The 288,358-nt window shown below is 45.9% G+C and overlaps 1 protein-coding gene across 2 annotated transcripts; it reads right to left on the bottom strand.

Moving 5' to 3' along the window:
* Positions 1-20,969: 20,969 nt before the first annotated feature.
* LOC138453529 (acidic mammalian chitinase-like) lies at positions 20,970-226,970 on the bottom strand. 2 transcript variants are annotated; one of them, XM_069606481.1, is made up of 4 exons: positions 226,722-226,970; positions 165,444-165,551; positions 141,921-141,998; positions 20,970-31,045 (listed from the first exon to the last, which is right to left on the bottom strand). In XM_069606481.1, exons 1-4 carry the CDS (start codon positions 226,840-226,842, stop codon positions 30,828-30,830), a joined length of 525 nt encoding a protein of 174 aa, XP_069462582.1. In that variant the 5' UTR covers positions 226,843-226,970; the 3' UTR covers positions 20,970-30,827. The 2 variants fall into 2 exon arrangements, with proteins under 2 accessions (XP_069462582.1, XP_069462593.1); XM_069606492.1 differs by lacking the exon at positions 20,970-31,045 and adding an exon at positions 106,099-106,359.
* Between the last annotated feature and the right edge of the window lie 61,388 nt (positions 226,971-288,358).

A 288,358-nucleotide genomic window follows, 5' to 3' on the forward strand; every position in this document is an offset into this window, starting at 1 on the left:
TATTCTGTTTTCTTTAAGTCTTCTGTTTTCTTGAGGGTGTTTGGGCCGTAGGGAGCGGCTCCCACATTCAAAACTTTTTCTGAGTTGTTGTTGTACTTGTTGTTGACTTTTTTGTTTGTTTAATTTTAGGCTCCCCTTTTAGTTTTGGTTTTCTTTGTGGTTTCTGCAAGCTGTAGCTTTAGCTATTGTCAGGCGGGGGATGGGGTGGGGGTGCGTGTGACTCTGTCAGGGTTGGCTGGCTTGCAGATTGAATTGAGCGAAAGCTCCTAATGATCAGGGCTGGGAGGTGATTCCAGAATGCATGCTATGGTGGCCTTCCCCTATTACTTTTCATCTAGATACCTCTTGTAAACCCCTAGATTCGAAGCACAGTGGAGGTGGTGGCGCACCTAACATTAGGCCCCCGTACTAGTGGCAACCAAGTTCTGGATAACTTTGGCTCAGAGCACAGCTTTAATGCTAGGGAGAGGCCAAAACCGAGCCCAACAGTGGTGGGGGGAGTACTCAGAACTTGAACACCATGCTAGAGGGGAGACACCCAAAGTTGGAGAAACAGTGATTGGAGAGACACCCAGAAATGGAACAAAGCAGTCAAGGGGAAAACCCCTAGATCTGAAACGCAGGAGCTGTATGGAGAGCCCTAGAGCTTGCACACAGTGATGGAGGTGGAGCAATGCCTACAATTGAGCCACAGCAGAAAGTAGAAGAAACTTAGTCTTGAGACACCTGGCAAGTAGGAAAAATGCCTTAATTTGAGACAACACCTAGATGTTGGGCACCTGACAAGTGGGAAAAACGCCCAATAACTGAGATACCCAAAAGATAAAAGACATACAACCAAACTTTATAGACCAAATACAGCAGACCTATGTAGTTATATGACAAGAAATATACATAATATATATGTATAATTCAGCTTTGGTAATACGTGTTGTCATAGTTATGCCATATAAAACATGATTGCATTGTAATTGTAAGGCCAATGCAATAGGGGAGCACCAACAGCGAGAGGATCTGAAGAGGAAAAAGATACTGTGCTAGTACCTCAGTGCACATGCCCAATTGGCCATGCAAGGCTGGGGTTGTTCGCTTCAGCTCAGGTTTGCATGGTCAAGAGGGGATGCAGGCTGGGGATTGTGCTGAGCCGAATGTGCGTAAGGGTGCTCCTATGCTCTCCCCTGCGCAGTGGTCCTCTGATTGGGTTTGGTGGGGGAAGCTACATTGTTGCAGCCAGCAAGGGCATGTTGTCTTACTGTGGCATGGCATTTCTACTGGCATGAAGGGCAAAGCCAACATGTTGAGTGTTTTTATGTGCCAATACTGGACTATAGTGGTGCAGCCAGTATGCGCATGTTTTTTTTTTACAGTGGTATAGAACCTTTTAATTTTGGCATTACGGGCAAAGCCAACCAAAGTATTATCTTATGTGGGGAGACTCGCATGTATTTGCAAAACCAGCATGGACACGTTTTCGAATAAGATAATTTTTCAAAATAAAGCATACGTATATTCTTATGTGGATTTACTAGCATAGATTGGTGCAGCCATCATGGATAGGTGTGGGCACAGCCAGCATAAAATATTGTTTTAACACTGGCAGAATGATTGCCTATCATGGGCAAAGGCATCATGGAAATGTGCAGGTTGATGCTATCTCCTGGGCACCTATTGTGGCTTGGCATCTGATGGATCTTTGCTTTGTATTACCCTACAAAACCGACTGTAAACTTCGTGTTGTTGTGCCCATTATTTCACTGAATGTGTATGCTAAAATGGGCAATTTTAACCCATTATTCAGCAATTCCCACATATTCATGGGCAATGTTTACACCCATCCAATTAAATAGATCACCAGCTGCCACTGGACATCATTAAATGCAGACAACTCATGCCACATGCATCACTCCCCTTTTCTAACACCATGGGCAAAATATCCGAACCTTAGGTGTATGTGTGCGGTGGCGGTGGGAGGGGAAGCGTGTTTGCAGCTGTGATTGAGAGAGAACCATATTTAGTTTGGGTACAAATATTTTTTCTCATGCAATTGTAAATTTAGACTTAACATATTACCATTGAATGAGATAAGAGTGGAATATCCAGATGGTATACCAGAGGGAAAGTTATGCACTTTCACTTTAAATGTGTCAGAAGATTTGTTGTACTTAATGTTCTTTTGTCCAAAATATTCTGTAGTTCATCATCGTACCCTGTTACCGGTTTTAAGGAAATTTGGTTTTAGACAGTGCTGTCCCACACTTAACTTTAATGGGCCCTCTGAAAATGATACTGCTTTTGTGATTCTATGGTGTGTTCTAATGTTTATACTTGTTTTATATTCATTAGTGATATTTTACCATGCATTCACTACTTTTATAGAACGTTTGATTTTTCCAAAATAAAGTATAAATGAATGAATGAAAGAGAGAGAACGATAGAGGGACAGAGGAGCTCAATTGCATTGTTGTGAAACACAATTCAAAGGTGTAAAAGCCAAACCACATTTTGATGCATTTGTATGGTGAAGAGTAGGGGCCAAAAAGCAACTAGTATTTCTACCGACTCCCTTCCTCTACACCATACAAACACTCCAGCATTTGCACCATCATAGATTTTCATGCTAGCACAAATGCTGCAGATCATTATGGAGTTTGCTTGCTTTATGCACCAGATTTCTGCCCAGGCGGTCCCTATAGGGATCCATTGTAAATGCTGGCAGCCATGCTCTACAAACCAAGGCAAATTTAAACATTGCTCCTTGGTTGCCATGGAGATCTGCTAGGATATTATTATTTTCTGTTCAAGACACAAGTTTTTCTAGCAAACATTTCTCTAATATCTAAAGAGATACATCAGACATAGACATTGGTCTGCAACATTTTGGTGTATCACGACTGCCCTTTTTAATAAAGATGATTATAATGCCGGTCAAGTGGCACAGCGAGTAGAGCGCTCGCTTTGACATCCGTGCAGAGCCTGCTAACGCAGGTTCGAATCCCGGCGGGGCCAATCTCAGCCTTTCATCCTTCCGAGGTCGATAAATGAGCACCACACACCGTGGGTAATAATAAGCAGCGCTCAGATACCTGAGGGTTTGTAGCGCTATATAAAAGCCTAATTATTATTATTATTATTTTATTATTATAGAGGTTAGTTAAGTGCATGGCAACTTCATTGAAAGTAGGACCGATCTAAAGACACTATACAACAATACTACTCATATAAAACCATCAGATTTATATAGATCGTCCCCACACCACCATCTGGTCCTTGTGCTTTACAAGGGCATACTTGTTCTATGGAAAAGCACAATTTGTCAACAGTTAGTTCTGCAGCTAGGTTAATAGTGTAATATTAGTTGAATTAATTAAACAGTGACAGCCATAAGCATGCACAACATATCCCCTAGTATATTGTCTGGTAGGGTATCTGGCACACTGTTCTTGGCTGATCCTGCTGCCACCAGTCTCCAAAATGTCCTTGTATCCTTAACAACACAGGCAGTATTGAAGTGATCCCGAAGAGCCGTACCTCCATTATTCGTAGCCTTTTTCATAGTTTCTCTATAGTTAGTTCTAGCAGAAACAACCTCAGTTTGTGTTGAATATATAGTCTTAAACCATCTTAAAAGTCTCCCTTTGGACTGCTTAACCTCCTTGTTGAGCCAGGTCTTCACATTCTGTTTTTGACAATTTCAGATGAGCAGTTTTGGTAAAACGAGCATTACCATAGCATATAGAGAACAAAAGGCACCCAAAATTAGCTAATTTACAATATTATATGACAGACATAGACAGATGTCCGTTTTGCCGACATTAAACATTTCTTGTACATAACTAGTTTTTAATTAATTGGAACATTTGATCTTATTCCTGTTGGTTGTAACGAAAACAGACATATGTTGCAAAGGTTATTTTAGATTCAATAAATCCATATCTACTATTAATTATCGAGAGCCAAAACATTATTAAAGCAGCAGTTATGAACTTCTGCAATGCGTCAACTTTCTCTTTAAAAACTAGTGATACTATTCAGACTATGACTCTTAATTTGCTTTACCTTACAGGAAATTGGTTTTCACCCCCATCAGCTACAATATTTGACGAATATATTTCTCAAGGTTTCTCGATGATCCATTGGGACAGAGTTAGAAAAGTAGGATGGAGTGTAGCTTCTATTTCTAGAAATGTTTTGAAAGGTAGACAAACTTAATCACCAATTCTTTATTCTTTTGATATCCTTTCTTGTACAGTTTCTTTAGATTCACAGCATTTCCTTAACTGTCACTTAATCTATCGACCACTTAGCCATATTAGAAATTTCTTAGAAAATATTTCTGACATGAAGACCCGATCAGCATTGAACAATGAGAATAAGATATATGTTGGGATGTTTATTCTTACAGAACCAGAAGTCTTGGCCCCCTTGCTTCCACAAATTCCAAGATTTGTTTGACATTTTTAAAATACATCAGTTTGTGACTGATTAAACACATCACTTAGGCAATACTCTTGACCTGATTATAATTAAAGAACATGTGACTACCACATCTAAATTGAGGTCGATTAGTCACATCATCTTATTATTCCTTTTGATATTATCAATTTGTTTGTTGGGAGTCATCAAAAATCTGTTAAAACACCCAAATTAAATTTGTGTTCGCTATCTGTTTCTCCATTTCAAAATGTGATGAGTTGTTTCCCTGGGTCTTTGGTTGGCCCGATAGATGCTTATTATTTTTATGAGACATTTCAATCCATGACTATTAAGTTGGCAGATATTTTACGCTTTTAAAAACTGTTACATTTAAAGCAAATGTGTGGTATTCTAATGAACATAGGCTAAATAAAAGAGACATAAGTAAACTTGAAAATGAATGGCATAAATGAAGATCTAAAAAGTAATTCACATCTTTATGTCACAGTCGTATTCAGTTGAGAGATCTTATTGTGGGAGGAAAATCTTTCTATGTCAAGTGTATGTAATCTGCAGTAAATGAACACTTTACTCACTGTAGTGTTTCCTCATCATACAACTTCTCAACTGAGAAATGTATTAAGTGTAACTTTGTCTTCAGTGAGAAACTGGTTTCCCTGAAATCATCCTTGTTGACTAAAAATGCACTTCATCCATGACTAATTTGTCAACCCTGCCCTCCACGGATTGTTTCAAATTGTTTTATCTTGAAGCTGTAGAAAAATACTAACTTCAAAAAACATGCTTGTTATGCTGAGGATGCTCTTGCTGTGTTCTTTTGGAAGGAACTCCCAGACAAGCCTGGCAGTTTCGTGTTTGTTTAATACTATTTTTTTTCTTATGGCTCCTTCATTTCCTTTCTAAAGACAAAACTAGTCACTCATTTGTTGAAGAAAATATCCTTAAAAACTGGCGATTTGAATAAATATTGCCCAACTACCAATCTTCCCCTTTTGGAAATGTTGCAAAAAGTAGTTTCAATTTAATTAGACACAAATTGATGCTTATCAAATATTATAGGTCTACCAATCTGGGTGGCATATCCTCTGCAGCACAGAAACAGCTTTGCTGCAGATTGTAGATGAACTCCTCAGTTCAAATGATTTGAACGAGGCTTGTTTATTAGTGCTACTGGACTTCTCTGCAGCTTTTGAAACAGTATGATCCAATGTTCTTTTTCATATTCTGAACAACCGTATGATATGATATGATAGTTTATTTATAAAGCGCCTATAGACAATGTGTATCAAAGCACTTCAAGGCAAGGGAGGGAACAAGGGAAAATACAATGACATTCTTACAGGCCATGGCCAGTAAGGATCTGAAATTAACTATTGTACTCGGCCTGGAGACATTTCACATAGTGCAAGAGCTAAGACCTAGATAAGGAAGGGAGGGGGAGAGTGGGAAGGAAATGGAAACAGACAGGCAGCTACTGTACTAGGCCTGACAACATTTCTGGTAGAGCCGGATAAAAACAAAAGGTGAGGGAGAGGGGTGCAGAAAGTGAGCGGAGAAACAAAACAAATGACTATCCTACTAGGCCTGACAACTTTTCAGGTAGTGCTGGAGAGGTGGGGGGGGGAGCAAGTAAGGTGATGGGAGAGGAGAAATACGAGGTTGCTATCATACTAGGTCCACAGACCATTCCGATAGAGTAAGTGCATAGAAGAAAGTAAGGGGAGTAGGGGAAGAGATAGAAAAAGGGAGAAAGGGAGAGGAGGAGAGAACAGAGAGTAAGCAGTTAAAAAGAGTGAATGGCAATGAATGGCTTTATTTTTAAATGGCTTCTTTCAGATAGCACTCAAGACGTACACATGGGTAATATTTGTTCATCTCATCTTCCTGTTCCCTCTGGAGTCCCCATGCCTGTTGAATATTTATATGGAGACCTTGGGGGATATTAACCACAATATTCACGCAGTGTACTTCCAATGTAATAGTAGGTAAATGAGTCTAATCTTAATGTCAAGAATAATAATTAGATAGAACTCAATGTGCGGGGTAGAAAAGATTGTTCCTGGCACATGGACCAAAAATACATAATGAAACAAATACAGTTCCCATAGGTTAGGGAACTCCCATCCCCTGAACTCTATCACTAGTTTATCAGAAAGCCAAACAATTTAGGATACCTTTGTATCAAATATGTGTAAAATCTGAAATTATTTCAAGCGAAAACTGCTTTGTATTCATATGCCAGACAAGTGTTACACAATTCCTTTAACATGAAATCTTTTATTTCATTAGTAGATGGTGACCCAACGCATTTCGAGATAAATTCTCTCCATCAGAGGTCTTCAAGTAATGATTGATCTAAGGAATGATCAATTAAGGTAATTAATTTATTCAAAGAAAAAACATATTTCCAAACATTGTAATTCTTACAATACCATGATAATAATTCAGTATAAGGACATATGCCTCAATAGGGGAAACACCAAGTGTCAAACAAAATGAAATTAAATAGGCAAAAATTTTATGCATTCATATTTCATGATATTCCCATTGAGCTAACTCAGATCATAGGCAAATGTTAAGAATAGCGTGAGCAATCTTTAGTATCATCAAAATGTTTTCATAAATTTTCCCATGAATGGCAGTACACAATCTGGCCCTCATTCCAATGTGTGATGACATTACTAACTAGATGACCAAATGTTGTACCATTGCAGATGTCAATCATAAGGGGGATCAAGGAACATCAAATTCTGTTTAGATGTCCAGAAGAATCAATTTTCTTATTCCATAGAGTTACCCTACAGTAGAATGTGGAAACAGTTTTACTCCAGATAACGCCCATTAAGTGTCTGGGCTATGCATAATTAGTTGTTTAAACTCACCTCATAGTCGCAAGGTGTAAAAGAATCTTCCTGGAAATCCCAGCGGTTAAAAAATGATGATGGGTAGAGATCGGTCTTCTCGCTGTGGACGAGAGATGGTATGTAGTACAGAGAAGCTATTCCCTAATATAGTGAGGGCATCTCATAGCAAAATCAATAGGCTAAATAAGAACATAAGAACATGCAAACGCTTACCCATAACGTCGTGACATCACCATGCTCTTCTGAGACGCTGATAAACATAGCAGCCATTCTAACGGTGCTGGTGCATCAGTGTTCCCATTCCTGTGGAGTCGTATGGGACTCCACAGGAATGGGAACTTACCGTTCTGCCGTTGCTTGTAATATCCCGGTATTACCAGGATATCGGGCAACCTTTGAATGAGGGCCATAGAGTGTTTACAAAGTGAGTGGGATTGGGGCTCTCGAGAGCTTGAGCAATATGGCCGTGGGCTAACGCAGCTCCTGTGGCGACGGGAAGGCCCATCTGAAATATGTCTGCTATGGATCATTTGGATGCAGTGAAAATGAGGTGCGAGTTGCTCCGACCCGTGGGTGCAAAGAAAGTCCCGAAGAGCGAGGTGAAGTGGCTCGACTACAACCCCTGAGCCGAGTGTTACTGCTTCTGGGGTCCTGCTCGCCATGTGCCCAGCACAGAGCTTCTGTGGGCTGTGCCGGCAGATCTGTGGAGGGGTGATAGGGACCCACTGGGGATTGCAGGGTACTGTCATCGATCTGTGGCTTGTGACTGCAACCCATGGTGGCGACTCGATCTGGTGTCTCCCCTCCCCCAAAAACTACACTGCCGATCCGGCAGAGAAATAGACAGATTGCTGCCTTGCAGCCGCAGGCATGAGCAGATGCTTGCAGGTGTTCAGCTGAGGGGCACACATTGCGGCCCGGGACGTTGGAGGATATCCCAGGCTGCTGTTGACTTGGAGCCCCGCCATGCTACGCTATCCATACAGCGGAGTGCAACATTACCATCAGATACCTAACCTGATCTAATCGCAAATTAATGCTGCGAACTGCTGGCTGTGTACAGCTTACAAACGGACTGTTATTACAGTGGATGTGCTGCAAGCTGAAGGGAATGAGCTGGGTATGCTGCACCCACAGCCCCAGAACATGATACAAGCACCATCACACCATCAAATCATACCTGAAGCCCTGGTATATGGTGCTGGGCGCACACAGAGAGAACGCATGTGCCTCATCCCTTACATAAATGTCTCAAGATGTGAGAAATACCTACTAGGTGTCCTCCATGGATCTAGAACTGGCCAAAGCCTATAACTGAACATGCACATCTTCTCAAACAATATTGAACACACAGGCTGTCGACAAGCCATTCTGTATGCTGGGGACAGACAGCACCGGAGGTTGAAAATACTGGTAGGGTGGAGGTCTAGGGGTTGTGGTGAGGACCGGCACGAAGACTGGCCTGAGAGAGAGACCAGCCAGGACACTCCTCTGAGCTGCTAACCAGTACACTCAGCCTTAAAGCGGCCTGGTGGTCTATGTCCCGGAGGTCGTCAGACTGGGAGGCTGCATCAGCAGAATGAAACACTGCTTGTGTACCCACATCAGCTCGCACGGAGCAGTCCGCAAGATGCAAGAAGGCCAATTACATCTCAACTCAGCTCCAGATCACCATGAGAGGTGCATCAGCATGCTTGAAGATAATCAGGAATCAACGTCCTCAGATGTAGAAGCATTCATAAGAGAGGTGCAGCACCTTGGTGCTAGAGTAGAGTACCAAGAAAAGCTGTTGCGCCGGAACAACCTGAGCCTGGTGGGCATTCCTGAAAACTTGAAAGACAGAGACATGGAAAGCTTCCTATATAACCTATTCACTGGTAAATTGAAGATCGCTGACCCACGCACATATATCATAAAATATGCTCATTCGGCCCCTATCCCGATGCCGCAGGCTGGGGAAAAGACTGCGAGTCATCATGTTTCACCTGCTCAATTTCCAGCATGAAGTGGCCTTACTGAAGGCGTATCAGGCAGCAGGCAGAGTGCAAATTGGTGGTGTCACTGTGCAACTCTTCAACGACTATTCAGTGGAAGTCTCGAGGCAACCTAGAGGCCGACCAATGGCACTACCTCAGATCGCTGGCGATATGGACAATCTAAGTTCATAAAAAATGGCATTCCTTTGAAGATCCTAAACAGGCATGGACATTTCTGAAGGAACATGACTTGATGGCCGTGGATACCGTACCTAAGGAGCCTGATGCAATCCACACAAATATAGATTCCGCTCCTGAAGGGGAGATAGGTGCCCATGAGGACTGGGGCGCAACAGAAGGAATATGGAAAGGGTGGTGACGTGACAGATCTGTGATCCCCTTCTGTGATGAGGAGTAGGAGAAGGCATGCATATTCGAGACTCTTATGGCCAGACAGCCCCTCTGGGTCACAAAACACAGTACAACGCACAAAACGGCTGGTCGATGTGCGGGGAGCTTGGGTGGTCTGCTGCTATGGCCACACTGTAGACGGCCTTCAGAACGGTACTGTCATACTCCCTCTGATGAAAGGAAGAACTCCAGATGCTACAACTAGATGAACAGCGCGCATCCTATCTATTACCGACTCCTGCAAAAAGCTCCATTGAACGATCACACATGGCGCAAAAAGTATCAGCCCGGGCCTTTCCCTTCTATTCTTGTTGCCCCTATGTATGTTACCATGTGCACGGGGTAGACAGCTGGTCATGGGCCTGTGCCTGACCCTACTGGCTGTACCCGCCACCCACGGCAATGGCTCTCACTGCATTATTTTGGACCCCCATTCACTGGTCTCAATGTTTCCCACTTGGGGGGGTTCCTTGGCAGTAAAGTTACGCTCACATGTAGTTTAAGCTTGTTATTTTGTGGGTTGTTTGGTCCACATGTGTAGCTACCAGGAATCACATATGTGTCCATAATCAATGTTGCTATTTTACCACTCTTGACACAGTATGCTAGAGAGATGAGAGGTTCCCTCCAATGTGCCGGAAAGACACCTGAGATGTAAAACCATGCATGGGCGGGGAATTTACTATGGGTTGGGTAGCTCGACTTTAATGTATGTGCTTGTCCTGAACGGCTGGACACTGCTTATGATATTCTGATGTTAACTCATGACATTGAACCACTTGCCCCAGATTGAGGATGTAGCACTCTCCATATTCAGGGGCATGGACATCCGAGAAAAAGGAGAATGTTTCTCAATAACATCAGTGATCTCTGGGGTGGCGTCCTATTCCTTCAGGAAACACACTTAAATGCAACTGAATAAGTTAAATTATGCAGGGATTGGGTAGGGTTGGGGGCCCACTCCCCATTTCATGGGAAACGCAAAGTGTCCATTCTTTTCCACAAAAAACATCCCCTTAACATTATAGATACTAAAAGAGACAAGGAGGGCAAATTCGTAATGATACATGTCACCCTATACCGTCAATGTATCACCTTCCTGAATATTTATTCCCCAACCATGTCCGACCACGCCCCTGTCCTCCTATACATCACACTGGTGGATGAACAGCAGCGTACTCCATCTTGGAGCCTCGATCCAATGACATTAACACACAGTGAATTTGTCCAAGATCTTACGAAAGACACAGAGTGCTTCTGGAGCAATAATGTATTGAATGAATTCCCCGCAGAAAAATGCTGTGATGCATTTAAGGCGTATTTACTGGGCCAATGTATGATATGATAAGGCATTTTTAACGCGCCTATACACAGGTGTTTCAAGGTATATCATGATGGACATACAATCTCCGTAATTGGCAGGCCTAAGAAAAGACACTCCCCAATACCATAGGGTTGGAGGAGCGACAACACAAACTAACACGGGATCCGGCTATCTTTGCACGCATTACTCGCACTAGAGCAGAACTCACGCGACTTTCCATGCTAAGAACACTGAAAGCATTCAGCAGGTGGGCCCAAGCATTGTATACAGAGGGGGATAGGCCGCTCTGCCTACTGGCGTTGGTCCTGAAAGGAAAACATGTCGCAGATTATCGAGGCCATAAGGGACATCGCAGGAAGTCTCCTGACTGGGGATGAAACGATTAACAGCTGCTTCATGGACTACTAAATGGAGCTCTATGCCAAACCCCCGACCTGGAGCATGGATCTTGTGCGCAACTTCTTCCAGCCGCTACCTCTCCTAGTCATAGCCCCCGTTGATCTGGACTTACTCAATCTTCCATCAGAATCTCGTCAGCTGGCAAGGCTTCGGGCCCTGATGGCTTGCCATTCGATATATATATATAAATACCTGGGGGACAGCCTAGCCCCTAAAATGGGACAGATGTTCAGAGAGGCAATGGAGGTGGGACATCTCCCATCATCACTACTTATGGCCAGCATAGTCATTTTTCTTAAGAAAGGAAGAGGTCCACTCCAGTGCAGCGCATACAGGCCGATTTATTTAATAAACACTGATCCTAAAGTGCTCGCCAAGTGCCTTGCGCAACGCCTAGAGAGATTGATGCGCACACTGCTCCATCAAGACTAGACTTGCTTTATATTACAATGACACTTGGGTGATTATTTAAGGTGCATGTTACATATAATTGTGCACCCATCTGACCCAGGGGATGTCATATTGTCACTTGATGCCGAAAAGGCATTTGACAGGGTGCAGTGGGATTATATGTTTGAGATTCTGCAGGGGTTTGGGTTCTCGGGCAGATACTATGCATGATACGATTATTGTATGAGTCACCCCAGGTCACAGTGATCCCCAATGGCTATACATCTGAGCCCTTCCCACCGCATACCGCCATGTGACAGGGCTGCCCACTGCCGCCCCCCACCCCGCTGCTACATGCACTGGCCATTGACATTCATGTTATCTATTAGTGACTGCCAGTGCTCCTGGTTCCGAATTCAAACGGTCCTACTACGCTATAAGCTGGTGGCAGGCTACTGCGTTATTTGGGACAAGTCCAGAGTCATGCCGCTTAGACCGGACATACCCTGTGATACAGGAGGGGCCGCACCATTTTGGCTACAAACCCAACATATCAAATATCTAGGGGGCAATGTAAGCACAGACATCACTGCCCTGAGTACCGTGAACTATCCTACTTTAGTGCAGAAAATACAGGCTGACATGGAAAGATGGCATGTACCCCCTATCTCACTCACCGGCAGGATTAATGCTGTGAAAATGAATTCAATGCCCAAACTCTTCTACCTGGCCACCATGATCCCAGAGCCCCCTCCGCAGTGCCTGTATGTCGCCCTCAACAAAGCAGTAGTGAGGTTCATTTGGAGAAGCAAGAAGGCCCAACTTGATGAGGTGATCCTCCACTCCTCTAAAGCTAATGGGGGCCTAGTCCTTACACCTTGGAATAGCTATTACATGGCGGTATAGGTCACCTGGGCCAAACGCTTTGTTAACAATACAGACACAACTAGCTGGATAGACGGAGCTACGAATAATGAGCCTGCACACACCACAACATTTTTTAGCCTTCCCACCCGTGAGGCTCCCGCACAGACTTAAGACACACCCAGTTATAGGCCCCATCCTAGCGCAATGGTATAGATTACGTGACGATACTGGATCCCAGATCAGAGAAATCCTGACGTGGATTAGCCTCAGAGCACGGAAATCCTTCAAAATTATGGGCCTCATCACGAGTTTGGCCTGAGCCCTTAAATGCGGTGGTAACGGTATTACCGCCACATTTAAGGGCTGGCACAAATCACGAATTGGGCAGAAAATTGCATTTTTACCTCCAACTTTTTGCTGGAGGTAAAAATTGCCATTTTCGAAACGGGTTCTGCTGTTTTACACTGCAAAATTGAAAAATGAGGAACACCTCGAGAGGGAGTAGATGAGGACTCTCAAAATCTATGGATATTTCTTTTGTAACAATAACTATGGACATCAACTTTCTCAAATTAGGCTGGATGGGACCACATGTGGATTTGGGGGGGTGGGGCGGATACGTGGGGGAGGTGGGGAAAGGGCATTCTTGTAGGTTGTTGTTGGGGTTATGAAGAAGGTGGAACGGACTTTAAGACTACGGCTGGGTATGTCCGAATGGCAGCTAATGCGCCGGTGTGATAGTACTTGCTATGCCCTGCTGATGCTGAATGCAATGTGCCCGGCTTCATGTTTTTAACTGTATGTTGTATAACCCTTAATAAAAAGATTACATTTAAAAATTGAGTGGCTAAAGCCAGACCTAGTGAGCCATTTTTATTACACCAGTAGCTGATTTACAGCTCCAATGAAGTCATTAACTCTCAGAAGACTGCTTTAAAAAACACTGACAGGCACTTCAAGTGAAACATTTATGGTAAGGCTTGATTAAAGCAAGCTCAAAGAGTTCCCATGCAGAGGTGTTTTGGGCGGGGAGGGGCAGGAACTGGGTTGGGATGGCCATCGTGATTTGTATGGCCGTGGGCAGTCAATGGGTGTGCACATAACCAAAAAACACCTACTGGCTGTGTGCCATTCCTCTCTATCTGTACTCTAATGCAATCGTTTTGGCTTATAGGTTCTACAAGCGACACCTAATAGCCCAACTAAAAAGGTCGATGTCAGTTAGGTTTGGAACCAGAATTTCGTTAGTCCAACACCCAATTTGCCAGACGTGGGGACACGGCTCTCAATCCAGACACTGCAGGGATCCCAACAACCAGGGATTGGGGAGGCACTGATGGAAGCCTCGAGTCCACGTTGACTTGGGACCACTGACAGGTAGCTCAACAGTTCTATCCTTTGTGCTGCAGATACTCGCACCTCTGCAGCCTCCTTAAATAAATCAGGCTGCAAATCAGGCTGCAAATCAGGCTGCAATGGGTTTTTGGCATCGCTAGCGCTTCTGCACTTACTTCAATGGCCGCCTGCCATGAAACTCAATCACACAGAAATTCTTTCATCGTGCAGAAGGTCTAGTGCCTCAAGGCCCTGAGAGAAGATCAGACCCAAGGCCACGATCCGCAAATGGTAACAGGTATTGTGCACTCAGACTGCACATTTGCAAGCTGAGCATTTAAGCGGGGTTCAAGGCCTCCATATACAATTGTTCTTGCAGATATACATTTCTCACTAATAGCTTGTGGAAATTTGGCAACCTTTGCTTCCCGATGCCTAAAAAGCCTTGAATAACGGAGGTGGTTATTAGCTTTGTCCAAATAATAACAATAATTGATTTCTTATATAGCGATACACACCCACAGGTCTCAGAGTGCTGAAATAACACAAGACTAAGCAAGGTTGCCCTGCATTTCCGTATAGCAAGCTGAGAAATATGTGCCACCCTAAAGCAAAGTTAAACTACATGCATCATGGTTTGGGTAGCTTTTTAATTTGATGTTTCGTTTAAAGATGCAATTTGACCTCATATGCATTCTTATTTTGGCACATCCAGTGCATTTCCAATGCACAAAAGGAGGCGTTTCCTTCCATTACTAACGATAGAGCCATTCAATAGTGGTCATTCTCTAATCCTAACGACATACGAGCCCAGACTGCAGGCAAGTGTGGATATGCATGGCAAGTAACAATGTCAAATGTCACTGACAAGGTCAGCATTGCTATAGGCACATGCATCTCAAACCACTGCCACATCATACTGCCCCTGTTCTCTCCATCTATGCATTGCCATTACATTTATGTTACAGCCCAAACTAGCATGTGCCTTTTATAGAAAAACAACCCACTGGACCTGGCAGTTAAGACGGGAGGAATTCCAGTTACAATTAGATGTTCGTGGATGACCCATTGGTATTACTGCCGTGTGGTAGAAGTGAGTGGGAGTGATGCGCCTGCATTTTTTTCTTTGATTCTTCACAGTTCCCTTACTATTGTTCAAAAAAGAAATAATTCCAGATACAATTAAACACATTTGGAACTCCCTCATGAAACAGTCCTGCACTCCACAGTGTTTGTGCTATTCATGACTCGTTTGTCATGTCACGTCATGGGGAATTACGCCCTGAGGCCTAGGGAGGGGCTTGAATCCACATGCAGCCGGAACAGACATTGGCCCCGCCTTCATGGTATCGCTGGCCTGCTGCAAAGAGGAGAATCTAGTTTCTGTTTGCATGCCCCACATAGACAGCGCGGGCATTTGCAATAACGTGCACCACACTTGCAGTTACAAGGTGACATTTCACACTTGTTGGATGGTGCAACTAAGGGCATCAAATATTTCAGCAATACTGTAAACTTCTCCAGTTCCACTGCTGTTTCTTTCACTTTGACTACTGATCATTGCAATGGTTTTCAAAATCTATGAACTAATCCACAAAGTGCATAATCCCAGACGTCCTGCATCAGTCACAGCCTTCTTCATTCTCTAGAGATGACCCCGCGTTGTGACACCAGCACGGTTTAAATCAGACCATTTATTGGCTATGCTCTCATTTAAAAAAAATGTAATCTGCAGAATGTACCCAGGTGATAAACAATCATAGCTGTGGATTGGCAACAGCCAGACACAGGCACTACATTTTGGAGTGTGATGAATCAGAAAGTCAATGTATTCTATGAAAGACCCAACAGTATATGTGATGAAGAATATATCTTTTTATAAGTCTCATATGGAAAAGCGTGCCCCCACACATGGTTCATGCAGCTGTCTAGAAAGGTGCCTGTATTAAAAGTTGCACACTAGGGGGACCTCACAAATGCTCATCTGAATTCTGGTTAGAAACGTCGCTTTGGTGAATGATAAGCTTCTGCAGGACAAACACGTTCCCACCAAACGAACCATACCGATATCTTAAGGTCTGTAGATCAAACTAAATGGCCTTTCACAAAAGGATCAAAGGGTTTATTTGCCTACAACGAGCACGGCTTCACAATGACAATCAATAATAAAGTGATCAGATCATTCCATTTGATATATGGCATACACACAAGTGAATGCGTACAAGGAGAAATTCATAGCGCATTACTGCAAACTGAACTGCCTCCAGGCTCTTCCACTGTGAGGAAAAATGGGTACAAGTGCAACAAGGGTCACATTCTCCATTACTGTCTCAGAGGCGGGTGATTTGCCTCCGGACAGCTGTAATCACGTTTCAAAGTGTCAGCTCTGGTGCAGCTGAACTGGGGAAGGGGCTGAGGGTTTTATCTAACTGTTGAGTTACTCATGGCCTTGCCTGTGGATGCACCTGTGGGTGCAACACTTGGGTGTTAATCGGAAACCCTGGGGATGCCATGATTGAGGAGGGAAGCAATCAGGAACCAAGATTTCCCCCCACAAGATATAGACCTGGATGCATATAGCTTGGTGATTTCAAGAGGTGAGACTTGGCTGTCGGCATTAAAAGCTGCCGTGTTTCCACAGATTTGTCTCTGGTCAGAGGTTCAGAAATTATTGCTTAAGCCTTTTCTCCAGCACCTGTTACTGCATATGACCTTATCAGGCCGTTCGAATGCAAGAGAGGCGACGGGTGTGCGGGGAATATTACTATTCCTAGCTTTTAGTCTGGGTAGCAAATGCAAAGCTGAGCTACTATTAGCACGACCCTATACGACAAGCATTCAGCAACTCCTGCATAACATTCCAAACACATGAGTTGTGGCCTAGGACAGCAAGGTGCAAATATCACGTACATGATGGTCAAAAGGCCTTTCCCCATGACCAATGGGCACACAGAAAAGTTCAATTTAAAAAACAAGAGTGAAGCATGAAGCAACTTTAAATCCATATATACACTTTTTGGAAGTGATGAAATAAGCTGAATGGTCTTCAGGGAGGGGGCGGGAAGGAGGGGAAATAGGGTATGATGGGGTGAGAATAAAAGTTATCTGTGTATTATTCTTTTTCTGCCTTTGATAGAACTAATAAAAACGTGAATACACAAAAATGTTTGCTTTGCCTATGCTTGTTTTAAACAGGACTTCAATGGCTTTGACAATGCTTGCTATAAACAGGACTTCAATGGCTTTGCCAATGTTTGTTTTTAACAGTAGCAAGTAGCATTTGGAACATTATAAATACCATGCTTATTGAAAAGAGATTTTAAAAGCAAATCTCTATGGGCCTCATTACGAGTTGGGCTGTATTCCCGGCTGTAATACCGCCGACTGTAATAGCCCTAGCACCAACCGGTCCGGTGGTATTACCACCGGATCACAGGTTGGGCCTTAACGGTAAATCCCCATTTCTGATTGGGTCCATTGAATCCAATGGGGAATTTTCAGTGCTAATACTGCGGGCTAATACAGCTGGCTGTAATACCACCGAAAACAGGGATTTCCAACTCCAGAAAAAAAGCTGGACAGCCGATTTAGCGCCCAACTCATGATACGGCCAGCCCTTAAATGCGGCAGTAATACCGTTACCGCTGCATTTAAGGGCTACAGCCGAACTCGTGATGAGGCCCATCTTTTATACATCGGCCAGATAAGCATAAAATGAATTTCAGTTGCCAATATATTGGGGCAATGCGGGCACATTCCTGGGTGAGAGACATTCCCAGTAGTGCTTTTGATGCTGTAGTGGTTAAATGCCATGTCTACATTTGAGAAAAAGGCGATTGAGCATAATGGCTCGTGGAAATTTGGCAACCTTTGCTGCCCAAGGCATAAAAAGCCTTGAATAATGGAGGTGTTTATTAGCTTTGTCCAAATAATAATATTTCTTACATAGCGGTACACACCCATAGGTCTCAGAGCGCTGAAATAACACATTCCCAGTAGTGCTTTTGATGCTTTTGATGCTGTAGTGGTAAAATACCAAGCCTATATTTAAGAAAAAGTGATTGAACATAAGATGGTTGCATGAGTTCTAACGAGTCTTTAAACCTGAGCATGTTCTCAAAGACCCAAACAAGTGTACCTTGGCGGAAAGAAACTGCAGTTTTGTTAGGACCTTTTCATACATGAGGAAAAACACTATTTAAACTAATTATATGCTCTACCTTTCTCAAAGATTGAGCAGGATTCCCAAGAGAGTTACATGCAGAAAATGCGGTTCAGTTTGCACCAGGCACAATGAGAGTGTTCCGAGTACACAATTGTACAATGCCTATTAGATTTTCAGTATACCATCCAGAGATCAAAATGTGATTGAACACATGAGATGGCAGGAGAAAGAGCCTATTCACTTGTCTTTTATTTGTGGTAATTGTTACAGGGGTCGCCTGCCATGGCCATCCGGCAGGCACCCCAGGGTGCTACTCTTCACAACACACTACAGGCCCAATGCTTTTGGGGGATGGGGGCCTGCCCTGGACATCCGACAGGCCCCATGGTACTAAAGGACACCAGCACCAATGGGGGTGGGGGCACAGCCTGCCCTGCCCCTGACCGTGTGGGCCTCTGCCACCATGCTGGCACAAGGGTCCCATTGCATCAGGGCATGCAGGCCTGTGCCTCCCACATGAAAGGAGACACGGACTCAGTAGCTCCTCTTCTGGAGTCTGCATCGGGTTTTTAGCACGTGCCTGCAGGACTCCCTTTTATTAGCTTGGGCCATGACAAAGTCATGGCCCATCATAAAAGGGCAATACACGGGGGAGGGACACATCCCCTTAAAGGGGCAACACACACCAGAGGGTCCACTACACCACAGTAATGATTGGAGGAGAGTGTTAGACAAAACAAGAATGGAAAACGTAATGCTCAACACTAACACTGGGGCACGTTCTCCCATTGCCTCCAGTGGGAGAACACTGATGTATTATAAACGTTACAGCAAATACATGACAGTCAAGCCAGCAGTTCAACAAGGTCACATCTTCTTTATTCCTCGGTTATGGGTTCCAACTTCACATATAAGACAGCGATTACTGTACTTGGAAGAAACAGAAATATCGAGATACTCATCAACGCATGCAATCTAGCCACAAGTGTGCATTCATTTTAGCAAGTGACAAGGTGCAGCATGTCGCCCTTATTGACATTGCAACAACAAACACACTAACTACAATACATCACAACATTCAACAGATATCCAACAATACAGTCTCCCCAGATTGGTTGAAAAGAGGTGATGTAGTTAAAAGAAAAGGAGGGGTATGAGAAAGGAAAAGTAAACATGAAGAATAAGGAATGATATGGTATGAAATTAAACAAAACGAACACATGCAATGTATAAAAAGTATGTGATATGAAGTTTAGCTAAGCAGGCTTTGTGAGCAAAAGCAAATCGATATTCACAAAGTCACACAAAGTAAAGTAGAGCATGAGATGTTCTGTATGTTTGAAAGATGGCAAGATCTAGAACAAAAATAGAACTTTTGAGGAAGTGTGTAAATAACACACAGCTGAATTGCGATGCGAGGTATGGTCGAAAAGACATATGCCTCACAAGTGTGTATACATATGAGAATCCAGATGGGGATTACATATTTTTGGCAACCGAACCATTACAAAGACTATGAACTGAGCAAGGAATGATACCTTTTGCAAATGCATCTGTGTTCTTTAGCTCATGTAATGTGTGTGTGTGTCTAGGCTGAGAGAATGGTGCTAGGGATCTGAGAAGATACAATGGAAATGGAATGGTAGGGGCCGGTGCGTGCTTGCATAGATAGCCATTGCCTCTAGCTCAGTAGTAGGCAGATATTAGGACTTTTGCAAGAACATCATGGTAGTTAAGAGCATTACTGAGGATTCAATACCTGCATTAAATTATCAATGGCATGTCATAGTAGGATGCAGCCATCAATGCTTGAGCCAGAACATCAGCAGCAGGTGATGGTACATGCAGGGTGCAACGCCACAGACATACAGGCATATTCTGACAAAACAGTGCATGGAATACAAGTCTCAACGTGAGTGCTCTGTTGAAGGATATACTATGGTACAGACCTTTTTGACAAGGAAAAGCATGAAACAATAGGCACCACTTTGTATGGACGCATTGCGCAACACACTCGCACATCTTCCCATGTGCGTGTTGGATGTGTTACTAGCATATGTTAATTGAAAACAAAGTATCACTTTTCATCAATTAAAGCATTTTATTAATTAATCAAGCATACATCGATTAGAATGAATTTGACCTAAAAGTGCTGGTACCTGGCACTATATATATTCAAATATCTTCTGAAAATACTTTTAAATGTCAAACAATATCTTCTGAAAATACTTTTAAATCTCAAACGATACAACTTTAGAGTATTATTTAAACTACTCCAGTCTTCTAACACTAACATATACTAATCCCAGGAAAGGATATAGAGCAAATGGTTGCAAACCTCTTTTTTAAAATGTTCTTACTATTTTTGAATTTCACGGTCAAGCTTTGCAGATGTTCAGTTCCTTTCCAATCCCTCAGTATATTTTTTGGAATGTGATAATCCTTACGACAGTTCTTTCATTGCTGGAATAACATAATATTGTGCTAACTCAATCATCAATTCCCCAATGGTTCGTTCATAATTTCTAATACTTATGCAAAAAAAGAAACCTCTTCCAGTAATTCCATGGCACTGCTTTGAGATGAATGTAACAGATATTAAACTAAGAGGATGAGATGCTTTACCATAGAGAGAGTTTCAAAATGCATACAAATTCTGAGTTCCTGTGTGGTTCATTTACAGCGGTGCCTGATACTCTGTAACCACAAGAAGAAATAGTCTGAGTGGATTTCTTATTTTAAAAATGTATTTACCAATACATGCCAGTTCAAAAAACGTGTCATTAATCACTGACTCCAAAACCTTTTCATAGTTGAAAATGAATACATTTTATTTACAAAAACAAAGTCATACATTTGAGCAACATTTTAACTATCAACATTTCAGTAATTTAACAAACGTAAGTACAGAAACGCACAATTGAGATACTTTCTATGCCAATATTCACATGTGTTATATACAGCTAATGTTGACTCCAAAACCTTTTCATATTTGAAAAACAATTTATGGTATTTACAAAAACGAAGTCTTAAATTTGAGCAACATTTCAACTATCAAAATGTCAGTAATTTAACATATTAATTACAGAAAGGCACAATTGGGCATACTTCCTATGTCAATATTGACAGGTGTTTTATACAGCTAATGGTGACACATGTTTCCATGGAATACATCACAGATGGTCAATATCGATGCCACACAGATCCACTTGAAGACAATTTAACAGTAGCCATTCTCAGTGCGGTTGAAGCCCACAAATGAATGTGATCATATTAATATGCACGTCCATCTATGTAGCATGTTGATTTATTAGACCTGTCACTTTAATGAGAGCTTGTACTTAAGAAATAGTACCTTAATTATCATGTGCTCTTTGACAATATCAACATTCTGTCATTATCATGATAAACCTATACTAATACATTTGCAGTTCTCGCTTTTCCAAAGACAATGGGCCTCATTACACGGTAGGCGGTGAGCCATGGCGCTATTAGCGCCATGGCTCATGCCGGTAAAATACCGGCACTGCCTTGGCGGTAAGGGGATTTACCGCCCCATTCCAAGGTTGGAGGGGCGGTAAATCCCCCTTCCACCATTGCCCTTCCCCATTCCCATTTCTGCCCCATAGGGCTCTATGGGAATGGGGAAGGCGCTAATTACGGCACCGCAATTTTGCGGTGCCGTAATTAGCTCCGAGGTCCCTTTGCGGGTTGGATTTTAACGCCTGCAAAAAGCAGGCGTTAAATCCCCCAACCCGCAAAGGGACCTCGTAGTAAGGCAGTAAGGATTTACCGTTACTGGTATTTTACCGGTACTGGTAAATCCTTACCGCCATCCGTGTAATGAGGCCCAATGTTTTTAGTATGAGGATATTCTCCCCAAAATCTGAATGTGCTGAAAGCCTGAGAATCTTAATCTGCATTGGCCGCTGTCTCAGGCAATGCATGAGAACGTTCATGTCACCCCAAGTTTGATAGTTATCTTCAAAAGCAGGATGGTGTTTTACTCCCACGAATGTGGTGCTCAAATCAGCATTAATTGACAATAATTCCATTTGTCGAGTTAGGAAAAAGTTGCACAATAAATATAATGGCATTACCCTTTACAATAAGTATGGCTGTTTTTAAAAAAAGAAACCGGAGCAATCATCACAGGCACTTGTTTGCTTGCAGCTAACACAACATCATAGAGTTTGGAAGAGGCTGGGGATTAGCAGGCCTTTTGCTTTTTATATGCACTACTTTCCGTAAATTAGAGGACTGTGATTGTTTGGGATTATTCTGCAATTACCAAAATCAATAACCTCATCATTTTTTTGTTTAAAGATTGCCTTGTTCGCATCCCCTGTTAACTCCTGCTTATCCAGTTAACTCCTTCTAGTCTGGACTGCATTTACTTAATACTGTGTCTCCCTGAGCCAGTCAATGTTGTGCATTGCAGATGTTTGGCCACTTGAATCAAAAAAAGGGATAACACATGATTAAATATTTCCATCCAAACTATGCAAGAGTGAATGTGTGTCTTGCTTCATCATAAAGACCAGACCAATATATTAAGGGTATTCGTTTCATCCATTTCGTTCCACTTTCAGTTTATGAGGGTAGGGTTGATTAGGCCCATATAATGTCAAAAGAAGAGGGTGAATTCTACTTTAAAGTTATAATTTGGGAATTTGTTTAAGAATTTCGTTGTATGTTCAGCTACTCTGTGAACACTCTCTCTGTTATCAAAATCTTCTCCTTGGCTGCAATTTTGCCAGATTCTCAAAAATTGCCCGAGGGGTGAGACAATTTTCAATCTAGCAGCGTGTCTGCTATGATATTGTTTGCTTGTATGTTTGTTTATTAATTTGTAGGGTGCACCGAACGCGTAGATAACTGGGCGCAACTAATACAAGGATACTTAAAGCTTGGGTTACATAGTATGATAGGTTACATAGAGAAAAGAAGGCAGCATGACTTATTTCAGAGGAATACATCAGAATTATACAGAGAGTGGCATATAACAGGTGAGTGAGTAAAAAATCTGTGCCACAGTACAGTAAATTGCTCAGGAGGAATAAATAAGAATTATTCAGTAGGTGGCGCATATCAGGTGAGCAAAGGAATTACAGGTATGAGTACAATAGAGATCAAATGTCATTGGATCGCAGCCAGTTCAGCGTGTTGCGTCTAAAGCTGAGGAAGGATTGGTCGGCTCTGAGAGAGAGGGGTAGTGCATTCCAGGACTGGGCGGCTTTCACTGGAAGCTGTATCCTCCAGATGTTTTTAACTTGAATATGGGTATATTCAGACAGAAGGAGTTATCCGCTCTAGAGGGGCGGTAGACATTTTTCTTACCAATTTCTCCATTAGGTAGGCGGGTGCTGCATTGTTTAGGTATTTGAAGGTAAGGGAGACCATTTTGAGCAAAATTCTGTCATTTATCTTCAGCCAGTGGTGTTGTCTTCTGAATTGTGAAACATGTTCTCTTTTGGGTATGTTCAGGGCAGTTCTTAGCGCATTGTTCTGTAAGATTTGGATTTTGTCTAAGATATACTTATTAGCGCCTAGGTATAGGGCGTTACAATACTCCAATTTAGACAGTATTAATGTGTTGGCAAGGATAATGCAGCTAGCCTTGGATAAAAATGACCTGCAAGCGCTAATTAGTTTGCACGTGTGGGCAGAAGATGATGCCAAGGAATTTACCTGATTACTAAGGGTTTGAGTGGAATCAAGATAAAAACCTAGGGTTTTCACTTCTTTAACTACCTTGATTGTATTTCCGTCTATGTTCAAGGCAGAGTAGTTCGGGTTCATTTTTTTAGATTGCCAGCCGATCCAAGAATTAGGAGCTCTGTTTTGTCATCATTCAGGCAGAGGCCAGGGGATGCCATCCATGCCTGAATGAGGAGGTAGATTTTATTTACCAAAGCCGTGTCCTTACCATAATTGCCCGAAAGGGGAATGAGGATCTGGGTGTCATCTGCATAGTTAGTGTAGGTGACACGCAGCCTGTGCAATTTGTCAAACAGAGGCTTTGTAAATATATTGTACATGGTCGGTGATACACATGATCCTTGTGGAATGCTGCATGTCGCCTGGATAGGGTCAGCAGATACGGGTGGGGGGGAAAACTCTCATTGTTCTGTTATTTAAGAAGGATTGGACCCAGGCTATTGCATCTCTTGAAATGTGAGCAGCCGAGGTCAGGTGTTTGCACAGAACTTTGTGGTCCACCAGGTCAAAGGCAGCCTACAAATCGAGGAGTATTAGCATGGCTGTTTTCTCTTTGTCATTGAGCTCATCAATTTGGGTGTTTAAGTCAATTAGTGACGTTTCCGTACCATCTTGTGGCCTGAAATGGGATTGGCGGGAACCTAGGAGATGATTGGCCTCGAGGTACTTCTGTATTTGCAAGTTCACTACTTTGAGGAGGAAGGGCACTGTGGCAATAGGCCTGTAATTAGTTAGGATGGAGGGGTCCAGAGTATTTTTTTTGTAGCAAAGGCAGAACCCAGGACTCTTTTAGTTTACCTGGGACAGTATTGGTTGCGAAGGAGGCGTTAATTATTTTTTAGATAAATGGTGCTAGGTCTCTTGCAGCCTCTTTAATTATTTGGGCGGGACAGTTGTCACCCTGGCACTTAGAAGGTTTCAATGATGAGATAATTGTTTCTGTTTCATAGATGGAGACTTTAGAGAATCTGAATGGTTCTAGGGTGCTGGAGGATTCAATGGGGCTGGTAGGTTGCAGCTCAAGGTTAGGCAAGGTGGCTTTTTTATTTGCAATCTTGTTTTGAAGTAATGTTATTTTATTAGCTAAAGCATTCTGTATGCTTGTGCACCATGGTTTGTCCTTAGGGACGCTGTTTGTGGGAGGAATGGGGGATTCCATTTCTCGTAAGAGCACAAATAGTTCCTTAGTATTGGAGCTGGCATTGGTGATTCTTTCGTTGTAAAGGTCTTTTTTAGTATGGATTATTTCCTTTTTGTAGTTATTTGCAAAGTTGGTCAGGTGCAGCTTATTTTCTTCTGAAGGAGGGTGGCACCATAAGGTCTCTAGTTTTCTTTTTTGCACTAAAGTGTTTGTTGCTGTTTTCTCAGTATAAGGTGTAATATTCATGCCCTTTTCTTGTCTTATTAATAAATCAAAGAAAGGATTTTTAATATGAGGATGTTGAATTGTTAGATGATTCTGCAGTGCCCTGATTCAGCGGTGCCCTGATTCTGCTGGATTTGTCAGCCACGTTTGACATGGTTGACCACCCCATCCTCCTTTCGCGTTTGGCGCAGATTGGGATATCTGGCTCTGTTCTTGCATGGTTCACCTCCTTTCTCTCTGACCGCACACAAACCCTTGCTGTGCCCCCTTTTCTCTCTTCCTCCTGCCCCCTCACTTGCGGTGTCCCACAGGGATCCTCTCTTTCCCTGATCCTGTTCAATATCTATATCTGGGCACTAGTCTGCCTTATTCGCTCCTATGGACTGAATTGTTATTCCTATGCTGATGACACCCGAATCCTGATCCGTCTAGATCAGGATCAGGCAGAAGTCTCGTCTTGTCTTCATGACTGCCTTAGAGCAGTCGGTGTCTGGATGGACCAGAACTGGCTCAAACTTAATGGAGATAAGACGGAGGTAATTGTGGTGGGCTGTCCCTCCGACCCCTCACTGTGGATCTCTGCTTTCTGGCTTACCTCTCTAGGTCCTTTACCTAGCCCAGTTTGTAAGGTAAGAAATCTGGGAGTTATTCTCTCCGCATCCCTCTCCATGGCCAACCAGGTTACTGCTGCGTGCCAGTCTGCCCACCACCAGATTAGAGTTCTTAAGAAGGTCATTCCTATGATACCGGAAGCCATCCGCTCCCCTGTGGTGGTGGCACTAGTGCTTCCGCGGTTGGACTACTGCAACTCTTTGTATGTGTCCCAACCGACGGGTTTGATACAACGGCTCCAGCGCACGCAGAATCTGGCAGCTAGGCTAGCCACTGGCTCTCCCTATGGTGCTCATATTTCGCCAGTTCTTCGACATCTTCACTGGCTTCCGGTGGACCAGCGTGTTCATTTTAAGTCATTATGTATTGTTCACCGGGCAATCCACGGCCAAGGAGCTGAGTTTTTGCAGTCCAAATTCTCTTGGTACATCCCGGAACGTGACCTACGCTCCTCCACCACCAATCTACTTATGCTTCCAAGATTTAACCGTGAAAGGATCAGTGGTCAGGCCTTCTCCATTGCAGCCGCTAAGATATGGAAAAACCTTCCACTGTCACTCAGAGGCACCTCAAACCATCTTGGCTTTAGAAAAGCTCTTAAAACCATTCTATTTTAGTGCTTTTTTCTTCATTGTTTTTTTTTCCTCTTGAGTAGGCAGTTTTTCTCTTTAGCGCCATGATGCCCTTGGGCGCCCGTGCACTTTACAAGTTTATTTAACATAACATAACATAACATAACATAACATTCTTGAATGTTATTAATTCCTATTTGATTCCTTTCTATAGTAGAAGTGCAGTGTCTGCATATTTTTCACAAGTCCTATATGGCTACTTTAGTTGATAATGCCAGTGGAATTAGTGACTTTTTCTTCATGTTGATATTTGTAATACTTTATGTAAAAGACACACCCATATAAGTTCCTTTTACTTGTTCACAAAAGCATGCCTTGAAAGGACAATAGTTGGTAATTTTGTAATAGTGGTTCAATGATTAATAAAAAAAGTCTTCTGATCAGTTCTTGTTACTAATGTGGAAAACAACATTTGAATAGGTCTGTCTTGTGAGATATTAATAAACAGTTATGCTACATCTGGTGTAACTAATATATTACAGAGTGGATCAAATAAATGATCACAAAACTGTTGCTCACGTCTGTTCAGTAACATACAATGGATTGAATCAGATCACCACAAATTTGCATACAAAAACTATTATTATTTTATAAGGGTTCTAGTATTGACCCTATTCCTAATAGAACTGGCCTCTCTGGTGGGTTAGATTTGTCAATGTGGATTTTGGCAAAGGATAGTTTGCAGGAATGTTGGTTTATGAGTTGATAAGAACCTAACGCTCCTTTTGACTAGTCCAATCATTCTCAATCCCTCAGGTCACTTTTTCTGTGATCCATTATGGGATCTCTTCTGTTGGATATTTTTTATGTGGGCAAATAACATTATTTAGTAACTGATGCTCATTTTCTGCATCAAGGTGATTTTGTCAATGAGAAAAGTTCAGCCTCCTTTGTCTTCTGGTTTTATTATTAAGTTGTAATATTTCTTTTTGTCAATTCATTGCCATTGTATTCCTTACTCTTCTTGGACACTTTTTGCACAATTTCTGAAACACTTTTCAGGATATTATTCTCAAAAGTAATGATTTTGACAGTCATACTCGAGGCATGTGGTAAGACGATGGAAGGGGGCCTCAACCCACTGCTATCATTGCTAACCTCTCATGGGTTTGCTGTAAATAATATATATTATGTAGGCAAAGTTACTTTTGTGCTGCAAAACCTTCCATTTTCTGGGCATTCATTTTTCTCAACCACCATTTTACGAGCAACTGAAATCAGAGCCATCATTTCAAGGAGGTCTGCATGAGGGGTACGAGAAAAGTTGCATATAGGTAAAGTTTATCAAATCAACACAATTGTCTTACTGCAGTTTTCTTCACTGATTAAAGTGAGACTGATGAGTAAAGTGAATGCACAAAAAGTATTTATTTGCTAGTGGTAATGTTTTGATTTGCTCCTACATGTGAGATCCCAATACGAGTCACTTGAATGAAATATATCTCAGGAAATTCCTTGGGAACGTAGAGTCACCCAGGGAGTTATCCTGTCTGCTATGTTATTTAACTTTTACATGGGGACCCTGATAGATTCCCTGAAAAGCAGCAACATATCATTGCACCAATATGTAAGTATTCTCATTTATACCTGAAAATGTAATCTCCTCTTTCAAGCACTTTTCTACTCTGAAATCCTACTTAGAGAAAGGAGAATCCTGGATGGCACATTTCTACTTTAAATTAAATCCTTACAAAACATGGTTCTTTCCATGCTACGCCTGTGCCTGTTTCCAACCTGCCTCAAAAGGTCTGGAAAACCTCTCTTCTGCTTGAATCTCAGCAAAGATTGTCTCTTACAAAGACCAAATGTCATGGCTTTGCAGCAGCCAAAAGTCTTTCCATAGAAACCCACTTTGTTGTAAACCTGCAGAAAGCCATCTGCCATATGTGTCTCCTTCAGAAAGCCAAAGCTCTCACCCCTATAAGATCTTACAATAGTAGGGCAAGTTTTTGCCCTCTCCCACATTAATCAACGGTGATGATGTCTTTGTGGATCATCCGCAAATATCTATGGGGTCCATCACCATTTTTCTCCAAATATCTCTATGCCTGGCATTTGGTGCAAAAATATTGAACTATATACAATCTACAATCTCACCTTCTGTATGCTTGCATAACTTTCAAAATTGGCTCCATCACATATGAGTCTATTCCCCTTCAACAACCATCATAGCTACATGATAAACTCTCTATCAAAGGAGGGACTTGCAAACACTGATCAAATCCTGGCTTATCGTAAAGATACCATGGACCAAGAAATCAAAAACTGCAATTATGGCTGCCTTCTGCTTTGTCTTGATAATTCAGCAGTCATTGCCACAATATTTTCAGCCAACGCTTGATCTTCTCTCTGCCTGTAAGACACTCAACACTTTCAAATGAATGTGTTGAGGTTATTTTAGCTCTATTTCTTATTTATTTATGTTATCATTCATTTATAACATGTTTAATACCGGCGAGTGGTTTCTAAGTTCGGGATTGGGATTCAAACCTGTTTTGCGCCGGTTTCTCTTGCTTCCAAGACAAACGCGTTGCCCCTGAGCTATCCTTCCTCCCCTTTCTTGGACATGACTCACCCATTTCTCCAATTTATTTTCCTCTCCTCCTCTTTCATCCCTTCCCTCTCCTCTTCCTCAGTCATCTTCCCTCCCTTTTTATCTGATATTTTCTTTTATCTGCTGGTTGCCCTGCAGAACTATGGGTGTAGGTTCTGCTATATTCACACTTTTCAGAATGTAATAAATAAATAACAACAGGAGGTTGAGCTGCTGTTGGAATCAGAATTTAGAAGTTAAATATGGTTGACTCCCAGCCTGAAAGTATAATCCAAAGTAAACTCCATCTGCATGTAGTTGCCGACATGTTTTTGGGCCAGTGTAATGGATATAGCTGTAGTCTTCTTCATTGTCAGGGACAATACAACAGATACGTTGTGTGTATGGTATGTGCAAAATGTGAATGAGCTCTACATGAAATCTGAAAGGCATCTACTTAGCATAGTATCCAAGATGTGCAATTCTTGTTTAGCCACGTATTTCTTGGAATGGTATTTTACCAATGTCAGGGAAATTCTTACATTGCCCCTTCCTTGCAAAATCTATGGACGCATGTTTTAGTCTCACAAATATTTGCATTCTTTAGGGAGAAGATTAGTATGTATGTCAAATATGGCAGGTGCAGATAATCACTTAAACTATCATGGACATATGATAAAACGCCGTCTAGGTTTTGGTCTTTTAGTGGGTACATATGCATCAGCCTATGCAATTTGCATCAGATCCAATTTTTATTTAAGTACTGTATGTAAGCGGTTACATCTATTGTCTGACTTTTTATATCAGAGTGTGGCTCTGAAACCCTTAAAAGATGTAAACATTCTCAAGTCTATCATAGAATATCTGAACTAGGCAGGCAGTTGAAACTGACTTAATCCCATTTCACAAAGTGCACATACTGTTGGGGCCTGAAAGAGCTTTGCTCTTACTGATATTTTTTTTGTTTTTTGCCTAACGTTCACAGAAGTGTCCATCCATGGGATCTATGTGATTACTGCGAAAATAAAATACTGCAGATGAAAATGTTGACTTTGTTCTCTTCATTTTGTACATTTCAACACAATTATATGTGGGGGAGACCACGCCACTGCCCCCATCACGCCCCTCACATTGATTACCCTAACCCACTCCCTCACATATAATTGCATTGAAATGCGCAGTAATAAATGTGCCTGGCCTGCCATATTTTCAGCTGCGTAGTAATGGGGTGGTACCCATCCAGGCAGGCCTATGTATCCTTTAGCCTACACCACACAGCAGCTGCATTCGAAGGTCACAAGATGCATTTTGCTCGATGTTTTCAGTTAAATCTTGAAACATACCAGAAATCTGACTTATTGATTAGCCAAGTATTGATGAACTGGAGGAGTTCAAAACATGCTTTCAAAGCCCGAGCACGAAATATCTCACAAGTTAATTTGCCATTCTCCAAAACAGATTTTGTAATTTTAAAGGCCATACTTGTGAATGGCTACCAGTTCCACAAATCCAATTCTGGGCCATTCATCTAACATGTCACAGAACTATGAAGCGTGTATATGCAGCGCTCACTGAGTGCCTTTCCAGGAACCATAACTGAGCACGGTGCACGCCCATAGAGTTTTTGCTCACGTGTAACCAGTCCAGCCATGTCAAAAGCGATCCAAGATGGAGTGCTGTATGTCGGCTGTCTGTCCGTGATCACCAGGGTGGAGTCACGCATCGATCCGTCCGGGCATTTGGATTTAATAACTGTAAAACCTTCAAAAATTCAATTTAGTTGAGGACACAGATTCCGTCAAGGCCAGTTGCAGCAGTTACATGTTGTGTCGAAGACCAGACCAGGTACACAAGACATCCGGAAGGTTCTGTTCTTATCACATGAGTAAAACATGTTGAAGTTAAGTGGGTCGGCATAAAGCCCATCCGCTTTATCAGTGCAGAACTTGTTGTCACCAGCACCGCCCTCGATCCTTCCTGCCGTTGTTGAAGGTGTGGTGGGGACACTGGTTGTTCCTACAGATGATAGAAAGAGCAAACGGATCATTTACAAGCAGTGTTGGAAACACAACTGATGAATAATCATACACAATGATTAGCGTTGGGTTTAAATGCAACTAATAATACAAGACATCACATTTAATTATAATTCCATTGATTTAAAACTCGTAAAATATTGCTGCAGCTTATGAAGGATATATTCATTCAATATTTATCAGACAAACACAAAGTAAGAAATGCAACATACAGTGGATATGTGTTTACAGAATATCCTTTCATGAAACCGGGGATTTCAATGTGGCATTATTTCAGATGCACAGAACCTCAGTTCAAATCTCTATCAATGTGTTCACTAAATGTACAGCCATAGAACCTTGGGTAAACAAGCACACACGTACTGCAGACACAAACACATACACACACACAGTCAACACACACATATGTATAGCCAAATAGGCGCACACTTTTCACACATAGCCTCATCTGCCACACACACAAGCATTTGGTGAACGTAGCACATTTTGGTAAGCTCAAACGAATGAAAACGTAAAGGAGCCAAGGTTCATTCTTGGTTCAAACAATTGGAAGTATGGACCTCATTCTCAGTCCGGCGGTAACCTTGCCGATGCAACCAGCGGGTGGTCGCCAGACGCAGAATAATTTACCAGTGCCTGACTTCCTGGTGCCACTGGGGGATTCCAACCCGGCAGCCTGGAAAATCAGGCACCTGTAAATTGTAATTCCCCATTCCCATTGAGTCCCATAGGACTTTATGGGAATGCGGAACCCGGAAGCACCAGCACCGTTGTTAATGGTGCCGGTGCTTCCGTGACGGCCTGCCTACCGTGGCCACTGTGCCCGGCAGGGTCCGACCTGTCGTGCACAGCTGCTCCAGCAGGCAGACCTGTAGTATGACAGTCCGGAAACAACAGTGCCGGTAAGCACCGTTGTTTCCGGATCGGTATTCTTATAATGAAGCCGTATATCTTTCAGATCCGGCAAGGCCCCTCTCCTACACCAACCCATGTTTCTGTGCGGATCGAAAAGTTCATGTTTACTTTCTCCTTGATTGGGCTTTTTCCATAATTGACTTCCGGCACGCTGTTTTATAGGTGCTTTAATGTCAAAAAAGATACCTAATAAATTATCCTTTCATTAAGACCCAGTTGGGATCTGGACAGTAAATTATGATTTTGACACATTTTTCTAGCTGTGTTAATAGCCAACTGGCAACCAACACACCTTTAGTGCCCACTATGACTATTAAATAATAGAGCGGGTGTAATGGCAACTTCTCAGGAGAGGTCCACATTAATTCGAAGGCAAGGGCAAAGCATTCATTTAGAATTCAAAATGGCTTGAGATTATGTATCAAGCTCTCCGACCAGTACAGAAAAAAGCTGCTGCGTAAACTATGTGTATGCCAAGTCATCCTACTGTTTGATAAGGCAGTTGCCTTTACTTTCAAACTTTATATGCTCCCTTCAATGAAGCTTACCATTCACTCCAAAGTGCTTGTGGCCTGACATATGTTAGCAATCAATCCAGAACATGCATGATCTTCAATACATTGATAATACAAATCGGGCACAGATTGTTTCAATTGATCCAAGGGTCCAAAAGACCATTGCCCCTTGTTTCTTTATTGCTGCATGCAGAAGAATCCAGGAACACTTCTGGGATGCCTGGCAATTAGTTGCAAAAATAGTGTACACTGTATTGGAGTCATACCTGTCTACACTCTGTGAGCAGGATTAATCCTTAGTATGTTATCATGTTTTCAACAGTCATCCTTTCATCTTGCATCAATGTAACATTTCAAGAATTTGGGATTCATATATTTCAGTAAGCCCACCTGCTGTTTGATGGTGCGGTGCCGGTGTGTCGGCTAATCCCCACCCCCTGGAGGAAGTGGATGCTGGAGTGGCGCTCATGACGCTTCCAAATTAACCCCTGCAGTGAAGGCCTGCAGGACAAGCCCATCTGCTGTTTGGCACTGCGACGAAGCCCCACTGGACAAACTCACCTGCTGTTTGATGCTGTTTGGAGCATCTAAGTTGGTCATCAAAGCCGTACTTCATGAAAATGTAGTGACATTTACATTTATAGGCGCAAGTGTAAGCCGGAGCTGTGGCTGCATCGGACTAGCTAGGAAAGGCCGGGGAGTCTGTGAATGGCGGTCATAACTAGGGATTATGTTGCCGAGTCAGAACGGCTGGGAAATGGGAGGAGCCATTGAGGGAAAAGTGAACAGTGTTTGGCGCTGTTGGGATAGGCACCAGAGGAGGAGATCTCATAGGATCTGCATCTTATAGACCCACCAAGATTAGTTTGCAGATTATGTTGTAGATGGGAGTGAATGATCTGCCAGCAACAAGTATAGTAAGGGCCGGACGGTGCAGTTGTACATCTTTTATTCACCTTCCCTGAAGTGGCTCAAGAGACAGAACGTTCATTACTACCTCTTTGAGTACCAATTGCCGTGTGTGGTGAGCTTAAGGTGCTGGAACTGAGTGACAGGGAAGGGATACTTAGCCTCCTTTGGTTCTGCTGACAACCCCATTGAGGGGGGCACTACTACCTATCATGCAGGCTTCGGCATGTAACAAATATATACATAACATAACATATATCAAGAGGCGCCCGGGTTTGGTCTAGAGGAATCTGCAGATGGTCTTGGATTGTTAGTTTCTTAGTCTCTTAGTCTTGAGATTTGAGACACTATTGGTGACCTCATATGAAATCAGAATGCAGGATTGGCCTCCAAGGTTCAGCTGCCAGAGGAGGAATCGCTCCCAGGTTTCCCGAATTGACTTGCCTGCACAAGGAGTTTTAGGCACAGCGGTTCTGAAAGAGCAGAGGAATTGTGTGGACTTTGTGACCGGCAGTACTATCACACTAGGACCTGAGAAGGTATTATGTGAACAGACCGGGACAGGGAGTTGGACTATGGCTGCCTCGTTAGCTGTTGTGGCGTGCCAGGTGTTGATCCCTTAAGCCTCAATTATAGATTGGAACTTAGATCGTAAGGCGGTGCTAAATGTTCATATATCATATTTGTTCTGTTGCCACAGAGCCATTTCTAGTATTGTGTTGTTTGAAACATTTTAACTATGTTATACTGTAATTGCTATTGTCCTCTAACTATTACATGTTTTATTTAATTATTTATTCCATTCACTGATATTACTCAATCATTTTGGCAAAAATGACGAAAAGCAAAGTCACGTAATACCCCCCCAAATCTAAGATGGTAAAAGGTCAATGCGATTTACCAAAGCGATCAACGAGCCACATACAATGATGAGGAAATAGCCAGTCTTCTTTAAGATATTGAAGGGCCTAAGTCTGGTACTATAATCCCCCACAAATCAAATAAGAGGAAGACTACCCCCAAAATCCAACTGTGTGATCAAAACCTCAGATGAGTCAGTGGGGATAGGTCCTGTGGGTAGTCAAGCTGATAGAAGTGTTAGTAATGGGGTTGTTAGCGTTAATATCGATAGAGATCCAGTATTAACACTGACTAAAACCCATAGTAGAGAAGACAGAAGCCTTGATAAATAACCCTTACCTATCTTAGTTAATATTGGGAGAATGCTTGGTAAATATGTGATCAAACAGCCAGCCGTGCGAATGGAGAGCAAATGCTGCACTGTACCATTGAGCTTGTTGGGCATATTTGTAACAGGACGACATGGCCATTGACACTGAGTGTGGCTTCACACCTTTTTGGGCTGCTAGACAATGTAGCACTGAGGGTATCAGGATATGCAAGAAAGTCTGTGAAGTGGGTTAAAATTAATACAATTAAAATAATGCCTGTCATTTATGAAACTATCCTCCCAATGTTTGAAATAGTTTGACAGGGCGATGATGGTTTTCCTCTTAATGTATTGTCACTCAATCCAATGCTTATGGGGGAAATTAGATGGTTGTTTACGGCTAACGCTAGACTAAATCGAAGCAATGTGGTAAAAACGAATCCCTGGTTTGATCACGATTGTATGAGGGCAAAGGAGACTCTGATTAAAAGTGTGAAACAGTGTGCAGCCCGTTGCCATTATAAGAGTCTTCTAAAAGGAAATAGGAGGAGCACAGTAGAGATACATAAGGCACCCTTTTAAAAACCATCTTAAAGAAAGAGATTTTGGAGCCTCAAAGGAACAAGGAAATAATAATTCTCAGAAGGAGATCCAATGTATCATTCCTCAATCAGTCTGGCGTTTGACTTTTTCATCACTATATGCAGAATCCAGAGTCTTTATAGACAAAAATAGTCTCCTACCATGGTGGACAGCCAGAGATGTTTTACGGGTGAGCAAATGGGGCACATGCACCGGACCCCGAGACTGGGTTGGGGGGCCCACATGCTGCCCAACCTTGGGTGGGACTGGAACTTAGGGGGCACATGAAGCCCAGCTTGGGGGGCGGTGGTGCGGGCCAGGTGGGTCACTAGGCAGAAAACATGCCTTTGCTTATTAAAAGAGAAAAACACATGTTTTATATTTCAAAATGTCACTTTTTCAAACATAAAAAAAGTATTTTGGTGCTGGGCTGCTCGGGCCAGTACGGAGAGATGAAAAAGACCATCCTGGTAAGACTGCCACTGCTACTCCTCCTCTCTGTTTGCAGCGCCCACATCTGACATGACATTACAACCAATCAGAGTGCTCTGTGGTGCCAGAGGTACAAGTTCACTCCTGTTGGTGTGGCGCGCTGGCGCCAGTGCAGCGACATGATGGTGAAAATAGCAATAATGATTGATGGAGGAGCCGAGAGGGCGGCGTGAGGCGGGCCAGCAGCTTGTGGTGTTGTTGGCTCTGCTCAGCCCCTGCTCAACTGGCGCTACCCGGCCTTCTCACAGAGCAACCAATCATGACGCACCTTTCAACCTGCAGTAAGCCAATCAGACCTTGGTTTCAAGTCTCTCTGCCAGTCTTCCTGAATCTCATTGAGAGGAGCTTGTATGAAGTGGTGTGTGTTGTGGTTGAGCCAAGCATGAGGGCCCCATGCCATTGAAGTACAACGAGGTAATAATAATTGTTGCCTGAAAAAAAAACATACAAAAAAACTCAGTCCTACCAGACTGGGCCCATCCTCCTCAATGTCTATTCAAGACCACGTCATGGTCTGCCCTTTTATAAGTTACGTATGTATTATATACATATAATAATTAATGTACCCAAGAATATTTTTGTAAATTGACAAAGTCTGAAAAGCCGGCTATTGTTCTGCCAAATTCTGATGGTCAGAAAGTTGTACTTTTCCAATGAAAGTTAAATAGACTTTGTTGAAGCAATAAAACACCTCCGATTGTTGTTTGTTTTCACCCAGCCATGCTCACCAGCATAGCTTCTGCAGTAAAATCATTGATGTCAAACAATGCAAACGTGTTAGCAGACAGAGTTGGATTTCAATTTTTTAAAGGTAGCATTCTGTATTAAAGTTTTCTGTTTTATCTGAGTGAGCATTTGGGACACCATTGATTTAAATATTCTGTTTGTGATGGGATTGTTTTAGGGTGATGCTGAATTTGTCTGAACTATTTAAGTACGGATTTAAGTACAATCCTTCTATGCATGACAAGGTTAGTAAACGTCTGTTTGTTTAAATTACATTTCTGTTTAGAATTCCCTTTGAAGCTTTGCACACGCAATTGTAGTGTAGCAACTTTCTTTCCATTCGATACCCCATGAGTAGCTTTCCAGTGGGAATATAGTTTATACTATAGATGTATTTATTCCCAGCACAGCAATTTATCAAGGCATAGAGTGGTATTGCATTTAATGATGCAATCTCTCAAACTTGAGCAGAACCACCTCCGGTTCGGGAAGCAACTCAAGACCTTCCTCTCTGCTTCCTCTCTTCCTCTCCCTTGCTGAGGACCCGTCTGATCCATGCACTGGCCACCTGGCCACTCTCTGAATTCAAGCCCAGGACTGTGCCTGTCCAGTTGCACCTCACACTGCCTGTTGCCTCCCCCAGCATGTGTGGTCTGTATCTGTAACCCTACAGTCCCCTTTCTCTGCACTTATGAGCCACTGGTTGGCTGCACTCTCTGATTACCTGCACTGTGCCACCCACTGGATGCACTTTATTACCTGCACTTCTCCATTCCCTCTCCCCCTCGGCACTTCTCCCCTTCCCTGCACTTGTACAATCTAAATGACCCAAGGACTAGTAAGATAGTTGTTTTGTCTTCCCTCTGTTTCCCCCTCCTTGTCTTGTTGCGCCTAAAAACACTTGTGTTCAGGAGCTTTATAAATGCCATATCATATCAATCCTGATTAATTGTATTTCATTTACCTGAAGATGTCACAGGAAATGCAACATGGATCTCAGGCCGTTAGCCAGGGGTGTTGCTAGGTCTGGTAAAGATCAGGGGCTAAGCTAATGTCGGGACAGGTGGGACTCGGGGCTAGGTAGCATTTCGGTTGTAGCACCTGAGCTTCTATCGGGGGCTACAACCAAAAGACCCAGGGCTATAGCCCCCTCAGCCCCCCCCTAGCAACGCCTCTGCCGTTAGCATTTCTGGTGTGCTGAAAGATTTCACAGGCAGACTCAGTCTGCTGGGCAAGTGAGGCACAAGACACAGGCTGTCTCGTGGTCAAACTTTATTGCAAATAGCGCACACATCTTGATTACCTACCAAAGGCAGATGCAGCACAACATGGAACGGAAGCCCACACTGTGTTTTCTGCTGGTGTTTTCGTCGTCCTACTTCACGTGGCTAGTAAATTAAAGCAGAGAGTGTAGGGTGCTCTAGAAAGGAAAAATCAGGGGGGAAATAAGTGGTGCCAGCTCTACTGTGACATGCTCGACCAATTGATGACTCCCATCCATGCCTGGTGCTTTGCACCATATCTGTTGTCAGTTCTTGACGGGGAACCAAAGGGAGTGAGTGGTTAAGATGCAAGTCGCTAACTGTGTTGTCCTTCGGAAATTATCTGTGATGCTAAAAAACAGTTAAACTTTAAATGAGCAAACCAGGTATTGGCCTCTGTTTGTGCGAGGTCATAGCACCGTAGAGCTGCTTCCGATATTGCCTACCAGCCATGCAGGCCCTTGCTGGTAATGCAAGCTATGTGAGAAACGTTTAATGTGCTGAGATCCCTTGTTCCTGGGCATGCTGTGACTGCCTCCATGCTGTGATTGGGGTTTGAATACTGGAGCTACTTCATTAATTCTTGTTCGGTAACTAAGTACTCCTCAGCCAAATGGGCAGATCAGGGTTTCGGTTTATTTATTTATTTATTTATTCGTTTACAGAGCGTACCTAACCCAAGGTTATCTGGGCGCAATGCTTGAGGATTACAGTGGTGTTGCAAAACAGAAAGGACAGTTTATTACAATAATGGTACAGATGGAAGGATTCAATTCAAGAAATACAGATACAATTGTGAGTCAGAGGCACCGTTACCACTCATGTGCAAAGAGCTAGGTTTTCAATTTTTTTCTAAATGTCCAGAAGGACAGTTCTGCTCGTAGTGCTCTGATATGCTAGGTCTGCATTCTGGCATCGTTTGAGACCCATTTTCTGCACAATCCTCAAGTGAAAAAGCGCATGGCCTAGTCAGCTGTTTAATATTCATGACCTGATTAAAGGGGGAAAAACAACAAATACAAGAATGGTTCAGTTGTCTTTTCCATTTCCCACATGCTGACTACTTGTTTGGCATGTAATTTGATGGGATTTTAATACTAAAAAAAACATGAATTTGGAGATCTCCACTGTCCCTTGTCGGGTCAATGATGTTCAGCCAGTGTTGGCTTTTAAGATCATTTGCATTCTGGTACCTGTAGTCCTGTATGCAAAGATAACACCAAGGTGTGTTTACAGGATTTCAAAGACATATGAAAAAAAGGCCAACACTTCCAGAACATATCTTGGGGTGCTTTTGTATATTAAAAACAAGCATTGGCAATGCCAACAATTTGGGCTTTTCTGTAGGCATGGGAAAGGTTCTTGCCAGTTACTGGCATTGTGGTATTAACTCGCTATTGATGGTAGTGGGTGCAAAATGGTGCGAAGACCTGGGCATCTAACAGGAGTGTCTGGCAAATGCCTAATACAGACAAGCCAACATGAGTGCAAAGTTTGATGGTAAAGCTTAATAAAAGCAAGCTCAATGAGTTCCAATGAGGAGGTGTTTTGCAACGGGAGGAGCAGGAACTGGATGGAAGTGCCCATGGGACTTATCATGGCCATGGGCAGTCAATGGGTGAATGGGTGTGAACATAGCAAAACAGCCCCTACAAGCTGTGTGCCCTTCCTCATATGCCATTTCTTCCTTGCTGTACTCTAATGCAATAGTTTTGAAGGTAAGTGGTTTTGGATGAGACAAGTAGGCACATTACCGAGGCTATTGGAAGTTCCCCTTCATCAGTTTCTTGACATGCTCATTACCGCGCGTCTAGCAAGATGACATCTCATGGGATGTATCTCCCGGGGCTGGCATTGCCTTGCACTGTGACTTCACGTCCTCTGGAGTTGCATGCTGTATATTTGCATATTCCATAATATTAGTCCGTGTATTTATTTGTTTGCGACTTGTCTGCCATGGTTATTTCCCCATATCCTCAATGAGGAGACCTTCATATGGTAAGACCACACTGCGGTAGCATGTCTCTCGTATACATTGGTAGTATATTGGTAGTTGGAGAATCCTGGGTATTAAAACATCTGGTTGAATTCTCCTAAAATCCTAGCACATATTTGATAAATATAACTAAGGTTTCCTGTTTTTGGTAAATACCAAGAAAATTGGGTAACCCTACAATTCCCCTCCCCTGGCCCCCGTGATTGTTTTTATATTTCTTGGGGGACTCCAATAAACACTGGTACTTTACATAATCTAATAATCGCATCCAGGGTCTGAGTAACAACACCTGATTCTTGAGTTTTAAAATGTTGTTTTGGAACTAGTCCTTTGGTGATGTTGCTACTGAAAACACCATACTGCCTCTTTCAATGGAGTCCCACAACCAGTGGTGGAAGTGTACGAAAAGAAGTAGTGGAACTATGTTCCCTGCTGGCCTGTCCCCGCTCCCCACATACTGCATCACCACACCCCCACCGATGTAAAATACAAACCACTAAACAAATGTGTCTGCTGTTTAAGGGAACGTTCGGTGCAGTGCACTGAAGTGCAAGTTTCAACTTCCTCCTACACTTTTATTTTAAAACAAAAGTATTCCGGAAAGGTTTTGTTTTGAAATAAAAGTATAAGAACAGTAAAACTTAATTTTAAAAAGTAGAGGAGCTCCACTCTCCATCGCTCCCACCATCTTCCACCACTGCCCACAACTGCTGCTTTGTTTCCCTCTCGTCTTCTTTCCCTCTCAACCGCAAAGAGCAAATATTAGAGGGCGGGGAGCAGCATCTTCGATAGCAGACTATTGGTGCGGGACCCAAAGAAAAATATTTTGTACTCTAGTATTCAAGTGAAGATTGTTAATGCTTTAGAGCAAATATTTGCTATAAGATCAAGCCATTTAGTTTTCCCAGCTAAACAACATCCCTCATAAAACACACAGGGTAAAGCTTTGTGTGCAGAGAGGACAGTGGCATAAAATGGTTTCCCGCTCGAGTCTGTAATTAGTTGAGTTGCCTTTTTTGGCCATTATGAATATTATAGTCCTTTTATTGCACTGGATGTTCCGGTGAGAGCGTGTAATGTTGTGGAGTAAGCAACTGGAGAAGACCAGTATAAAAGAAAGTGTTGTGAGGGCCTTTTTTGAATACATGACCACTTTTTATATTTACGTGGTGTATTAGGCTGTCCCTTAGTAACAGGCCTTGGACAGGGAAGCTATGACAACCCCTTATCTTTGCTTTGTGAAGCGGTTTACTGGTGACTGCTTTGGTGCCTGTAGGATTCAAATTGCTTCAGTGAAGGAAGGGTCATATAAAAGCATACAAGAAAAAGAAAATGAAAAATACAAAAGGTGGGAAAATAAGCAAAACTGGTCTGGGGAGGAGGAATTATGCACAGTGAGGGGCACAGTGAGCAGGGACGTCATTTTGGGGTTGCCAGGTGTAGCTGCTGCTACCCCTAGCTCCTCATCTACTAACCATAGACCTCTCCTTGCTACCCCTGGTCCACTGGACAAAGAGGCATTGCCAAGAGCAGATATCTGTGTTGCATCTAAAAAAGGCAGATGTAAATGCAGCTAAATGTTCCACAGCTTTTGTCACCTGCAATCTTGATCTCGTTAGCTGGAGAAATAATAGGGATGCAGGAAAAACCATGAAGCCACCATCACTGACAGGATGGCAGTCCATTAGTGAAGAATGCCCGAATGGTTGGGTTCAGCGGCGGGGCTGTCTGTACAGTTTAAACCCAGTTCTGTGGCAACAGGAAGGGTAAGGGGCTCAGTCGAGCTAGCTGGGAATGGGTAAGAGCAGCCTGCAGTACTCAGCCCAGCATCAACAAAAATCTCATCAGTGTTCCTCGTCGTCTGCTTTGCACATCCAGTGAACCACTGAGCCTGTGATGACAGGGGTGTGCCCCCGTGGCTTCTGCCACCAATCCTGCCTGCACACTGTGTGACCTGACCCTGATCTGCAAGACCTGCATCACAGGCACCCTGTAGCTAGACGCAAGGTGAGGTAATTTACAAGAGGTTGCCCTCCATCTTTGAAATAAACCATCTGTTGCTTCCTCAAGCAACAAAATATACATTTGGATGGATTGGATAGCTCAGGGGCAAGGCACTTGCTTTGGAACAAGAGGATGCAGTGCAACATGGGTTCAGTTCCTGTTCAAGTGCTTAGAAGCTGGGGGAGGCTGGCATTAAGCAAAATATAAAGGACCAAAGAAAATAATAAAATGGGCCTTTTCTAGGGGTGATGTCATGGAGTTGTTTCTGCTGTTGTTTACATTTTTAACATTAAAAAATAACTGCAATTACTTTAGCCTGCAACACATCCATCTGCTCTATCTCCCATCTAACTAAAATGCTGTGGTTTAATTACCAAATAAGCAAAGCAGAAAGGTAATGGCTGGAAGGTTTCAAATCATTTATAGTCACCCGCAAAGCTCTGGGCTATCCTCCAGAAGATCATTTTTCTGGTTGGACTTATGTTGGTACGTTGCTGTTTCCAGTCTGTGGCCAGATACTTGGCAGGCACTGGATGTCTGCACTTTGGGTTTTAGGCCTTTGCAAGATGCTCTGTCTGTTTGCAGATTAGCCCGAGTGATGTACAATAGTCCCGGGTTTTGTGTTGGACATCTGATTACATTCAGAGTAATTTGGTAAAATGGGTCTATACACACTGATATTAATGCTACATATGGCGATCAATTCTTGTATGAAATCTATATCATATTAGTACCCCGGCGAGAGACAATCCGAATGCAACAAGCATTCTGATTGGCTCTCGCCAGGTCCCTACCCGGCCGGGAATCCCTCAGTCGGGATTCCACAGCCTTTGTCCCCGGCAGGGGGCGTGACAGCCCCTCAGCCAATGAGGAGGCTCGAAGCGGGGCCATCTCTGCTCCGAGCCTCTCCGCGGCTGAGAGGCTGCCTTCGCCCCCTGCCGGGGACTTGGGTAAGTCTTTATTTTATTTTTTTCCCTTCCCTCCCTTCCCTCCCACCCGCCCCCCCAACGGGGGAAAAACAAAAAATAAATAAAAAAGAACCTGTGTCCCCGGCAGGGGACGAGGGAAGCCTCCAGCCATGTGGGGACTCGGAGCAGGGCCATCCCCGCTCTGCGCCTCCACACGGCTGGGGGCTTCCCTCGTCCCCCGCCGGGGACACAGGTTCTTTTTTCTTTTTTTTTCTTTTTCCCCCGTCCCACTCCCGCCCTCCCAACCCCACTTACCTTTTTTTTAATCCTATTTTGGGAGCGGACGCGCTGGGAACAATTTACAACAGTTTTTTTAGGGGAACACATGAACAATTCCAATATATGCCAGTTCACTATTGAACGGCGGACCATTTTAAAGCACACTTTCATAGTGGCTCTTCATGAAGAAAAAATATGAGGCCTGTCTCAACAATGTTGGCCAGCATTGCTCTGTCAGACAGACAGATTGCCATCCTTGCAGCGTCTAAACAATAAATGAATATGTGTGTGTTTGCACTGGAAAAAGGGGGCAAAAGGAAAAACAGTGATAAACACAGATTCTGACATTTTTTGAAAACACAGGAAAAACTCCCTCAGAAGTGAACAAAACATTAAAGCCCTAAAACAGGAAACCCTAATTATAAACGAATGTAGCTCGATGTGGCCATTGGGAGGGAGACATCTTGGTACTGGTTCCCGTCGGGCAAGGAGGTACTTGTGAGGATATGTCTTGCAGCACCCTGGAATAGGCTGGTATCTCCAACGGTGAGCAGTGTGTGCAGCGAGTGGTCCTGAATGAGGGTGGGGGAACATGAGGAGTGGAAGACACAGGGAGCAAGAAGCAGTGGGGTGCCAAGTGAAGAGTGCGTTACACTATTTCTCAATTGGTGTTATATTTCATTGGGGTGGGTTCTGCCACCCTTGTGTTTCCGTGTGGTGGTCCGATTAACACAGAGATGTGAAATGTTTACATTTTATTAACAACAAGATAATATATTTAAAGCCTAGCCAAGTTTCTGTTGAATTTGACTCGAGGTATGTAATCCCTTCATTTTGTGGGCTGGAAGGCCGGCATGGGTTTCAAAGCGGTGTGGGGGGGAATGTGCTTCTCAAGGAGGGGGGATTGTTTTTTAGGGGATGGAATGGGGACATGGGTTTTGCCAGGGCCCAAGGCTGTTTGTGCCCTGTGCCCCAAAAACTGTTATGATGGCCCAGTTGACAGTGAAGAACAATTTGTCCAACTTAGTCTAACATTGAATGAAGTCAGTTTCACCCTTAATAACCAAAAATCTGAAAAAGCACCTGGCCCACATTTATAAATCTGAGCCTATGCTTTGGGCTCCCTACCTTACCAAGCTTTGTAATGCTACCTTGTTACCAAATTTCGATCCTCAGACCTGGATCCAAGCAGAGATTTTTCTGTTGCATAAAAAGGGTGGCAGAGAGGATCCAGGGAACAACCACCTAATATCCTGCTACATGTGGAGGCGGGGAGTCTTCGCTAAGGAATTACTAGCGCACCTGGAAGCTTGAATTGACAATATGAATATTATACATCACCTGCAGGCCAGATTTCAGGCACATATTAGCACCATCAATCAATGTTTGAGATTGGGCCTATTGTGTGACAAAAATGTTATTCTGAGAAAGATGAGATGATATGTCACAGTTGTTCATCTGAAGATGGCCTTTGACAAGGTGGCGAGATCGAGGTTATAGAATACCTTAACATACATGAGCATTCCCCCAGCCCTTCTTAGGGCAATGTAAAAGCTTATATACTTGGAATGAGGCTGTTGTAAGACGGAGTGCTGATGGCAGGGTTACCAAGAATGTTCCTATTCAAATGAGACTGCGCCAGGGATGCATTTTAGCCTCTAAAAATGTTTGTCTTTTTATTAACTACATTATTCCCAAATTAATGAACTTGCCTGGTAATGTGCCTGTTTTAGGAGGGGAAATGTGCTCAATATTAACCTTTGCGGACGATGCTGCACTTTCATCCTTAACTCCATCAGGATAGAAAAAGCAATTGCTTGAATTTGGAGAGTTCTCTAGCTTTCCATAAACGTTAAAAAAGCAAACATCATGATCTTCAGGAAAAGTGGAACCAAAGGGAATAATAAATGAAGTCTGACACTTAAAAGGGAATTAGTTGAGCAAGTCAGTGAGTACTATTACTCGGGTGTCCGAATCATTGACAATTGTAAATCGTCCATCCATATCTCCATGGCTAATATGACTCTTAACCACTATAGCAGAGTTATTGCCATGTTCACACATGACTATGGTAGTCGGGCCGTGAAGGTACCCCTGGAGGCTTACTATGCCCAGGCTAGACAAGTAGGACTTCATGGGGCAGAGTTATGGGGTGGAACCAACTTATTATCACAGAAAATAAATTTGTGAACATTTCGTGGGGCCTGCCCAGGAGTACTTCCACCATCCTTGTATTACCGGAGGAATGGGGTCTATTTGTAAATCTAACCCTCTACTCTATTGGATTAGAGTTTGGTCCAATGCTGGATTAACCAAGTATAGACTGGCCTTGGAAGATATTCTTTCCAAGGAGGGTGGTCGGTCTTTACCCTGGATGAAATATTTAAAGGAAGCCTTTACTTCATTAGGACATCATGAGTGTTGGTTTGAACAGCAGCTCATCAATAGGAGCTCCAAATCCTTAATTTAAAAAGCCTGTTTTCACGAAGAAGCCTGTCGATTCCTGGTTTATAATGCAAGCAGACAGAGAGGAAGTAGATCATGGAAGCTCAGCCTTGGCGATGTAATGTACCTGGGTGCAGTATCTCCTAAAGGTTCAAGGGCATTGTATCTCAAGCTTCACTTGGGTGTACTAACTCTTGATGAATTATCGCATAAGTGGAATCGTAAAGATTCCAATAAATGCCCTTTTGTGAGTATGAAGTTGTGAATGCAAAGCATTTCTTGCTATTCTGCCCTCTTCATCAGGAAATTAGAAAAAAAGTATATTGGGCGATTACTCAGATGTAGAGGTGTTGGGGCCATGAATCAAGGGTTGGCATTGTGTGTAAATTCCCATGATGATCTGCCAGTGCATTGATATGATATATGATATAAGTCATTTATAACGCACCTGTACACAAATGTTTCTGTACACAAATGTTTAGGTTGGAAACTACTTGATCAGGGCGTGGAGGCTAAGTTGTTTCCTTTTTTAATCGAGAACCCTGTCATTCCATCAGTTGCATTCTATTTGGGTTAAACACTATTAGCTGCTCTGTTTACTTTTTAGGTCTGTTGTCTTAGCAGTTTATGTGGACTTTTACGAATGTGTTTGCTTTTTGGTACTATCGTTATTTCCCTTTTCTGTTGGGTATGGGGTGCATTAATGCAATTGTATCAGTGTTTGTGTTTGCTTTTGTAATGTGTTAAGTCATTGATTGTTTGTGATTACAAACTGTTTGTGACAATACTTTTCTGGTCTCTGACCAAAATAAAGTTAATCGTGGTACATTTCAAAATATATTTTCAGAATAATCAGTATAGTAAACTCCCATAAAGGTGACATTACTAAATATTCTTTTATTCATGGGAAATTGTCAATTGATTATTAGCTACTATAAAATGCAATAATTTAATCACTGGGATAGACCTTTTATTTACTACTACTCAAACAATAACGATGTTCTATGTGGTCTAATTGCTGATGCTAAGGATTTCTCTGAACAGTAGGAAGATTATGGATCACAATCCATTTGTTATTGGAGCTCAAATAATACCATTATATCCTAAAATGTAATAAAAGAACACTGCAAGGGCAGAATGATATACGTGAATCATTATCTAGCTCTAATTTCTCCTGCCCTGGCCTGGTCAAGGGCCGAACATTGGATAAGCTGAAGCAGCACCCTCCCTCCCCCGGCCGGCTGCACCTTGCAAATAAAATGGATGCTAAGAAAGGAGATGGGCCACACCGTGAATCCTTACCTGCTTCCTCCAAATGGCACACAGATAACAAGGTGGAATATTTAGGAATCCCAGCAGGAACCCCTTTTTATTTATTTATGTGTTTGTGTATTGTTGGCATCCCATTTCATTTATGTGTTTCTGTTTTTATAAATCAAAATGGACCCTGTGCAGACCAACAGTTCACACAGCCCTGTGGGTGACCGAGCTGCTCTGGGCAAAAAAGCCCATGCCCACGGTAGACACCCGTCGCACCACACATGAGACCTGGTTGTCAATCGTTTTATGCCCTTGGAGGCCGCACAAGTCCATGGCCCCCTAGAGAACTGTTGTGTCTTGCCTCCTTCTCTCTCTCTTCATGTTTTGTTTTCTTTAACAGTCTTTCTCAGAATGCTCACTTTCCCCTGCCCAGCCCACTCCTGGGCAGAGGAGCTCTATTCTTTGTTCTTTTTTTCTTTGTACTGTACACGTTGTATCCAGTCCTATGGCCACCAGGCAAGGCCACCAAAACACCAGCACTATATAAACATTAAAGACACTAACAAATCAAATTAAACATTTGTCCCCGGACTGCAATTTATAAACTTTTCTTGATTGCCCGTAGGGAAGCAACATTTAATGTACACATTTCCCTTATGGCAAATGCATAAACATATCAGTACTGACCCTTTTATGCATTAAAAGAGGCATCTCTTTACGCCTTACTATGCTCCAAATACATATGTTTACTGTATTGAAGGGAATTGACCAGACTTCCTGTAATATCTGAGGTGCTTTCCTACACACTCGACCATGCAGGCCCTCAATGTCACTCAATCACACAGAGAGACAGAGACATGGAGCGTTGTAAAACACGTCTTTAATCAACTTCCACATAACAGGAACTGACGTTTGTTCCTTAACTATTCCCAGCCACTACCCTTGCCACCACCCCATGTCCCTTCCCACGTGACATGGGTGAGCTGACAACATCACACCCCCCAATACTAAACCTAAAGTTCTGCTTCTTCAAAACATTTCTTCGATGAGCCAATGTGGTTTCTTCCGAGTCCTTTGGGGTCTCCCTTTAGCTTCTTCGGCCAGTCCTGGCGATACGCGTAGTGGAGCTTCTGAGCTGGAGTCTTCTTGATCTCCTTCATAGGGTGCATCCCAATCTGATGGATATTCTACGAAACTATGGTTTGCGGCAGGTATAAATCCAGGCATTTTCCTGAAGTGCAAGGAGTTTCTTGTTATAGACTTTTGGTTACCTTCAGCGGTGATAAGAGAACCCTTTGTTCCCACTATGGTGAGGGGTTCTTCGTTGAATGCAGCCATGTTCTTACGACTTTGTGTTTGCTTCACGATGACAACATCTCCTGGTTCTAGATTACTTTCTTGCACCCTTCTATTCTGATTGGCAGCTCTCTTCTTGTCGGCCTACTTGGAGGTGTCCTATTGTCTCATTTCAGGATCACACTTGTACTGGTCTTCTTCCAAGGAGAGGTGGGGTAGTCGAGTCCTTAAATTTCTTCCAAACATCACTTCTGATGGTGTTTTCCCTTTGATGCTGTGAGGGGTGTTACGGTAGTCTCTCATCAGCTGGCATAGTAGTTTCTCCAGGGTTCTCCTGTGATGTGAGCTATTTGAGTGGTGCGCTTAATGTTTCACATGAATTGCTCTACTGTGCCATTCGCTTTAGGCCATAATGGAGTTATTTTTTGATGGTGGAAACCCATATACTCTGCGAACATCTTAAAATCTTGTCCGGTGAAAGGATGCCCATTGTCAGTCTTTAGAATTTTGGGGATGCCATAGGTGGCGATTATTCTATCTAACGCCGGAATAGTGTGAAAGGCTGCAGTGGATGGCACAATCTGTAGATCCGGGAAACGTGCGTACTCGTCAACCACTACAAGGATGTGTTCACCTCCTTCCAAGGGGCCATAGTGGTCCACAGCGATTTCCTCCCATACTCCTTCCGGCAACCCCGTCATGTTAAGAGGTTCAGGTCTGGTGTGAGGCTTTACTACTGCACAGATGGGGCAGTTTTTGAGTAGTTCTTCCACATGGGCATCAAGTTGAGGGAACCACAGCTTTTGTCTCAGCATCCTTTTTGTGGATACTATCCCTCTGTGTCCTTCATGTGCTAACTCGAAGACCCTTTGTCTCAAACTGCGAGGGATTATTAGCTTTGTGCCTTTTAGTAGTAGACTGTCATCTGATTTTGCGAGCTCTTCTTTCATGGCCAGCAAGCATGTTATGTCTTGACTTGCTTCTTCCCCCACGCTTTCTTTGAGTTGTTTTGCATGTTTCCAATGACCGGTTTCTAGGCATCTCATTATGACTTGAAGTCCTTGATCAGCGTTGGATTCTCGAGCTATCTGTTCCGCATCAAGACCTGGTCGGGTGTTCCCTTGAATCACATATCTGATGTATTGGTCTGCAGTGGATGGGGCTTTCTGGCACTCTTTGTTTGGGTGTCTCGACAGGAAATCTGCAGGATTGTGTTCCTTCCCTGGCCTGTGTATTGTGTCAAATTGATAGTCTTGTAATCTTAAAGCCCAGCGTGCTATTCTTGGGGGCATCTTGGCCTGGGAGTTGCTGTATGGGAACAATAATGCCTGGTGGTCCGTGACATCTGTAAATGGCTTCCCATATAAGAACAGGTGAAAAAGTTTGCAAGCCCAAACTACTGCGAGACCTTCCTTCTCAGCTTGTGAGTAGGCCTGTTCAGTTTTGGAGAGGCTCCGGCTTGCATATGACACTATGTACTTAGCTGGTCCATCCTTGTCATTTAGTTGTGTCAAGATGGCCCCGAGACCTACCGAGCTTGCATCTACGATTAGTTCTGTGTGCTTACTTGGATCAAAGTAAGCCATGTTTTTGGCGTCGGCAATGCACTCTTTGATCGCTTGGAATGCTTCTTGGCACTCATCGGACCATTTAAAGTCTGAGTTGAGCTTGGTGAGTGCTCTGAGTGGGGCACTGACGGATGCAAAGTCCTTAATATATTGCGTGCAATAACTCGCCAAATCCAGAATACAGAATTTGGTGATTCAGCACGTGTGAGAGCACTGACTTTTTCCGGGTTGGGTGTCATTCCCTTTCCTGAGAAAATGTGACCGAAAAACCGTAATGTCCTTTTCCGAAATTCACACTTCTCTTTATTTAATGTGAGATGAGCCTCTTCCAGTGCCGCGCAAACTTACATGAGCGTGTCGTCATGCTGTTACTGTGTCTGACCAAAAACCAATATGTAATCACTGTAGTTCAGACAGTTGGGTATATGTTTGATCACATTGTGAATTTCTTACTGAAAATTTTCGTCTGCAGACAACACTCCAAAGCTGAGTCGTTTGTACCTGTAGAGACCTAGATGAGTAGCAAATGTTGTGATGCACCTGGACCTTTTATTGAGTTCTAATTGATGGTACCCTTTGTTGAGGTCCAGCTTTGAGAAAATTGTAGCTCTGTTGAGGCGGTGTACCATAACTGTGATTCGGGGAGCTTGGTGACGTTCTGTCATGATGGCTTCATTTGGGCGTTGCATGTCCACACATATGCGAATTTCAGATGAGTCCCTTTTTGGAACAGGCACTATGGGTGATATCCAGGGTGTGGGGCCTTCCGCTGGCTCAATGATGTCAGCCTATAGCAGTTTGACCAGCTCCTCTTCAACCTGTTTTTGTATGTTAATAGGGATTCCCCAGTAATGTTGGGCCACTGGAGTGATGCTGGTGTTAATGTGTAGTTCTATTTGACGGTCTTTCAGCTTGACAAGACCTTTAAACAGAGTTGGGAATACCTATTCGATACTCTCTGTTGAATCCAGATACTTGTGCACCATAAGTCTGTATAGGACATGTATGAGGCCCATTTTGATGGCTGCCTTGTAACTGAGGATGCACCCGCTTTCTTGGCCACTTCAAAGACATGCATGGGTATGTCTCGGGCGTGGTCTCGGTAGTGGCATGACGCTGTGAAGAAACCTTTGCAGGCCAACGGTGTCTTTGAACCATATGGAAAAATTAGTGCTCTAGCTGGCTGTAACCTGGGTTCATTTGGTATGCTGTTATATACTTCTTCACTGATTACATTAACTGTGGCTCCAGTGTCTATCAAGAATTCTGCTGCTTTTGTCTTGACTTGGATCATCAGGGTCAGGCTGTTTTCCTTGGCCGTAGGGTTCCCTAAGGCATATGAGTAGCCCATTTTCCTTGGTTCTCCTTTGTGTCTCCCTCTTTCCTTAGCGTTGTCCTCTAAGGAGGCACTGGATGCACTGTTGGACTGTGATTGTTCTATCAAGCATCTGACATATCTTCTGGGTCTTCTCCTTTGTCTTGAGGATGTGGGTTTATTGTCTTTCCACTTGCTTGAGGGTCTTTTATCCATATGTTCCTCTCGAAGTTTCCGGCGTGTGGGGTCGCTCTGGGGATGTGACACACGAGGTGGGCTTATGTATCTCTGGTCCCTGTCGGGTGTGTGCCGTAGGTTTCTCACTGCACTTTGCATTTTGCTACGATATATGAAGCAAACTGCTTTGAAATTATTTTCTTCTCCACATGCAGAGCATATCTGACCCATGGCAGGGCATTGTCCTTCGTGCGGATATTCATGTCCACATCTGTAGCAGAATGGGTCACTGTTGCCTCTTGAGGCACTTTCCAATTTGTTTAGACTTTCATGCTTTCCATGGGATATCTTGATGTCATCCAGTCCTTCTACCTGTGCTGCTAGTGCTGCGTCTGATCGACCTAAGCGTAGAATTTCTTCTAGATTGCGTGGCTTTTGTAATAGCCGTTTCCTGAGATCAGCACTCTCTCATCCAACTATGATTTGAAAGCAGAGAGCTTCTTCACTGTAATACTTGTTGAAGTCACAATGTTTCATCTTAACCCTTAGTCGCATTAGAAAGGTGTCCATAGTTTCGCCTTTGGTTTGTAAAGTGGTGTGAAAAATGTGTCTTTCATAGTCCACATTCGTGTCAGGTGTAAAATTGTCTTTGAGGGTTGTTTTTAGGTTTGTGTATGTGTCTGTGTCTTCTTCTGGGAGTAAGTCCAGTATGTCCCTCACATTTGAGCCTACTGCATGGATTAATAGAATATGTTTCTTCTCATCATCAAGCAGACCCACTGCTTTCAAGCACACTTCAAAGTCTCTTAACCATCTTTTCCATCTTAGTGCCAGTGTCACTGAGATCAAAATTTGATGGCAGCTGAGGTAGTAGGCTGTCAAACATATTTGTGGGTATTGTACGGGTAGGTGTAACTTGAACAGTTAGTGAGTCCTCTCCAAACTCATCAGTCATCTTATTGTGCCACTGACAAAGATTGTGTTATTCTTGTCACAAATGATTGGTCCTACCTTGAAGACTTGTGACGGTAAGGGATTGTTGTGCAGTCTTTCTGTCATGTATTTCTTTTGCTGCAAGTTGTTTTTGGGAAAAGAAGAGAGGAGAGAAAAAAAAATCCTCATGCCTTCTGCTTTCTCACCACTTGGTGGTGCCTGTAGGTGGAAGATTTCAACTCCAACCGCCTTGAAGATGATGTGAAACAAACAACAAGGAGCGCGCACGCTCTGACACCCGTTGTTGCGTGTGCACGGGAGGCCCACACCTCAACAGTTTATTCTGCCCACTTTCACGGAACGCTGCCATTGGCGGGAAACCTTTGTCTCCAACCGTCCGGAGTGCTATGGTGGTGGGGAGCCGTTGCGCTCCTCGTTGCCATCAGCGGGGAGCTGCTCACACCCACCCAGAATGTGGAATGGGAGTAGCCAGCTGGCCGGGAGCTTTCGCGCTCCAAACCCGCTTACCTTTTCCGTCGCTTCTGTTTTGGACCGACTGCCCACAACTCGAGGGACGCTGCAAAGCCATGAGCTTGTAGCAGCGGAGAGAGGATGCTGGTGTTGTGTGGATACAAATTTCCCTCATCGACAATGTAATATCTGAGGTGCTTTCCTACACACTCGACCATGCAGGCCCTCAACGTCACTCAATCACACAGAGAGACGGAGACAGGGAGCGTTGTAAAACACGTCTTTAATCAACTTCCACATAACAGGAACTGACCTTCCTTAACTATTTCTGGCCCCTGCCCTTCCCGCCACCCTATGTCCCTTCCCACGTGACATGGGTGAGCTGTAATCACACTTCCCTTCAGTAAAAAACAATTGATTTACTTTTTTAGTTCTTTTTTGCATTGTTTATCTCCCCCTCTTTTGTCCAAACACTGAATCCAGCACATGGTAAATCCGGTGCTATTTGAAAAATACTGTGAGATTTACAACAATCATCCCCACCGCCCACCTCCTCAACGTGAATCACTCAACAACTGAGAGGGCTTAGAATCTCTAGCATTCAGCTATTGCTAGAGAACACTGAATACGAGATGCATGCCCAAACCACCATGACAGTAGCGTAACACAAAAAGAGCCCCCCCGCGAGACCTTCTAATGGGACACTCCTAAACTGCGCACCAACATAGCTACACCCCGCCCACCAAAATAGGACCACACCTATGACCATATACCCCACCCATACAAATTTGCTCCATTCCTAAACATTTTGGTATTGCAGCTAAGAAAGGGCAGGACCTCTTCATGAGAAAGTACTGGGATGAGGAAGAGAGATGTGGAGATAAATGGAGTGACAGGGCACTGGACACCTGTATTTGCAGCCATTCAATGATGAAATGGGTAGCGGATCAAGCAGAAAGGAGGTTTTCTGGAAAGCAATGTTAAAGTGGTCTGCTATGGGGGAGTGCAATGGGTTCAGTTGATCCCCTAGTTGTTGCAGATGCGAGGAAGTCACTGTATACCATCATTTATAATCATATACCAGAGAGAGAATGTTGGGGAACTGAGCGAAGAAGAAGAGAAAGTGTTGACGACTCATGAATCACAGCAGCTCAGGGAGGAGTGTGTTCTACTTATCATGGCACTTTCTGCAATCATGCAAAGCCTTGTGTTGTTGATAAATGGTGTTGCCAAGATTGGCCTGCTTGCAGATATATCCTGCATGCATGCCAGCTGGCGGACAGTCACAAATTCACAACCCAACTCAACAAGATATTATGCAACAAAGACTGAACTTCTGCTATTGATGTGCCTGCCCATCTGAGAAGCACGTGAGGTGACCTTTAAAGTGAGCAGACACTCACCACTGAGGCTCTGACTGGACTGCTAGCAGTGCTAGGGTAGAGGTATCTTTTTTTTGCTGCGTGTCTTTACCTGCAATAAGGAGACAGCGAAAGCCGCAGTGACAGACTCTTCTTCCGGCTCCATTGGTCAGTGTCAGGGTGCAGCTGGGAAGGGCTGAGGGCTTGTGCAGCTCATCGTGACGGGCTTGCATTTTGCCTAAGCTGCGCATGCCTGCACTCTGCAGCGTGCAGCGCAAGCATGCTGCCGAGGAGTCCACCTCTGACCTCCTCCTCTTGGACCTACCCTCGGCAGCTGCGGACGCGGCACCAGACCCCTCACTCCCCGACCAGATGACAACCTGGGAGGGGAGCTGGGCCTTGCGTCTCCGGCTGGTGGTGGGATCCCTGTCGCTGTGCTCCACAGCACCGTCTCCGCCCTCTTCATAAGTTGACGCTGCAGACAGGGAGAGACAGAACACAGCCATCAGGGCACTGTACAATGGTCTGATGCACACATGACAGTTGCACATGAGTGGCAGTGTCAAACTTCACACATGTCATCACAATCCCCAACACACCTATCATTTGAACCCACACACATGCACAAATTAACAGGAATGTTGCAGCAGGCAGCACCATCCATACACATACAACAGCATGAGCATCCGAAGGTTAGCCTGACCGCACACAATACGGGGAGTGCCAAACACATGCACACACGCCACCAGACATACATGCATCTGTATATCTCCGCCACCTGTCACAGTTAAATCATTGGCATCCATGTCACATCTGCCAATCAGCCTCCTACATGTCGGTGTCACATGCATCCATGGGGTATCACAGTGGCACACATGTCAAATACACACACATGTACATTGTGCACATACATGAAGGTGGAGCCAGCATCCATGTGTCACACCACAACCATGCCACAGTACATACACATAATTATACACATGTGTGCACCGACACATGCATTTGAACACATACACCATTGATATGCCTCACACATGACTGGACTTGCAAGTGGCAGGCTCATGTCCCTGTACATACACATCCATACATGGCCCTTCCAAGACATATGTGCAACCTGCACACTCCTGCCACACCTCAACATGTACATCATCTAATCAGTATGCATGGACACTTACCGCTCGACTCCGGACGTGTCTGCCTCTGAAGGATCTGGAGGTGGAGCGCTGGGTGTATGCATTCCAGGACCCTCATCTGGATGTTGGTAGGGCGTGCCCGGCACCCCTCTACATGCTTTGCCTTCAAGAGGCGCCGGGCCTTGCTGAGGGTCATGGACCTGAAGTCCTCCCAGCGCTTCCGGACATGTTGCATGTCGCAGGCTGCCACCCCCTCCACATTTATGGCAGCCACAATGTCCTTCCAGATCCTCTTCCGTCCTTCATTGTCAGCACGTGAACTTCCATCATAATGCCCCAGGCCTTTCTCCACCAGGATGCCAACTTCATTGGCAGCCCTCTGCCTCTATGCTGGGGGGTTGCCACTGGTGCCAGATGGTGTTTTGTCAGACATGGCCCCCGAGGCAGGTGTGGGTGGGCAACTGGGTCCTGGAGCTGGGCTGTGGAGCGATGGAATACCAGTCGGGAGTCTTCTGTTCCAGCAGGGGTGGTCACAGCATCTGGACCCCTGCAGATGGCTGACGTGCAGGCACCAAATAGCAGGGCACGTGGCCAGCAGGCAGGCAGCAGCAGATGGCAGGTGGGCATGTGCTCGGGACTCTGGGGGGCAGGTCTTCCGTGTGTTGTCGCGTGGCCAGCTTGATACGGAGTGATTTGGCACGTGAAATATCTGCACGTCAGCATGTAATTCGAGGAAAGGCCCTTAGCACATAAGCGCATATATGACGTGATACGCATGACCGTTTCCCTCAGCACGGGTGCATCCGCACGTGCAAAAAAATCACGTACACGTGTTAATGCGTGTATTCCGAGGAAAGGGCCTAAGCACATAAGAGAAGTGACGCGCACAGGCGTTTCCCTCAGCAGAGGTTAAAGGTGAGCGGGGCAAGCAGTTTGCTGTACGTGCCTTTCGTGGAGACTGACGTGTGTGTTGCTACTTCGTGTTGTTTTGCGTGCCATCACAACTTCACAGCGGATCAAGGACGTATCTCTTCTTTTGGCGGGGGTATTGGCTACGCATGTTTTTCATTATCATGCTAGTCTGACGGTGAGTCGCGCACGCTATTTTTCCCACGGTGGGTGCCCCTGTGTATCGCGTACCCGTTTTCAAGGTCATAGTAGCCTGTGTGTCCCACGCGTATGTGTTTTTTGTGTCCCTGGGTGCCACCGCGTACTGCGGGAGGTTAATTCCACACACGTGGGCTACCGGGGTTGTGTGCACAGTGCACTGAGTTGTTTTGGGGTGCCTGAGCGTTACGTGACCCGTCACTTTATCACCGGGGTCACAAACAGCCTTGCAGGTGCAGGGGTGCTGTTAACATCTTGTATCCCACCCCCTTCACTCCAATTGCCCAGGACAATTGTCGTGTACACCTCCCATTGGTACTACTACATATGTGCCGACACTACTACATCTGTGCCATGGCTGGGAGGCCACGAAAGGTGAGGGGGGCCTCAGCTGGGCATACTCCACGTGGTGGGCGTGGTGAGGGACGTGGCCAGGGTGACCAGGGAGTAGGGGGACTCCAGGCTGTCCAGGGTGGCTGCAGAGGGGGAAGAGGCAGGGGTGCACCACTTCGGCACAATGTTGTGCCATGTGCTGGTGCAGTCATGCCATCACCCCCTGTGGCTCCGGGAGATGCAGTTCCTGCATCTGTCATTGGCGCCCATGTTACCCGGCAGTCTGTTTCATCGACTGCCACGGGCCCAACGGGAGTGGTAGCTGCAGGTGCAGCGTGGACACCACCACCCAGGCTCAGGGTCTGCCAGCGCAGGCTGCGTTGGCACCTGAAGGGTCCCTGGTAGATTTCCAGGAGGTCAGGAGGCACACCGTAGGTGCACGCAGGGCTGCCCTGACCGAGGCATGTGTCCCTGGGGCAGCAATGTCATCTGGTGCCCTGACCAGCCGGGTGTTGGCAAGTGCATGGGCAGATGCAGCCAACACCACCCCGGTTGTGAGTCTACCATCCAGGACAGGCCCGTTCAATGACTCTGGCACAGCAAATGTTGCTGCGCAGGGTCCATTCCAGGGCACCGAGCAGCCACTGACGCAAGTCAGGGCTTCCGTTCTCGTTCCACCTGCCACTTCCTCGGTTAAACCCACCAGCGCCACAGACCATGCTGATCAGGGCGGCATTTGCCAGCCAGGGTCTGGACCACTGTCCAAGAGGAGGAAGCTTGCACCTGCAGTAGAGGCTGGACCCCAGACACAGCTCTTGCCTCCGGCACGTCGAGGAAGAAGCCTTTCTGCGTGCAGGAACTGGACTTCCTTGTGGACTACGTGCGGGACCACAACCGTGATATGCTAGTGGGGCCAAATTGTCAAACTACGTCTGCCCATCGTATGCCCCACTGGAAGCAAGTTGCGGATCGTGTGAGTGCATTCGGCCATGAGTTGCGCACAGCTCAAGAGCACAAAAAGCATTGGGATGACCTCAAACGCAGTAATAAGGCGAAGCGTGCCTCTAATTACAACATGACTCTGGTGACTAGCAGTGGGCCACCACCTGAGGAGGAAGACCTCACTTCGCATGAGTCAGTCGCTGCAGTGTTCATACCAGCAGGAATGGTCGTAGTGGGAGAGATGCTGGACTTTGATGCCCCGTCCAGTGAGTGTTGTTGCGTGTTTGTCGAGGACATGTTTGGTTTGCTTGTGTGATGTGTTGTGCTTGACTGCCACTACATGTCTTGTGTACATGGTTCTCATGTGCAGGTCATGCAATGCTTCATTGATGTGTGCCTGCTGTGCAGGATGCTGGACATGTAGAGCAAACAGGGACTGTCCTCATCGCCACACTTGCACCGTACTCACATGCTACTCACCCGGCTGCCCCACCTGTCCATGTTTCAGCTAACCGGCCCTTCTGCATGTAGCCTGGGGTGTTTCTCCTCTCAGCACTAACATGCATGTGTCTTCTGTCTGCATGCAGGTACTCCACATAGGCATGCTTCCTTGCCCCTCCACCCCCCCTGCACCCCAATTTCACCATGGCACTGGTGTGCATCATGTTGGCGTACTGCAATGGCCTTTTCATGGCTCCTGTGTACATGCGAACTTCCACCAGCCAACCTGCGAGACACATACAATGGGGTACATCCTCTGTCCTTGATGCAGAGTGTCTCGCTTGGACTGTGCAGATGGCAGATGCTCCGCACGGACATGAATGCCCATTCATGCTCCATGTGCATTCCATGCATGCCACTATGTGTCCTTGACAGGATGATCATTGTAGTACGTGTCCAGGATGACCTACATTTCATGGCATTAGATCATCCATTCCATGCCCACTCAGGCTCAGTCCAGCATCACACACAGGTTTAGGGTGTCGCAGTCTGTGTGGGGCACAGGCCTCCCCCTGTTTCAGGCCCATCGACTCTGTTCAACAGGTGTAGTGGCTTCTGCACACATGGGTGTACTACTGAGGGTTCCTCATGTGTCCTGCTTACTGTCCCATCATCATCTGCTGTGTTGTCAGTTGACTCAGATGATGCAATTGACGCTAGTCAACAATGTCTGCCAATACACAGGTCTCTGGTCACCCTTTCGCTGCCATGCTATGCCTCCCTGCCTTTTGGACTTAGGGGGACTGGGGGGTTGGCTTGTAGCCATGCAACCCATTGTATACACATTGCATGTGATGCCTGACCTTGCCCTTGCACTGCCTTCACGTTTATTGATAGACATGATAATGTACTTGTTCATGTAGATAGTGGGTAACGTAAACATGTTCTGCACTGCATCAACCCACTTCTGAGCCATGTTACACACTTCTACATGCCTACTCACTGATGCAAAGTCAAAGTCACCTGGCATGTATCGCCAGTTTTTCATCCCTTCTCTGTCATGTATGCGACGGGCACAGGTGCATCCTGTGACACATGTACTCATTATTGGAACTCCCTAGTGGTTGTTTAGATGAGTTGATTGGTCAATGTGCGACCTATACCAACTGGCATAGGGCACTGATTGGATGTAAAAGAATCCAAAGCTGTGTATTGCTACACAGCAAGCCCAGATGCACTCAAATAGGGAAAAAGATATCCCTCTATTTCTATTAAAATTCATTAAACATTTGGTGCCAAAAGAGGCGTAAATTTTACGATGTGTTAACAACGTGTGAACTTCTCTTATTTGCAACAGAAAGGGTCATTTAGAGCATTTGGCAGTATTATTCAGGATAAAATATACAGTCATAGAGGTCAAACCGATAAAACAATCAGAACGAAAACACTAGAGCTGATTTATGGATTTTAATCTTCTGAGTCCAACAAGTCGTACATTAGTAAGCAAACAGTAGTACAATCAGTGTTCCCTATTTGCACATGGAAAGGACACTTGTAGGTATTCAATATAACAAAGGTGAGAGCAACAAGCGTTTACAAAAAACCGCTTGTAAGGAGTAACTCAATTGTAAAGCTGTATAATAGTTACAGTGCAAACAAACTCTAGATGTATGGATTTGATCATTCAACAGTTCATAAATGAAGTCTCATATTCAGGTGTGACCCGAATAAGACCGACGTGTTTCGGTTCATGGAACCATCTTCAGGGGATAGACTTCATTTTTATTTTCATAAACATTAGATTCTAACACAGTCTCTGTGGGGTAGGAAAGAAAAAAGATATTTCAATAAAAACTCTCTGTCTCTGTCATTTAACAACTGTTATGTGCAGCCCTTTCTCCGGACTGCTTGAGACCGCCCCGTCTCTTTCAGTGTGTCACTCTTGTTTACTGTTACATTACCTTGGCAACGCTGCACTCGCTGGTGCCCACAACAAGATGGACGTCGCTTTTGGTGCTCTCACGCGCATGCGCGGGGTTACCAAGACGACGCTGTAGTTTTGGGAAGCTCAGTTACTTCGCTTTTATTATATACCTTGGACTTCACTGTACAGCTAAACCTTACCAGTATGTGTTGCTGCACTTGTGCAGTGTTCTAAAGCCTCCAATTCCCCTTGTTCATGCAGTTTACTTGCATTTGTCCGCACGGGCTAATGCCTAACGATTTGTCGTAGTCTGTCATTGTTTACTGTCCGTACTTATATTCTAAATCTCTCTTTCTCTTCACTATGGACTGATTGCCCGTTATTGGTGGGCTTAATAGCTTAACTTTTGTCCTTACCTCCCTAGATACCCCAAAATACTATGGTTTTTGGCTATCCGTTGTTTCTTGTCTGGATTACCTGTCTGTTTCCTGGCACTTATATCAGCAAGGTTAGTGACTCTGACTCGTCTCACTATGTTCATTGACTTCATGTAAATCAGAGAGTTTTTATTGAGTGCATCTGGGCTTGCTGTGTAGCAATACACAGCTTTGGATTCTTTTGCTTTCTTCTGTCCCAAGTGGCCTTGTGACGACAGCCCGATTGCACCATAAAACTGATTGTAATACTGAACACTACCCTTTGTTGATACATTTCTTATTTATAAATCCTACTACTTTCAGACTTTTTACTTAACCTGTCTGTGCACCCCTATACTCCTCTTTCACACTGATTGGATGTAGCCTGCCCATCGGGTAGTAATGACTGTGGAGCATCCTCCATGTGTGCACCTCCACATACATCAAAGCAAGCAGTGTTAGAGCTGCTTTCTTTGGTGTATTGGATGCTGGTCATGTTCACAATACAGGTGTATGGGGAAATGGGTGTTTTTGAATGCTTTCACATGTACATATGCAAGCAGCTTCAACGTTGTGTGGTGCAACGTTGTGAGTACTCACTTATGTGTTTGTGAAAGTGTCCATTTACACATGTGTCTTCCGCAGCTTTATTGTCGACTGACTAATATGTAGTTGATAGACGTTTATGCTGGTGAGAATTCTGCATTGAGCACATTATGTGGAACAGGCATGATCCAGAAGGTTCATGGTTGTGCAGCATGTGTATGCCCAGGCCCACTTAGCTACTATGGTGGGTCCTGGGCATGGAGATTTCCACAAGGAATGATGTAATCAGGCACATTCATAGCCCAATGTGCTCAATCAGGCCCTGAGGGGTGTTGTGGTGGCCTCATGTCCTGCAGCTCAGACGGTACTGGGTGTTATGGTCCCTCATGCTTGGTTGCAGGCCCTTGCTTTGCATGCGACATTCACTATATCTACATGGCCCATGCCACCCGGTATGGGCCGAGCTGCAGATGGATGTAGCTATATTGATGATGATGCTTTAGTGATGCATGTCTACATGCATGGCACCTATGTCATTGTGTGTTTGGAATCACTAGCAGCAGTGGTCAATATGCAGTTCAGAAATGCTTATGGTGTGTTGCATCTCTTAGTTGCCATCTGTCTTTTCTGCCTTTGACATGTGCCTGACAGAGGTGGTGTCTGATGGAGTTCACATACTACATTTTGTACTTGTGTAGGCTTTGCTAATTAGACACATCCATTTCTGCTTTTGGGATGTGTTTGCATATCAGGGCCACTGGATGCATTGCAGGTTCTCATTTGTGTGTGACATGTCTGCTTCATGTGTTGGCTGTCAATGCAATGCCTATGTGTGTGTGTGTTATGTGTTTCTGACATGTGTACTAATGCTAATCTTTTCTCCCCTTTTCAGATGATGACGCAATGGAGCCAGAGGATGGTGTTGTCATGCCAGACACAGGGTTGCTATCGCACCAGCAAACCAGCACAAGTGGGGGTTGTGGGGTGGTAGGCCACAAGAACCCACTTGTGTTCCAGACCATCTTGTCTAGGGCTGGCAATGAGTCTAGCTCGGATGATCACTCTGACGACAATGTCGAGTTGGATGTCCATCGGGTCCATTCGTCAGGGGTGAGTGATTCTGATGTGGATGCTCCTCTGTCCGTGACACCTGCACTGAGGGGCCAGATGGTGGTGGGACCTCCACCTGTGGTGGATTGGGATGCAGGGTCACCCTCCACTCCAGTTGCTGATGTGCCTGAGGCATCACGTCAACAGAGGAATGTAGTCCTGCAGCCGCGGTTATATAACAAGGGGGGTTGTCCTGCCCTCTATGGATCTTAGGGGTGAATTCAGTGCACACTGGTTTTAGACCCTTTACCGGTGCCCGTGCAGTTTGGGCAACCATTGAAAGAATCAGCATGCTTGCTGCTGTCAAACAGGTATCTCCAATACAATAAAAATATTATGCATTCATAAAAAAAAAAATTCATGTACAAAATTCCAATTCTTTTATACAAAAGTGCAGCTTTTTATTAATTAGCTGATGCTTATTTTCTTTATGCCGCGGGCCATGCCAACCCAACAAGGACGTCGGCTTCTTGGGCCCCGCAGGTGTCAGGCCCAGCAATGCGGTGGCCGCGTGCCACTGGGGTATACTGAATGGGAGCAAGCCATGGTTGCCAATTCAGAACACCAGGTGGCAGCAATTGATAACATCGCCGAGAGCATGGAACGTGTGGCCCAATCCGTGCTACCACCTGCTAGTCAGGTGGAACTCCAGCAGCGGGAGGCACAGTCCATGGCCTGCTCGCTCAGGCTGGGAATGGCGGCCTCAGACAGGGCACGCCGGGCTGAAATGGTGTCTTTGCGTCAAGCAATTGCTGCTCACGCAGAAGCACACATGTAGGCCATGAGGGTTGACTATGAATCCCTCAAATCTACTCTGGCTGTGCTCATGATATCCCAGAGGAGGCAGTCAGAGGAGAGCTTGGAGCAGCTAGAGAATACCATCTCGGCTGAGCTAAGTGCCTGCCGGGAGGTGTACCAGTTGTCCAGCCAGGCCATGCAGGAAGAGCTCTGTGTTACACGTGTTACCTTGCAAGAGGAAGCACGCGTATCACGCAAGGTTCTACATGCTGACCTACGTGTCATCGCTGCACCAAACCAGGCTCACCCGTCCCACAGACTTGCTGCCGATGAGGGGCAAGCTGCGCCTAGGCGTGGTCAGGGTACTGTGCCACGTCAACCTTTTCAGCCAGAGGGTGATGAGGCCGACGAGTTATCTCCCACACAGGTCGAGCTGTGCAGGCATTGAGTCCATGGAGGTTTTTTTTTTGTCTCAACATCATCGCATGTGGGTGTTGAGGTGCACCCTGTACCTCCCCTCTCCTGGGTGCCTCCCCCCGGGTCGTATGTGGCCATTTTTGATTTTTCTTGTTAGTTAATGTAATATGGTTTTTGATAGTTAGTTTAATTAGTTTAATTAGGTAATATAGGTTTTTTATAGTTAGTTTAATCAGTTAATATAGTTTAAAATTGCTTGTCTATTATGCATTCATGTGACAGTGTGGTGCTTTGTGGCTTTTGAAAGCATCCACTGTCTGTTCCAGCTGGGCCCTTCAAGCTTGTCTCATTTATGTGTTTGCAGCTTGGAGTCCTGACTCACATAGGCCACTCCTGCTTCCCTTATCCATGGGCTCACAAGGATGGTTCGGTGTAACAAACATTTACACAAGGGCTTTGGACTTTCGTCATATCTGTGGCCTGTCTGCTGCTGTACCACTTGTGTTAACACCCCTTGGGGGGGTGGAGTGGGTTTTATCCACAGCATGTCTGTAATCAATTTGGGTGAGTACATGATTGATGTGTTCATTAATTGATGTGGATTGTGATGTATGTTATTTTCTTGCCTGTACATGTGCTTGATCCACTTCATGCTGTAGACTGTAGCCTGCACCCTTTGTGTAACAGTTATAACTCTGTTGAGGTTAATACCTCTCGGTATTGTGTTACCAATTCCCAAAAAGGATATTTAGAAAAAAAAAAAACACTAACCTGATCGGATGCCAACGTGTTCAGAGCAGCAACAGCAGAAGAAAAGAATCACCCCGGAATCCCTGTTGCCCCTAGTACCGAACATAAAAGAATCAGTGAGGGGAAACACGGACCCCAGGGAAACCCTCTGGGGAAGAAAACCCTGGAGATCTTGAATCAGCCTTCTTGTAAGGAAAGACTTGTAAGGAAAGACTCCGGACGTCAAGACAGTTGACTTTGATTTGAGGTTTCAGATTTAAGGGCTTGGAGAAAATCAAAAATTATGGAGACAAATCGAGCTTGGGGAAAAAAAATTTCAGAACAGAATCTGGTAGCATGAAGATTCTTACGGGATAAAGCATCCGCTCGTAGGTTGTGATTCCCTGGTAAAAAGGTGAACTCAATCCGATATGGGAGAAAAAAATGTGCCCAACTTGCTTGCCTGCTATTGGTGGTTTGAGCCTGCTGAAGTACTTTAAGGTTTTGATGGTCAGTGCGTACCACTACTGGGAAGGGGGAACCTAATAAGAGGTGTCTCCATTCTTCAAAGGCTTTCTTTATAGCCAGAAGCTCCTTTTCAAGTACCGAATAATTTTCTTCGGAATGAGTGAATGTCTTCGAAAGATAGGCTATGGGTCTTTCGTCACCCCTAGCACATGATGAGAGTCGTCAGTTTCTACAATAAATGGACGAGTCTGATCTGGAGTGACCAAGATAGATGCAGAGGTAAAGAGACCTTTCAAAGTATCAAATGCATGTTGAGCTTGTTCTTCCCACTTGAAACGTACGCCCTTCTTGAGTAACCTTGTTATGGGTAAGACAGTCTCAGAATAACAAGGAATAAACTTTCGATAAAAGTTTGCAAATCCTAGAAATTGTTGGATCTCTTTAACCGATGTGGGGGATGGCCAATCTAGAACAGCTGAAACCTTCCTCTGGTCCATGGAGATACCGTGAGCTGGTAGGAGATCTGTGCTTGATGAAACTCACTTTTTTCAGCCTTACAATACAGTTGATAAGCCTGAAGGCGCTCCAAGACGATGTTCATGTGATGAATATGATCCTCCTCATTTGCAGAGAACACTAGGATATCATCCAAATAGATGATTACAAAATGAAGAAGAATGTCGGAGAATAAATGGTCCATGAACCTTTGGAAAACAGCGGGTGCATTTATCAGTCCAAAAGGCATCACCTGATACTGAAAGTGTCCAAAAGGTGTGCAAAAAGCTGTTTTCCATTCGTCTCCGGGGGCGATTCGGATCAGATGGTAAGCCCCGCGAAGATCTAGTTTGGTGTAAAGTGCTGTTCCTTGAACCGCTTCTAGGATGTCTTTAATCAGTGGCATCGGGTACTTATCTGGGATGGTCATCTTATTGAGTCCCCGATAGTCTATGCAAGGACGTAACTCCTCTGAGTCTTTCTTTGGGATGAAAAAGAGAGAGGCCCCTGCTGGAGATGTGGACTCAGTAATTAACCCATTCGGTAGATTAGAATGAAGATACTCCTTGAGAGCCGCTTTTTCTTTTTGAGACAGGACATACATCCGTCCGAACGGAAGAGGCTGGTCGGGGAGCAGGGCGATGTGGCAATCATCCCGACGATGAGGTGGTAAAGAGGGAAAAAGGGGTTTTGAAAAAACCTTGTGGTACTGTTGATGACATTCAGGCACTATCTGTAACTGATTAATAGAAGAAGTTGTGGGAGTATTGGAAATTTCCGATGGAACTTGAATTCCAACTGCCTCTTGAGATATACAATGGGCTAAACAATACTCCGAACCCAAAAAAAGAGTCCCTGCTGTCCAATTTATAAACAGTTTATGAGTGCGTAGCCAGGGAGTCCCAAAATGACAGGAAAGTGGGCAGCTTTTATCAGATCGAAAGTCAACCTCTCCTTATGTGAGGCAATCATACAAGTCACGGGACTGGTTTGTTCTCTAATAGGTCCAGATATTAAGGGACTGCCATCTACTCCTTGGATTGGAGTGGAGCAAGATTTAAGAGTCCTTGTGATGCCATTTGTAGCTGCCCAATGGTCATCCAAAAAGTTTCCAGCTTCCCCACAGTCAAGTAAAGCTGGGATATTTTGGATTAAACGATCTGGAAGGCTCAATGCTAGTACAATCATGGATTGGTGGAAGACGGGCTGTTCAGGAGACAATCCTAAAATATGTGGGGAACTCTGAATAGATTTCCCTACCGTGGTTCCCTCTACGGCAGGGCTTTGGCGTTTCCCGTCGTCTGGGGTTTGGTTCTGTGCTGAGGAACAATCGGGCAATCGCGTAATATGTGAGAAGGGGAGCCAAAATACATACAAAGCCCCAGGGTCTTCCTTCGTTCTCTTTCAGTGTTTGTTAAAGGACCCTTGTCGGATCCAATCTGCATAGGTTCCTCACCGTAGGGGCTTTGAGAATACTGGGCAGAGGATCAGAATGAGTACGGATTCCCTTAGGCTTCTTCTTTTCATGCGCTCTTTCTTGAAGTCGGTAGTCTATTTGCATGGTGAGGGTTATCATTTCAGCCAAGTTGGCCGGTCGAGGAACTTTGGACACCTCGTCCTTCAACTCCTCAGAGAGTCCTCGGCGAAACAACGTTAAGAGACCATCATCTGGCCATCCAACCTCTGAGGACAATTGTTTAAACTGGGTGATATAAACAAGAAGGTCCTTGTTTCCCTGGCGGAGATCAAGAAGCTTCTCTTGTGTAGTAACCGAAACTTCCTGGCGACTAAACATAGATCTCAGACTGTTTACAAATGCTGGGTAGGAATCTAATACTGCGTTACCCGACGTAACTAAAGGGGTAGCCCAAGCTAGGGCAGGACCAGATAGATGCAAGATCAAAAATCCCACCTTATCTTTATCGGTTGGGAAGAATCTGGGTTTAAATGTGAATTGCACGGTGCAGCTATCCAAAAATTCCTTGAGTTTATGAGGATCCCCATCAAACCTGCCCATGCTTAATGAAATTGGGGGAGTCTCGGAAAAGGCTCGGGTCACCTGTTGCATTAATTGAGCATTATCCTGCTTGCTAGCTTGCATTTCTAGTGACATAGACTGCATAGCGGCCATTAATTGTTGCATTTGCTGCTCCATGTTATTGCCACCCAATCTTGTCAGCTATATTGGGCGTTGCTTACTGTAACAGTTATAACTCTGTTGAGGTTAATACCTCTCGTTATTGTGTTACCAATTCCCAAAAAGGATATGTAGAAAAAAAAACACTAACCTGATCGGATGCCAACGTGTTCAGAGCAGCAACAGCAGAAGAGAAGAATCACCCCGGAATCCCTGTTCCCCCTAGTACCGAACATAAAAGAATCAGTGAGGGGAAACACGGACCCCAGGGAAACCCTCTGGGGAAGAAAACCCTGGAGATCTTGAATCAGCCTTCTTGTAAGGAAAGACTTGTCAGGAAAGACTCCGGACGTCAGGACTGGTTGTCTCTCAGGATGGCCCTTCTCTATGTGGCGAAGTGGAAAGAGACCTACAGAACGAGAATAACAGGTAAGTATAAGAAGAGCAGAATGAAGGGTAAATTGATGAGGAAAGTGCGAAACTAACTTTGGATATGACTGGAGTTAGAGCCTTCGAATGGGTCTTCCCGGGCAGTTGAAGGAGTGGTAGTCTAAAGAGGAGGGTAACAACTGATAAAGGAAGAATGGTAAGAGTGGTTCTAAGCAAAGAAAAGATTGACCAAATGTAGGAATTGGACTTACTTCCGATAGGCGGACCTTCTGACTAGAGTGGAATATCAAATGGAGAGCCCTGCTTGAAGAGACGAGGGAATTCCCTGGACTGAACGAAGGAGAGGAAGTGAGCAGGCCGAGACGAGATACAATTCTATAACAAAAAGGAATGTTAGCGAGAAAAAGAGAGTTGAGTAGCTGTCGATAGAATAGGGTTCGAGGTTCTGAATCTTAGCTAACTTACGGAGCATCACATTCAGCAGAAGCGACGCGTTGAAGCGGAGTTCCGGGTTCCTTAAGAGGGATCAGATGACTGATCACGTGTTCCAGACGGCAATGTGAAACAACTAGACTGCTGGCATAGGATTCTCTTGCTATATCGGAGTTTCCTCGAATCATAACTCCACACAGGGACCAACGACGCCTAAGCTGCCATCGGCGAAAAGGTGTAACACTTTGCCTGTCAAAGTCACACTGATGGTGAGAGGAGTTCTGATGTAGGTCTCTAACATGGCCCAGTGACAACCAGCATGAAGACACACACACAGGGAACTTTCCAGCATTATTAATTTCTTTTATGCCCTTTTTGCAGGAAAATGAGCCTCCAGACTACCTTTGCCAGCAGACACAGGGCCAAGTACTACTGAAACCTGGCCACGTTTGGTGGTGCAGATGTGCGCATGTGTGCGCAAGCAGAAGCACAGAGCTTGTGCTCAGATGTCCGACAGAAGCAGACGTGTTTCCAGGAGCTCCAAGCAAGTTGAGCAGCACAAGGGCCCACACCACAGCCAACCTTCCACCAGGCCACTTGCACATGCATGCTAAGTAGCGCCAGTGCTGTAGAGCTTGGCCAGATATTGTTGTAGAAGCACACAGTACAGCTAAGATGCGATGAGGGACAAATGCCAAGTACCTTTACAAGTTGTCAGGGGCACACGCTGGGGGCGTCGCACATATCCTCCAGTCCCCCCTGCTCCATAGAATTATTAGTGCAGTAGCGTTCCTAGCCAGAAACGTATACAGCACACAGGGACACCCAGCGAGGCACAGACTCGTGTGCAGTGCATATCATTTGCATGTGCAAATTGCCACTTGCACCAACTATTGTAATCCACAGCTGCAAGAATACGACTTGTACTGAAGTCGCACCTCGCTATACGCGTCTAGCAGCTCACCCAAGGACCATTCTATCATGTGTGATTCTTGACGCATTGGTCTTCCATTTACCTCGCGTCCACGTGCACCTGCCTTACTGCATTGACAGTGTATGAACCATCACGGGGGCAAGCTAATGTATACGTACATAGCAGCAGACACCAGTGTTTGTGGAGAGGTCACTTACTTTGGGGCATGAATGGTGTTGTGTGTATGTTGTAAACAGACACAGATTAGTAACCCACACTCTCTTTGCAGCATTGAACTGATCCTGTTACCGGAACTGAGAGTGTGCAGGCAGGAGGCCAGCACTCACCCAAGAGATAAGTCTTTCTTTGTCTTGCATTTGACTCATTTAGTACAATGTGCATGTAGAACATGGTTTCTCTGATTGAGTATGTGTTATTGTCAATAGTTGTATTTTGTATTTTGCCTACTTTCCCTTGCCAATCCAACTCCCCTCTCCTGCCCCTCTTTCCGGTTATCCTGAATACCAATGCCTGTCCAACCAGCGGATCCCTGACCCTCTTTCCCGGCTGGGGTGTCGGAGGCCTGTGTAAGTTTTACCTTGCAGGCGCCCAGACCACAGAGGGGGTGGTTGGTTTGAGCCACTCCTGCGCCTGGAGACCAGAGCTGTGACATTACCCATCAGTTGTTGCATCCTCATTGTATGTTGTGTCCTGAAAAAGGTACCCATCCTGTTGAACCATTGTTGAACTGTGCTACCTTGGTAGTTCTATCATTCTGCTTGTACATGTGCCTGGACTTTTTTTTTCCACTTCAAGTAATCTACTGGAGACTCTTCCAGGGTTTTTTTGTGCCTAGAGGCTTTTTCCCTGGTTTAGGGTTTTAGCTCCTTGGAATTTCTCTGCGATTCTGTATTTTTACCAGTCAAGGAGGCCTCTGAGGGGGCTGGACCCTATTTACACGCAAGGTGGAACATGAAGACCAAGGGGTAGGGGGATCCTGTAGCCAGGTAGACTAAAAGGGAGAAGGCTACCTACCCCAGACACAGTTGTTCAGAAGGTCATGGTGATGTGTAAATGAGGGAGGGCCTTTTGTTGTTGGACAGTAAGCCTGGGCTACAGTGTTTGGGCACTCTCTGACAATGTCATTTTGGGGTACTATGTACATGATGTGTTCTGCTGGTCAATGGCTGTTCCTGTGTTGTATTTACTTTTCAGGTGTCATGGGATTGTTGTGGTTTGACATGCTGTGGTGTACACATGGGCAATGTTCGCATGTGATGTTTACAGGACACTGTGGGTCACTTGATTTCACATGCATATATTGAGTGCATGTCCCTATTGACACACCAAGTTACACAATGCTCCAACACACGTACAACCACCCTTCCATGCCCACAGGTGCACACAGAATGCCTTCTCGGGCACGCTGTGTCCATGCAGCGCATGATCAGTTGCCATTTGGGAATCGTGTACATGCGTCAATGGGTTGTTTATTTTGTTTGTCCTTTTGATGTGATGCTCAAGGTGTATCCCCAACACAATAGCTGCTCACTGTGCTGTGTGCTGAGCAGTGTGTTGCAGGAGACACACACAGCACACGGGTTAGGGAGTAGCCATTTTGCCTTGACCAATGTGCATGTGAACTGGCATTCAGTCTTTTATTCATGCTAACACCGGTGGAAAGCATTTGTGTATGACTTGGTATGTGTGGGAGATCGTTGGTCAGTCATTTCATCGGATTCCATGTCAGGCGTCATTGTGTCGGGCCACTTCCCATTTATCACATGTCACTTCTTATGTAATCGGTCATGTGTTGGGCTTTTGCTGTTGCATGCCATGTCTTCGCATGGCAGACAAGGGTGATGTGGGTTGGGAGAGTTTGGGTGACATACCAGTGATTGTCATGGCCTGTTCTGCAGGGGGTGGTGTGATACACACCTTGCATGTGTTCCTTTTGGTCACACAGGATTGGTTATGTTTAAGTAGCTAGAGATGCACACAATGTAGCACTTCTGTGGCAACATTCTCAGGGTGGTAAGGTTGTAACAGTTGGCTGTCTCTTTGTCATCATCGATTGTCACCTGGTATGTGCCAGGCCTGTGTGCACTCCGCAGGGGTGTGAGTTTATGTGAAGAATGTGGCCACAAGCTGGGTCCGTGCTGCCTCGCCACGTGCCCTTTCCCCTCCCATGGGCAGCGCCTGTGCCTGTGGTTGGGGATGTGGGGGCACCACCATGTCCACCGGTACGGCCCGCCGTGTTGCAACATTGTGCAAGACACATGCTGCCACAATGATCCTGCACACTACTGGGGGTGCATATAGTTGCTTGCCGCCAGAGCGGTCAAGGGAGCGAAAGCGTGACTTGAGCACTCCGAATGTGCGCTCCACTATGGCCCTGGTTGCAATATGGGCAGCGTTGTATCTTACCTGGGGTGGTGTGGTGGGGTTCCGGATTGGCGTCATCATGTGGTTGCTCAGAGGGTAGGCACTGTCCCATGGGGAGGGGATGATGGTTATAATTAGTTGGGTTTGTGTATTTTTCTGTGTGTGACATGCATGCATGTGCACAGGCAATTGTACTCACCTAGGAGCCATGTCTCGCCATGCTTCCCAGCTTCTAGGGCCCGGCTCAGGGCAGACATTCTGTATATGGAACTGTCATGGATTGAGCCAGGGTAGTTTGCATAGACAGAGGTGATGATTCCCTTTGCATCGCATACAACCTGCACGTTGATGGATTTCAAGTGCTTGCGGTTTCGATAGATGTGCTCAGTGGCCCTAGGTGGACGTAGGGCCAAATGGGTGCACATCTATGGCACCAAGCACTTTGGGGAAGTGTGCCACCCTGTAGAAGTCCTGGACCATGGCCTGCCTTTCTGCGTGTGTTCAGGGCATGTATATGTGCCTGCGGACTGAGGGGCGCGCAGTCATGTTTGCCAACACCTGGTGTAGGCAGCGTGACTGCGTGGCCTGTGAGACCCTCCCCCAATATGGCAGTTGTCCGCTGAAATGACCCAGTGGCCAAAAAATGCAGGACATTGAGCACCTTCTCCAAGGGGCTCAATGCTTGGGAGCACAGGGTGGATGATGTAAGGTCATCTTCCCACTCCCTGACCAGGTCTAGGATGATACGAGGTGGAAACCTATACCTGCCATAGACCTGGTCGTCAGGCATCCCAAAAAGGCTGGTCCGGGGCAAATAAATGTGGGCCCTGGCTATTCTCTTCCTGCGGTGTCCCACGATCAGTGCTGCGACAAATGGGGCATTCATCGTAGCTGTATATACGTGTTTGTTGTTGAGCGCACTTTTATACTGCATGCGGGGACGCTTCTGCCTGCCTTCCTGTGGCAGACGTGTTGACGCCTGTGCGTGTCTTTTAGCATGCGCGGGTTTCCCGTATTCGATACCAGGAATACGTGTGGTTCGCGTGCGTGTGGGCGTTCCGTGTATTTCCCTGCAGTACTTCCCCAGTTACGCCTTCTTTTTCATGCCTTGTCCCCCATTCCGCGTGTTACGCCCCGTGTCCCGCCCCCTTTTTGGTGTGTGCGCCGACATTGTGCGCTTTCGCTGTGCGCGTCGAGCACGGCGTTCGGGATGTTGATGTGACGTGTGCTCCCGTGCGCGCCACGCTCGGATTTGGTGCACATCCCGCAGTAAACACGCGCAGGCCCTTCCATGAATCGCACGTGTGCGCTTGCTTTTTCACGCTTGCGCCGGCTTGTGCCAAGATTTTCGGCACACATTTGTTCCATGAATCGCCCCTAAATATCACTACACAAATGCAAATATAAATACGTCCGCGTTTAGTTTCTAAACCAAAATGCCGTAGCAAGTCCCGATTAACAGATTCTAGAAATACATTTTACAAGCTGGAAAACGAAACGAATAAAAAGTCCCGAAGAATTCTGTAATATGTGTGGTGATATTTGGTGGGCTCTTTGCATGGGAATGCGGGTACAAACGGACGCACGTCCTCGCCATGTGAAGCCTGTCACTTTTGATATCTCAAATTTAGGTGACTCTGAATTTAAAAAAAGGAAGCCAATGTAACGTCATTCCCAGGCAAGAGTAAAACATGTAGGGATGCACCATAGCCAACAACCCTCAAGAGAGCTGCAGACTACGTCACTGACATAATCGGCATCGCCTTTAAAAAAAATATACATATTCATGTCATCTCAGAAGGCCAGTTATGATAGTGGTGTTAACAATACAAATTGAAGAAACAAATTATGAAAATGGCGTCAAATAAAATTCCTTCATGGCAAATAGTTTATCATTGGTTGAATTGTATTTTAGGATTCCAGAACGAATACGTGCCCATCACAGTCATTTTTTTCCATCGAATTTCTGAACATTCGAATCCCTGCATGCCTGCACCAATCCAACCTGAAACACAACAACAGGGGGAGCAGATCTCCCAGAGAAGCTCCATCGGAGCATGCCTGCTCAGACTAGGGGTATGGGGTTGGGAGGGTGGCATGGGCGTAGGACATGGGGGGGACAGGTGAGAGGAATCCCCCCGACCATTTTAAATGGGGGGATATAATGTAATTTATCCCCCCCAGAATTTGTGTCACTGCAGCATATAAAATACGTCTGCAGCCTGCACCGCAGGCTGCAGATGTCATGCATGCAAAAGTACAAGTAAACTTCAGACTAAAACAAGAACTTCTGCTGCTTGCTCATGCGTGCCCCACGCCTGCGCATTTGGAACGTGCCCAGGCCGGGGAACTGCACGTGTCCCTGCGCAGCCTCAGCTTCCAGAGCGGAGGAGAAGCCAGGCAGTGACACATGCTCCTGCTGAGAGTGACTGACTGACAGTGGCCCTCATTACGACCCTGGCGGAAAGTGACTGACCGGACCGCAACAGCGTAAATAGCGTTTCCGCCATTGCACGAAGGAGCAAAGTGCGGCTAATCACGACCCATCGGGCACGAGCATTACGCCATGGCGGAATCCGAAAGGCTGCGATGGCGGAAATGACCCCAAAACGGCCCTTACCGCCGCCGTACGCTGCACCAGGTGCAATACCGCCACCCATCTTAGCGGTCACCGTAATGAGCGGTCACCGTAACGAGCGGGCACCGCAAATTACGGCCACCGTAAATATACGGAAACGGAAGTAAAAGCATGTGGCCGGAACGGGAAACAGCACGCCGCACAACTATAAAATCCGAATCCCAACACAACCATTAAAAATCCGACCCTGACACACATCCCAACCCGTTAGCAACCCCAGTTAAAAAAATAAATATGGGAAAGGTAGCCAAGAAAGCGTGTGACCGCAAGCGGCAGGTACACTTCTCCCGAGAGGAACTGACCGTGCTCACCGAGACCCTCCAGGAAAATGCCGCCGTCGTCTTCTCCAGTCAAATGACCAGGACGGCCCTTGCCAACAAGAAGGCCATATGGGCCCTGGTGGCACAGCGCGTAAGTGCGGTGGGGACAACACCCCGCACGCCACAGCAATGTCGCAAGCGGTGGGACGACCTGCGGATCCGCGTACGCAGCATACTTTCTGCGAACAGGAACATCGCCACAGCTACCGGGGGGGGTTCAGAGTCGCCCATCAAGTTGACCCCCTGGGAGGAAATCTGCGCCTCCACCATAGGAATGGAGAGCATAGAGGGAGTCGGAGGGATGGAGAAAGGAGTGCCGACATCCGGAGAATCAGATAGGTTGGCCAAGAGAAACAATGCGAAATCCACAAACCACGAACATGTGCAGTACCATGTGACCCCATAGTGCAATACATACTTTGCCCTGACAGCGCCCTCTAAAAGTCAGAATGAATAAACAAATCAATCAAGATGCCATAAACAACCCCTACATGTGCAGCATGCACCCCCTAACTGCAGGCAGCCAAATGAATGCATCCTCAATCCACACGAAAATGAGACCACCTCCAAGGCCCAGTCCCAAATCAGCCTCATGTACCACCCCAATGCATTTGATACGTTGCCATTCCAAATCCGACAGACCCATAACTAACGCTCGCCCCTCTTTACTCCACCACAGGGTCCGATACCAACGACGAGCTGCAGGACACCCCTACCAGCACGCCTGCAAAGAGGGCCAGGACCAACGTCCCAAGAGCCTCCACCTCAGGTGCAAGGATCAAGACACGGCAGCAGCAGGAATCAAGTGGCAGCACACTGGAGGGGACTGCAACAGGCACCCCAGCAGCCAGCAAGTCCACAACCCCAGCACCACAGGTCCCCCCAAAGAACGTATCTGATGGCACTGCCTCTGGTGGTAGCAGCACCATAGGTGACACAGCTGTCATGCCAGCATGCTCCGACACGGAAAACAGTGCTGGCGACGTAGGTACCATCCATGACCTTTCCCAATCCCCCTGCATGTTCCATCCCCTACACCATGACGAAACCACGCAGGGGCACCCTGAAGACGACGACTGGCCAACCCCCACAAGTCCTGTGCCAAGGCAACATGTGTTGAGCAGCCCCCCTGTCACACCACCGCAAATGTCCATGGCCCAGCAGAGGCAACAGTCCCTCGACCTGCTGATCGAGCAACAGCAGGAAGTGTCCACGCTACTCAAGGACCATGCAAATGAATGCGGGGGTTCCAGGGCAGCCATGGAAACATCCACCGAGACACTCAGGGCACAAATAGAGAAAAGTAGTGAGAGCCTCAGGGGAGAAATGGAGAGAAGCACCGAGAGCCTGAGAGCACAAATGGAGAAAAGCACCGAGAGCCTGAGAGCACAAATGGAGAAAAGCACCGAGAGCCTGAGGGGGGAACTGCATGCGACGTCCAAAGACGTTTGTGCTGAACTTGCTGCTGTGCGCCGTGTGCTCTCGGAGCTCTCACAAACCCTCAGAGACATGCATGGACGCGAGCAGGCAGAGACATCATCCGTGGCAAGTTCCGTCCAGGGCAGCCCCCAACGCAGATCTGGCAGGAACCTGCGCTCCACGGGCAGGGGTGCCCCTGATACCCGTAGAGGGGGCTTGCAATAGCGTCCAACCACGGACAGCATGCATATTTGGACACTGGTGTTGGGGGGGGAGGTAGTAGGGTGGAGGGGGTGTGTTGGGCTTCACTGGGTGGCGGGTCCATAGGGTGTATAAATCAAATCACATTAACAATACAGCATCTCATAATCATCCAATGACATGTGTGGACATTGATATTTGCGTACGAGGCCTTCATAGGCGTACAGTCCACAATGTGCCTGTACTACACACACACAGTGCCACAGGTCCCCTTTCCGTGTAATAGGCACCATGCGTGGTTGCTAGAAGCATGCATCTATGATGCTCTGTCGGATTGCACGTGCATCCTGTGCCTCATGGACTCCTTGAGGTGCCTCCACATCCCCACCCTCATCATCATCATCATCTTCAGGTGCATGCAGTACAGCGTCAGGGGGCATGGGCACATTCCTACGTATGCACATGTTGTGCAGCATGACACATGCCATGACCATCTTAGAAACCTTCTCATGGCTGTACATGAGTGCCCCGCCAGACCTGCTGAGGCTGCGGAAACGAGCCTTCAGTAGGCCGAATGCCTGTTCAATGACCACACGGGTACGTGAGTGGGCATGGTTGTAGTCCTCCTCATGCTCGTTCTGTGGGTTCCGGATTGGTGTAAGGAGCCATCTCTTCAGTGGATACCCGGCATCACCTGTATGAGACGAATAAAGGGTGTCAGTGGAATGATAGTGCTAAGTAGCCCCCCCCCCCTCCTGCAAGGTCATTGACGCATCAAATGGGCCACGATGTCATGCATGGAATGAGACTCACCGAGTAGCCAGGATCTGTGCCCTGCGTGTCGCTCCATGTAGCGTGGTATTCTTGTGTTCCTCAGGACCATAGAATCATGGGTAGATCCTGGAAATCTGGCACAACAATGCGTAAATATCTTGTTGGAGTCACACACCATTTGCACATTGATTGAATGAAATTGTTTCCGGTTGCGGTACTGGACCTCCATGGCATGTGGGACAACCAATTCAACATGGGTGCAGTCGATGGCACCAATGCAACCCGGGATGCCGCCAAGTGCATGGAATCCCACTTTTGCGTTGGTAATCTCCTGGTACGTGCGTGGTAGTGTGATGTGGTCGTCGGCGTGCTTCAGGAGGGCATCGTGCACTTGGAAGAGTGTCCGTGAGAACAGTGGCTGTGAAATGCCATGCAACTGTCCCACTGTGTGCTGGTAGGTGCCTGTGGCCAGGAAGTGGAGTGCAGACACCACCTTCAGTAGGGGTGGGATGGCGGTTGGGCTATCTATCATGCTCACGAGGTCAGCATGTGTCATGTCCACAATGGCGATTATGGTGTCCCGGTCCAAACGGTAGAGGGTGTGGATCTGCTCAGCAGTGAGGTTGAACGGATCGGCTCGGAGGCGTGGGATTGCGGGCCGCCTGCGTGGTGGTAGTGGCAGTGCTTGTGGGCCTTGCTGACCCTGCCTTGCCCTCCTCCTCCTCCTTCTCCTCCGTCTCCCCTGTGCGCCCGGTTGTTGTACCTGTTGTTGTTCGTCGTCTTCTTGTAGTTGTAGCACTTGCAGTGCTATCTGGTCCCCCAGGCCCAACATCGCTAGTCCTGCCGGTAGCATTTTGGAGTGGGAGTGGTTGTGGGAGGGGTTTGGGTCTGCTATATATGTGCTGTCGGCCTGTATGGCCTCCACCTGTGCTGATTGAATGATTCTGTGGCAGATGCTATCCCTTCTGGCCGAGCACGTCCCGCACGTAAGGCTGCATTTGGCCGCATGGCATCTTGGGATTGGAATCATGTATCTAATCCCGATGGCAGTGTGATGTACTTTGACTGATTTTCATGGTATGCTCCCATTGTTACACATGCTATGATTGCAGCCGCTTACATACCTGTGAAGAGTCAGTGGTATGTAGGGCTCGATCGATGGCCGACCCTCATGCAGCACAGTAACGTACTTCACCGACGGGCGTGGCGTCCCATTTGTGATTGCAGCCAGTTAGCATCATGACACACAGCCGCACTACATTGATGTAATTGTGAATGCAAGCGTTCACAGAAGCCTTTTCGACGTAATGTTGCAAGTGAGGAATTCGAAGGCCAGCATTTTTGGTTTTGAAGTAGCGGCGAGGATACGCCCACAGGTCTGGCTGGAAATGTAACGTTCTATTGTAGAATGTCCTTGGGACATGGCCCATAACGAGCAGGCAATGAATGATATGAATTGAATGGGATGCGCAATAGCGTAGTGGACGATAAGGCAGGACGTTCCCAAATCCATCTTGCTTCACAACACTACAGATCCGGCCAGGGGCACAGTGGTTTTTGCGGACTGCATTACGCACAGACGCGATGGAAGTTTCACATATTATGTGAGTGAATATTCATGCGTTTTCATTGCGGGATGAGGGAATGATGAATGGATGCATGGACTGATGATTCCGTTTAGGGTCTGCCATGTACATGGGTTTTTTGATTCACTCCCCTTCCCCTGCGCTATGTGATGCAAGGCTGCCATAGTGGGACATACGTCTATCTGCCCTTGTCGGATCCTCCCTGTCTCGACGCGCCTTCATACACTTGTGTCTAGGCACGTTACTAATCCCATGTCATGGGTTCTATCTTGACGGACGCATGCACAGTAACCGACGTTGCCAATGGTGTATTTAGCTCGATTGATTTCGTTATGATTCGATACTGATTTAGGGGTGTGTATATTCCTTTGGAGTGGGCTAGCATGCATATGGGTGTGGATTTGGTGTGTTGAATGAAGATTGTAATGCATCATGAGTCCCGTAATGCAATCGGTTAATTTGTGTTTCTTTTGGGTGACAGGTATCTCCTGCCCTATTGCAGATGCCATCTCTACGCCACTCCTCCAGATGGTTTTTACTCTCGACTCCTGCAGCTTCGGGTGAATCAGTGGAGCACCATTTCGATCTTATGGGACGATCGCCAATGGGCCACATGCCCTTACGCTGTACTGGTGGCTAGGTGCAACATTTCGGCCTTTCAGCTCGACTAGTGCCTGCCTCATGGGACGGACCTGCGGTTCTTGCCGCTTCCATGTTGCCTTTTGGAACGTTGATGTAGGCCCTGTGTGCCATGATGGTACAGGGCGTCACACAAGTGGAAGCTGGTCAATTATTGCAGATGCAGACCTCGGTGATGATGGTTGTTTTGGTGTTATTTTGCAAATTGCTGTGGGGCCTTTGTCATTTGGATGTGCATTTAAATTGTATTCCGATATTTGTCGTGTTGCGTTGTTCTTTGCAGGTGATGTGGCGATTTTCGCTTTGTGGCGGTATGTATTGCGAGATGATCTGCATTGTGTTCCGCCTTCTGAGTTGAGTTGTGTGGTACAGTACTGGCCGCGTTTGCCTACGTAGCACAGTATGGTCACGGATAGGGGCTGCCATTGTGACTGTTTACATGATGTGCTGTTCAGGGGCGGGGGATTGGCTTTTGGCCGACTGGTGCCTGTCAGCCAGGTCGATTGGTGGAATGATGGGATGTTCAGAATGTGGCTGGTCACAGGTGACTGTGTTTGCGTGCGTTTGTTGGAGGGGGACTGGGGTCATGTCCATTGGAATAGCTTCTGTATTGATGCCATCTGTGCCCTGCAGCTCCCATCGGCCCCTCTTGGGATGAGCCTGGCTGCTCAGTCACTCTGCCAACTTGTGTGGTACATGCTTCTGCTGATGGTTGGTTTGTTTACTGGCATGAGTACAGGGCTGGTGCAATCCCCCTCAGGATGCTGTTTTGGATGTTGCCTTGCGCTGGTGGCAAGCGATGGGGGACTACTGTTGTTTTGTGTCATGTGTTCTTGATTTTCATTTTGATGTATTGTACCTTCACATGCCTGTGCTGCGTCAGTACGGCTATGGTGACATGCCGTACATGGATGCCCACTCACGGGGCGCTTTGAGCCCCTGCATGCTTTTCTACGTTGGCATGCATGGGTGAATTGTGGATTTCACTGGTTGCATAGTGTGAGTACATTGCGCCTGCCAGGAGTTGTGCAATGTGGCCAGGGAGTGGAGTACAGGCACTCAGTGGGCCATTTACGGTTGGTTCACGTTGCCGTATTTCTCGCCATGGCGGAATGGTACTTTACGACGTGCTTGATGGCGTTCAGTACATGTCCGCTAGGGTCAGAATTCGCGTACCGTTGCGCCATGGCGGTGATTCCGGTTTTGCAAGGCGCGCGTGCGCGTACTTGGTGCAGTTAGCGTTGCCGTTCACTGCGGTGTCGCTAATGGCATCGTACTTTACGGTGACGGGTCATGATCGCAACGAGCGGTGTTCGATGGCGGTATTGCATTTCCGCCATCATTTTTCCATTTCCGCAAGGGTCGTAATGAGGCCCAGTGTGTGTTAATATCGAGGGAGACAGAGTGAGACTCTGCGACTCGACCTCCTGAGACCTCATCTCCCGTACTTAAGGTATGTCAAGTGGGCCCCTCTCCCAGGTGCAGTGCAGACTGGCATGGGGAGGATTTATTAGAGGGAATGTGCCAACATCATATTTATACAGTTTCTGAACATGTGCAGCGCATTGCAAACTGATGTGGGAATCCTGGCCTCTTAATGTTTCATCATGAATTGAAAAACCTGAGGGTCGAACCCTCATTTTATTTCATGATAACAGGAAAAGACAGGCTTCGCCCCATGCCTCGTGAAGGTTTCAAATTGCATGCAGGTGACCCAACAGCACACAAGTGCTAAAGTGGGCTGTTCTGTGCATGCAATGTGCACTTTTAAACGATGAGCAAAATACATACGTCCCTGATGTGTTACATGCACTGTTCACGTTTTGCATAGCCCCATTACAGAACATAAATGATAAATCAACACCCAAGACTCCTGTGCTGCACAACGTGCTCACAAGTACAACGCAACCCTACGCGACTTCAGAAAAAAGCCCCCCACTCAGCGGGATTCAATATTTACTGATTTTTACCCACTGGTGGAACTCTTTGTAGATTGCCACAGGCAAACTGGTTTGTGGTGACATACCTGGAGCACATACAATGGAGCGATATTCTGGGAAGGTCTCCATTGTTTGAAAAATTAAGCTATTTGTTTATGTTGAAGCTCATAATGGGGTGCATTGTGCAGTGTGGTCTTCCCGATAATGAGGGCATGCGTGAGGACCACAAAAATGGGTGTGAAATGCAAGTTGCCTCAGCCTGTCCCCAGAGCAAAGGGATGTGCTCACACGTCTGTGGATTTATTTGAAGCAGTTGAATCCAACTACAGGACTCTGGTGGCTGTGGCTGAGGGGAGGTGTGTGTTGCAGGGAGGGGTTGGCCTGTGTCCGGGGGGAGCTTGTTTAGGCTCTGCAGAGCTCGAATTCGGATTTAGGAACCATAAGTGTAGTGTGTCAGACACCACCAACGCCACGCCACCTGCGCCTTGTGGGAATAAAAAAGCCATGCGAGGGAGATGACCGTTTGGAAATCGTGTCGACTACAAAGAATAGACTGTATTACATGAATACAGAAATGATAAATAACTTAGACCTGCACTGCAGGCTAATGTGTAAATACTACAAAGACCTGACCCCACAGCTCAACACCCCGAAAATAAGTGCAGGTCAGTCACTTATATCGTGATACTTACCTGGTGACGGTGACAGCTCTGTATGGCCTTGTTAGCGGCCCTCTTTACCCATTGACCTGCGTGCCAGTGCACATTCCTGTCCATGTGCTTTTGCAGTTTCCTTTCCCTTGTGCTGTGTGTTTGCCTCCCAGAGCTCCCATGGGTCCCTATGTTATATGCAGTATTAATGATGTTACTGTGAGAAGAAGCATGTTGCCATATTCCCTTCCGTTCCCTTAGCACATCCCGAACAGTGCACTAGCTTATGGAAGTTCAAGTGGCTTATAATCCTCATTACCCACTTGGCCCCCTCAACCCTCTGATGGGTCCATACATGGACTTCATCACCACAGAGCGATGAGTGTATGTATACTGACACTGCATACAGTTCAGGTGAGGCAAACATGTGGTCTCAGATCAGTGCGGTGCAGGCCGGTATGGGGGGTGGCATCCGGCAAGCGGCAAGCAGCATTATAGTGTAAATAATAAATACACGCATGTGTGCACAGCACTGGCTGGGCCTTGCCTGGACAGTGACCTGGAGAAGACCTCAAAATGAGGTACGACAATCATGGAACATGACTCATATATGTAGAAAAGTGCCCAAGGATATCGAGGGTGCTCTGAAGACTGAGGAGAAAGTGCTAAGTGTACAGATGAGAGTTGTGGGGTTCTGGCCATGGGGGAATGGGAAGTGAGGGACTGGGGTGCAGTAGAGTGTGGGACTGCAAAGTAAAAAAGGGTTGAAAGGGTGCAGAGGACAGAAAAAGAGGAACAAGGGAGGGAAGAAATGGGAACAAGAACAGAGGGCAGATGAAAGATAGGGATGGTTTGCAGCACGGGGTGACCAGTGTGTGCAGGGGAGACAAGGGTTCAGGAAAGACTAGAACACAGGGAGAGTGGTGTAGGGCAGAAATGGCATAGAATGTGCTTAGGGTTTAGATAAAGCCATTGACATAGGGATGTTTGCACGGGACGGCAGTGGCTTCTCATTTCATCTCTAAAACTTAGGACATCCTGTCCTCTCTCTTCTCCTCTGCCCTTCCTCTCTCTACTCCCTGCTCTTCCTCTGGCCCTTCTTCAGCCACCTCTCCCCCCTCCTTCTCTTCCTTTCCCCTTCTCTCCCCAGACAAGGTTTCTAGACAAGTCCGATCTATTAAAGTCTCGTCAAAACAGATAAATCCCTGTTCCTCCAAAACCATCAAGCACCACATTGACTCCCTGGTTCCTGCCCTGGCTGACTTCTGCGACCACTCCTTTGCCACTGGAATCTTCCCTTCACCCCTGAAGCACTCTCTTGTGCACCCTCTCCTTATGAAACCCTCTGCCGACTGGTCTTGCCCGGCTAACTATCGACCAATCTCCATCAATCCTTTCCTGGCCATCACCCAGCTCAATCTTCACTGCCAGAAAAGCTGCCAGAAGCACGGAAACTGCTCTCCTGAACATCCATGAAGACCTGATCTCCAGCCTTGATTCCAACACCCACTGTGTCCTCATCTTACTTGGTCTCTCTTCTGCCTTTGACACAGTCAACCATGCATCCTGCTCAACCGTCTCCTTGATAACCTGGGGATCACCGGTCAGGCCCTGGCGTGACTGACTTCTTTCCTCTCTGATCGACCCTCCCAGGTTCAATTTGGGTCCTTCCTCTCCTCTATCTCTATCTCTGCATGTGGTGTTCCCCAGGTTTCTAACCTCTCTCCCTGGCTGTTCAACCAATACCTGTCACTTCTTGCCCACCACATTGCTGTCCTGTGCCCAACTTCCAGTGCTATGCGGATGACACTCAGCTCATTTTCAGGCTACCCTCAGCCACCTCTTCTCCCTCTCTCATCTCTGACTGTCTGCCCGCCATACAGGTTTGGTGTGCCGCCAATGATCTCTGCCTTAATGCCAGTAAGACCGAGATTCGCCACATCGGCATATCCGCTTCCCCCTTTCCTGTCACTCTCTGGCCGGCCTCTTTTGGCCTTCTTCCTGCTCCCACCTGTGAGGCCAAAAATCTGGGGTTCATCTTCGACTCCACACTCTCCTTCTCTCCTCACATCTCTGACGTTTCTAAGAAGTCTCACTACCAGCTGCACCTCCTCAGAGGTATTCTTACTTTCCTCTCCTTCCCCCGAGAAGCTCACTGTCTCCAGAGCTCTGGTTCTCTCTAGGCTGGACTATTGCAACAGCCTCTTTCTAAATCTGCCTGCTACTCTATGCCCTCAGCAACTCATCCAGAACAGGACTGCGAGAATTGTCCTTGGCCTAAACCCAGGGATCATATCTCTCCAGGACTGAAATCTCTGCATTGGCTCCCAGTGGCTGTGAGGATTAATTTCAAAACCCTCTGCATTGTCCATAAGACCTTCTGGGGCCTGGGGTCTCAATACCTTCAACTCTCTCTTCCTAAATATCTTCCTTCTCGAGCTCTTGCTCATCTGCCTCCAATTCCCTCAGGATCAGACGCTCCGCCAAGCAACAAGTTGGTGGTAGATCTCTTTCTTCGGCTGGGCCCTCCCTCTGGAACAGCCTCCCTGCCTCCCCGAAACTTGAGTTCCAGCACCTCAAAACCTTTCCCTTTGCTTCTGCTTTTTCTCCTCATCTCCCCTGCTGTCTTCCTGGCTGATACTGAAACTGCACTGATTACCTGGCCACCCTCTGATCTCGGACCCAGGCTCCCTCCCCTGCCAGTCACACTCCTGTACTGCCTTCCCTACAACCCTCACACTTGGGGACTGTTTTCTGTATCCCTACAGTCCCACTACCAGCACTTGACACCTCTTGTCTGCACTTACCCTTGCACTTGCCACCTGCTGGCCTAACTTTTACTTTGTTTATTTATCTTATTATCCATGTACTGCACTGTCCCCTCACCCCTTCCCCTCTGCAATTTCCTCCTTCCCCTTCCCATGCACTTGCGCTATCTGAATGACACCTGGATTGTTGTCTCTCTTCCCTCTTTTCCCCCTCCCTTGCCTCATCGCGCCTTGAAACACTTGTGTATAGGCGTGTTATAAATGCCATATCATATAATATTACAAAGCCCTGTGTAGTTAATAACTTAATTGGTCTTATCCAGGGATGACTTCAGCCACTCTATTAGCACTTTGCATTTCCTACACTGAAGTCCTGCTAAAATCCAGCAATGGCAAGTGTTTACTTGTGTATACGTATTGGGCATTTGCCATGCACTGCCGTTAAATGTCCAGGTACTTGCACCATTTTGCAGCTGCTATCTTCAGAGGGTACCTGATACCACTATGGTGGTGCCTGGCATGTGCCTTTCCATGCCTACATTAAAGCCCAAATTGTTGGTGTTTAAAATAGGGATCAACAGTTTTAGACGTGTTTTAATATAGGTCACCATAAACCATCTGGGTGACCCAGAAAAAAATAAAGCAGATCCTCGAGATTCACAACAGCACTTGTTCCGCTATCCATGTAAATCCAGTGAAGACCCTGGTGCCGAGGTATGACTGCAGCTCATACACTACTGTAAAGGGTCACACTAATGTTCCATCATTGAGGGTTCAAGTGGAATAGGATAGGGTTGGTGAAACTCCATAAAGCATCTGCACTTAAAGCGAAGGTGAGATATTATAAACGATATCTCTAAAGGTCCATCGCTGGGAGACCTGGAGAAACACAAGAAGTGAAACGGATCATCAGACCAACTGAGGTGGAAGAGAAAAACAAGGCTAGTGGTGGGAATATTATTAAGACCTAAGTATTTCCATACATTTGGGTAAGCTCCTGTACAATCTACTGCATTTGTCAGTGATGGGGGAAAGATGTAAACGAGTATCTGTGAGCAGGCAATTCCTGCCTCTCCCCACCCAAGTCCCCAAGGTGTCCCCACCAGATTTTAAGGGTCTCCTACGCCCCTGGAGGGTGGTCAAGGGATGAAACTCGAGTTTGTTTAAAGGAGCACAAATGAGTGTGGGTACATGTTCAGGGAATGGACAGCCTATGTTTTACTTGCGCGGTGCAGTACGCCTATTGCCATAACACATAAACACATCGACTAACAGTTTTGTTTCTTTGGAAAGAAACGATTAGCGTTACTTTACAGTCAAGCACTTGGAACATAGGGGTGTGCACTGGGTGGAGGTGATCATTCAAAGTGCTTGAATAAACAATTTTGCGAATTCCATCTGACTACAAATTGTTTAGATCTCAGAAGGCAGGAATGCAGGCACTCTTATTGAGTCTAGAGATGACAGGACCGTCAGAGAGTCCGTTGGGGAGAGAGACGTGTACTTACTGGGCACCTGCCGCACTGTTGCTGTGGGGGGTAGCCACGGGCACCCTCCTTCAGCACCTTGGTGACCGTAGTGGCCCCCTGCACCGGGGGGACCCCTGCTATACGACTGCACCATGGGTATCCAGAATACTGCAACCGGGGCCAAAGGATATTAGCAGCGAGACTGCAGTCTTGATCCCTCACCAACATATGCATTGTCAGGGGTAAATGTGTGGCTGACATTGGCAAAGAGGTTAAGGCTAAGTTGGGAAAGGGGAATCTTGATGCTCAAATACAATACTGAAGTTGTGGTTGTAGAAAGAAAAGAGAGACAGAAAGGCTCCCCCTTTTGAAGATATATTCAAAGGAAGCGAGCCTTACCTACTTTAAGGTATTGTGGTACCTTAAAAGTGAAACTTTTCCAAACCTGTCTTTAAAATACAGTCTTATCCAATCATGTGCTTAGGTTACAAAGTATTGAGGTTGTAGTGATATATTTGGGTTGTCAGTGGATGCAAAGCATCAGTGTTTCAAGTGAAGTGGAATGCTACGGGGTCAAGGAAAATGTCCTCATGGTAAACCTGAATAGACGCAGACACATTGTTAACCAAGACTTTTGTTTGATTACCATTCTGGAAGTTGCATTTCTTTATGAACTGTGTCAAGTCTTCTTGGATAAATGGAAGTAGTAGAGGCATTGTGGCTGAGAAAAACATTGATGCTATTCTGTGGAATTGGAAGGTCTCTTTTCCATAAGAAGAAGAACATTTGGTGTTGGAAGGGTTGCTGATACATCTATACTTTTAAATTGACTTTTCAAGTACTGATCTGAGACTTTACTACTTGAAGAGGAATACAACTTTAAGCCTGTCGAAGGGAGTTCACCTAAGTTGCTAAAAGGTTACCAATATATTGTGAATGTTATTGTTGAAGCTAATTGAATTGCCATATATTTTCTTTTGTAGTTGATGTTTCGTGTGAGAGCCAGCATTCATGTGTTAGAATGTTTCCCCTTAGTTTGGTTAGGTGAGGAGACCCACAGTAGAGCAGGGCAAGTAAGGTTTTTTTAATATTATTTTTGTTCCAATAAAATAGCATATTTTGAACAAATATCAAACAGTTGACTGTTTCACATTGCTGGCCCCTCACAACTGCAACAAGTAAAAGTGAGGTGAGTGCAATGGTGAACAGTACCGAAGAAGTATGAGGTGGGGATTTGGGGATTGTGACAAGAAAGAGTGAGGTGGGATAGTGGGGGACGTTGATGGGGAAAAGGGTGGTGGGAGTAGTGGGGGACTATGACAAGGAGGTGTGAGGTGGGCTGAAAGAGTGAGGTTGAGTAGTGGCGGACTGTGACTCAAAAGGGGAGGTGAAAGTAGTAGGAGACTGTAACAAGGAAGATTGAGGTGAGGCATTGGGGGACTGTGAAGAGAAAGAGTCAGGTGGGACTAGTTTGGGACTGGTACAATGAAGAGTGAGGTGGGGTAATGACATGGGTTACTATTGGGTACTGGGATGCTGAAGAGGAAGGTGACAGTAAAGGTAGGATTACTAATTAGGTACTGGGAAGTGTAAGAATGATGTGGGGTAATGATAGTGATTACTATTGTGGTACTGTGACAAAGAAGAGTGAGGTGTTTGTAATGGGAGACTGTGACAGTGAAGAGATGTGGGGATAGTAGGGGACTGTGTCAAGGAAGAGAGGTGTGGTTAGAGGGGGACTGTGATGAGAAAGAGTGAGGTGATGGAAGTGGGTGACTGTGATGAGGAAGAGTAAGTTGGTGATAAAAGTGGACTGTGAAGAGAAAATGTGAGGTGGGATAGTGGGTGACTGTGATGAGGAAGAGTGAGCTGGGGTTAGTGGGAAAGTTTGTTGAGGAAGAGCGATGTCAAAATAGTGCTGGACTGTGACTAGAAAGAGTGTGGTGAGGGTAATGGAGAACTGTGATGAAGAATGGTGGGGTGGGGTTAGTGGGGGACTGAGACGAGGAAGAGTGAGGTGGGGCAGTGGGGATCTGTGATGAGCAAGAGTGAGGATGAGTTAGTGAGAGACTGTGATGATGAAGAGTGAGGTCGTGTAGCAGGGTACTGTGAGGAGAAAGAGAGATGTGATGGTAGTGGGGGACTGTGATGAGTGAATGTGAGGTGGGTGTAGTGGGGGACTGGGACAAATAAGAGAGAGGTAGGAGTAATAGGGGACTCGAGGAGGAAGAGTGAGTTGGTGCTAGTGGGGACTGTTGTTGAGTAAGAGTGAGATGGGATAGTGTGAGATGGTGATGGGGAAAAGGGAGGTGGGAGTAGTAGGGGACTGTGAAATGGAACATTGAGGTGGGGGTGGAAGAGTGTGTTAGGAAAGATTTCGTTATTGTAGGGAATTTTCCTTCCATGTGGCAACCCCTAACTTTTTGCTATTGTTTTTAACCGTGTTCTTGACTTTGCCAGAGAAGTACAGCCTTCTGCCGCACTTCTCTGGGCTTTCGCTCCTTTCTTACGGGGAAACTGACATGCCCTTAAGACAGTCAGTACCGGGGAACGTGGTTTCCCGTAGTTTCTTCTATCGTGTCGCAGCTTTAGTGCAACACGACACAAGAGGGCACTGTAAGCTAAGTTACAGCTCTCTTGGGTCTCTAGCCTTCTACAGGCCCTAGATACTCTTTTAGGAATGTATTTGATCGGTGCAAGTCATTCAGGGACTCGAATGGTGGCAGCGATCGTATTGTTTATTTTGAGCTCCTTTTGGCGTTCTGAGCACGTTTTTGCACTGAACCCAAAATGGTGGCCTGGCTCCCAAAATGGCCAGGCCGCGAGGCTCCTTTGTCTTGTCCACTGACCGTCTTGCTCCCTTCACCTTCCCCAGGTCCGGCGACCCGGGGCCTTCCTTATTTGGGCATGTACTTTCCCGCGAAACGTGGTTGCTTTTGCGGGCTTCTACATGTCGTTTGTGTGCCTCCAGGGTGTGGGCTGGGATGTCTGGTCCCAATACACATCCTGGGTGCCAGAGAGTCTAGGGTGGTGTGAATGCCTGGGACCACCGTGGTCCGTGATTGGTCCACGTATGGTGTGTGTGTTGATGAGCGGATCTCCCATTGGCTCCCCTCCGTTTTGGCGCGAAGGGAACCGTGGATAAGAGGGAGCTGGAAACACCACTACCATGTCGATCTCCTGAGTTCTCACGAACGAAGGAATACAGGAGCCAAGTATCCTGCAACTACGAGGCTGGACCGAGGAATCGCTGGTGACCCGCTGAAGGAATCCTCCTTTGCACTGCTGTCGTCCGGAGAGCCCCTGTCCTCCTTTGATCGAACCAGAAGGCCTGTACTGGTGCTTCGACCTTTGGAATAGCAGGAACAGCTATTCCCGGCATCTTCAACCATCTCCTGCCAAGTAAGCCTTCGGAAGCGTCTCTGGGCCATCCAGTTGACTGACCAGCTTACAAAGGGGTTTGGCTCTGCAACCGCCGCCAGGTTGTGTTGTATTGCGAGTCCTTGTCACTCTCCCATGCTTCGTACGCTTGGCGTCCCCAGGTCTGAAGGGAGGAGTGTTCATTTGGCTCGAATACACACGGCCGCTCCGTTGTCCTGTGCGGCAACAAAACTGTGCTGGTTTCGTCGATTGGGACGTCTTTTTGCTCTACACGACTACAAAGCGTTCCCTGCTCTTCTGAACCTGCCAGCTGCTGAAACTATCGTGGAGAAGCCTGGGTCTGCTTGCTTCGGGGACCGGTGAGTAGTATATCTAGGATCTGGTCGCCCTCCTGCAGTATCCCATTGCTTTTCCCTGCTGTGTAAAAACAGCACCCTTTTGCCGCGCTCGCGCTCTGCTTCTGCCCGCTGTGGAGGCTGCGCTTGAGTTGCGGAACCTGTTCTTCTTCTGCTGTGCACTAACGTGAACCGCCTGACTTCCTCCGAAGAGCTTCCCCTTGTGCCCGTCGGCACCGGCGTGGCAGGTACTTTGAGCACAAGGCTCCACTCTTCGCAGGGCTCGGACTTCCATCTAGTTAGGTGCCTATGAAGGCGAACTGAGTCGAAAGCATTATCGCACTGCCTGTTTTCCTTCCCTGGCAGGTGGACTACATATTTCGTGCTTTAAACGCTTGCGACTGTGTATTTGTATATATATTGTGTTGATATGGTATGTGTTGGTTTAATATTGTGATATTGTGATTTTCTCGCTACGGTCATTATTTTAAAGGCCTTAAAATAAATGTGTATCTATTTTTGATATAACAACTGTTTGGAGTAGTTTGTCAGCGCTCTTGCTTTGTGTGCTCACTGCGGGCTTTCAGTCACCCTCACCCCTCTTGAGACCTAGTCTTGACCGCCGCGATCGCTACCTTGATTGGTCTGGCTTGTCCAGAGGTTACCCTGTTCCAATTAATTAGGTTGGCCTTCTGAACTTCTGCGCCACCAGGACAGAGTTCAGAAATCCGTCTTAACAAATTGGTGGCAGCGGTGGGATAGGAGCTGTACTATCACAAGTAGATGAGAAGGGTAAGGAACACCCTATCGGTTTTATTAGTCGCCAGCTTAAGGACAGAGAGCTCAGGTGGTCCACGGTAGAGAAAGAATGTTTCTCTGTTGTGTGGGCCCTAAGGAAGCTGAGGCCCTACCTCTATGGGACCCACTTCACTGTGCAGACTGACCATAAGCCGTTAAAGTGGCTAATGAACATGAAGGGGGAGAATCCAAAGTTGCTTAGGTGGTCCATAAGTCTTCAAGGCTTCGACTTCACTATTGAGCATAGACCAGGTGTCCAACATAGCAATGCTGATGGGTTGTCCAGAATGTTTAACCGACCTGAACAAGAGACTCATCCAGGGGTGGATTAGTTCCCCCTGTCCATAGTCTGGGAGGGGCGAGTGTTAGGAAAGATTTCGTTATTGTAGGGAATTTTCCTTCCATGTGGCAACCCCTAACTTTTTGCTATTGTTTTTAACCGTGTTCTTGACTTTGCCAGAGAAGTACAGCCTTCTGCCGCACTTCTCTGGGCTTTCGCTCCTTTCTTACGGGGAAACTGACATGCCCTTAAGACAGTCAGTACCGGGGAACGTGGTTTCCCGTAGTTTCTTCTATCGTGTCGCAGCTTTAGTGCAACACGACACAAGAGGGCACTGTAAGCTAAGTTACAGCTCTCTTGGGTCTCTAGCCTTCTACAGGCCCTAGATACTCTTTTAGGAATGTATTTGATCGGTGCAAGTCATTCAGGGACTCGAATGGTGGCAGCGATCGTATTGTTTATTTTGAGCTCCTTTTGGCGTTCTGAGCACGTTTTTGCACTGAACCCAAAATGGTGGCCTGGCTCCCAAAATGGCCAGGCCGCGAGGCTCCTTTGTCTTGTCCACTGACCGTCTTGCTCCCTTCACCTTCCCCAGGTCCGGCGACCCGGGGCCTTCCTTATTTGGGCATGTACTTTCCCGCGAAACGTGGTTGCTTTCGCGGGCTTCTACATGTCGTTTGTGTGCCTCCAGGGTGTGGGCTGGGATGTCTGGTCCCAATACACATCCTGGGTGCCAGAGAGTCTAGGGTGGTGTGAATGCCTGGGACCACCGTGGTCCGTGATTGGTCCACGTATGGTGTGTGTGTTGATGAGCGGATCTCCCATTGGCTCCCCTCCGTTTTGGCGCGAAGGGAACCGTGGATAAGAGGGAGCTGGAAACACCACTACCATGTCGATCTCCTGAGTTCTCACGAACGAAGGAATACAGGAGCCAAGTATCCTGCAACTACGAGGCTGGACCGAGGAATCGCTGGTGACCCGCTGAAGGAATCCTCCTTTGCACTGCTGTCGTCCGGAGAGCCCCTGTCCTCCTTTGATCGAACCAGAAGGCCTGTACTGGTGCTTCGACCTTTGGAATAGCAGGAACAGCTATTCCCGGCATCTTCAACCATCTCCTGCCAAGTAAGCCTTCGGAAGCGTCTCTGGGCCATCCAGTTGACTGACCAGCTTACAAAGGGGTTTGGCTCTGCAACCGCCGCCAGGTTGTGTTGTATTGCGAGTCCTTGTCACTCTCCCACGCTTCGTACGCTTGGCGTCCCCAGGTCTGAAGGGAGGAGTGTTCATTTGGCTCGAATACACACGGCCGCTCCGTTGTCCTGTGCGGCAACAAAACTGTGCTGGTTTCGTCGATTGGGACGTCTTTTTGCTCTACACGACTACAAAGCGTTCCCTGCTCTTCTGAACCTGCCAGCTGCTGAAACTATCGTGGAGAAGCCTGGGTCTGCTTGCTTCGGGGACCGGTGAGTAGTATATCTAGGATCTGGTCGCCCTCCTGCAGTATCCCATTGCTTTTCCCTGCTGTGTAAAAACAGCACCCTTTTGCCGCGCTCGCGCTCTGCTTCTGCCCGCTGTGGAGGCTGCGCTTGAGTTGCGGAACCTGTTCTTCTTCTGCTGTGCACTAACGTGAACCGCCTGACTTCCTCCGAAGAGCTTCCCCTTGTGCCCGTCGGCACCGGCGTGGCAGGTACTTTGAGCACAAGGCTCCACTCTTCGCAGGGCTCGGACTTCCATCTAGTTAGGTGCCTATGAAGGCGAACTGAGTCGAAAGCATTATCGCACTGCCTGTTTTCCTTCCCTGGCAGGTGGACTACATATTTCGTGCTTTAAACGCTTGCGACTCTGTATTTGTATATATATTGTGTTGATATGGTATGTGTTGGTTTAATATTGTGATATTGTGATTTTCTCGCTACGGTCATTATTTTAAAGGCCTTAAAATAAATGTGTATCTATTTTTGATATAACAACTGTTTGGAGTAGTTTGTCAGCGCTCTTGCTTTGTGTGCTCACTGCGGGCTTTCAGTCACCCTCACCCCTCTTGAGACCTAGTCTTGACCGCCGCGATCGCTACCTTGATTGGTCTGGCTTGCCAGAGGTTACCCTGTTCCAAGTAATTAGGTTGGCCTTCTGAACTTCTGCGCCACCAGGACAGAGTTCAGAAATCCGTCTTAACAGAGTGTAAGTAATTCCACCATGTGCACTGTGGGGTTGCGCTTGCATGGGCTTTTTGAAATGTTTAAATTAAATTGAATGATGGTAGACCAACCTCCGGAAAATGTGTGGGGCTAACTTGCATACATTTTCCTATGCTCACTGTACGACATATGCAAAGACCCATGTACTGTGGGTGGACACAGCCTACATGCGCAGTCCCCCCGTGTCATATTTAGTTGGGATCTAACAGGTGGAGTACGCAATGCCTCTCCAGAAAGGGAGGCCAAACTTTCCCCCTGCCATGGCCAGCCTAATTAACTAACAAAGGTTCCATGGATCTGCCTTATCCTTTTGTTGAGCCCTGTAGCTGGTGGCAAAATGTGCATACTAATCTGAGTTTAATTGAAACCGGCCCACATGGGGCCTAGCTGCAGAGGTAACAAAGGAGACAGGAATCCCAAACACCCTTTCATATGCAACGGTGTCAACCTGATGCCAGCTCCCGCCCTCAGTATCGATTGACAGTGAAATGTCATGTCTGGGGCTGTGTGTTTACAGTAGTCATCCCCGGGGAGCAAAGAGGAGCCAATTCACAAGGTATTAGTATGTGGTTTGGCAGAGAGGAAAAGTTTGGTCTTGCCGCAGCTTCAGGGGAGACCTGCCGCTTTAATCAGGAAACACAGACAGCTCCATTAACCAGAGGGAACCTTTGATCCACAACAGACAGATGGGTGGGGCTTAGTATTACATGTTTTCACCCCTTTACCTTTTCTGTTGCAAAGCAATCTGGTTATGACCCCATGCATACAGGCGATTGTTGGTGGGGACCCAGGATTGGTTCATTAAGATAGCTGTAGTCTACACCAATCCCTGCGGCCCACTTGGCTCTAAAAGGGGGCTGAACCCCTCTTTTGGCAGATATTCTGAAAGCTTCAACAGATGAAGAAAGAATAACTCATCATTGGACCCTACCTGAATGTACAGTCTGGCGCACATCTTCTGCCAGTGAAGGAAGGCCATGACCCCCAAGCGGGAAGAAAGATCCCTCTCCTAAACATCTCCCAAGGATCAGAGGAAGTTAATGAATCCAGGACCCTCCTAGAGCTCCAGAACCGGTAACCACCACAGAGTGTGCCTTGTTAGGCTCTGCAGCAAGCTTCCTAGGTGGGAAGTGCCAGAGAGTCTCTGAACCAAACCAAGGACAAGGCAGCTGCTTGCAACACTCTCCTGAGCTTTGGTCATTCAGCTTTAAAGGGCGACACAAGTCCAGTGAAGAAGCTAGGAGGAGTGCATCGACAAGCATCTACCGACATCCGCCTTAAAGGCCATTTTTGAGCCAGTCGATCCCTTCAAGCTGTAACCGACAGCATCGCTAACTGTGATTGTGCTGCAGTCACTAAAACCATCCGAGACGCCTCAACCAGTGATTCAGAACTGCCGTCCAGCACTGAGACAACGATTCCTGCCCCCGAGTCACTGAATAGGCCAGCCTACAGCTCTCCGTCCAGCCTTGCTCGCCATACTGGTTGCCGCCTGATACCCGTATCTGTCTCCCATCTTGAACTCTGTCGCAGAAGCTGCAAAGTGCCCTGAAACCGACTCAATTCTATCATGCACCAAGAACACCTACAAGCACAAGGTACATTGTGATATTTTCCCCCTGGTCATTCGCCGAAGGTCACTCATGGTATTTTACAACCCATTTCTCCTTTTGTGCTGAAACTAAGTATCCTTGAACCATTGTGATTAATTACTATACACACTACCCTCCATGCAGTATCCAGCGGGCATCTGAAACTGTCTGTCCTCTGTATTCCATTACATGATGGGTTGTATTTTGTAGTTTGCTAGAACTGTCTCTAGTGATAATAATAACGTCAATATTTTTAAACCACCTTGACTGAACAGTCCCTTTACTCATTGGGTAATAACTGCATTTTTGCTGTGTTGCACAACTAACCAACGATCCACAACCCTTTGGAGATAAGCCTGCCATTCTGTCCATGTTATCAAAATTGGGAAAGGAGGTTTATAATTAGCTTGTATTTCCAATCTGTCTGGATCCATTCTGGTGTACTAGTTGTGCGGGGCTGATTGATGGTTTAGAAACCGATATTCCTCCCTGGACGACTGGTGCCCCGGAAGTTGATTCATCACAAAGATTGAGGTGGAAAGTGGGGGATGGTATTTTGAAAGGGGACTGGAACAAGAAAGAGTGATTTGGGGCATTGGTGAGCTATGACCAGAAAGAGTGAGGTGAGGGTAGTGGGGGACTGTGACGAGGAAAAGTAAGGTTGAGGTGGCATGGGACTGTCACAAGGAACAGTGAGGTGAGGGTAGTGGACACCGTAACAAGGAAGAGTGAGGTAGGGTCAGGGGGCATTTGCCAAGGAAGAGGGATAGTGGAGGATTGTGACAAGGAAAAGAGAGGTTAGGTCAATATGGGACTGTAAGGAGGAATGGGTGGGGTAGTGGAAGACGCTGATGAGAAAGAGTCAGATGAGGACAGTCAGGGACAATGACAAGAAAGATTGAGATAAGGTAGTGCGGGACTTTGATGAGGAGAAGCGAGGTGTGGTAGCAGGGACTGCGATGGGCAAGAGTGAGGTTGAGGTAGCGGGGAGCTGTGACAAGGAAGGGTGAGGTGGGGGTGGAAGATTATAATTATAATGTTCCTTTTATAACGTGCTTAACACCAACAAGTGGTTTCTAAACACAGGATCAGGATTCAAACCTGTGTTGAGCTACCTTGTCTTGCCTCCAAGAAAAACGTGTTTCCCCTGAGCTAACCTTCCTCCTCGATTGAGGTGGATAGCGGGGGATGGTAATCGGAAAGAGGAGGTGTGAGTAGTGGGAGACTGTAACAAGGATGAGTGACGTGGAGTTTTGGGGGTCTGTGACCAGAAAGAGTGAGGTGGGGGTAGTGTGGGACTATGATGAGGAAGCGTGAAGTGGGGATAGTGAGGGAATGTGATGAAAAAGAGTGAGGTGGGGTATTTGTGGACTAATGGGTACTGGGGCGAGAAAGAGGCATGTCGGCTAAAGCTAAGAATAACATTGGATACTGGGATGAGGAAGGGGAGGAGGGGTGTGCGTAATGTTGCTATTCTGGTACTGTGACCAGGAAAAGAAAGATGTATGTAGTGGGGAGCTGTGAGAAGGAAGTGTGAAGTGTGGTAGTGGCAGGCTGCATTGGGATGAGGGAGGTGAGAGTACTGGGGAACTGACAAGGAAGAATGAGGTGGCGGATTGGGGGACTTTGACAAGAAAGGATGAGCTGGGATAGTGGAGGACTGTGACAAGGAAGAATAAGGTTGAGATAGCATGGGACTCTGACAAGGAAGAGTGAAGAGAGGGTAGTGGGCGACTTTGACAAGGAAGTGTGAGGTGGTTTAATATGGCACTGTGAGGAGGATGAGTGAGGTGAGGCAACGGGGGACTGTGATGAAGAAGAGTGAGGTGGGGCAATGGCAGACAGTGATGCGGAAGAGTGGGGTAGGGGTAATTGGGGACTGTGACAAGGACGAGTCAGATGAGGATAGTCAGGGGCTATGACAAGGAAGATTGAGATTGGGTAGTTGGGGACTGTGATGAGGAAAAACAAGGTGGGGTAGCGGGGACTGTGCTGGGAAAGAGTGGGGTTGGGGTTGCAGAGGACTGTAATGAAGACGAGTGAGGTGCTGTTATAAGGAAAGGTGTGGTGAGGTTAGTGGTGGACTGTGATGAGGAAGACTAAAGTAGGGGTGATGGGGGTCTGTGACAAGAAATAGGGATGTGGGCATAAAGGTAAGATTACAATTGGGTACTGTATCGAGGAACAGGGAAATTGGGTAAAGGTAAGTTTTCCATTGGGTACTGGGACGAGGAAGAGTGATCTGGTGATAATGACATTGATTACTATTGGGTTCTGGGGTGAGGCAGAGGCAGGTAACAATAAAGGTAGGATTACTAATTAGGTACTGGGACGATAAGGCTAGAGATCACTATTGGGGTACTGTGATGAGGAAGTGTGATGTAGGGTTGTGGGGATTGTCACAGAGAAGAGGGAGGTGGAGTAGTAGGGGACTGTTATGAGAAAAAGTGAGGTGGGGTAGTGGGGACTGTGATGAGGACAAATGAGATGGGGTAGTGGGTGTGAGAAACCAGAAGGTGTCTCACCCGCTAGCCCCCAGGGGTCTCTCTCTCAGGTGGCCAGGGCAGAGCCATCGCCTTTGATTCCAGACTCTGGGGGAGGACCAGTGCGGGAGGATCACCTGGGTGATTGGTCTTCAGGGAGTGGGACACCAGATGGCGAGACGCGGTATCCCTCTCCCTGTAACACCTTTACCCCATTCTGCCTGGTAGGATATATAGGAACTCTATCCCCTCCTCCTCTTTCCCTTCACAAACACTTTGACATGGACAGCCCACTCTGGGAGAAAACGGACTCACACCCGAGCAGTGTACCTGGCGTGTCTCACTACTATGGTCAGGCAATTACTGGGAACCATTCACACCTGACTTCCATTAAGCTTCCCCGCATGGAGAAAAAGACAGAGCAGAAGAACACGCTCTGAGCGAGGCAAAGCACATGAAGGAACAGCAGTTTTGAGATGGGAAGAAAGACAGCAAACCAAGAAGGGTGCGCAAGCAGAGAGATACCCTTGATCTTTCTGGCAGAAAACCGTTACTTTCTAGAATCCTTCAGATTAAAAAGCATAAGGCCAGGAAACCAGACCGAGGAATCCTGCATTGTGTGTCGGAGATACCCGGGGCCCTCCTGCACGGCTGACCGAGTCGGAGAGGAGCAGCAGCCGCAGTGGCACCGTCCTTGGCTCCAAGATCAAAGCAGCGTCAGAGAGATCAACACAGCCAGTGAATTGGGGAGACCAATGCAAAACCGGTCTGTATTGAAGTCAAGATTGCAAGCAGCAACAATGTATAAAGAGTGCAGGAACAGCGATTGGTAACGTGTGCAGTGAAAGACACGAGTAAAGCCTAATTGCTGGTGGATGTTTTAACTTTGGAGAAGAAAGATACAATATCTGTGACAGAGTGGTCTGGCACCGTGTGTGTGGTCAATCGAAGGTCTCTGTAAGATATTCAGCCAAGTGGCAGAAGCGAAAGTGAAAAATAAGAATAAGAAATTGAGTGAATCGATGTGGTCCTGTGACAGTTTAAGCAAAACCGATTGCACAATCAAAATTCTTGTTTGATACAAAGAGGAAAGCTTGGAACGTGAGCTTAATTGGTCCGAGCCTGAACAAGGGAGACTATGGTGAACATTGTGCTAAAGGGGTCTGAGCCCGAACAAGGGAGATCCCTGGTCTTAGCCCAAACGAGGGAGACCAATTGTAAACATTGGGCCTCATTACGAGTCTGGTGGTAACCGAGGCGGTAAAACCGCCTGGTTACCGCCAGACTCATATTACCATTCCGCCTCCATGATTCCCGGAATTACCGGGGCATTACAACCCCGGTTTTCCGGAATTCACGGAGGCGGAATGGTGTTAATCCCCATTCCCATTGAGTCCTGTGGGACTCAATGGGAATGGGGATCATGGAAACACCGGCAGCATCTCGTAATGCTGCCGGTTTTTCCTCGTCTGCCTGCAGGCGGGCGGTGTTAAACCCGCCAGGTCAAACCTGGCGGGAACATCACCTCCCGCCTGCAGGAGTCGGGATCAGGTGGTCCGGAAACAACGGACCGCCTGATTTGTAATGAGGCCCATTGTGCTAAAAGGGTCTGAGCCTGAATGAGGGAGATACGTGGTTCGAGCCTGAACAAGGGAGACCAGTTGCGAACCTGTGACTGTGAAAATCCTGTGTAATAATGGAACTTTGGTGCTTGTTTGTTACGTTACGCCCTCGGCAATAAGACTGTCATTGGGAGAGAGACTTTGGCAGAAGGCCCCTGATACATCTGCTTTGAACTGTTTCCTTGTGTGTGAAGCTCAAACATGCCACCTTGTCCAGTGCTGAAAATGTGGGGAAGGGAAGGGAAGCCAACTGCTCAACTATCCTGACATATCATTTCTTTAACACTTCTTTTGCCTACATTGTTGTCCCACACCATTTCTATTTAGAAGTAAGGTTTGCCAATAGGTTTATTAGTATAGGTCCTTTTATTACTTCACTAGGACTCCATTATTTCTATTTGATGGTTGTAGCTTGCTCCCATCCTAAGATTTATGGTCAGGTAGGAATTTAACCAACCCATTTAAGTTCAATAAACACCCCTGAACTGTGGTCAATTGTGTCTGTCTTCACTGTTTGACACCATGCATTCCTTACATGGGGGACTCTGACGGGGAGGGTGCAATGGAGGGCTGTGAGGACGAATATTTCCAATTCAGAGGTACTATATTCCAAAGAGCAGAGCAAAAAGGACCCATTGAGGTAGGTGGGCTCAAATTTTAAGGTCTTTCAGATGAGCGGCCCATGACTGAAATGGTGGGAGCCCAAGCAGGCTATTCTAAAGCACTACTAAAGCTTGAGGCCATACAATATCACATCGTTTTCAAGTGATTAGGAGAAAATTGAAGAATTAATTTAAAATCTTCTTCTACTCTGTGGCGGAGGTTCAGGAGTTTTATAAGGAATTTGGTTGGGGTAAATGGAGGATAGTGGGGGGACTCATTAACATAAACAATGGAGTGTGACATCACCAGAAATTAACATATCATGGTGAAATATGCAAATGTACTTCAATTGGCTTTGCAAACCCATTCGAATTGCATAGGACGAATTTGCCTTTCATAAAATCAACACAAACATAAACCAATAGAGGATATTTTCTTCTAACAGTGTTTTGAAAAAACCGTAAATGGTATGCATGTTTTAAACTCCAAGAATCAATAACAATGTTTTCCCTGAAACATGCAGTCCCGAAATGTGACATTTGACTTTAAGTTGTCTGCTATTTTTCATCAGTTTATTTGGTTCAATAGTGAAGTTCCCAGACAAAGAAACCTGGAAACCGCGGGCCGAAGACGACATACATTCAGAAGTGGAACAAAATACACTCACTGTTTATCATTTTACACATGGCCTTTATGATTCCCAGGGGGAGGCCATCCACCCTCGTGTACCCTCGACTTGAACCCTGGATTGTGTCTACATCACTCCTCTCCTCTCCTTGTTGAATGTTCATTAGCTGATCTTCTATGTCTAGCTGGTCAAATAGCACAGGGAGCACAGAGCTCCTTTGTTATCTGTGCAGACGGTTCGAATCCAAGCAGGGCCAAACTCAGCCTTTCATCCTTCAGAGGTCGATAAATTAGCACCAGACACTGTGTGTAATAATAAGCAGTGCTCAGATGCCTGAGGTTCTGTAGCGCTATATAAATGCTAAGTTATTATTAGTCGTCCTAATTATTTGGCCCGAATGTTGCATGCAGATCCCCAAACACTTTTGACCTCAGTATGATCTGGCTCATCTACCAGGTGCTTAGACATACAGCCTCTCCATTTGACTCTCATAATTTACCTGTTCTTCTTTTACCGCAGTTACCGACTCCATTTGGGATACACCATTTTCCCTACCCACCAGGTTCTGAACCAGCTTCCCTCCCATTCCAGAGGGCTCAGACTCAGGGACTTGCATTCAAGGTCTGTGTGGCACTGTACGTGTGAAAACCACACACAATTTTATTATGTTATATCCTTTGTTCCATAGCACACATGTATTCACTGCTATGACCCCAGCACATCATAGGTCATTCTACTAATCCCCTTTATTCATGTCCCTCATTTAGGGAGATCTTTTCCTCGCCCTAGAAGAAGGCTTCTATCTCCTCAAGCCGAAAGGTCACAGGACGACACACCTCTGGTGCCATTATAGTCCAATGTAAAGCATCAACCCATGATTTATAATCCAGATGTCGACCTACCAATAGGTCACCCATCTGCCTGGCATTGATAGACCTTTTTCAAGTTTTCCACTTAGGAGTGTGATACTACACACACCCCATGGGACTCTGAATATGTGTGCAACTGGACGGCACTTATAGGGCTTTGTCTTTCTTCCAAGCCCAGTTTTGTCCCAAATCTTTAAATATGGTCTTTGCTTTGTACCACTTATGTATGTTAAAGAAAGAATAATGTCTAATGGTATCCCTACATATTATCCCCACCAAAAATATCACTGTACATATGGTCACCTGTCTCACCATAGGTGATATTTTTGGGGGGGATAATTTGTGGGAGCGGAGGTTCCGGGGGGTGACCCCTGCACATTTACAAATAATGCAGGGGTTGCAGGGGTGTCCCCTGCAGGGTCCATGGCTCAATATCGCTGCGAAAATATGGAGATATTTTTGTATCGTGATATTTTTGTGGGGATATTAACACATGGAACCAGTCTAATTCATGTACTTAGTAAAGTTGCTAATCACCTGTAGTTGCAATATTCTTTCACTGTATTCTATTGTTTATGATTATTGTTGTTTTGCTCGCACATTGTATTTGGTTCATAAAATCACACATTATCTGTTTGTGGACCCTAAAACGTCCCTTTCAATTGAATCTGTACTTTAAAACTTTCTTACTGACCAGCAGTCAAATAACTATAACTGCTCACATATAGGACATTTTCTAAAAACTATAACAAAATAAGATCAGCAGCCAAGTAATAAAAGCTGTTCAAACACTACTCTGTGCGAGTGTCCTTTTGAATGTTATGCTTTGGTCACTAGTGAGACAAAGAGGTTCTTGTCTCAATGATACATGACAAAGGAAAATAAGTTTGCATGAAATGGTTGCAATTATTGAAATTTGTTGGTGGACACACCCCACCCCCCCTGTTTCAATCATCTACCAGGTCAGACACAGTCAATTGCCTGAAGAAGTGACAATTTATTAGGGGGCAGAGTGATGTTCGTTGTTCGGTTTGTGGCTCGTATTTCTGAAGAGCCAGTACATTGTGGCTCTCATAGCTCGAAGTGTTGTGTGAGACAAGTCACATTCGTGCTAGACACTGCAAGATGCCAGGAGAGGATTATCTCTAAGAAAACTTGCGAGATCTGGAATTATTATCATTCATAGGTGTTTATTAGAATTTTCCTAGGATTTGCTGACACGTGTTTCAACCTTAGAGGTCATTTTCAAGGCAAGATAGATATGGTGAGACTCGTAAATGCGTCTTTGGATCAGGTGGGGCAGGTCCCTGTCATAATATCTGGTGGGTAATCCACAGTTCAGGGTACAGATAGATCGACCAAGAGAAACGGTACCAGTAACATTCAGGATCTACCTGTACCCCGGGTTTTATTAGAGAGAATCCTCTCCAGACATCTTGCAGTGTCTAGCGCAAATGTGGCTGGTCTCAGACAACACTTCGAACTATCAACCAGTGACAGTGGGGCATTGTCCTTAGTAGACCATGCTCAAATGCAGCTGGACACGAAACAATCTTATTTGGAAGCGCGGTGGGCCCGCAGATATACTGCTCCCAATAACCAGTGGTGCTCATAGCATTGCATATGTTTTGTGAAGAGCCAGTGCAGGCAAGTAGAGTAAATATTGGCACTGACCAGGCTAGAATGGAGGATGCACGGTTTCCACTGCAGATTGGAATTGTGTGCCCAAAGTCATTAGGTTGCACCCTGGCCCCCAGAGGTACTAACACCCTCATTGTCTCCACTACTGGAAGGGGCAGTGTGACAAATGGGACACTGGTGGCCTCAATGGTGACAGAGCACTCATTCACCCGTTAAATGTACTTTAATTCACCAGCATATGTGGTTGCTCATGGCATACATCCCCAGTGCATGGCCCTTAACCCCCTGCCCACCTCACTTTCTTGCCACAGTTGTCCACCTTGCAGAAGAAGCTACTCTCATCACCTATGGCTGTATTCCATGGTGGCATCTCAAAGTATTGCCATACCCAGGACCCATGATTGGGGGTTATTGTGTCTGCCTTGACCCCTCTTCAATAACAGGTGCAGGGTGAGTCTCCTCTACCTCTTCACCCTCAGGTAGGTTCAACATCTTCTACAGTACCACCACAGGATAGACCTGTCCTTGAGGCTGCTCCCCAACATGCTGCTCCTCCTCAAGGACCACCAATCCAATGCACCCTTGACTTGCAGATTGAGGAACACTCCTGCAATTGTCCCCACCAGACTGTACAAATCTCACTGTACTCTGGTGTGCTTGCAGCCACTGCCATGCTATTGCCACATGTGGAATGGACCCAGGAATGGACCCAGGCTCTCATCCTGCACTACTTGCATGCACTCCTGCTCCACCGCAGGCCCTGCCTCTGTGATTGCCTCCTACAGATGGCCTGCCTCCCAGACATCTGTAGGACCCTCTCCTGGAAGCCCTGCCTATCTTGCTCCAGTGCTCAAAGCACCCTCTTCGATTGCCTTGCCCCCTCTTACACTCCTCCCACATCTCCTGTGGCCACACCCAGTACCTTAGCCCGCCCCCCCCGCTCCGCGCTGATTTGGAAGCTCGGCAATTGTGAACGGGCACCAGCAAAAAGCGCAAGGTTCACATCATCAAACATGGAGGTACATTCTCCTTGCCATGGAGAAACTAACAAAACATTCAACAAACACTATGCAGACAAAGGGGTGCTAAAAGAGACAACAAACTCTTTGCAAACACCAAACTACACAAAAAAGGTTTGAAACATGATTCTTAAACTGCTCCTAAACTGCAGAATTGCTTCTAAAACCTTCCAATTGTGAGTCTGCCCGCTGGAACAGCTACTATCATAGCCCACTAAGATATGTGAGCTAGGCCTTTTATGGAGACGTGAACCTCCTCTATGAGATTCAAGGGATCTGATTGGCAAAGCCAACGTGACAAATCAGCCTGAGATTCAACTGAAACTGAAACTGTGAGCTTCCTGATTTGAGCATGAATCACCAAGAAAGGCCCTAAATGCTGCAAGTTTAGCCTGGAAAGCACCAAAAACCTCTCATACACTTGCGCCAAAAAAGATCAGACGGGCACTGCGATTTGTATTTTAAGAAGCTCGTTCAGGCTTACTCACAAGTCACTCAGTAGCCAAAGGACTACTGGGCAACATACATATCCGAATCGGGCTCCTCTCGGCCTTATTGGAAGCAATCGTTTACATATACAAACATTTACTCGTCAGCAAAGGACTAACAGAGAACAGATCCAATTGGCTCCACACAGCCTAAATGGAATCAACTACATACTACTGCAAACATGTAACCTGTCCATGGGTGGAGTCCAACTAGCGCGCTCGAGGACGGTGCTCCATGAATCTATGTTACCTACTGCATATACCCCCCATGTATCCACCCTCCAACTAACCGACTCACATCTCACATCTCCTACCATCGTACACTGCACACACAACTTCCCCACACGGCAACCTCATGACTGTCAATTATCACATTAACATTGTTAATGTTAAAGGATATTTATACTGCGCACTATCACCGCCAGAATGGTCCCCTGGCACTCTGGCGGATCTGAAAGAAAAGGGGGGTCGGTTAGGGCATGTTAGTAGGGCAACGTTTGACAGGGGCAAGGGAGCTGTACATTACCAACCTACACATCAATAGCTAACACACGCCCACAGCACTGTGCCCTTCCGTCAGATATATGGCTCTCCCATCTAGATAAACACATACACAAATGTCAATGTCGAACCTATAGAACTAGAGTGGCACTCTGGATCGAGCCTACCCTCTTCCATTCCGGGGTTTTTCATCTGCCTCTCACTTTATCCCACTAACAACCCCACTTTCCCTCTTTCCTTGCAGGGCCATGTGCAGCGAGGCCACCAAAAGGGCAGAAAGGCACAATACAAAGCCCCTTTACATTACAATACATGAGGTTAATCATATCCCTTACAGCTTGCACGAGAAATGTGTAATGCATTCCGGGAGGCGGATATGGATGCTGTTGTTAATACCGCATATTATTTTCCATTTATTTCTTCTAACCTTTCGGTACTGCTGCATAGCCACCCGTTTAATCTACATTATTGTATGTGTTATATAACAGCTCTGCTAAATAAAAGGTGCTCACGTAACCATTAGGTCTGACCAAGATGTCAGGGACCATCAGCAGAGCGCCCACATATGTTTGTTGACTGCCCTCTACTGCGATCCTTATGGGACGTGATTGCTAACTGCTTATCTGTGCTCTTACACTATGACATAGTAATGGCGTTATGTGAGATAGCATTGTGTATGCCTTAATATTGGAGGGAATGTCATTTGAATGTATGTTTTTTCACACAGTAATTATAGTAGGAGGGCAGATGATGACTGGCGCTCGGAGGGTTAAGACACCCCATCACATGGTCAGTGTTTTATGAAGTAGATTGTGGAGTTACTTGGGTGAACACAAACCATTTTTAAAGTTATCGGGGGTTGACAGATTGTTTTTGAGTCACGATTCTAAAAATTAACTGAGTTCATGTTAAAAGTAGCCCATTCCCTTTTTTGTAATGTCTGATGTACTGTAATGTTTTTTGAATTATTAATCACACTCTATGTCTGAACATTATAACTTTGTATTTTCTATCCCTAAAAATAAATTCATATCGAAAAACATTAATTGGCAAAGCCAATAGTTTTGGCTTGTGCGGTTGTTCATTGCATTTGACATTTTTAGGCATGAATAGCCCTAGCTCAAAGAACATATAAGTTGAAGGGCCGATCATCAGGTGACTTTTAAGAAGTAATCTCTTAGCCTCTGTTGGTAGAACGACTACTTCTAACATTTCACATCTTCAGCTGAGGCATGAAATCTGCACCTTAAACAGCCTGCGAAGGAGGGCCATACAATGCTTTTGCTCCCCTATTCTATCCCTGTGGAGTGTGGGAGCAGGCAGGGCTGGTCAAATGGCTGTGGGGAAAATACCAAAGAAACATTGGGCCTGATTATAACCCTGGCGGTACGGTAACAACGTTGCTGGTAAACTACCAGCACCGTTGCTACCGCACCGCCATACTAAAAGTCCTGCTTGCAGGTGCCCATCTGCCCGCCAGGTCTGACCTGGTGGGAGGACCGGCACCCGCGAGCAGAACATGATGGTAGCACTGGTACCTTTATTGACGGTACCGGTGCTACCGCACTCCCCATTGAGCCCTATGGGGCCGGATGGGGATGGGGAGTCCCTTATTACCGGCACCCGCGAATGGGCAATTACCAGGTTCGCCAAACTCGGCATGACCCGGTAATTGCCCATTCGCGAGCACTGGAAAAAATGCAACTCCGGCGGCAGCCGTGTTTGTTTTATAGGCACAGCTACCGCCAGTGTTATAATGAGGCCTTGGGCCTCATTCCGAGTAGGGCGCAAAAGGATACCGGGCACCGTTAAGGACATCGGTGCCAGTAATCCCTTTGCGCCCTACTACGAGTTCCCTTAGCGGGTCCCTTCCTTAACGCCTGGTTTTACCAGGCGTTAAGGAAGGGACCCGCTAAGGGAAATCAGAGCCAATAACGGTACCGCAAATTGTGGTACTGTTATTAGCTACTTCCCCCTTGCCATTGAGCCCTATGGGGGCTCAAATGGGAATGGGGATTGGTTTGGTGAATGGGGACTTACCGGTCCCGCCAAGGTCAGACTGGACCGGTAAGTCCCCATCTCACCAAACCGGACACGGTACCGGTATGGGAGGTAATCATGGCGCAAATAGCGCCATGACTACCTCCATACTCAGAATGAGGCCCCTTGTCTTTTTTCTATTTCTATCTTGAGCATACTGGAAGAAGAATAGGAGGAGAAGGCTTCACAGACAGGTACGTCGGTTAGTGGTGGGGTGGTGGGAGGTGTATTTAGGGGCAAAGAGGAGGGTCCTGGGAAGCTCAATATGGGGCCTATAGCCGACAACAAACATATGGCAGACAGGGGAGAGGCACTGTCAGGCCACAGATGAATGCAGACAGAACCCACATTCTGGGCCACCTCATTGGTCACCGCCATGCCCCAGGGTGCAAATTTACAATCCACCTTAGAATCATCAATCAGTCAATCAGTTACCCAAAGTCATAAATAATGTCCAACAGAATAGTGTACCACGAACAATCATTTTTAATACAGGATCAAAACATAGTTTTGTACCACTCTAAAATAGAATTCAGACATACATGACATATATATGAGATCATGTGTAGGAGGCCATGTACTGCTTGGTAAATATTTATTGCAGCAAGATGAGAATTTTTTGCTGCACCAAGACACAGCACCAGTTTACCAGCCTTGCCCAGGCAAAGAGGGCATGACATTGATGATCTAGGAAACATTGGGCAGCATGATGTCCGAGGTCTGATGAGGTAAGGAAGGCCTGATAGCACGCACGCCATCACTGTATGATCATTTCTGTGTGAGAAACATCAGAAGAGCATTTGCCTCTGGTACAACAGAATAATTTGCTCTAAACAGTCTTTGCCTGCAAGTTTCATGTTCAGTTCCAATGCTTAGGTTTCAGACATTACTTGAATCTTCTAGCAAAGCAAAGTCTCCCATTGCGAAATGCAGAAATACCACACATAGAGCAATATGTAGGCTAAAGTGGTGGTTGTTTCAATGTAACAAAGCCAAATATTCATACACTACATTACATTATATGCTTTCACCAGCCAGTCCCCTTACAAAACTCACCATGCAGACTTGAATTCTTATTCACATTCCTTTGCATCATTTGCAACTGAATGGTACTACACTACCCAGTGAATATAAGGGAAAGTGAGAGAAGAGAAAGAGATCATGCAAGAGAGATAGAGAAACAGAAAGAGAGACAAGGAGAGACCAATGGGCAAAACAACGCTCCCTGGGTTTACAACACCCAATACCTGTCTGCATCCTAGTTGAATGTCTGGAAACCTTACGCAGCACTGTAAATGGCTTCCATAGGCTCATGTGGAACACTCGCTCCCTTATTGAGTCTCCCCTGGGCATCAAGTCCTGGGGTCTGTAGTTAAGGGCAAAAAGCAGAAAAGGGTAACTTCCTGTATGGCCCTGGTAGGTTGAGAAAGGTCCCAGGGTCAGAACCCCTGCCCAAGCCAGGACTTCGCCAAGCTCATACATTGCCTTCCTCCTTCTTCAACACACATGGATCCTTCCACTGCTTGATTCAATATAGAACGTCTGTTACCTCTCAGCACCATGAAACCTTCTGCTTCTGTTCCCTTAGCCCCATTCTAGCCCAACTCCAAACTTACAACTGCTTCCTCTTAGCCAAACATTCCCCCCTTGCCTCTCGACTCATCCATCTACCCTCTCACTTTCAGGCTGCATCCTTTCGTTACTGTCCAATTTCTTCCAGCCTCCATCAGGCCCCTAGTCTTCCCTCCATTCTTTCTTGTACTAACACTTCCCCTTCCCTTCTCGTGTAGCTGTCAGCCTCAATCTGGTCTAACTTCTGCCTCACTCTCCCCATTCCTCCTTGCACCTGTACTCCTCAAACATGGTGATCATGTTAACTTCTGCCTCACTCTCCCCATTCCTCCTTGCACCTGTACTCCTCAAACATGGTGATCATGTTCTTCCAGGATCTACAACCTCATCTAGCCCCCTCACCTACCACACAGCATGAGCTCCTCTCCTAGCCTCCTTTCGCTCTTAGCCTATGGAAATCACAGTCCATCAGCAACAAGTCTCCCTACATCATGGACCACTTTAACTCTCATCACCATCACCTTTCACTTCTTGCTATCACAGCAACCTGGATCTCCCCTCACGACTCTGCTTCAGTAGCGGACCTGCACTGTGACTCTGCTACATTCTCCTACTCTTCCTGACCTGTCCGTAAGGGTTGCAGTGTGGAGTTGCTTATCAATAATGTTTTCTGTAATTCACTCTCCTCCTCTGACCTCTCCTATTCCCTCTGTTCACTCCATTGCTAAATTTGACATCTGGGTCCCTCCACACTCTAATCCTCATCTCCCCTCTTCAATAACTAAAAGGAAATTCAAGCTGCACTTTCTTTCCCTTTAAGTTGATGATGTATGAATCTCTCTATTGTCTCTGTACTATATTTATGCCCCTTACATTGACCATATTTATTCTAACTTTCATTGTGCACTAATGGCTCCCTTTGACCAACATTATACTGCTGGCACAATCACAACTTCCTGTCTCCATTATCTGCCCTGGATCATTTCTGAGATTCAGACCCCAAACGCAAACCTGTGCATTGATTTATGACAATGGTGCAAATGAGTGACCCCACCATACTCTGAGCCTATATAAATGCCCTTGCTGCTTTGACTTCTGCACTGGACTCTGCAAAATCCTTCTCCTTAACAAACCAAATCTCCTCCCTATGCAACTGTCCCCTCAAACCTTCATCTACCCTACAATCTTTGCTCACACCTCTCAAGCAAGTATCAATTTCCTCTTTGCAACCTGCTAATAACTTTGCTCAGTACTTTTCTTTTAAAATCTCTAGAATGTATGTCAGTCTCACAGCCCTCCTCTCTCTCCTTTGCCTACTAGCCTTCTGACCACGACCTCTCGCCCTTTTGACCTTTTCACCTACCTCTCCTATTAAAGGAAAACCCATGTTTCAGGGCCAACTCTTCATGTGGTCTTGTTAACCCATTTACTCCCCAAAGGGTCAAAGACCTACTCTCATTCACCAGCCTTTCTCTCTCTGCTCTTTACCCCCTCTCTCTCTGCTAGGGTCTCCCCATACTCATTTAGATCTGAAAATGTCTAACTACTATTGATGAAGCCCTCAGCTGATCCAAAGGTTTGGAAAACTGTCATGCAGTTTCCCTCCTTCCCCATTATTCAAAGCTTTACTGGGAGGTCTTCAACCATATCGCTTAGCACGTTGAGGATCATGCCCTTAAAAATCCAAATCAATTTGGCTTCCATAGTAAACAATCCATCAAGAGTGCACTCATACACATCTCCAACTTTCTATTTGATGCTTACCACTCCAAACTCTCTTCTATACTCATCCTTTTGGATCTCCCTGCCACTTCTGACAGTTTTAACTACTTGTCTCTCCTCCTCAACTCCAGGACCCTGGGTTTCAAAAAATCTGCTCTAGCCTCCATCATCTCCTACCTATTAGATTGATCCTGTAACAGATTCTAGAACTTGAAATATCTGCCCCTATCCTTCTCCCCATCAGCATCCCCAAAGAGCTAACCTTCTACCTCTTATCTTCACCTTCTATACTTGTGCCCTGAGAAGACTTATCTCATCCTTCAGCTTTCACTATCACCTCTTTACTGATGACTCTCCTTTCCCTCCACCCCAGACATCTCGAAACGAATTACTTATTGTCTCAGTGCAATTCATCATGAATGGCCCTCTGCTGACTCACACTGAACTTTACCAAAATATGGACCATGTGTCTCCCTGCTTCCAATGCCGTCCCTTACCCTACGCTCTCCTATCTCTTTCCCACCTGACCTTTTTGCTGCCTTGCCTAAGGGTTGCAACCTTAGGATCCCCATTGATATTATGATCCCCATTGATGACAATCTCCTACTGCAACATTTCTTCAGTACCACTGCCTTTACTGCTCCTATAAAGATCCCCAACAGTCAGAAAATGTGTCTATTTCTTAACAACCACTCTACGAGAACTTTAATTTTCAACCTCGTGCTCAGCAAACTTCATTACTCCTCGCGTCTACTCCTTGCCTTTCCTATTTACTACTTTCTCCACTAAACAAAGTCCTCACATTTGCTACCTGCACTCTCTACAACCTACCCAGATTCTCCCCCACTGTCAACTACCAATGGCATGCTGACTAGCTCTCCATGCACAACCTTTCAAGTCCCGTCTAATATATAAAGCTATCAAGGGTCTTGATTCACAGTACCTGTCTGATTGTATCTTTGTCTACCAACTATCTTGATTCCTCCATTCCTCCTCTACACTTAAGCTCCTAGGCCCCACAGTGCCTCCTCTCTTTTCAGCTCGTTCTCTCTACTCACCCCACTCCACTAGAACCTGCTGCCCATTGCAACCAAAGCCAGCTCATCTGTGGTTCTCTTCAAAGCTCGGCTTGCACGTCACATACATGGAAACAACAGATCTTCCCCTGCCCTCCCCCTGCCTTTGCCCCTCATCGTTCATCCTAGTCCTAGACCCTCTTCCTAGTGCCTCACTTTATTCCATGGTGCGATAGTGCTGCATTGTGACAAAAACACTTGCAGAAGAAAGAGTGGTGAGTTGCAAGACAGAACAGCTAACAATCTGTGATTCAAACAATGTATGCTCAAAACACTGACAGCTAACATGCAAACACATAATCTGCTGTCCAACCCCATCCCCAGCTCTCTCCTCCCTGTTGCATTGATTTTGCCACAAGGCAGCACACCAGCATATATGCCACAGCGAAAAAATAACTTTCTCATGATTAGAAAGACTCCATTGTAGCTTTGAAGTACAACCATAACAGTAACATATAACAAACATATAAAGCAACAATCATATGGAAGGGGAAAAATTGATATGATGAAGGAGCGAGAGGCCAGAGAAAGGAGAAAAAGTGTGCAGAAGGGTTGGCCAAAAGAAGAAAAGTTGAGCAATGGCGGTTTGAGGGGACAGATAGCTAGGGACATTGCATTTCATTCAGTAAAATGGACAATGTCTTTAATACACATCCATAAAAGCCATTCAAATACTTTCAGATTTCTCCTTAGAGTTTTCCTGGACAGAGGACCTGTCTCCATGGAAGACAGCCTGAAGACATCGCAAATCCACAACTTCACAATTGGTCCAGATCTTAATATCCAATAACTCAGTATTAAACATTTTATTCAGTGCAAGGACCACAGGTGCTTGCCCACCTCCAGTGCTTGGAGATAGCCAGACAAGCCTGGGGCTACTGGCAGCAGATCCCTATGCAACTAAATACCCAGTTACATTTTATCTTCCATATCTTTTCAGAACTTGAGCGCCTTCCTATATGGTCAGAACCTATGCAGGATGAATGATCCTTTGCTCCACAGTTCCAACAATGGTCTTTCATCTTCATCCCAACCTAAAAGTAAACATCTTGGCCAGAAACCAGCAGCACCTAAAGACGGTCCTTTCTTGCATCAGTCATACACGGGGGGTTTCCTTAGGGTTTTGTTCCATTCGTTCTGGAGGATTTCTTGATCAATCTCCACTTCCCGCATGGGAATGAGTGGGGACAGGTCCAGACCTGATTATTCAGAGAAACGTCTGAAGACATATGACCATTTTAGGCCACATTCTTCTGTAGTTCCCACTAGCTTCTGATCTAGGTGTGTAGACAGCAGTCACTCCAACCACACCCCCTCAATCCATCCTAAAAGTCCTTTATACCACATATCCCCATTCTCTGGTGTGTCATAACCCTGTTATGGTCTGTCCCCAGCATTAACCCATCTTTTTCAGTCACATCAATCAGTTTCCTTGGGCCATTGGGATTACCATGAGCTGCCTCCTAGCCTCAATGTGGAGTCGCAATCCCGGGTTGTCTAACAAAGGCACCCACGACCTGCTCCCAGATCCTTTGCCATGTAAAGTCACACGTTTGTTGCATACTAGATTCGGCCAGCTTGCATGTTTCCCTACTCCTTAACCATGTGTATAGTCTTCTCACATCTATTCAACAGACCTGCCTCTAAGTCATCAAATCTTGGCAGTACAGTGAGATGATGTATTTCCTATGTCGCTGCTTGACGTAGTAGCCTGGTACCACGGTAAGGCCTCTTGTCCAGAAGGTTGAACCATTGTTTGCTAAGGGGGAGTTTTATGTGAGCTATGCCAATCTGGTACTGACTTCTGTTTTAGCATAAAGTGTTCCTTTCCAATGCATCTATTATCTTCCAGTACAAGTTGGGGGTTTAACTCGGAATAGCCAATGGCCTATGCTATATTCTATGGGGTCCACAGAGAGTGGCACTAGTCTGAAGTCAACAACTATAATGCCCCATTCATGTCAATCTGGAGGCGAAAGCTGGGGGAGACCTATGTGTGTCCACCATGAAGGCACATCTCTTCATCACACAGCTCAGACAACTTGACCACGGAACTCACTCATTAGATGGCTGCTTCAATGCTCCATTCGGTCAGGAAACGAGTTGCCTGCTCTTTTTAGGCATAGTTCAATAGCGTGTTATTCCATCACAACTTGTAATCCTTCCTAACACACCAAACGACACTTTTAGCTAAAGCACACCAAAACAGTAATGCTAAAACAGATGAATATCACAATATGCATGTGCAGTCAAATTACACCATATCGATTTTATTTCCCTTTTTTTGAAGAAGGAAATCTGATGGCGTTTATAATTTTACCAAAACCTACATTGGTGCCTATTAACTCAGTCCACTTGCACAGCCTTTTCCCAAATCATTTTAGTTATTTTAATCACAGGACATTAGGGGACATTGAAGTCACTCTTTTCTCAAAATACAAATGACATCTGACCTTTTCTAGTCTTCTGAGAAATTGTACCTCTTCAGCTATTTATCAGAAATTACCCCTATTGGCTTTGCTGGTGACTCACTTTCAATTCCATATAAATGATCAGATGTTAATTCACACTCTTAGCCTCACCCCACCTCTCTCCCTCTCTCTCTTTCTTTCTTTCCCTCTCTCAGAGCAAATTGATAATTGTTGGTCCCCTCATGCCATATGAGGTCAGCGATTCTTGAGACAACTGCCGTAGCAAGGGTGCATCTTAATCTGCGCTCACCTCTTTGTTGTATCATAGCCCCATGGATTCTCACTGGGTTCCACAAACTGCACTCCTGGGACTACCCCTGGAGCAATAGCCATTGTCCTCTGGAATCTACTGGTAAGACTATGACTGCTAGCATGGGGACAGGTTTGTGTTAGCATCGATGCAAAAGTCCTTTGCAATCCTACCCGACACACTGACTTCATCCACCCACAAAACAATGCAAGGTTTCCTTAGGCAAGCTTTCAAGATGTCATGGTACTCAAAAGACTGCACTCCTGGCGCACGCACCACCTCTGTGCCATCCTACCATCGCCACCAGATTTCTGTTGCTCTACACCCTCCTCAACAACTATAGGACATTCACACACAGGTCTGGGAGCCCCTTTACCGAGAACGAACATGGCCAAATAGACTGTTCTATGGGAAGGTGCCCACTCGGGAGGGTCAACAACCAAGATTTTAATTCCCTGTACCTTGCACAAAGGAAAAATCACCATTTCATATCAGTCTTTGTCTCATTCAGATGGGCAGTCCAGTACTGAAATGCTAGGCAGTTCTCCTCTGAACAGGAGTTCAAACAGCAAAAAGAGTACCAACAGTTATGTGGCCATGTTCGTTCTCGGTAGAGGGGTCCCCCAGACCTTTTTTGCAACAGTTGGACATTGACTATTTTTCTCTTGAGTTGAGTACCACCTCCACTCTAGTTCACCACCACCAAACCGTTAGACTGATGGTCCCTCTGAGAGACCACACTAGTTCAATCCACAAACGCTTATTTCTACCCTGCAAACACAGACAGCAGCTGATCATTGGCAGTACTTCCCCTTTTCTAGCTAAGTGCACACTCCATTTATTTATTTATTTAGATAAATAGAGTGCACTGAAGCCCAAGGGCATCAAGGCGCTATAAGTGAGCAAAAGAAGGCTTGATTCAGGGTTACATGAATGCTGCTCAAAGTTTCCTTGATAGCAAGTACAGGTTATAGGTACTGACAATGGATGCAGTGATGGTTACATAATTTACGCTGCACAGAATAAGAACCTAGTTTTGATGGCTTTGCTAAAGGCAGCATGAGAGTCAATGGTCCAGATATGTGGGGGGAGCGTGTTCCAGTGGGTGGCAGCCAGTGTTGGGAAGGTACTGTCACCGGCACAGGCTTTACGAGATTTGGGAATAGTTATCCTGTTGGGGTTGGGGTCCTAGTGGGTCTAGAGCCAAAGGGCTTGGAGAATTTTTGTATTGTTTATCCAACTTGCCCAAAGTGGATGGGGATCCAATCAGCAGAAGTTCGGTTTTCTCACTGTTGAGGCATAACCAGTTTTCTACCATCCAGGATTGGATCATAGAGTAAACAGAATTGAGGGTGTTCAAGTCTGTCAGGTAATCACCCCGAGAGGGGGATGAGCACTTGCGTTTCATCAGCATAGTTAGTGTATGAGATGCCCAAGGCATCCAGGATTTTGAATAGGGGCCTTGTAAAGAGGTTGTGTCTGTATGTCTGTTGTTGCATATTTGTAGAAACCAGCACATTACTGTATTTTGTTTGGTTGCACTGCACTCCATGTTATACCCTACCATCCATACCCATGGCTTCCTGAGCATATGGAGAATAACTTGTTACTTTGATTGAGCATCCCAAATGAACAGCATCATGAGTGGTACGATGGGATCATTTGGAGACCCAATGGTATGTAAAATTAGACTGAAGAGAGGAAAATCAGGCATAGCCAATCTGGGCACAGTCAAACATGGTGTCTTAGTAATTAATAATGATGAGAAGGGACTTTTCACTGATGGACGGAAGGCATACAGTGTATACGGCCTTTCCATTCTTTGAGAACTCCCAAGATTGACCCAACTATGATTGTCTAATGCCCATTAACACACACCCTGGGTAAGTTGCACACCGTATCTGTACACTTTTCCAATAACCGACATAACTAAAACAGTGAAACATCTTACTACTGTCCTGTGTAGAAGGTGCAACACTGACACCCTAAACCCTCAAATCCTGTAAGATGACCACACCGTGGACCACAAATCAATGAGGGGGTAGAGGAGAGACTAGTGGAAGAAACCCTAAAGGTAGAAGGTAACACTGAAAGCAAAAAACAAGCTTTAAAGTTAATGCCTAATATGTTCCTGGAAAATTGAAGCTCCTACCCCGTTGAGGGGTAAGGGGGGATTAGAGGGAAAGTCAAATGCAACACAAACACAAAAAGAAACAAAGTCCCTGGTACCCATACCTCAATATAAGGCATCAAAAGATCCAAAGCCATTTATGCAAACAGAAACTGACCCTGAATATGTGCCCCCACCACCAAATGGTCAACCAGTGTCTTAAAGGGCAGCATGGAACAATTAAGATATATGACCCGAGCGGCGGGGGAATTACCAACTCATAGACAAATTATAGACAAAGGCCCCGGAGCATTACCCGAGTCGGTAATTCCCCCGCCGCGAGGGTCATATTGCTTTTAGTAACCGGGCCCGCAAGATTTGCATGACCGGAGCACTAACAGCATTTTTTTCTGTCTGGGGACAAAAAATATCAAAAAACGACCAAGAAAATGGTCGCTGGGAAAGGGAAAACAGAGTCTGTTTTCCCTTTCCATGGCGGCCATCAGGAGTGGATGCACTGGAAACAGAAGTGTTCCCAGCGTGTCCGTGCCGACAAAAAAAGGAGAAGAAGGTAAGTGGGGTTTGGAGGGAGCAAGGGTGGGAGGTGAAAATAAATAAATAAATAAGTAAATAAATAAATAAATAAAATGTACCTGCGTTCCCGGTGGGGGACGATGGAAGCCTCCAGTCATGTGTGGAGGCGCAGAGCGGGGATGGCCCCGTTTAGAGCCTACACACGGCTGGAGGCTGCCATCATCCCCCACCGGAGACAAAGGAGCAAGAAGATAAGTGGGGTAGGGTGGGGGGAGGAAAGGGTAGAGAAGGAAAAAAAAACCTTACCCTCATTGGCTGAGGGGCTGCCACACCCCCTACCGTGGACAAGGCTGGAAACCTGGCCGAGAATCGAGGGATTCTCGGCCAGGGTAACGACCCGGTGGGAGCCAATCAGAATGCGTATTGCATTCTGCTTGACTCTCTCAGGGTACTAAGTAGGAAATATAGCCCTCAAAGAAGCTCAACTTCAAGTTAACCGAAGCATCACTGTAAACGTGAAAGCTGTCATTAAGGACCAGAACTTCTCAACAGCACCATCCTTCCATAATCATGACATCCCACAAATTTGTGCCTACACCCCAAAGACCCAAGAAGTCCAGGCAAAACCTACTAGTCAAATTAGAGCGACTAGAACTGGAATGAGATGGCTGACCTACGGTAACACCTAATAAGGAAGACAAAGAGCTTGTTGCCAAACAATTCCTGAATAATACCTGGTCACCATCCCCACAAAGTGTATTGTTCACCTATTGTCGCCTCCCCTGTGCTAGTGTAACCCCAGTCGTCCCCTTCCACAGCCGACTGGTGTGTACCTATAGTGAGATGGAGGTTTGGGCTAGTACCTTCACTGCCCACAGTGCAGACCAGCTAGCGCTGGCTTCTTCAGTCTTGGAGAATCCCAGAAGGCTTGTGCCCATTTGTCTCTGTATTTCTGTATGTGATCTTGTTTGGTAATACAATGTCCAATACAATGTCCAATGTCTACCTTCCTTCTACAACTCTTTGGCTTGGAGGTACTGGAGAAGGGCTGATCCTGGTTAAGACTGAATACAGAGGTGATCCCTGTGCATGGAAGTTGCTATTAACAAAGGTGAGTAGTGATCCAGGTTCTCAAGAGGTATATGTCCTGTAGATGGGACATGTGTATATGTCCTGTAGATGGGACAGGTAAATGTACAGGTGGCCCACCCCAGGGGTCTATAGTAATGCATTGTTATGTCCATTGGGAAGCAGGTGCTGGCTGGTGACCCTGCTATAGTGGTAACACAAAGCGTGAGGCTCAGGGATGGTGTGGATTATATAGCCTTTCCTTCAAAATGGGCACCAAGGTTTCCAGGATCCTGTGATTATTCAGAGATATTGTGGGATATGCCATACCTGGCTCTTCCGGTTTACATGTTGTTGTGCCCCAGCAGATGCCCTTGCTCATCTCCATACTAAGGCAACGAAAAGGACATGTGCTGGACCTTTGTTCTGGGTTCCGTGTGTGTGTGCGGGGGCCAACGGTTGTCCTGTCTGCCCTGAGTACACTGGAAGCTCAATTACAGAAATTAAGGCTATATCTCCTTCTGCTTAAATGGGACCTCAATCTGGAAACGGATTTTGATGTTTTGAAGGAATGCAGGCTTAGACCATAGCCATTTCAATTACTTCTACACTGCTCCTTACAAAGACTGATACCGCAGGGCACAGAGTCCACAGTTGAAAAAGAACCACAACAACATCAGCCCCTATAAGATGAAGTAACACTAGTAGCAAATGAAGGATGTTGTATATCTGACATGGACTTATCATGGATGAGGTTAAACAGGGGCAGATGTACACGTCATTAATGGAACCCACCCCCTCACCTCCGTCATATGAAAAGATCAACAGAAAGGCACTCTGATTGAAACCTGTCATAGTGCGAATAGCGCATCAAAGAGACAAAAGACAGTATGTGCTCAGACAACTCTGTTGTATGTATCCTGGAGTTGGAGCAGAAGACCTGAGTATGACAGCTCTTTTGGAAATGACAGAGCTTAAAGTGAAGAACACCAGATGAAAGTGACGCCACTAATAATGGAAGACACGTGGACGCACTAAAAACAAAGCAAGCGTATTCAAAGAATAAAGATGCAAGTAAGATGACAAAGTATTTGCATAATGTGAACATGAAACGTATCATATACACTGAGAAGATGAAGAGAGACACAGTAAATGTACATATGCAGAAACGCAAGGTAGACGAGATATATGGTAGCTTGCTAAAGTAAGAAATGAAACACAAGTAAAACGGCCATGTTGAGAAAATGGACGCTGGCATACATCACGGAAAGAACGTCAGAAGTGCTGACAGGCACTGGAATATGAATTTGTGCAGACCAAGGACGTTTGTTTAACTCATAAACTGAGAAGGCCGACACAGCGAGAATAGAAGCTGCAGAAGATATGTTATGGACGTAGGACATTTTTCTCTTTGATTAATTAAAGGAGTGAACAGCTACAAGTACAATTATTGTGAAATTAAAGACTTAGAAGAATGGACTGAATTATGGTCTCCTCACACGTGGTCTAGGACTAGGAGACAAAGCCTATTCATGAAGCTCCAGACGAAGAGAGCAATGTACCTTCACTCCCTTTGAAGCTCTGAGGAAGAGAACATTCGACGAGGTCAAGTACAAAGGGAAAACTTTGACTTAGGGCCTAACGGATGAGAGATGGTAGGCGTATTAGCCATGAAAGGCAATTGTCTGACGTTGTTCCCCTGGACCTGGGTTTCGCTGTTTAAATGCTGCTAACGAGCTAAATGTCCAAGGTTGGTAAGAGAGTGCCAATCAATCATAAGGTCCCATATAATGATGGATCATCCATTGTTGCACGGGCCTATCTGCTGTTATGCAATTATCTGTATTTTACGTAGTTTAGAGGTAGTCCGAGGCGTGACTATCAGATGAGGTCTATCTAATAGTAATACTAAACCTTATGTATCATATAATTATATGCTTCCCTTAACTAATCACTCCACCGAGAAAGTTGTATTGTTAACCACGTAGGATGACATCATAGCTGACGTATGTCAAGGTATAACACCACTTCTGTAACTGAGAATTATGAAGAGTGTGTGAGCTGAAATTAGTTTTGATTTCCATATCTCTCTACTTTATTAAATGAATAATTAAGTAGTATTTTGCCATCTTCCTTGAGTCTGCCTGGGTATTTGAGCCTGAGATCATTTATCTTGTAATGCTATCGAGCATTGGAATGCACCAGCTGTTCCTGTACAAATTCCTTAAATGTAAGGTACATATAACCCCACAAGAAAGGCCCTCCGCACACAACTAGGATATCACTACCAATTAAGAGCCTTGGAGGGACAGGAAGTGAACCAGTCTCACCTTTGGAATTTCAGGAAGGACCACAAACACTGAGATAATAATAGAGAACCCATCTTTTAACCCGAGTCCTTCTGATAATGCACAGGGCTTGTGTCTTCATTAAAGCATCATCCCTGGTGTGCATCAATTTTCAGCATTCTGGCAACGATCAATCAAGACAACATACCTTGCCATGCCTTACTGCAACAAGTAAACAGGAACACTGATTGGGTGGCAAATGTTGATTTAATTTGAAAAATGTTGACAAGCTACGAAGCACTCAATGAGGGCTATATCAGTCATAAGGTGTATGAATTCCTGTGTCCGAGTTACCCACAGTGGTCTGGCATCTATTCCCTTGCAAAGGGACACACAGGGATTTTGCCACCTCCAGGGTGCCCTATTATGTCAGGAATAGGATCCATTTTGGAACCTCTTTCACAGTTTGTCTACTTGTTCCTAAAAAACGAGGTAATATAGATGAGCTCATACATCAAAGATAAAATAGCGGTGTTAAGACTAATGCTCAAAATGTCATTTTCCAGGGAGGAACAATTGCTAGTGACTCTCGACATAGAGTCTCTCTACTCGAGAATTCTCCAGGAAGAAACGCTAAAGGTTATTGAGAGAATTTTCAGAGAGAAAAGCCCTTCAGTTGATATACCTGTGACCTTTATCATGAAGTTGGCAGAGATTGCTTTAACAAAAAATGTTTTCATACTGGTGGATGAATACTATGTTCAAATAACAGGGACTGTCATTGGGGCAATGTCTGCCCCCGTTTGCCAAATATCCATGATTCTGCATTTGAAAGAACTACCATTTATGATGATACAATCCTTTTATGAACAACATAACCAGGTGGGTTGGTTATACTAGTAACATCCTGAAGCTTTTCACTGGCACAGAAGGGCAACTAAACACCTTCAGGTTATGGCTGAATGAACAGAATGTCTTCTTAATATTTACTCATGACTACAGCAAGGAAGAAGTCACTTTCTTAGATCTCAAAATTATGCCAAAAGGGGAATCCTTGGAAACTACAGTATACCATAAAAGCATGTATAAGAACTCACTATTAGAATTTCACAGCTTCCATCCAAGGAGTCTTAGAGAAAACTTGCCATTTGGCCAGTTCATCAGGTACCAGAGAAATTGCTTGGACTGAAGGGAATAAGACAAACAGGCAATTGAGCTAGGAACATCCTGTGGGAGATAACACTGACAGTGAAGATGAAGGCTAATAAGAAGACATAGCAGATTACTGTGTTTCTAATCCAATCAACCCTCGTTGACAGTATCAAACAAGAGATCAAGGAATTGTGGCCTTTCTTGAATATTGGCACCACACAGCTGGAAACTCCACGTTTAGCCACAGCACGTTGAAGAAACCTCAGGGATACCTTGGTGAATAATTATCAAGTGAAAAGAGAGGGAGGGACAGGTTACCTTGTGGTCAACTGCGAAACCAGTGGGCCACACCCCATGTGGTCAATGTCAAGTGTGCGCTCTCATGATGCGAATTACATCCATTGGAAATAGGTGGAGAATGCCATGGAGACAAATGTGTCTAACTGTAACTCACATATAATATATCTTTTCACATGCCCCTGCGGCCTCCGTTATGTGGGAATGACAACATGGCCCATTAAAGTGATGATCTGCGAACACTGCTTGTGCATACGGACAACAAAAATTGACCGCCCTATGGTGGATCACTTTGTTACTGTGAAACATACAGAAAACAACATCAAATGGACCATCTTAGACAAAGTCAGAATACCAAGGAGGGGTGCTGATATAAGGTCAATACTCCTAAAGAGGGAAACACTATGAATATTTCACCTTAGAACACGCCAGAATGGCTTGAATGTAGAAATATGTTAGCAAACTCTTGCCAACATAGGAACCTGAGTTGGAGAGTTGGGGAGTTAGGACACAAAGCTTTAAGCACCTACTTAGGATAATGCAAGCATGTTCCTCCGCTAACATGAAATCAAGAATTTAAAAAATCATGGGGGCAATTCCTTATACTTTCCACAAATAAGGAGCAGTTTGAAAAGCTTGGTTCTTTGAGTAGCCTAGAAAAACCTGGAAGAAAGAAAAACATGGAGATACTGAGTGTATTGGGTGAAAAGACCACACATCCATACTGAATGAAGGTATCAATGGTCTTTCCAAATGCACAAATTACAAGAGTAATGGAATTTGTAATAATGTGCAGAGTTCTATTGAGCAGAGAGGTGTATTATCTGAGAGACTGCGTGATCTGCAACAATAACAACAACAAAATTGGAGGGAGTTTACATTTTATCACGCTGAATAGAAAAACATGAGGTTCTATAGGCAATTTGCTTTAGTTACAATACGCTGCAAAAACACTCACTTAATGTGCTATACCTCTTAGGGCTATGTCTTAAAAAAACCTTTAGTAATGGCACTCTCAGAGCAGGGAGAGATGCATTGAATATAAACGCAGGTTACGTGATAAACATTTATATTTTCCCGCAGTGTCCGGAAGAAGAGAAAAGCCACGCGTGGTTCTTCTGAAATTAAACAGAACACTGGTTGGATCTACTGCGAGAATACGCATTAAGAGGAGCGGGGGAAGGCAATGGCTCAAGAATTATGACTACGTGTAACTAAGTGACCATTACAGTTGCACCAAAATCACTTCGGACAGTCTAAGATGCATAGTATATACTATATAATACAGAATAAACAAGCTGTCAGGTGTATTGACCCACGTTCGAGTTATTATGCTGCAACATTTGGTGCTGTGGGCTTAGAAAATCCAAGATAGCCGATAAGCCCACATTTGTGCCAGAATCCAGGAAAACCACGCAGTTTTTGCGCACACCAAAATGGTCACCTGACCTGCCACCCACCAGTGCGAGCGTGATGGGCCAGAAGCACCATGAGTGAAACGTGACACCAAAGGAGAAACTGCAGTGCCTGTTTGCTCAAAAAGCGCTTTCAAATCACCTTTGTTTCCTGAATGCAAGCTCAAAATCCCTATTTCAAACATTGCAAGATAGTTAATACAGGAGACCATTGCCAGACCCTGTCCTTTGGCTGCACACAGAGCAAAACCAGTGCAAAGGAATATGGTGCTGTTCAGAATCCGTTTTAATTGATGTCAAGAATTGCTAAAATCATGGGCACAAAACCACCAAACAAAAAATCAAACTTCTGATGGGGTGTTCTACATTACTCTACTGCAGAATTCACATCAATACAATGTTAGCAAGGATCATATGTCATCAAGTAAAATCCCCTTTTTGAAATGCATTAATTCAATACAGCTGCCAAAAAAATGGGTGCAGTACCGGTGTTAGACACAGACCGGCGCTAGCGATCTAAACTCTGACAGGAGACCTGTATTTCAGGAGCTGAAAAGGAACCTGAGTTAGCTGGGACTTCAAAGCCTTGCTGGTCAATGAGAAATCTTCACACCTACTGTTCCCAGGCCCAATGCCAGAAGGCAGTCTGATTTAATTAAAAATTCAAGAGGCCTCTGTCCATGGGAAACCTTCTGCTGCCCCACCAAAAGGAGATCACACCTCTCTGATTGAATCAGGGGAGGGGTACCTGGGACTGCAGGGAAACAGAACAATGAACTTCCCTTGGCTCAAAGCAATTGCTAACTCAGGGGGTCGTAAATGGCTTCCTCTTGGAAGGAACTGGGTGGGGCACTGCCTCTGTGAGCCAGCTGAGCTTGGAGGCGGGGACGAACAAGGAATTCCCCCATGTGCTTTGGGACCTAAACACGCCCATCTGGGCCAGAGCATAATTTTAAAAAGATGGATAATTCATAGTACGAAATTGTCAAAATTATATAAATGATATCATTATTCCTGTGATTTTTCTGTGCACATTTTAAGAGGTGTTAGGACCGAACCCCATGATTTATTAATATTACAGACACTGTGCTTACACTAGAGAATTGAAAACTTATTGTAATGTGCTCAGGGACGGGGTGCAAGTCTGTGTAAAATTTGATGCCGCACCGACCATGGCAAAACCCACTAATAGCGCAAAATGTTGTCGTTTCTGAACCCAAGCTCACAGGAACATAGGGCTTGAACAGAGGCCTGTCTTAATTCATCTGTGATGTGTACATGTATTATGAACCACGTGTGTATCTGGGAAACCTGTTTGTTATGAAAAATTCATTTTCTAAGTGAAACCAAAGAGGAGTGTTCTTTCTGTATGCCATAAAAAATGATGCCTGATGACACCGGATGACTCACAACTCCTTTCTCCAGTAATGCGACAGAGAATCCTGTAGCCTATCAGGATCCTCACAGGGTTGGGCATAGAAAGTCAGCCTTCCCACCCATTTTCAAAAGACATAAAAAGAGCCACTGAGACCCAGGTAGGGACATTCACTTCCCACTTCAAACTGATTTCTTGCGAAGCACTTTGACGGACGACTCCAGATTCCAGAACTTTGAAGCAGAGGGCCTACTGCAAGCTGAACTCCTCTCACTTGGCCTTCCAATCTTGCAAACTGATTTACCCCAGACTTCCAAGGAGTACATCAGAATAAAACAGCCAGGCTGTGCTGTTTCTGCCTCTTTGCCAAGAACTTTGGCCGGAACCAGAGACCCAGACCAGACCGCAGTGTCAGAACCAGACCGCTGACCGCTGTGCAGTGCCAAGAACTTTTGCCAGAACCAGCGATCCAGACCAGCATAGCAGAGCTGACCCAGATAGCTGTGACTTCAGAACCACCCGCCAGAAGTCCAGTCTAAACCTGTTGACCAGAGCTTGATGGCCTATTTCAAATTTATAGTGTGAGTATCCAGCCAGAACTGTGCAGAACCAATCTCTTAGTCTAAAATAATCTCATCCCATCCATTTCAACCTATTTAGAACTGCATAGAAATCGTGTTTCCAATCTGTGATTTCAAACCTGTGAAAGTGTCATTTGTCATTTGAATCTTACTTTATTTCTGAGAATCTACCTCCACTAAATCGTCTGTATCTTTTCAACCGCATGTCCTAGAAGCGAGATTTAACTTTCATTTTAAAGCTAAGAACCTAAGCTGCCCTAAACTTAGTTTATCCGTAATCGCGATCGGCGCACTCGGAAAAAGTGCAGCGAATTGCAATTTGACTCAATTTCTCCACCTGTCAAAAATAGCTGTCTTTTGCTTGCAACTGCTGAAATTCGTTTTTCAATCTGATAATTATTCCTGAATAATTACTAGTGTTTACCTGAACTAATTCAAAGTAGCTGTCACCTACCCTGAAACTCCTATAGGGAATTAAAATCATTTTTAGCATATTTTTCACTTCATTGCAAATCACATTTAAAAGTATTTCTGTTGTAAAGCATACCGGTTGCTCTAAGCTTGCTAGGGGGGAACTGGAATTTGTGTTGCATTGGATTGTATTCCTGAAAACTGTGTGCTCCCCTTCCATCTCTTTATATTACATAGGGGGGGAGTGAATTGTCAAAAGAAAAAGTGATCATATTATCTCTTGTTGAAACCATATCAGTTTATTTCTGTGCTGCATTCTTTTCCATCATTGCATTTCCTTGAAACCATAAAAGTATTCTCAGCTACCTTATCCTTTCTATACTAACTCCGAAGTAATTAAAGAAGTGTGCTAGTGTAATATTATCCATTGTTGATCAACATTATATTCATAAGTGTGCTATCAAATATTAATTTATTCATAAAAGTGTGATATATATATCTTGTTTAATTTTTCGATAAATCTTTTAATTTGCAAAACAAACATACTTCTTGGCTCATTGAGGTCAGGGGGATTCAAAGAGAGGGGTGTTATGAAAGGATTTATCATCCAGATTTATGAACTTGTCATAAAAATATATAAATAAGGGCTTCCATTGGGCATTCCAGAGTAGGCATTGACTTAGTTGGATTGCTGAATTGGAGTCACTAACAGAGTGGGGGCTCAAGCCAGGACGTCTGGATTAGATCTACCACTTGTGCAGCTTAATACAGTGTGCAAACTGGCAGGATACATAAATCCTGTTTGATCACCACGCTGTGTTACACTGTAAAAGCACCCCTCAAAAGAAGGACGCTCTAAGGAGACAGTCTGTTTTGCAAAATAAAATACAAACTTCTGTAAATCAGGAAGGAAATCAATTTCCAGAATGACGACCTTGGTAGATATCAAAATAGCCAGAGAGCACCTCTTACATAAGCTATTTGTGAGAGGCGAATGGACGGAACAGGACCAGACGGTGTGGTTGCAGGCAATCCCACCCCAGATCACTGCAACAGGGTCAGACATATGAAGAGATCAGAGTCCATTACATGTGGCCCTGAGTGAACTATATATGGCCCCTAAAGCCAAAGATGAGCACGACAAGATTGTCATGATAGCGGCATATTTATATTTATATATGGGAGCCATACAGGACAAATGTGGTGAAGGCCAAGATCTGGCAAATAGGCAACAGATGGCATTAGAGAAGGCCCAATCTGACCTGGTCTCTTCTGAGCAGAGGCTGCACAGGAGCTAGCAGTCAGAAAATGAGAGTAGACAGTATCTCATTAAAATCAAAGAGGACATGGGTATACTGCAACAGGAAAAGAGAGACCAGGATACCAGATTTCTGGCCTTGCGGAAGGAGTACCAACAAGGTCTGGTCTCCCTACTGCAGAGCCAGAAAAATCTGGAGCAACAACTGGACTTCTATAGGGCATGCGCAGAGCAGGTAGTCACCCTGCAAAGCCACCTAGATAGGGAAAAGGCAGAGAGCAACAAACTGATTCTGAAAGACCTGGATACCCAGACAGAATTTGAGGAAGAGCGCCAGAAAGCTGGTGCCCTTCAAAGGCAGAGGGACGACCTGGCGGCACAGAGGCAGGCTCTTACTCAGGAAAGGGACACCTTAGGCCAGGAAGTCTGTCACTTAAAAGAAAAAATTGAAGAAAATCACTTGGCCCTTCAGGGACTGGGTGACCTCCAAAAAGAGCATCAGTACTTGTTAGAGCACAACCGGAGGGTGGAAGATGCTCAGGCAAGAAAGGAACAGGCCAGTAGGGATGGGACTCAGGAGGTAACCTTCCTGCAGCAAAGACTGACCCATTACTCCAGGACAAACCAGGAAGCACAGAGAGAGAAGGAGGCTCTCTGCCAGCACAATGATAGGCTCCAGCAACAGGTAGCCATGCAGGAGAGACTGATAGAGTCTAGTAAGGCCTTGGCTGAGGGACTGAAAGCACAAGCACTTGCATGGCAACAGGGAGCAGGGGCTGATAGAGATGAGGTTTGCTGGGAAAGGGAAACACCTGAGCATAATCTCAGGAGCCAGTACCAGAGGCCTTCACCTCTCGCAGTCCCTGGACTCTGCCACCCACATGTCCCCTGGTGCACATGACCCCAGGGCCACGGGGATGGCACACTACTATCCAACCAGAAGTATGGGGCTCATATGCCAGTACCACCCAGGAATGGATGGGCGGGCATCCGGGTATGGGCACCCAAGTACAGTGCAATTTAGTGGGGAACCCCAGGAGAGTAGGCCCATTAAGGGCATCCTGAAAACTTCTGCCCAGTTATGTCAGTGGGGGGGGGGTACCCATCAATTCCTGGCAGCAAGGAGGGATCTGCAGACTCCTCTGAGCATCACAGGACACAGGAGACCAGGTCCCCACATTCTGCCAGCCATACCAGGCTCTCAGAATCTGGGAACACCTGGAAGATCCGACGGGCACCTCTGGGAGCAGTGCTTCTGAGTCAGAGGATGAATGGACCAGGGTTACCCGAACCAAAAAGGCCGATAAGGCAAAAAGGTCCTTGCTTAAGGACCCCTTAAAACAGATTAAAGCAATAAGGAGTGTCATCACCCCTTATCACAAGAACGCCAAGTATTCTGTTTAGGAACACTTGGAGCTTTACGAGCAAATGATGGAGACTTTCCATTTGAAGGACAGCAGTAGCTGAATCCAGTATTTAAAATGGACATTCTCCCTAGAATACTCCAGTTTCTTTGCGGGTCTGGAGGACCAAAACCATTCAAGAAGGTCCACATATAGGGCGGCCATCTTGAAACATTTTTCTGTTCACCGGAATCCCCAAGAGGCTCGCAAGGCAGCCTACAATTTGCAATGTGGGGAGGATCAGGCCCCACAAGAATGTGTGCAGGAATTGAAGTGTGCCTTTGCGCAGACTACCAAAAGGTTGCGCACGGACAGTAAAGAGTTTGTAAATACGTTTTTCCATGCCTTACCCAAATACATAATGACCCAGCTAGTGAGAGATTTTCACGAGAAAAGGTTACTAGACTGGGTCATTGAACAGGCTACCCGGATCTATGAGGTGCAGAAGCCCATAGAAAATAAAAATAACACCCAGAAAAGCCCCAAACCGAGCAGCACCCCTGCTGCTGCCAAGGTGGCAGAGGTAAAGGTTGCCCCCATTTTGGATTTGGAGATGGGGGGCCTAAAAACTTGCCTGCACAGAATAATTCCAAGCCCAGAAGGCCCTCGGGCCAGTCACAAACAGGGAGTCAAGGAGGTAGTCCCACACATGGGATACCTCACTCCCTTGATTATGTAAGTCCCCGTTACAAGGGAAACCAACCCATCCTGGGTTATGTATGGACTCCTCCAGCCCAAGAGGGGGACCTAGCCAAGCACATCACCCAGGGAACTTCCCTCCTAATTTCCCCCAGGAGGGCAGAAATTCACCAAACCCTGGGCAGAATGTTTTCCCCATGTATCCACAAAGTTTCCAACCCCAAAATCATCCATCCTTCTTTCCCCACTTCCCTGAGCCCAGACCACCTAATCCGGGAGAGGGGAGGTCAAGGGTGGAGGGGTACCCAAATCTTCCCAACCCGGGGTACTACCAGAGAAGGGATAGCTACCCTTCCCGGGATCAGCCCAGGGGAGAAAATAGAACCCTGTATCAGCCTGAGCAGGTTTCACAGTTAGAGCACCAGGTCCAAAATATGGCAGGGGATCTGGGTCACATGCTGAGGGCTCAACAGAACCCTCAGATGAGCATGCCAGCGCAGAATGCCCCAAACTCTGGGCCTGGTGCCCCAGAACAATGATGGGGGCAGCACCCCGATAACCCACCGGTTCCCAGGGAGGAGGCACAAGGGGAAGGGGGGTGTAAAGCCTTGGAGGAAGCTTCCTTCCCCACTCGTAAACAGCCTCTGGAAACCCAGGAACCGGAAACAAAATCTCCTACCCCTGAAAGTCTGCCACTCAAGGAGCAGAGAGGAGGTAGGAGAAACAAAGGACCCAAACAGACCCATTTTGTGGAGGAGGTACAGATCTTCCAATTTGAGGGAGAGGGATCCTCAGAGGATCCTGGGAAAAGGATCTTCTCCTTCAGAGATGGGGGAACACCTCCCAAAGAAAGATGGGTCTCCAGGGATTCACATCCCGACTGGGTAGATGTGGGGACTGAGCTAGCGCCGCCCATCATCTTCATCCCAGAACCAATCGCAAGAAAATCCCATGGTTCAAACTAAAAAATTAGCCCACCAGTTGTCCAAAAATGTGCATTATCTGTGCCCCCTTGAGGAGAAGGAGGGAAGGTACTATGCCCCGGTTCAAGTGCAGGGGCAGGGTACAATTTTGGCACTGGTGGACACTGGATCCCAAGCTACCCTTCTGTCCAAAAGGGCCTTTGATGAACTAAATGCAGGAAGGGGGGAGAATTACCTAATTCCTCTCACCTCTCTTCCTGGACAACTTCAGAACTTTGACGGGAAGGAAATTTCCATCGAGGGGACTGCAGAATTGGGCGACACAAGGTGAAACACCGGGTCATAGTAGTGACTCCAGAGGGCACCCCTTGTTTACTAGGGAATGACTTCCTAAGAAGGTTGTCACCCCTAATAGATTGCGTAAACAAGGTCCTCTGGACCCAGACTAGCCGACCAATAAAATTAAAACAGAGTGTCAACCATGTTAGTTTAAACGGCACATGCCACATGGTTGAACAAAAATCTGACCAAGTAGAATTTCACTTCCATAATAACCTAATTCCAGACATGACAGTAATAGCAGTAGGACAACAGACTGGTGATGGGGGGTCCTCTCTATTTCTGAAAATCAACCTTCCTTCCAGTTTAAGGTGGTATTCCACACTAGAAGGAAACACTCTGAAATTATTTACTAATCCACAATCAGACATTCCCACTCCAATAGTCCAGAAAGATGTGAAGTCAGCCCAGAGCCTGGCTGGTATTCAGCAAATTGGAGAGCAGTTGTTCATCCCTGTTCAGTTAAATGATGGGAAGGACTCCGTTCTCGCCAGAGTGTGTGTGAACAACGGTAAGAGCTTCATCAGCGAAGCCATGTTCCGCCAACTCCCAAAAGATCCAGCCATTCCCACATTCAAACTAATAGACAAATGGGAAATGGATCTGGAAACACCAAATTCCAAACATCTCCTGCCAAGCAGGTGTATGCTCAAAATCACCATTGGCAACAAGAGCATAGTCCATAATTGTTGGGTGGTGCGAGACGTCACTGCTGCCTTTTACTTAGGCAGTGACATTCTCAATCGCAATGCCATTAGTTTGGACCTAATAAACTTCAAAGCTTGGTCCCGATTAGCGGATAATCCCATGGGCTTTGATGATCCAGAAAAAGCATTTAGGTCAGCTCAATTGCTACCTTATGCAGTTGAAATTCAGATTAAAGAGGAAGTCACCATCCCAGAAAGGACCCGGCAATTCTCCCTGGTAGTGAAAGTTAAAAGAGGACAAAAATTGAAAAACCATGATGCTTATTTTCATCTAAATTCGTCTCTCCAACAGCAAGGGTTGGGGGTAAAATAGAACATGACACCATTCCAATAGAGGTGGATATCAGCGACTTAAAGAGTATTACTCTAGCCGCAGGCACCATTATTGGAATGGCGGTTGATGACCGACATTTTTCCATTGATTTAGGAAATGAACTGTTAGGACCAATCCCCAAGGACTGTTTTGACAGTGACAGTGATGACAATACAACGCCAGACAGGATCTTTACCCGGCATGGGGGGAACTTTCTGGTGTACACATCCTGCCCTTATGGTAAGGAAGATGTGACTTGTGACTTCAGGAGGGATGAGGTGATTTTCCAGGTCCATGAGGGCTGCCTTTCCCACCTGAAGCCTCCAGTCCGAATCAGCACTCTGACCAGGGACTTCTCCACCCAGCTGGAGGAGGCCGCTGAGATAGCAAAACCAGAAGTCTTTCCAGGCTTCAGGCAGATGGTTGAAGAGAGAGTCAACCTAGCTGATGCCTGTGTGACTCTGGAACAGAAGCAAAAGTTGAAACAAGTTTTCTTGGATTTCCAAGATCTCTTTGCTCATATGACTGTGAACGCACCGACATGCAAACAACAACAATTCCCACGGACCGTGGCATGACTCCAGTGTTTGTGAAGCAATATCGCTTGCCTCTCGCATCCATGGAGTCCCTTACTGAAATAATTAAGAACCTTGAGTCCCGGGGAATAATCCGTCCAGTACACAGCACCTTCAATAATCCGGTGCTGGGAATATTGAAGCCAAACGGCCAGTGGAGACTCTGCGCTGTCCTTAGGGAGCTCAACAAACAGGTCCATACTTCCCGATGGCCTCTTCCCTATATTGACCAAGGGCTGGCCCTGATCCAGGGGTCACAGGTATTCACTGCAATAGACCTGACCAATGGATACTGGACTGTGCCTGTCAGTAGGGAGGACCAATACAAGCTGGCTTTTACCTTTGGGGGCCAGCAGTACACATGGACCCGGACTCCCTTCGGAGACCCAACTCCGGCAATGAATTCAACATTTTCCCACACAAGGCCATGTCCGACCTGGGTGCAAGGGGTAACCTGGCTTATGTAGATGATGTCCTCATCAAAAGTTAATCTGTGTATGAACACATAGCAGAGATCTGTTATGTTCTGACACAGTTGAGGGCCACCGGAGCAAAACTTTCCTTTCAGAAAGCACAGTGGTGTAGAACCCGTGTTAATTTCTTGGGAGATGAGATTACTCCTCAGGGTCTCTGTCCCCAGGAAAAGAAAGTGGAACCACTCCAGAAACTGAAAGACCCCACAACTCTGCTGGAACTAAGGAGCCTCCTTGGACTGACTAATTACAGCAGAAAGTTCATCGAGGGCTACGCAGAGATCACCAGACCCCTGATTCATCTCTTGAAGGGGGGGTCAAGTGGGAACGGGGTCCAGAACAATCCGAGGCAGTAAGACAGCTCAAAAGAAGCCTCTCACAAGCGCCCTGCCTAGCTTACCCTGTCAGAAACAAGGAGTTTTTCTTGGAGACAGGGTTCTCTAATACATGCTTGACTGCATGTTATATCAAACGCATGACAAGGTCAATAAAGTAATCTCCTATGCGAGCAAAACTTTATCCTCTGTGGAGGAAAAATTCAACAATTGTGAGAAGGCACTCCTGGCAACGGTGTGGGCATTGAAGAATTACGGCCCGTTTATCCAGGGGGAAGACATCATAGTGGAGACTCCACACCAGCCTCTGCAATATCTCCAAAGTGACAGAATCCCGGCCGGAAATGTGAGTAATTCCCAAATTACTTCCTGGATTCTGTCAATGCAAGGCTTTCCTGTGGAGGTCAGATATGGCCAAAACAAGAAGAGTCCCTTCGCGCAAGGTCTGGCTGACTTGCATGATTGTACCAGAGAAAACTGTCTCGAGGACGAAAGTCTAAAAATCAAGGACAACATGGAGGCATACCTTAATTTCCCACACAAAGTCTTTGAAGAAGACAAGTGTGAGGGAATGCCCACTGTCTATGTGGATGGATGCTCTTACCATGTGACAACAACGGAGAAAAATAACTTGTGGCCGGCGTAGGGAATGCATGGGTGAATGAGTCCCCAGACCCCTCCGCTGGGTACAAAATTGGTCCTCGAAGTAGTCAGGTGGCAGAGTTGATGGCTGTGCATCACATCAAGCCATCCTCACTGCTGTCCAACATCAACTCCACGAACTGGTCATAATCACAGATTCAGACTATGCACTGAACGGGTTCGTGGAGCACCTGGTTAATTGGAAAACCAGAGGCATATTATGTGCAAATAACAAACCCTTGAAACATGGGAAGTTAATTCAAAACATTGATGATCTGGTCACTGTGAATGGGATGACCATCTACTGGAAGAAGATCAAGGGTCATTCCAAAGTAGAGGGACCAGACAAAACTGGAAATGACTTAGCTGATCAGCTGGCCAAAACTGGGGCCATCCAAGGGGATCTAATAGAGATCGAGTCCCTGTTGGGGGAAATCCAGGTCACGGCTATCACTAGGTCCCAGACAAATGCTCACAATGATCTTTCAACTGCACCATGGAGTAAGAAGACCCCAGATGCTGATTTGATTACGGCTCAGAAGGGGGATCCAATAATTGGTAAGTTTTACCAACACATTGAGGACCCTGAGAACTTTCCTCTGACGGATACCGATTACATTGGGAAAGAGGACCTTAGAGTGTTGATGAAATGTCCAAAAATGTTCCTAATCCAAGACGGTTTGTTGGTAAGGAAATCCCAAGCTGGCCATGATCAGTGGGTGGTTCCTACCTCATTCCGAAGCCTGATGTTAAGTCACGTCCATAATGCGGCCACAGCCGGTCATAGGGGGTTTCATACAACACTTGAGATCTTAAGAGAGGTTGCAGACTGGCCACACATGGGGAAGGACCTCGACCAATACTTGAAGGGGTGTCTTGTGTGTGCACAATTTCAGCCAACATCCCTCACGCACCGTGCGCTTCTCCAAAAGAGGGGGATGACACTCCCATGGTCAGATTTGCAAGTCGAGTACATATGGCCTGTGATTCGCTCCTCGAGGGGAAATAAGTACATGTTGATGGTGACATGCTTATTTACTAAATGGTTGGAATGTCTCCCGGCCCCAAACTGCAAGGCAGAAACAGCAGCTGCCCTGATGATCAACCACATCTTTTCCCGTTTTGGTCTACCCCAAAGGATTGAGTCAGACAGAGGTAGCCATTTCACCAGCGAAGTAATGACAAAGATGTGGGAGATACTGGGGGTTAAAAGGAAGCTACACATTGCTTACCAATCAGCTTCTTCTGGGGCAATAGAACTTTACAACCAAATCATTGTGAGTATATTAAAAAAGATTGTGGCAGATTCTGGGCCAAGTTGGGATATCCGATTACCTCTGGTCCTAATGGCCATCAGATCTACCCCTTCATCTGCAACTAAAATGTCACCGTTTGAGCTGATGACTGGGCGCAGGATGGTGCTTCCCCAGCATTTGCTCTACAGGACTCAAGAGCAAACATTGATCAATGCCTCCACAACTCATGAGTATGTTGAAAATTTAAGGAAACACCTTCAACATGCTTTTGCCTATGCTCAGCGAAACCTAGAAAGATCAGCCGATAGCATGAAGACTCATTATGATTTGAAGACTACTAGGAAAGAATACAATGTGGGAGACCGGGTATCTATACAATTTCCAAAGGAACCAGGACAAACAGCGGAAATTATTGCCTACATGGAAGGGACCTTTTGAAATTGTAGACAAGATCTCACCAGTCTTCTACAAGATCTGCATCCCCAAAGGCAGCTTGGCGGAAGGGGAAGACAAGTGGGTCCATATAAATCAGCTAACGTGTTGCCATCCCAGGCACACTCTGCAGCAACTGAAGGAGTCCTCTGCAATCCCAGAGGGGGCCGCTCCAGAGTAATACATTACCAACCCTAAAATATTCCACATATAGTCTATACAATTCTATGATTCTTGAATGCAAATGTCTCCTGATTTAAAAAAAAGTATATGTTCGCCCCACCATTAATGGTCGTGGGGATATGTCTACAAATATGTTTCTGCCGCTTTGCTTTGTCATCCTAGGAGAGATAAACCATGGAGACTGACCAAAGAGGAAGACCAGGGGACCGGGAGCAAAGATCCGAGGGGCCCGAGGTACCGCCCGAAACTCCCATCAGGACCGGCGAGAAGAACCGACCGATCCACCCTGATGGAGGAAAAGATGCTGAACTGTGCCATCTGCGGAATCGGAAGAAGATGATGCGGACATCCCAGCGTGTGGATCAAAACATCCTTTGCACCCGACTCCCCCTCGACTCGAAATCAAAGTACAGTCAGGCGGGGGGTGCTTGTCAGGTGTATTGACCCACGTTCGAGTTATTATGCTGCAACATTTGGTGCTGTGGGCTTAGAAAATCCAAGATAGCCGATAAACCCACATTTGCGCCAGAATCCTGGAAAACCGTGCAGTTTTTGAGCACACCAAAATGGTCGCCTGACCTGCCACCCATCAGTGCGAGCATGATGGGCCAGAAGCGACATGAGTGAAACGTGACACCAAAGGAGAAACAGCAGTGCCTGTTAGCTCAAAAAGCGCTTTGAAATCACCTTTGTTTCTCTGAATGCAAGCTCAAAATGCCTATTTCAAACATTGCAAGATAGTTAATACAGGAGACCATTGCCAGACCCTATCCTTTGGCTGCACACAGAGCAAAACCAGTGCAAAGGAATATGGTGCTGTTCAAAATCTGTTTTAATTGATGTCATAAATTGCTAAAATCATGGGCACAAAATCACCAAACAAAAAATCCAACTTCTGGTGGGGTGTTCTACATTACTCTACTGCAGAATTCACATCAATACAATGTTAGCAAGGATCATATGCCATCAAGTAAAATCCTCTTTTTGAAATGCATTAATTCAAGACAGCTGCCAAAAAAATGGGTGCAGTACCAGTGTTTGACACTGACCGGTGCTAGCGATCTAAACTCTGACAGGAGACCTGTATTTCAGGAGCTGAAAAGGAACCTGAGTTAGCTGGGACTTCAAAGCCTTGCTGGTCAATGAGAATTCTTCACACCTACTGTTCCCAGGCCCTATACCAGAAGGCAGTCTGATTTAATTAAAAATTCAAGAGGCGTCTGTCCATGGGAAACCTTCTGCTGCCCCACCAAATGGAGATCACACCTCTCTGATTGAATCACGGGAGGGGTACCTGGGACTGCAGGGAAACAGAACAATGAACTTCCCTTGGCTCAAAGCAATTGCTAAATCAGGGGGTCGTAAATGGCTTCCTCTTGGAAGGAACTGGGAGGGGCACTGCCTCTGTGAGCCAGCTGAGCTTGGAGGCGGGGACGAACAAGGAATTCCCCCATGTGCTTTGGGACCTAAACACGCCCATCTGGGCCAGAGCATAATTTTAAAAAGATGGATAATTCATAGTACGAAATTGTCAAAATTATATAAATAATATCATTATTCCTGTGATTTTTCTGTGCACATTTTAAGAGGTGTTAGGACTCTACACGATGTTCTGAGACCGAACCCCGCATTTTATTAATATTACAGACACTGTGCTTATACTAGAGAATTGAAAACTTATTGTAATGTGCTCAGGGACGGGGTGCAGGTCTGTGTAAAATTTGATGCCGAACCGACCATGGCAAAACCCACTAAAAGCGCAAAATGTTGTCGTTTCTGAACCCAAGCTCACAGGAACATGGGGCTTGAACAGAGACCTGTCTTAATTCATCTGTGATGTGTACATGTATTATGAACCACGAGTGTATCTGGGAAACCTGTTTGTTATGAAAAATTCATTTTCTAAGTGAAACCAAAGGGGAGTGTTCTTTCTGTATGCCATAAAAAATGATGCCTGATGACACCGGATGACTCACAACTCTGTTCTCCAGTCAGGCGACAGAGAATCCTCTAGCCTATCAGGATCCTCAGAGGGTTGGGCATAGAAAGTCAGCCTTCCCACCCATTTTGAAAAGACATAAAAAGAGTCACTGAGACCCAGGTAGGGACATTCACTTCCCACTTCAAACTGATTTCTTGCGAAGCACTTTGACGGACGACTCCAGATTCCAGAACTTTGAAGCAGAGGGCCTACTGCAAGCTGTACTCTTCTCACTTGGCCTTCCAATCTTGCAAACTGATTTTACCCCAGACTTCCAAGGGGCACATCAGAATAAAACAGCCGGGTTGTGCTGTTTCTGCTTCGTTGCCAAGAACTTTTGCCGGAATCAGAGACCCAGACCAGACCGCAGTGCCAGAACAAGACCGCTGTGCAATGCCAAGAACTTTTGCCAGAACCAGAGATCAAGACCAGTAGAGCAGAGCTGACCCAGATAGCTGTGACTTCAGAACCACTCCCAGAAGTCCAGTCTAAACCTGTTGACCAGATCTTGACAGCCTATTTCAAATTTATAGTGTGAGTATCCAGCCAGAACTGTGCAGAACCAATCTCTTAGTCTAAAATAATCTCATCACATCCATTTCAACCTATTTAGAACTGCATAGAAATCGTGTGTCCATTCTGTGATTTCAAACCTATGAAAGTGTCATTTGTCATTTGAATCTTACTTTATTTCTGAGAATCTACCTCTACTAAATCGTCCGTATCTTTTGAACCACATGTCCTTATAGTTTATCCGTAATCGCGATCGGCGAACTCGGAAAAAGTGCCGCAAATTGCAATTTGACTCAATTTCTCCACCTGTCAAAAATAGCTGTCTTTTGCTTGCAGCTGCTGAAATTCGTTTTTCAATCTGATAATCATTCCTGAATAATTACTAGTGTTGACCTGAACTAATTCAAAGTAGCTGTCAACTACCCTGAATCTCCTATAGGGAATTAAAATCATGTTTAGCATATTTTTCACTTCATTGCAAATCACATTTAAAAGTATTTCTGCCTGTTTTAAAGCATACCGGTTGCTCTAAGCTTGCTAGGGGGGAACTGGAATTTGTATTGCATTGGATTGTATCCCTGAAAACTGTGTGCTCCCCTTCCATCTCCTTATATAACATAGGGAGGGAGTGAATTGTCAAAAGAAAAAGTGATCAAATTATCTCTTGTTGAAACTATATCAGTTTATTTCTGTGCTGCATTCTTTTCCATCATTGCATTTCCTTGAAACCATAAAAGTATTCTCAGCTACCTTATCCTTTCTATACCAACTCCGAAGTAATTAAAAACGTGTGCTAGTGTAATATTATCCATTGTTGATCAACATTATATTTATAAATGTGCCATCAAATATTCATTTATTCATAAAAGTGTGATATATATATATATATCTTGTTTAATTTTTCAATAAATCTTTTAATTTGCAAAACAAACCTACTTCTTGGCTCAGTCAGGTCAGGGGGATTCAAAGAGAGGGGCGTTATACAAGGGTTTATCATCCGGATTTATGAACTTGTCATAAAAATATATAAATAAGGGCTTCCATTGGGCATTCCAGACTAGGCATTGACTTAGTTGGATTGCTGAATTGGAGTCACTAACAAAAGCGGTGCTAAAGCTCACGCTGCACTGTTATGGCCTCTGCTAGGCCGAACTGCAGATGGTGACGCAAGTGAAATGATAAGCGGACACAAAGCTCTTATCTATACATCTTGCTTTATTTAACTTCCAACAACCCTGCCCGGCCCGTTCCCCACATCACTTCCCTTTCCCCCGCGTAACTTCCCCTGTCCCAACCTTCTGCCTCCCTGTGTCCATGGAAACGTCAACATGACATCTCCCCCCTTTTTAAACAGTTACTAGACCTTCCCAGATGGTGGGGTCTAATATGACTTACTAGCTCATCTCTTCGATTAGGCAGCGATGCTTGTTCCGAGCTCTCTGGGGGCGTGAGCTGCTGGCTCCCAGAGGGCTGCCCCTGTCCCCACAATCCACAGGGCTTTCCTGATCAGATTCCTCTGTGTCTCCCTGATCTCCTTGATACGGATCATTGGAGGCATAATCAATGGGAATGGCCACTCACCCACTCAACCGTCGGGACCCTAAGAATGGGATCCTCTTGAAGTGGGATGAGCTACGGTTTATGGGACCTCCAGTTCCATGCGCCATGATCATCGATCCTTTCTTGGCGGTGATAAGCAAAGGCTCTTGTTGAAAGATGGAGGTGTGTTTGTGAGTCTGAGGTTGCTTTGCTGCTACGACGTCTCCCACCTCAATCTGGGGCACGCAAGCCCCTCTGTGCATGTCTGCATATGCCTTCTTGTGTTCCTTTGCAGCGTCATCTTTTTCTCTCACCTCTCTGTCCAGGTTGGGTGAGTGGCTTGCTTCCTTGGCTTGAGGGAGTCTTGTTTGAATGTCTCTCCCGAACATCACTTCGGCTGGGGTCTTTTCGGTGGTGCTGTGGGGAGTGCCCCTTTAATCCCTCATTAGTTTGTTGAGTTCCTGTTCATATGGCTGCCCGGTGAGCTTGGCTATCTGTAATGCCCTCTTTAAGTTGTCCAAGAAGTACTCTATCATTCCGTTTGCTTGAGGCTACAAGGGGGTGACCTGATGATGCGACCCCATGTAGTTTGCAAATTGAATTGTCAGTTTTGAGTACCTTGGGGATTCCATAGGCAGAGAAGATGTGATCTAGCGCCAGTATGACGTGGTGAGCTACCGCCGATGATATTAGTTGGGCCTCAGGGTTGCAGGAGTATTAGTCCATCACAGCTAACACATATTTCCCTCCCTTGATGGGCCCGAAGAAATTGTCAGCCACTGCCTCCCAGATTCCCTCTGGGAGTTCAGCCATGCACAGTGGCTCCGGATGTCTGTTGGGTGTGATGACGCTACACATAGAGAAGGCTTTTAGAGCTTCCTCTACCATGGAGTCTATCTGGGGGAACCAGACCTCCTGTCGAAGCATGCACTTGGTGTATACGATACCCCGGTGGCTTTCATGGGCGAGTTCAATGACTTTCTTCCTAAGGGCTGATGGAATTACCAGCTTACAGTTTTTTAGGAGTAGGTGGTAATCGGAGAGCGTCAGTTCCTCCTTTACATGCAATAGGCATTCCACTTCTGTGTGTATCGAGTCCACGCCTGCTCGCCTACTCCTGGGACATCTACATAATTAGTGGTTGTCAGAATATGAAGCAATAATTTTAGCATGTTACAGGGATCCCTGTGTTTTATCAGGTGCATAAGAGGGAGCAATACAAGTAGACTGAACCTCCCCAGTGTCATTACCCTTGAAATCTTGGTGAAGGTTTTTATTTTATGTATGGTGCTCAGCAAATCTACAGATAGGGTATAGTTCATCAAAATAGACATAAAGGTATTTTTAGTAAATTAGACTGAGAGACTAAGGCTATTTTCTTCTCTATCCCTTTACCCAAATAAGCGGCACATCAGTGCTACCTAAGGAGAGATCTATCATTTTAGGGATAGTTAGATATTTCCGTGAGGCAGACGTAGCAAGCCTTAGGCCATTTGAGAAAGCAACTAATGGAACTCGAAAACTTCCATCCTTTTTTGTCTTAAAAAGACAGACTACAATAAAGATATGTTTTCCTTGAGGAAGTCCAAAGTCAATACTATGAATCCATTTGATGCAGGCATAAACTCTCCACCCCACTATCCAAAGTGGAGGCTTTCAACTTGAATTCCAGATGTAAAAGAGGGACTTCACTCTCAAACAGCGCATCACTAAGCACAAGGAAACAACCCCTTCCCAAACTAAACAAATGCCTAGTAACCCAAAGGAGACACCACTCCGGAAACCTTTGACAGATGGCCATCATGTAGCCTACAAAAACTCCATTGGGCCACCAAGGAAAGAAAAGACTGTAACATTTTTAGAATGGCAACCACGTGCTGCATCACCAAAGTTTGTCACAACTATCTCGGCAATATCCACAACAACAGAGGATTCACACATTGGCAAAGAAGACCCTCATTTAGAGGTCACCACAAACCCAATAAACATCATGACCGCAGCATGGCAAGTATAGCAACGCATTGATGCACAACAATTTGAGCAAATAAACAGAATGCCTATTCGCTTACAATTAACACATAGTCCATCTCTTACCACATATTGGTCATGAGCTGATCCCCCAAAACTTGAGCCAGAGAACACACCCCTGCCCAGGGCCGTGTATTGCAAATGGTCTCAGCCAGTGAACTAGAGCAACCAGAAAAATAAGACAGCTGCAACGACTCCAACAGCTATCATACTGCCCCTTAAATCTTTGAACGAGAAACCTGATGCTTCATGAATATGCAGCATACAACCAAAAGAGCAGAGCAGATGATTGGAAGATTTACAAGATCCTACGCCTCAAGTAGGCAGGATTAGGTAAGTGGGCACATACTGCTGCATCTTGCAAAGTTGACATTCTGGAAAAGGCATTTTGGAAAAAAGCTCTAAGCCAACCAAAGTGCACATTAGCTAAGATGGTGGAAACTACTATTGCCCACAAGATGTTGGAAACACTAACAATGCAAGTTGCTTGGATTATATGCTTTGACTGTAATTCCAAATTTCCAATCTCATTGACAGCACTGCTTACCGAAATCTACTCCAGCAATCCTCTGTGGTTGCACATCAACAGACTAGCCTGGAGGTGCAGAAATAAGGGTGCCAGTAGCAGCGTACTGGCATCCTTTCGGGACAAGCAGACTACAAATATGCCTGCAAGGGCCATTGCTCATGGCAGGTCTGACCTACAGGGGGCAACGGCCCCTGCAGGAATGGTTTTCATAGAAGCACTGGCACTGTTAGCAACGATGCTGGTGCTTCCGTGTCCCCACTGTCTTCTGTGTCCTATGGGACTCCACAGAAATGGGGACTTACACTTCCGCCGCCTGACATCCCGAGTCGCCGGGACTTGTAATGTCCCGGTGACACCGGGATATCAGGTGGCAGAACTATGTTACGAGTTCAGTGGCAACCGGCCGATATCACCTGCGGGTTACCACCAAACTCATAATGAGTCCCTAGTTAGCAGTGAACACTCTACACTTTTCAAGCAACCCAATGGTAAAGAGAATAGGGCTTGCATACTGCAGGCTCTCATATATGGAAAAGATGAATCCTCACATTGGAACACCTTACAGGAGTATTAAACAGTACCCTAGCTGACAAAATTCACTGAAACACAACATCGAAACCCTATTTAACTCTACTGGACAGCAAATCTGAACAAAGACTATTAATGCATGCATAGTTGAACTGGATGCAAGGAAGGTCCAACTGGCAAATCGAAGAGACAAGACAACAAAGCAAAACTTACGTGTTTCTGCAGTTACTCACAGCTATCAGTAACCCAAATGCTCATCACATGCCCATCTTAAAACACCATAAGGAGAAACATCCATAGAAGACACCATGAACCACTAAATAACACTTTAGACGTGTTCAAAGCCAACCCAAATACCTGCATAGTATTCAAGGCCCTCACGGTTACACATAGATGCCTTTCTCAGACTGCCCCATCCTACCTAACTGAGAGAATACACCAATTGCCCACTTACAGACCAAAACGAGACAAACAATCTCACTTACTCTCAGTCCCAGCCTTCAACAGAGCCAAAGCTGGGGGCACCAGCTTCGAAGTGCTAACCCCAAAAGCCTGGAACGCCCTCCCACCTAGCCTAAGAAATTAGGATTCTCTCATAGCTTTCAGAAAGGTGCTAAAAACTAAGCTATTCAATTAAGATTGTATCTGCTGATGACTAAGGTTGTTCAATCTGTAACCACTGAACAACTCCACAACATTCTCTCTAAGCTGAACTTCTGCTACTCTCGTATCTATATCTGTCCTAAAACTGTGTATAAGTAATACAAATGTTTTTAATTTGAATGTACACAAGAGAATATACTGTAACAGCACCACAATGCCTCCGGGCCGCTGGGTGATTTATACTTCCAAATAAATAAATAAAATAAAATAATAAATCTGCCTTGCTTTTGTCATGCCAAATCCTGCAAAGATAGCTACAGCAAGACTTTTGAGGCTAGACTGTAGGGTAGCATGGACATGCAATCAGGCTTGCTTCTTCCTCTGCAGCCCAACACACATGCTGTGAGCACTGCTTACTGCTCCTGCCAGCAAGATGAACGTTGCCATTTATCTGTTTTCTTAATCTCTTGCCTTCAGCTTTCCTCTCTCAAGAAAAACAGTTCATTTTACCGTTAGTAAATTGGACTCTGATCCTGGGTTTCTGTCTGAGAATGATTTTACTTTTGCATTGTAATTTCTGTCTCCTTTTCTGCCTTACCCTCCGCAGCCCAACTACATTCCACCCATTCTCGCAACCCTACTGATATCACTCCTCACCCCACACCCAACCACTTGCATCATACACTTTTACCCTTTCATCTTTTTAAATGTTGTATAAAATTCTGGTTTGGCAGCCTTGGGAAGAAGGGATTTGATTGAATAAAGGTTAAGTTAAAACGACTGTACATTAATATGGCGAAGACTTCCAACTCACCTTCCCTGGCACAGATCCTTGATCGTAGCTCTGGTAATGAGGCATCATTGATGTCGACTGTCTTCCCAGCATTGCATACTGCAGTCGAAAGAAACGTAGGTTATTTACATTCTAAAAAGAACTCTAAATGCAAGGAATGCAAGGTGATGTGATCTCCATAAGTACCAATCAGTAATCAAAACAATGGGCACTATCTTCATTTACTCAATTCCTGCCTGTCTTCTATTGTAACTCTTGGCACCTTGTAAAACAGTCTGTATAATTTGCCACCACACCAACCAATTTTCCACTATGGTTACGTCTTTCCATTGCGTTGCAGCACACTGATCTTAAGCATGTGTCCATTAAACCGTTGCAATAGTTTGCCTACATGTCCAGCATTTGCATTTAAGGTTTATTTTTATTTATGGTTACAGGGAGAGGGCACAAGGGGAGAAAACAGTGATACATTGTGTAAAACAGCAAAAATAAGGATACATGTCATATACATATAAGCATGGTTCATTTAGATGGTAACAGTTTAGATGTAGATGCTGGCGAGCTTCAGGTGAAGGGCACAGTTTTCAGGGCTTTGCGAAAGGTCATGAGGGAGGCCTCACCTCTTATGGTAGGAGGTTTAGGGTGGGAGAGGAACAATGATAGTGTGATTTTCGCTGCAGGTACAGTGAGATCCCTTTAGCAGCTTTGAAGTAAAAAGAAGACACAGCATCAGAAGCGGCATCATAATATTTAGGTGTCCAACATCTCGCGTTAAGTGTACACAGTGCTCACACAATTGCCAAGGGCATGTACATCCTTCTATATTTCAGAGGACATTAATGGCTATACCTCTGACAAACCAGCTGTTTTGCTTTAATGCCACTGTGGCTAAAATTAAAGCTACACTTAAGTGGAAAAACTAATATTTAATAACTGTGTCTGCAAAGCTAAACCTGCACTTGTTCCCTCTGGGAACTCTGGCATTTCTCCTGCGCTCATTCTCTCCTTACACGTCACCCCCAGCGTGCATGCGCTGGGGTCGCGCTGCGCACGCAGAGCCACGTTACAGATGTCTGCAGAGATCTGGGGAAAGCGCACGCCCTAGGAAACATGGAGGAGGGGAGCACGCACGTGAACATCTACTTTTCTAGGGATGGTTAACGTGGGTAACAGTTTAAAGTGTATAAACGTTCCTTCTGCTGTTCTGTGGCTGGTGCTCCTCGCACTCTTACTGAAAGGCTGGATGCTGTATTAGTGGCGACATTTATTGCGTTAATTGTCTGTACTGCTGGTGCGCCAGGGGTCAAGTCCTAAAAATTAAAGTGGGTGGACTCTGTCCACCCGTGTGTACCATCGACTCGAGCCCTGCATGGTGGTGGTGACCACATCAAACCTTTGCTATTCTGCCTTGTGATGTCAGGATTTGGCTAAAGAGTGCCTGTGTTGTGTCCCAGCAGAGACACCGTCCTAGCGTTGAGCAGGATGATGTAAATCTGGATGGGATAGCTGAGGGAAAGAGAGGAACTGAATGCGGAGAAATCCAGCAAGAATGTGGCACTGTTACAGAGGGGTTAAAAATGAAGCGAAAATAAAGGAATGTCTTCCAGTACTTTGGCCGGTGTGATCCTTAACACTCTTTCTCTTTCCATGTGCAGGCCAGAACAACCTGGCAACGAGGAAGATGCTGTTATCCATGCCACACTATCTCAAAGTACCTCACTCCCTAGTATCGCCCACAGTCTCACTGACAGTGTACAGCCATGGAGCTTTCTTCCAGCTGCCGTCTTATTCTGTCGTTTGCCCTGCAACAATTCTGCCAGGGTGCTGCGCACTCTTAGAGCCGAAGCTGGGCACCGGTTCATTCCACCATGGTCTGTTTGTCCACATTCAGCGGAATGGACACCCAACTGCTCTACGCCTTATTCCGATACAACACAGAGTCCATCCAGGCCACCCCAACTGAGCCCGATCTTTGCCATGAGCCACAGAGGCCACCTACAGCCTACTGAGGAGTGCCCAATGCTCTTACATTGACATTGTGCTGAAGCTTGCAGGCTGGTTACTGCCAGACGTGTTGGTCACATCGGGGAGAGGCCACGAAGATTGCTTTCCCCTTCTATCTCCAACTCCACCGGGTGAGGACAGACATACTAGGCACTTCTGCATCCACACCATTTCCTTGAAGATGCCTTCTTGCCAATGAAGTACCTCCCCTGGCAGGGGCTATAACTCCCAGCTCCCACAGAGCCTTGTTGTTATACAAACCGGTCCACTTTGACATGGCACCAGAGGTTGACCAAGTGCCCTGATGGTCTGACTGGGAGAAGGACTTTCAAGAGTTTGTCAATGCCATGGGTGACAGTGATACCCACTGACATGGCTGACAGTTTCACCAACCTTTTGGACCATGAAGTGAAAAACTTTAATGAAGACCCTGACAAGCTGTTGTATGCTACTCTCATCCTTCACCGTTCGTAAACACTTCTTAAAAACATCTGTACCAGGGAAAGATCATGTTTTCTATCTGTTATCCCTGTCCTGGTGAGCCTTGCTTTCTGCTGCTCTCTCCTTTCCTTCTGTAAGCTAGCTTTCACAGAAGTCGTTTGCCACATGTCGAATAATGACAGGCAACTTCCCCCCCTGTTCAACGTGCTATCCAAGGAGTGAACATCAAAGACCTGAAACATAAGGCAGACATACACTCAGAATTGGCTGTTTCAAATGACTCATTATTGCTATGAGCGACAAAGTTCATCATGCCAAGCAACCTGGGTAAAATGTTAATTGATATTACACATGAAGGACACCAGGGAGTCGTCAACAAAAGAAGACTCCTTCAAAATGATGTATTGTTCCCTCACGTAGACGTTGCCATAGAGAAAGCGATCAGGCATTATGAAACCTGTCAATGGACTGCAAAAGTGAGTCCACCATTATCTATAAGCCTCTGTAATCTCCCTGAAGATGTATGGCACATTGTACAAAAACAAGGGCGGGTCCTATGAGTCCCTCTACCAGCTATTAGTCCCGGTTTCGAGAGTCTTAGACAGATTCTTTAGCTCACTATCTCTTTCACAGAGGAGAAATATCCATAAAATATCAGTCTTTGTCCTGATCTGGAGCATTACAGCACAAAATGCCAGGCAAGTCTCCTCTGAACAAGAGTCACAACAGCAACCCCAGACAAGTATCAGTAGGGTGGAGCATTGCCTCTCTAAGAGCAGTGACCCAGGGGTCCACATCTGGATTACCTTAGTAACTTAGGGTGAGACCCAAAGCTACTTTAATTATGCAAAAACAAAGGGGGTCCTGGGAATCCCTCTACCAGCCATTAGTCCTGGTTTCGAGAGTCTTAACCAGATTCTTGTTCAGAGGCTCATGGGATCACTAGCACCATGACAATTGCCATCAATGTATGACAGGCACAAACGCTTCTGGATAGTGGCTGACAGGTGACCATTGCCTCTGAGCCGTTCTAGAGAAAACAGCTGGCACATATCCCATTGGAGCCATTGGCTGGTCTAAACTTTCTTTTTTTTTTTTTATAAATCTTTTTTTTATTGATTTGTTAAACAGAGAGCAAAAGAAGAAAAAGAAAGGCAGCACGTACAGCCAGTGCACAAAAAGACATAAGGAGACCTATCATCGAGAACACAATAGATAGCAGTGCTTAACATATTCCTTGACAGTTGTATAGTTCTGCGGGGGGGGGGGATTGGGGTTCATAAATCCGCACCCCCCACCCGGCAGCTGCGTAGGGCGTCGCCGCTGTCCCTTGTTTTGGTCTTAGCATTTATAGTTCCCATTTTCCCCATATTTTCTGGAACTTACGGGGGGAACCCCTCGCATCATAAATTCGCCTCTCCAGGGAGGCGCATCTGTCCATTTCAAAGGACCATCTGTCAATGGTTATCCTGTCCCCCGATCCCCATGTGGCTGCCGTGAGTCTCTTTCCTGCACCAAGTGCTACTCCTAGAAACAATCTCTCATACTTGTTAAGGTCAGTTTCGCCTCCTATACCCAGCAGGATAAGCTTAGGGTCTCTCGGGATTGTGGAGCCAAGTATTCTGGAGAGGCGGAGTAAACACGCAGTCCAAAACTCCTGCAGCACCCCACATTCCCACAGCAAATGGTAGAAGGTGCCCTCCGCCCTTTTGCATCAACTGCATTCTGCGTTTCCATCCCCACTCCAACTGTCCATTTGCGTTCTGGAGTAGTAGGACCTGTGCAGGATTCGGAGCTGAATCAGCCGGAGTTTGGCATCTTTCCCTGGGTTTAACACGATCATCCCGCTACACTCATCTTGCACATCTTCCCACCTTCAACAATAACAGACTTCTACAAGATCTTCTGCACTCATAGAGGTTCGAAGGTGTTTTGCTGTTCACGAAGAACCTACAACCTAGTCAGCCACAGACACTTGGACTTGTGCTGGATGTCTGTCATAATTTGCAGTATGTTTGATTTATGTTTTGCTTATCTTCTGTCGATATAATGGCAACGTCTGTGTGCTGGTGAGAAGTTTTTCTTTTGGCCTTGAATCATTTGAAATCAGGTGACCTGTTTAATGGACTTTACATGCATGCTATGAGTCAGAAACACCCTTTGAACAGCCTGAAGCCCACCCACGAGATACCATGAGCCATTTGTAAAGTTTATTTAATTGACTGGTTGACCCTTTTAACCTGGCAAGTGCCTCTTTTGTTGTATAGCTGTACAGTTCTACACTGTAATACTGGATCCCTATCCACTGGTGAAATAGGGATATTTTCCTAGAAGTGGATTTTGCCTTATTCTCCAAAATAAGAAACTTAGAGCACCCTCCGAGCAGAAGAAAATGTGTAAAGGATGGTGATGGTGGAGGATGACTAATCTCCATGGACAAAATGGTACCCAGTCCCCTTAGATGTGTATTCAGTGAGTATGACTGTATGCCTCTGGTCTACAGGCATGTGATAATAATCAATGTCAGTCTGCTCCCAGATATTCTCCAACCAATTCACAATCGTCATCAGGGTTGTATGCATGTGCAGGTGTTTGTCATCTTGTCATCCCATCTCAAACCACCCTCCCTCCTGATTGGTCCACAGGCCCTGGTGTGTTGGGTGTAGTGTGTCACAGCTCACTGCACTTGCTATTTTCATACTTGGCTGAGCGGGTGAGAGCAGCGTGATAACATTGAAATATTTACTGCCCTCCTGGGCCTTGGATGAGGTATTGTGACTTTGTTGTTCATATTTAACGTGTTTCACTGTGTGTTTTTTGCCCGCCTGTGTCTCCCTCTTCCCGGCCTCCCTTCCGCCTTTTGTCCCTCCTTCACGCCCGCCTCCCAACCCACCCACCCCACCTGATTGGTCCTCCCTCCCTCATCTCTGACCCACCCAGCACAGCCTCTGCCCGGAAGCCCCACGGCTAAGGGACCTAGGCAAAGGGTGGCTCCTACTTGGTGGCTCCCTGTTAGTGTCTGCAGGCGTCCGCAAAAGACGCCAGCTGCCATTCACCTCCCTTCTTACCCCCCTTCCACTTACAGGTGCCTTCCCCCTGTTGTTTCATACTGTATTAATTTGCCTGTATCAGTACAATAAAAATATTGCATTGTGAAACCTTGGCCTTTTCTCCCTCTTCCAGGATTCTCAAACTTAGATGGCTTTCCACTGATTGTTTTAAATTTGCCTGTATCAGTACCATAAATATTGCACAGTGAAAACTAGGCCTTTTCTCCCTCTTTCAGGATTCTCAAACTTAGGTGGCTTTCCACTGATTGTTTTAAATGTATCTGTATCAGTAGCATAATTATTGCATTGTGAAAGCTAGGCCTTTTCTTCCGCTTTCAGGATTCTCAAACCTCGCCTCCTCCTTCTGCCTCCTCCTTGGCTACCTTGCCTGCTCCTACCCTCTCTGCCCCCTCTCGAGCTCCCTCTACACCTCCAAAGGGCATACCTATGATCTGTACCCCTCCCCGGAAGTCCTTCAACGATGGCAACTTTCTCCATATTGCAACTCTAGCTCTGCTGTCAAACACGCCTCTGATATCTGCCGCCTTCTGGAAGAACTTGACCTTGATGTCCTCGGTCTCACGGAGACATGGTTCATGGCCAGCTCTGTCATTAGCTTTGACACTCTCCTACCTGAGGGCTAGAAGATCCTCTCCGTGCCCAGGTCCAACCGCTCTTGTGGTGGTGTAGCCCTGATCTTCCCCAAGTGGATTCCTGCCACTTTCACTCCTACGCAGGCCTACTCCTCTTTTGAATGCCTCGTCTGCAGGCTCTCGCTCTCCCTTAGCCATTCCCTTACTGTGGCTACTATCTATCGGCCACTTGGTCAGATCTCCCCTTTCCTCTCTGAGTGGGCGGACCTCTTCTCCTCCCTTCTGGCCTCTACCACTCAACTCCTCCTTCTTGGAGACTTCAACATCCACCTGGATTCCTCCTGTCCTCCCTCTGGACTCTTTTGCGACCTCTGCGACTCTCTCTCACTCACTATTCTCCCCTCTGGCCCAACTCACTCTGCAGGGCACACTCTGGATGTTCTGATCTCCTCAGAACTTCCCCTCTCTGTCCCTCTCTCCACTCATCTCTCCTGGAGTGATCACTGTCTCCTCTCCTCCCACCTCACCCTCCTGACGCCTCAGTCCAAGCCACTTCCATCACTGCCACCCACCTTATCAGTCATCCGACCCATGAAGCGCGTGTCGGCTGAGGCTTTTGCTGCCACCTTCTCAGCCTCCTCCCCCTTTGGCTGACTCTCACCCTGACACAGCCCTCTCCACGCTCCACTCTGCTATCTCTGATACTCTTGATATCCTTGCCCCTGTCATGAGAGTCTGTCTGAAGCCCAAAGCCAAGTGCAACTCCTAGTACGGCTCAGACCTTGTCACCCTAAAACGCAAGTGCAGGGTGGCTGAGAGGAAATAGCATGCTTCAGTTACATCCTCTGACAAACTGGCCTGCCGCCTGCTGCAAAGGCAATACTGGCTCTCTGTCCTAACCAAGAAGAGAGCCCATATCCAAGCCCGTGTCTCTGCAGCATCTAACAGCTCTGCTGAACTCTTCAAAATCTGCAAGGAAATGGCCAATCCTGCCACAATCTCTACCTCCCCTGTCCCTTCCCAGGTCCTCTGCAGAGCACTGGCTTCTCACTTCATCTCTAAAACTCAGGACATCCTGTCCACACCCTCCTTGTATCCCCTCTCTCCAACTACTCCCTGCTCTTCGTCTGTCCTCTCTGCAGCCACCTCTCCCCCTTCTTCTCTGCCTTTCCCCTGTTCTCCGCAGACGAGGTTTCTAGACAAGTCCGATCTATGAAAGTCTCATCGAAACAGGTTCACCCCTGTTCCTCCAAAACTATCAAGGACCACATTGACTCCTTGGCTCCTGCCTTGGCTAATTTCTGCAACCACTCCTTCGCCACGGAGTCTTCCCATTCCCCCTGAAGCACTCCCTTGTGCACCCCCTTCTTAAGAAACCCTCTTTGGATCCCTCCTGCCTGGCTATCCATCGCCCAATCTCCATCACTCCCTTCCTGGGCAAGCTCCTGGAGAAGCTGGCCATCTCCCAGCTTAATCTCCACACTGAATCTGTTGGTTGTCTTCATGACCATAAGTCTGGCTTCAGAGCTGCCAGAAGCACAGAAACTGCTCTCCTGAACATCCGTGTAGACCTGCTCTCCAACCTTGCCTCTAACAGCCCTTGCGTCCTCTTCTGCTTGATCTCTCTTCTGCCTTTGACACTGTCAACCATGCCATCCTGCTCAACCGTCTCCATGATAACCTGGGTATCACTGGTCAGGCCCTGGCATGGTTGACTTCTTTCCTCTCTGACCGGCCCTCTCAGGTCCAACTTGGGTCCTTCCTCTCTGCTATCTTTTTCTCTACCTGTGGTGTCCCCCAGGGGTCTAACCTGTCTCCCTGGCTTTTCAATCAATACCTGGCAGTTCTTGCCCAGCGCATCGCCGCTATCTGCCCCAACTTTCAGTGCTATGCAGATGACACCCAGCTCATTTTCAGGCTACCCTCGGCCTCCTCCTCTCATTCCCTCATCTTCCTTCTCCCACCTGCAAGGCTAAAAACCCTGGGGTCATCTTCGAATCCACACTATCCTTCTCTCCTCACATCCCAGACGTCTCCAAGAAGTCACACTACCAACTGCACCTCCTCAGAGGTATTCTGCCTTTCCTCTCCTTCCCCCAGAAGCTCACTGTCTCCAGAGCTCTGGTTGTCTCTAGTCTGGATTACTGCAACAGCCTCTTTCTAAATCTACCTGCTTCTACTCTCCGCCCTCTGCAACCTATCCAGAACAGGACTGCGAGACTTGTCCTTGGCCTCAAGCCCAGGGATCATATCTCTCCAGGACTGAAATCTCTGCACTGGCTCCCAGTGGCTGCAAGGATTAAGTTCAAAACCCTCTGCATCGTCCACAAGGCCTTCTAGGGCCTGGGGCCTCAATACCTTCAACTCTCTCTTCCTACATATCTTCCTTCTTGAGATCTTCGTTCATCCGCCTCCAACTCCCTCAGGGTCAGTCGCTTCTCCAAGCAACGAGTTGGTGGTAGATCTCTTTTGTCGGCTGGTGCCTCCCTCTGGAACAGCCTCCCTGTCTCCCTTAAACTTAGGGAGAAACATCTCCGGTTCCGGAGGCACCTCAAAACCTATCTCTTTGCTTCTGCTTTCTCTCCTCCTCTCCTCTGCTGACCTCCTGTCTGTAACCGGAACTAAACTGGCTACCTGGACACCCTCTGTTCTTTGGTCCAGGTCCCTCCCCCGCCAGCGCCTCACACCTGGACTGCCCGCCTGGCAACCCCCGCACTTGGGAACTGTTTCTGTATCCCTACAGTCCCCCTACCAGCTCTTGACACCTGATATTTCACTTACCCATGCACTTGCCACTTGCTGCCCATCACTTACTTATTGTTTATCTATTCCCATGTACTCCACTGTCCACACCCCCTTCCCACGCACTTGCAGGATCTGAATGACACCTGGCCTAGTAGGATCGTTGTCCTTCCTCCCTTGTTCCCCTCCTTGCCTCGTTGCGCCTTGAAACATTTGTGTATAGGCGCGTTATAAATGCCATATCGTATCATATCATAACACACGTTGCACAGGATGAGATATGGCCCACCACTTATTTCACCATAACTAGCCACCAGTACTTCTAACAGAGTCAGCACTTTGTGAGCATGATGTCCAGGTGCCACTCATGGTCCAATGCTATCAGCTTTGGGAAAAGATTCACTGGCCAGATATTATTGTCTCTGTGTACCAACAGGCTAGATTCTTCTGTAAATGTAAAGGCCTCTTCCCAATGAGGTTGGGGACAGGACATGAACCAATGGCTTGTGTTCAGTGCGGTTCAGGAAACAGTTTTTTCCTTTGCATCCTGGGACTTGTATCCACGATTCTCCATTATAAATCCCGAAGGATAAATTCTAGAGAGCACACACAAAAAATGATACTATCCATCATCTATCGATTGGAACGTGGCAAGTTTGAAGGGCCAGGGTACTGGCAAACTTTTTAGTGATCCTCTGCTTTGCCTCCTTGAGACATTTCCACTGATCCCCAGTTCATCCATCACTACAGTGCCGTGTTTCTAAAAAGGGAAGCATTTTAATATTCTTACTGCAAATATATGATCATGAATGTCACACACGTATTATTGGAAAGACTTCCTGGCATGCGCAGAGCAGGCAGTTGATAAGCTTTGCATCATTGCTTCACAAACGGATACATCAATGAGATTTTTGCAGAAACCAAGGGCAGCGTGACCTGGATTGCCAAAAGCAATTTTCCTCAAAACCAAGCTATTCCCATTCCTCCAGAATATTTGCTCTGCCTCCTCTTCTCCCCCCTATGGCGCAATTCAGCCCTGCAGTACAAAAGCTGAGCTGCCTCCTGTTTCTTTCTTTCCTCTGGCTGCAGCTTTGCAACAGACAAAGCAGGTGAAACAGCCTGTAATCCCAGCCGCCTGCATTCACAAGATGTTTGTTAGCTGGGTGGTGGAATTACACCCTGACACTCGCATCTGCCGCAGGGCACCCTGCTCTGTCTGTGCTCAGCCGCTCAGTTACCGGCTGGACGGACTGCAAATTAACGGTCCTAAGTGAAGAAAACGACTAGAAAACAAAAAGGTGTATTTAGAAAGACCGCTGCGTGACCGTATGTAGCGGTCTTTCTAAAATGAACTGTCACGCCCCTGCCGCACACGAGTGCACACAGGAGCTGACAGGCATTCCAGGACCCGGAAGCGTCATCGAGGTAGAGGAGGTAAGTTTATGTGTGTGTGTGTGTGTGTTAGGTGTTTGTGCTGGATTGGGGACAGGGGGGAGTCTTGGGTGGGGAAGAGGAGACCATGGGGAGAGGAAGGTGGGTTTGGGGGGTAAAATCCCCCGATTTTGGGTTGATCCCACCTGAGGGGGTGGGGTGTTGGGTTTGATGTGGGGTGTGGTAATGTGTTGTTTTGCTTTTTTATAGGTCGCCTAAAATCGGGCAAAAGAATCGCTCTTTTAGTAAGATGACCTATAAAAAAAATCGAAAATATCACATAGAACCGAATTAACACCACAGGAGAGAGGCACATAGAGCAGAATGGAGGAATTGGCCATGAGGGACCATGGAGGGCCTCGGCAGAGCCCGATCCGGAAGCACATATACAAGACTGCTGGTGTAACGTCACTTTTTGCTATATGACAGAAAATCCTATCCTGCTGACTGAGCATGCGTGCGCATGCTCAGTCATTACTTAACGGATATGATTTTTTTGACACCAGAAATGTGGTGTGCCTGTCTTTCTGGGATCCCGGGGGTGAAATACGTTTAACTTTATGAGAGCCAGGCTCTCTCAAATTACATAATACGGTGAAGCCGTGTCACTAGCAACTCCGAAACGGACAAAAAAACCACGAACCCAGCAGACGAAGGAACCTGAACCCACCGGACACTTTGTTTTATAGGCTCACAGGATTCTAGTAAGCACGCAATGTGCAACACATATTAAAGAATCCATCAAAAATGTATATGTATGTGAACTAAGTGCATTATTTACGTGATAATAATGCACTTAGTTCACATACACGTACATATTCGTGATAAGTCCGGCTGACTGCGCATGCGTGCGCATGCTCAGCGCGTGTGAGGAAGCCTGAATTCAATACCCTACACAGTGGGGAACTGCACTGGCAGCAGTGTGCACAAGCTACAACAAAAATAAACATAGCTTTAAACACTTCAATATAGTTTCTTAGCATCACTGGTGTTAATACTCATTATTGACCAGAATGAAAAAAACTGTTTTGTTCCTTAGTACGATTGTACGTGTAATAAATATGCTGTGAGCACAGATCTCAGCAGCAGGGACCCAACACAGTGAGCTCTCTTTTCTGCAACTGTACAAGAACAGGGCATATGTGGCTGACTAGTGACATGCAGTGAAGAGGGGTCGGTTCCAGCGAGGAAAAAGTCGTGTCTAATGCTAGAATATTTATAGGAGGTAATACTCGAGGGAAGGGACTGTAAACTCATAATAAGAGTTTGGGGCCTGTAGGGTTGTAAGCCAACAGGGCGTTTCAAGTGTGACACGCAAGTCGGGAATACTGTGTCCCATATGTTGACGATCTGGCCTTGTGTGGCCAAATTTATGTGGGAGTTAGAAACTCCTGAATGAATTGCAGACATATGCAAAATCAATGGTTTGCAGATTAATTACAAGAAAGCATGAACAAATGCACTCTGCATGCAAGGATATTTCAAGTGGGGACATGCAAGTCGGGAACGGAGGGGGCGCTACAGTAGGAAAGCACGGTGGAGCACAAGCGATGTATGGGGCGGGCACCACAGGCTATTTATTTACAAGGCAGCACCTGCGACAATTAATGTTTGGGGATTATGGTACGGTGGTGGAATGTTCTTCGGGGAAGCAACTTGGGCGAAGAGTGAGTATGGTACCCTCGAGTTTTGTTTGTAGTGGATTGTGGCATATTATAAGGAATATCGCGAGCGTCCTCCTAGGCACGTCAATTAATGGGGGATGAACGTCACGCGGTACCCTTGCACATAGCATATACATTACATACATAGATACGTTAGTTGACTGCGGCGGGGTGGTGGGTGAACGGGATTTAAGTAATACCCCTTCATCAATATGTTTTACCCGTACAAGTATTAGGCGGTCTCATGTCAATTTGGCACTTTCATGCGCTGGCAAGGGTGCCTCAAAGATGCTTAGGTGTGTATCAGTGTTAGGGTTTCCTTAGGGGATCCAGGTGAGCGCTCTAAGGGGGCGAGAAGGTTATTGGGCTTTGGATGATTTAGGGTGATGATATAACTTTGTTCAAATATCAAGGCGCGCGGTCTCCAAGCCGCTCATTGCAGATGGGGGTAGGTGCGTTTTGCTGGGGATACGGGCAGCAGGAGTTAGAGGTGGCAGATGAGCAGGCTTCATGCAGGGGGTAGGGGGAATTGTCAGGAGGGAGGGGATGTGATGCAGGGCTGGGCGAAAAGGGAACGGTAAATTGAGGTTAGGTAGTGGACACCGCAAGGGCGGGGGTATAAATGAGCGGATAGGCACACGCATGAATACGATGCAGTAAGCGGGATATGGCAGCGAGCGGGGGTGTAAAAGTTGGGTCACACGGTTGTGCGGTGAACAGCACAAAATAAAAGATTGGGTTTTTACCTGTTGCATAAGGGGGACGTTTTATGCCGCATCGCAGGGAGTGATGTGCAAAGGTAACGTGCAAAAAATATAACAAAGGGTTTTAATGGGGGAATTGGTATGGGACCAGCAAGACGCACGGGGTGTGGAGTTTGCAGGGAAGGGAGACGAGGTAGAAGGTTAGGGAGGGAACGGGGATGTTTGTGGGGGTTCTGGCAGGGGACAAGGAGGCATGGTGCGAGGGGCGTAAGGCAGCTTGGTAGGAGAAGGGTCGGGCCTGGAAAAGTAGGGCGGTGCAGGGAATGTGCAGCAGGGGCGGTTGGGGGTTTACTTGCGGTTGGGCCGAGGTGTTCGGTATGTCCTGGGGGTGATTGGGAACGTGAGATTGCATACCAAGAGGCAAGGGTTGGGGGGCCAGCGTTGGGTAATGCAGGGCGGGCCAAGTGGGAGATAAGGGTGAGAGTGTTCGGTGTCACCTTGGGCAAACCGCGCAGGACCATAATTTTGGGACATAAAGTTACGCTATAAATTTGGAGAGGGCCTGGCCACCTAATGGCCTGACCAGGGAACGTGGGAGGGAAATAAAAGGGTGGGACACATGTCTTTAAAGCGGCTGTAAAATCTAAACAAATGTACGAAGACAGTGTGGCTCAGGCCCCGTTGCTACAGAATGGGCAGTTGCTTGCCCTCATAGCCACCTGTACTAGGCGCAAATGCCAAGCGCTGATGTTGCAGGTAAGTAACCTTCCTGCCTTGGTGGTGACATAAGGCACACATAACGTGGCAGACCTGCATACATACAGCTCCATGGTAAATGTTATTTTTTTTGGGGACTCGACTTTGGCGAAGAGTATTTATGGTACCCGCCAGGATTGTTTGTATTGGATTGTAGCGTATTATAAGGGAATTGCAAAGCTTAATCTGAACGCTATACTGGAAGCAATATTGTCGCATTGCAAGTTCTGGAGTGCATGGGCTTTTCACCTTTAAAACGCACTCGGCTGTGTGCTAGAATTTATACTGATTATTGTGAGCGCTAACCGAAACATGCCGGCTATAAAAGCACCAAAGGAAACGTTAAATATCAGGCCGGTATGGCTTGGCGCCTGAAGTTTATGGCCGTGGCAACACACCTAGCCAGGCTGCGTAGTTAGACATGTGGCCCAGGGACCAGGGTGCGTGTGGCAGGGAATTCAGGTTGTAGTAGGGGGGAGGGGGGGATTTAGTGGTGTCAAGATGTGGTGATCAAGAAATCTGGCATGTAGAGGGTGTAGTGAGTTATGGGCAGGCGGAGCAAGAGTGGAGTGGGGTGGGAATTTGGGAATGAGAAACGGGAGAACATTTTCATCATCATGTTTTGTAGAATGTTCGCCAGGGCAGTGTGCCTTTATGAGGTTTAGGGCATGGTATATACATTGGATCACTAAATGCAGACAGATCCGGGTTTTGTGTAAGAACCAAATGCATTCTGGGAGTTGTGGTATTCATTTACTTCAATGACATTTAGCAGATTATCAAGGTTTGCAAAAGGAAGGCTTGGGGCTGGAAACGAACTGGTCCACAGAGATTGAGTTGTACCTGGGATGGTAACCCTAACTTTAAACGTAAACACCAAAGGTTAGATTGCCCGTTGGCATCAATTTTGCACTAGTGCAAGACGTTTTGCAGTGAGTTGTGCGCCCATGCACAAGCATTGGAGCTGCACTGACGAGAAACGCATGACCACCTATTAACCAGTGCATAGAGAACATGTGCCACCAGTAGGCCTTTGCAAATGGCAGTACCCTGTTACCTGGCACCCGAGAAGTGCATGAAGATGTGCCCATAGGCTTCTTTGTATAGCGCTTAAAACTGATGCTTAGCTGCAAGGCGCTACCAAAGCTCATAGCGTTGCACGGTACGGTATCCTGCGCTGCTTGCAACAGCAAAACGATAAATGGCCGCAGCTCGTCGTCACACTGTGGGGCTTAGACAGCCAGTGTTTGGTGATCTGTTTCTAAGCGCTGCCTCCGACCGCTCAAGGTTTTCGAATCTATTTGGAAGTGTCAGTTATTGCGTATGGAATGCTTTTGGTCTGTTCGTAGATGGCACTGTGTGGGTGGAGTGGGAACTAAAAGAGGCCCTGGAAGTAATATTCAAAGTGGCCCCATATTACTCATTTTCAGCCAGCCCAAGGCTTTTCCTACGAAAAACGTGGGAACGCCACATAAAGAGGGCCAGGGTGCAGAGGCCCAATGGGTAATCTCCAGAGTTCCCTATAGGCCAGTCCACCTAGGGGTGACAGTAATGTGCATATGTGTTTCCGGAGTCTGCCTGGAAGTGGCAGTACTGTGCCTATGTGTTTTCTGCTTCTGCCAGGAGGGTAATGGACGATGCTATGATATGCTATCAGTGTCTGCTTACCTCCCCGTATCTGTGGGGAAGCGTGTTTACTGTTTGGAAGTAGCATTTGTGGTTTCCATCACAGTTTCGAGGTGTTAGTACTTGTGTATTGGGGTCTTATAGGACCGTTCACAGGTGCGGGGGTCCTCTCTTGTGGGAAGTTTACACGTTTTGCCATGACAAGGCGAGGGAGGGGAACAGGGAGGAACGAATCAGCGATCTTACTAGGCCCAGTGACATTGAGAACGTGCAAGTGCATAGGGGCACAGAGCTCCAGTGAGAAGGATGTGTAGATAGATGGGTAGATCTAATTGGAACATTCTGAACGGGCAGTCCCAAGCTGCATAATCATGCACCAGGCTACCTGCCAATACTGGTGCCAGGCATAATTAAGCAAGGGGGCAATAGGCATACATGGTGAGGTTATAGCAACATGCGGTCTCCGTGGTTTCATGTGCCAGGCTAACCGAGAGTGGAAAAGGTACTTGCCAATATTGGTGTCATGCAGAATTAAAGGATGGGGCATTAGCCATGCATAGTGTTGTTAACGCGCCATGCGGGCTCCGGGTAGCACGGGGCATTGACACACACCACAGTCAACTAAGAATGACGAACTAGAAAAGGAGTTACTAGGAAAGGGCCCACACTTTCTCTGTTGGGGCTGTGCGCCTTTGACTGTTGGAAATTTGGAATAGGTTGGTTTAGGGTTGGCTGTTTTTTTTTCATTTTGTCAGTACACAGTAGCATGTGGGGTTTCATTCCTTTTTTGGCACTGTCAGGGGGTTCCCGGGATGAGGTTGACAAAAGTGATCCAAACTGCACAAGTTAAAGAAGATTTATTCAACAGCACTGATCTTTTTAACAACCTGGTCAAAAGATTGGCCGAAGCTTTCAGCTGCATGGTGAAGTGGCTTGGCAGGCTGACCCAAACTGGCCAGAAAACCAGTCGCACAGTGACTGTCAATGCAAATCACATAATTACCCGACTGGACAATATACCTTTGAATTAGTGAATTAGTGGGATACTTATCCATGTACGTAGCGTGGGGGGGGGTAACAAGGTGCAAAGAAATTTAGGTTTCTGACGTATGAAGCAAAGTTCTCGGCTGTTCTAGAAATACTTATTATCTAAGTGTTCTGCAAAACTGTGCTCAAGTAGACATCACACGCACGCTAAGCAAAGCCAAGTTAAGCTGATCCGTAGGTTTGGGGGTGTGATGCTGGAAATGCATCGGAGGGACAGGGCCTTCGTATCCTTGTCCTTTACTGCTTTTTATCGTGTGTTCTGTCGTGTTTTCTGCACAGGAACTCCTGGCGGTGCAGCTCTCTATCTTTTGGTTTGGTGAACAGACACGTGGGATACCCTTATGGCACCCATGGGTAGGGGTACAACCCTGTGCCCTTAGTGTATGTTTTTGGGCAACTGTGTGTGACCCACAGAGCAGGGTACGGGCTGGTGGGAGCTCCGTGCTGAAATGACTGGTGCCCTGAGCGTCCTCCATTTTGGGATGCCCAGGCCATGTCATTGGAATCGGTAGATTCCTGATGGAGACAAAATGGCCCCCATGGCCTCTTGCCTTCCATCACCTGTTACCTTGATCTTCCCGAAGTCCCGGGAAGCCCTGCCTCCCCCTGACTGGCTGTTGGGTGGAAGTTCCGTATATGGTAGTGTGGGGAAGTGCCGACCAGACTGGCTGGAGCCTTCTCAACGACCGTATGTTGTGGGTACACATGTGGGTGGGACCTGGGTGAATGGAGTGTGTGACGAATACGCATTCTCTGTAATGGGTGTCTAGTATCTGGTGTTTGACACAATGGTTGAGACAGCCCTGCCCGAAACTGGTATGAATGCAATATGGAGTGTTGAATGGCTTGGTACTTGTCCCAATTCGCATAACCTGTTGTGAGTGTCTGGAGAGAAGTGAATGGCTTGAATGCACCGTGTGCCTGATTGGCTGCATGCCGGCATGAATGCCCTTAGTCGTGATTAGATGCTTAAGTGTGACCCAGCGGAATGAATGGGAGATCAACAGTATATCTGGGGACCTCTTACTGCTAGGAATCGTGTTCGGAAGCTGTAGTCTACTACGACGAGTAACTGGAGTAACTTGACCTTGAGCCCTGCTGGACGAGAAGAATTGCTGTTGCTCTCCTTCGCAATCTGAAAGCTGCTGTGCTTCAAGGACTGACCCAGAGAGGACCTGGTAAGGCGCCATCTTCCCAAGCTACGAAGGACCATCGTGCACAGGTGATCTTTGCCTAAGCTCCCTGTTAGACAGACCTTCGACAGGCTGCCGACCCGATACAGGGATTGCTGCGGAACTCCAAGGAGAAGCACCCGGACTGTTGTCCACCACTGTCGCCGATCGCTGTCGCTGACTGGAGCCGCCGTGCTCCTGTTGCCTAAGAACTTCATTGATCCAAGGACGCTCTCGTCCGCATTGTCGCCGATGTATCCTGCTGGAGAAGGCCTGACCGTCGACGCGCCAAGGAGCTTCCATCGGTGGGTTTCCCGCCACCCAACGACTCGATGCCCTTGCTGGGCCTCAGTTCTTCAACTCTTTGCGGTCCCGAACTATCGACACCGAGGCGCCCCGCACGCCTCTTCCTTGCAAGACGTTTACGCTTCCCCGTCAACGAGCACCGCTAGGAACGACGCAGCCACTTCACCGTCGTAGCTCGACCTGTTCTCCGTCAGACGTTCGACGACCCATGACTCCTGCCTGAAAGGGAGGACACTCAAGAAGGGCCGTCGATTCCCCGACGCGGAACGCTACAACGCCAAGGTACTTTAGGGTTGCAGAAATATTGGAAAGTCTAGTGTGAACAATATATGGACTGGGCTTGTATCTTTCTTCTACAGGTTGCCCAGGTGGGGGGATCTCCACACGGAACTGTGACTAGGTAGCGGGACCAGTATTCGGCCAATTGTTCAACCATCTTGCTTTCCTTCCGCTCTCTACTGCTGGTTTCCTCTTTATTTGATCTGGGTGTCATTCTGACCGTATGCACTTTAATGAGATCTGATAACGTTAGTGGTACCACTTTAGAACTGTACATATTTGCCATTTTTGATTTCTGAGTACAAAGTGAGTTATCGTGATAGTGTACGTCACTTCGAATATTAATGATATAAAGACTGTGTTTTAACCGATACGGTGTGTGGACATTCCTTTGTGGGTGCTTGGGGACTATACTGTACTTAAGAACCAGCTCGCATCACCTCCTGAGAAGCTAGGCCTTGATTGCTCGACCACGTTTACCAATATTAGAGAATCTTGGCAGGGGTCTCTGTGTCTCTCCTCTACCAAATAGAGAGCGGAAGTACAGACCCCCCTCTGGTTTTTACAGGGGGCGACGGGGGGAAGAGGGTCAGGCACCAGTAAATCATTACGGGTCCGGCGGCAACCTGCCGGTAGCACCGGCACGGTTACCACCAAACCCGTAATGATGCCCATTGTTTCTTCTTGAAGTCACTCTGACTTCATAAAGAAATTATTTCTGTTAAGGAACAAACCATAACAGAAATAATTTCTTTGTGAAGGCTGATTGACTTCAAAGGGGGTGGGAAGCAGTGGTAGGGATTATGAAAAAGGAGCAGGCAGCGGGCTTAAAGGGGGTCCTATTGTGTAGGGTAAGGGGAGGACTGATTCAGGGATTAGGGAAGGGGGGTTTTGGATCAGTGTTGACTCTTGAGGCATAAGGGCACAGGAAAAGACAAGCAAAGTCAATTGGAGGGGGGGGGAGAAAGACACAGAGGGACCTGGAGGACAAATTGGCGGCAGTCAGGGCCTGTATGGGGCAAGGATGAGGAGGGAGTGGGGGAGGGGGTGCTGTGTTCCTGCTTTTCCTGGAGCCAACACCCAAATTCAGCAATCTCAGTCGGTGGTAGTTACAGGTTAAGACACGTATTGCTGCTTCATGTAGAATGCTAAGCTATTGGCCAGCAAGTCTGCTCCCATTATTACTGCACTGCCACTGGAAGGTCTCCACTCAGACATTTTCCCACTGGACACACAGAATGAACCACACCAATGTTAATGCTGTTGGTAATCTTGAAACAAACTGAACTATTTTTCACACTTTGGTGCTGAATTTCAGCATTATCTATTTGATATGGACTCCTTGTACTTACATCACTGCCTGTATCTCTGCTCAGTGCAGAGTTTGGCGTCTGGTCCTTGAGTGACAAACATCACACGTGGCGCTTACAGTCATTCCTTTACCCATCAACAAATGGGTGGGTTGCCCAATGCCTGCTGTCGGTAGGATTTTCTGACGGGTAGGAAAAAATGACAGGTCAGGCTGTCAGATTTTCCTACCCCATCACTTTTTCCTACCCCTGGGTGGGTGGGTTGCCCAATGCCTGCTGTCGGTAGGATTTTCTGACGGGTAGGAAAAAATGACAGGTCAGGCTGTCAGATTTTCCTATCCCGTCACTTTTTCCTACCCCTGGGTGGGTTGCCCAATCCCTGCTGTCGGTAGGATTTTCTGACGGGTAGGAAAAAATGACAGGTCAGGCTGTCAGATTTTCTTACCCTGTCACTTTTTCCTACCCCTGGGTGGGTTGCCCAATGCCTGCTGTCTGTAGGATTTTCTGACGGGTAGGAAAAAATGACAGGTCAGGCTGTCAGATTTTCCTACCCCGTCACTTTTTCCTACCCCTGGGTGGGTTGCCCAATGCCTGCTGTCGGTAGGATTTTCTGACTGGTAGGAAAAAATGACAGGTCAGGCTGTCAGATTTTCCTACCCCGTCACTTTTTCCTACCCCTGGGTGGGTTGCCCAATGCCTGCTGTCGGTAGGATTTTCTGACGGGTAGGAAAAAATGACAGGTCAGGCTGTCAGATTTTCCTACCCCGTCACTTTTTTCTACCCCTGGGTGGGTTACCCAATGCCTGCTGTGGGTAGGATTTTCTGACAGGTAGCAAAAAATGACAGGTCAGGCTGTCAGATTTTCCTACCCTGTCACTTTTTCCTCCCCCTCAGTGCGGTTGCCCAATGCCTGCTGTCGGTAGGATTTTCTGACAGGTAGCAAAAAATGACATTACAATTCCTGTCAGATTTTCCTACCGATAGGATTTTCTGACAGATAGCAAAAAGTGACGTTACACCGGGGCTCTGCCCAGTTAGCCCCGGCACACTTAAAACCCTGACGAGGCCTATGGAGGGCTACAACGGTTCTTTGGTAGTAGGTGGAAGAACATCTTGAATGGTGCTGACAGAGAATCTTTGTTCCTAACTTCCTCTTGAGTAATCGTACACCAAGCATTCAACATCGGTTTGCAGGAACTGTCACTTGTCTCTGTGAAATGTCATGTCTTGATGTCCTAGGGTTTAGTGCACTTAAACAATGCAGGAACATAAATAAATACAATTAAAATAAGTGCCACTATATGGTATGGCATGCATAACTTGTTGCATGGTGAAGTAATGAAAATCCACAGGGTCACTGTCGGTGAGTAAGGCATCCTGGAAGTAGATGACATTTGGTATGCCTTTGAGAAAATGAGTGATCAGTCTTTGATAGACAGATGCTACACAGGTCCATCCGCAAGGCATTCCAGAGCATTGGAACACAGCATAAGAAGTAATGAAGTTCTGATGGACTAACAGTCTGGATAAAACTTCACCCAGTTGCAAGAACACTGCAAGTGAACGTTGGTGAAATTCTTGGCATCCATGAGGCGGATGACCGATTCAGTAATGCCTGGTAGCTGATAGGAGTATGTGTTGATGTTCATGTTTTTGTTCATGCTCTTCAAAATCACAAACAAGCATATGACATTGTTGTCTGCCAACTGCGTGAGCATGACCAGGCTCAGCCACTCTCTGTCCTCTACAGGTTCAATGAGGTACTCCTCAATGAGGTTCCTAGAGAGATCGCAGAGGTCTTGTTGAGAAGTGGTAAAGACTAAGGGGCTCATTATAAGTTTGGCGGTGTGGGAAATATTCCGGGATATCAGGCGCCAGTAACAGTAGGTACCTTTGCCAGTATCCCACTGGAATTACCGGCAGGATACCGGCAAAAACCTAATGAGTAATGTAATCTCGTGATTCCGCTTTGCTGCTAAAGTCTGCCAGATAGGTCAGCAGTACATCAACACATAACACAGGACTATCGAAAGCTTGGGGCAGATGGATCCAGTTGAATTTTTTGAAGAGGCTGATGCCGGGCCCTTGCATGAGATATAAACCATGCTGGTGAAATTGCAAAATTGGAAATTCATTCACAGGACCTGTACTGTAAAAGGCACATTTTGTGACCATCATATGTTCCAGGCTCTTTGTCCACTTGAGCCTGCCTACATACTGAGGAAATGTGCTGAACAATGTTCCTTCTGGAATTATCCTGCAGTCTGAGCTAGCCAACAAGGAAATCATCTGGCCATCAATGCAAACTATGTAGTCCCTTTGCCTTTGCCCTCTTTAACTATTCCAGAATAGGACTGCAAGACTTATCCTTGGCCTCAAGCCCAGAGACCGCATATCTCCAGCCCTAAAATCTCTCTACTGGCTCCCAGTGACTGCAAGGATCAAATTCAAGACTCTTTACTGTTTGGGACCTGGGACCTCTCTACATCCTCTATAAAATGCCTCCCTGACAGAGTCCTCCGGTCCTCTGGCTTCAATTCTCTGCAGTTCAAATGTTGCTCCAAGCAGAGAGTGGGAGGTAGATCCCTTTCCTCGGATGGATCCTCCCTCTGGAACGGCCTCCCTGCCCCCACAGACTTGAGCCAGATCTTCTTCTTAAATTCCGAAAAATTCTCAAGGCTTTCCTTTTCTCCTCCTCCTTCCCTCTCCCCTTCCCTTGCTAACGTTCCCTCTGCGACTGTGGCCTGGTCCCATCAGAGTCATACAGGGGGCCAGACCACACCCCTACCAGTCCCCCCAGCAATCCTTTGCCAGGAATTGCCCTCCACCTCCCTTCCCCGGATTAGCTGTAACCTGGTCCACCCTGTCCACTGCACTCTTTCTTCCTTCCCCTTCTCTTTTCCCTGGCACTTGCAGTCTTGGCCCCCCAAACACTTGCCCATCCGCCTCCCATGGGCACCCCACTCCTACACTTCTCCATCTACACTCCCCCCTCACTTAGCACCTTGTCTTGCGCGTGTACTGTAGGATTGTCAATACAGCCGTTGTTGTTGTTCTGCTTTATTTCCTATGTCCTCCTCCCACCCACAATCTGTCTTGTGGCACCTAGAAACACTTGTGTATAGGCTCCATACAAATGTCCAATAAATAAATTAAATAGAAGAGTTGTATGCCCCTATATAGCCTGATAGTACCAGGTAGTGAAAGGACCATATGTATCATTCCATCATCAATGGTGTTCGTGTCATCCTTACCAGCCCTGCAGCAAGGTCTGTGACCAATGTGACCATTTGACATTGTATATACTGGCAAAATGACCCATCTTGTTAATATGTTATAACACAGGCTTTGAAAATGTGATCTGGGGAGTCCTACAAACGTTTTCCCTCACTTCCTACAGCCAGACTTCCATTTAATTTCATCTACTTTATTTATTGGCATTTGAGGCAAACAAAAAAGGAGAAGGAGAAGCAGAATTATATATAAAATGAATCAAACCATTTTGAGGCAATGGGAACTTGCTTCAACAGCAAAGGAGGAACAACATTTTATTTTGCATCTGTGTTTAGATACAAGGTGAAATGGCCCCACTTGCTTTCAAAGTGGAACATGACTGCCAGTGTTCCACCAGTCATTATTCAAGCAATGAAAAATAGTTCACAGCAGGGGTCAAGTCCTAATAATTTAAGTGGGGGGACTCATCAACAAACGCAATGGGATGTGACTTGCCAGAAATTAGCATATGAAAGTGAAATATGCGCATTTCATTAAATTGGCTTTGCAGAACCACCCAAATTGAACAGCACGAATAGCATTTGCCTTTCATAAAATCAACACACACACAAAACCCCCGTGTGTACCCTCGACTTGAGCCCTCGTTCCCAATTCTTGGTATTATTGACACCTGCAAAGATATGATCTGCACAGAGATAATACCAGTGGGGCGGGGTCAGGATCACAGAATCACAACTGCCCCATGTTAGTGCCTGAGGGGAATTCTGAATAATTCCTTTTACCTATGTATTGTCCTTGGCTTTGCCTCAGACAATGCATAGTGTGGATATTTTGCCAACGTAATGACCCCTCCCACCACCTATAGCATTTAAGTGACGTGATCTTCATTAAAGCAGACTACATTATTAAGTAATTCTCCCGTCAGGTTTATGCTTTCCTCTTTTTTTCAGCTTTATGGGAACTGGTTCATAGTTTTTAAGATAGGAATAGCAGGAATGCAATTACAGGACTCTGAGAACATGCACAACTTCTAAATAAACCATCACTTAAAGTATCCCAATGGGATAGGATGATGGAGCACCCTTCCATGTATGTATTGGCCATTTAGCACTGTTTACTATTTTAGCAAGGTAAAGGTCTCTTCTTTTACAATCAGGGACTGGCAATCGTATTCAAAGTACTCACAGTTAGGAAAGAAGATGGCTCCAAGGGCTACACTCAGAACTGCAAGTATCAACACAACAATGGCCATTATCCTCCAGAGCCGAAGCTTCCATTTCAGCAATTTAATTTCTGTGGGAAGAAAAAAGCATAAGCCATGGTGGCATTGGTGAGACAAACACTTGATGATGCAGTTGTCTCTTTAAAGTGTCCGCTTGCCACCAGATAGCCTGAAATAACTGGCCTATCCTTGCAGCCCCAAAGCCGAATGCATTTTCAACTTTTTGTTCATACAGGGAGGTCTGAACACTTCCTGGTGGGCTTCTGAGCCACAGCCTCTTGTTTGTGGGTACTAACACGTCATCCCAACGTGCAAGCACAGGTGCTAGCATAAAATGTCTGCCACGAGCACCGGCAGGAGGAGGAAGCCGAGAGCAGAGCAGTAATAAGAACTCCCTGTATGTGCAGTGCTGCAAGGAATCATCCTGTTATGTACTGTGACCTGATAAGGTAGGTTCTAACCGTTTCAGCTTCCCTGTGAGATAATTCTTAGAGGCAAGCTAGTGGAGTGGCCGGGTGGAGGTTGTGTGAGGCGGGAGGGCAGTGTTTACATGCACTAGAGCTCTCCAAAAAAATGGGAACTGTAATACTAGCCTGGAACATAAGTCTGCGGCCTAATACAATGAAGTACATACAGATGGGAGAGAAGGACTGATTATCCATGATCTTCAACTACTTATGAACTTTCAAAAAAACATTAGAAGTCAACTAAGTGCATCAGCAACTTAAAAACTAAGGATTTATGCTGAAGCATCAACTAATACTGAAGAGAAAAAAGTTAATTTGTTTTAAAATACCATTCACCTCCTGAAGAGCCACATGTTAAGTGGTGAAACACGTGTTGAGGTTATCTTACTTTCATAACGAAGACTTTCAAAACAATTATAATTTGCACAGATATGGGAAATTGATGAGATATTTCACAACTGAGAACTATATTATAATAAATATCCACAAACATGAAAAATTGAATACTTTGTCATCTTTTACGCGTGAATAACGAAAATCAACTTTTTCAAACAATGTAATACACAATGTAAGTTATTTATATATTGCTAGCTTATTTTGTGTAAGTAGACATGCAGGACCCACCACATAAAGAATGCATAAGGACTTTTCTTAGGATGCTCCTCCTTGCCAATTGATCCTAGCCTGAGAATAAGGCAACTTCTAGATTCCATAAAAACTATCCCCCATAGAGCTTGTCTTTTGATTCAGACATACCTCGTGTAAACACCCACACTGGCAACCTCCCTCTTTTCCTCCACTCAGAATCTTCGCAGAGCTGGACCGTTGCTGAGCTAACTCCTAATGATATTGCTTTTGTTTCCTCCATGTAGTCTTTCTAAGATTCTTTCCTGTCCGTATTGCTTCTCTCTCATTTTCCCAGCCGTCTACTCCATCTTATCAATATTATTGCCCTCCATCCATTTGGCCTCTCTGTATCTTCCTGGCTTTCCTCTAATGACTTTGACAACTTTTTCACCTCAAAGGTTTCCGCTCTATGGTCCCTTTTCACTTAAATCTCTTCATCTCTTACCCCACCCCATCCAGCAACTTTTCTTCCAACGTCCTCCTTCTATATTGATTCCGACACAACGTTTCCTGCTTATCTAATGGCCATTCCACGGCCTCTCCTATCTAAACCCAACTCATCTTCTGTCTTTTTAACTTCCCTCTCCACAATCTCCATTCCATTTATTTCAAATATGTAGTAATCATTGCAAAATTGAAAAAACATTCCCCCAACCCAACACTACCTGTAAACCATCCTATAATCATCCTTCCTTTCTTTCCAAACTTCTTGAATGAGTTGTCTATCCACAACCGTCCTCCTATCTGTAAGAAGATTCAATTCAACACTACAGCTAAGTCAATGCCTAGTCTGGGATACTGAATGGAAACCCTTATTGATATATCTTTATGTCCAGTTCATGAGTTCTGGATGACTACCCCTATATAACACCCCTCTCTTAGAATCCCCCTGACCCCACTGAGCCAAGAAGTAGTTCTGTTTTGCAAGTTTAAAAGGTTTATTTGAGAAATAAGACAAAATATAGATACCACGCTTTTATAATAAATTAATAATCGATATCGCCCTTATAAATATAATGTTAATCAACAATGGGTAATCTGACACTAACACACTTCTTTATAATCAATGAGGAGTTAGTATAGGATGGATCAAGTAGCAAAAATACTTTTATGATTTCAAGGGAAAAGCAATGAGGAATAAAATGCAGTACAGAAATACTTGAGATGATTTTAGCAAAAGATAATATAATCACTTTTTCTCTGGCAATTCAACCCCCTCCCCTATGCAATGTAAGACATGGAAGTAGATGGAAAGAGGAGCACACAGTTCTCAGGAATGCAATCAAATACAATACGAAATTCAGTTCCCCCCCAGCAAGCTTAGAGAAAACCGGTATGAGTTTTAAAACACAGGCCCAAGTGCTTTGAATGTGATGGCAATGAAGTGAGAAATATGCTGAAGATGCTTTTAATTCCCTTTAGGAGGTTCAGGGTGAGTGAGAGATACTTGGGATGAGTTCAGGCTCACTTTAGCAATGATTCAGAGATGGTGATTAAGAGGCAAACGAATTTTTAGCAAGGAAAGAAATGACTGCTGATGGTTACACGTGGCTGGATTTTTAACCCAATCGCAAATCGCGGTAAAATTCGCGAGTGCGTGAATTGTGATTACGGCAAACGTATAAGGAGTTGCAAGTCGGTTCTAGGTTCGTTGGAAAGCTGAGATTCTAAGCTTTCAGAGGAAAGTTAACTTTCGTTCCTATCCCAAACGGTTCCAGAGATACGGACGATTAAATAAAGGTAGTTTTTCGGATTTAAAGTAAACTCAAAATGACAGGTGACAGCTTGCAGCTTCAGAATTGACAGGTGACAGTTGTGCAGCTTTACAAATGACAGATGACATGATTTCTAGGAGGCTGTTCTACTTAGGTTAAAATAGTTTGGATTAGATTATTTTAACTAAGAGATTGGTTCTGCACAGTTCTGCTAGGTACTCACAATATAAATTTGAAATAGGCCTCGCCACGGATCTGGTCAGGTTTTGGACTGGACTCCGGTTCTGGTCTCGGCACTTCACAGTGATCTGGGTCAGCTCTATGGTTCTGCTCACAGCGGTCTGGGTCACTCTGGATCTCTGGTCTGGTCTGTCCGGATACAGCGGTCTCTGCACGGCTCCTGGATCTCTGCACTGGTCCTGGCAAAAGTTCTTGGCAAGGGATTCAAGCAGCTCGCCCGGCTGTGAGTAGCTTGCAATGATTTGAGGCCTGCTGCAGAGAACTCAGCTTGTGGTTTTAGGCCTCTGATTTAGGTTCTAAAGTATAAGTTCTAGGTTCTGGAGTATGTAGCTGGAGTCAGTCTGGAACTGGTATCTTCTGGATGTTGTGTGGTCCGGCAAAACGCTCCGCAGCAACTGGATTTGAATGTCTCTACCTGTCCCAGCAGTCTCTTTTCATGTGTTTTGAAAATGGGTGTGTGCCTGGGCCTAGCTAAGCCTGCCCCTCTCTACTTGTCATTGGCCCAATTCTCCCCTCTCCCATGATTGGGTGAAGGAAATGTGAGTCAGAGTGATGCTGTAGGTTTTATGGGTCAGAGGATCCTCCCCTGGTCAGTTTGCCCACAAATCTATATTTGATTCAAATACATCCTTCCCAGATATACAATTTGTTGAAATTACATGTGCACATTATATATTCCTTATGGTCCATGCTTGCCCGCCTCTGATCTTCCTGGGGGCTTGCATTCAAAAATGACAACATTTAGCGCTTTTTAACTGGTTTTGCAATATCGGACATTTACCCAAATTTACACACATGTGCGCAAGGAGTATGGACATTAATTGATGAAGTGTCAGATTTTTAACATGCAGACATTTGGAGTGAGACCCTATTTTCCGCTAGCAACCCCCCAGAATACACCACAGGGTCCTAACGCATCTCAAAATGTTCACAGAAAAATCACAAAAATAATGATATTACTTATATAATTCTGACAAGTCCGCACTTTGAGTTATCTATCTTTTTAAAATTATGCCCTGGTCAAAAAGGGGTGTGGCTTCCCACATCACAGGGTGAAATAACTGGTTTATCCACTTCCCCCAAGCTCAGCTGCTAGCAGAGGCACTGCCCCTCCCAGTTTCCCCTAAGAGGAAGCCACTTTACGGCCCCCCAATATAACATTTGCCTGAGTCCAGGACAGGCCTTTGTTCAACTCCCTGTAGTCCCCAGCTGCTCCACCCCTAATCTAATCAACAGGGCCATGTGACCTCAGGACACAGCTGTTGATCCAGTATCAACTCCTGTCGGGGGTAGTTGTCAGGCAGAATTCAGTTTCATCAAGCCAGGTTTCAGCTAAATGTCACTTTTTGTTCCCAGTTTTCTACATTCAAATCAAACTGACAATTTTTACATATACATTAAATAATTACTTCCTTCAAGTCATTTCAGAATATAGTTTTACATTGTATCCACCTCTTAGCAAGTCTTTCCTTGGTCTGGTTTTGTTTCATTTGTTCAGTTTTACACAAAAGTCTGGTGGTTTTAAAACGCCGGCTTTCTGATAGTGGTGAGTACTGGTAATGCAACCATTTTTGGGATTAAGAAAATGAATTCCCCACAAGAAGGTTGTATCTTTGGAGTGGTCTCGTGCCAACTGCGCAGTTCTCCTATTCTGGCATGAATGTGGGCGGCGATAGCTCATCCCCACATCCACCCAGTCTATTGATTTAGTTTGTTCTGGGATAGAATAATGGGCGGCGACAGCTCATCCGCACATCTACCCAGTCTATTGATTCAACATGGGTCAAAACCCATGACAAATCCCCCTGCCCGACTGCGCTTTGATTCAAGTCGAGGGGAAGTCGGGTGCAAAGGAGGTTTTGAGCCCTTGCGCTGGTATGTCCCCATTATCTTCTTCCAATCCCGTAGGTGGCACAGTTCAGCATCTTTTCCTCCCTCCAGTCGATCAATCAGTTCTCCTTGCTGGTCCTGATGGGAGGATTGGGCGGTACCCTGGGCCCCTCGGGTATCGACTCCCATTCCCCGGTCGTCCTCCTTGGTCAGTCTCCAGGTTTTCTTTCTCCTAGGACGACAAAGGAAAAGCGGCAATACCTATTCGTAGACATTTTTCCACCACTATTAATGGTGTGGCAGACATATACATTTTATACTTTAACATACCTAACATTTTACTTTTGAGATACAAGTTATCATTCAAAGACAGTGGCTTACAAGAGTATAATATTTTAGAGACTATATGTGGGATATTTTAGGGTTGGAACTGAATTAATCTGGAGCGGTCCCCTCTGGTATTGCAGAGGACTCCTCCAGTTGCTGCAGAGTGTGCCGGGGATTGCAACACTTTAGCTGATTTATATGTACCCACTTGTCTTCCCCCTCTGCCAAACCGCCTTTGGGGATGCGGAACTTGTAGGCCACAGGGGAGATCTTGTCTATAATTTCAAACGGTCCCTTCCATGTAGGCAAACATTTTCTCTGTTTGGCCTGGTTTCTTTGGAAATTGTATAGATAGACCCGATCACCCACCTTACATTCCTTTCGGGTAGTTTTTAAATCATAGTGGGTCTTCATGCTCTCGGCTGATCTTTCTAGATTCCGCTGAGCATAGGCAAAAGCATGCTGAAGGTGTTTCCTTAAATTCTCCACATACTCATGAGTTGTGGAGGCATTTATCAACGTTTGCTCTTGGGTTCTGTAGAGTAAATGCTGGGGAAGCACCATCTTGCGTCCAGTCGTCAACTCAAATGGCGACATTTTGGTTGCAGATGAAGGGGTAGATCTGATGGCCATTAGGACCAGAGGTAATCGAATATCCCAACTTGGCCCAGAATCTGCCACAAACTTTTTTTAAGATGCTCACAATGGTTCGGTTATATCTCTCTACTGCTCCAGAAGAAGCTGGCCGGTAAGCAATATGTAGCTTTCTTTTGACCCCCAGTATCTCCCACATCTTTGTCATTACTACCCCTGTCTGACTCAATCCTTTGAGGTAGACCAAAACGGGAAAAGATGTGGTTAATCATCAGGGCAGCTGCTGTTTCTGCCTTGCAGTTTGGGGCTGGGAGACATTCCACCCACTTGGTAAACAAGCATGTAACGGTCAACATGTACTTCTTTCCTCTAGACGAGCGAATCACAGGGCCTACAAAGTCGATTTGAAAATCTGACCATGGCAGTGTCATCCCCCTCTTTTGGAGAGACGCACGGTGTGTGAGGGATGATGGCTGAAATTGTACACACACAAGACACCCCTTCAAGTATTGGTCGAGGTCCTGCCCCATGTGTGACCAGTTGTCAATGCCCAAGGCTCCTTTCCCAGGGATCTCCTCACCTGGGTCTTTACTGTGGGTGAGTACCTTCTGCCTCCTTCTCCGATCCTTTGGAGGTTTCTCTTCTTCTTCTTCCTTCTTTAGAGATCCTTTACCCTTCTTACATTCAAAGAGATAGGGACGGTCTCCTCCCGAGGCCACTTTGACCGTTAATAGAACAAACAGTCAAGTGAACCCTGGGGAGCCCGCTCCTTCAAACAGGGAAAAAGCCTGATTGGCAGAAAAAACCCTGTGTAGCTGCAGATGACGATGGCCGGTTGAGGGTCCAGAGGCAGGTAAGGACTTTCTACTATGATCTTGGTTGTATCTCCAAAGGCTAGCGGAGCTTTCTGGAGGAAGGAGCCCAGGAAGGAGAGGTAAGGAAGAGTCGCTGTAGAGCACCTCCGCCATACACACGGAAGCTGGCCAGGAAGAGTAAGCATGGGAAAAGAACTCCCGGAGAAACAGGTAAGATCAGAGAGAACGAGAAGTCAGAACGAGGGAGAGCACAAGAGAGAATGAGAGAGAGAGAGTGAGAGAGCGCGAGTGAGTCTGAGTGAGAGAGAGTGAGAGAGCGCGAGTGAGTCTGAGTGAGAGAGAGTGAGAGAGCGCGAGTGAGTCTGAATGAGAGAGAATGAGAGAGCGCGAGTGAGTCTGAATGAGAGAGAATGAGAGAGAGGGCGAATGAGTTTGAGTGCGAGAGGGTGAGAGAGCGAGAGAACGGAAATGTTGTGAACATTTCCCCGAGCGGGTGCGAGCCGACAAGTCGGAACCCCGCCGCCAGGGAAGGCAGGTCTGCGGCAGCTCGAAGCCGATAATAGAAGCAGCACTAGACAAAGCCGGAAATAACACGTAAACAAAGATGATATGTAAGGAAGGCAATGGAAGCGAACCGCAAACAGGCGAGAAGGAAAGGGCAGCAGCGTAAGTATAAGCAGCAAGGGGAAATGCTGAAAACAGGAGGAATCCAAGGAAGGCACTGGTACGGATCAAAACGAAAGTCAGCAAAGCGAGTTGCAACGCGACTCGCGGGGGGCGTGGCTTCCCTATATGCCCATAGCAAAAAAAAGGCTAGACCGCTAACAGACAAGCGGTAGAGTCCTAATAGCGCCTCCATCTTGCCCATAGCTTCCATGGCTGCATCGTTGTGACAGTATGCCCTCTCCCTATCCCTTCTCCTCCAGGTTTACCTGGGTGAAGGCGATGGAACAGTCTAAGGAGACGTGGGGCGTGAATGTTACGTCTGGGTTCCCAAGATTGTTCTGCAGCGGAGTACCCTTTCCAGTGGACCAAATACTGTACGATGCCATGTCTGTAGCGGGAATCCACCAGCCTCTCCACCTCATACTCTTCAGGGTCAGGATCCTCGATCCTTGAGGAGGAGAGTCCACGACGACACACGGGATCGGGATGATAAGTCTTCAGAAGAGAGGTATGAAATACAGGGTGAATCTTCTTCAGACTAGGTGGTAGTCGTAAGCGAAAAGCGACAGGGTTAACCTGAGACAAAATAGGGAATGGACCTATGAATCGGGCTCAGAATTTCCCTGGGTGAACCCAACGTGGAAGATATTTGGTTGACAACCATACCTTAGTTCCTACTGTCCACCTGGGATTAGGTGATCTCTTCTTATCGGCGTATTTCTTGTAGCGAATCCTACTAGCCTCCAACTTCTGCACTGCCTCCTTTTGGATGGAACGAAGCTCATGAAGGCGTTGATCAACCGAGGGCACTGTAGTCGGAGGTACCCCAAAAAGAGGTATGTGTCTCGGATGATACCCATAGGTAAAGAAGAAGGGACTACACCCTGTAGCGTAATGTTGGGTATTGTTGTAGGTGAATTCGGCCAATGCTAGATAAGACTGCCACCTGTCCTGTTCCTGATGACAGAAACAGCGGAGATACTGTTCGAGGGTGGCATTTAAACGTTCTGTTTGGCCGTTACTCTGGGGATGGTAACCCGAAGATAAAGCTCTCTTTATTTCCAACGAGCTACATAACGCTGACCAAAATCGTGAGGTGAATTGAGTCCCTCTATCAGACACAATGGTCCGGGGCAGGCCATGTAATCTCCCCACATCTCTCAGAAATACTTCGGCAGCAGCAGGAGCAGAAGGCAGACCAGGCAAGGGAGAGAAATGTGCCATCTTGCTCTGGGTGTCTACAGTCACCATGATAGCTGTGTACCCCTTAGAAGGGGGAAGATCTACAATAAAATCAGTAGAGATATGTTCCCAGGGTTGAGACGGTAGAGGTTCCTGTTGGAGCAGGCCTAAAGGTCGGTGTGTGGTTTGCTTGTTGGTGGCACATACTGGACAACCCGTCACATATGCCCTAATGTACTTTGACAAAGTCGGCCACCAGAAATATCTAGAAGCCCAATGTAGAGTTGCCTCTTGGCCCTTATGCCCTGCCGAAGGAAGGTCGTGGCACCAGTACAGGGCTTGAGTTTGAAGTTCCTTAGTCGGTAGAAACAGTGCGCCCTGATGAAAGTATAACATACCCTTTTTAACCAGGAGTGGTTGGTACTCCGATAACACTTCGGAACGGCATGTAGCAACCTCTACATCATGCAAGAAGGAGCTAATCATTCCCAGAATTCTCTTGCCCACAAGTATTTCATCCTGGCCCTGATTCTCTTGGTACTCCAGGCTCCGAGAAAGAGCATCTGCTAAGGCATTGTCCTTTCCGGGAAGGTAAGTTATTTCAAAATCAAATTGGGAAAAGAAATAGGCCCAACGAGCATGTCGGGAATTCCGACACTCCATCTGCTGTAAAACCTTCAAATTTCGGTGGTCTGTACGGACCAGAAAAGGATGGGCAGCTCCCTGTAATAAATGTCTCCATTCAATGCAGGCCTGGCGGATTGCTTGTAGTTCTCGTTCCAAAACTGAGTAGTTCCTTTCACTTGGTGTAAGCGACCTGGAATAATATGCAACCGGATGTTCCATTCCATCCTTGCCAACCTGCAGGAGGGCGGCTCCAATTGCTCCTCCTGAGGCGTCTGTCTCGACCACAAAGGGGAGAGATTGGTTTGGTTGCACGAGAATGGGAGCAGTCGTGAAGGCTTTCTTAAGTAACTGGAAGGCTTGGTTGGCTTCATAATCCCATTCAAACTTCTGACCCTTCTTAAGAAGACGAGTGATGGGCAATACTATGTCAGAGAAATTAGAGATGAATCGTCTGTAAAAATTGGACAGACCCAGAAACCTCTGTATCTCCTTGGGACTCTTTGGAGTAGGCCATCTGAGGACTGCCCGTAGCTTTTCGGGATCCATCTGTACCCCTTCCTTTGAGAGGATGAACCCTAAATATGACACTGACGCAGCCTCGAAGACGCACTTCTCTGGCTTAACCAGGAGCTGATTATCCCATAACCTTTGGAGGACCTGAGTGATATGCCTTCGATGTTCAGAAAGGGAAGAAGAAAAAACCAGGATATCGTCCAGATAGACCACTACCGAGGCACATAACAAATCCGAAAAAATCTTATCAACAAAACGCTGGAATACAGAAGGGCGTTCACCAGACCAAAGGGCATGACTCTATATTCAAAATGTCCCAGAGGAGTCCGAAAGGCGGTCTTCCACTCATCCCCCTTCCTGATTCTCAGCAAGTGATAGGCTCCCCGGAGATCTAGTTTGGTGAAGATTGAAGCTCCTTCAACCGCCTCAAGTACCTCCTTTATAAGGGGCATCGGATATCTATCTCGAATCGTCAAGCTGTTCAATCCCCGGTAATCTATACATGGCCTGAGTTCAGAGGTGCCCTTCTTGGGAATGAAGAACATTGAGGCCCCTGCTGGAGAATGAGATTCTTGGATCAAGCCATTTTGTAGATTGGCGTCTAGATATTCTTTCAGTGCCCTTCTTTCCGGGAGGGACATCGGATACATACGCCCAAAAGGCACCGATGCTTCAGGCTTCAGATCCATCGCACAGTCCTCTGCTCGATGAGGGGGTAGAGTACGGGGTAGTTTATCTTCAAAAATCTCGGTGTACTGCTGGTAATACGGAGGAATCGTCTGAACAAAAGCCGAGGAGGTTGGAATTGCGACTCCCCTCCCCTCAACAGGAGATGCCTGGGGTAGACACAAAGCCGAGCAGAACGGCGACAAAAAGCTGACAGTGTTGGCTGACCAGTCAATTCTGGGATTATGTTTGCGCAACCACGGTATGCCCAGGATGACCGGGAAGTGTGCAGCTCTAATAACATCAAAGGTAATCTGTTCTTGGTGCTGAAATAAAGACATGGTGGCTGGACCGGTCTCCTGGGTGATGGGTCCGGATGAGAGAGGTGCTCCGTCAACCCCCTCTACTGGCAAAGGACAATTCTTTTGATGTAGGGGAATAGCTTGTTCTTGCGCCCACTGAATATCAATAAAGTTTCCTGCGGCACCGCAGTCCAACATAGCCAAGGTTTCTAATGAAGCGAGTGAATCAAAAGTGAGATGAACAGTAAATACCATAAGTCTATGGTCCTCTTCCGACTCATTCTGTAGTCTGGAATTGCAGGGATCTTTCAGCTCCGCCCGGTTCCTTACCCTGCTCAAGACCGGGGAGATGCGTTTCCCGAACGTCTCGGGGGTACCTCAGGGCAACTCCGAAGCAAATGCTTTGAGGATCTGCAGTACATACACAGACCCTGATCTCTGCGTCTTCTTCGTTCCTCAGGAGTCAACGGACCTCTAGTTGTTCCAATTTGCATAGGCTCTTCTGTCTGTGGTCTGGTAGGGGTATTTGCCGTTGGGTTTCCTACAGACTGATGAAGTCTAAACCTCCTTCTTTCAGACCTTCGCTCGTGTAATCTGTATTCCAACTGCAGAGACATCGTGACCAAATCCTGGAAGGCAGCAGGGCGTGCCATCCGAGCAAGCTCGTCCTTGAGTTCATCATGTAAGCCTCGTCGGAAGAGGGTCTGCTGTACAGAATCCGGCCACCCTGCCTCTGTCGCCAATTTCATAAATGTGGAAGCATAAGTCTGGACATCCTGGTTTCCTTGACGGAGATCTAGGAGGGCTTCATAGGAAGAATATTGGACCTCCGGTCTTTCAAACCTGGCACGCATCAATTGAGTGAACTGAGTGTAGTTATTAACCGCGGGATTTGCCTGGGCTATCAGTGGAGTAGCCCAAGCCAAGGCATTACCCACAAGGTTGGAGACCAGAAACCCTACTCTGGCTCTGTCAAGTTCATAAGCCTTAGGTCGAAACGTAAAGTATATCATACAGGCATCCAAAAATTCTTTCAAGAGTTGAGGACTGCCTTCATATTTCCCAAAGGAGAATGTCAGTGGTGGTAAATCGCCACGGAAATCTTCTCGAGCCGCTACCTGTTGACGTAGGTTGATATTCTCTGTTCTGAGGTTCTGAACCTCTGCCTGAAGGCCTTGAATCGCTGTCACCATCTCCTGGTATTGCTCCAAGGAGGCCATAGTAGCTGTTTGGCGTTGCAAACTGTCAATGCCCAAGGCTCCTTTCCCAGGGATCTCCTCACCTGGGTCTTTACTGTGGCTGAGTACCTTCTGCCTCCTTCTCCGATCCTTTGGAGGTTTCTCTTCTTCTTCTTCCTTCTTTAGAGATCCTTTACCCTTCTTACGTTCAAAGAGATAGGGACGGTCTCCTCCCGAGGCCACTTTGACCGTTAATAGAACAAACAGTCAAGTGAACCCTGGGGAGCCCGCTCCTTCAAACAGGGAAAAAGTCTGATTGGCAGAAAAAACCCTGTGTAGCTGCAGATGACGATGGCCGGTTGAAGGTCCAGAGGCAGGTAAGGTCTTTCTACTATGATCTTGGTTGTATCTCCAAAGGCTAGCGGAGCTTTCTGGAGGAAGGAGCCCAGGAAGGAGAGGTAAGGAAGAGTCGCTGTAGAGGACCTCCGCAATACACAGGGAAGCTGGCCAGGAAGAGTAAGCATGGGAAAAGAACTCCCGGAGAAACAGGTAAGATCAGAGAGAACGAGAAGTCAGAACGAGGGAGAGCACAAGAGAGAATGAGAGAGAGAGAGTGAGAGAGCGCGAGTGAGTCTGAGTGAGAGAGAGTGAGAGAGCGCGAGTGAGTCTGAGTGAGAGAGAGTGAGAGAGCGCGAGTGAGTCTGAATGAGAGAGAATGAGAGAGCGTGAGTGAGTCTGAATGAGAGAGAATGAGAGAGAGGGCAAATGAGTTTGAGTGCGAGAGGGTGAGAGAGCGAGAGAACGGAAATGTTGTGAACGTTTCCCCGAGCGGGTGGGAGCCGACAAGTCGGAACCCCGCCGCCAGGGAAGGCAGGTCTGCGGCAGCTCGAAGCCGATAATAGAAGCAGCACTAGACAAAGCCGGAAATAACACGTAAACAAAGATGATATGTAAGGAAGGCAATGGAAGCGAACCGCAAACAGGCGAGAAGGAAAGGGCAGCAGCGTAAGTATAAGCAGCAAGGGGAAATGCTGAAAACGGGAGGAATCCAAGGAAGGCACTGGTACGGATCAAAATGAAAGTCAGCAAAGCGAGTTGCAACGCGACTCGCGGTGGGCGTGGCTTCCCTATATGCCCGTAGCAAAAAAAAGGCTAGACCGCTAACAGACAAGCGGTAGAGTCCTAATAGCGCCTCCATCTTGCCCATAGCTTCCATGGCCGCATCGTTGTGACACCAGTATGCAACCTCTCTTAAGATTTCCAGTGTTGTGTGAAACCCCCTATTACCGGCGGTGGCCGCATCATGGGTGTGACTTAACATCAGGCTTGGGAATGAGGTAGGAACCACCCACTGATCATGGCCAGCTTGGGATTTCCTTACCAACAAACCGTCTTGGATTCGGAACATTTTTGGACATTTCATCAACACTCTTAGGTCCTCTTTCCCAATGTAATCGGTATCCGTCAGGGGAAAGTTCTCAGGGTCCTCAAGGTGTTGGTAAAACTTACCAATAATTGGATCCCCCTTCTGAGCTGTAATTAAATCAGCATCAGGGGTCTCCTTACTCCATTGTGCAGTTGAAAGATCATTGTGAGCACTTGTCTGGGACCTAGTGATAGCGGTGACCTGGATTTCCCCCAACAGGGACTCTATTTCGATTAGATCCCCTTGGATGGCCCCGATTTTGGTCAGCTGATCAGCTAAGTCATTTCCAGTTTTGTCTGGTCCCTCTACTTTGGAATGACCCTTGATCTTATTCCAGTAGATGGTCATCCCATTCGAGGTGACCAGATCATCAATGTTTTGGATTAACTTCCCATGTTTCAGGGGTTTGTTATTAGCGCATAACATGCCTCTGGTTTTCCAATTAACCAGGTGCTCCACGAACCCGTTCCGTACATAATCCGAATCGGTGATTATGACCAGTTCGTGGAGTTGATGTTGGACAGCAGTGAGGATGGCCTGATGCACAGCCATCAACTCTGCCACCTGACTACTTCGGGGACCAATTTTGTATCCAGCGGAGGGTTCTGGAAACTCCTTCACCCAGGCATTCCCTACGCCGGCCACCAGTTCTTTCTCCCCGTTGTTGTCAACATGGTAGGAGCATCCATCCACATAGACAGTGGGCATTCCCTTACACTTGTCTTCTTCAAAGACTTTGTGTGGGGAATTAAGGTATGCCTCCATGTTGTCCTTGATTTTTTAGGCTTTCGTCCTCGAGACAGTTTTCTCTGGCACAATCATGCAAGTCAGCCAGACCTTGCGCGAGGGGATTCTTCTTGTTTTGGCCATATCTGACCTCCACAGGAAAGCCTTGCATTGACAGAATCCAGGAAGTAATTTGGGAATTACTCACATTTCCGGCCCGGATTCTGTCACTTTGGAGATATTGCAGAGGCTGGTGTGGAGTCTCCACTATGATGTGTTCCCCCTGGATAAACGGGCGGTAATTCTTCAATGCCCACACCGTTGCCAGGAGTGCCTTCTCACAATCGTTGAATTTTTCCTCCACAGAGGATAACGTTTTGCTCGCCTAGGAGACTACTTTATTGACCTTGTCATGCTTTTGGTATAATACTGCCGTCAAGCACGTATTAGAGAACCCCGTCTCCAGGAAGAACTCCTTGGTTCTGACAGGGTAAGCTAGGCAAGGCGCTTGTGAGAGGCTTCTTTTGAGTTGTCTTACCGCCTCGGATTGTTCTGGACCCCATTCCCACTTGACCCCCCCCTTCAAGAGATGAATCAGGGGTCTAGTGATCTCTGCGTAGCCTTCAATGAACTTTCTGCTGTAATTAGTCAGTCCAAGGAGGCTCCTTAGTTCCCGCAGAGTTGTGGGGTCTTTCAGTTTCTGGAGTGCTTCCACTTTCTTTTCTTGGGGACAGGGACCCTGAGGAGTAATCTCATGTCCCAAGAAATTAACACGGGTTCTACACCACTGTGCTTTCTGAAAGGAAAGTTTTGCTCCGGCGGCCCTCAACTGTGTCAGAACATAACGGATCTCCGCTATGTGTTCCTCCACAGATGAACTTTTGATAAGGACATCATCTACATAAGCCAGGTTACCCCTCGCACCCAGGTCGGGCATGGCCTTATGTAGGAAAATGTTGAATTCATTGCCGGAGTTGAGGTATCCGAAGGGAGTCCGGGTCCATGTGTACTGCTGGCCCTCAAAGGTAAAAGCCAGTTTGTATTGGTCCTCCCTACTGACAGGCACGGTCCAGTATCCATTGGTCAGGTCTATTGCAGTGAATAACTGTGACCCCTGGATCTGGGCCAGCCCTTGGTCAATGTAGGGCAGAGGCCATCGGGAAGTATGGACCCGTTTGTTGAGCTCCCTGAGGTCGACGCAGAGTCTCCACTGGCCGTTTGGCTTCAATATTCCCAGCACCGGATTATTGAAGGTGCTGTGTATTGGACGAATTATTCCCCGGGACTCAAGGTTCTTAATTATTTCAGTAAGGGACTCCATGGATGCGAGAGGCAAACGATATTGCTTCACCAACACTGGAGTCATTCCAGGGTCCGTGGGAATTGTTGTGGTGTGGATGTCGGTGCGACCACAGTCATATGTGTCTACCGCAAAGAGATCTTGGAAATCCAAGAAAACTTGTTTCAACTTTTGCTTCTGTTCCAGAGTCACACAGGCATCAGCTAGGTTGACTCTCTCTTCAACTATCTGCCTGAAGCCTGGAAAGACTTCTGGTTTTGCTATCTCAGCGGCCTCCTCCAGCTGGGTGGAGAAGTCCCTGGTCAGAGTGCTGATTTGGACTGGAGGCCTCAGGTGGGAAAGGCAACCCTCATGGACCTGGAAAATCATCTCATCCCTCCTGAAGTCACAAGTCACATCTTCCTTACCATAGGGGCAGGAAGTGTACACCAGGAAGTTCCCCCCATGCCGGGTAAAAATCCTGTCTGGTGTTGTATTGTCATCACTGTCACTGTCAAAACAGTCCTTGGGGATTGGTCCTAAAAGTTCATTTCCTAAATCAAAGGAAAAATGTCGGTCATCAACCGCCATTCCAATAATGGTGCCTGCGGCTAGAGTAATACTTTTTAAGTCGCTGTTATCCACCTCTATTAGAATGGTGTCATGTTCTATGTTGACTAATGGAGTTGGGTTTACCCCCAACCCTTGCTGTTGGAGAGAAGCGTTTAGATGTATGTAAGCATCAGTGTTTTTCAAATGTTGTCCTCTTTTAACTTTCACTTCCAGGGAGAATTGTCGGGTCCTTTCTGGGATGGTGACTTCCTCTTTAATCTGAATTTCAACTGCATAAGGTAGCAATTGAGCTGACCTAAATGCTTTTTCTGGATCATCAAAGCCCATGGGATTATCCGCTAATCGGGACCAAGCTTTGAAGTTTATTAGGTCCAAACTAATGGCAAAGCGATTGAGAATGTCACTGCCTAAGTAAAAGGCGGTAGTGACGTCTCGCACAACCCAACAATTATGGACTATGCTCTTGTTGCCAATGGAGATTTTGAGCATACACCTGCTTGGCAGGAGATGTTTGGAATTAGGTGCTTCCAGGTCCATTTCCCATTTGTCTATCAGTTTGAATGTGGGAATGGCTGGATCTTTTGGGAGTTGGCGGAACATGGCTTCGCTGATAAAGCTCTTACCGTTGTTCACACACACTCGAGCGAGAACCGAGTCCTTCCCATCATTTAACTGAACAGGGATGAACAACTGCTCTCCAATTTGCTGAATATCAGCCAGGCTCTGAGCTGATTTCACATCTTTCTGGACTACAGGAGTGGGAGTGTCTGAATGTGGATTAGTAAAGAATTTCAGGGTGTTTCCTTCCAGTGTGGAATACCACCTTAAACTGGAAGGAAGGTTGATTTTCAGAAATAGAGAGGACCCCCCATCACCAGTCTGTTGTCCTACTGCTATTACTGTCACGTCTGGAGTTTGGTTGTTCTGGAAGTGAAATTCTACTTGGTCAGATTTTTGTTCAACCATTAAACTAACATGGTTGACACTCTGTTTTAATTTTATTGGTCGGCTAGTCTGGGTCCAGAGGACCTTGTTTACGCAATCTATTAGGGGTGACAACCTTCTCAGGAGGTCATTCCCTAGTAAACAAGGGGTGCCCTCTGGAGTCACTACTATGACCGGGTGTTTCACCTTGTGTCGCCCAATTTTGATGTCCAAATCTGCAGTCCCCTCGACAGGAATCTCCTTCCCGTCAAAGTTCTGCAGTTGTCCAGGAAGAGAGGTGAGAGGAATACGGTAATTCTCCCCCCTTCCTGCATTTAGTTCCTCAAAGGCCCTTTTGGACAGAAGGGTAGCTTGGCATCCAGTGTCCACCAGTGCCAAAATTGTACCCTGCCCCTGTACTTGTACCGGGGCATAGTATCTTCCCTCCTTCTCCTCAAGGGGGCACAGATAATGCACATTTTTGGACAACTGGTGGGCTAACTTTCTGGTTTTGGACATTGCTAGAGAAGAGATTTGGGCAGAATTCTGTGGAGAGTCTTGGGAATCTGAAAGAAAAAGTTGGCAACTGGAGATCAGAGCCATTGTGGGTTCCCCTGGTTCCGGTTCTGGGCCGCCCCCCCCTTTTTGGAGGCAGTCACCAAGGTGGGTTTGAACCAGGGGATTTTGGTATTGTGGGTTCTGGGATGAGATGATGGGCGGCGGTAGCTCAGTCTCCATATCTCCCCAGTCTGGATTGGAATCCCTTGGGACCCATTTTTCTTTGGGAGGAGTTCCCCCATCTCTGAAGGAGAAGATCCTTTTCCCAGGATCTTCTGAGGATCCCTCTGCCTCAAATTGGAAGACCTGTACCTCCTCCACAAAGTGGGTCTGTTTGGGTCCTTTGTTTCTCCTACCCCCCCCCCTCTGCTCCTTGGGAGGCAGGCTTTCAGGGGCAGGAGATTTTGTTTCTGGTTCCTGGTTTTCCAGGGGCTGTTCACAAGTTGGGAAGGAAGCTTCCTCCAAGACTTTACACCCCCCTTCCCCTTGTGCCTCCTCCCAGGGAACCGGTGGGTTATCGGGGTGCTTCCCCCGTCATTGTTCTGGAGCACCAGGTCCCGAGTTTGGGGCATTCTGCGGTCGCATGCTCATCCGAGGGTTCTGTTGAGCCCTCAGTATGTGACCCAGATCTCGTGCCATATTTTGGACCTGGCGCTCAAGTTGTGAAACCCGCTCAGGCTGATACGGGGCTCTATTTACTCCCCTGGGCTGATCCCGGGAAGGGTAGCTATCCCTTCTCTGGTACTACCCCTGGTTGGGAAGATTTTGGTACCCCTCCACCCTTGGCCTCCCCTCTCCCGGATTAGGTTGTCTGGGCTCAGGGAATTGGGGAAAGAAGGATGGATGATTTTGGGGCTGGAAATTGGGTGGATACCTGGGGAAAAAGTTCTGCCCAGGATTTGGAGAATTTCTGCCCTTCTGTGGGAAGTTGGGAGGGAAGTTCCCTGGGTTAGGTGCTTGGCCGGATCCCCCCCCTTGGGCTGGAGGAGTCCACACATAACCCAGGATTGGTCGGTTTCCCTTATAGCGGGGACTTACATAGTCAGGGGAGCAGGGGACCCCATTTGTGGGACTACCTCCTTGAATCCCTGTCTCTGACTGGCCCGAGGGCCTTCTGGGCTGTGAATTATTTGGTGCAGGCAGGTTTTTAGGCCCCCCCTGTCATACCTGCCTCCCCATCCGGCTCCATTGCTACACCTACACGTTCCGGTTTCCCGGTGTCATCAGCTTTGAGAACGGCTAGACCGTTCTATACTCAGTGGAAGCTGTCCGGGAAACGCTATTGCTAAGATACTTATCACATGACCAGCGCAGTGACGTCTACGTACGTACGCATGTCAGCTGACCCCATTTAAGGAAGCGGAAGCCTCACACATGCGCTTCTGATCGTTGTTTATGATCCTCGCTTTCCGGAGCTTGTCTGCTGTTTCTCGCAGACACCTGCCTTCCAAGGCATTTATTTCGGAGATTTCTGCTACTGTTTCCTTGCAGTTGCCTTACTCATCAAGGCACGGTTGCCTTCCTGCGTTCCGATGCAGTTTTCCCGCTACTCCAGTTCCTCCTCGAGCTCGGTCTCTTCCGTGCTCTAGACGGCACTCCTCTGCTCTTCCCCGACGGAGTCGCCGCACAGCCCTATTTCCAGGATACACCTTCAACCCGCTCTGCCTCTACCTATTTCAGACCCTGCAGAGTCCCGCTCTGCATACTGCTCCATTTTAGACCTTGCAGAGGCCAACTCTGCATTCCACTCCGCTCCAGTCTACCAAGACTCAGCTCTACCTTACTTACCGAACTCCTACTGCTTGGGCATACCTTCCAGGATCAAGACTTTCCTCACATCTTCTACATGTGCACGGGACTGTGGACGCTCTCCTGCGTGTGCACCAACCCGTCTCTAGTGCGGCCCTTGTTTCGCTCGGGTTAGAACCCTCACTACCCTTCCCTTGCCGTTGTTTCCTTGGATTCTTTGGACTTCCTAGGACTTCCTTGGCTGCATATCCAGGTCAGTGCTTACAACATAGGTTCATATTGTCCTACTTTGCAAATAGAATTCTAAATAGCTCCTCTTTTTTCTACAGCTTGGTGAATCTTGGTCCACTCATGCCCTTCCCACTAATAGCTCTATCTGACTGTAGATCGTACTAGTCCGAGAGTGACATTAGTTAGAAGGTTCTCTTTTGATACGCTACGTCCTACCTCCGACGTCCATGTTGGAAGAAGTCTTCGAGTGTATCCTTTGTTACTACCAGCCTGTATCCTTTACAAACCTTGCGTTATTCTCTGGTGTTCATTTTGTTTAATTGTCTTGAATCAAAGCTTAACAGAATCAGAAGCCATGTTGGAGGAGTCTGATCCTCTGTCTGTTCTCACCCAATTGGTGTCTGATTTAAGGCAAGAAATGATCACTGCTCAGGACACCATGCACCATCGTATGGACGTAATGCAAGACGCCATACATACTTCCTCACTAGGAAGGGTTGCCCCAGTTCCCATTGCCTCTACTTCAGGCGCGTCTGTACCGCAAAGGGAAACTGTCCAGGTGTTGATGCCAACCCAATTTCCTCTGGCTCCACCTGAAAGATTTACTGGAGACCCAAAGAACTATCGCACGTTCGTTAATCAGTGTCGTCTCCAATTCTTGTGTAGACCCAATTCGTTTCCGGATTTGACAACCAAAGCGGCTTTCGTATTGTCGCATTTGAGGGGCAATGCTGCTGCATGGGCGAATCCATTGTTGGAGACCAACAGCCCTCTGCTATATGACTGCGATGAACTATTGTCAGCCATGAGCAGGGTTTTCGACATGAGGTATTCTACTCAGGCCACCGATTTAGAACTGTTGAATCTACAACAGGGTAGCCAAACTTTAGTGGCCTATCTTGCACGATTCAACCAGTTGACAGCAGAAACACAATGGCCAGACAATAAGAGGACTGCACTCTTCTATAAAGGACTGTCTGAGGAATTGAAAGACGCCTTGTCAACAGTCCCTGTTGTACCCTCAGGATACATGGAGTTGATCGATCTTGTTCTACAAATCGATGCTCGGAGAACCGCCAGAAAAGGCGAAAAGAAACCCTTCCTGTCCGCACCAAATCTTCCAGGAGTTTCTCAGCCCTCTTCTGGCGAACCTGAACCCATGCAAATAGGCGCTATTCGGGGTCGTTTATCCACCGCTGAGCGAGAAAACCGTCGCAAGAATAACCTATGCATGTACTGCGGTTCAGCGGAGCATTTACTGGTTGCTTGCCCTAAAAGGCCAACAAAAAAGCCGGGAAACGCCAGAGCTCGGCAATAGTGGGAGTCCCTATGCCGGGTACCAAGACGGACTCCGCTTTGTCACTTAATGCTTCCGTTTCCGTAGTGATGTCTTTATACTTCAACGACATCACTGTTCAGACCCAAGCCATGATAGATTCCGGTGCAACGAACAGCTACATGGATATTGCTTTCGCCAGACAATCATCTATTCCTATGTCCACTAAACCGGTACCCGAGTCAGTTAAAACGGTCGATGGTTCTGCACTATCTTCTGGTCTGGTAACGGAGGAAACAATGCCTATAACGGTCACCTTACCTGATGGTCATACTGAAAAGATGGTTTTTGACATAATTACGGCACCCCAATATCCAGTGATTCTGGGTCTATCTTGGCTGAAGCTACACAACCCTGTGATCGATTGGGTCACCGGTCATATCCAGTACCCTTCGGACCATTGTAACGAACACTGCTTTCTGGATTCCAGTGGGGTTCATAATACCCCTGTCTTGGCTTTTCTCAAAGGGTTGTCCAGAATAAATGCTATGGCATCACCTAAATCATTGATACCTCCGGAATATCGACAGTTTGCCGATGTGTTCGACAAAGGCAAGGCTGAGGTGTTGCCGCCACATCGCCAGTACGATTGTCCTATCGAATTGATTCCTGGAGCCAAAACACCTACCGGTCGGGTTTATTCCCTTACCAAACAGGAAGACGCTGTCCTGAGGGACTACATCAACAAAGCACTTCAGACCGGGTTTATTCGCCCGTCTCAGTCCCCGGCTGCTTCTCCTTTGTTTTTCGTCCCTAAAAAAGAAGGGGACTTAAGACCCTGCATTGACTACAGGGCTCTTAATGCCATAACGGTTAAAAACCAGTATCCCCTACCTTTGATTGACGTCCTGTTGGATCAGTTGGGCTCTTCAGTGGTTTTTTCTAAACTAGACTTGAGGGGTGCTTACAATCTTGTAAGGATTAGGGCAGGAGATGAGTGGAAGACCGCCTTCAAAACCCGACATGGTTTATATGAGTACCTTGTCATGCCCTTCGGCCTGTGCAACGCCCCTGCAACTTTTCAGTTCTTTATGAACGATATATTCAGTGACTACATGGATCAATTTGTGGTTATTTACCTGGATGACATTCTGATATACTCAACATCCTTACAGGAACACATACAGCATGTATCCAAGGTACTTCGAAGACTAAGAGAGAACCATCTCTTTGTCAAAGCAGAGAAATGTGTCTTCCACTCACAGGACGTGGAATTCCTGGGGTATGATATTACCAGTCATGGCGTCAGAATGAGTCGATCCAAGGTAAAAGCCATCTTGGACTGGCCGGTACCTGTTTCCAACAAATCCTTACAGTCTTTTCTTGGATTTGCGAACTTTTATAGATGCTTTATCCACTCCTTCTCAAGAGTGGTGGCACCGCTTACCGCGCTAACCAGTCCTAAGGCTCCATTTCGCTGGACAACAGAAGCTCAGAGGGCATTCGATCTGCTCAAAGAGGCTTTTACCACAGCTCCGATCCTGCAGCACCCGGATCCTGATCTGCCATACATCATCGAGGCGGATGCTTCTAATTTGGCCATAGGTGCAATCCTTTCTCAGGTATGCAAAGATTCCGGGGTGGAACACCCAGTGGCGTTTTTTTCCCGCAAGCTAGCCTCATACGAAAAGAACTACACGGTGACTGAGAAAGAATTGCTAGACATCAAAGACGCGTTGCTCGCATGGCGTCACCATCTTCTTGGTGCAAAACACCCGGTGACTGTCTACTCCGATCACCGCAATCTACAGGCCATCAAAACCATGAAATGCCTTACTGCCCGCCAGGCCCGTTGGCACTCGTTTTTTGCCCAGTTTGACTTCCGCATCTCCTACAGACCCGCAAGAGACCATACCAAGGCCGACGCTTTATCCCGTCTGCACTCTGGGGAGGACGACTCAGACAGCACTAAACCGCTTCTCTTGGCAGACCATGTAGTCTGTGGTTGTTCTGTTCAACCTACATTAAAGAAGGATATACTAGAGTGGGTTAATCTTAATCCCCGGGAGATACATGACCTTCATCTCGATGTCAAAAGAGGTCTTCCGTTCATGAACGGACTCCTGTACTTACCGACAGAGGAAACGCGCACCAAGGCTTTGCATTGGGGTCACGATTCTCTGGTCGCAGCTCATCCGGGTCAAAGGAAAACGTTGGAACTTCTACAACGATGGTGCTGGTGGCCCAAGATGACTAGAGATGTTGTGGATTACGTCTCCTCGTGTGCCCTATGTGCACAATGTAAAAAAACACCGAGTAAACCTATGGGATTACTACGACCATTACCGGTTCCTCACAGACCCTGGTTCATGGTTTCCATGGACTTTGTAGTCGAACTGCCTTCTGTCCAAGGTTACGACACGGTCTGGGTTGTAGTCGATTACTTCACTAAAATGGCCTTGTTCGTACCTACTCAAGGTATTCCTACTGCTAAGGATCTGGCCGATATGTTCCTAAAGCACGTCTTCAGGTTTTTTGGTTTGCCCTTGGTTATTATCACAGACAGGGGCTCGCAATTTGCATCCCGATTCTGGAAAGCACTAACGTCTGCCCTGCTCATGGAGGATCGCATGTCCAGTTCCTATCATCCTCAAACTGATGGGCAGACAGAACCGGCTAACGGTACCATGGAACAATACTTACGCTGTCTTTGTCTTCAATACCAGTCTTCTTGGTTTTTAATGTTGCCAGCAGCTGAGTTCGCCTACAATAACTCTTGCCATTCCTCCACGGGTATGTCCCCGTTTTATGCTCTCTACGGACAACACCCGCGATCCATTCCGATGGATTTGGAACTGACCGACACAGTGCCTGAGGCGACTGACAAATTGAAAACCCTGGCCTCCCTTCATATCAGTCTGAGGGGACATCTATTAAAGGCCCAAACCAGGGCAAAATACTATGCTGACCGGCACCGTACGGCTGCCCCACGATACACAGCTGGTATGTCTGTCTGGTTGTCTACCAGAAATCTAAGGATCCCAGGGAAAAGAAAACTGCTGCCTCGTTTTATCGGGCCATACAAGATCACACAGGTTATCAACCCTGTTGCTGTTCGGTTGGATCTGCCCGCACGCTGGCGGGTACACCCGGTGTTTCATGTGTCATTGGTCAAACCGTGTGCATCGAGAACCCGGTTGCCTGTCCGACCTTTGGCGGTTTCTGTGAAAGACACCAATGAATATGAGGTTCGTGCTATTCTAGGTATGAGAATGCGATCCGGAAGTCCTCACTATCTCATTGATTGGAAAGGCTACGGTCCGGAAGATCGGTCCTGGGAGCCTTTGTCAAATATCCATGCCCCCGTTTTGTTGCGTCGCTTCCATGCGGCGAGAGGGGTGGGGCGTTCTTTGGGGGATGGCACTGTCATACCTGCCTCCCCATCCAGCTCCATTGCTACACCTACACGTTCCGGTTTCCCGGTGTCATCAGCTTTGAGAACGGCTAGACCGTTCTATACTCAGTGGAAGCTGTCCGGGAAACGCTATTGCTAAGATACTTATCACATGACCAGCGCAGTGACGTCTACGTACGTACGCATGTCAGCTGACCCCATTTAAGGAAGCGGAAGCCTCACACATGCGCTTCTGATCGTTGTTTATGATCCTCGCGTTCCGGAGCTTGTCTGCTGTTTCTCGCAGACACCTGCCTTCCAAGGCATTTATTTCGGAGATTTCTGCTACTGTTTCCTTGCAGTTGCCTTACTCATCAAGGCACGGTTGCCTTCCTGCGTTCCGACGCAGTTTTCCCGCTACTCCAGTTCCTCCTCGAGCTCGGTCTCTTCCGTGCTCTAGACGGCACTCCTCTGCTCTTCCCCGACGGAGTCGCCGCACAGCCCTATTTCCAGGATACACCTTCAACCCGCTCTGCCTCTACCTATTTCAGACCCTGCAGAGTCCCGCTCTGCATACTGCTCCATTTTAGACCTTGCAGAGGCCAACTCTGCATTCCACTCTGCTCCAGTCTACCAAGACTCAGCTCTACCTTACTTACCGAACTCCTACTGCTTGGGCATACCTTCCAGGATCAAGACTTTCCTCACATCTTCTACATGTGCACGGGACTGTGGACGCTCTCCTGCGTGTGCACCAACCCGTCTCTAGTGCGGCCCTCGTTTCGCTGGGGTTAGAACCCTCACTACCCTTCCCTTGCCGTTGTTTCCTTGGATTCTTTGGACTTCCTAGGACTTCCTTGGCTGCATATCCAGGTCAGTGCTTACAACATAGGTTCATATTGTCCTACTTTGCAAATAGAATTCTAAATAGCTCCTCTTTTTTCTACAGCTTGGTGAATCTTGGTCCACTCATGCCCTTCCCACTAATAGCTCTATCTGACTGTAGATCGTACTAGTCCGAGAGTGACATTAGTTAGAAGGTTCTCTTTTGATACGCTACGTCCTACCTCCGACGTCCATGTTGGAAGAAGTCTTCGAGTGTATCCTTTGTTACTACCAGCCTGTATCCTTTACAAACCTTGCGTTATTCTCTGGTGTTCATTTTGTTTAATTGTCTTGAATCAAAGCTTAACACCCCCATCTCCAAATCTAAAACTGGGGCAACCTTTACCTCTGCCACCTTGGCAGCAGCAGGGGTGCTGTTGGTTTTGGGTTTTTTCGGCGCGTTATTTTTATTTTCGATAGGCTTCTGCACCTCATAGATCCGGGTAGCCTGTTCAATGACCCAGTCTAAAGATCTTTTCTCATGAAAATCTCTCACGAGCTGGGTCATTATATATTTAGGGAGAGCATGGAAAAATGTATTGACAAACTCTTTGCTGTCTGTATGCACCCTTCTGGTGGTCTGCGCAAAAGCACGCTTTAATTCTTGCACAAACTCTTGTGGGGCCTGATCCTCCCCACATTGCAAATTGTAGGCTGCCTTGCGAGCCTCTTGGGGATTTCTGTGCACAGAAAAGTGTTTCAAGATGGCCGCCCTGTATGTGGACCACCTTGAATGATTTTGGTCCTCCAGCCCCGCAAAGAAACTGGAGTACTCTGGTGAGAAGGTCCACTTTACATATTGAATACAGCTTAGGCTGTCCTTCAAATGAAAAGTCTCCATCATTTGCTCAAACACTCTAAGTGCTCCCAAACAGAATACTTGGCGTTCTTATGATAAGGCGTGATAACACTCCTTATTGCCTTTATTTGCTTCAATGGGTCCTTAAGCAAGGCTCTTTTGGCCTTATTGGCCTTTTGGTTCGGGTTACCCTGGTCCATTCATCCTCTGACTCAGAGGCACTGCTCCCAGAGGTTCCTGTCTGATCTTTCAGGTTTTCCCGTATTCTGCGAGCCTGGGAATGGCTGGCAGAATGTGGGGACCTGGTCTCCTGTGTCCTGCGCCGTTCAGAGGAGTCTTCCGATTCCTCCTTGCTGCCAGGATTTGATGGGTACCCCCCCCCCCACTGACCTAACTGGGCAGAAGTTTTCAGGATGCCCTTAATGGGCCTACTCTCCTGGGGTTCCCCACTAAATTGCACTGTGCTTGGGTGCCCATACCCGGATGCCCGCCCCTCCATTCCTGGGAGGTACTGGCCTATGAGCCCCATACTTCTGGTTGGATAGTAATCTGCCATCCCTGTGGCCCGGTGCTCATGTGCGCCAGGGGACATGGGGTTGGCAGAGTCCAGGGACTGAGAGATATGAAGGCCTCTGGTACTAGGGCTCCTGAGGTTATGCTCAGGAGTCTCCCTCTCCCAGCGAACCTGGTCTCTATCCGCCCCTGCTCCCTGTTGCAATGCAAGAGCCTGCGCTTTCAGTTCCTCAGTTAAGGCCTTGCTAGACTCTATCAGTCTCTCCTGCATCGCTACCTGTTGCTGGAGCCTATCATTGTGCTGACAGAGAGCCTCATTTTCTCTCTGTGCCTCCTGATTGGTCCTGGAGTACTGGGCCAGTCTCTGCTGCAGGAGGGTTACCTCCTGAGCTGTGTCCCTATTGGCCTGCTCCTTTCTTGCCAGAGCATCCTCCACCCTCCTGGTGTGCTCTAACAAGTTCTGGTGTTCTTTTTGGAGGTCACCCAGTCCCTGGAGGGCCAGGTGATTTTCTTCCATTTTCCTTTTTAAGTGGCAGACTTCCTGGCCTAAGGTATCCCTTTCCTAACTAAGAGTCTGCATCTGTGCCGCCAGGTCGTCCCTTTGCCTTTGGAAGGCACCAGCTTTCTGGTGTTCTTCATCAAACTCTGCCTGGGTATCCAGGTCTTTCAAAATCAATGTATTGCTTTCCTCTTTCTCTCTGTCTAGTTGGATTTGCAGGGTGGCTACCTGCTCTGTGCATGCCCTGTTGAAATTGATCTGTTGCTCCAGCTTTTTCTGGCTCTGCAGTAAGGAGTCCAGACTGTCTTGGTGCTCCTTCTGCAAAGCCAGAATTCTGGTATCCTGGTCCGTCTTTTCCTGTTGCAGGATATCTATATCCTTCTTTATTTTAATGATGTACTGTCTACTCTCATTTTTGGACTCCTGGCTTCTGTGCAGTATCTGCTCAGAAGTGTCTAGATCAGATTGGGCCTTCTGTAATGCCAGCAGTTGCCTACTCGCCAGATCTTGGCCTTCAGCACATTTGTCCTGCATGGCTCCCATATGTAAATATAAATATGCCGCTACCCTGGCAATCTTGTTGTGCTCAACCTTGGCCTTAGGGGCCATGTATAGTTCACTCAGGGCCACATGTAAGGGACCCTGGTCTCTCCATTTATCTGACCCTGTTTCAGTGATCTGGGGTGCGATTGCCTGCAACCAGACCATCTGGTCCTGATGAGTCCACTCATCTCTCACAAATAGCTTATGTAAGAAGTGCTCTCTGGCTATTTTCATATCTACCAAGGTCGTCATTCTGGAATTTGAGTTCCTTCCTGACTTACAGAAGTTTGTATTTTATTTTTGCAAAACAGACCTTTCCCTTAGAGCGTCCTTTTGAGGAGTGCTTTACAGCGTAACACAGCGTGGTGATCCGACCGGAAGTATGTATCTTGTCAGTTAGCACACTGTATTAATCTGCACAAGTGATAGATCTAATCCGGAATCCCCGGCTACGAGCCCCCAATTTGTAAGAAGATTCAATTCAACACTACAGCTAAGTCAATGCCTAGTCTGGGATACTGAATGGAAACCCTTATTGAAATATCTTTATGTCCAGTTCATGAGTTCTGGATGACTACCCCTATATAACACCCCTCTCTTAGAATCCCCCTGACCCCACTGAGCCAAGAAGTAGTTCTGTTTTGCAAGTTTAAAAGGTTTATTTGAGAAATAAGACAAAATATAGATACCACGCTTTTATAATAAATTAATAATCGATATCGCCCTTATAAATATAATGTTAATCAACAACGGGTAATCTGACACTAGCGCACTTCTTTATAATCAATGAGGAGTTAGTATAGGATGGATCAAGTAGCAAAAATACTTTTATGATTTCAAGGGAAAAGCAATGAGGAATAAAATGCAGTACAGAAATACTTGAGATGATTTTAGCAAAAGATAATATAATCACTTTTTCTCTGGCAATTCACCCCCTCCCCTATGCAATGTAAGACATGGAAGTAGATGGAAAGAGGAGCACACAGTTCTCAGGAATGCAATCAAATACAATACGAAATTCAGTTCCCCCCCAGCAAGCTTAGAGAAAACCGGTATGAGTTTTAAAACACAGGCCCAAGTGCTTTGAATGTGGTGGCAATGAAGTGAGAAATATGCTGAAAATGCTTTTAATTCCCTTTAGGAGGTTCAGGGTGAGTGAGAGATACTTGGGATGAGTTCAGGCTCACTTTAGCAATGATGCAGAGATGGTGATTAAGAGGCAAACAAATTTTTAGCAAGGAAAGAAATGACTCCTGATGGTTACACGTGGCTGGATTTTTAACCCAATCGCAAATCGCGGTAAAATTCACGAGTGCGTATAAGTCGGTTCTAGGTTCGTTGGAAAGCTGAGATTCTAAGCTTTCAGAGGAAAGTTAAATTTCGTTCCTATCCCAAACGGTTCCAGAGATACGGACGATTAAATAAAGGTCGTTTTTCGGATTTAAAGTAAACTCAAAATGACAGGTGACAGCTTGCAGCTTCAGAATTGACAGGTGACAGTTGTGCAGCTTTACAAATGACAGATGACACGATTTCTAGGAGGCTGTTCTACTTAGGTTAAAATAGTTTGGATTAGATTATTTTAACTAAGAGATTGGTTCTGCACAGTTCTGCTAGGTACTCACAATATAAATTTGAAATAGGCCTCGCCAGGGATCGGTCAGGTTTTGGACTGGACTCCGGTTCTGGTCTCGGCACTTCACAGTGATCTGGGTCAGCTCTCTGGTTCTGCTCACAGCGGTCTGGGTCACTCTGGATCTCTGGTCTGGTCTGTCCGGATACAGCGGTCTCTGCACGGCTCCTGGATCTCTGCACTGGTCCTGGCAAAAGTTCTTGGCAAGGGATTCAAGCAGCTCGCCCGGCTGTGAGTAGCTTGCAATGATTTGAGGCCTGCTGCAGAGAACTCAGCTTGTGGTTTTAGGCCTCTGATTTAGGTTCTAAAGTATAAGTTCTAGGTTCTGGAGTATGTAGCTGGAGTCAGTCTGGAACTGGTATCTTCTGGATGTTGTGTGGTCCGGCAAAACGCTCCGCAGCAACTGGATTTGAATGTCTCTACCTGTCCCTGCAGTCTCTTTTTATGTGTTTTGAAAATGGGTGTGTGCCTGGGCCTAGCTAAGCCTGCCCCTCTCTACTTGTCATTGGCCCAATTCTCCCCTCTCCCATGATTGGGGGAAGGAAATGTGAGTCAGAGTGATGCTGTGGGTTTTATGGGTCAGAGGATCCTCCCCTGGTCAGTTTGCCCACAAATCTATATTTGATTCAAATACATCCTTCCCAGATATACAATTTGTTGAAATTACATGTGCACATTATATATTCCTTATGGTCCATGCTTGTCCGCCTCTGATCTTCCTGGGGGCTTGCATTAAAAAATGACAACATTTTGCGCTTTTTAACTGGTTTTGCAATATCGGACATTTACCCAAATTTACACACATGTGCGCAAGGAGTATGGACATTAATTGATGAAGTGTCAGATTTTTAACATGCAGACATTTGGAGTGAGACCCTATTTTCCGCTAGCAACCCCCCAGAATACACCACAGGGTCATAACGCATCTCAAAATGTTCAGAGAAAAATCACAAAAATAATGATATTACTTATATAATTCTGACAAGTCCGCACTTTGAGTTATCTATCTTTTTAAAATTATGCCCTGGTCAAAAAGGGGTGTGGCTTCCCACATCACAGGGTGAAATAACTGGTTTATCCACTTCCCCCAAGCTCAGCTGCTAGCAGAGGCACTGCCCCTCCCAGTTTCCCCTAAGAGGAAGCCACTTTACGGCCCCCCAATATAACATTTGCCTGAGTCCAGGACAGGTCTTTGTTCAACTCCCTGTAGTCCCCAGCTGCTCCACCCCTAATCTAATCAACAGGGCCATGTGACCTCAGGATGCAGCCAGGCCTGGCAGCCAGGCCTGGGAACACAGCTGTTGATCCAGTATCAACTCCTGTCGGGGGTAGTTGTCAGTCAGAATTCAGTTTCATCAAGCCAGGTTTCAGCTAAATGTCACTTTTTGTTCCCAGTTTTCTACATTCAAATCAAACTGACAATTTTTACATATACATTAAATAATTACTTCCTTCAAGTCATTTCAGAATATAGTTTTACATTGTATCCACCTCTTAGCAAGTCTTTCCTTGGTCTGGTTTTGTTTCATTTGTTCAGTTTTACACAAAAGTCTGGTGGTTTTAAAACGCCGGCTTTCTGATAGTGGTGAGTACTGGTAATGCAACCATTTTTGGGATTAAGAAAATGAATTCTCCACAAGAAGGTTGTATCTTTGGAGTGGTCTTGTGCCAACTGCGCAGTTCTCCTATTCTGGCGTGAATGTGGGCGGCGATAGCTCATCCCCACATCCACCCAGTCTATTGATTTAGTTTGTTCTGGGATAGAATAATGGGCGGCGACAGCTCATCCGCACATCTACCCAGTCTATTGATTCAACATGGGTCAAAACCCATGACATATCTGAATCTGCACTCATTACTTCCTCCCTTTCAGTCTGATTTCTGTCACTCCCACCAGGGACATCATTTCACCAAAATGCCACGGGTAGCGGAAGTGACATCACCCAACCCTTGCCTTTTGATGACATCACAGGAAGTGATGTCATCCAACCTCACCCTGAAGTGACATCACAGGAAGCGATGGAACATAACCTTTCACCCCTTTACAAAACAGGAAGAGGCATCATATAGCATTGTTTCTAAGTACACTAGGAAAAATATGGTTACGGTATCACTGTAAAGTGATATACATTGCATACAAGAATAGATCACCATGTGTATCGTTAATATCACTGCGTATAGGCCCATATTACCATACTGTGAATGGAAGCAGACGTCCAAGGCCAAAAGATAATGATATGTTATTATATTGCACCTACGTTTAAGCGCTTCATATTGAACAAATAGACATAAAATATCACCCAACCTATGTTGGTACTCATTTATCAACCTCAGCAGGAAGAAAGGCTGAGTTGGCCTTGCTGGGATTGGAACCTGCAAATCACACATGTATCGCAGCAGCAAGCGCTCAACCCACTGAGCTATGTTACCAGCTACAGCTATCTTACCGGCTATAGCTACTAGAAAACCAGCCACTCCAGAAACAAAGAGCCACATGCTGCTGGCCACAGACGAGGAGCCCCAATGAAAAAAAACAAACATTTTTTTTGTTTCTTTTTTTTAGGGGTAGCAAGCTAGACTTCAGAGGTTGCAGTTGTGACCAATGGCGACCCTTAAAGGATGTCCCTGCCTCCACTCATCTCCAACTGCTCTTCTTTGTGTCTCTAACTCTCATCTCTCCGTTCATCATGATAAACCTTCCTCTATACACATCCTCCTAGATGTATCTGCAGCTTTTGATACGGTCAACCACCCTGCTCTTTCCTCCGCCCTTGCCTTCCTTGAACTTGCTGACTCTGTTCTTCACTTGTGTCGTTCCCATCACTCTGATATTACCTAATCTGTCTTTTGGGCTGATCGTGTCTCCTCTTCACACCTTCTCCTTTATGATGTTCTCCAACATTCTGTACTTGAGGAGCTGGTGTTTTCCCTCTGCACTGTTCCGCTTTCTGCCTTCATCAATCGCTATTGTCACTTTTATGCAGATGACTCTCAGATATTTCTCTATGCTTCCTTCTCTGAAACTCTTCATTTCACTGTCTCTTCCGGTCTTTCTTCGATTTAATCATGGATGCAGTCTCATTTCCTCCATTTTAATCCAACCAAGACTAAAGTAGTAGTAAAGAAACCTGGACCTCAAACGCATGATCCAACCCGTTTACATACCCGTTTATATTCAGGTATTTGTACCTTATATATGGGCTAATCACGCTAATATTCACAAGTGTTCACATGGCGATTTCACATTAGTGAAAGCTAGTTTCAGCACAATTTAAGGGCTAACGGCATCTATCCCATCTGAGATTGTAGATCGAAATCTCCAGATGCCGAATGTTGAACGTCCTGCTTGGGTACCTAATTCAGGAGTATAATTATTTTCTGCCTTGAGAAAGACCATCTGGTCGAAACACATGTTGGCTGCAGGATTTATCGGACTCCTTAAATAAACTATAAACTATATATTCAGCAACTACTGTTATAGAAATCTTGGATCTGATATATTCATAATCCTAATCTTACTGTACTTAACTTTTGGACCTATGCGCAACTCAACAACAATACCTTTTTTCTGTTTATCTTGTAGGGGGTACAGGGGATTCCCCCTTTTTTGTTGTTCTTGCTGCATCTGATCACCCACTAACTATTGGGGACCAAGCGCACCATTACCTGAGTTATCTCACCCATTTTCATTATTATCAAGACTAAAGTTGACTTCTTTCCCTTCTCCTCTCTTCCTCCTCCTCTATACCCACCTGCTTGTTCCTTTCCCGCCAACTAGTCTCTTCTTCTCTACAACTGAGTGCAATCTTGTTACTTTTGATTTGTCTTGCTCTTTTTCCTCACACATCTACAATGCTGCCCATTTTTGTTATTTCCATCTCTGTAATATTCATTGTGCCTGTCCCTGCATTTCAGTCCATGCCACTAAAGGTCTCATTATCTTTTTAATCTGATCCCATGTTGACTATTGCTCAGACATTTTGCTTGGTCCCCCTTCCACTCATCTTATGCCCCTTCGTTCATTATATGATTCATTTGTCTTCTATTTTTCTTACTGTTGCGCCCTTCTAGTACTAACCTCTCTTTGCTGTAGTTCCCGCCTAACCTTTGACTCTTGTCTTCTCTTTCACTTCCTCTGCGTTGTCTATCAAGGCCCTCTCTGGTCTTGTCATAACCTACCTTTCTTCCCTCATCACTTTAAACACTCCTACTCGTTCCCTTTGTTCTCAATTCTTATACCTTCTTTCTGTACCTAAATCTCCGCTTGCTTCCTCTCGCTTTCATTCTCTTCCCTCTAAGCTCCTAAACACTGAAATTCTTCTCCCTTATCAATTCACTTTTCTCCATCTTTACATATGTTTCATGCGTGTCTCTTAAAACCCATCTCCTTTCTGCTGAACCCAAAAACTGACTTTTCACACAGTTCCTCTCTTCTGATATTATTTTATCCACCTTTGCTAACTTGTTGATGTACCATTTTCTTAATTTGGTCTCCAGCGCTTTAGTGATAGTGCTTTATAAATATAACAATATACAAATACAATACATGAGCTGTTCCCCTCGTTACATTGTAAACTAATTTGTAACACAAAGAAAATTGTGATTCAATTAATGAGGGAGTCATGTTGTTCCTGCGTGTGGCAGCAGTGCAGCACAGTGTAGGTGTGATGAATTACCATCTGGCAAGGGTGTGAAAGTCCCAGCCTTTATGATTTTCATCACTTAATACAATGATGTAGGTAATTCCATCTCTGAAAGGGTAATCTGCTGATCAGATTCCTCTTTCATAAGCTCCATGCCAAAAGTATAGTGCGTACCTGTGCCCTGCTGCATCAGTATCCTGATCGGCAACGCCTGCTCTAGCAGTGGCACAGATCAGGCTCAGAGGTCACAGGGGCCCATTTGACAGCTGCAGTGACAGCCACGTCTCAGTAGTGCTGTGCCTGCATTTAAGATATGCACCCCTGTACCAAATCTATGATGATCATACGTAGCCCATTCTGGTGGCAGAGTAAACTCTAAAATAAGCTAAGCTTGAGTTGAGGCAAGGTGCATGGTCTTATACTCATTGCAGCAACATTCAATTTGAAAGCACACATGTATCGACTCTGGTGAGCCAGCTCAGTTGCAGAAGGTGATTTGTATTCTGGCCAGACTAGCTCATCCTGCCAAAGTAACAGTACAGCAACCTGAATGGTCATGCCTCCTCTTTGATTTCTTTGTGGGGGTATGTAACGCCCTCTGTCAGAGACTGCTGCACAAAAGGCAGCTATCATGGGCCCGGCAAGCATCAAAGGAGAACACTCATTCAAAGGACCTAGCCTCACACCAGGTTGCTGCATTTCTAAAAGCATTTGATCCTATTAGGAGGAGAAGGGGGCAGTGGTAGTGTAGGCAGACAAGCTCTAAACAGCCAAGGAAGACATCCACCATCTTATTTCTCTCTACCTCTCTCTCTCCTTCCTGTCCCTCCATTTCCTCTAGAGCAAAGCACTTTGGATGTGATATCAGAAAGGCAAAGTCCACTTCTTTTAAGAACAGGAATTGGACCAGTAAGGCAGGCTAGCTTTAGTCAATTCACCAGTGTGCGGTCACCTTTAAAAGGAGTACCACACCATTTTGTTGAGTCATATTCTAAACTCCACCCCCTGAAGAAGATTTTGTTTGGACCTTGCTGGGAGAGCAGACCTTTCCAGAGTCCTCCAGTTGTGAAGGCAGGTGTTCCTAGTAAAGGCAAGCTCTGTACCCTTAGCATTCCCAGGGACCATCGTGTTTGAACCTGCTGCTAGAGCAAAACCTACCTCTCTGTCAGCCACAGCAGTACCCAGGACGAAACCATGTAGAAGGGCCCCTGTAGTTGTGTGACAGCAATGCCCATGTTTTGCAGCCCGAGGACAAGGGCCCATCTTGTCCCTGAGTCCCTGGATAGGGACTCACAGCAATCTAAGAAGTGATGTGGTGTTGCAGCAAGACTGCCTCTCTGCCAGCTGCAGCAGAACCCAGGACCTCACCATAGTGAAGGATCCCCTAAATTTGTGTGGAAGCCATCTTGTTGCTGCGTCCCTAGAGTGGGACTCACAGCAACTTGATAAGTGATCTGCTGTAGGGGGAAGACCTGCTTCTTTGCCAGCCAGGGTGGTTCCCTGGACCTCACCATGTTCAAGTAACCTGCAGTTGCGTGTCAGCTTCCCCCATGTTTTGGAGCATGATAAAAGGATTCATCTTGTCCTTGAGCTCCTGGATGTGGACTCACAGCACCCCAAGAGCCCAGACAGCTGGGATCCTAGTATTTCTTGCAATAGAACTGCTTGAAGCTCTGTTTCAAGAAACGTTCAACACATGTGAACCACCGGGACCCTTTGTTGCCGCCTTTTGCATACTCTTGATTGTTTTATTGCTTGAACAGCACTGAGAAGTCTGGTTTGGTGTTCCCAGACCACCAAAAACTGTAAAATTGACTGGTAACTGCCCCGTTGGTAAATTTCTGAACCCCAGAGACTGGTTAGGTCACTAATTCCCATTTTGCATCTTAGAAACACATCTTTTTTAAAGAACATTTTGGTTTTAACTTGCCTTACTCTCCTGAATCTTTACGCAGAGCGCTGCATTGTGCTATCTTTGCTTATTCTGTGTTCTTTCCTAAGGGGTGGGGTTTTACAGTGTTTTCTTTTTAGTTATTATTGTGCAGTGTGCATTTGATTAAAGTATATATTTTCATAGAACCTTGATTGGACATTCTTTTATTTTTCGACTGCTATTCTTCACCGCAAAATGCGAAGGAAGTTAATCTCTTTACTGGGACTGTTTTACCTTTATGATTGTGATAGATCTTGGTTTGTTGAAGTGTGACGGCTGAGCAGGCGCTTTAGCCTCTACTCAGCCTTGTACTCCAGCAGTGCAGAGTCCCAATTTGTCACAATTGCGTTAACTCAATCTTTGATCTTGGGGCACATCATCTTCGTGTTACAGTGACTAATCCCTCGTTTGGGGAAATGGAGGTAGCGGAATATAGTGCTAAGTATCTGTTTTAGAGAGGGGTTCTGTGGCAGTAGCATAGGCATAAAAAAACATACACTGAGACACTAAAGACCAAAGCCATTCCCTTTATTTCAGAGAAAACAATCTCTAAACACCCATGCTCTTGGATTCACAGAAATTAAAAGGCATGCTACAGCAAGATGCTGAAGGCCTCTCTGGTGTGAGTGGGATATTTCTAATTGTGGACATAATGGTCAGCAGGATTCTTTGGTCGGGAGTTGACCTGGTAAAAACCAAGGGTTGGCATAAAGATCTATATCCCTAGTTATGGGCAACTATACCCATTATAAGAACCCCCAGTTGGGAACACCTAAGATACTGACTGACTATTTGCATTTACCCTAAACAACTAAATTATTGGTCGGGCCAATTTTCCAGAGCACACTTATGGAGTTCCAGAGCACACCTATGGAGTTCCAGAGCACACTTAAGGAGTAAGAATCCCTCAGATACGAAGACAGAAAGTGGGGACCATAGCTTACTCTTACTGTAGATGCAGGACCTGACACCTGTCACTCTGCTCTAGCAGTCACTGAAGCGGACATCTGACCCGCCTTGCACCCACAAAAAGTGTCTCTTTCAAGAAATTTAGACTCTTCACATCCGCAAGATTAGCAGGTCACAGAGATGCTGTTTTCTTGGAACATGCACTGCTTACCTGTGAGTCCTTGTTCACTTTCTCTTAGGGATTGGCGTGCTTATTCAAATACATCATTATTTTCAGCAGCTATGGCCTGTCTGTAGTTACTTTGTAGTTGAGGATTTACTGCCGAGATACCACCAAACTTGTAATGAGGCCCCAGTGCGTAGAAGTCACAGACCCACCAGGTTGCAAACACAACATTTGCTTTTCATTCTCTCATCCCTTTCACTCTTCTGTAAACAAAGATGTTTGTTCATGATGCTTTTGGACTGTGGTTGAGTGAGCACTGCTTGGGGGCTGAACCCCGCCCAAGCGAAGGGATCCTTAACCAGAATACAGTACTCTGCAATGACGCTCAGCCAGGGAGCCATTGGGAAAGGGGCACTACAACAAGAGCCCGTCAAAGCTCTCACCTCTGAGATGAGAGAGCGTTTTAATAATCATGAAAAGGAAAGAGCAACACACGCGCAGTGGCAGAGGGAAACCGCCTGCCCTGGCCATATCATACACCACATGATGAAGCCGAAGATTTCACCTCTCTGCAGTGCTTTCTGATGGCCTACAACTCGCGATGATTAACACCATTTTGTGAAACTATATATCCTCAAATTGATTTGGAGGATGGATGAAATGGGTCAAAGGAAGGAGGAATCTAAAGAAAACAGCCACTCAACCCTCCTTTTTCTAGAGGAATAACAAGGTGGTGGGTGTGTGTGCCGTTGTCTCTTACAAAAGTGTGCATTTTCACCTTTTCAGTGGGTGATTTCAGTCAATGCACATTTAAGCCCAAATATAGCAGTTAGTAATAAGCACATGCATTCATTGCGTGTCGGGGCGTGGTCCCACATTGATAACAGCGTACACCACGTGCTCCCTCCTCTGCCTTTTTGAGCTGTGTGCAGACGAAAGTGCCCATTAAACACAATGGCCTTATCAACTACTAGTGTATAGAACTCCACATTTTCTCATAGGTCACTAATACTGTATCACTGAAGTTCAATATGCTTTCCCTGTCTAAAAGACCAAATACCTGCTTGCAAAATCCTTAATAATTACTGCTCGCGAGTACAGTGCAGTGTTTAGGAGTCATTTTTCTAATTGTCTATTTGATTTTTTTAAGACTGAAGTTATGTCCTGCAGCTACTCAACAAACATATAGACTACTTTTTTTTTAACAATGCATAAAGATACAGCATAGGGTAAAACTGAAATACAGTACCCCCTCATTCCACATACAAACATTGTCAATCTGCCTATGTTGTGGAATTACAATGGGCCTCCCTCATCAAGAGTCTGGTGGTATCCCGGCGGTAATACCACCGGGATACAGCCAGCGCAAATAGTGTTACCGCTACTTGGTCTGGTGCTTTAAGCGCCGGATCATGAGTAGCGGTTGGGCGGTTATTGCCCATTCCCCATTAGGTCCATAGGTAATTGCGCCGGCGCTAATAGCTACGAAAACGGGCAGTAAGTGGACATTTTCACCTCCACCTTTTTGCTGGAGGTAAAACTCCAACTTACCACCCAACTCGAAATTGGGCAAACCCTTAAATACGGTGGTAGTAGCGTTACTGCCACATTTAAGGGCTGAGGCCCGCCTCATGATGAGGCCCACTGTCAGCTGACGGCGGTGGCAATATAGTCCTGTTCACTTTAGAGGTGCAAACTTGGGCTTGCTTGCAGGCCGAATACATCCTGTTATCTGATGAACTGTTCTGGCAGCTATGAGGACATCTTGTGTACAGTGCACAGTACACTATTACAGGTGGGCGAATGTAGCTTATCTGTACAGTGATTTCAAACAGGGTTCGGATGCAAAGTGCTCTCTCGAGCAGCGTGAAAGCATCCTTGCCTTTGGTATGTGTGTGCCAGCATGATTGGCACTGGTAATGCCATGTGTTTGTATGTAGTCATGTTTACAGATGGCAATGAGATTGCCCCTTTTCATTTCCCGTGTTCTCACAAGTTGCGCGCGCGCAATGGGGAGGGTGGATGGGAGCAGCATTGCATAAATCTCTCATGCTGCAGGTAGCATATTCAAGCACTGCTTTCCCGGCGTTGGCATGCGTACGGTATGCCCGCCTACAGAAGTAGTGTGTGCCAATGGGTGTTCCCTTTATCATTTCCCAACTGTCCCGAGGTGCATGCAGCCAGATAAGCAATGTCACATTCTCTGCAACTCCTTGCCAAACGTTGTGCACTGACACTTCCAACAGCCGTATCAAGAAATTCGACTGGGAGGAATGATGTGAGTTAGAGTTCCAAAATCTTGCAACCCCGCAGGCATGGTCTGCAAACCTTTACTAATGTAACGAGTGTAGGAAGGTTTATTCATGTAATTTGAATTAACCTTTTCTAATTTCCCTGCAGGTCTACCCTACCCCAATTTATCAGCATGCACAGATAGAAATGAATACTTTTGTGTTCTTAATTTGCAGATATTAATTAGAAATATTACAAATATTGTCAATATTAAGGTGACAGCAGATACGCGAGGGAAGGTCAGAATGAGAACAGGATCAGACAGAAAAGTCTGGCCTAGGTGGAAGATCGGTGACATAACAGTCAGAAAACTGAAAGGTAGCACACTTTAGGGTCCACAATAATATTCATTACACTAAATTCCATTCCAAGATGGGCCCGGATTAGACCCTCGGAAGGAACATAAACAAAGGACTAAATTACTGTTGGATCGGATGAGACTATATAAACAGCTGTTTATTGGTGAATCATTGTCAGTTCTGTTCCAGCTCCTTTCGGATTTTTGCATTTTGGATTTTGCTGTTTGGATTTCTGTCTTTCCTCTCAGTCCCTTCAATCCATTTACCATCTTTGACCATTGCGCTCTCTCTCTCTCGGCCACTTGCTTGTTTCCCAGATCCTTCTAGCAGGCTTTCCCGCACCTTCTCTTAAAAGCTGCTTGCCACTCTTCAATACTATCTGTCCCTCCAGCGCCCGCTCTTGCTCTCGGTGCGCCCACTTCACAGCTTTGATCCCTTTTGCCAAGCCACTGGCTTCCTCACGCCATTTGCCTCGCTGGTTGTTTTCCTACTCTGACGTTTCCACTCTCCCTTCCTTTTTTTTCTGACCTTCGAGCCGGACATCAGTCTACTCTGGGCTCTCTAAGGAACAGACTGGATTTCCTGTATGTTTTGCTGTTGAGTTTTTTCCCTGAGGCTTAGGGTTGTTTTTATGCCCTGAACTACTGGGGGTAGGGAAGGGGCAGGTAGTTATTTACAGGGCTGAACGCCCTTTCCCAGGTAAGTCCTCAAGATGCTTGTCCTGTATTGGAATCAATATTACCATCTGCTAGGGCCCAATGCATGCTTTTCTGGCCTCATCAGGGATCCGGTGAAGAGCCAGCTTTGGACTTTCTTTTGTTTTGTCTCCCGCCCTTCCCCATCTTCCCTGTACTGTAGGACCTCTGGGTGTAGCATTTGCCCAGGTGCCTGCGGTTCAGTAAGAAGGAAGAAGTTTGCATCCAGGTTTTACAGAATCTCCTTCAAATCATGACAGTTATTGATCATAAGTGAATAAATGTATATAATAATAAAAGCATACATGCTGAAATGAGTCTGCCTTCATCAGGGAAGTTCAGCCTGGGGAGCCTTGTGATGTGCCTGGGAGAGTCGTGTGTTGACCTAAGATGGATGTTTCAGACACGTGCCTGACTAAACGGGAGGAACACTGGGGGAGTGTCTCGGGGCTGCCTCGATCAACACCTATCCATCTGATAATGTCAAGTTAGTCCAACTCTTGATCAGGAGGCCTGGTAGAAGAACTCGAAGAGTAGTCGTTGAGTTCTTCCTACCAATGTGTCCCTATGTATTTTCAAAATAAACTACAAAGGAACCAATTAGTCGAAAGATGGATCTACTGCAGCAACTGGAGATGGACACAGACGCCGTGGAGTGTAGAAAAGGCAGCCGGTTTGAGAATGCAGCAGTGGCTGTTGATGGACACGGACAGCGTGGACTCTAGAAAGTAAAGCCATATATCAGAGGAGTTCAAGACACAGAAGGTGAGAGACAAATCAGGAAGCGACAAATAAGAACGGTTGGAAGATGAACAAATAACAAGCATAGATTGACTTACCAATGGACAGGCACCGGGAAAGCAACACTGAGAGAACTCTGCAAACCCAACCTATCCCTAACTCACGACGAAACGAGGACGCCTAGGCGGAATTCAGCAGTCTCTAGTCCACAGACTACCCCGACGAAACGAGGATGCCTAACGACCTGAACGCAAGGTGGTAGTCTCCAGTTTGTGTGCTATTCTCTTGGGTTATGCAGATTTACTCAGGTAAGGGGATGCCGTTGTTCCTTTTGATCCGGCGTGATGAATGTCAATCAAGGGTGATAACAACTTTGTTGCAAGGCAGGTCAAACAGCGTTCCGGGATTCGGCAATGTGCGGGCAGTAGACAGAACAGAACAGCAGGTAAGGCAGGTCAAACAGCGTTTCGGGGTTCGGCAACGTGCAGGCAGTAGACAGAACAGCAGGCAAGGCAGGTCAAACAGCGTTCCGGGGTTTGGCAACGTGTAACACTTCAGGAGCAGGCAAACAGTAGAAGAAGACAGGTCAACAGTGTTCCGAGGTTCGGCAGCGAGTAGCAGTTCAGTAGTAGATAAACAGGAAAACAAGGCGGTCAAGAACACAGACTGCGATCAAGGTCAGAAACATAAAGAGGCGTAGTCAAGGGGGAACAGGACATAGGAACAAGAGCTTAGCTGTGATTCAAACGAAGTCAGAAGCAGCGAGTACGGCTAACCGGAAGCGTTATAACGGGTAGCCACGACCTTGTTTGGCTTCTCCTCCTCCCTACAGCGCAGTAGTCTCGCTTGTGGAGAGGACGCCATAGCCGCCATGGTAACATGGCAGCACGCGTTCGGACAAGGCATTTCGGCTCGTTAACAGAGGAACGGAGTTTCCTTGAACTGTGCATCGCACGTTGTTGAACACTTAGGGCTGGATGTTTGGTGGCAATCCTGACAGATAAGGAAAGAACGAGCTTTGAGCTCACTGCTAATGGCAGTCCAAGGGAAGAAACTGACCCTATATGCTGAACGTCTGAATAACTCAACAGTTCCAATGATTAAACCGATCCAACAGGAACTCCGACATGGAACCAACCCTTTAATCATTTCTCAGCTACAATCAAGAAAAAAACTAATATTAAAAGACTGGATAACAACCAAAGAGGAAGTAGCCCAGCTAAAAATTAATCCGGACCTCGCAGCAGAAACGAGAACACGGGGTTTCACAAACACATACTTAATAAGAAACCTGGATCCAGGAATCCGAGCATCTTTCATGAGAAGTCGTTTTAACCTATGCAATACTGGCGAAATCATTGCAGCACGTGACTCGACTGACTCTAAGAGTCCTATATGCAGATTCTGCAATAAGGAGGATAGGAAAGAAACCCTCAAACACCTTTTTACACTGTGCGCTAATTTCTCAGAGCAAAGGACATGCTTTTTTGGCCACTTTTTATCTGAGTATAAGACTATAACGGCAGATGCGTGCTAGACACATACGTTAAGTGGATCAAAAACATCAATAACATTAGCCACGGTTGCCTTTCATAGGTCCGTTCTGGAGAAAGGGCGTGCCAAAAGTTTCATTGAGGACAAGCCCTGAAACCTTGGATCATCCGACCAGGATGTGATAAACTCGGAACTCCTTTGAAGTGTCATAGGAGGACCAACTGCCCTCGCTGAACTTATTAGGACCTGCTCTTTCTTTGTTGCTAAATGTTTTACTGTAAAATATAAAGCATTAAAAAAAAAATAAAAAAAAATTAAAAAAAACACTGGGGGAATCAGAAGCTGTCAGGGAAGTTGGCAGAACATTTGGAAGAATGCGCTTGATGTGATTCCTCTTGAACAATGAGTGCACAAAGGTCGCTGTGGTGTATTCAGAACAGGGGCAGGTGTACCTTGTTGTCTGACCCATCAAAGTTGACTTTCGTATATATACCATTTTTGATACATACCGTTCATACAACCTTGGGTTTGTGTGAACAGTATCTGTACCGTCTCACCTGGAGAATATCTGCACAGGCTAAAGATGATATCTCAGTCTCCGGGGTAATTGCTCGGCATGGGCAGTCAGACAACAGGACATCCGTGCTCTTCTTCCTTGAACCCATGGGCTGGGTGCAAACGATCCATGTGGCAATGGGGAACAACTTTAGCAAGGAGTGTGCCAATCAGGAATAGTGATTACTGCTGATCTCTAGTCAGGGTTGGATTGGCCCCTCGGCCTTTCGGCCCGTGGCCAAGCCGAAATCATCCCTGGGGAGTGGGGGCCGGTTTCTAGCCACTCCTGGGCTGGTTTGCACACACATTTTTTGGGAATATTTTGTTTTTTTGGAAGAAAAAACAAATCTGCAACGTGCAATATGGATCTATACACACAGATATTAATGATACATATGGTGATCCATTCTTGTATGAAATGTATACCACATTAGTGAAATCATAAAAATATTTTTCATAGTGTACTTAGGAACAATGCTATTTGATGCCACTTCCTGTTTGGTCATAGGGTGAAAGGTTGTGTTTTATCGCTTCCGGGGATGTCACTTTGGGGTGTGGTCAAATGACATAATTTCCAGTGATGTCATCAGAGGTCAAGCATTGTGAGGCGAGGAGTGGGCCACTTTTTTGAGGCAAGGGGTGGGCCACTTTTTTGGGGGTTTTGGGTGTCCGGGCCTATTTCTTGTCCCAGTCCAACCCTGTTCACAGTAGCCAGATATGCAGTGCTGTCGATAAGCTGCCACAGGTGAGGCTGTCAACGGGATAGGCATTTCGAGGCTGGCCAAAGGGCTTGTCATTAGGGAGGCAACCGTCCAGTCAGGTGGGGAGAGCATTGACAAGAAAATTGCAGTAATGGTAAGATTTGTAAAGGAGTGGAGGGGATGGCCATCACAAGAGAGCTGGCAGTGCCTTTTGAGGTTGCTTGGCTGCTAGTGAACAAGCCATGGAATCCCGGGGTCAGAGTTGTTCAGACTGGGGCTCTTCCTCAATGATATAAGTCTATTGTTGCCAAATGCTCCATTATCACTGACCTCCTTAGCAGGTGCCCATTGTTTGCAATTACAAAGTGCAGCAACCTAGCCGGGGCTCTGAAGAGGACCTTGTTCTTCATTGCAGGCCCTCAGATGTTATTGGCCTTTGGGGTCACAATCTCCTTGGCTTCTGAGGTCTCTTCCATTTCATGGCTGGCTGCTGACGTCCCAAAATTGGTCTGATAATGAATGCGAGTCCAAGATTACCAAGGGCAGAGCGCACAATAAAGCAAAGGCACAATTGATAGTGGACATGCAGGCACTTGGAGGGGCCTTAGGTATCAAGTCAGCGCTCATGGCTCAGTTGATCTTATGGAATTGAGAACTATACTACCCCATCAAAAACCATATTCAGATCTACATTAATTCCGCCTTAAAATGGACATCACTAAATTCTTTATTTCACATTATTTGAGTTGTCTCATATTCATTCATTTGAAAATGTGTTCAGATATATTCTCCATATTTAAAGTGGTTTCCACTCATCGTTTTGTTCTACGTTATTGAATCTCAAACAGTACACATTGAGTTGACTTTTGACTTTCGAGTACTGTGTCTGTTTTTTACTCCTGACCTATTTGCTTCGCAATGAGATTCTGCTTTTCGTATTTTTCCCATTTAGAACTGAGTACGTTATTCTATTGGTATTTCTCTTTAAATGGATTATCAGATTATCCAGTAGATTTAAGTATGATACGACTTTGGCATAGCTAATATGTGTATGATAGTGAAAAAGGCTCTTTGTTGTTTGTTGTTCTGATACTTGCTTTTCCAACAATTATATGTATTGTGAAATATTTCACAGTCACTTTGAGTATATAAAATTAAATAAAAACTTCGTTTGAGTATGATTTTTTATTGTGACTATATTCATCTAGGTTAGTTTATACCCCAAAGAACGTAAATGAACTGTTAGGTACAATTGCTGAGCTTTGACTTGCAAGAAATGATGACAGTTACCAGATATTGAACGATTATTGTTGTGGGGTGCAATTTTTTTAGGCAACTGCTTTTTTTGGTTAAATGTATATGTAAGTGAATCCCAAATCGGAGCACTCTTTTGTCGTTTTAGATTGTGCTCTGCGCAGGTCGAGTTCCCATTGCACAGACATCCTTAGAAAATAATACATTTGGGGCCTGATTCATGGAAATGTGCGCAGAGATCCTGCAAAGCATGCGCGCCAAGAATGACTCTGCGCGAGTCTGCATGAAGAAGTTTTTCTGCGTGCTCCATATATTCATTGAATTGTTCGCACAAAGTAATCATATATGCAAGTCGTGGCCAGAACGCCCCTCAACACGCCCCCATGCAAAGCTAAAACACCAGAAACAGCTAACTTTGTGTTCTCCCCCTGGCGAAAATACATGCACCCTTTAAACAGTGCTTGGGTTCCCATGCAAGCAGGTGTGCATCTCAGGGACCCTGCACGGGTTCCCCCGTAACTGTTACAGGCATGCAGAAAACGACAACATGCGTACGATTTATCGTACCTCGGGTACAACTTGGAAAATCTGTGTGCCTACCCTCGTAAACCATTTCTGCACCCCGCTACACTGCGTACGCGCCCGCCTAAGTTAGATCGAACCAGGCTGTGTACAGGCACCCCTAAATCCGACACCCAATCTTACCTCTGCGCAGACAATCCTATGTGCAAGGGCATTCATGCCTGCTTCTGCACGCAGGCTCGCGCAGTGACAGTCTCAGCACGCAGACATTGCAGTATTTCTGCACACTTTTACACAAATCAGGCCCCAAGCGTTTGCAAGTCTAAGTAGAGAGAGGCAACATGGTTCCTCACCAATGTGGGAATTGCACAATGCCTTCCCATGAGCCTCATGCCAACTCTGGTGGAAGAAAATGGTCAGTTTGGGATTCTGGTTACACCCAGGAAAACGTAGAGTAAAAAGCCCCCACCATTCCTAAGTTTTACAGCACTCTCTTTGTAAATTCAGTGATTGCCCACTGTCAAATTTGATTCTTTAAAGTGTTGTACTGTTCCTATGTGTTTTATTTTATTTGTTTAAAGATGTACTATAGTGCAAACAAGGCTTCCCAACTGCCATCAGAGCCCCGTACAGCGCACAGCAAAACACAATACAGCATTCCATGACTCCGACGGTATAAAGACGTATCCGACATGTGCATGGGCGCTTGGTGCTGATGGTTGTCTCAAATTGAGCAGATTCAAATGTTATGGGTTTCTATTGGGAGATCCTCATTTGCGGAGCACTGACTGTTTTCAAAGCATTTGCTCTGCTCCCAGGGACAGCATATAATCTCTGCTCTGATTTCTCTTAAATTTCAAGCTACTCTCGCTACGTGTTGGCAAACAGCCTATTAACTGTGCCCTTTGCCCCATTGCCCAACCAGAACTCCGCCTCAGAGGCAGAATGGCACTTAAAGTTTCAGAAAATAGACTAGGCCGAAATTACAAAGAGCTGCAGGTGAGGGCGTGAATTGAGGTATGACAGCTGTTGAAAGGCAATTATAGGATGTTTGATCCACTTTTCCATATTTCCAAGTAGGTGGAGGCACTTGCCCCATCAACCTTCTTGCCCTTTTCCATTACCTTGGAATGTGGATGGTATTTAATAACACATGAAAACTCCAGTGAAGGAAAAAAGGAACTTCTCAGTGGCACAAAACACTCACATCGCACTGACAGCACACACTGCAAGCCTAAATCTAAATTCTACAATTGGCTATCCTAAGGTTTTCACGGGTACTTGTCTCCAACTTTCTCTCTAATGTTCATCACTACAAACTCTCTTCTATGCACAACTCTTTGGACCATTCTGTTTCTTTTGACACTGTCACCCACTCCTCTCTCATCCTCACTCTCCAGGACCTTGGGTTTCACAAATCTGTTCTTGTATGGATAGCTTTTTACCTGGAAGGTTGATCCTTTAAAATGTTGTGGAACACGCAAACTTCTGACCCCACCCCTCGTCCTGTTCCCATCCCCCAAAGATCAGCCTTGGACCTCCACACCTCACCCTCTATTTGTCTGCCCTAGGAAGACTTATCTCATCCTTTGGCTTTCACTATCACCTCTTAGCTGATGACATTCAAATATGTTTCTACATTCCCTCCTTCATCCGAGCCAACTCGGATCAGATTACAATCTGTCTCATTGGAATACATCAGAGAATGGCTCTATGCTGCCTCGTGCTGAACTACAAAATGAAAGTCATATTTCTCTGAGCTTCCAATTCCATGCCTTCCCTCCCATCCGCTATCTCCTTCCTGCCTCACCTTCTTGCATCCTCACCCGAGGCTCACACTCTTGAAGTTCGAAGTTCTCTTTGATAGTTGCCTACAACTGCAAAAATTCATCACTACCACTGCCAATGCTGCCAGTGGCGAAATACAAAATGCCGGGGCCTCCCTGTGAGCCATATGGAGGAGGCCTCCCCAAGTTTAACAACAAAATCACAGTCTTTGCCACACTTCATGCCGGCCTGGACCACCACCATGCTGCTGCAGGGGCACCTTGTGCACTGCATGAGGTGAAAGATGCAAGTATGTGTTGTTGGCTCCTGAGTCATGACACCCAAGTATATTATCCAAATGTGTGCATGGCCAGTAATGTTATGCACAGTAGTGATACCATTAGAAAACATGCTCCTGCTTGCTCTGTCAGTATATGCCAGTATCCCATAGACGAACATTCTTTTGTTGGCTTTGCCCTTAAAATTAGGAACAATCTCCTAAGATGTTGCATAATGATTGCACATCCCCTGCACCACCACATTAGCATTCTCTTCATGTATGTTGACTTTGCCCTCTTGCCAGCAAAACATGTAATGCTGCAGAAAGGAACCATTTCTTTTAAATTTTTTTATTGAGTTAGCTGACTTAAGTCAACTTTATAATATTTGTACAACATAACATCAAACAATAAAATAAGTCATAATTTTAACATTCATAATTCACTATATATTTACAATACAAATAAAATCAATTTCATTACTAAAATTAATTCATCAAATAATAAAAAAGAAAAAAACACATTATGTTCTCTTCCTATTTGACTTATGACAGTTTTTCTTAAGACTGTAGGTGCTAGCTGGTTGTGGCCTATGTTAAATTCAATGACCGAATTAGGCAAATTGCTCCAACTCTCACTCGTGTCAGGTGTCCACAATGTATCATTTCCCACAGATGTTCCTGCGTAACTACTCGATATTCCTTTGTCACGTGTTTTAAATGTGTTGCTGTTATATCAAATAAACCAGAACACTCAACCAATAGATGTCAAAGCGCTTCTTTCTGAGAGATGTTCTTGCAAAATCGACAGATGTTCTCTGTTGAAGGTATTATCTTACGTTTTGCATTAACATCATTTGTTGGCCAGATATTGAAACGCAACATCATGAAATTGGCTCTATGAGCAACAGAAGGAGATTTAAGTATATATTGTTCCGGTGAACTATATTTCTTAATCTGAAATAGATTTTCCTTGAAGTCCTCATACATCTTACATTTTGCAGTATTCCTTAACCAATCACCTTGAAAGATTTTTGTTTTGGCTCTAACAAGATTGTGCATTAAATCAAGCAATGTGAGATCAGCCTCTGCCATTGTGTGTATCACCAGCCATTGCCATTTGGAGGTGATCATATCTGTAGAAGAAAATATGTAATTAGATAACACACCTATGATAGTGGTTTCCCAAAAAGCCATAATACACTTTCTAAACAGTACTGTTACCTGCCATAAGTATTGTGTATAGAGCGAGATGAGACCCAGCTCAAATCTCAACCACGCCAAAGGTATGCATTTTGGCAGATGTAAAATGCATCGCCAGTATTATGCTTCCAATTGTGACCACATTCTTTCCGATAATATCGGCTTAGTTTCAGACGCAAACAGTAAAATAGGTGACACTTTTTGTAGATAATACGTAATGGCCAGTTTGGTTGTAAATTTGCCATATTTTGCCTTAATAATTTGGGCTTGAGACATGACGCTAGTAAGTTTGTTCTTTAAGTTTTCACTATATTGTGCCATGTCATTTATGTCACAAACGTCAAGTCCCAAACACGTATATCGGTGGACACATTCCATTTGGACATTTTCAAGATACCACTTGCAACTTTTAATCGTGATCTTTCTACTGGCATTACACCTCATTATTTTATTTTTAGCCAAATTTATGGATGAGAGGTTCTCTTGAACATAGTCTGCAAAGTCGTCCAACAGTCTTTGTAAATCCAGTGCCATTTTTTAGATCAAAACTAAATCGTCCGCGTAGAGCAGGGAAGTTACTGTCTTGTTTGCTCATTTCGGAGAGTCAGTCACAATGTTTGAAAAACTCTCTCCTTTGTCAGAAATAAAGAAGTTAAATAGAGCTGAGGGAAGTGTACATCCTTGCCTCAGCCCATTGTATGTGACAATTGGAGATGTTAATTTCCCCTCCTGAGACAGCCTTACTTGTATATTATTATCAGTGTGTATATCACTGATCAAGGAGACTAGATAAAATGGACAGTTTTGTTGAATTAATTTCTTAATTAATATGGACCTGGAGACCGAATCAAATGAGGCCCGTAGGTCGACAGATACCAGATACAGAGGCTGTTTTATGATTGCGTGATGAGTTAAGACTGCTGTTAATGTCATTCATTTAATACTGGTTCACAGGCCCGGGAGAAAACCTGTCTGTTGAGGATCACGGTGGAATTGTACCAACGTCCACCTATTAAAATCTCTCAATATGAACCGAGAAAAGATGTTCCTGGGCCTGGGGCATCAAGAAGGGTGATCGGTCAGTAGTTGTTAGCACAAGACCGATCGCCCTTCTTAAAAATAGGAACAATAATAGAGCGGCACCAAGAGCTCGGCATAGAGTTAGATGTTATGACTTGCTCAACCATGTTATACAAGATCTTAGCCCACAGATTAGGATGTTCTTTAAACATATGGTTCTTTAAACCATCGGGGCCCGGAGCTCTTGACCCGCTCAATTTGTTAATGTAAAACAAAACATCTTTCTCCAAAATAATAAGCCCCTCATAATTAGATTGCTTTACAATCGATGTACGTTCCTCTGAGTTTGGGAGGGCATACAACTCAGTGAAGTGAGCAATCCACTGAGCTTCGTTCACTCCATTGACCTGAACTGATAATTGGGATGAATGATTAGCAGCACTGAGCAGGGACCAAATTTGAGCAGTGTTTTTAGATGAGATTGCTTTTAGGATGCACTTGCTATCCGATTGATAGAGCTGTTTTCGGTAAGATCTAAGCCAATTCTTGTATCTGTAATTTAGTGTCCGAATTAGCTTCTTCATTTCATAACAGTCTGAGGTTAATACAGCTCTTTTTATCAGTACAGAGTTTTGCCTTTCTTTTTTGCACTTGATCATCGTACGCGTGCCCAGGTCTACAAAAGGCATAAAACCTTGTATTTAAATGTAGTTGATAAAGCTGTAAATAGGCAGTGTACGTTTTTCTCCTTTTATCTACATCTCTGAACCCCTGCTCAATGGTGCCATGCAGTGATGTTAACATTAGCTCGTTCCAGCAGAACCTCGTTCTGGATTTATTAACAATCAAGCTCGCCTGAAATCTATCTGGTTTAGATTCTACAAAATTCGTTTTCGGTGTCCATCGAAATGCTAGTAGTTCATGATCACTATGAAGTTGTGGCAATACCTTAAATTCTATTGCTCTGTTAAAAGTGTTAGCATCTACATACATGTAGTCAATGATGGAGGAGCTCCGCCCTCTCTGCCAGGTGCTTTGAGGAGGGATATCTCCCACCAATGACCCATTACACATAATAAAATTCCTTTCCTTCATTAATGTCAACCATTTTCTACACAAATGAAGTTAATTTCATGTGCTATCAACTGCATTTTTAAGTCTCCCATCAGTATAATGCTAGAAGTTTGTGGGGTAAGTGCTGACTGATTTAATAGAGATTCTAATCTGCAAAGAATTTTTCATCAGTTATGCCTGCAGGATTTCTGTAAATGTTAATTATTGCAAGGACCCCTACTGGGTAGATTACTTTCACCAATTGAAAATACAAGTTGGGTGTTTCCCAGGGGAGAATTTGCAAGCCCTTGTTGTTCATGATCGCTACCAGTAGACCTGAAGAAGGTCTGCCTTTAGAAGCCACCTTCGCAGGACGCAAAATCAAAGTGTGATCCTCCCATACCGGTTTCTCAGTTAACCATGTCTCTTGCATCGTAATTATATCAAAGGCTCTAAGAAATTCCACACTAGCTCCCAACATATGTGAATAACTGCATGTGTTCCAACTAGCCAGGGACAGCTCATATGGTTGGACTTTCTGGGATGGTTACGATTGATAATTCTGAACCCATTCTTGTGACTCATCAGGAAAATATCGGACCGAAGGTCCCAGCCTTGCCTTCTCTAATGTGTTTCTTGTTTTGTTGAATTGTAGTGATTCCAACTTTTTAGCATTTTTCTGATCCCCTTCAGTAGTAATTATGGTGGGATCAAGTGCTAGCATGTAACCCAATGCAAACAACTCCATACGGGCCTGCCACAATACATTTCTGACTACATTTGATTGTATCCATAAACGTACAATTGACAAGTTGTCTTGGTTAAGAAACTCTACTCGTTCAAAATCAGATGAATTGAAATCTTGCAATGGTGAGATTTCTTCTAGGATTGCCATGACACTCCTTCGATTCAGGTCATATGTACCAAACAGGGTCTCTCGACACTTGAGGATGAAACAATATTGGTTCCATCGCTCGATTGTGTGGAGTGGATAAGCGGATAATGGAATCTGCTTGTTCCCTGCATCTTCCGTGGATTTCAATCCTCCAAGCTGTTGAGCAGACCCCTTTAAGAACTGGGGTGTCTGATCAAATTTAGCTTGCTTCTTATGAGCCTGAGACCACTGTCTCCCAGGTTCACTTGATTCATTTTTATATAATCCTCAATTGCTTTCACTATTAAGCCCTGAATGTCTGGTGGTTGGCATCCCTTTGGCATCTGGGTTATTTTAGATGAAAGTGTGTTTTGCCTAGAGGGTACACTAAACTGAGGACCATTGCATACACCAGTAGTTGTCAAAGGTAAGTTATCATCATCTGCTATGTTTTCCCCACAAGTAACACCAGCACAAGTTGGATGTCTTGCAAATTGCACACTTGTGACAGAGTTTTTTTGAGCACAGCTGTGTGACGCTATTTTAATATTGGACACGTCTTGATTATAAGATTCTTGATATTCATGTGGGCCACGATTACACTCTGTCTGGATTTGTATTCCTGTGTTTGCCTTAGGTGGCTGTGTTATCTCTTTGTACTGTTTTAGAGGCATCTGAGATTTAAATTTGGAATCATCTCAGCATGGTTGACTATCGGACAAGGCATCTGACATCATTCGGTCCGATTCAGGCACTGCTGAATTCTTTTGTATCATTGTAGGGAATGAATTCTTTTGCTGCAATTTTAGATACTTCTCAATTGATCTATCAATCTAAGCTCTCATGTCTGACAGAATAGCTTCTGTTGACGTTTGTTCAATTGCATTTAACAATGCAGCATCCTTGGTGGGATCTATCATTTGGTGCAACGTTGCTGGTATCTCGCCAGAAAGGTTGGATTGAGAAACTAATGTGTTAGCTTCCGAATCTGCGATGGCTGACACCAGTTCATTTAATGGCGAATAATCGCTCACAACCATTGTAAACGTATTTGCCTTATCACTGCAATTATTTTGTCTATTTTTGGAAGCTAGCCCTCTGGTCGCTTTTAAAGCAGATGACTTCGGAATTACTTCGGAATTATCCTCTTGACAAACTGCTTGATGCTAGCTCTGGAATGTGTCAGCACATTATTTTGGTTCTTCGTTTTTTTTCAATTGGGCTCATCTCTCTATTTATTTATTTTTATTTGAATAAATTATATGTAGATGGATTACCAGAAGCAACTGTCTCTTCAAGTGGCAGCTGATTGAACACTTGTGTTTTATTTGCTTGTTTTTCTGTTACTGGAACTTTAGATAAAATAGTTTGTGATTTATTTTCTTCAACTACACCTATAACTGCATTGAAAGCTGGAACTGCACTCTCAAAATGAGATGTGGCACCCGCATGCTTATTCACTGAGTCATTCTTCACACATTAATTCACTGAATCAGATAACTCCCATTCTTTAGGCTTTCGATTGTTATCAAGGTCAAGGTGAGCAATTTTGTTTGTTATACCTAAGCATCTATTATCTTTTGATAGATCATTCATCCATGATACAATTAAATCCGGTTGTTTCGATTGGTATATGAGCTTGTCGTTCAAAGTGTCAAATAGTTTTGTCAAGGTCTCAATTGTCATTTGCATAGCTTTAAGCGTAATTTCCAGTAGCACAGTTTGAGATTGTACCGGAGAAGGAAACAACATTTGAGAATCAGGAGGTTGCGCTGTCTTTTGAGTTATGTTTTGGACGTCACTTGTGTTTGATACCTCTATGTTTGGGTCGTGATTTTCAAATAGCTCAGGTGACTGATATAAGCTATCGTCTTCAGAATCTATCAATGAAGAAGATGCTATTATTGAGATATTTCCCACAAATTGACCTGGTGTAGACACTGTAGACTTCGGTGAACGCGCAGATTCTCGTAATCTCTCTGGCATGCCAGTGTTAAATTGACAAGCAAGAGGAACCACGTTTGCTGCTTGTTTCTCTATTGAGACATCTTGTGTAACCAAATCAATGACATTTGTATGGGAACTCGGTATGGCTGGACGTATCTCATCAAGCAAAATCATCTGAGTGTCAGTGATTGACGTTCTTAATGGAGCGTGATTGTCTGATTCCATTTCAAGTTCCACTAGAGGTATATCTGTGTTACCAACCACTAGTGAATGGGAACTCAAATTGGGACACGGTATACAAAAATCCCTAATATCTCCAACACACACTTTTTTATCGCTTGCTGAGTTCCCTTGGCCCAGCAATTTGCATTTTGTGGCATTTAATGGAGATGGTTTCAAAGGCGTTGATTTCAGTACTACAGAAGCACTTGTGGTAACCATGTGTTTTGGCATTCCTTGTTTGGCTGCACACATGCCTCATCACACCATGTAAGAGCACTCATCGCGTTGACATCACTCATATACAAACCATATAGTTTGACATGCGCGTTGTATGAGTTTAACAGATTGGGATGCACACAGTGCTTTACCTGGTACCAACAGTATATATATCCTCATAAAATGACTGTGTGAGACCCTCAGCATCATGGACTGGGCACTGGAATGGCTGAGCTCTTTCCTCACTAACCGCCGTTCAAGTTGGAACTGGGCTCTTTCTTATCCAAACCCAACTCTCTGCTTGTGGCATCCCCCAGTGCTCTATCCTATCGCTGTGGCTCTTCAATATCTATTGCCCATCTTGCACATCTGATCGTCTCCATCTCTCTCCTCAATTCCAGTGTTATGCTGATGACACCCAGCATTCCTTCAAACTTCCGTCTACTACTTCCTCTTCCTCCTCTCTCATCCCTGATTGTCTAACCACCATCCAAATATGGTGTGCACTAACAATCTGTCTTAATGCCAGTAAACTGGAGATCCCTCTCATTGGGACACCTGTGCCCTGTTTTCCTCCTATCCTCTGGCCGCCCTCCTTGGGCCTTCTACCTCATTATCCTGTGACAACAAAAACCTTGGGGTCATCTTCGACTGTGCTCTCTCCTTCAGCTGTCACATTTTCGAACCTGTCAAGGGGGCCTACTTCCAGCTCCAACTCCTGATAGGCACTCTCCCTTTCCTCACCTTCCCTCAGAAGCTCAATGTCTCCAGAGCTCTTGTGCTCTCTAGGCTGGCCTACTGCAACAGTAAACATCCCCTTTCCTCCCTATGCCCCAGTCAGGTAATCCAGAATAGGACTGCAAGATATATCCTTGGCCGCAAACCCAGACACCCTATCTCCCCAGCCCTAAAATCTCTCTCCTGACTTAAGGTGACCCCAAGGATCAAATTCAAGACACTCTGCATCATCCACAAGGCTTTCTGGGACTTGGGAACACGATGTCTCCAACTTTCCCTCCCTAAATACTCCCCTGCTAGAGCCCTCCGCTCCTCTAACTCCAACGCTCTGCTTGTCAAACACTTCTCCAAGCAAAGAGTGGGAGGAAGGTCTCTCTCTTCCGCTGGTGCCTCCCTTTGCTACAACCTCTCTGCCCCTCTCAGACTTGAGCCAGACTGCCTTCAGCTTCAGTTCCGGAAACTCCCCAAAACCCTGTTTTTCTCTACCTCATTCTCTCTCCCCCTTCTTTGCTGATCACGCCACTGAGACTGGTAGCCTGGTTCTCATGAACCTCACAGGATACCAGGCCCTCCATCCAGTTGACACCAGCACCCGCCCACTTAGCATTTTCCCCTGTGGGTCGCCTGCATGGCAGCTGTGCATCACTTCCTTGGGATTTGTCCACACTAGCACTTAGACTGAGGCCTCCTCCCTTAGCTCCCCTTGGTGTTTTCCTCCTAGGCCCCCACCAGCACTTGTCCATTCCTTGCTACCTCCCCCACCCATTCAAATCTCTTGTACTTCGTTTCATTGCTTCACTGCTCTACACGATTGTTTATTTACTGTTTGCCTATGTTATTTTCTCCCCTTGTTCCTTCCCCACATAGCCCTGTTGCACCTGAAAACACAATTCTGATGTATAGGCACCTAACAAATGCCCAATGAATAAACAAATAAATATTCAATATATTTGGTTCTTAGTGTGTAATTCAAATTGATGTGAACGTGCATTCTTTGGCACCTCACTGCCTTGAGACTGAACACAGAGAGTATATGATCAATTCAAGCTTTGTCAGCACAATTGGCAGTGACAATTATCATGTAATGTTTTGATGGAGCAATGTTGTTCATTGATTAAATCATATTAAGGGGTCACTCTGATATGATAGAATAGGGTTTTTCTATTTTTGCTTCATGGGGATTCTGAGAGCATGGTGGCATGTCCGTCTACGTTGTGAAGTCACATGCGATTCACACAATGACGTTACTATTGTTACTAATACCATGCTTTAAAATGGCGGCTCTGCAACCAGCACTCACCGAAACAGGACGGAAAGGGATTAACCCTCTTATAGTAGGTATTATAGTAGGCATCACTCTTGGTGAACATACATTGTACTGACATCACACCATAAAACTTATTTTCAGGGAATCGGTTTCTTCATTTAATTTGCTTTTGGAATACTCAAGATTGTATTTGGGAACGTTGGTCCTAATTGCGTATTGGCTGTACTTTTTGAGCCTATGGCCTTTTGGATAGCTGTGGGGAAGGCATTAATACCGGGACTTGATGATGAATCAGTTTGTGTTGTGATTTCTGTCTATCTACCTTTTGATTCTCTGTACTCTTATCCTTATCCTCTAATCTGCTGAACCAACAATTGGATTACAATTATCGTTTTTGCCTTGGCACAGCCCTTGACAGGGCAAGACCGAGGGCCATTCAGTTGGTACACTGCACATGTCACTCACACATTTGATGATTTATTGAGTTTCTGGCATCTATTCAATGATGCACGTTCTTGTGTCACTCTGCTAACACTCTACTAACACACACAGCGCACTGATTTGATATTACCTCATGTATATTCTTAATCTGATTACATGAGCTAAACATATATGGATTAAAGCATATATGTTATACTGTTAATTGGCGTCAACCATTATGTAACCTTGATAGAAGAGCACTTGCATTGGAGTTGTGCTTTCTTGTTTACCCTTTATTCTAGCACTTGGTTGTGGGCTAGACTTTGCAGTATAGCATCTCTGTGCTTATTGGAGCACTAGCTAACTTAGGCGAAGTCGCATCCCCTATAGGTCTGACAACCTCCCCTTTCTATTACTCTTTATGTATGCTGCCTTTGCTCATAATGGCAGTAAAACATGCAATACTGCATTAAGGAAACATTTCCTTGTTTGGCTGCACAAATGACTCCACCTACCATGTAAGAACACTCATGTTGACTTTGCCCATAACATCGGTGAAATATGCAATGCCACAGTAAGAAAACATTTACTTGCTGACTGTCCAAGTACGCCCCCGACCCCATGTAAGTACGCACACATCGGCTGTGTCCCTTATGTGAGTAAAAAATGCCTTGCCACAGAAAGAAAATGTCTAGTCCGCCTCCCCCATTGTGATATAAATCCCCCACCCCAAATCATCCTCCAATAAATAACATTCATCATGTTAGCTTCGTAATAAGAAACGTCCCTACTCTAGCACCCCAGCCATGCATGCACACATGCATACTCATTCACCCACCAGCTACTCATTTTTTAATTGGAGGTGTATTTCCCACACATATGCCAAAGCGACCAAGTGTAGCGAGGGAGCCCAAACCCACCAATGGAAGTTCACTGTGGGGGGTTTCTCCCAGCCACCAGCTCCCACCTTCCTTCGGCAATATTTTTTTGAATAATTGCTTAAAATGGTGCACAATACAGCACACTTTCTGCGATAAAGTGGATAAAAAGCCAGACAGTTTGCAATTGGATTTGCATGGTAAATACAATCCAAAAATCCAATAGATGCAACTCACCAACAGTGCACAGGAACATTTCCCAACACATTCTCATGATACCTTTACCCACAATATTTTCCAGAAAACCTGGCTGTACCCATACATATCCAAAATGGCTGCAAAGATATATGCCAGTATTCCCATGATGACTTTGTGTATAATGTCAGTAAAGCTACTATAAGAAAACATGTCCAGTATGGCTCTGCCAATATATGGTAGTATCCCCATGTAAGCACATACTACTATTGGCAGAATAGTAGAAGCATTTGCAACAGTAAGTGGAGATCTGCAGGGTCGGGGTAGTCAGTTATATGATGGGTAGAGTTACATGTATTTGTCTAAAAGGCTTATAAGAGGAAATTAATGCCATGCAATCTCTACAATTCCCCTGTGGGCCAGCATGCCCCAGGAGATAGTGAATGATAGGTGTGTAGCCTCTGTCTTTTGGAACATGGTGGTACAGCTGGGGAAGAGTCAGATTCATGTTGGATAGTGTAAGACATGGCAGACATTTTACAACCATACGGCACTCTTAGGAGAAATTCCATATTGGGAAATATTTCCATTATACCACCAGTCAGTCTTCCTCAATGTGTAAATTGTGACAGATCGGAGCCCTGCATATGCTGGTGTTCCAGGGTGATTGTTGATGCATGACCGGCATAGAGAAAGCCATAGCGCCTTGGATGCTCTAGTGTGACGGGAAGGAGGTGAGGTTAAGGGGTATATGGTGGGGGGCTGATGGTGGACTGAGAGACTTTCTAACATGCAAGTGCCTCCTTCTTGGAGCGTGTAGGTTTTGAGAAAATGCCACATGTGAAGCTTAGCAACATGGTTGATCTTATTCCAAACCTAGCAGGATCTCTAAGCATTATTCCTGATCAAATGCATCTCTCACACTATGTGCATCTCATGAGTAAGGAGTGAGAGTAGAGAGAGATGTGGCTATACCTTTTCTGTGATGTCAGAGTGCCCAACATTTGGGGCGATTCGAACATACTTGTCTGTGGTAGAGCTGCAATCAGTCCAACCCTTTGTCATGGAGGCATGGGTATGTCAGGCTCAACTCAATATTTTACACTTTGAGACCCCATGAGCATGCAAACACTATTTGTAGATGTCAACATGAGATGTACGGAAGTAGAGGAACTTACTTTCCAACTAACCTACCCAGCAACTTGCAAGAGGTTGGAATAGGTCCCATAAGGCATGGTAATCACACCATTGCATAGCTGTGTCATTCCTACGGACAGGTAGCACCATAATATCAATGTTCAGCATATAACTTTCTCATACCTAAACAAAAGCCCAAACTGTTGGTTTTGCCAGTGCTCGTTTTACTTGAACTTGACAAAGTATTTGGTTATTATTACATATTCTATCGGGCAACTCCAATCCATTAGAACATGCATTGAGATATCTTGGGCTAGGGAGCATCCCCAGGCCTTTGTCCTAGGAATGGGGACTGTTGGTGCTACTCGATATGTGTCTAGTACTGGAAGGAGTGCATGAGAGGGCAGGAGGACCTACAGTGGCAGAAAGGTATTTTATCACAGAATAAAGGAAATATCTCACAGGCTTTTGAAAGTCCAACTTCTGTGTAGAAACACTCTCCAGGGGAACCGAGCAACTACACAGGACGTAATCATATCTAGGCAGATGCTGGGGAACCATCTTGCTCAATACCATTGACGCAACAGAGGATGCTCCTGTGCTGCGTCCTCTAGCAAGCCTGATCAAGGTGCTGTCCCTCCAGGTAAAAGAAATTGTCCACCAATAGAGAATCCATAATCTTTGGAAGTGTTTTTCTGGTTGGTGACTTCAATTATTGGTATGGCGATGCTTCTGACATACTTACTACAGCATTGGTCCAATCCCTCGGGCATTACTGGATGTACACCCCCCACCCCCAGGTACTCCCCACAGGGAGGTTAATACGTTAGACGGGATAGGCACACATAATGCTCACATTTCCATACCAAATATAATGCCCGGTCCTTGGTCTGATTATTCATTTCCTTTCCGCTGTTTGTGAAGAATACAAAGACCAGAACTTTACCAGTCAAAAAACATGTCACTATGCGTAATTTTCATAACCTTAGTTAAACCACTGTCATTCCGCTTACTTCTACTTCACCTGAGCTGTCGACATCTCAGCAGGTTGCTGATCATTATCACCTCCTACTTCAGTTTACAGTTAAAACTCTTGCACCTGAAGCTCACGCATTGTTACCATCTCCGTGTCCAAGAACCAGTGAGCTACCGAACACCGCAATGCACTTAAGAAAGTGAGCAGGAAAGCACTTGAGCTCTGGTAAACATCACCTACTACGAGTAACAAGGAATCTTACCTGTCATCAGCCAAGGTATATAAAGAAGCTATCTTTTTAGCAAAATAAAATGTCTTTGGGTCTAGGATTCACGAATATCATAATGATTCAGTTGAATTATTTAAAATTCTGTGACAGCTCAAGAACCCAGACATTAGGCCTGTGGAATCAATACTAAAGGATTTGGACTGGTGTAATAACACCCAAGACGACATTATTTGTAAAATGCTTAAGTTGCTCTCTGACATTGAGGCAAAAAAACTTGCTCTGTCTTGTCCTCCAGCTGTGCCATCGTCCTGGCATGTCTCTCCAGAGTGACTGAGGAGAAAGTGTCTGTGATATTAATAGCACCTAAAACTACTGCATGCAAAGCTGACTGCAGTCCAATATTTTGCCCCTGCTATTACCCCACTGTTGACCAAATTGATCAATTCTTCCTTCAGCTTGGGGAATGTTCTGTGCTCGGTTAAATAGACTTGGATAACGGCCTTGCTGAAGAAGCCATCTGTTGATCCATCAGTACCGACTTTATAGACCAATTACTACTGTGCCATTTTTGCTTAAGATCCTGGATAGAGTAGCCTATTTGCGGTTGCAGAAACATCTTTAGAAATGTGGCTTGCTGTGTACAAGACAGTCTGGCTTCAGATTTGCGCATGGTACTGAATCCACAGTGCTAGATTTGAAATCTACTCAAAATCATGGATAAAGGGGGAGTTGCTATTCACCTCCTTTTGGACCTCTCCAGTGCTTTTGACTTGGTGGATCATAATTTGCTGGCTGTGAGGCTCCAGAAAGGTGTTATTTCCCATCTTGAGGTAGCAGCCTGGATTAACGTTTTCCAGTCAGGTCAGCTGGCTAGGGTTTTTAGCAATGAGGTTATTGCTGATCCGGTGGAAATAAAATGTGGGGTGCCGCAGTGCTCTTGCCTCTCACCCACTTCTAGGCATTTCAGGTGACTATGTCACCGATGTAGCTTTGATCAACCAAACATACACATTCATGGCTTGATGGTGTACAGCTCTCTGGTGTTCAATGATGCGGAAACAGAGCTGCTTCTAGTGGGGACTTCCTTCCATCTGAAAAAAACTTGGTTATAATAAATTTGATATTGCTGGCACTTGCATTGGGGTATCTGATAGAGTAAAAACGTTGGGGGTACAACTAGATTTGACTATGATGCCTTATGTTAGCAGCATTGATTCACAATTCTCTTATTACCTCAGACTGTTCAGACACCCATCTAAGTAGAGCTGTGCCATGATTGCTCAGGCAATTATTGGCTTCGAAGTTGACCATGGCTGTAGATTGCTGCAGGAAGTCAGTCAAGAAAACTTAACTAGAGAGCAGACTATACAGAATGGAGCTGTTTGAGTCAAGCAAAATCCAGCTCGCAAGGGACATGTCTCAGAGGCACAGAAACAGATCTTGTATTCTCTTTAAGACTCTGGTTATGACCCATAAATGCCTCTATGGTGCCAGTCCAAAGTCTATGAAAGCTAGAGTTTGCCGGCTCACAGCACGCAGGATTCTGAGGTCGAATAATTTGTGCCTGTTGCTTGCTCCTCGCCTTAGCTTGCAGCAGGTTGGCACTGTGGAATAAACCGCCTCCTGATTTTTGATGTGCTAAGTCCCTGGAACAGTTCAAACATTTGCTAAAAAGACATCTTTTCTCAGAGTCCTGTCTTCTCTGGTTTCGGCTGCATGTGATTTGTTTAAGTGGATTCTGGTTGTATGTTTATCCTGTCATTTTTTTATTATGTTTTTTGTGTATATGTGCGCCCCTATGCATAGGGGTGGTCTGGGTGTGCTATAAATGAATAAAAACATAAATAGGAGTAGCTCTTACCTTTCTTTAAATGTTCTTCCTCCAGGCATAGTTGGTGACTTCCTGTCGCCTTGTTGTTTAAGACAGAGTAAATGTTCTGGTCTTGGAACTGCAGGCCCTGGTATAGAGAGACGCCAGCCATCTTCCCAACAGTTGCTCCAATGGGGATGTACCACGGCCTCGGACTGCGGCAGAAATCACATGTGAGCCAGGACCCGAACGCGTGGCTGGTCTCATTTCCGGAAACATGGCGTGACCGTTTACATCGTGTGCGTGGTTGTTGACAGAGGAAAAGGAAATTGCACTTTTTTGGAGCTGAGCGACCTCTGGAGAAAGGGACAGAGGATGTTGCAATACCAACCTAGAGATTCCGAAAGAACTAGTCATCTCACTTCCTCTTACTGCTTTAGAACCCAGCCCTTCCTCTTCTCCTTTCTCGGGAGACCATAACATTTCCTCTTATTCGGGATATTGTTGTTCACAAAAAAGGGTGGCTGGTGCCTTAGCGATTTATTTTAATTCCTGTGCAGGATGCAAATCTCTGCATTCTTCAGAGGTTTATCTTCTGTGCGTGTATCCTTCCGCGACCCTTATTGATGTAGTTGCAGTAAACCACACCAGGGGTCCAGTCCTAAAAATAAAGTGGGGGGACTCATCAACAAACCCAATGGGTTGTGACATCGTCAGAAATTAGCATATCAAGGTGAAATATTCACATTTCATTAAATTGGCTTTGCTCAATCTACCAAATTGCATAGGACAAATGGCATTTGCCTTTCATAAAATCAACACACACACAATACCAAGAGAGGATATGTTCTTCTTATAGTGTTTTTTAAAACGTTAAAAGGTGTGCACGTTTCAAACTCCAAGAACCGTTGCAGTACCGAAATGGGACATTTCCCCTTTAGTTGGTTGTTTTTCATTCAGGTTGTACAGTGCAGTGGTGAAGTGTCCGGCCTTCAAACCTGCCAACTGTGGTTCGATTTCTGCTGTCGACTTTAATTCATACATTCTAAGGGGACATTGTTAGGATCACCTGGTAAGCAAGTACATGCTCGACACACGTTTGAGGTATGGGATTATTTACAATACTGCAAGCCAAGACTGCTTGCCCACTCCACGGACCGTAGAACCTCAACTGTGTGTAAACAGGTTCCAAGTTCCATGGTGATGCATGCCATGCAGTGTGACACCATAGCTTTTGCACACTCAACTGAATATGAGCCTACGCGACCGCTGTACAGCAACATGAATAAGAACATGTGTAAGTGACAATGCATGAACCATATTTGATAACACAAATATATTTACATGCTTGGCTGATGGTAACATGAAACAAGTGATGCATTCCTAACAGACATTCAATGTTTAACTTTTTACCTGGGGGGGCTGCGTCCACCCTCTGAAAAAGTGGGTGGAATCCGTCCACCCGCGTGTACCCTCGACTTGAGCCCTGAACAACACTCTGTAGTTGCTTGCGCTTCTGTCTTGGGAGTCATCCTCCTGCACTGTACAAGTTTCCATCCTGCACTTCAGAAGTTCAAACCCCTGAAGGCACAGCTCAGCGATTCATTCGTTTAAGGTTGCTACACCGGCTTCAATTAAACTGGATAGTGATAGCAGGTATTATTATAGCGCAGAGAAGAACCTGGCATGACATGCTATTTGGAATCCTAATATTATTATCGGCTACCCATTTGAACAGTACTTCTATTGACAGAAAAGGGTGACAGTGCTGACTCCTGGGTACCGACTTAACTGCTCCGAGCATATTCAGCACCTCAACGTGAAACACTATACAACCAAACAACATAACATACTGTATTCTTAAATATTACTGCAGTACGTTTATTCCTAGCTACATAGCTCCAGCTACAGGTACATTCTTATACTACATATAAGGGGCACCCACAAGTCCATCCATTTATTCCCAGCTCCCTCTCTTCAACTGACAATGAAGACCCTTAAGCACCCACAAACTAGTAGGCAGCCAATCAGATCAAAGGCTGTGCTCCATGCTTCTGGCAGCCATTTCACCTGGGTTTATCTATTCACCACCTGCTATCCTTCCTTGCTCTCTATATATTAAGGGTCATCCATTTATTTTTATTTTATGTATTTATTGGATATTTGTAAGGCGCCCATACAACAAATGGTGTTTCAAGTCAAATCTGTGTCTTCAAAAATTGTTAAGGGTCATCCCCTAACAAGGCCCTCCTGAAAGATTATTAAGGGTCATCCAGTGTAGAATACCGCTCCTCGAAAAAAATGTAAATGTCATCCCTTGTACGGAAGTAGCTCATTGAAAAATTAAGAGTTATCCCTTGTAGCACAGCCACTCCTTGAGCAATTGTTAAAGGGTTTCCTTTGTGCAATAGCCACATGTTGTGTCGCTGGAAGTACCAGAGCAACATAGATGTATTGGAGCATTACGGCAGGCACCAACAACACAGACTCTCAGTTTATCAAGGGCATTGTCGCTCAAACTTCAACTGTCTTTCCGTGTGTTCCATAGACACATCATTCTGATGTCATCCAGTGGAAACGGATGAAATCAGCATGAGACCCTATTGCATCTGGAGGGTTACAAACCTAACTAAACATAGACAGGTTTGAAAGAAGGAAAATAGCTATCCCTTTGCGAAGGGAAATTCAACACAAAGATCCTGGTTAGCATGGTGGACCCAAAATCATCTTCCCACATTTAACAATTTGAGATCTGTTCCAGATCCTCTGTCCTTCAACCTAACAGCATATAGTTAACCTCAATGATCTTTTCCAGTACCACGTAGGGTGCTGTCCATTTACCCAAAAGAACACTAAACTTAACATGCTCCAGTATCCAGACAAACTGATTGGGAGGGTACTCATTCAGAGTGGTCGTCGGGTCATGGCAGTGCTTTATCAACACTAGCTGGCCTTAAAATTCATTTCAGGTTGTTCCATGTACTTGAAGGGGCCCCTGGGAGACCCTCGTTTGTGGAAACAAGGCACAATCACCACACAGGAACTGATACGCCAGACACGAGGTTGTATTCCCAAAATCTAGGGTTTGTTGCAAAGTAAATAGTCTCAGTTGGCCAACTGATCCCACGCCCCGCGACGTGTGTCTACCAGACCTCGGGGGACGCAAGAGAGAGAAAAACGTACAACAGTTACATATATACAAAACAAGCATCTTGCAATCAGTAGTGTCACATCAAATACCGCCCCTAGTATATTTCTTTTGAATTGGGCACGTTGATTGACAATGGTAACGAGTATGACACCTTAAACATTCAGTTAGCAACGGTTTGAAATTTTGTGAGACTGCAGACATGAGTCTTTGTTGAAAGGAACATAAGGCTTCTGTTCTCGCTAGTAAGCTGCGTGTGGGGAGAGAGACACATTCCAGGCCTTCCTATCTCCTAGTTTCTATTTGGATCCTGGGGGTCAACTCGCTCTCCAGGACTCTACAGGGCTCGGGAAAGGGGGGCCGCAAAGAAGAGCATAATTCAAGTCATTTAATGTTCGCTTCTAGCATTTCTACCATGTTTTCGAGACTCGCTGGCACCTGCGGGCTGATTAGGATGCCTCGCTGATCTCTTTCAAGGATAGTGCGCGGGAGCAGACCGGCATTTCTGTCTGGTTGCTACGTTATGTTTCAACATGTCTCCCTTGGCCTTGCATTGTGCACTAGTAAAGCAGAATATTATTTCAGCGAAGCAGTTTAACAGAAAGCAAAAAGCAAACGTTAGAGAAAACAAAATGGCGAATTTCAGTCACCTTAAAATGGCTGCACTTTAGTCAAGCTTATGGTCATATATCCCTAATATTGAATGCATGAGACGGTTGGTCTTCAGCCAACTTAATACATATCCTTATAATCGAGGGGTGCCTATTTTTCTAGATGGACAAACCCTCCTTTTGGCCGTATCCCAAACGTCTCATCCGTACATTGCATCCTCTTCTGACCAAGTATCTGATTCTGATTCTAAATCTAATTCTGAACCTTGTGCATTATTAGTTTTCTCTTCATTGTCGTCTATATTGATTGACATGAATTCTTTAACTGTTTTTGTTTCCTCATCACCATGGGTACTTGATTTAATAGTGCTCTATTTTTCTATCATCTGTACGCATCCTTCACTCATTTCGGTGCATATTACAGGTAGTCAATGTATGCAGCAACAGCATGTCATGAATATTCCTAGTACTGCTACTAGGATCGCAAATAGTTTCCATCCCCATGAATATAATAAGTCCCAAAACCAGGAACTTATATTCCAAACCCCTTCCTGGGTATGGAGTTCAGAGCTCAAGACGTGTCATTTTCTTATTGCTTCGAAAATTGTGGGAGAGGAGTCGTTTACGAATACACAACACGCTGATTCCACGATTTTGCAAACACCACCACGATCAACCAGGATTACATTAAGAGCCATTCTGTTCTGAAGTGTCATTAATCCAATCCCTTTCTCCTCTAATGTCATGTTGTATAATATATCTGTTGTTCTGTTTATTGTTTTTTCTCAGATTCTAGATAGCCGTCGAATATTATAGAAGTTTATTGCTTGGCCCAAAAATGGTACAAATGATTTTGCTACAACTTCTACCATTAATCCTCCTTCATTACTTCTTCGGGGCCTAGATCTAGATAGTTTGGCTATGTCTGCTGCTTTTAAGAAAAACACTCCTGGGAACAGGAGTCCTAAATAGCATGTACCTCCCCAGTTTCTAGGTAACCAGGGATACGCTTTATCTCCACATATAAAATACACAGGGTCACCTACACACACTGCTTCTACTTCCCTATTAAGAATCGCTGTATTTATACATCTAGTGAATGTCCCTACTGAATAGGAGCCCTTCTTCTTTAGGCAAAAAGGAACAGCCCGTGGGCTGTAGTTTACTGTATAGGAGGGAGGCACTGCATCTTTATTTCCTTCTAATCTCATACGAAATACGATCACAGATGATTTTTCTGGAACAAACAATCTTTCTTGTGGCATTGGTTTGGGCGTGCTTTGGCATTATCATTCGTGCTCTATGAAATATAGAGCAACCTATAGGTCTCATGATTATTTCCTCAAATCCATTCATGTTTGAGGTGTCTAATTGACCCGTTTCACTTTTATTCCATTTTCCATAATATAATGTGCTCAGAGATGCACTACATGCAGAACTCAATGTCAGTGGCTGTACGTACCAACCTATTCCTTTGCCACCATGCTGTGGCAAATGAGCACACACCCAACAGTAATTCTTTTTCAAAATGGAATGTGTCATATTCATTATTTGCAGTAATGTGTTGTTACCGTAACCTTCCCTATGTCTTTCTTCCATTGGGGACAGACTCTAAGTAATTACATGAACAGGGATTTCGGTGGTGGAGATGTTTCTCATGGGCAAGAACATTTCTAATGGGTGCATTTCTTTCAAATACCATAATACCAATACTGTCATTATTGGGGCCAATATACTCATTATACACATTATTATCATTAAGCTCAGCATACAAATTTTTCGACCATTTTCTCTCTGTGTCTTTCAATGGTCTATGTTGAATTCATTATCAGCAGTGGCGCAGGAGGGGGCAAAAGCTGGTTCTGGCATCTTCTCTCACGGTCCTTCTTCTTCAGCGATGTTCGTCGTGAATATCTCTCCTCATGATACTCATCCGAATGTCAATGAGTCCAATAAATGTCAAAGTATATCCTGCCAGTTCTCAGCAGCCTGGATTGCTTATACGTTGAGCAAGATCTCTATGCATTTGCACATTGCTCAAAGAACTCCAGAGCAGTTATCAATTCCCTTTGTACCATGTGCGCCCCGCTTGTACGCTCGGGTTCAGGACACATGGATTTTGTGTTAGCACCGAGGAGTCTCGCTGTTGGGCTGTCTGATTTGCACAACCCTCACGCCGCTCTCCTCTAGGCCTCCAGTTCCTACTTCATCCGAGAATAGGAAACAGAGGCAACAAAAAGATCAGCAAAATGAAGATTTGATCACTCCTTCTTTCGACGTCGTAGAGTGTACTGCCTTGCTCTTTGTACCGTGTGATCAATGAACAGTGCTGGTGCACTTCCAGACTCAAGCTCGGAGTCAGCCTGTGGCGCAATAGCAGATGATGGTGGGCGCCACAGTGATGATGCGAATTTCGTTTCAGGCTGCGGCACAATGGCAGATGCTGGTGGGCGCCAAAGTGGTACACGTTTCGTGTCAGCCGGCAGTGATGCAGATTCTGCTGGACAACGTTGGGGCACTCTTTGCCCTTCCTCTTTTTTTTTTTTTTTTAAACTTTAGTTTTTATTAGCATTTTTAGAAATAACCAACACATTCAAGAACCCAAGAGAAACCCCCCCTACTCCCCCATCCGCCCGCCCCAACCCCCTGCCCTCCCCCTTACCCTGTGTCCAAAAACCTATATTTGCCTTGGGAGAAAGTCAATGGTCAGTCCATCATCTATACCGTGGAGATGATGCGAGTTGTGGCCTTTCATTTGACGGTCAGATGCCGCTTTTCCCTGGGTCGTGGGCTCCCTGGCACGTAGTCTCACCTTTCGGGGTCCGTCTTGGATCGTTCAGGCCGGAGGCCTGGCGTCAATATCATTGAACGTCCCAGCCCCAAGACTGCTGAACACCATACCAGTTTGTGAGGAACGTGCTGCTTTCTTTGTTCACCATCGCAGTTAGTTTGTCCATCAAGAACATGTTTTTCACTTTTAGCTGCCAGTCCTCTTTGGAGGGGGGCTCGGGGCTTTTCCACTTCTGGGCAAGGGCCACTCTGCCCGCCCTCAGCATGGTTTGCCACATCCTAGGGTATCGATGTAGCTCTGTATCCTCTGGGGGGAGACCCAACAACATTGTTAAGGAATTCAGTGGCAAACGCTCTTCTATTACCTCTGCCATCCAATCCCACACTGAGCCCCAGTAGTCCTGAGTTTTCGGGCAGAACCACCACATGTGTCCTCTGGTGCCCAGCTGTCCAAAACCTCTCGGACACCTAGGCGAGACCCCCGTGAACATCCTCGACAACTTCGCGGGGTCCCTGTGCCACCCCTGTAGCACCTTAAAGTTGTGCTCCATGTCCGAGGTGAACACATTTCCATGAAATGCTATTTTGAAGATTCTGGCCCAGGCGTACTCGGAGATCTCCTCACCTGCTAGGTTGTTCCAAAATGTACGAAAGTTTCTTCTGCCTTGAAGGTCAAAGGTGTTTAAGATCTTGTACATGTTGGACACCGCCCCTTTCCTTGAGGTCGCCAGATCGAGGGGTTTTTCGAAGGGGGTCAGCTGTCTCCTCAAGTTCGGGCCCCATGACGGGTTGCAGAGGATGCCCTTCAGGGGGAGGTATTCAAAGATGGACAGCGAGTCTCTTCCGAGAGCCTCCCTGAGGTCCTCATATGTTAGGAATTCCCCTTCTCTGAACAGCTGCCCCACCCATTCCTTTCCCTTGTCCGACCATTCCTGAGAGTGCCGGAACCCCTGCTTCCCAATCTAAGGGGGTGGCCCCAGAGAGAGGTCATCGGAGACGGCCAGGTGGTGAGGTGAGCGGTCCGGGGGCACTCTCTCCAGATGTCCCAGAGGACTCCCAGGGTTGGGTGGGACCTTAAGTGTTGAGGGATCGACCCGCGAGGGGCCCACAGGAGGTCTCGTACCTTCAGGGGATGGGCGTCCATGTCTTCCAGGTATGTCCAATATGTTCCCATTCCCTCTTTCATATGCTCCAGAAGGACACGTAGTTGGGTGGCACAAAAGAAGAGGTAAAAATCCGGGAGCCCAAATCCCCCCTCCTCCCTAGGCAGAGACAGAGTGGTCCTCCTTATTCTCAGGGTTTTCCCCTGCCACACAAAGTCTTGGACCCCCTTTTGTAGCTCTCTAAAAGTCTGAGCGGAGATGTTGGTTGGGAGAGCCGTGAAAAGGTAGAGAAGCCGTGGTAAAATATTCATTTTTACTGAAGTCATTCGGCCATACCACGATAGGGTCATCTTGTCCCATCTCCTCAAATCTGACTTGATCTCTGCCATCATGGGGTCATAGTTTGCGGTGCTCAATTTTGAAATGTCTCTAGTGAGGAGAACACCCAGATACCGTACAGCGGCCTTCTCCACTTTGATCCCATAAAACCAGTCTAGAGGGTCGAGCCCCGGGTCTATTGTCCTCATAGGGAGCAGGACAGATTTAGCAGCATTTATCTTCAAGCCTGAGAAGCGACCAAATGCGGCTACCAGCGCCAGGAAAGGGGGAAGTGATGCACCCGGGTCCACCAGGTATGCCAGGATGTCATCTGCAAACAGGGACAGTTTGAACTCAACGTCCCCCCTTCTGATCCCCTTGATGTCCGGATGAGCTCTAATTGCTATTGCCAAAGCCTCTATCGTGAGGACGTATATCAGGGGGGAGAGAGGGCAGCCCTGGCTTGTCCCTCGGGAGAGGGGAAATGGTTTGGACAGGCTCCCATTCACCTGTACCCTTGCCGTGGGTGCCCTGTAGAGAGCGGATATCCAGCTCATAATGTGGGGCCCAAAGCCCATCCTCTGGAGGAGGAGCCCCATGTATCGCCACTCGACCCTGTCAAAGGCCTTCTCCGAGTCCAGGGAGAGGACACTCGTGTTTAGCCCCGACCTCTGGGCAAAGTGGAGGAGGTCTATTGTCTTGCGAATATTATCCGACCCTTGCCTTCCCGTAATAAAGCCCACTTGGTCACCATGGATTAGCTTTGGCATAATTCCCTCCATCCGCCTGCCCACCACCTTGGCCAGAATCTAAACGTCAATATTTAACAGAGATATGGGGTGGTACGAGGAGCATTCCGCGGGGTCCCTCCCCTCCTTGGGCAGGACTGCTATTATGGCCTCCATCATGGACTCGGGGAGGATGCCGTCTACCAGACAGCATTGAAGACTCTCGCCAAGAACGGGGCCAGGGTGGAGCAAAATCTTTTATAGAAATAGACAGTGAAGCCGTCATCCCCAGGGGAGGTTCCCACCTTCATCCCGCCTATTACCTTATCAATCTCATCCTCTGTCACCGGGCCCTCTAACCCCTCTGCCATCTCCCGCGAGAGGGATGGGATTTGTATGGAGTTTAGGAAATCCTCTATCAGGGAGTCGTCCCCCTCGTACTCCAAGGAGCAGAGGGTTCTGTAGTATTGGCGAAAGGCCTCTCCTATGTGGGAGGAGTCGCGGCCGAGATGTCCCTGGGTATCCCTCACCTCTTTCACCCTTCTACTTCTCTGGACTTCCCTTAGCTTCCAGGCTAGGATTTTATCAGCTGTGTCCCCTTTCTCGTAGTATTTTTGTTTCACCATTAAGAGGCTCCTCTCGGTTTTGTGTAGGAGCAGATCTTTCAGTTGAAGCCTGTAGTCCTCCAGTGCAGCCACCCGGTCCTGCTCTACAGCTTGGTCCGGGGAGCCCCCCGGCTGGAGACAGGCTATTTTACCCCGCAGTGCTTTCTCCTGAGCTTCCCTCTCCTTCTTCTTCATGGAGCCTATTTTTATGAGTACTCCCCGTAGTGTTGTCTTAAAGGCGTCCCAAAGTGTGTGCATGGCCACCTCCCCGTTGTCGTTAAACTCAAAAAACTCTGTTATGGAGTCGCGGATTTCCTGGGCCAGTACCTCGTCTCTTAACAGGGCATCATTGCATCTCCAGCGCCCCCTACGTTCTTCACCCCAACCCAACGCTAAGGTGATTCGGACTATGTCGTGGTCCGACCAGGGGACTGGGTCTATCCGGTAGCCCGCTACATATGGGGTGAGGACCTTGTCTACCAAGATGTGGTCTATTCTCGAGAACAAGTTATGGATAGTTGAGTGGTAGGAGAAGGAGGGGATCCCCACCCTGGGAGATGGGATCGTATCCGACAGTCCCAGGTCTCTGTTAACCCTTTGGAAGTGTTGCGCCATGACCTCATCTGTGTGTCTGAGGTGCTGGGGGCCAACCCGTCTTCTATCAATATTCGGGTCTAGGACCATGTTGACGTCTCCCCCCACCACCAGTGGGCCCTGAACGAACAGTCTCAATTTGTCCCCTATCTCCTCCCAGAATTGGGCCTGGCCTTCTTTAGGACAATACACTACTACTAGTTTCAAGGGGGACCCCTGCAAGGAACCCCACACCATCAAGTACCGACCCTCGGGGTCTCTCTGGATGGCCTCCTTTTCAAAGACTGTATCCCTTGCCATCAATATGGCCACCCCTCTTTTTTTGGTCTTGTGGGAGGCATGAAAGACTTCTCCAATTCTGCCCCCTCGCATTCTGGGCTCTTTTCCTTTTGCCCAGTGTGTCTCCTGCAGAAAGAGCAGGTCAAGATTCGCCCTCCTGAACTCCCCATGGACCAGGGATCTCTTTGTGGGGGTGTTCAGCCCCCGCACGTTGAGGGTGCCCACACCCAGGGCCGGCCGGACATCAACCATGATCTGTGTTTTCCTCTCTATTAGCCACTGTCATTGCATCATTGCTCCCTTCTTGCTCCCCTTGTTTCATTTTTTGGACACTTTTGGGGCCTTCCCCCAACTGCCCCTTAGACCCTTTCCCCAACAAACAAACCCCAACTGATTCGTACTCCCCTTCCCCCTACCCCGGCATAAAGCCAGATAGTTCCGCCATTTCTGGCATTTTGGCCAGACCACCAGCCCGCCTTCTACGGCCAGGCAATCTTTTCACAAGCACCTATTTTGTTGAGCCCCCCCCCTCCCTTCGTCCCCCCGGTCGGCCCCGCCTTACTTGCATTGCCCGGGGATTCAGAGCACTACTTAGACTGCACTTTCTCGTTTCCAGACCACCAGGTGGTCATGCCGCATTTCACGTCCCCATGGTCCGAGCTCCCATGCCGAACTCGGCCGGCATACCCTGTGCTCATCCCTCAGAGTCATTCCGTTCTCCCTCCTTTGCCGGGGAGGGAGTGTTCATCTTCCTGAATTTCCTTGGGCCGGATTTCTTCCTCCTTTCACTCGACGGTGCCTGGCCTTTCGCTCTACCCAGGTCGGGTCCCGTTGGCCCCCTCCGAGGGGCCGGGTCCGTCACGTAGTCCTGGATGGCACCCTTGATATCCTCTTCGGTGGTCAACGTCATCCGCTGGCCCAGGTATTCGAAGGTTAGAGAGAACGGGTAGCCCCATCTGTATCGTACCCCCTTCTCTTTTAACAGGTGTGTGAGGGGGTGGCACATCCTGCGCTTGGCTAACGTATATGCGGAGAGGTCCTGGAAGATGGAGACCTGGGAATTATTATATGTGACTTCCTGAGCTTTTCTGGCGGCCTCCAGCACCTGAGTCATGTCGGCGTAATAGTGGAACCGGACCAGAATCGATCGAGGTCCACCCGCCCGTCCTCCCGCTCTGTGCACCCGGTCAAATATGAGTTTGGTGGTCATCTCCTCTTCGAAGAGGAGGGCTATAATGTATCGCACCACTCGGGTGACCTCTCGCTCCGTCTCCCCCTCTGCCTCAGGAACCCCAAAGAATCTGAGGTTGTTTCTCCGTTCCCTGTTTTCAAAGTCGTCCATTTGTCTCGACCTCTCCTCCTCCCGTCTTTCAAGGGCGGATAACCTCATGTCCATCTCCACCTCCAGAGTCGCTGAGGATGACTGGCTAGATTCCACCTGAAGGAGCCTATCCTCCACTTTGTCTATTCTTTGGCCCATTTTATCGAACTTTTGGGCAAAGTCCGAGCGCATGTCTCTTATCTCCTGTAAAATGGAGGCAAAGCCCCTTTCCATTGCCTCCGCCGAGTGCGCCGAGGCTTCAGACTGGGCCATTGCACTGTAGTGGGGCGGGCTGAGAGCACGGGGCCTGTATTCTTGGTAACAGTATTTTTGTAGCTTCCTCTGCCATCCCATCCGTTTGCCCGGCTTACCGTTAAGTGTGCCTCGCTCCTGCGGGGGCTACAGAGTCACCTGGCGGGTCCACTGATAATTCGCTCTCCCCTCCCCGGGCCTCCCGGGTGCTCGAGCAAATGCTGTCAGGCGGGCACACGCCCCGCCAGCCTCAGGTGGGGGCCTCACACCTAGAGCGGGGGTCTTCGGGGGTCCTCTGCGCACTCCGGGGGGGGCGCCTCGTTCCCTCCGGGGGGGCCGATGCTCTGATCCGCCTGTGGTGGTGGTGGTCGGCCCCAGGGAAAGGCGGGAGGGACCCCTCCTCCGCGGGTCCTCGGTGGTTCACCCCGCCAAATCGGGGGCCGCAGGAGAGGGTTGTCGCCGCGCCTGCAGGTGTTGAACTCGGTCAGCGGCGCGAGACAGCTTTGCTGTTCTTCTGGCCTCTCGCGTGGGGCTCCAGTCACGGCACGGGGGTAGGCCTCTGGATTAGGCGGCCTACGGCTCCTCCCCCGCCCAACTCTCCGGAGGCGGTTTTGCCGCCGAGGCAGCGGCCTGGATCTCAGCCTTCCGTGGGGCTACCGAAGCCGCTGTTTTTCTCGGTGGGGGCCCCGGGGGTTAACTGCCCGTGTCGGCTCCTTAGTTCTCAGCGGGGGAGTGTCGGGGGGGGGGCTCAATCCCCAGTTCGACCTGGCCATTGGCGGAGCGTGAGTTTCAGGCTGCCATTGCCTGTGCGCCCCCTGGTGGCCTCGCCCTTCCTCTTTTACTGCAATCTTTTCAGGCTTTCTTTCAGGATCAGGCAGATTTTGTGGCAAAGAACTGGCAACCGTGTCTTTTGATTCTGGAACCGCTGTTTCTTTCTGGTCACCTCGATCAAACAGTTTTTCAGAAGGTGACGGGACCTTTTTTGTGTGGGTCGCGTGGATCCACGCTTTTCGTCCATCCACACGAATGGCCGTCTGTGTTGTCAGGAGTATCAAATAGGGACCACGCCACCTGGGTGCAAGCGATGTCTTTCGCTCAAAATTTTTAACAAGCACCCAGTCTCCTGGCTCCAGTGCGTGTTCCAGACCAGTGTATCTGATCGGCAATGCCTCCTGCACCTGCTGATGAATCAAACGCAATTTTTGAATCAAGAGATTACAATAAATGCTGAGCACAGGGTATTCAATTTCCCTCAGCCTTTTCGGCTAAGGTGCACACCAAACATTCGCCGGTCTCCCCATGACTATTTCATATGGGGAGAGCCCAGTTCTTTCCTGCACAGATGTTCGCATGCACAGTAGCGCTATTAGTAACGCATCTACCCAACTTAACTTGCTTCCTGCGCATATCTTGCTTATCTTAGATTTCAAGATACCGTTGTGGCGTTCAATAAGTCCGGCCGACATCGGATGTCTCGAACAATGGAATCGCTTATCGATTCGGAGACCTGCGCAAATCTGTAGTATTACTGCGCCCAGAAAATGTGGACCATTATCTGACCATATGACACGGGGCAAGCCAAAACGGGTGAAATACTCCTTTAACATTACTTTCGCCATGCTCATGGCAGTGCAGTCTTTCAATGTATTTGTTTCCACCCATTTGCTAAATGCACATATGACCACTAGGACATATTTCAAGTTTTGGCATCTCTTCATCTCTATGAAATCAAAATGGATTACCTCAAAAGGCATAGAGGGAGGGCCAAAACTGCCTGTTGGAGTCACTGTTCCCTTCCCCACATTGTGTTGTAGACACATGATACAATTCTGGACCCACCTCTCGGCATTTTTCTTTATGTGTGCATTCTCCCATACCGTGGCTAGATGCTGAACTATCTTCCTGGCACAAATATGAGTGGGGCTGTGGGCCATCGTGACCATCGCAGTTACATAGGAATTGGGCAGCATCCAGTTTCTAGTTCCCTTGTCCACCCAGCAACCTTCTAAATCTAATTCTGCAGAGCCCTCAGCCCACCCTTTGATTTCATCAGCAGTGGCTTCCGCCTGCATCTCTTTGACAGTGGCAATTCCATTCTCTATCATGCAGGGCACTTCTTCAGACTGTACTGTTAACATTTTGGTACTCAAATCAGTGGCCGTCTGCTTCGCAATCCAGTCTGCAAATGTGTTTCCCTCTCCCACTTTACATGATACCTTTTTATGCGCCTCGCATTTCATTATTGCTAGGTGTTTTGGACACGTAAGTGCAGACAGCAATCGTACAATCAAAGGGCCATGTTGGATCCTGGCCCCATGTGATGTTAGGAAACCTCTCTCAGCCCAAAGTAGGCCAAAGTTATGAACCACGCCAAAGGTGTACTGACTGTCAGTATATATGTTTACACTCAAATTCTCAGAAATCTCACAAGCTCTGGTTAATGCTATTATCTCTGCTGCTTGTGCAGAGTTGTAAGGGGTTCTTTTACTTTCCACAATACTTTTTAATGTGGTGATGGCATAGGCAGCAGTTGATGTGCCATCAGGTAGTTTAAAACAGGAGCTGTCACAAAATAACTCTCCATCTGGCTCTTTTTGTGGGGTATCTTTTAAATCAATTCTTCCCTTCGTTTCTTCCTCAGTAACCATTAAACAATCATGGGGAGGTGATTCGTTATCACCAAGTTCTTCCGTGGGCAGTGGCATTAATTCTGCAGGATTCAAAGCGCTACACCTCAAGATTTGGATGTGTGGCGCGAACAGGACAATTTCGTATCTAGTCAATCTAGCAGATGTGAGGTGTTGCTTCTGTGTTCTGTTTAATAGAACGTCTATGGCATGTGGCACCATCAAAATTAAGGTGTGCCCCAATACCATCCCTTCCGTTTGTTTCACTGACGCAGCAGCCGCTGCAACAGCTCGCAAACATCGTGGTAGTGCGCGCGCTACAGGGTCCAGCGCAGAAGAAAAAAAGCCTCACGGCCTATTTTTTCCACCTTGTTCCTGTGTCAAAACTGGCAATGTGCAGCCGTCATTCTCATGCACACACAATCTGAAAATGTTTTCATAATTTGGTGTGCCCAAAACTGGAGCAGAACACAATGCAGTGTTGAGCAAGTCAAATGCTCTCTGGCATTCTTCATTCCACTGCAAAGGCATCACAACATCCTTTTTTGTCAACTCCACCATTGGCTTCACAATAAGGGCAAAATTCACAATCCATTGGCGACAATAAGAAGCCATGCCTATTATAGCTCTGACTCCTTTTTGTGTTTCTGGAATAGGCATACCAGAAATACTCTCTATCCGCTCTGGCGTTAGTCTTCTCCCTTCTTTCGAAAGTAAGTAACCCAAATAAGCCACTTCCTTTCGACAATACTGAAACTTCTTCAAACTGGCTTTGTGGCCATGTGCTGCTAAGTGTGTTAATAGTAAAATGGTACTCTCTTTACAAATCTCCTCTGTATCTGCAGCTATCAACAAGTCATCTATATATTGTAACAATACACAGCCTGTTGGTAACTCTAGCATATCTAGTTGTTCTTTCAATGCTCTGCTGTAGATGCTCGGAATATCTGTGTAGCCTTGGGGAATGCGTCTGAAGGTGAATGATCGCCCTCCTAATGTGAAGGCGAACAGATATCTACTTTCTTGGTGTACTGGAATGCTAAAGTACGCATTCTTTAAATCAATAACACTAAAATACTCAGCTGAGGCAAGAATCATGGTCAAAATCGTGGTAACATCTGGGACTAACGGGAATTGAGGATCTACCACCTTGTTTAATGCATGCAGATCAATTATGAAACGATACAGTACCTCATTACCTCCTTTCTTATACACCGGATGAATGGGACTGTTACACGTGCTGCCTGTAATCTCTTCAATCACCCCCAATTTTACCAAATCAGACACAATACTTTTCAATCCTTTCTCTCCTTCTGCTGAGATTTTGTACTGTGGAATACACACTAGCGTTATTCCTTCTTTTAGTGTAATTTTCACTGGCTCTATCTTCAAGCATCCCACATCATTGTCATTTACCGCCCATATACAAGTTGGCATTTCACTCAATTCACTTTGCAAAGGTTTGGACAAAAATTCTGATACTGGTATATTCTTTGGTGAAATTGTCAAAAATACTCCATCTGGTGTACAGTGGATAACTGCACTCAGTTTTTTCAACAGGTTTAATCCTAATACATTTTCTCCGCAATTTTCTGTCAAGAGAAATGGACAATATTCAGTGAATGGACCTAATGTTACAGGTACTGGTTGGGACACTGGATTTATTACTGGGGTACCTGTGAACCCTACTGAAATATTTTTATGCCCTGACAGTGGTATATCTGGAACCAAGTTATGGTCTATACACCACTTCTGTGCCCCCGTATCCACGAGGAAGCTGTGCTCACTATTCCCGACTTTCATTTCTACATAGGGTCCTCTCTGATTCACGGGAATAGACACTGGTTCCAACCCCTGTCTTGGGCTGTCCTGTTGGGGAAACAACACATCATCCGATGTGTAGTCGCTGCTGTTATTATAGTACGCATTCGAATGAGTATCAAAAATGTTTCCGCTCCTCCCTCTATTTCCATTTTGCATATTCTGCTGGCTCTGATTCTGAGTAGAGGTTTGATTCTGGGCCTGGTTCTGATTTTGGGCACCATTCCCTCGACTATTTTGGTGCTGCTGCATGTTATTTCTATTATGCCCATTCGCTCCTGGATGCCCCCTATGCTGTCTTCTCTGGCCATTCCCATTCCTGTTTTGCAGATGCGGACATTGCGCTCACCAGTGACCTTCCTCTCTGCAATACGCACATTGATTTATTCCCAGAGGCCCTCCATGCATGTTCGAATTACCTCTGCCCTGGGCGTTTCCTCTACTTCTATTGTGTCCTGCTACCTGCTCGAGTAGCACCTTTACTATTGTTCATAATGCTTCTATTCTCTTTGGCAAGGGGTATTCATTACATAACTCATGTATCTCCATTATGGGAATACTAGGATCTGCCATCCATTTTTACGCCTCTCGTATACACACTTTCAGTTTGTCACCCGTCTATGTTGACGATGACAAATGTTGCCGCTGTATATAGGGTTCTACCACTTCAGTTCTATCTCTTCTAATATCTCTTCTCCTAGAACCAGGTGTGGCAAACATTTGAGCATATTCATTATCAAGTTCATTCTTGAGTTCAAAAAGTCGGTCTACATGTTCCTTTATTTCTTCATCTCTAACTCTACATCATGCTAATGCATTCAAATCTAACAATCGTTGGGGCGGTAACCTCCCAATTAACTGTTTCAATCTAGCCACTAAATATTCACCCACGCATTCCAACACTACCTGTCTTACATTGCTCCTTCTGAAATCATACATCGAGGCCAGTGCTGACGTCCCATCGTTCCCATTTATATACATCTCTGCCCACTCTTGCAACTCTCGGTTCCTCTCCTTGCTGATCGCTCTACGAGTCACTCTTGCGCATCCACTTTGGCCATTCCCTTTTTCTGTTTCAATAAGTTCAAGTTCAATCACTGGAAGGGCAGATGGGACAGAACCGATCTCTTGGGAGGGAGGTGCGGATGGGACGACGAGAGCTGGAAATGACTGTTGGGGTGCTGACTCGCTAATGGGAGGGGCTGTTTGTGCAGTGTGTGGCTGTGCTAAGATTTGGACAGTTGGGAGGGGCTGAGCAACAGGAGGGCGCTGAGTAAGAGTTACTGACGCGATCTTTTGAGTTTGTTGCCTTGGGCCTTGCTTTGTATCAGTCAATATTTTTTGTATCAATTCATCTGATCCATTCAATTCTCTTTGTGGATATGTTTTTTCTATACTAAACAAGTCGCGTCTATTTGACTTTCTCAAACTATCAGTCCACTCCTCTTCCTTTTCTTCTTCTCTCTCTGCTTTCGATTTATGCCTGCACGCATGTTTCTCTCTACTTCTCTAACGAAGCATAGCTTCCCTCCTCCAATCCCTAAGGATATCAAATGCTGCAGGGCACGTTTTCTTTTTTATTAACACCATTTCCAAATTATCTATCCTATTCATCTCAAAACTCCCATGATTCGGCCACTGAAGGTCTTCCTGATTTCTGGTTTGCCTATGCCAAATCTCACAAAACATTATTGCTCCCACACCGTATTTTACATACATATCATATGTCGGCGTTCCCATAGGTGGCGCGACCTGGCCAGTTTCCAAAGATTGTCCACCGCAGCGGAAAAATCCCGCTAACGTGGACAATACCCCAGGCATTTTTTAACCTTACCCTTGGCCAATCAACCTTACACTGGGTGTTTGATTTTGCAAAATCAACTCTCAACCAATGTCAGGACTATCTCGAATCGGGGTACGACTCACCTGATTAGTCAAGTTGTCTTTCAAGACACAATTCGTCCGTATACTGACGCAACCAATGACATTGTGTCTGCGTATCTTGGCTCACTCTGCCTCATTTCGGGACCCTCGCCTACTTGTTCTCTGGCCGGGCACGTCGATCAGGGATCAGTTGTGCGCAGATCTGCAAAGGAATCTCTCATTGCTTTCGCAGGGGCTCCCCGAACACCTCTTGATCCCGGCTCGATCGTCCCGTCCTCGCCGTTCTCTCCGCCTTCCTTATCTTACAACGTACACGATGGAACAAGTGGTGGAGGGTCCCTATTCGGGCGCCATCTTGAAGGGGTCCCTGGGGGACCCTCGTTTGTGGAAACAAGGCACAATCACCACAGACAAAATGATACGCCAGCCACGAGGTTGTATTCCCAAAACCTAGGGTTTATTGCAAAGTAAATAGTCTCAGTTGGCCAACTGGTCCCACTCCCCGCGACGTGTATCTACCAGACCTCGGGGGATGCAAGAGAGAGAAAACTGTACAACAGTTACATATATACAAAACAAGCATCTTGCAATCAGTAGTGTCACATCAAATACCACCCCTAGTATATTTCCTTTGAATTGGGCACAATGATTGACAATGGTGACAAGTATGACACCTTAAACGTTCATTTAGCAACAGTTTGCAATTTTGTGAGACTGCAGACACGAGTCTTTGTTGAAAGGAACATAATGCTTCTGTTGCACCCTGTATCTGAACTCTAGGGCTTATTGCACAGAATATTATTTTCCCACTACACAATGAACAACCCAGGGGCCTCACCTTGAGCACGTTGCTCTGTCTACATTCACACACCTGACAGAGTAGGACAGTCTCTCAGTACCTGACAAAGTAAGCCTGACTTGCACCTCCAGCTGAGGAAAACTTGGTGAGGTCTGAAGGCAGCAAGTTCATAATTTCAGATTCCTACATCAGCAAGCAGTCCTAAGATTACGGAGTCCTGGGTTAAAACAGCAGGTACTTTATGATGGGAGTGGGTTCCTCTACAGTAGGAGTTGGTGACTGTGTGGATTTAGGATTTGGCCTAGGAGCTACCAAGGTATCTGATCCCTAATCCCTCTCCCCATCCAGCAGGAAGAGAGTCAGGGCCCATAGTCTCAAGTGCTTCTTCTGAAGTGCATCGTCTCTGGAGGTTTGCTGGGCTCTCTCTCTAGTGGCCACCATGATTAACTCGGGAGCAGGAAGGTCTCCGCCTAACAGAAATGCTACAGAAATGCAGTCTTTAAATGCCATGTGGCAAAGGGTGGTCTTGCCTCTGCTGTAAAACGGAAATCATATTATGCCTCCTTTTGATTTATATTGGCCTAAGCCTAGTCGCTCCATGGGGAAAACCGTGTTGCAAAGTTCTGAATTAAAATTGACTTCAAGCGCCATCTTGGAAAAAGTCCTCCATCTTGGTTCTAACTTCTGCTCACTCTTCAGTAATGATTAGCTATGTTTTCAGCTGCAAGAGCAGAATCGACCTTTGAGCCTATGTCAACACTAGGGCTGGCAGAGCAGACTATTTGTCCTGTGCAAACAAGGCCTTGTAGTCAGAACAAACTCTCATTCAAAGTGTTATCTATGTCTACAAAACTCATCCTCCCACAAACAGTCAGTGTTATACAATGAATGTAAACTAATGCTGCATGTTTTTGAAGGAATCCTGTGTACATTTCTGGAAATAGAATTTACTTTAGAAAGCTAAAGATCCACACAGCTGATGACAACAAAGTTTGTCAGTAGGTTTAAGGAACCTTGGAGCTAAAGTGAACTCCAATTTAAAGTGTTTTCTGTATCAATAGCCTTAGCCATATTCAAGCATAATAACTGAATGTTAGACAAACTAGAACTGTGCACCTTAACAATAAGCTATTGAATTTGTTTCTTGAAACTAGAATCAGCCTAAGCTGGAGAACCAACATGACCAGACAGAACAAAGTTGTAACCTTTGTATTTTGAAGACTGGAAAACACTTGTAAAGATAATATTGTTGTATTTGCCATGTGAACTGGGCACAAACCCAAATTTGTAACCTATTAGTTTGGAGATGGGCTGAGCTATGACCAGGACTGTGTATAAATGCTGCATGTTTTGTGATGACCAGGACTCACTCCCCTCACAGTGTTTCTGGTACACACTGCGAGGTGCTGGGAGCCAGATAGCTATCTGCTTTGATATTTGAATCTGTACAAAATAAATATTTGACTTTGTGACTGGCGGATCTAATTTCTGGTGGTACCAAGCCTCGATATTTGCTTGATATTACAAGATGGTGCCCAAATAGGCACCCTCAAGATTGATGCCATCTCTTTGAAGATTTGACGTGGCAATCGGACCGGATTGTACGTTGAGAAAGGGGGCCCCTTCTTGGATGAGGCGCAACACCTCAACAGTATTGCATGGCCCGATCCCTGGACGGTGAGCTCGCGGCCCAAGACGCCATCTTGACGAGGGTCCCCTTATCGAGGCAGGTATTTTTGCCAGAATCGCCAGCCAAGTCGATCCTTTGTAATCCAATTGGACCTCCCTTTGTCCTTAGAATCAGGTGAGTCGTGCCCCGATTCCTAAGTATCCTGATATTTGATTTGGCGCATTGTCCTCGCGAGTACAATTATTGACCAGGTAACACCAGTAATCTGACATGCCTGAGAAATTGTCTGACTGTTCCAGGGCATTATTCCGCAGAGACAGACAATCTTTGATATTTGTCTGACCGGCGCAACCGGTGGGGTCGCCGGCATGTCTATGAACTGTAAGAATGACATTTGGTAGTAGAGTATTCGATAATATTTGGCACAGACAAACTAGACATGTTTCCGAATTTTAGTGGTCTGTTAATGGTAGTTTTGAGATTGCCCGAATAGAGTATTTAGAAACTATATTTTTAAAGAAAGGAAAAAAAATGCTACACCTGCAGTGTTTTGATGTAATACAGAATTAGAAAAGAAGCTATGTAGTAATTTAAGAGTAAATAGAAGTATTTATGTCATCATATATTAAAATTCTGAAGAAAACCATCATTTTATGGTCAACAAAAACAGTCAGAGTCTGTTAGGAGCGTAGATAGGGTGCTTTAAACTTGGTGTATAGAAAATATATCTGTCTAAAGATTTTTACGTCTTAGATGAACTAAGTTCCTAAATGAACAGAGGCTTGGTGCCACTGCACCACCTCCATATGTACCTATTCCTGCTGTCTTAACTCTTCTTGCTGTTGCTCCTTCTCCCGTAGTAATTCCTGTTCTTCCTCTTGTTCCTCCGTCATTAGTTATTGCTTTGTTTTCTAGTGTTGTTTCTCTACTTGTATCTCCACCTTTTCCGACTGTTATTGTTCCAGTAAGTTCATCTTTTGTTGTCAGTAGTAGTGTCTTCACTATTTATTGTATAGGATTTGTCTACTCTCTTTCTTTCCCAAGCGGTTTTGCTTCACTTGTACTTGATGAAGGGGCAAGCCCTGAATCAAAAGTTGTAACATAGGACATGGTTTCCAAAGAGAAGAGGAAAAGATTTGAATGCATGGGCTAAGCAATGTATAGAGAAAAGAGAAAAATGTATTGTTTTAGCTAAAACTCCTTATTCTAGACGGTATTCCCGATCAGGATGTTTTTATTGAGGGGATGGGGATACATTTAGTTGAAATGGAATAGATTGACGGACACGGATGTCCCACAAAGGTTGAGGGATTTGAATGTTTTAGGCTATTCAAGGGATTCTGCAGAGAAAGTACATGAGCATGTCGAGAGGGTTTTGAGTTAAGAAGGGAGTTAGAACGGTTACAGAATGATGAAATAGATGGTGATAGTTTTGACGCTTTTTATGCGCAGAATGGTTCCTTCCTCCTTGTAAGTCAAACAGTGAAGAATCGCAAATTTGCACAAGGGATGTACTTAGATGGATTTTTGAATATGTCGATGTCTCCAACAGAAGTATATGGTACGTATAGATAGTATACTCCAGAAATGCAGAGGTAAGTGTTACAGGTAATGATAGAATACCTGAAGGATGAGTGTATAAAAAAGAGATTTGTTGTCCCGCAGAATTGATGATTGTCTATAAGGGAGCTCTTTTGCACCCAATATTATTCCTACCACTTTTTAGCGCTTGATCTGGTTTTTTATTTCTTAAACAAATGATCGGAGTTGCCTACTTCTCAGTTGCTTATGAGGGAGGGTCCTCCGACATTTGTTCTTATAGTTGAGATTCAGATAGTTAGAGGGATTGGAGGTGGGAATACATAGTTTCGAGGTCAGTCTATTACACAGAATAATGAGCAGTTAAATCCTGTACACATGGACCAATGTGCATATTACAGACAAGAGGGTCAATAGAGAGCAAAAGGTCCGATCCTTTAGTAGAGGTCAAATAACACCTATGGTGTCATGGGGAACAGGGGGTTGTGGGCGGAGCCTGTTTGCTCAAAATTCTTAGTTCTTTTCGCGAAATAATCATCAATCTAATGTGGATAGTAGAAATATCTTTGATAATGCTTCCACTGTCTATCTTTCTAAAGATCTTGTCTTTGACGACATATTGTTCCCTTAGGGTGGCCCGAAGCAGGTTCTGGAACCGATGCCTATTCCCGTTAATCAAAAGGAATCAAAGAGGTCTCTACGATGTGATGAAGGAGGGGAATAGGAGGCGTCTATTTTTTCATAGATATGGGTGCACAGAAGTGTTCCATTGATCATTCACGGGTTCCAGACATTCCACTGTGAGGGCAGAACAACGATTTTAGGATTTTCTGGTACACCAGTGGTTAGTTTATTTTCTCTTTTGGTACTGATTTCACTGGGTCCATTCGCGGATTACTGTTCGTTCCTTCTGCCAACGAACTGTGGAGAGAATTTTGTTGGGGTTGAATCTGTTGAAGGAATTAAATGCGGTAATTCATTGTTCTTCGGATGGAGTGCGTTTGACGATTTCACCTCAGTAATTTTCTGACTCACAGTTTCCGACTAGACCTTTACCGCCAGAATTTAGTGAAGTTCTGACCCGTTTTTGGGCGGTTGACGATAATGATGTTGGTATTTTACAGACTGAGCCTGTTAAAATTGTTTTGAAACTTGAAGTTAAGTTGTCACGAATTCCAAAACATAAGATTTCAGTTGATGGTGAGCAAGCTTTTGAAGTGTATAGTTTTCGCTTTTATACATCAGGGAGTGATTGAGGTAATTGCACGAAGTTGGTTCAATAGCCTGATTTCACCAGACTACAGGAAAGGGGATGATGCGATTCTATTCCGTTTCATTGTCGATTTACGCGCTATCAATATGATTGTTGCTCCACAATTTCCTAGTGTAACGACTTCACTGACAATGATTCCAGCTTCTGCTACTCCTTTTAGTATTATGGATCTTAAGAATGTCTTCTTTGGCATTCCCATATACAAGAATAGTAGATATTTGTTCATGTTCACCCTAGGGGGATGCTCGTTTACATTCACCCGTGCACCACAAGGGTACACAGAGAGTCAGAGTATTTATAGTAGGGCTTTGAAAGGGCAGTTCGAGACACTTGAGTTGCCTTCCGCTTCTACATTGTTGTAGTATATTGCCGACCTTCTCTTAGCTACAGACTCGGAAAGTGCTTGCAAAGAGGGTACCGTTTTATTGCATATTAATCTAGTAGAACATGGACATAAAGCGTCATTTGATAACGTTTTAGTACTGTTTAAAGGAGGTCGCCTATTCAGGCTATCTCCTGTCAAAGGAGGGAAGAAGATTGACACACAAATAAAATAAGCATTTCTAGCATGTCTGTCCTGTGGGATGTTTTTACCCATGCATCCGAGCCCTACCACAAAAAACCTGTGCATTACTGGCATTGAAAACATCATGATGGCCAGAGCTTCCCAGAAAATGCCCAGGGAAATGCATGAAGAATAGGCTGCCACCCATTTTTGCCGATGTTATGGGCACAGAAGGGCACTGCCTAAAACCACCATTGGACTACCCACACCGTAGCCTGAAACCATTGGGAATGGCAATGATGATTGCCAAAAGCAACCGAGAACTGTGGGGAATTCATTTTCTTAAATCCCAAAAATGGTTGCATTACCAGTACTCACCACTATCAGAAAGCCGGCGTTTTAAAACCACCAGACTTTTGTGTAAAACTGAATAAATGAACCCAAAGCAGGCCAAAGAAAGACTTACTAAGAGGTGGATACAATGTAAAGTTATATTCTGAAGTGACTTGAAGGTTTATAACAAGACTGGCTGAGCTCTGCAGGTCTGCAGCGGCCTAAACTGAAACTGGATTTAAAATTACCAAAAATCGAAATGTGTAAATAAACTGAGGGACAGACTTGTGACTGCCACATAGTTTGTCACTGTTAAAATGTCATAGTTTTGAACTTAGAATCAGAATTCTAGCTGCATATGTAAAAATTGTTAGTTTTATTTGAATGCAGAAAACTGGGTAACTAAAAGTGACATTAGCTGGGGCCTGGCTTAAGGAACTGGATTCTGCCTGACAACTTCCCCCAATTGGAGTGAAACTGGATCCACAGCAGTTCTCAGGCCTGGCTGCATTCTGAGGGGAGGTTACCCCTCTCTGATTGAATTACCAAGGGACTGCCAGAGACTAAACAAAGGACCCAGGCAGAGGGTTTATTGGGGGGAGGCCATAAATGGCTTACTCTTGAACAATGGGCCTTCCAGGGCCCAGGTAGATGGTTTATTAGGGGGACCGTAAAATAGCTTCCTCTTGGCAGAAGCTGGGAGGGGCAGGGTCTCTGAGCTTGGCAGAAACTGGATAAACTGGTTCTTCACTATGTGACCTGGGAAGACACACCCCTATTGGCCAGAATATGATTTTAAGAAAGATGTATAACTCATGGTGCGGACTTGTCAAAATTATTTAAATGATACCATAATTCTTGTGATTTTTCTGTGCACGTTTTAAGACGCGTTAGGAATTTGTGTATACCTCATGTGATACGCGATGGGTGCATGTAATTTCAAACCACTGTGTATCTATGAAATATGTCTTTAGGTCAAATATAGATTTGTGGGCAAGCTGACCAGGGGAGGATCCTCTGACCCATAAAACCTACAGCATCACCATGACACACATTTCCTTCCCCCAATCAAAGCAGTGCGGAAAGCTTGACCAATGGGCAGTTGAGAGAGGGGCTGGCTAGTGATGTGGAACACACACCCACTTTCAAAACACATAAAAAGAGACTGCTGGGACAGGTAGAGACAGTCAAATCCAGTTGCTGCAACGCGCTCTGCCGGACCATACAAACTCCAGAAGATACCAGATTCAACACCTAGACTTTAAAACTCCAAAGAACTTGATTCAGAACTCAAAGCAAGGGCCTAAACCCACAAACTGAGAACTCTTCTCAGTAGGCCTCAGCATCCAGCAAACCTAACAGCGGTAGCAGCATCCAGGAGCCGTGCAGATCAGCGCTGGGTCCAGAGAAAGCTGTGCAGAAAGATCCAGAAGCAGTGCTGTACCCAGAGAAAGCAGAGCAGTATCCAGAACCAGAGGCCAGAGATCCAGAGTGACCCAGACCGCTGTTAGCAGAACCAGAGAGCTGACCCAGATCACTGTGAAGTGCCGAGACCAGAACCGGAGTCCAGTCCAAAACCTGACCAGATCCGTGGGAAGGCCTATTTCAAAATACATTGTGAGTACCTAGCAGAACTGTGCAGAACCAATCTCTTAGTTAAAATCATATAATTCAATCTATTTTAATCTAACCAGAACTGCCTCCTAACTGTCACCTGTCATTTGCAAAGCTGTCACCTGTCATTTTCTAGCTGCAAGCTGTAACCTGTCGCTTTGAACTTTTAAAATTTCAAATCCAAAAAACTACCTTTATTTAATCGTCCGTATCTCTGGAACCGTTTGGGCTAGGAACTTGGTTTAACTTTCCTCTGAATCGTGCCGTAATCGTGATTCACGCATTAGCGAATTTTGCCGCAATTCACGATTTGGTTAAAAATCCAGCCACGTGTGAAAACAGCAGCTTCCTTGCTTTCCTTTGCCAAAAATTTGTTTAACCTGCTAGTTACTCCTAGATCCTTGCTAAAGTGAGCCTGAACTCATCCCAAGTATATTTCACTCACCCTGAATCTCCTAAAGGGAATTAAAACCATTTTCAGCATATTCCTCACTTCATTGCCAGCACATATAAAAGCATTTTGGGCCTGTGTTTCAAACTTCTGTAGTCTAAGCTTGCTGGGGTGAACTGAATTACATTTGATTGCATTTCTAAGAACTGTGTACTCTCCTCTTCATTAACTTGCATTGCATAAGGCGGGGAGTGGATTGCCAGAGAAAAGTGATTACATTGTTTTGTTGAAATCATATTGAGTATTTCCTGTATTGCATTTTCATTTAACATTGCATCCATCTGAAACTAGATAAAGCATTCTCTAACACCTTATTCTTCTGTTCCTATTCCCAAGTGTGCTACCTCATCCTTTATACTACTCCTGGGTAATCAAATCAGTTTATTAGTAGAACATTACCCATTGTTGTTAACTGCTCATGTTCTGAAGTGTGATATTAATTATTAATTTATTATAAAGTGTGATATATATATATTGTTTACATTCTCAAATAAACCGTTTAAACTTGAAAAACAGAACTACTTCTTGGCTCAGTGGGGTCAGGGGGGTTCCAAGAGAGGGGTGTTATATAGGGGTAGTCATCCAGAAATCATTAACTGGACGTAAAGATATATCAATAAGGGTTTCCATTCAGTATCCCAGACTAGGCTTTGACTTAGCTGTAGTGCTGGATTGAATCCTCTTACAGTCCCAAATACAGAGAAAGAAGTTAGAGCCTTGATAGGAATGGCTTCTTACTCTAAATAGTGGATCGAAAATAAAAAATAAAAAAAAGAAAATGTTGGCATTGACAAAGAAGGGCATTTCTTTGCCACTACCGTGGAACTTGGAATACCAGAAAGCTTTTGATCTGCTCAAGACTGCGCTGTGTTCAGCACCAGTTTTGGGCAGACCAAAGTATGATAAGGCCTTTGTGTTGTATGTGCATGAATGTGATGAATGTGCTTTGGCTGTGTTAATACAGGAGCATGAAGGGGGGAAGAATAGACTGTGCGGTTATTTTTTCCTCCATACTTGATCCTGTTGCATGCACTTTTGCTGCGTTGTCTGAGAGCTGTCGCTGCTGCTGCTGCTGCATTTGTAAAGCAGAGGGAGGGGATGGTTCTAGGCCATACTTTAACTGGCATGAAACCTCACTCTGTAGATGTTCTGTTAAGAAGAACGCAAAATGCAACGCCTTACTTCCGCACGATCAACAAAATATGAATTGATCCTATTTGTACCGCATATTCAAATTTAACGGTGTTGCGTATTTAATTTGGCTGAATTGATTCCTCTTCCGCAAGACATTGCTTGCAGTGACAAAATGTCACATGACCGCCTTTATACCGCAGAGTAAGAAATTAAAGGCAGGATTGATTTAAATGATGCACCTTTGAACGATCTACAAGGCGAGCTGTTTTTCGATGGCTCCTGTTTTAAAACTTTTGGATGGTACCTCCATTGCTGCTTATGCCATCACTACACTAAGCAAAATTGTGGAAACCAGGAGAACTTTTGCATAACTCTGTGCAGGCCGCAGAGATTATTGCACCGATTTAAGCTCGTGAACTTTTAGAAAGATTTAGAGTGAATATATTTACAGATAACTGGTATACCTTTGGAGTGGTTCATAACTTGGGTAGAACAAGTTTTTTTGACCTCGCGCGTAAAACAAAAAAATTCAACATGGCACCCCGATAGTTCAGCTACTCTCAGCACTTGCGCTTCCTACTCAACTAGCGATCATGAAGTGCATAACACATTGAAAGATAGTAGATGATGTAGGGAGAGGAAATGTTTTTGCTGACAGGATAGCTGTACGGATCTCTATTGATTTGTACTTAGAAATGTATGTCAGGAAAGAAACCACAAATATATGTACAGTAGATGAAGGGATTGATTTGATGAAGGATATTCAAGCTGATGCTACTCCAAAAGAATTTAGATACTGGGCTACGGGTTTTAGCGAGTTTCGATGATGAGAGGTGTTGGGTAGACAGTTCAAAGGGGAGACGGATGCTACCCGATACAAGCCACCTCCATGATCACAAAGGCTTGTGGTCCCGTTTACATATGTGCTAGAAAATCCATAAAATGCTAGAATATGTCTGGGTAAACACAAAACATCTCAGTAATGTGAAATAACTAGACATTTATGTATAGCTCCATTGTCCATATGGATGACCCCAGAGATTAGAACTGGAATCCCCCGAAACCATGGAGGGGAGGCCAGCTAATATTTGAAGTCTTCCAAAAACCTAGAGTGTTAAAATATGTGAAGTATTTGCTTCTTACTAAATGCTGTAACCAGTGAACTCAAGACTTTTATTTGATTTATTAACAGGTGCAAGAAGCCCTCCCAGTTAAGTATGAGGGGCCAGGTCACAGAATTCAACCAGGTAGATGGGTGCTCCCAAAGTTATTTGAGAGAGCATCCAGTCTTGCACCAGGCAGACGAGGACTGCTCCAGGTCCCGTTGGCCACACAGACTGCTGTATGAGTAGCGGGGAAGCGTCACTGGATCCACGCTTCGTATGTCAAGAGGATACCTTTCCTTTTGCCACACGACGGAGAAGATAAGGAGAAACTTACTTGCTCCGCTCCCAGCGATCAGTCAGCATTGAGCAGTACTGAGAGTGCTTCAGAGACACTCCCTGAGCCCACGGTCCTGGGGAAACAGCTGCTTCATCTCCACACTCTCCTGCAGATCCTTTTGCATCCTTGTCTGGTTCTGCTGCAAATTCATCACTTCCATCAGGAAGCAACGACACGCTGTTCGCAGATCACACTGTACCAGGAGTCACAAGGTACAATCTGCATCCACGGAGCTAGACTTACTGCATGGTTCGGCTGTGCCCACAGGAAAATAAATATAGGGCTTATCTTTCACCCCATCTTTTGCATCTGAAGGAAAATAGGTGGCTGGGGATAGGGAAAAGACTAAGAAAATGCATGATCAGGAGATCACCAGCAAACAGACTATGGAGTTTTCGCTTCAAAGGAACAATGCCTGTTATCGACCCTACTCGTGCGGCACAAACAGTCACGTGTGTGGCCAACAATGACAATGGACGATCAAATACATGGTCTTTTAAAACCTGTTGTTTTCTTGTAATTGCGTTAACCAGTTTCACAATATTAGCTGCCTTAGGATTTTGTTGTATGGAAGAAGTATGCCCACTTGAAACATTCTTGCCTACTGAGAACGTTCCTACTGTATCTACATCTTTCGTGCACCTGCACACTCTATCTCCTAGAGACTCTCAACATAGACAGAGCTATCATAACAATACTTTACTGCTTATAATGAACGCAACTCATGCCATTTTGAATAGGACAAATTGCTGGATCTGCTCCCATTCACTGCAAAATGGGAAAAAGGGTTGGGCTGGTATATTCATCCTTTGCCTCTAACTTCTGCATGTTATGCTTCTCTACGGGCACTATTCTTCGGCCGATGGAATGATAGTATCTCAGGGAACTTTGATGGGACAAAGTTGAACGAATTTGAAAGGCGAGTCCTAACGCCTCTGGGATGCTCACTCTTTGCAAATAGGAGCAAGCTTAATGTTGCTTCTATTAGGCCTTCTGATAGATTGTCCCAACCTTTTCAATCTTTGATTTCTTTTAAGATGGCTGCTATAGGCAATGGGGATGCCACGCCACCTTCTTACAATGTTAACCATAGCCCCAACTCAGTTTCTTTCTGCATACAGAGGAATGATACTCAGTCAATGGGTGATTTCGAGGGTTGCACTAGTGTTGCAAACTTGACCTGTGAGGACAGACCTTTGTATGTAGGCGAACCTGTCTACTTCGTTTGCGGTAATGAAGCTTATCATGGCTATGTAGGGATTGGCAGGGAACTTGTTATTTGGGAATTCTGCTACCTGGGGTATATGTAGCCAGTACCACTGAAATCTCTAGGGCTCGTCCTAGACGGGACGAGAATGGCTATACTTCGTCACAAGTTCTGGGCGATGTAGCAAAATCCTTTGTACCTTTTTGGGGGCAGATTATGAATTCCAAGATATCAGGAGACTAGCAAGAGTACTGGAGAAAACCATCAACCGGACCACTGACATACTCTATAACATGACTCCAGAGCAAAAGGCAATTAGATTAGTGGCACTACAAAACCGGATGGTATTAGACGTCATCTTGGCTGAGCGTGGTGGAGTATGCAGATTAGTGGGGTCCGCTTGCTGCATTTTCATACCAGATTCCTCCCCAACCATCTTTAAGGCAATACAAAATCTGCACGTCCTAAGTTCAGAGGAACATGTTCCCGAGGGAAACTGGGATCTTAGTGCCTGGTTCTGGGACTTCTTACGATCTTGGGGATGGAAGCTTCTCTCGGTCTTACTGATAATTCTGGGTATTCTGTTGTTTTGCTGTTTCTGCATAAAATGCCTTCCTGCCATATGTTCAATGTTAGGGGGTTTTGTGCAAAGACTATGGGAACGTTAGGGCCAAAGGTACATGCACCGGAAAGAATGAGCAACTTGATGAAGGAACTTGATGAAGGAAATGTGATCTTATGGCGATTGATATATCTGATGAATGTGATTCAGGATGTATGGACATTGAGATGTGAAGTTACTCGTAAAGTGACTAGTTTTTAGTTTAGCACTTGGCTTAGGCCAAAAGGAGGGTTTGTTAAACGGAAATCATATTATGCCTCCTTTTGATTTATATTGGCCTAAGCCTAGTCGCTCCATGGGGAAAACCGCGTTGAAAAGTTCTGAATTAAAATTGACTTCAAGCGCCATCTTGGAAAAAGCCCTCCATCTTGGTTCTAACTTCTGCTCACTGTTCAATAATGATTATCTATGTTTTCTGCTGCCAGAGCAGAATCGACCTTTGAGCCTATGTCAATAATAGGGCTGGCAGAGCAGACTATTTGTCCTGTGCAAACAAGGCCTTGTAGTCAGAACAAACTCTCATTCAAAGTGTTATCTATGTCTACAAAACTCATCCTTCCACAAACAGTGTTATACAAGGAATGTAAACTAATGCTGTGTGTTTTTGAAGGAATCCTGTGTACTTTTCTGGAAATAGAATTTACTTTAGAAAGCTAAAGATCCCCACAGCTGATTGTCAGTATGTTTAAGGAACCTTGGAGATAAAGTGAAATCCAATTTAAAGTGTTTTCTGTATCAATAGCCTTAGCCATATTCAAACATAAGAACTGAATGTTAGACAAACTAGAACTGTGTACCTTAACAATAAGCTATTGAATTTGTTTCTTGAAACTAGGATCAGCCTAAGCTGGATAACCAACATGACCAGACAGAACAAAGTTGTAACCATTGTATTTTGAAGACTGGAAAACACTTGAAGTATGTCAAAACAATATTGTTGTATTTGCCATGTGAACTGGGCACGAACTCACATTTGTAACCTATTCGTTTGGAGATGGGCTGAGCTATGACCACGACTGTGTATAAATACTGCATGTTTTGTGATGACCAGGACTCACTCCCCTCACAGTGTTTCTGGTACACACTGCGAGGTGCTGGGAGCCAGATAGCTATCTGCTTTGATATTTGAATCTGTACAGAATAAATCTTTGACTTCGTGACTGGCGGATCTAATTTTTGTTGGTACCAAGCCTCGATATTTGCTTGATCTTACACTGCAGGTAAACTCTAACATTGTGTTGGGCACTGACTAAGGCCATTAAAACCTCTGACACTGCAATCTGGGCCCTTGATGATTTACTCTTCTCGCACGCATTGCCACCTAACAGCAGTGTCACTAGCACTTTTGTCATGCAGTTCAGGACCTTTGTTTCTGTTAATAAAGTCATTATTGTGGAAATAATCTGAGTGTTCATGGGAACCGGGGTCTCCTCTGGTGACTGGGCGCCCTGTCCTCTCAAAGTGACAAGGAGCAATCATCCACTCCCTGGCCAAGTGGCTATTCATATGCTAGGATGCCCACATTGACTATGGCTTCTTACATGAGACTAGAATAACTAGTGCTTGTTTGTGTTGGCCCTTGTAAGCTGGGTCTCCCTTCCTATGGTTCAAATGCCTGCACAGAAAACACCCATTGGATGTTGTGGGTGTTGCTGTCCCAGTGTTAGCTTTACCATCACTCTTTTTTTCCTATGGAGGTTAATGAGCCAAGTGTCTGGGATTTCCCTTGAAAGTATTGGGGCTTTCTTGAAAGAGGGGTTAGTACCAGTGTTCTTACCCGCCTTGTGTTTTTTCATTTGCCAGAAGACTTTTCCTCCAATCTGTATTTGCTCCCTTTATCCGTCTTTGGATGAGCATTCTTATATGCCATTTAGCAGCCTTTGCATGTTCCGTCGGGTCTGTGACAGTCTTGTACACGAGAAGATGGTGTAGTGTTTCCTCACAATGTTTTAAAATAGGCCTGCATGCCACCTGATTAAACATTTCTTCAAATGTATCAACTTTGCTTTCAGTTACCCACCTACTCAGATACGTCTGAGACAAATGTGTAAACGCCTAAAAAGCTTGATTACCCCTTTCGGTGAGCTCTATAATCCACCTAAGGTATTGTTCTGGGGTTTTGCAAAACTTCCCGAGGATGGCTGCTTTCATTTTAGAATACATGGGCCTCTCCTCGGGTGCCAACTGAATGATATCATGAGTGCCTTTTGTCTGTAAGAGGCTCATTAGTGCTACATACCACAATCCCTCACCCACCTTCTGTAGCTCAAAGGCTAAATCAACTGCGTTAAAAACATCAGAAATAGACCTCTCAATCTCATATGGCACAGTTACGTCCTTGGGGATATGGTGCTTGGGCTGGTCCCAGGTGCCGGGGATGAAACACTTCCCAAAATAATGTCTGTGGTCCTCCCTCTTTTCTTTGAACTGTACATTCCACAGCTTTGGGATTAAGATTACTGCTTGCCTCTTGGATCTCCTTATCCACCCTTGTTGCTGCGAAAACGTAGACTTTTCAGCATTTCATGCTCACTAACCTCACTGCCATGATGGAGTCCCCTCTCCTGGCATGGATCACAATGGGTTCAGACTTTCAAGCCCTTCGTGGAATCCATGTGCTTTTACATACTACAAAAATTACCTGTTAGTCTTTTGTTAACATTGACTGCACAGTTCTTTTGTTTTGGCTGACTAAACTGTAGGTGCAGTGCAAGCAGCTGTGTCCCAGCAATGCCATCAGTGTGGTGTAATGAATACTTCTCTGCAGGTATGAGTAATGGTTTCTAAACTGCTAAAAAGCCTCACACTATTACTAAAACAGCAGTCATTTTAATCATAAAGGTGAAAGGGGCACTACATGAATAGTACAGCTACTTTCCCTGTTTAAGGTGGCATGGGCGGAGGACCAGCTATAATCTTCAAGAGGGGTGAGAGCCAGCAAGGAAGCATCCAAAGCAATAATACCCCTTTGGCACTAAAATAAAATACATGTCCAATGCAGGGTCTGTAAAGATTACAAGTGTTTCATTAAACTAAACATTGCAACAAACTATTAAAATGAATAACAGCCCAACTCTGTAAATAATGGTATTAGCATAATTGACCTAAAAACATTTGAGCTAAAACATTTAATCGCATTTTTTTAACCTTTTTTTTTCTGGTCAAATTTAATTAATAATATATAAAGGGGTGGGTAAGGGTATAGAGTAGGTTGAGGAGAAGTGGGGTGTGGGTTTCCGGGGGGTCCCCCTCTGCATTTTAGGCCAAAAAAAAGGACATTGAAATGTGATTAGGTCAAATAGACCCAAACCCCACAAGGTATACAACCAAAACAACTTATTCAGGCTGAACAGTGTTGAACTGGCATTCTGTTTATTTTTTGTCATGTTGGGTTGGCGTCGAGGCGGTTGAGTCGCTGTCCATTCATTTGGTCAACAGACAAATGGTTGACAGACAAATGGTCGACGCAATTTGGTCCAAAGACAAATGGTTGAATTTATTTTTTATTTATATATATATTTTTCAGGTTTTCGTTTAGGAAAAAAAAGGTTTTTTTAGCAAAAAAAGGGGGTTGACAGGACCCCCCGAAAAAAAAAAAAGTGAAAATACAAAAATAAAACATTCAACCATTTGTCTTTCGACCAAATTGCGTCGACCATTTGTCCTGTCGACCATTTATTTTCGACCAAATGACCTGTTTGGTCAGTTCGATGGGAGGAAAACTGGGGACACTTCAACAAGCACCAATCAGTTCAAAACTCAAAGAAAGGATGGAAACAGTCGATGTATATAGCCTCATGGTTTGATGGATGGAAGGTGGTATCGACGCGTTGATTCAACTGCAGCGATGAGCTGATTCGCCAGGGTTCAATGATGCTATGAGGTTTTGCAGTGGTTTCCAGCTCTACGAAGCTGGAGATCATGGTGGAAATGGTCAAGGTGGAAGCTCTAAAAGGCGTGAAGCTATTTAAGAGCACAGAATGTAAAAGGAAGCACCCTTGGATCTTGTAGCCGCCCGAAAATGACTTTACAGCAGCCCAGCCTGCTCAAAACAGTTTTGAAGCAGGAAATAGAGCCCAAGGATGTCCTTTGGATTCTGGGTTGCAGTGGTACCCTGTCCAGTGTCTCGGAGGGATGAGTAAGTCCTTTTCTGTCCCTTTCAGCCAGCGGGTTGCCAGAGAGCACTTGCCATATCTAGGCAGCAGACAGGCCTTGATCAACAGCAGGTGACTGGAAATGGTCCTCTGGAGTGTCTGGGGGAAGGTCTTTCTCCTTCCTTTAAAATCCTTATCTTCACCCCAATGACAGAGGACTTTGGGCTGATAGATACCCCAATACATTTTCAGTAGAATCCTTCTGCCTCTTGAGTCCAATGTTGATTAAACTAAGGGGTCTCACCCCCTTATATAGCTATTGTGCTGTCTCAGATTGGTTATTTTTAAGCCTCCTATAAGGGGCCTATCTCAGCTGATGTGAACATATATTTTGAATTCTGATGCCATTTACCAGAGTGCCTCCTCTGCAGGAAGTCGTGAGAGAGGATAGGAAGGAAATGCAGCCTCAATATTTCCAAGATGGTGTACCCTTCTCCTGGGTGCAACTCCTCAGCTGGAATACTCTACACTCTTCCCAGTTCTATTTGTGTAGGTGTATAATATCAAAGGTACTCCAGTCACTATCCCCCTGGTGTGACATCCCTATTGTGCTGGCAGGATGTCAGAATCCACCTGAAAGTTGCCCACGTAGTGTAGACGACAAATTCTACCTCACAATATAACCCTGTTTATGGAAACAAACCAATACCAAGGGATTTTTTATTTGGGAGAATGAACCCGAACACGGACAGCAGATCACCTAGAACCGGAAAGGAAAGTCAGGTTAAGAACAAACCTTTCTCTGGTAATGCAATAATATACATGGTGCAAGACCAAACCAACCTGTAACTGGAAGGAGTGGTAACAGTGATATGCTACAACTGTGTCTTGGGGCAATCGGTTCTTTCCAGTATTACAGACAGAGAGCACCTGATGTATCTAGAACCACAATGATAATAAAACCTTAGCTCAGAGGTACAGGGTGTGTGAATCAGGTTCAAGAGATAGAGGTGGTCGATGTAATCTCACCATGCAAGTGGAAGAAAACAGTCCTTTAGGAGTTGCAGTAGAGATAACACCAAGGAGTAAGCTCAGGAAGCAGTAAGAAGGTGGAGGGGCTATGCCCAACGGCATGCGTACGCCTAATGGCCAGGAAGTCCTTGATAGTCCAGAACCCGACGAAACGAGGACGCTCCTCGAGCCTCTGCCAATGTACGCAGGCAGTCTCTAGTCCATACAGGGCTGATACGAGGAGTAAGGCTTCCGGGTTACTCAGTAAGCGTTTTCAAGAAGAAACAGTTCAACAGTGAGAGCGGCAACAAATAATCCGGGAAACAAAGGTAATCCGTGTGAGCAGGCCCAGTTGGCAACGGAGCGGGCAATATGAATACAAAGGGAGAGTCAAAAGCAGTCCTTGTAGAGCAATTCCGAGTCGGCAACAGGACGGGTAGCACAGTTCAAGAGGGCGCAAATTTAGGCAGGTCGTGAGCAGCATTCCGAGTCCATAGGAAACTAGAAGACGTGATTCTGAGGGGAACATAGCAGATCAGGCAAGCGAAGAATGGAGTCTAGGAAAACAGGCAGTAGATCAGAATAGCAGGTATTCAAGAGTACGTAACACAATAGACGAAACACTTCAGCAAAATCAGATGCACCGATAGACTGACAGGGAGGTGCTTAAAAGCTATAAAATCACATGACCTGCAGCGTGCGTGTGATGTAGCAGGAGAGTAAGTGTGAACGCCACAATTTCCATGGCAACTGCCAACACTTACCATACATCGTGTGTTTCCTTGTAGGGGATACTACTGTAAGTGTCTCATAACAAGTGCTGCTGTGTGGTGAGCAATATCTGATTCTGTTATGGAGAGACAGTAAGCGTGGCCATGTGTATGGTTTCGGAGCACGAGATTCATTGTTTAGCAGGGAACGTGATTTAGGAACGGGAACTCCGTCTGGATTCCTGACACAGGACTTCCTGTGAAGTACTCACTCCTACCCTATCCTCTAGGATCATGTCCTGTTGCAATGGAAAGGTGTCAAGCCTTTCCAGTTAGAGAATAAAGGGAGCCTTCAGGGTTGGGCCCAGCAATCTTTTGTTGGTGTACCCCAATCCCAGACAGTGATACACAAAAGCCCTGGTATCTGCAGGAGTCACGGTGAACCAGCTGATAATTAAATGCAATCAGATGGTTTTGGCAAGATACAGCTGTATTTCATCATAGGCCACTACAACAAACGAGATATAGCTTAATATTTATATTTAACCAAAATGCCATCAGGCATTGTGGATGCACGTTTATATATCATTTTGATAATGGGGGCCCACGATTAAAGGCAACTCATGGCTGCTGGAATTAGTTAGATTCCAACATGATGTTACCAGGAATGTACATGTGACTCTGTGACTGCCATGTTTCCAAATTACATGGGAGCTGCTGGTGTGTCAGTGGTCATGGTCCCAAACAGAGTTCAGATGTGCACTATACTTTTATAAACACTGAGCATTTAGAAAGTAAGCCCTGTTTAGCAAAGCTCACTTTCTGAGAGAGAGAAAGAACAGCATCATTTTACACAGTAGACATCCAAGCAGCTTGAGCCTGCACTTCCACACAGATGCCATTTCACAAGCTACTCCAGACCGCAGCTGCTAGCGCCTTCAACAATATAGCTCATTGTCATTGGCCCTCATTACGACCCTGGCGGAAAGTGACTGACCGGACCGCCACAGCGTAAATAGCGTTTCCGCCATTGCAAGAAGGAGCAAAGTGCGGCCCATTCCGACCCATCGGGCACGAGCACCACGGCATGGCGGAAGTGCAAAGTCCGCGATGGCGGAAATGACCCCAAAACGGCCCACACCGCCGCCGTACGGCGCCCTAGGTGCAATACCGCCACCCATCACAGCGGACACCGCAGTGTGCGCCTACCGTAAAGTACGGTGACCGGAAATATACGGAAACGGAAGTTAAAACACGGGCCCGGAACGGGAAACAACCCGCCGTACACCTATAAAACCACTAAAACCACACAACCACTAAAATCACCACCCTGAGACACAACCCAACCCGTCATCCACCCTAGCGAAACCAAGAAAAATGGGAAAAGTAGCGAAGAAAGCGTGCGACCGCAAGCGGCAGGTCCACTTCTCCCGTGAGGAACTCACCGTGCTAACAGAGACCCTCCAGGAGAATGCTGCCGTCGTCTTCTCCACGCAAATGACCAGGACGGCACTCGCAAACAAGAAGGCCATATGGGCTCTGGTGGCACAGCGGGTAAGTGCGGTGGGGACCGCACCCCGCACCCCACAGCAATGCCGCAAGCGATGGGACGACCTGCGGATACGCGTCCGCAGCATACTCTCTGCCAACCGCAACATTGCCACAGCCACCGGGGGAGGGTCGGAATCACCAATCAAGCTGACCCCCTGGGAAGAAATCTGTGCCTCCACCATCGGAATGGAGAGCATAGAGGGAGTCGGAGGGATGGAGAAAGGAGTGCAGACATCCGAAGATTCAGGTAGGTGGGCCTAATGAAACAATGCTAAATCCACAAAGTCCATCCATTCGAAGCACCATGTGTCCCCATAGTGCAACAGAAACACATGTCCAGGAGAACGTCCACACACATTGGCCTGATAGCGCACGTTAAAACCCACAATAAATACATAAATAATTAAAAACCCCTAAAACACGCACTACACGTGCAGCAGGCACACCCTAACTGCAGGCTGCCAAACAACTGCACCCTCACTCCACACACAAATGGAAGCACCTCCAAGGCCCCGACCCAAATCACCCTCAGGTACCACCCCAATGCATGTGATACATTGCCATTCCAATTCCCACAGACCCACCAATAACCCTCGCCCTCCTTTACTCCACCACAGGGTCCGATCCAAACGACGAGCTGCAGGACACCCCTACCAGCACACCTGCAAAGAGGGCCAAGACCGACGGCCAAAGACCCTCCACCTCAGCTGCACGCATCAAGACACGGCAGCAGCACAAATCAGGTGGCAGCACACAGGAGGGAACATCAACAGGCACCCCAGCAGCCAGCATGGCCACAACACCACCACCACAGGTCCCCCCAACGGATGCCACAGAAGGCACTGCCTCCGGTGGCAGCAGCACCATAGGTGACACCCCATTGATGGCAGCATGCTCCGACACAGAAGACGGGGATGTCGGAGTCAGATCCATCCATGACCTGTCCCAATCCCCCTGTCTGTTCCATCCCGTACCACATGAGGATACCACGCAGGGGCACCCACAAGACGACGACTGGCCATCCCCCACAAGCCCTGTGGCAGGGCAACATGAGGACAACAGCCCCTCTGTGACACCCCCGCAAATGGCCATGGCCCAGCAGAGGCAACAGTCCCTCGACCAGTTAATCGTGCAACAGCAGCAACTGGCCACGCTCCTCAAGGACCATGCCGATGAATGTGGGGGCACTAAGGCAGACATAGAAACATCAACTGAGACTCTTAGGGCACAAATGGAGAGTGGCACAGAGACACTAAGGGCACAAATGGAGAGTAGCACCGAGAGCCTGAGAGTCCAAATGGAGAGAAGCACCGAGAGCCTGAGGGGGGAACTGCATGCGACGTCCAAAGACGTATGTGGTGAACTTGCCGCAGTGCGCCGTGTGCTCACTGAGCTCTCGCAAACCCTTAGGGACATGCATGGACGTGAGCAGGCAGAGACATCATCCGTTGCAAGTTCCGTCCAGGGCAGCCCCCAACGTAGATCTGGGAGGAACCTGCGCTCCACAGGCAGGGGTGCCCCTGATACCCGCAGAGGGGGCTTGCAATAGCGACTGCCCACGGACGATGAGCATCTTTGGACACTGGTGTTGGGGGGGGGAGGTGGGAGGGTGGAGGGGGTGTGTTGGGCTCACTTGGGTGGCGGGTCGATAGGGTGTACAACATGATATCACATATGCCATAAAAAGTGCACGATCAACCAATGAGATGTGTGGACATTGATCTTTGTGTACTAGGCCATTATAGGCGTACAGTCCATATTGTGCATGTACCAGACACACACAGTGCCACGCATCCCGTGTCCATGTATCAGCCACCAGGCGTGAGTGCTAGAAGCATGCATCAATGAGATGCTGACGAATGTCACGGGCCTCCGGTGCCTCGCAGACTCCTTGAGGTGCTGCCACATCCCCACCCTCATCATGACCATCTTCAGGTGCTTGCAGTTCTGCGTCAGGGGGCATGGGCACATTTCTACGTACGCACATGTTGTGGAGCATGACACATGCCATCACCATCTTTGCAACCTTCTCATGGCGGTACAGGAGTGCCCCGCCAGACCTGCTGAGGCAGCGGAAACGACCCTTCAGTAGGCCGAATGCCTGTTCAATGACTACACGGGTACGTGAGTGGGCATGGTTGTAGTCCTCCTCATGCTGGTCCCGTGGGTTCCGGACTGGTGTGAGGAGCCATCTCTTCAGTGGATATCCAGCATCACCTGTATGTGGACGAGAAACGTATGATGTGGAATGCCATTGCTACGTACGCACACCCCCCCCCCCCTTCCTGCCAGGTCATTGCCGAATCACATACCCCACATTATCATGCATGTAATGAGACTCACCGAGTAGCCAGGATCTGTTCCCTGCGTGTCGCTCCATGTAGCGTGGTATTGTAGAGTTCCTCAAGACCATAGAATCATGGGTTGATCCAGGGAATCGGGCACAACAATGAGTAATGATCCTGTTGGAGTCACACACCATTTGTACATTCAGGGAATGAAATTGTTTTCGGTTGCGGTACTGGGCCTCCATGGCATGTGGGACGACCAATTCCACATGGGTGCAGTCGATGGCACCAATGCAACCCGGTATGCCGCCAAGTGCATGGAATCCCACTTTTGTGTTGGTAATTTCCTGCTCCGAGCGTGGTAGAGAGATGTAGTCGTCTGCGTGCTGCAGGAGGGCATCGAGCACTTGCAATAGTGTCCGTGAGAACAGTGGCTGAGAAATGCCATGCAACTGTCCGACTGTGTGCTGGTAGGTGCCTGTGGCCAGGAAGTGGAGTACAGACACCACCTTCAGTAGGGGTGGGATGGCGGTTGGGCTATCTATCATGCTGACAAGGTCAGCCTGTGTCATGTCCACAATGGCGGTTATGGTGTCCCGGTCCAGACGGTAGAGGGTGTGGATCTGCTCATCAGTGAGGTTGAAAGGATGTGCTCGGAGGCGTGGGATTGCGGGCTGCCTGCGTGGTGGTAGTGGCTGTGCTGGCGGCCCTTGCTGGCCCTGCCTTGGCCTCCTCCTCCTCCTGCGTCTCCTCCGTGCGGCCGGTTGTAGTTGGTGTTCGTCTTCTTCTTGGAGTTGGAGTACTTGCAGTGCTATCAGGTCCCCCAGGGCCAACATCGCGAGTCCTGCCGGTAGCATTTCGGAGTGGGTGTGGGAGGAGACTGGCTGTGCAATTTATGTGTTTCCAGGCTGAATGGCCTCCACCTGTGGTGATTCATTCCACCTGTGCAAACTGCTCTCCCCTTCGGCCGAGCACGTCCCGCGCACAACGCTGCAATTCGTGGAATGGCATCTTGCTATTGCAATCTTGTATTTGTACCCGATGGCCGTGTAACATTGGTTGATATGTACATTCTGTTGTGGTCCCATTGTTTCACATACTATCTGTGCAGTCGCGAACAGAGTTGTGAAGGGTCAGTGGAACGTAGTACTCGAGTAACGGTGGGCCCTCATTCATCACTGTACCGAGTTGCAACGACGGGCGGGGCGTCCCATTCGTGGGTGAAGGCAGTTGCCATTTTCACACACAGCCGCACTCGATGGATTAATTAGTGTTTTCAAACGGCCACAGATGCCTCTTCGACGTGATGTTGCAAATGAGGAATTCGAAGGGCGGCGCTTTCGGTTTTCAGCTAGCGGCGAGGAGATGCCCGCAGGTCTGACTGCAAATATAACGTTCTATTGTTCAATGTCCTTGGGACAGGGGCCATGGCGAGAATGCTATGATTGATATGAATAGTATGGGATGCGCAATTGCGTAGTGGACGATAAGGCAGGACGTTCCCAAATACATGTTACTTCACTAGACTGGAATTACGTGCTGGGGCACTGTGGATTTTGCAGGCTGCATAACGCACAGACTCAATGGATATTTCTAATGTTATGTGAGTAAATATTCAGGCGTTTTCATTACGGGATGAGGGAATGATGAATGGATGCATGGGCAGGTGATTTGATACAGTGTTTGCCATGTACAGGGCTTCTTGGGATCTGTCCGCCCCCCCTGCGCTATGTGATGCAGGGCTGCCATAGTGGGACCATCGTCTATCTGGCCTTGTTGAGCCCTCCCTGTCTCGACGCGCCTTCAGACACTTGTGTCCATGCACGTTACCAATCCCATCTGAAGGATTCTGTTTTCACAGGCGCATGCACAGGTACACTCGTTTGTGATGGTGTTTTCACCTCGATATAGATAGTTATGATTCGCAAGTGGTTTTGGGGTGGTGATGATCCTTTGGAGTGGGCTTGCATGCATATGGCTGTGGATCTAGTGTGATCATTGATGTGAGTTGTTCGAATGTAGTTCTGATGGCCATTCTATTCTGTTTCTTTTCTTTTGGTTGACAGGTATCTCCTCCCCTTTTGCCACTGCCATCTGTATGCCACTCCTGCAGATGGATTTTACTCCCGACACCTGCTGCTTCGTGTTAATCAGTGGAGCAGCATTACGATCTTATGGGACGATCGCCAATGGGCCACATGCCCTTACGCAGTACTGGTGGCTCGGAGCAACATTTCGGCCTTTCAGCTGGACTAGTGCCTCCCCATTGGGACGGCCCTGCGGTTCTGTGCGCTTCCATGTTGCCTTTTCGTACGTGTATGTGGCTCTGTGTACCATGAGGGAACAGGGCGTCACACGAGTAGTGGCTGGTCATTTCTTGCGGATGCAGCCCACAATGGTGAAATGTGTTTTGGAGTTCATGGCCTGATGGCTGTATGGGCTTGGTGATATTGATGTGCATTAAAATTCTATTCTGATATGGGCCGTGTAGCGTTCTTCTTCGCAAGTGATGTGGCATATTCCTATTTGGGGAGCGATGTATTGTGAGGGGATCTGCATTGGGTTCCAGCTTCGGAGTTTTGTTGCGTGGTCCTGTACTGGGCGCGTTTGCCTACGAAGCCCGTGAGGTCAGGGATGGGGGCTGCCAATATGACAGTTTGAATGTTGTCATGCTCAGGGGCGGGGGATTGGGTTTTGTGTGACAGATGCCGGTCAGCCAGGTGGACTGGTGGAATGTTGTGATTTTCGGAATATTGCTGGTCACAGGTGCCTGTGTTTGCGTGCGTTTCTTGGTGGGGGACTGTGGTCATGTCCATTGGGATGGCGTCTGTATTCGTGCCATCTGTGCCCTGCAGCTCCCATTGGCCCCTCTTGGGGTCCATTTGTTCGTTGGCATGCATGGGTGACTTGTGCATTTCACTGGTTGCATTGTGGCTTCGTTGCACCTACGGGGAGTTGTACTTTGTGGGCAGGGAGCGGTGTACGGGCAGTCAGTGGGGCCGTTTACGGTTGATTCGCGATGCCGTACTTCTCACCATGGCGGTATGGTGCATTCCGCCATGCTTGATGGCGTTAGGTACATGTCCGCTGGGGTCGGAATTGGCGTACCGTTGCGCCATGGTGGTGTTTACGGTTTGGCATGGCGCGCGCGCGCGTGCTTGGTGCAGTTAGCGTTGGCGTTCACTACGGTGTCGCTAATGGCATCGTACTTTGCGGTGACGGGTCATAGTCGCACCGAGCGCTATTCGATGGCGGTATTGCATTTCCGCCATCGTTTTCCGAATTCCGCCAGGGTCGTAATGAGGGCCATTGAGTTGATATCATTGGCTACAGGTCGAGCAAATGTATTATGTGTTATTCTCTGTATTTTGGCTTACGCTCTCTATCCGGAGCTTCGGTCTACCATTAGGATCTTTTTTGATCTATCTTTGAACCTTTATGCAGCTAGCCACATTAATTTGGCACCCTTTCAAGAGGGTGATTTGGGCTCCAGGAAGAGGCAAAAGAAAGGCCTTATGATAAGGATGTCCACGTTTAGAGCTACTCAAAAAGAAGGCAAACATGCCCATTCTCGAATATTGTTGGATTCGTTGTCAGAAAATGGGGAAATCACATTTCTTTTGATCATCTGAATTTGACTCAGAGATTGAGGTGTGTGACTCAGCAGATGCAGAATGTGTGGTTGCAGACACAAGCATGAGGACGACGCTCAATAAGCAGTAACACTCGGCGGATACCTTGGGGGAAGATGCTTTGTTTTTGTTTTATTTAATAAGATTTATTTTAATTTAATTGAGGGGTACACATGCAAATTAACATACAGACATAAATCATCTTACATACATACTTCAATTACTTATGAAAACATTCACAGAATGCATACTGTAATTGTTTATCACAACTATGACATAGAGAAAATAACCAACAACCTACCCTATAGAATAATTGATCTGTTAGATGATAACGAAGCTCGTTATATAACACACATTGTTCTGAATACCATGAAGTACTATCAAATAGGTAAACGCTCTGCTATACCCCAGGTGCATGAGTTAATATTATAAAATTATCTAAAATTGTACAGCACACATTTTCACTACAACACATCCTCTGGGTTAACGTTTCATAACTAAGTAAATTAGCTTTAGATATCATTAGGCAAACACAGCATATCCAATAGGGCTGCTCGAACTTCCCAGAATGTGGTCCATGAGAATTTCAAGCATGTGTGGCTGGATTTGACCCACCCTGCCAAATTCACGTGGGATTTGCCCAGGGTCAAACCCTGTGGCGAGTTTCAGGGTGGGGTTCGAAGCCCACTGTCCAATTACAAGGCCTGTGACTTCAATGGGAAGTTAGACTAGCCATTTGGAGGCCTTGAACCATTCATAAAAAAGGTTCTAGGGCCTTACAAAGCACACTTTGTTGCTGCTTCCCTTGTGGCTTTTGTTTGGTTGCTGAGTTAGGAGTGGACAGGACAGACAGACAATTGGTGCGTTTTTGCAAGTTTAACTGAGATTTGAGTGCTGTGCAGGAGTTAGTTGTTTGTGATGTTTATAATGTTTCTTGAACCTTTATTTTTCACTTTGTGTTGGTGTGTGTGTGTGTGTTACCTCTCCTATCAGCCTGTTCATCCTTACTCCCTTTTAAAATAATAAAAAACAAAATAATCACCTTGTGTACTGTTCCCTGCTTTCTATGTGACACCCGGTAAATTAAAAAAAAAAAAATCTTTCCTAACATCTTTTCTCCCGTCTGTCTGCAGCAAACCCCTTCTGTGTGAACGTGAAAAACAATAAGTCTTCCATTGCTCTGCTCAGTTACGTTCCCTACTGGTTGTGTTTTGAGAGGTCTTTCCCATTCTGTAAAAAGTTCAAACATCCATTTGTTTGCCTTTGTCATTTGTTTCCTGCTCTCCATATTGACAGACAGCCTAGGTATATCAGACACATTGAGATCCTAGGTCACATGTACTTTTATTTGGAAGTAGTAGTGGGGGGTGCGTAGATGAAGAGCTGGACTACTTCTCAGCCTATGTATTATAGGTTGAGGTAGAGCAGGACCCTGATGAGGACAGTTATAGTTTGAGATGAAGCGTGAGGAGTGGAAGACCGTAGTTTCGGGGAGGAAGACAGTGATGGGAGACCAATCTTGAGGTGGGGAGGTAGTGGTTTAGGATGTGAGATGGTCATTGAGGTGGGTGAGGTGGTGCTTGAGGAGCATGGGACAGGAGGTAGTTGAGAGGGATATGTCTACCAATTCAGAGCAGGTTTTGATGTCTGCAGTCAGAAGGTCAGCTGTACCTTGACTTGGAGTTTATGGGGAGGAGAAGGTATTCAAGGAGCAGCAGGTAGAGGTAGCCACATCGGTGCAAGGGGACGAAAGGCTGATGGGAGGGGAGGAGCTGGTGGTGCAGTAGGAACCAGAAGAGCGCCATGAAGAGGGGCAAGGGATGGTTCATATGGCAATGAAAGAGGCACTAGGGCTTACCTGACTATGTGGAGGGGTGAAAGTGGGGTCAGGCTTTCTAGAAGAACATAAAGTCAGGTCAGAAGTCATCACCACCCATCACATACCCTGCACTGTTTTACTGTCTGGGGGAGGCAGGCAGTATAATACGTAACCTCTGCCAGAGCATAGCTCATTAGGGTCACCCAAGTGAAAGTAACTTTGACCCTGCTAGATGCACAAGCATTTTAGACTGTGGTACAATGATGTGTTCAAGGTACCCAGTTCCTCCATCGACTAGCAGGGGGTCAGTCTATCACCAGTAGCAATGCAACCTCCTGTTGGTTATGGTAAAATGCAGGATGTGGTTCCATTTTGGGCAGAACAGGTGGGACCGGAAGATGAGGAATGAAAACCCATACTTCATGCATTGCTTGATCTCTGTCAGTTCGTATGAACTGGACCATTAGCTAATGGTGGATACCATGGATAGGCACATGCTCCTAGATCACCATACTCCCTTTTAGATGCCTGGGCAAGAGGATAGTAAAATGAGTGCACAGTCGAGTGGAAGAGTGCGGAAGAAAGGCATCAGTAGTTCCACTCTTCGATAGAGTCAAAAAAAGAATTGAAGCCAAACCTCCAGTGTGTGAGTGTGGTACTAGAACTCGGAGAGTGTGTCTGCTGGTAGAGCCAAATAAATTTAGGATTGTTGGAAAGCTACAAATTTACTTTTGTAATGCACTCAAGCACTATTGTCAAAATCTAAGTCTCCACAACCTTTCCTTTTGCCACTCCATCCATGTGACAGTAGGTGGCTTCTACAAAAAATGTCATCATCTGAGTAATCTGTGGTGTGGTCTTCCAAGCAATGGGACTGGTGTTCTCTTCTGCCGTATTCTCTGGTGGTAAGATGCTTGTTCATATTTATGAAAGTCTGCTCTCTCACATGTATGTCGTTGAGGTGTCTCCTGTGGTCTGACACAATAGGATCAGCAGTGCTAAAAAACAGTTCACACTGCTCCCTAGATAGGGGCCAGTTTAGGATTCTGACAGCTAATTAAACAACTGTAGATGGCCACAGTGACATCTTGCTGAGCCACAATTGCAGCAGATCATCATCACTGCCCAGGTTGCATGAGTTTAGACAATACGCATTAAGCATCTGGTCTGTAGTGGGTCTGCTAAATTCTCCTGGGAACCCAATGCATATGCCTAGTTCGACTGGGGAAGCAGTCAGCCCCAGGCCTCTTGTGGTGTTCGAAACTCTAAAAGCTTGCCTTGGTGCAGCCTTTACTAGTGTCAGAAGTTGTGTAGAATTAGTGTCCACTGTCAGATCAATTTCTTTGAGGTGCTGGAGACATGCACTGTGTTGTTGATCTCTGACCTTTGTCTCTCTCTTCTTGTTCCAGCCAGGCTTTTAAACTTCCTTTTTTGTGCACCCTTACACGTGACTAGCATATCCTCTTGCACATGAAAACACGTAGCATTCTCTGTACACTGGTATCTGAGGCTTTTTGCCTATGTATATTTTTAGCCCTTGACAATTGCACACGTTTGTCAATACCTGCACCCTTCTGTCTATCCCCCCACCCCTTGCTAGCTATGATACCTTCAACGAATACGGTTTTAGTCTTTGTCTTGTATCAGGGAATGCAGCATAATCTTTGTCATGCTCTTCATTGTCATTTGTTATGTTATGTTATGTTATGATATGTTATGGGAATTACGCCATGCAATCTGCCAATTGCAATGTCTTCAGGCACTCTGGCAGGTCGAAAAAAGAAATGAGTTGGTTAGGTTTGTGAGGAGAGAGGGAAAATGCAACATATCTTTACTGTTGGGTTGATGTGGTCAAACTGGAAGTACCCTGAGCTCAGTCTGCAGGTCCGTTTCTAGGTGTCATATGATGAGAGCATAGAGGCATTTGTGTATAGAGGGAGACTTGTATGCCCGTGTTGCCCGGATACGTTGTCTCGCATTGTGGTTTGTAAGTTGATCATAGAGCTGTAGCATTCTGTCGTATGATGACTTTGGGAGGGTTATCCTGGCTGAAGTGATTCCGATTCACAGGTACCGCCTTATAAATCTACTATCGACAGATAACTATTATTCATTTGCTGTGTGTGAGTGGCTTAGGTGAAATGCTCATAGGGTGCTTGAATGTAGAAGTTGAAATTGTTAGTGCAGGCGAGTAAGTGGAGGGCCTGGTGGGCATCTCAGAGAATCAACGTGGTGTTGTCATGGCAAGTTGTCAGGATGGGTATCACTTGGGCAAAGTCACTTTAGCATTCCCCTATGGGTAACGTACTTTGAGAATATGTCCTGAGAAACCATTGAGTTGAATGTGTCACAGATGGCACACAAATCACTCTGAGACCCAAGAACGGTTCAAGGGTTTTTTATTGGTACTTTATGGGCCCTAGGGCTGTCCCTCTCTTCCTTGTATTCCTTGGAACCCAAAACGAATCCAGGCATCCTTAACTCCAGATTAGTGTTGTGGAATGATAACCCCCACTGTCTACGCGCCTGTCCTAAACTAGGGATGTCTCCCTTATATGTTGGCTATCTCAACTCCCTCAGGAACCTACTCGCTGTAACATACTCTATCCAAAGGTTCATTTTCTAATGGTGTTGGGGACCTCTTCTTCCTACTCTCACTAATAGACACTTCTTCTTACTCCTCACAACACTCTGATGTCCCTCAGATGTTTCCCTCCTCCCAACTCTCACCTCCACCCTTTGATGTTACCACTCATCCCAATCCAATTGACTGCCACTCCCCTACTACTACACTCCTCCCATGTCCACTACACTCCTTCCACCACTTCATTCCTTGTGACACTACTGCTATGCTTCTCCTCTCACTACTAGTGCATTCCTCCCACTACCACACTCCTCCTCCCACTACTACTAGACTCTTTCTCCCACTGAGTCATTCCCCTTTTGCTCTGTGGCCATATGCTTCACACATACACACTCCTTACACTAGCCTCTCTATCCATGTGCCACAACAACACACACTCACACAGCAGTAGCCTTACACTCACTAAACCAATAGCTCACCTTGTCAAGGAATAGCCTCCACATGCAAGCACGTTCTCCTTCCTCCTGTTGATCTCTTGGTCTGACTCTTTTTCCTCCTCTGGTCACACCCGGATAACCCACACTTCTTGTTTCCTGTCTCCTGCTTACATTTCACTCCCTCTGCCCTGATTGGCCTGCTTTCCCTAGCCAATCGTGTCCTATCGTCTCCTCCTGGGATGTATATATGCAAAGGGAAGTTTTAACCAACTCATTCCAAGTGTTCCTCATCAAGTCTTGCTGCATCATTTATTAGGTGGTCGCCCTCAAGTCACCCAGCTACCATGCAGAGAAACTCAGCATCTCCGGAGGACAGCGCACAGCCAGAAGCCAGGACACATGCAGACTTGAAATCCACCACTGCAAAAAAGTAAAGGACCAGAAAACAAGCCTTCTCTCCCTACACCCCAAGACTATGGAACCTCCCCCCATCAGCATCCAACTCGCCCCATGCTCCTACAATTCAGAAAAGAACTCAAAACCCACCTCTTCAAGGAGTCTCTCCTCCTCAACACCTAGGCCATCACGTCGCCCCTCATGCCACCTGACTTGCTAAATGCTGCCCACCCATCTTCTCCCCGCCACCCGGTGCAGCTGTACCCCTCCTCTGTGCCCCTCTGTTTTCTACCCCCTGCTGTATATCTGTTCTGTTCTTACCTCTGAAAAGCACTCCATTATTTATCTTTTCTGTTGTATACTTCTGTAAAGCACTCCTTTATGTATCTGTATTGTTGTGTACATTTGTAAAGCGCTCCATTGCATCTGGAAACTAGGTCTATGCTCAATAAATATAATAATAATATTAATAATAATAATACAAATAATAAAATAGTGGCCATTGCGGCCCTCATAGGGCAGTATCCAGTATACAGGTGAGGATAGATTCTCTAGGCTCCTGATGGGAAGTTGTTAGGGCTAGCAGAGTCTCAGCTCCAGTAACCTGTCCCTGGTAGACTAGGGAATACAAGGAAATTATGTTGGCGCACCTGTCAGTGTGCTGCGGTCAACTGCACTATGCGCAGCAGCTATGCGAGCCCTGTGGCTTTACTCTTTCGCCTGCCACGTATCTGGATTACTGGCATGGGACTTCTCCTTTCCCAGATGATAGGGAGGGGAATAGAGTGAGGCATGGAAGACATAGGGACCACGCAGAAGTGGGTAGCATGTATATAGTGGGTGAGAATGCTTCCTGTGTGAAGCTCAGAGTAGGTATGCCAGAGAGGGCAGAGTCTTGTTGGAGACCCAAGGAACAACTCAGCATGATAGAAAGTCAAGGTGTGATATGTAGGAGCCATTCATGTGAATTACATTGTGCAATGGTGAGTTAAAACATGGCAGGGTACTAACGGCACTGGGTATACAGGGTTGCACAGAGAGCCAAACCGCAGTGTGACACCAGACAGGAAATCCTCAGAGGGGGACATTTTAGTGGGGGCCACATGGGAGCAAACTCCAGCAGGCAGAATTATGGGCACACTATAGTATAAAGAAGAAAGTATAATGTTGAGCAGGTTACTGAGGGGTGCAAACAATCAAGCCACATATAGCAAGCTGTACAATGGCCGAGCAAGCCATTAAAACGGCATGACAAGAAAACACAAAGCATTAGAGCTCATAGCAATATCTGCAAAGGCCTAAAAAGGCAATGCAACTGTCAGAATCGGAAACTACCACCCCCGGTGACTCCTCACCTGACTCCTTAGAGGAATCCTCCTGGATAGAAGTCTTAGGTCTTCTTCTCCTCTCCTTCTTGATCTCCTCCGGTTCTTCGTTCGTCTTGGAACTCTTCCTTCCCTTCCTTTCCTTCTTGTCCTTCTTACGCTCGTAGAGATAGGGACGGTCTCTGCTTGAGGCCACCCTGACAGTGGTGAGAACAAGCTGTCAGGTGGACCCAGGGGAGCCAGTCCCTTGACGCCAGGGAAAAAGCCAGTGACGGCAGAAAAAACACTGTTTGATGGCGAGTCCTTGCTGGCTGGGAGAGTGTCGGAAGTGGAGGAGGCCGATGAATAGTAATGCAGCAAACAGTACTTAAGTCCAAGTATTACAGGACGAGGTATGCTGATGTCGGAAAGGATTGGAAGAATATCCACTGCGTACAAGGAAAGCTGAAGCGGAGGCTGCACACGAGCAGTCAGGAGGGAAGGTATCAGCTAATATGCGGGTAAGAGAGAGAGAGAGGGAGAGCTAGTACAGGTGAGCGAGAGAGAGGGGAAAATGAGAGAACGAACAGATGTGAAAGTGGGAGTGCGAGAGATTGAGATCCGAGCAAGAAAGGGAGAGGGAGTGATAGAGTGAGAGAGATGGAATGAGAGAGTGAGGGAGTGAGAGAGAGCAAGCGGGAGCGAAAGCGGGTGAACGAGAGTAAGGAATCGAGCGAGAGAGAGAGCAAGCAGGAGTGAAATACCGAGGGGACACGGAGGATACTAACGGTAGGGAACCCAGCACAAGAGGGAAGAGGGAGCAGATAAGAGGGAGCGGACAGAAAGGCCGCGAGACGGAATGAACAGAGAAACAGGGAAAGCAGAAGCGGGCAAAGTACTACGGAGTAAAGAATCAAAGGACCAAGCTCGAAGACCGGCACTGCAGGCAAAGTTAGCGAAAGGCTGACAATGCGAGTTGCAATGCACAGCGTTGTGGGCGTGGCTACCTTTTCAAGGGAAAAGACCAGAAAAGACTAGAACGGTAAAAGGACCGCAAAGGTGCCTAAGTAAGCCTCCATCTTTCCCACAGTGTCCAGGGTCGCGTTGTGACAGTATGCCCCCTTCTCATCTGGGTTCCCCCGGATGAAGGCGGTGAAAAAGTCGTAGCAAGCGAGGGGCATGGATGTGGCTTCTAGGTTCCCAGGTACGCTCTGCAGAAGAGTACCCCTTCCAATGTACCAGGTACTGAACAATACCATGTCTGTAGCGAGAATCCACCAGCCTCTCCACCTCGTATTCCTCCGGTTCTGGATTATCGGGAAATGATGAGCGTGGCATTGTCCGGCCATGCGGATCTGATAGGTAGGCCTTGAGAAGGGACGTGTGGAACACAGGATGGATGCGCTTCATACTGTGAGGAAGTTTCAAGCGAAAGGCCACCGGATTGATTTGAGCGGAAATGGGGAAATGCCCAATGAATCTGGCAGAAAACTTTCCTGGGTGTAACCAGCGTGGCAAGAATTTAGTGGACAACCAAACCTTAGTGCCAACAGTCCATTTGGGGTTTTGAGATCTCTTCCTGTCAGCATACCTCTTTTGGAGCTCCCTGCTAGTCTCCAAATTCTTCTTAGCCTCCCCTTGTATGCGTTTTAGCTCACAAAGTCTTTGGTCAACAGCAGGAACAGCAGTCGAGGATATACCGACCAAGGGGATATGCATGGGATGAAAGCCATAGGAAAAAAAGAATGGACTGGTTCCTAGGGAAGAGTGCACTGTATTATTGTAGGCGAATTCCGCCGTGGAGAGAAAGGTCTTCCACTTCTCCTGTTCTTGACCACAGAAACAACAAAGGTATTGTTCTAAGGTGGAGTTTAGACGCTCAGTTTGTCTGTTGCTTTGGGGGTGATAACCAGAAGAGAGAGCTCTACTGATTCCCAGAGTCTTGCACAGTGTAGACCAGAATCGAGAAGTGAATTGAGACCCTCTGTTGGAAACAATAGTTTGGGGTAGACCGTGAAGCCTAACCACATCTCTCAGAAAAACCTCAGCGAATTCCGGAGCCGAAGGTAGGCCAGATAGAGGAGAAAAGTGTGCCATCTTACTCAAGGAATCTACAGTAACCATGATGGCGGTAGAACCCATAGAGAGAGGAAGATCCATGATAAAATCAGTAGAAATGTGTTCCCAAGGACGTACTGGCAAAGGTCCTTGTTGAAGGAGACCCAGGGGGCGATGAGTAGAGGATTTACTGGAGGCGCAAATAGGACATGCGGCTACATAAGCCCTTACATCCTTGGCTAAAGTGGGCCACCAGAAATACCTTGATACCAAATTGGCTGTGGCTCCTTGCCCCTTGTGGCCAGCAGAAGGTAGATTGTGACACCAAGACATGGCTTGAATTTGAAGCTCTTTAGACAGAAGAAACAGCGTGTCTTTGTAGAAATACACTGTCCCTCTTTTCTCCAATGAAGACAGATAGTCGTTGGGTATCTGGGTCAAAGTAGTTGTTCGTTCAACCTCTTGTAGAAATGAATTGACCGCCCCTAATATTCTTTTCCCCGAAAGAATCTCTTCGGGTTTGTGTCCATCTTCTGGGCATTCTTCTCCTAGGCTCTGGGATAAGGCATCAGCCAACACGTTCTCCTTCCCTGGAAGGTACGTGATGTCAAAGTCAAATTGGGAGAAAAAATAGGCCCACCGGGCATGTCTGGAATTGCGACACTCCATTTGTTGGAGTATCTTAAGGTTCCTATAATCAGTTCTCACCAAAAATGGATGAGCAGCCCCCTGTAACAGATGTCTCCACTCGACACAAGCCTGGCGGATGGCCAGCAATTCCCGTTCCAATACCGAGTAGTTTCTTTCACTCGGGGTAAGTGTCCGGGAGTAGTACGCCACCGGGTGTTCGATACCATCCTTACCAGATTGTAGTAAGGCTGCCCCTATGGCACCTCCAGAGGCGTCCGTTTCAACCACAAAAGGAAGGGACTGGTTCGGTTGAATGAGGATGGGCGCAGTAGTGAAGGCCTTTTTGAGTACCTGGAAAGCTTGTTCTGCCTTCGAGTCCCATACAAATTCTTGACCCTTCTTTAGTAGATTGGTAATGGGTAGCACAATTTCTGAAAAATTTGGGATAAAGCGTCTGTAAAAATTTGAGAGACCCAAGAACCTCTGTATATCCTTAGGGCTGCTGGGAGTGGGCCATAGTAGTACCGCCTTCACCTTCTCGGGATCCATCTGAACTCCTTCTTTGGAGAGAATAAAGCCTAGGTAGGGAACTGAAGAGGACTCGAAGATGCACTTTTCTGGCTTTAACAATAGGTGGTTCTCTTGTAGTCTCCTTAACACCTGCTCAACGTGTCTGTGGTGTTCGGCCGGAGAAGAAGAGAAGATAAGAATGTCATCAAGATAGACTACCACAAAAGAGTATAGCAGGTCAGAGAATATCTTGTCCACAAACCGTTGGAACACCGCAGGGGCGTTTACCAGTCCGAAGGGCATCACTCGATATTCAAAGTGTCCCAGAGGAGTTCTGAAGGCGGTTTTCCAATCATCCCCTTCCTTGATTCTCAACAAATGATAAGCACCTCGAAGGTCAAGTTTGGTAAAAATGTTAGCCCCTTCAACTGCTTCCAGTACTTCTTTTATAAGAGGCATGGGATATCTGTCTCTTATAGTCATACAGTTCAAACCTCGATAGTCAATACACGGTCTCAATTCGGAGGTTCCTTTTTTGGGTACAAAGAACATTGAGGATCCGGCAGAGGAGCGTGACTCTCTGATGAGACCGTTCTGAAGGTTTGCGTCCAGATATTCCTTAAGGGCCCTTCTTTCTGGAAGAGACATGGGGTACATTTGGCCGAAAGGAACGGAAACACCTGGCTTTAACTCAATGGAACAGTCTTCAGGCCGATGAGGAGGTAAGGAGCATGGTAATTTGTCTTCAAAAAGTTCGGCGTATTGTTGATAGCAGAGTGGCACCATCTAAACCACTGAGGCTGACATAGGAGTAGGGATTCCCTTACCAGGAACCGGATTGGTCTGAAGAAGGCAGGAAGAAGTACAGAAAGAAGATGAAAAACATATAGTGTTGGCTGACCAGTCTATAGTAGGATCATGCTTACGTAGCCATGGTATTCCCAGTATTATTGGGAAGTGTGCGGCTCTTATCACATCGAAAACGATCTGAGGTGGCAGAGGTGGTTGGTTCCTGTGGTGTCCGTCCCTGGCCTGGCCCAAACGTGCAATCACATCTTTTAACCAGATTCGCAGAATAAAGTAGTTGAGGCCTTTTCTCTGCTTAAGATAGCAATTTTTAAAGCAAAGCCTTTTTGTCTAAGGGCAGATCTCAAAAGCCATTAACAAATCAAACTAACATTCTTCTATTTGAAGATAAAAAATGTCTGATTCAAAGTAGCAAACCCCTCTCCAATTGACACATTATTTTAATGATGCTTCTTTATCTAAAATTAAAGCCATTCAGGAAAACATACAGTCCATGTTTAACGAAAAGCCTACCTTGGACCCTCCAGTCTCTGCTCTGATTTCTCCTTTCCAAAAGTAAAAGTGCAAGAGGTTCTCCTAAACTTGAGGGCCTGAAACGTGCCCAGACAACGTCAGATTTTCTTGCACTTGTGGCCAGTCAGTTAACCAGCTCTTTGTTAGCACATATTACAGTCTTGATCAGCATCTGTCTTGGACAGGGTGGTGTTCCATCCTCCCTTGAAAATGGCCTCAATTACTCCGTGCCTGAATAAGTCTTCTCTGTATCCAAATGTGTTGACTAACTATCGCCCCATAACTGGCCTCCATTGGTTATAAAGGGTACTTTAGCAGTTGTTTCCCCAAAGTTGCATAAGAATGTAGAAGGTAGCCACATTCTGGATTCGTGGCAAGTCATGGTTACACCCTAAACATGGAACTGAAACGACCTTGCTGTCTGTCTTGAATGACGAATTAGCGAATTCTGATGATGCTCATTTATCCCTTCTGGAGGGCTCCTTTTCCCTGAACCAGGGACACAAAAGCAGGGCTGCAATGGGGATGCAGCCACAATTCAAAGCTTGACCCGCCCACACAATCAGGTTCCCCAACCTTCCAAAAACATTCCAACTTAATTGCCTAGCTCTACGTAGGCCCTAATCTTTTTATGTCTACTCTAACCCAACAATGCTAACAATACCTTCTCTAACAAACCTTAAACGCTAATGCCTCTTCAAATTCTAACCCTTGACTGCCCAAAGTTTCTCCTTGCCTGTGTTTAAGTAAACGTGCAATCACACCTTTTAACCAGATTCGCAGAATAAAGTAGTTGAGGCCCTTTCTCTGCTTAGCCTTTTTTTTCTAAGGACAGATCTATCTCAAAAGCCATTAACAAATCAAACTAACATTCTTCTATTTGAAGATCAAAAATGTCTGATTCAAAGCAGCAAACCTCTCTCCAATTGACAAATGGTTTTAATGATGCTTCTTTATCTAAAATTAAAGCCAGTCAGGAAAACATACAGTCCATGATTAACGAAAAACCTACCTTGGACCCTCCAGTCACTGTTTTGATCCAATTAGATTTCTCCTTTCCAAAAGTAAAAATGCAAGATGTTCTCTTAAACTTGAGGGCCTGAAAAGTGCCCAGGCAATGTTGGATGTTCTTGCACTTGTTGCCGGTCAGGTCAGTTAACCACCTCTTTGTTAGCACATATTATGTTATGTTATGTTATGTTAGCGGTAGTTGTAAAGCGCACCGTCACCAACGGAATTGGTCCCCAGGCTCTCTGGCGGATCTGTAAACAGGAAGGGTGGGTAGGGTTAGTCGGGAGGAGGGGAGAAGGAGAGTGGGAGAAGTGGTGTGCTGTTGGCAGCTTTTGCTCAGTATACACAGAGTGCTGGGCTTTGGTGCTAGTATCGGATCGGATGAAGGCCTCGAGTGCTGTGGGTGAAGTTTATGTGTTGTTGATGCAGTGTTGTAAAGTGCGTGCGGATTGCTGGGAGAGATGGTTGTGTGGTTTTGTGTGGGTTGAAGTTTGCAGAAGATTGAGGGTTGGGTTAGTGGGGTCTGTATCCTGGTTCAGGTAATTATGATTCCGTTAGAGTTGTAAACCTGTGGTTTCAGATGTTGCTGGTTCTTCGAGGGCCGACTTGTTTTGGTGGTGATGCGCTGATCCACCTGTATCCTATTGAGTATAGTTTGGATTGGTGGGTGGGTCTGAACCTAATCTTCAGGTGTCGGACTTGGGGTGATATTTGTTCTCAGGTGATCTAGTGTGACCCTGGTCGTTTAAGGCTTTGAATAGTTCAGGGTCGGGGTCGTGTTGCAGTGTTGTCCTTCTGTCCTGACCGGTTCTTTGATTTTCGTGGGGCGAGCATCCTTGGGACTATTGTTTAGTTGTAGTTATGTGTGGTGGGGCATTGTGCGTCCTGCTTTGTATTGGTGGGCAGTGTGTAGTGATGAAAGATTCTGTTTCTCACCCATTGTAATGGGGCCAGTGATGCAGTGCTTCCTTTCTCTCTCTATGTTTTGTTCTTATGACTGTTGGTTAAGGTCATAGTTAAGGTCATGTTCCTCTTGATGATTCGTTCTAGTCTTTCTGTCTTAGTTTGCTGTGTTTACTGTCTTTGGTCATATTGCGACTGTATCCCATTTGGTCCTTTAGTATATCTTATATTTGCCTCAGTTTTTCCCACTGATAGATCGGTGCCCCTGTGGCTAGTCTTTTTAATTATGATGTGAACAGCCAGGTTTTGAGTAGTTTCCTGAATAATAGGTGATTTCTTGTGTTGCGTATGTACTTCGGAAGGTCGTTTCAGGTTTTCGGGGCTTGGTGAGAGAAGGAGGATCCTCCAAGTTTTCATTTGTTGTAGGGCTTCGGTTCCAAGCGGATGTCCATGCTTGATCTGAGCGTTCTTGTTGTTTGATATAGGCGCAGTTTGTCTCTTAGGAACTCAGCGCCTTCGTTGTGTACTGCTCTATGCGTAATGCACATTGTTTTGAATTTTATTCATTGTTTTATTGGTAGCCAATGTAGTGCTTTCAGCGCTGGTGTGGTGTGTTCTCTTCGGGGTAGTTTCAGAAGTAGTCTAGCTGCCGCGTTTTGAATGCGTTGTAGTTTTTTTAGGAGTTGTTCAGGCATGCCTGGGTATAGGCTATTGGCGTAGTCTACTTTGGACATGACGAGGGCGATGATGGTGGTCGTTTTGTTGGCGAATGATAAGAACAGTAAGATTCTCTTTGCCGCTCGCAGGAGGAAGAAGCATTTCTTGAGGAGAGCGTTTACTTGTGGCTCTAGCGTGAGATTATTGTCCATTAGAACCCCCAGGATTTTTACAATTGCCGAGGGTGCTGGGGTTTGCCCCGAGTTCCCTTGGCCAAGGGATGAATTGGTTTTCTCCTCAATTTTTTGTGACAATCATTATTTCAGTTTTGCCTGGGTTGATTTTAAGGGAATTGGAGTTCATCCAGAAGAATACATCGCGGAGGCAGTTTTCTAGCGTTGAGTTTCTTTCTGGGTTGTCTTGCATTTTGAAGATTATTTGTGTATCATCAGCGTAGTTGTAGCAAGTGAGGCTGTGTCTTTTGATGATTCTGATCAGTAGGTACAGGTAGCTGTTGAATAGTAGCGGGGAGAAGGATGATCCTTGTGGTACTCCACAGGTGGAATCTTTCGGGCTGGATTTGAAGGGTTTCATCTATACAGTTTCTGTTCGGTTTGTTAGGAAAGATTTGATCCATAGTAGGGCGGTGTCTGTTATTCCAAGTCCTTCTAATCTCATTATGAGGGTGTCATGGTCGACTGTGTCAAATGCTGCCGACAGGTCTAGGAGTATTCAGGCAGTGCTGTTGTCCGAGTCTGCGTTGATTTTTAGATCGTCCCATATTGAGAGTAGAGCTGATTCCGTTCCTCTCAGTGGTCTGAAGCCAACCTGTGCTTGGTCTAGTAGGCCGTGCTCTTCTATAAACTCTTGAGTCGTTTTGTATATGTACGTTTTGAGCAGATTGGCTGTGTACGGGATGTTGGAGATGGGTCTGTAGTTGGAGAGGTCCTCTACGTTTCCCGCTGTATCTGCGAGTAGTGGCCTGATGTATGCAGTTTTGAAGGCTTGTGGCACTTTCCCAATTGCAATGGAATGGTTGAGGACGTTCCATTGATATTCCATGGGCGTTCCTTGTTTAAGAATCGATTTGTATATGTCTTGTGGGCATGGGTCTTCGGGGGACCCCGAGTTGTTGCTTTCATTCAAGTTTGATGAATGTCTCCACTGATATTTCTGGAAAGCTTCGTAGTTTGTTTGGGTGCTCCTCCCGGGTGTAGGTTGGGGTTGTGTTCAGATCAGACGGTCTGCTTTGAATCGTTTGTTGGATGTTGGTGATTTTGTTTTTAAAGTGGTCTGCAAGGTTGTTGCAGAGTTTCGCGGACGGAGTTGGTGTGTTGTTACATCCCGCAGGGTTTTTGATTTCGTTTATGATTTTGAGGAGCTCTTTTTGGGTGTTTGGTGCTTCAAAGATTCGGTTGTCGTAGTGTTTCCTCTTTGCTTTTTGTATTTCCTTTTTGTAAGCCCGGTTGTGTTGTAGGAATTTCAGTTTATTCGCCGCGTCGTTTTGGTTTCTCCAATCAAGTTCTAGTCTTCGTTTTTCTTCTTTTCATGGTGCAAAGTAGTGGGGTGAACCATTTTGCCATAGACCGTTTATTAGAAGAAGCGAAGGGTTTTTCTTTGGCGATGTTGTCTATAATACTTATAATCCAGGAATGCAGCAGGGTTACCTTTTTGTCCAGGACATCTTCTTCCATGAATGTTGGGTGTGGTTTGTTTAGCTCCAGGAGTTCATGCAGGTTGGAGTTTTTGATGGTTCTCCAATTTCTTCTCATGGTTTTCGTTGTTTTGTCCGGTTGATTGTTTGTTAGCTTGGTCATTTTGATTAAGAAGGGGAGGATGATGTGGTTGCTCCAGGGTATTTGGATTGGGAGTGCCATGGTGAGGAGTAGTTTGTTGGCGATTATTGCATCAAGTGTATGCCCTGCCGAGTGGGTTGCTCCTTTGACTAGTTGTAGGTTCATTGCTGCTAGTTGGATGGTTAGCGATTTTTGTATGGTTGTGCTTTCTCCTTCAAACCAGATGTTGAAGTCTCCTAGGACTATCAGGAGATTGTGTTTGATGGCTAGGACAGTGATTGCTTCTGCGAAGGAGTCTACGAAGGTTGGATTGTAGGTTGGTGGTCTATATATTAGTACGAATTTCAAGTTTGTTTTGGATGTTACTGCTAGACGTGTGATCAGGGATTCACATTTATCGATGATTAGTGGGTCTTCCAGTTTGATATCCAGGTGTTCCTTGTGAATGATTGCCAGCCTCCCGCCCTTTTGGTTTTTCTGTTTGATTGAACGCATTTGAAGTATTCAGACAGGCAGTTGTTGAGGGTGATCTTATAATTGTCTTATAATCTTTTATTACAGACTTGTTCAGCATCTGTCTTGGACAGGGTGTTGTTCCATCCTCCCTGAAAATGCCTCAATTACTCCGTGCCTGAAAAAGTCTTCTCTGTATCCAAATGTGTTGAGTAATTATCGCCCCATAACTGGGCTCCATTGGTTATGAAAGGTACTTTAGCAGTTGTTTCCTCAAAGTTGCATAAGAATGTAGATGGTAGCCACATTCTGGATTTGTGGGAAGTCATGGTTACACCCTAAACATGGAACTGAAATTACCTTGCTGTCTGTCTTGAATGACGTATTATCGAATTCTGATGATGCTCATTTATCCCTTCTGGTGATGCTGAACATTTACTCTGTTATTGACACGGTGGATCATGACACTCTTCTCTCCTGTTTCAGAACATATTAAAGATTTCAGACCACGCACTTGACTGGTTCTGTGGCTTCCTTAAGTGTAGGTCCCAAGCACAAGTATCCCCATGGTCGACTTTGCTCTTTAACAACTATATGCAAATCCTGATAACCATTTTCTGTGAATTTAGCCTGCTTTACCATTCATGCTTCAATGATGTCCAGGTATATTTCAAAGCATTCTGCCCTAACAAAGATTTTTTACAATTGGGGTCATGTCTCAGGAAAGATGGAAATCTTAAACAAACTCCAATCTGAACCAATCTGAACCAATCAAAAACTGAAGTGACCCTCCAAGAGCCAACACAATTGTTGGGAGATCCTTACCACACCTCTCTCACTCCTAACATCTTCAGTCTTTGTACCATTTTCTCTAAAAAAAGATAAAGAATGTAGGTGTGATTTGGGAAGGTGACTCAAGTATGACCTTTTAGGTGAATAAAACAGTGAAGTCGCTTTTATTTTTGGCCTCGACAACTCTGATGGATTCTTCCCTACATACCCAAAGAAGTCACGCATAATGAGATTTGGGTTATCACTTATATGAGAACACCTCGATTAAATTCTGGGTCGAACAACTTAACCTCAAAGCGCGACCATTGCTCTCTAAACTAAAAATAATGTTTGCAAAATATTGTAAATACTTGCAGGTTCCGTTAATAGATAAAATCGAAAGTGTGCTTTTGTATCATCAGATATCTGTTTATTAGACTTGAATATGTTCTTGCATAGTCTACAAGGCCAGCGTCTGAAATCTGCAATGCATTTATCTTCTGCCCTGCCTAATTGTATCGTCAGGCATGAATTGGGCCTAATATCACTATCATTTAGAAGGAAATGGAGGCAACTGACCAACTATGCCAAATATGCCACCCACCAAACAACTCCTTATATGTTGATTTAAAAACAAACCTGTCTTTGAACAATGTGTTATCAAGTAATGTGCATCAACGAGAAATGCAGGCAATATTGACTGAAGTGAATCTCACAAGTGACGATTTATGTTTAAGACCTGGATATGCGAAGATGAAAGTATATCAGTACGATTGGTGCAAAACTCTTGCTGAAAACACGAAAATATAAAACATACACTGAATATGCCAGTTTTACTAAGAAAGGGATTCCCCGTTACAAATACATTGGCAGGGTAATTCATAGAAATTCGCACAAAAGTGCTGCACGCGGCTGGCGCACAGCGTGCACATGCGAATGTCTGCACCAGCCGCGTGCGCTAAAATCGATTTCCGCGCACAGCGTATGTCCTGTGTACGTGTGCATCAGGGGTGCGTGGGAAGTAACACACGCAAAAGCAGCAGGGTACGTGTATTTCAGGTGTGCGCGGGAAGTATCACACGCAAAAGCAGCAGGGTACGTGTATCTCAGGGGTGCGCGGGA

Source organism: Ambystoma mexicanum, chromosome 1p (assembly GCF_040938575.1).
Source record: "Ambystoma mexicanum isolate Mex_15411 chromosome 1p, UKY_AmexF1_1, whole genome shotgun sequence".
Classification (NCBI taxonomy): Eukaryota; Metazoa; Chordata; class Amphibia; order Caudata; family Ambystomatidae; genus Ambystoma; species Ambystoma mexicanum.

What these genes read in the sequence shown, in the direction of transcription:
- LOC138453529 (XM_069606481.1), bottom strand. Translation starts at nt 226,842, where the DNA reads ATGGCTGGCGTCTCTCTATACCAGGGCCTGCAGTTCCAAGACCAGAAC. An exon ending in AGCCATCTTCTTTCCTAACT is followed by an intron (nt 141,999 to 165,443) that starts GTGAGTACTTTG and finishes TTTCGACTGCAG; the next exon opens with TATGCAATGCTGGGAAGACA. An exon ending in AAGGATCTGTGCCAGGGAAG is followed by an intron (nt 31,046 to 141,920) that starts GTGAGTTGGAAG and finishes TATCATCTGTAG; the next exon opens with GAACAACCAGTGTCCCCACC.